The sequence below is a fragment of the Pseudopodoces humilis genome, chromosome 26 (assembly GCF_049639895.1).
Source record: "Pseudopodoces humilis isolate 2021_Gansu_Grassland_sample_001 chromosome 26, ASM4963989v1, whole genome shotgun sequence".
Taxonomy (NCBI): Eukaryota; Metazoa; Chordata; class Aves; order Passeriformes; family Paridae; genus Pseudopodoces; species Pseudopodoces humilis.
In genome coordinates, this window is record NC_142225.1 from 5496280 (window position 1) to 5781728 (window position 285449).

General features: G+C 52.9%; 1 protein-coding gene across 4 annotated transcripts; it reads right to left on the reverse strand.

The window, feature by feature from the left end:
- Positions 1-14601: 14601 nt before the first annotated feature.
- Positions 14602-167648, reverse strand: PLXNA2 (plexin A2). 4 transcript variants are annotated; one of them, XR_015774563.1, is made up of 33 exons: positions 159565-159750; positions 147564-148818; positions 146980-147162; positions 108348-108482; positions 81512-81612; positions 76855-76978; positions 75843-75996; positions 74599-74695; positions 71215-71329; positions 62915-63115; positions 61171-61267; positions 59964-60157; positions 54345-54496; positions 50055-50172; positions 49460-49596; positions 46391-46558; positions 45777-45870; positions 44392-44631; positions 44106-44249; positions 42795-43029; positions 40488-40630; positions 38053-38321; positions 34381-34447; positions 33651-33797; positions 33119-33278; positions 32905-33008; positions 28647-28746; positions 26411-26601; positions 25088-25257; positions 23285-23497; positions 22817-22967; positions 19364-21729; positions 14602-17779 (listed from the first exon to the last, which is right to left on the reverse strand). XR_015774563.1 is itself a non-coding variant. In XM_088067281.1 (32 exons), the coding sequence occupies exons 2-32, from the start codon at positions 148749-148751 to the stop codon at positions 21634-21636; spliced, it is 5688 nt and encodes a 1895-aa protein (XP_087923407.1). In that variant the 5' UTR covers positions 148752-148818; positions 167566-167648; the 3' UTR covers positions 14602-21633. The 4 variants fall into 4 exon arrangements, 3 of the variants coding, with proteins under 3 accessions (XP_087923407.1, XP_005529349.2, XP_014113649.2); XM_088067281.1 differs by lacking the exon at positions 159565-159750 and adding an exon at positions 167566-167648 and having other exon boundaries at positions 14602-21729; XM_005529292.3 differs by having other exon boundaries at positions 14602-21729.
- Between the last annotated feature and the right edge of the window lie 117801 nt (positions 167649-285449).

Genomic DNA, 285449 nt, shown 5'->3' on the forward strand with positions numbered 1-285449 from the left:
GCAGCTCCAGGGGAATGGGACTGCAGCAGGCCCTCATCTCCACCCTGGAAATTGCTGATAATAAAGTGCTGCTGGTTTCTACCTGGGAAATGAGGCCCCAGAGGGACGAGGCTTTCCGTTTTTCAAAGGAGGATTTGTTCAAATACAGGGATGGGAGCATCCTCGGTCATTACTGACTCCTGCTGCTCCTGACCCACTGCTCTGGAAACCGCCAGGGCCTGCATTCCAAACCTCCTTTGCTCTGGAGTTTGAAGTCGTGTCCTTGTTCTTAGAGGGATAAATAAAAAGGAAATAGAAACCTAAGAGCCACTTCTTTGGTTGTCTCCTGAAGAGAAGGATGCAACAGCAAAACTATTTTAACTGCTGTGCCAGATGACCTGAAAAAATGACAGGGCTCTGGCAGCAGTTACGAGCTCACAGCTAAATTCAGACACCACTTATTTATTGATGTGTTTGTACAATAGGAGTGGCTGGGAAGGCTGCAGACTCCCAGGTACCTTCTGATGGCTCATAATAAGCGCAGACAGCACAGGCCCACGGTGAATAATAGAACAAAAAGCTCCCAGGATCACTGGGAATCAAAGCGCATGTGGAAGTAGACGGTATCCAGTGGAACCTCCTGGGAAGGGGAGCGAGGGGCAGCGAGGGGGGAGGTGGGACAGCCACATTCCATAGGAACGTGCCACAGAATTCCCATTTGAAATCGGTCTCTTTTACCCCGCACGTCGCGGTGCGTCTCACACGGTGCTGCTGAGAGGGTCTGACTGGAGGTGAAGCACTGAGAGTGGGTTTGGATGGAATATTGGGAATAAATCCTTTGCTGGGAGGGTGGGGAGGCTCTGGCACAGGTGCCCAGAGCAGCCCTGGATCCCTGGCAATGCCCAAGGCCAGGCTGGATGGGGCTTGGAGCAGCCTGGGCCAGGGGAAGGTGTCCCTGCCATGGCAGGGGTGGGATGGGATGAGTTTTAATCCTTTCCCTGGGTCCTCTCCCACCCAGGCCGTTCTGCAATTGTGTGATTCCATGATTCCATGAAAAGGCATCCAAATCATGGGCACCACCCCAAACCCTTCTCCTCAGTCCTGTGGTAGAAAAATATATTTATGAGATAATAAAAAATGCATTAGGAATGACCAAGGTGCAGAACTTCCTGCAGGAACAGAGTTAATGACTCTGGGTGCTCCCAGAAAGGTTTCAGGCCCAGGAAGAGTTTTCCAGGCCCCTCTGTCCCCTCCAGGCTCAGGGTGGCCCCTTGGTGGCCACAGCAGGGTCACGAGTGCTGCTCGGTGTGGCCAGGGCAGTGGGAGGACTGAGGGAACTCACACGGGGACTTTGGGATGAGGAATGCTCTGAACTGACTGGTTTTTCCAGCTAAAAGGGCTTTTCCCTGGATCCTGTGGGACACAGCTCCCCCAGCCCTGTCTGTTATCCCAGGGAGGGGTTGGTGATGGGAGGTGACACCGCATCATTTAGAGAAAGCTCTGGGGTGGCAAAGGCCACAGGATCGATCTGGGCAGGCTCAGGCCCCATCACTTCCCAGGAGTGCTTCAGAGAGAGCCTTGGAAATGCAAACTCCGTCCTGGGACCTCTCCTGGCCGCTCTCAGATTAATTGTTACAGGTTTGCAGGTTTGTTTTTGTGGAGGAAAGGAGGTTTGTTTGCTTTTCCTCCCCCTGGAGTGGAACCATCATCTTTTCTCATTAGGAGGGTGGCAGGAGGTCAATAGAGGCTCCTGCCTGGATGAGCTTCCTCCATAATTTGGAAATTTCCAGAGCTGCAGTGCTCGGGGCACCTTGCACAGAGGGTTTGAGAGCCAACTCTGGGCTGCACAACCCCTTCCCCTGACCAGCTCCTTCCTTCAACACTAAAGCTTTAAAATTAGCCAGGAATAAAGGGTAACTGTGGCTCTGCTGCTCTCCAGGATTGCCCTGCTGCCTCCTCACTGCTTGTGGAATTTTATTGCCAAGCACGGGAACAAAGGACAGCAAACTTCCCCAGGCAGGGTTTGTCAGCCCATCCTAGCCAGAGCACGGGTCGAGAGCTGCCTCCCCTCCCTCTGCTTCCTCCTCCTTGTCATCGTTCTTTCTGCTTTTTGATTCCCTTAATTATTTCGGAATCTGGAGAATAATCCGCCGTCAAATCCTGCAGAACAAATTGAACGTCAGCTTTCCAAACCCTCCCGCTAAAGCAGATGGCATCACACGCCCGTGAATCTCCTCCCAACTTCCAGAGCATCCAAAGGCTGACACATTATCCATTAGCGGGCAGATTAATCCTGAGCTGCACAAACAGTGTGAGGAAACACAGCCTTTTGTCTCCAGGAGAAGGAAAAGGATCAGGCTGGTGTGGACAGGAGAGGGGCAGCCCCAGCCCCGAGGGAATCGCGGAGCAGAACCCTGGGTGAGGAGAGGAGCCCGAGCCAGCAGTGTGCTCCAGCCCCACAGGGGCCAGGAGAAGAAAAATAACTTTGTACTGGTATCACCCTGAAATTACAGCCTTCTGATTGTATGGAGTATTGTATTTTCCTGTTATTTATCCTTTTGATTGTTTATAATGTTGCTAGTTTCTTTGTTCATTTTTCTTTTTTCTTTTCTTTTTGTTAAACCAAAAAGGGTGAGATGTCACCCTGAAAACTCAGCTTCTGAGCTTGCTGAAATGGTTTTCTAAGGACTTTCCCAGGACAGTAACTGCAAACATAGATATGTGTACATTCTTTCTGTTACAGGTCTTGTGATGGGCATCTCTCATGGCCAGTGCAGTGGGAAAGTGTTATCCTGACCATCCAATCCCTGGCTGTGGGCAGAAACCTATAAATCCTGGGGGGAAAAATAAACTTTATCTTCCTTTCACCACACCTCGAGCTGTGTCCGTGTGATCTGTTCATCTCCAGCGGTAACATACTGGGAAAAGCAGAGCTGATTATTTCAGGTTCTGATTGTTTCAGGTTCTGATTATTTCAGGTTCTGATTATTTCAGGTTCTGATTATTTCAGGTTCTGATTACTTCAGGTTCTGATTACTTCAGGTTCTGATTATTATTTCTCTCCCCTTTCCAGCCTTCCCCTGGATCCTCTCCCCATTCTATTTCCCAGTGGCCATTTTGGCCAACTCTCTTTGTCCCAACAGCAGCCAGTGCTGGATCCTTCACAGCCAAGTGAAGGATTTTTGGTGTTCCGTGATCAGGCAGGGCCCCCCCAGTGCAGCATCAACGCCATCCCCTCCCCTCCCTGCCACTGATTTGCTTGGCAGGTGTGAAATATTAATTGCCTCACATGGGAGCTTGGCTCACTGTCTGTCGCGTTTGACTGAAATATCATTCTCTGCTGCAAAATATAATTACTGGGGGTCTGGATTTTAAAAATAGCCTCTCGCCTGTCTGTTAATTAGGAGCCACGCTTTGCTACACAACGAGATATTTTGGTTAATTATAAAAGAGAAAAGGACAAATTTGTCACGTCTTTTGTTTTTGTTCCGCCGCGTCTCCCGGTGACAGCGGAGGGGAGCTGTGCTGGAACTGCTCAGCCGACAGCACCAGATGTCCCCCCAAAACGGGGAGGGGGCCAGGGCTGCTGGGGTCTCACAGCTGAGGGGGTGCTGCTGCCTCCCCTCACCGCAGAGCAGTTCGAACAAAGGGAGGAAAATTCAATCAAAAGGCAGAGCTTGGCTCAAATCCTCCCCACCATGTTCAAGGAGCCTCGTTCAAACCTCTGATTTATTCTAAATAAATGTTCCAAGAGCTGCAGCTCCAGCACCCAGCACAGATTCCTGCCCTTCCCCGGGCTGCCAGGGGTGGAAAAGTGGCACATCCTTCTCAAATCCAGGAATCCCAGCTTCTCCAGACCGCCCACACCGCTCTTCACACCCATCCCAGGTTCCTTTCCTAAAAAGAGAGAAACAAAAAATCCCTTTCGATGAGTTTGGGACCTCATGAAGGTGCTGACCAACATCCCCTCATTAATAATGCGTTAATGAACCTCCAGGAGATTAAGGATCGCTGGAGGTGCTGCATTCCTGCCAGGCAGCAGCAGAGGGAGAGGGAAGGGCCAGGACATCCCATGGAATTCCCAGTTCCTGGCTTGTGGCACCGTTCTGCTGAGGAAAATCCGCTTTTACACATTTAAGTTGTGGAAATAACCAGATAATGCCATGATTTTAGGGATGGGCAGTGCCATGAGGGCACAAGGAGGGTGAGGAGGAGCCCACAGTGGGAATTTAGGGAAAATCACCTATTTGTGGTGCCATGGATTCCCTCCTCTTCTCCCAAAAAAGTCCTGTGTGTATAAAAGATCAGCTGCTCTGCTTTAAAATGCACTGATAGACTGTTTCCTAATTATTTATGTAATTATCCAGCATTTCAAAGAATCCATGATAACAGCTCAAATTGATGTATTAAACAAGAATAATAATTATTCTAACAATATTGAGCGGCTGTTCTGTCAAATAATCATTTCATATAGATGAGGAAAGCGTTCAGAAATAGCACCATAATTCATGATGCTTCCAGATTAATGCTGCAAAAGTTCCACATCCTGTTCCTGAAGACAGGCAGAACTTTTGTATTAAATTAAATTTTAAATTTATTTTAAAAAATTAAATTAAATTAAAATGAAATATGTAGATATTATAATGTATTATTGTATCTATACACATTATATATACATATATGTGTATATATATTATATTTATATCTATTGTAAATATGTATCAATACACATTTACATAATGTAAATACCTATTAAATATGTCTTAAATATGTATTTAATATATGAAGATACCATAGATCAAACCTGGTAAGAAACAATACAAAGAGAGGGGGGAAAAAAACCCATTTTTTTTTTAGCCTGGAATAGTTTTGCAAGGATTTCACTGCTTCAGAGACTTCTGCAGGTAACAAAATAATCAGGAATAGAAAATGTTGTGTCTAAAACAACAGCCTGGAAGGCAACTTGAGGGCACTGGAAATAATAATAATAATAATAATAATAATAATAATAATAATAATAATAATAATAATAGTATAATAATAATAGTATGATAATAATAATATAATATTTAAAACACAGGAAAATCTCACTAAATGAACTGCAACAAATCTGCACTTCCCTTCTCCTGCTGATCCTTCAGGAGCACTCGGAAAAGTGGCACAAATTTTATAGCCTTGTGATGAAGATTAAAAAATAAAGCCCAGTAAAAAACTCCCTGTGAATTATTGCAAGTGTAGCTCATTATAATGGGAGAAATGAACCTTTATTTTCAGTAAGTGACACAGGAGGAGAAAAATGTTGGGATAATGATGCTCAGGCAGAACAATTATTTTTTCTGATAGAGGAGCATAAAGTTTATCACTTGGATTAGAACCCTGATGGGGGATTTTGTGTGCCCAGTTGGGAGATCAGTAAATCAGGAGGGTTCTGGGAGCAGGAACTGCTCAGAGCTGAGGTGCTGGGTGGGCTCTTGGTGCTCCCCAGGATGTCACAGCCTCACCCTCCCCTAAACCCCTGAATTCCTCACAGCCCCGACTCCTCTTTTCACAACAATCTGACACAAACAGCTCGGCTTGGACAAAAGCTCAGCATTTACAAGTCCCACCCTTGGCCGTGTCCAAGGGTGTGATGCTCTTGGTAATGATCAAAACCAGCTGCTGCAGCAGAGGGGGGAATTGGGGGGGTCTTTCTTGCAGGGAAAAGGACAACAAAAACCTGCCCAGGCCCGGTCTGGGTGGCCAGAGCCGTGCTGGGCTCTCCTTTCATCCTTCCCAAGGAGCAGGTGGGAAGAGCAGGGAGCTGTGGCACCCTCTGCTCCTGCTGTTTTCCCTGGCACTCCTCTCCCCGGCTCTGTTTTGGTGACACTTCCCCCATAACCCGTGGCAGCGCAAGAGTGACGTGACATAACTTTTATCAAGGGGAAATTTAAGGCTTAAGTGCCTTTAAAATGCTGGCATCAGTCACCAGGCTGTGCTCTCTCTCTCTGAATATTACACCCATTATATGTAATTCTTTCTCCTCTTAGAGAAATATTAGCATGTACTTTTCTCCTCGTCAGTCATTTCTTTTGACCTTTGCATCATCAGCCGCCTTCAAGAGGGTCACGTTTATTCTGATATCTGCGTCTCCAGAGCCTCAGTGAGCACCAGCACGGAGCCAGCTGGGAGCAGGATCCTTCTCTTGAACTGGGAATGTTCCCTCCAGGGAATCCCAGGGGTTTCAGGCTCGGGAGGGAGGCTCCTGTCACTCACCTGAGGAGAGCACGCTGGGAGCAGCCCATGGAGCTGCTAAAATACATTTTATCCCTTTTATTTCATGGGTTTCTTTCTGCTACAGCAGCAGCTGGTGCTGGCAGGGTCGTGGCTGCGCTCTGAGGGGCTCCCATCCCATCTGGAGCGGGGTCATCTCCAAAAATCAGCCTTTGCTGGTCCTCACAGCCCAGCTCCTGCACTGCAGAGCATCAGGGCAACTCAAATGGCCAATCCACAGCACCAAAAGCATCTCGGGGTGAGAACCATCCCGCTGAGTTCGTAAGTTCTCACTTAATTTTATCCTTCTTTTCCAAATGAGGCAAAAAAACCTTAAAACTCAGAAGCAGAAAAGTACAGAGCCTTGTTCCAGCCCCAGGGTGACACTCTGAGGAAAAGCTTTCAGATTTTAAAGCTTCTCCATTTAAAATCCTCAGCACCTACACATAGATCAGTGGTTTTATTTTGTTTTTGTTTTGTTTGCTGTGCAGCAAATGAGGATCTGAGCTCCCAGCTGGGCTGGGAGGCCAGGACATCGCAGATCATTATTCCAAACCCCTCGTCCTCGAGTCCATCACCGGCATCTCCGGAGCTGGAGAGACAGGGCTGACATCAGTGTCTGTGTGCCCGGGGTCAGGAGCACATTCGGGGCGTAAACAGGGAAAAGCTGAGCCAAACAAGGTCGGAAAGTGCTCTAAGAAAGCAAACTGATATAAACCCGATATAAATCCGGCGTCAATCCCCACCCAGTGCAAATCCCTGTGATCCCTCCAAAGCCTGGCCAGCGCTCCTCTCCTCCCCAGCTCACAGAGTCCACGGGAGCTGCTCCAGGAGCGGCGCATCCAGGGAAAAACAAACCCAGGGAAGCCACCAGATGGCAGCCGGAGCGGGGGAACGAGAGCATCCCGAGCACCTCCTGCATCTCCTGCATCCCGAGCACCTCCTGCATCCCGAGCACCTCCTGCATCCCGAGCACCTCCTGCATCTCCTGCATCCTGAGCACCTCCTGCATCTCCTGCATCCCGAGCACCTCCTGCATCTCCTGCATCCCGAGCACCTCCTGCATCTCCTGCATCCCGAGCACCTCCTGCATCTCCTGCATCCCGAGCACCTCCTGCATCTCCTGCATCCCGAGCACCTCCTGCATCTCCTGCATCCCGAGCACCTCCTGCATCTCCTGCATCCTCCTGAATCGCCGCATCTTCCGCATCCCTGCACCTCCCGCATCTCCCGCATCCCTCGCACCTCCTGCATCCCCCGCACCTCTCCTCGCACTGGCAGCACCCGGGGACAGCCGCAGGGCCGCTGTCCCATGGTGGGGAGCACGGACCGGGCATCACCCCCGGGGGACGGAGCGGTGCCCTGGGCACCCGGGAGCGGCAGCAAGAGAGCTCCGCTATCATAGACCGCGTGCATCAATTATCCCTGTAATTACCGCGCACGCACAAATTGCACTGTATTAATCACTATAGGATACTAATTGCTGTACCCACCCCCCCCAGCCCCCCCTCCGCTCCACACCCCCAGGTCCTGCTGCTGATTCCATCCCTCCCGTTTGCCGTGGGGATGCGCGAGGTTCTGGAAGGGCTCCCCAAACACCCGTAACGAGCCCACTGCGGGCTGCTGCTCCCCCAGAAATCCCTGTCCCTCCCTCCGGGGAGCCGGGGGCCGGAGCCGTTTGTTCTAATAAGGCTCTTTTGTGTGCTGCTCCCCTGGTTCGGGGGCCGTAATTGAGGCAACAGATGCTGGGGGAGAGAAGTTCCAGTCCGGGAGTTCTCATCCTGCTCATTACAGCCGCCGTGAGCGGCCACTTGCACCCCAAAGCTGCTGTTTAATGAGCCTCGCTCAGCAGCGAGCATCAATTAATCCTCAAGCACCTCGGCTCGGGCTTGATAAATGCAAAGCCAGTGAGTTAAAGGAAAAATAAGTGAAGAGCAAACCCTCCTGAAATCCCCCTCCACAGGGCAGCCGCAGCAATCCCGGGCTGGGATCCAGGTGGATCCATGTTATCCATGTATCCCACAGCCCATTCCCTGTCCCTGCCGTGTTTTGGGGGGTTTATCCCTCAAACACACGGCGAGGAGGAACTGAAAACCTTCCCGTCTGGAAACGGGAACCTGTGTAAATGTGCTCAGGAGCGAGAGGAGCAGCTGCGATCTGCCAAGGCAAGCGGAAAATTCGTGGGATTGTTTTATAAACACGCACAGGGCACACGGAGCCGGGCACACGCGTGGGCAGGGTCCCCTCCGGTCCTCGCAGGGCTGGAGCAGCGTTTGCCTGTGCTGGAAGGAGAGGATTTGCAGTGCCTCGCTTCTCAAATCCCCTCTGCCAAAGGTCGCTTTCATCCCCGGAGCAGTGAAAGGCAATTGAGGGGGACGTGAGCTGAGCTTTGAGCTGCAGGGGAGGTCACAAAGCACTTGAAAGTCTCCTTCCCTTCTAGGTCAGTGCTTTGCAGACAGGTCAGGGATCCACCTGCGTGTTTAACCCCTTTTTGAAGCGAGGAGCCCTCGTTTCCAGGGCTCAGCAGAGGTGGGAAAGCTCAGTGCACTTCAGAGCATGGCAGGAGCCCCACACCTGCGGTTTGCAGTGGATTTTTCTGCTCCAGAATCATCCTGCAGCTGAACTGAGCTCACGGAAGGTGCCACAGCTCACAGGGGTGGCTGTGGCAGTGTGACCCTGGTCAGGGTCCCTGCTGGAGGGCAGCAGCTTCAAAGCTGAGGTGGAGGTGCTGACAGCCACACACCTGCGAGCAGAGCGGGGCTGGCAGCTGCCAGACATTCCCAGAGGTGCTCCAGGGATCTTCTGGCATTCTTCACCCACCAGGCCTGAATGCATTTCCTGCTGTGGGTTATAAGAATTCGCTCTTACACTCTAATTTAATGAGGTGCCTTGAATGTGGATTTAATCACAGCATTAAGGTAACGGTCACTGCATTCGAACTGCATCTTTCCTGAGCAGACAGCTCTGCTGCATCCTTATTAATCCAGAAATCATCTCCATATTAATCACTCCACAGATTATTACTCTACCCATATCCATTACCGCGCTGCTAATCCTCCAGCTCTGCACTGGGGCATTGGCTCCCCACCAGCAGCTCCTCCATGGATGGAGGGAGGGAATTCTGCCTTCTTCCAGAGGAGCAGCCTTGGGATCTCCCCGCAGAGCTCCCCACGGCTCAGCTCCCGTCAAAAGGCACTCGGTTCATTAGTGGGTGTGTGTAAATGAGCTGTTTGTTTGTGACCTGCAATTAGCGCTGCGTTCCCTGCAGCCTCACCCTGCCGGCACACACCGAGCTCCAGCAGCTCCTGCTGCCACCGGGATACCGGGAATACTGGGAATTCCAGCCATGGGAATACTGGGAATTATTCCAGCCACGGGAATACTGGGAATTCCAGCCATGGGAATACAGGGAATTCCAGCCACGGGAATACTGGGAATTCCAGCCATGGGAATACCGGGAATTATTCCAGCCACGGGAATACTGGGAATTCCAGCCATGGGAATACCGGGAATTACAGCCATGGGAATACTGGGAATTACAGCCATGGGAATACTGGGAATTACAGCCACGGGAATACTGGGAATTCCAGCCATGGGAATACTGGGAATTACAGCCATGGGAATACTGGGAATTCCAGCCACGGGAATACTGGGAATTCCAGCTATGGGAATACCGGGAATTATTCCAGACATGGGAATACTGGGAATTCCAGCCATGGGAATACTGGGAATTCCAGCATCTCCAGAGGGTGACTGGCTTTCTAGAAACACTGATCTCCTTTATTCACCTGCAGCAGGTGAGGTGAAATCCATCCTTCAGCATGGCAAGGGCTGCTGGCCAGGGAGATCATTCCTCACTCCCAGTCCTTCTGGAAACATCCACCCATCCTCCTGCTCCAACCTGTGCAGGCAAACAGGCTGGACCACACACACAGCGAGCCTCGGAGTTTCCCAATCCTCCCAGGGTGGATTGGAGCATTTCTGCTCCTTGATCTGTTACTTTGGTGTGTTTGTTCCCTGTGACTTGCCTTGAGCCACATCCCTCCCAGGAAGGGAGCTGGCAGTGCTGACCCGGCCTTGTCAGAGGCTCAAATGCTATTTCAGCACATAAAAAATATGCATGAGGTCCGTGACCCAGGCCACAAACCCCTGTACAGCCCCAGGCGATGCCTTTGTGGGGAGCTCAGAGAAATCGCAGGTTCCCGCTGCAAAAATCAAATGAACGTCAAAAGAATCCTTCCAAAGGCGTTCAGGAGCGTCTCTCCCCCTGAGATTGTCCCCCCACTTCCCTTTGTGAGGGCTGAACGCTGCAAAAAAAGAGGAACTTTTAAGCATTCCCATCTTCTCCTCAAAGCTCAGCCTAATTGAGTGCGAACAAAAGAGAAAACGCTTTCTCCTCTGCAGGCAGGCGGCGGCTGGAGCGGAATGACAATTCCATCCATGGGAGACAGCCAGCCCCGGTGTGGAACAGCAACCTCGGCAGCCCTGGGCTCACCCCGCAGCTCTGCCACCCCCAGCACCTCAGCACGAGGGGTTTGTGTGTCCAGAGCTGGATCTGGCAGCCCTGGACATGTCCTGGACAGCCACTGTCACCTCAGCACGAGGGGTTTGTGTGTCCAGAGCAGCCCTGGCCGTGTCCTGGTGGTCCTGGACAGTCACTGTCACCTCAGCACGAGGGGTTTGTGTGTCCAGAGCCGGCTCTGGTCATGTCCTGGACAGCCACTGTCACCTCAGCACGAGGGGTTTGTGTGTCCAGAGCCAGCTCTGGTCATGTCCTGGTGGTCCTGGACAGTCACTGTCACCTCAGCACGAGGGGTTTGTGTGTCCAGAGCCAGCTCTGGTCATGTCCTGGTGGTCCTGGACAGTCACTGTCACCTCAGCACGAGGGGTTTGTGTGTCCAGAGCAGCCCTGGCCATGTCCTGGTGGTCCTGGACAGTCACTGTCACCTCAGCACGAGGGGTTTGTGTGTCCAGAGCTGGCTCTGGCAGCCCTGGACATGTCCTGGACAGTCACTGTCACCTCAACACGAGGGGTTTTTGTCCAGAGCTGGCTCTGGCAGCCCTGCCCAGCATCCCAGGGAGTCCCAGCCATCTCCCACCGCTCCAGCCTGAGGGGTCTGTGTGTCCAGCCCTTCACCCAGCAGGATGAAGGGATGGATTCATCCCTGGTGTTCCTGCAGTGCCGAGGCTCTCAAAATGGAATTCAATCTCCCAACACCCTGGCCCAGGTGCCCAGAGCAGCTGTGGCTGCCCCTGCATCCCTGGCAGTGCCCAAGGCCAGGCTGGATGGGGCTGGAGCAGCCTGGGACAGGGGAAGGGGTCCCTGCCATGGCTGGGGTGGATTTTGAGATCATTTGAGATCATTTGAGATAATTTCCAACCCAGCTCATCCTCTGACATTATTCCTGGGGCTCAGCCCACAGCCAAGGCCATTCCCAGGAGCAATAAAGACGAGCAGGCATCATAAAACTCCAGTAATCAAACGTGAAAAGAACAGCCCAATTCATTAATAGCCAGACAAGCTGATAGAGACATTCTTAATTATCAAATATTAGCATGGAGTTCATTTTTACCTGAGTTGTTTAAGCCTGACCATCCTCCTTCCCTTTTCCTACACGTGTTGCCCCAGGGCAGCATCGAACATTTGTAATTAGATTCCTTCACTGGAGTTAATTATGAAGTGACAATAAAGCCTGAGTCGTTCCCATTTTCCTAAGTATTATTTGGGAGTAAAAATAAACCCTTTGTTTTGGCATCGATATTTGTAATTTTAACATGAACCTCGGGGTGTACTCTTGATCCAAACAGATACAGACATGTTCATGTTGGATTATGCTGTACATCTATTTTATATGGTGTTTTTATACTTTCACATTATTTTATATCCACTTGCCTGCACAGACCTGTCAATATTCTGGAGCACAGACAAGATTTCTCTTCGGGATGATCTCTAAATTAATTAATGACTTTTCATCACGTTCAGACTCGGACAACACCGATATTTTGCAGGTTCCAGGCTGACCTGGCACCCGGGGTAATGTGTTCTATGTTTTATTATTATTACTTTTAAATTTTAGTTAAATTATCATTTTTATAGCCCCAGCTGGCGAGGGGTCCCAAATGTCCCCTGGAAAGAGTCTGGAGTTGAGAGGAGGGGATTTAATGTGGATTTTAGTGAACTGCTCCATTTTAAGCAGTGAAGTGCCCAATAACACAGAATTAAATTTCCATTACAAATGAATTGGCCACTTAAATATTTGCAGACCCTGCATAAATAAAAAGCAGGAGATTTTTGTGGCCATTATTGCCAGTCTGAGATCACTGTCTGATTCCATACAATTCTATGTCACCCTCCAGCTAAGCACTCGCAGAAGGGAAAAGATGCTGAAATTTAAAGAGATCAAAATTAATGCCACGACTGGATTTGATAATTGGAAGTGTCACCTCCATTAGCTCACCCTGATAACCAGGCTGGAAAAGCCAGCACCAGGACGTCCAAAATCTGCTGCACAATCTGCAGAGTGACAGTGATTAAACAACAGGACCATCCCACACGTTCAGGAGTGAAATAAAAGCTGGCCAAGGGGATGCAGGGGGTGGCAGGGACAAAGTGGGCGATGAGGGGAAACCCCAGGGTGTTTTGCTGCTGTTTCAGTGTTGGGACCCCCAAACTTCCCATGGAAGATCCAAACCTGCTCTTCCTCTGACTCTTTCCATGCTGTGTCCTTGGCCCTTCACTCCTCTGCGCTGGGTGTGGGGATGATGAAGGGATCCAAGCCATCTGCATTTTATATAACCTTTATTAAGCATCACTTGACCTTGTCAGTGCCAATAAAGGCCTGTGAAGTGCATGCCAGATAAAATGTAATTTTTAATTGAGTATCCTTATTACATCTATTAACAAGGTGCAGATGAATACAAATGACCCCACGGTCGATGCTGTCGATTCATGTTGGAATTTCTTTCTCCTTTGCTGAAGCTGAAGGAGTCAATAACCTCCCAAAGGGGAGTGAAGATTTTCCTGGCAGCTGCTGTCCTGCCTCCAGGGTCTGTCCTGCAGCGCAGTGGCCGTGGGTAAACCAGTACAGGAACAGCATCTCTAAAGGTAAAACACTTCCAGGAAAGCTCTGGAAACAGTGGTTTAGTTCCTATTTAATTATTTAAGTCTAGTCTTACCCAAAGTGCAGGTGAAAAACAAGAGTCTGAATTATTCCCTAATTCACAAATCATGTGAAAGCTCCACTCCACGTTGGGTGGTCACGGCACTGGAATGGCTCCAGGCTCCCAGCCCAGAGCCCGTGGGATCCGTCTGGGGAAGTTAAAATCTGCTGGTTTCAAGTGGGAGACAGCAGGACGTGGCCAAACCGCCCCCCTGAGGTCTGTGTCAAGCTTTGGTCTCAGTTTGAGAGAAATAAGCTGGAATGACCTGCCTGAGGAGCAGAGTGCTGCTCTGACTTGATGGATTTGCATTCCCTTCAAACGGGAGCAGCTTCCCATCTCCCCATTAGCCCTACACTAAAACCAGGGAATTCAGTCAAATGTCCATAAAAAACACATCCCAGGGCAGCACTGAACTCCCTGCTGTGACCCACAGCATGCCTTCCCCTTCTGGAGTAGATTTATCCTTTTTAGTACCTAATTTGGAGAGGAGAAAAAAAACCCAAACCCTCGAGATCCCCCAGAAAAAGCAGTGAGACCTCTTGTTCCGCATCCACATGTTCCTTCTTTGATGCTTCCTTAAGGGTCTCCATTTTTCTGTCACTTATCATCATCCAGAGTAATTTTGGGCTGTTAGAGAAAGTTCATTGCTGTAATTGCGACCATATTGGTCATTAAAGTTGACAGACAGCTGCTGGAGAAGTCGCTCGCTGGTTCCTGCGACTCAGCGTTTGCTGAGACGCTGCCTTGGATTTATGAAATGGAAACAAAAGTGTTTCACCTCAAGGACTGAGCATTTCAGAGAGGGGGAAACATGAGCTCACCCAGGTCTTTTATTTACAAACAGGGTTCGCTGCTCCTGCTCCAGCTGGAGTGGGAATAACTGGGATTTCATGCAGTGCCTAAAGCTGCTGCTGCCTGTGAGTGTTGGGGATCCCATCCCAGTTTCAGCATGCAGGGGTTATTTCCAGATATCCCATCCCTGGAAGTGCCCAAGGGCAGGTTGGGCAGGTTTGGAGGAACCTGGGATAGAGAAAGGTGTCCCTGCCCACGGCAGGGGGTGGAATGGGATGAGCTTTAAGGTCCTTTCAAACCCAAAGCAGTCTGGGATTTCCACTCCGTTTTTGCTGCTGGGATTCGGTAAATAAATGTTCCTCACACAGCATAAATAAATGCCACACAGCACATACTGGAAAATAAGGAGCCACTCAGGAGGGCTTTTTTAACCAGTAAACTTTATTTATATATAACAACAGTACAAAGTGAGTCCTTGGCTTGCAAAATAGGAGTGTTTCATATTTACAATAGGTACACAATAATATATTAGAATAATAACAAAACCCCCTTTTATTTCCTTGGAACATTTTTAAATACTTAAACTTTCTTACATTTGTTTTTCTTTTCCACAACACTTGTAAAAACAACAAAAAACAGACAATCATCTTAAAAAAAAATATAATACAGAACTCCAGTGTGTCAAGTATATCGGGGAGGGGAGGAGCCAGAGAACGATACGGTGGGATGGGCACAGATACAAATCAATTCCTGTTCCTGCCAATACACAAATCCCCTAAAACTGGTGGGGGTTGGTCTGTAAGGAGAAGGGGAAGAAGAAATCAGAATCTGTTCCATGGCTGATACCTCTACATTCTGTGATGTTTTTGGGGGGGACTCCAGAAGTTTTAGTACCTGTACATTCCCTTCCCTTGCTGCTTCTCCTCACGGCCCCCAGCAAAAACTCAGCAGTAAGAGAAGGACATTTTTACTGCATCTTCTGAAGCCGTGAAACAACGTGGCAAAATCAGCTCTTTTCCCTCCCCACGGCTCCTCTTGCACCTTTGTGTGCCCTCCTCGGGATGGAAACGCCGGCTGGAGAAGCTGTTGCATAAACTCCCGAGTTTATTTGAAAGAGAGGTATTAAAAATCCCAGAGGAAAGGCCATACAGGAGATCCCGTGTTTGATTTGGCAGCCTCGGGAGGCCCGGGGAGTTTGGGATATTTGGGATATTGTCCGTGCAATTGGATGGACCCTGCGGGCCTTCGGAGCGTGTTCCTCAGCGCTGCAGAAAGGTCAATTTTTTCAGGATTATATTCCACGGTTACAGAGGAAGGGGAGGGATGGGAAACACGGGGACAAAGTGGGGTCTGAAAGAACAACACAGAGACACCGCCATGCTCTCAGCACAGCCACAACACCCGCGGGTGCCACCTCAGCACGGCGGGCACACAGCCGGGAGGGACTGGAGTGGCTTTTCCAGCACGGGGCAATCGAGCTTTGCCACCCCACACTGCCCCACCCCTCCACCTCCCCACCCAGCATGGTGCCAGCACCCAGCAGAGCACCCCGGGGTGCAGGGCACACACCACAGACCCCCAGCTTTCTTCCAGCAGCCAGGAAGGCACCAGGCACCACCCTCAGCTGTTGCATGGCCTGCCCAGAACAGGAGCAGCACCCGAATTTGGGGATTTTCAGGGTGAAGAGGCTTTGCACAAAGCCTTTCAGACAGCCAGAACTGGTCCAAAGGCTCCCATCCTCTTCCCCTGCAAAGCCAAACTGACCAAACTGCACTGAAATGGCACATTTGGGGTTGCTCAGCTCAGCGGATCCCCAGCGGTGCCCTCGCGGCACACACGGGCACCTCTTACTCAAATTGTTCCCCACCGAATGTCTCATCAATAAAACCAAACCATCCTGCCCATGCAGGTGGCCTCAGAGCTGTCCCCAGTGCTCTGCCCTCAGCCTCTGACCCACTGGTCTCTGGTTTGGGTCCAGGCTGGGTGTTTTCACTGAGGATGGGACTGTGCTCCGAGCTCTTCCTTGCGCACAACTCCGTACAATGTCACGGCTCCCTGCACTATTGTCCTGCAATTCCTGGGACAAACGTGGCTCTGGAATAGATGGCTGAAGCTCTGTGGCATTTTAATGCATCTTTGATGTCAGTTATTTACCCTCCTCGGAACATTTTTTCTTCTCTCCAGGGCACAGTCACACGTGAGCTCTCCCTGATGGCCCAGCTTATTCAAGTCAGTCTATTTTAATTTCATTTAGTTTGGGGAGCTGAGTCCCTGTGACAGGTGAGCTCTGACAGCGCAGGAAACTGGATGGAGAACAGCCAGTGACAGGAGAACGTGGCTGGGCTGCTGCCAGGGAAGGGGCTCGAGGCTCTGGAGCAGCACAGGGACCGTGCCAGGAGCTGCTCTGCCCTGTGCCAACCTGGCCTTCCTCACCCCTGCTGGCTCCTGGACACCTGTGGGGATGAGACCTTGCTTGGAGGCTGTGCCCAGTGGAGCAGGGGATGCTCTGACCCTTTTTCCACGCAGACCTAAACACTAAGACCCCCACAAGGAGCTCGGGGCCAGCAGCGTGTGGAATGCAACCCCAGAGCCTTAAACCCTCTCGCCTTTGCCCTCCACGTGCCCACCCAAACTCTTTTCCTACACTGGGACATTTTTTGTGGAGTCAGTGGAAGGCAGGAGGGGACACCGACATGGGGAGGGCCACCAGGATTTTAAGACAGAGTGTGGAAGGCACTGCTGTGATGAAGGTCTCTGCTGGCACCGCCCCAGCACGTCACAGCCCCGAGCCCTGCAGGGAGGCACTGCTGTCCCCACGGCCATCCTTCAGGGGAAAACCTGAAATTCCACACCTGGAATGCTGCTGGGATGCAGCGAGGCCACGGCAGCAGTTTTGTTTCTCAGTGCTGTCCCCACGGTGGGTCCTCACTCAGCTGCAGACAGTATATCCAGGGTTTCCATGGATATCTGTGCTGGATTTCACAGGGTTTCCAGCGCTTTGGCCGTGCTGATCCTTCCTGCCTCCCTTTAAATCCATCCTTTATGGCAAAGCGTGGACCACTCACCGTCCACGCCCTCCAAGCTTCGGTGGCTGCAGCTCCTCAGCGGGGCTGACACGGGGCCGGCCTTGCCTGCGAGCTCCACTCTCCTATGTGGGGTTTTAATAAAGGCTTTCAAGGTGGAGAAGCGTTTGATTAGCACCTCGCTCCCCCTCGGAGTGGGTGCTTTGATAGCTCATGAGCAGAAGATTAAACGGAATTATTCAAGCGGTGACACCAGGCAGAGAGATTCCGGAAAGTGACGTCTCCCACTTTGATGTCGGAATACCTGAAACGGAGTGAACTGGAGACTCCAAACACCGAGCGGCCTTGCAGGAGGAAGAGGGCAATGAGAGGGACGTGAAATCGTTTCATCTAAGGCAAGTGCCCCCTCCTGACCAAACCTCGAGTCCAGTTTGCAGTGAGTGCAAAGAAAATGCCATTTTGAGATCTGAAGCTTCCTCTTCCCACAGGAGGAATGGAAATGTCGGATGCAAACAGGGCAAGAGATTCCCAGCACTTTGCCCCGGGGGATATGTTGCTTCAATCCATATAATTGCCTGTAAAGATCCATAATTAATGTCAACCACCATGAGAAGATACTTGGCAATGTATTTCTAGGCCACCCCTCTGGCCAGGACTGTGCTGCTCCCTCTGCCATCCTCCTAAAGCTTTTCCAGATGATGGAAGAGGTGTTTTTGCTGTTTCCTTCAGAATTCAGTCAGAAGTGTAAGAACTAACCAGTTTGAAAAGTGCTCCTGCTGCTTCCCCTTTTTTCTCTCTGCTCAAATCGTCTCATAGCACAGAAGATCAACTCAGTTGTCCCCTTGTCTCCTTAATGTTCTCCTAGAGAATCCAGGGGGTGCGTGGGGACCTCCACTTCTGCTGAGAAAATACAGGGGAGTGGGGAATGACAAAACCTTGGCTTGGGGGTGCTCCTGGCCAGAGGGGAGAGAGCAGGAGGTGGAAAGCAGGATTAAAAGGGCTACACAAAAGAGATGCAGAGAGGAGCACCACGAGGGCTGTCGGGCAGGGACACCGTCACCAGGCCCAGGTGATGCACAGCCAGGCCTTTGCTTTGGGCTGCACTGGTGTTTTGTGGGTCCTGCAGAGATAACTCCCCTGACTGATATTTGGAAGTATTTGGAAATCGTTCAGGAAATTTTGGAGTGCTCTCTTGGAGTTTCAGAGTACCATGAGAACTTGGTAAACCCAAACCAACGATCACAGCTAGAACAGATCTGGAAATCCTGAGCTGTGTGATGGATCACTGTCAACAGCAGGAACAGAACCAGCAAAAAAACTGCTGGACTTCAAAGCCTGACCCTCTGCCATGTCCTGTGGTACCTGCAGCAGAGAGCAGGCCAGGCTGGGGACTGCTCCAATGACATTCCTGGAGCTGAGCTCCACAGTGCCTGACTTTTAGTAGGACTTTTGCACATTTTTTGCAGTAGAAATGAGGTTCACTGTGCAGAAGCAGCATCCCTGGGAAGGGAACTCTTGGGTAACAGGCAGTACAAACACTGCTCTGCCATTCAGTCTCTGTTTCTGCCACTCTCCCCCTGCCTCAGTAAATCCAGTCCTCAGGCTGCTGTAAATGTCAAGAACTTATTGCACAAGGTTGATTATTATCATCACTATTTTCTGCTTTTCAGAGAGACTCACAGAAGTGGATTACCAAAAGAAAGTGGACTTGGCATGGCTTTTACTGAATGGTAATTAAACCAAGTTTCCTGAGTATTTCTCTACATGCTTCTCCCCTCCCCTGGTGCTGGACTGAAGGACAGAGAAAGGCAGCAGCTCTCTGGGAGCCCTGCTGGGCTCCTCCAGGCAGGAATGGTGGAGGAGGGGGGATTGAGATGGAAATGGATTTTCCTTCAACACACACTGGCTGCAAAGGAAGGTCCCAGTCTGGTGTGACACTGCCTGGGCAGACACCAGGAATTATTTTGCTGCCATTGCCAAGCTCCTGCAGCCAACACTTGTACTTCCATTAGGCCTCCTCTCCCTGCCCTCCCCACTGCAGCCTGCACACGTATCAATATTTACTACAGAGAGAAATATTTACAGCATTCCTTCCCCTCCTGGCACTCTACAAAGGGACACACATAAGCTTTGGTGTCTTTGAAAGAAATAACACTCACAAACATTTGCCTGTCACCGGCCACAGGAACGTGTGCTGTGGGGGCCAGCAAGGAACTGAAGAGAACAACGAGACGCCAACACAGAGATACGACAGCAGAGCTGGCTGGCCCGGGGGTGCTGGTTAAGGTTTGCTCTTGCCTGGAGTGCGGATTTCTCTCCCTTTCCCAGTGGAAATGCAAGTCCTGGCCCTGGGTGAGGCGGCAGACGCTGGCAGAGACACCCAAAGGGAGCCTGTGCCAAAGGACTCCGCACATCCAGCAGAAAAGCAGCAAAAATCTGCTCTCCCAACATCCAGGCTTTTCAAGTATTGTCACCGTAAACATCAGGGTCGGGCGGGTTTTGCTGCGAGACATCGGAGGCATGGCTGGAGACCCCAAAACCAACCCTGGAGGTGTCGGCCCAGCTCTGCCTTGGCTCACGTGGCACCTGCAGGAACCGGCAGTGGACACTGGATGGATCACTGCTGGATCACCACAGCCATGATGGACACTGCTGGATCACCACAGCCATGATGGACACTGCTGGATCTCCACAGCCATGATGGACACTGCTGGACACTGCTGGATCTCCACAGCCATGATGGACACTGCTGGATCTCCACAGCCATGATGGACACTGCTGGACACTGCTGGATCTCCACAGCCATGATGGACACTGCTGGATCTCCACAACCATGATGGACACTGCTGGACACTGCTGGATCACCACAGCCATGATGGACACTGCTGGATCTCCACAGCCATGATGGACACTGCTGGACACTGCTGGATCTCCACAGCCATGATGGACACTGCTGGATCACCACAGCCATGATGGACACTGCTGGATCTCCACAGCCATGATGGACACTGCTGGATCACCACAGCCATGATGGACACTGCTGGATCTCCACAACCATGATGGACACTGCTGGACACTGCTGGATCACCACAGCCATGATGGACACTGCTGGATCACCACAGCTGTGATGGACACTGCTGGACACTGCTGGATCACCACAGCCATGATGGACATTGCTGGACAGTGCTGGATCACCACAGCCATGATGGACATTGCTGGACAGTGCTGGATCACCACAGCCATGATGGACATTGCTGGACAGTGCTGGATCACCACAGCCATGATGGACACTGCTGGATCACCACAGCCGTGATGGACACTGCTGGATCACCACAGCCGTGATGGACACTGCTGGACACTGCTGGATCACCACAACCATGATGGACACTGCTGGACACTGCTGGATCACCACAGCCGTGATGGACAGTGCTGGATCACCACAGCCGTGATGGACACTGCTGGACAGTGCTGGATCACCACAGCCGTGATGGACAGTGCTGGATCACCACAGCTGTGATGGACACTGCTGGACAGTGCTGGATCACCACAGCCATGATGGACAAGCTGGACACTGCTGGATCACCGGCAGCCAGTGAGGTGGGATGAGGGTGCAAAAGGGAAAAGCAACAAAATTCAGATCTTTCCTCATTAGACAGTAAATGGGATTTTAAAAAAAATATATATATTGACACTATATAAATACATGGGTAAAGCTGGACTTCAAGACAGGTTGGATGATCTGATGGTTTTGCAATTCCAGTAAAGTTCCTCCTAGTGCCTCTAAGTTACTCAGCCACTGGACTATTTTGGGGCAAAACTGCTATTTCTCTTGTGTAAAAAGGTGTGGTGCAAAGTTGTGCTCGTATTTGTTGAAAGAACCCAAAGCGAAGACATTTTGGTTTTCCAGACGTTCCAATTGGCGTGAGAGTCCATTCGCAGAATGCCTGAGCCGTGTCCTCGGAAGGCTCTCGGGGACAGGATTCAGAGCTGATCCTTCTTGCCAGGATTATCTCTATGGCCTCTGTGGTTTTTGCTCTATTTATTTTTTTTTTCATTTTTCTTCCTTTTTATATTTTTTTTTTTTTAAAAAAACCCCTTTAAATAAAGTTTTATTTTCTAATATACATTAAACAATTTTCATGCAAAGCAGCAGTTGTGGAGACATCCAGACTTTCCAGGTTCCTTCTTTCCATGTACGCTCGAAAAAATGATCCACCTTGCTTGGACTTTGAGATGATTCATCTTCTTCCCTTCCTGCCCCTTCAAACTGGATCCTGTATGATTTTTGAACACGGCCAGTCCTTGGGCCAAGCTCTGCTCTCTCCAGAAGAGCCTTGGGGGGTGTGTCCAGTGCTTTCCTTGCTTGTTCTCCCTCCAAATTCCCGAGAGTCCATGCGATCCTCTGCCCTTTGCTGTCCGTGACCTTTCTTCAGCTCTCGAAGGACATGGCCCCAATGAGTTGCTCTACTTTGTAAGCCAAGCGCTGCCTCCGAGCCTGCTCATCCTGCTCCAGGGCTCCGATCAGCTGGGGCACAAAACAGGAAAAGGGGGAGAAAAAAGAATCAGAGAGAGAAATCAGTGTGAGAGAGGGGGTGGGAGAGGTGGGTGGACAGCGAGATATGAGCAGCTCCAAGTGGGGAGGTGTGAAATCCCAATAAATAGCAAAGCAACTTGGCTGTCATTGGTTTGTTGGACCCCTCGATACCCACCCAACAAAACCCACTCTGGTGCCACATTTCTTGTCTCGTTTAGCAGGAAAGTGATGAGATTTTTCAACCCTAATGGGAAAATAGCCGTGGCATTGTATCACAAATGGCTACACGCAGTTCAATGACAAAACCCTTCCGTTTCATGGACATAATTACAAAATCGGTTCTTCTTGCAGCGAAATGAAGGGGTGGAACAGATGGCGAGAACTTGGTTTCAAGTGATGCATTCATTAAAGGAGCTCAGGCTGCCAGGAAGCCTTTGCAAACGGGAGCCTGTGCCACCGCGACAGGGATTTGGACCATGCTGCTCCCAAAGGACACTGAGGTTTCTGGGGAGATTTGATGGGTCATGAATATTTTCCACTGCACTGGGTGCATGCCAGAGCTGAGGTATCCAGGTGCTCCCACAATGTTTTAGCTCTCAGTCCTCCTGGGGAGGATGCTACAAGTGAGGCCAAACCCAAACCCCTCTGTGCGTGAAGAGAACAGCAGGGCAGGAGTGGAGCCAGCTCCGGTCAGGCTGCATCCAGGGAAGGGAGGGTGAGGAGCTCTGGGAGGCAGCAGAGGGATCCCAACACAACCCAGCACCACATCTGCGCTCCCACGCACATGCCATGGGGCCCTATCGCCCCAGGGGACACCATGGGCCAGGGGACACCATGACCTGGGGGACACCATCACTCCAGGGGACACCATCACTCCAGGGGACACCATGGCCTGGGGGACACCATCACTCCAGGGGACATCATCACTCCAGGGGACACCATCACTCCAGGGGACACCATCACTCCAGGGGACACCATGGCCTGGGGGACACCATCACTCCAGGGGACACCATCACTCCAGGGGACACCATGGCCCAGGGGACACCATGGCCCAGGGGACACTGCTGCCCACACCCACCTCCTCGCTGTACTTGCTGACGTAGGAGTAGATCTCGTTGAGTGCACTCAGCATGTTGAACTCCACGGCGTGCAGGCGCGACTGCTCGGCGAGGTAGGCGTTCATGTCCTGGTCGCTGATGGCCGGGAGCTTGGCGATGTCCGCGTAATACCTGCAGGAACCAGGAGTCAGGGGAAAAATGAGAGACAGGAATGCTCCAAATGTCCCAGTTCCCCCTGGGATTTAAGCTGAGCTCTGCAGGGATAAGAACATAATTTTGCTTTGTGCTTTCATCCAGTAAAATAGAATTCTGGGCTGTAATGAGCTGAAAACAAGAGCAGCAATGCTTGGTGGGGCTGAGAACCACCCTGCAGCATCACTGATAGTCCTTGTGCTTCCCTTCCACTCAGGGTGCTTTGTCCTGAGGTCCATGGGGTTTTAGGCAGGACCAGAGCACCCTGCACCCCCTCTCCCACGTGCTGCCCTCACCTCTCCACCCAGCTCTTGTAGCTGGGGATGTCCTTGGCGTACAGCAGCTTGTTGGAGGGGGAGTCCTTGCCCAGGCGGTGCTCCGAGGTGGAGCAGGAATCCATGAAGGTCTGGGCCACCACGGAGAGGCAGGCGTCCGTGATGCTGCCCTTGTGGATGTCAAACACGAACTGAGGGTTTTTGATCACGTTCACCCAGAAGCGGAGGGGGAGGCTGGGAGGGAAAGAAAGAAACAAAATGAAATGAGAAGATAAAGGCAAGGAAAGGGCACCTGCTGTGGATGGTGCTCCCAGGCAGAACACGAACAGTGGGAAGAATAAGAAAAGAATTTAGAAGGGAGCTGGGCCAAGGCCAGTTAGCCCAGTGCTGCCCAGATGGCTGCTGATGGATCCTGCCATGCTGGGCAGCCGCTTCAGGCTCGGATCCCACATGGAACAGGGGAGGAGGGCAGGGCTGGGCAGTCTGGGGGTACTGGGGGAGCACCTGCAGGAGGAGCCCATTGGGAGGAGCTGACTAGAGCAGGGCTGCGGTGTGGGCTGAGCCGGGGCAGCCCCGGCGCTGATCAGCGCTGCCCGGCCGTGCCGCGCTCCGGCACTGCCAGCCGGCAGCAGGAATCACAGGCTTTGTCCCCAAATCCCAGGGCCTTTGCAATCAAAGGGGAATTATTATTCCTTTTTTTCTTCGGCTGTATAGCAGGATCAAAAAAGCAGCTGCTGCTTTCTATTACCTTTCAAGTCGCAGCTCTCTCTGTCTCCCCAGCTCGATGAAGGCTGCAGCCTTAACTCTTGCAGTGCTGCAGGAGAGCAGCTCAGCCCTAGCCACCCCAACTCCCAAACTTCCACTTGCTTTGACCCGCTCCAGGGGCCACAATGTCCATCCATGTCACCAAAATTCCCTTTCTGGAAATGCTGCAGCTCAGCTGAGATAGGGAGAAGGAGGGCCCAGGCCTGGTGGGGCCTGGTGGCTCTGGCAGACCAAACTCTGGTGGTCATTGTTTTCTTTTTTCTCATAATTTCCTCTGATTCTACAGTTTTTATCCAAATAACTCCCTCTTCTTAGGCTTTAAATGAATTGTTTTGAGCTTCCCACTGCCTTAGCAGGGAACCAGCTTTTGCAGCCATGATGATTAGAGGCCTTTTAAACCACGAGGGACTCAGGGGAAAATACAAGGTCTTTAAGGGAACAACCATTTGTTGTGCTTTTTTCTCTTCCTTGCAGAGGTAAATTTCCAACCCACGGAGGTTTTAATCCTAAAATAGCAGCAGAGGCAGAGATGTGAGAGCTCCCAGGGTTTGGAGAGGCTGGGCCTGGCTGCAGCCCATGCCTGGGGCATGCAGAGCTGGCTCCTTCTCCCTGTGCCACCTCCTGCTGATGCCCAAATGCTCCAGGTGCTTCCCAAAGTTCTGGGAAAGGTGCAGCCACTGGCTGAGCTCTCCCCTGCCAGCCAGTGCTGGCATTTGTGGCACAGCAGGGCTGGGCAGGCAGCACAGGGCAGGCACTGCAGCCTTACTTCCCACTCCTTCCAAAGTCCAAAAGCCTGAGGGCAGCGTCCAGCTCCCATCCTGGGCAGAGGACTCTGAGATAGCCAGGCTATCCCCCTCTTCCCTTCAATATTTCAGGATTTTATGATCCTGTGAACACCACAGTGGCAGCCCAGCCCAGGCTCACACCCCATGGGCAGCACAGCTTTGTGTCCCTCACCCACTTCAGCACTTGGCTGTTCCCAGCCCTTCCCTAAACAATTCCCCACATCTTTTTTATTCCACCCAGAATCACTGAACACCGGGGGCTGGCTCCCATTACCAGTTGCTCTTCCAGGTGTGGCGGACGTCGGTGTCGTGGATGCCGTGCTTGTCCGCCTGCTCGTCCAGGAAGTCGAACATGTACTTGATGGCGAGGGGCAGGGCGCTGCCGCGGTGCACCGTGCTGAACAGCGTCTCAAACAGGTCATCCACGAACTTCTGCAGCGTGCCCTGACAGCAGGATGGCAAATCAGACAACTCCTAACGTTTCCTTAATGTCCTTTTATTCAAGGGTTTGATCAGGGTGGGGGGAGTTGAAGTTTTCTCTTGAAAAGGCTCTGTTTCACCCAGGGTTTGAGAATTTCTGGGTGAGGCCTTATGGGCTTCAAGCAACAAAAAGGAGATTCCGAAAGCCAGAAGATGCAGAGGGGATAAATGAACATTAACAAACTTCACCCCCTGGTGTGATCAGAGACACCTGCTCTGGGAAATGATTGATAAGAGAACCAAAGCATGAGGACCAAATTAGCACTGAAAGGATCAATAGCCAATAGGAAATCAAATACTGAGAATTGTGTAATTTAGAAGCAGTGAATGTGAATTTCTTTGGAGGTTTTATGTATAAATATGTGAAAAATGGGGTAAAAATCCCATATGTGATAGAATGATTTTCACTGCACAACCCAGGCATGTGTGGATGAAATAATTTCTATTGCACATCGTGGCCAGAATAAATACCTAATTCTCTAATATTGAAAAGATGTTGTTGGAGAGTTTCTGGTTTTCCTGCAGTTTTGGTGACAGGAGCAGCAACCCAGGGGGTGAGGGGAGGGACAGGCACTCCCCTGGCCAAGCAGCAGTGGCAGGAAGGGACACCAGATGTTACCAACCCCAAAAAGTGCCACCACAGATCCCATGGGAATAACCAAGGTCGGGGTCTTTTCAAACGCTGCTGGAAGATCCCAGGGGAAAGCTCCAGCCTGCAGCTACTCACTCATTTACTCTTTGTTTCTAACCTGAAACAGTTTTTTTTGCTTTCCAAAGCACAGCTGTGTTAACCACACTGATGAGCACATGGGGAAAGGCAGGAAAGCCGTGTCTGGTCGAGGAAATGGGTAAATATTTCCAGGCACTGCTGCATTCACCAATTTGTGTTTTAACACCGTGCGAAAAAAAAAGGAGAATTGCAGATATTGCCTTGAGCGTGAGGAAATCTGGGCTGTGCTTCTTTTGTTGCTCCAGGACTCTCCCAATCACAAAACCCAAATCCCAAACCCCAAATCCCAAAACCCAGCCAGCCTTGGAGCTGAGCATCACAGGGGCTGCACAGAACCGCTCGATGAGCCTCACCGTGCACTCCCCCCGTGAATTCAGCCCAAGTTACCTTTGTAGCCAGGAGCCTGGTCAGGTAGATCTCAGACACCATCTTGCTGCCCCGGTCTCCTTCCTTCTGGTCGCCGTGGTCGTGGTTCTTGACCAGGTGCCAGACCTTGACGCCGCTCTCCAGGTCGGGGGTGATCATGGGCGCGCGGGAGCGGAGGCTGTCGGGGCTCCCGGTGTAGCGGAACGTGGAGTCTGAGCCAGGGGAGAGAGCCTGCTCACAGCAAAACCCCTCTGCACCTCCCTCAGTGCCCTCACCTCGTCTGATAATGCCCAAATTGTTGGCACTGGGTTGTTTTGTTGGTTTTTTTTTTTTTTTTGGTGGGGAAATGAACTGGAAAACCACCATGTTTTCGTTTTGCTCGTGTTCTTGTTCTGCACAGTCAAAATTTGGTGTTTGCCAAAAATCTGTCTTGGTCTCCATTCAACAAAAAAACTCTGAATTGAGCTTTTTTTCCCCTCCCATATATGGCCTTTCCTGCCCCATTCCCAGCTTTTCCTGGTGTGAACTCCTCATACAGATCCACACAGAAATCCTCCCTGAGTCACAGCTCACTCCCCCACTCACAGCCACACTAACCCCGGGCACCCACTCCTGCAGAAGCAGAGCCCTGATTTCAGGATTTTGTAAATAATGAGGAGCTGCCCAGCAGAGCCAGCACCAAGGGCAGGAGAAGCTGCTGAGCTCATCCTTGAGGAGAGCCATGAGGACTTGGCTGAGCATCAACAGCAGAGCCTGAGGCCTCCTGCACCCTGGGCCATCCCTGGGCCGAGCTCCAGCCTCCTGCTGTCCCTGCAGGGAAAAGGGAGCTCAAAGAGCACCAGACAACTCTCCCTTAATTGCTCAGAAACCATGGGGGGATGTGGCACGTTTATTTATATATTTCACTTCCCAAAAAATGTCCCTCTCTGGATCCCCAGCGTCTCCAGGCCGAGACACGAGGCTGAGGAGCCCAAACGGGCCTTGCTGGATTTTTCCTCCTGCTACATTTCTTTGTTCTCTGGGAATCTCGTGCATTTTCTCAAGTTTAGCCTTCAATTCACTGCTCACCCTCCTCATCAGGAGTGTGGGGATCGATCGTAAATCAGCTGAGGGAAATACTCAAGTCATTACCAAAGTAGCTGGATTTTCATCCCTGATTAAGGCTTAGATAAATGAGTGCTCCAACTGATATAATTAAGGAGACAGACAGGGGGACAGCTCAGGAAGCATGCAGTAATTCTATTTTTAAACATATCTCTGTACTGATATATAACAGGGGAAGTAAATAAGTATCTAATTTAAATTCTGCCGGCACAATTAGAAATATTAATCTTAGAGCAATGATGGCTCATATTGGTGCTTTGCAAAAGCTTTTCCAGCTGACAGAGATCAATGAGCACTGAGGGCTCGGCTTGTGAGACCCAGCCTTGGCTTTTCCATCCCTGGGCTATGGGATATGTTGGACTTCTGTGGGCCTACACCTGGCAGGGAGAAATGCCCTTTTCTCCTGGTTTTTACCTCAAGACTCCCCTGGTTTTGGCTCCTCAGAACACTTACTGGAGCTAAAAACCAACATTATTTTGGGAGCTATAAACAAGAGGAGGAGATGGGTTTGTCAGGAGACTTTTTGCTGGTAAAACACTCTGTGAAATGAACGATAATGAAAGATCAGCACTCGAGAGATTTTGCCACTGCTGCCTTTTATGGAAGTCTATTATTACAATTATTGTGGATTTAGTGTTCCAAGCGTGCACCTGGCACCTCGCAGGCTCATTTTCACAGGCTGCAGCATCTTCAGGGACCCTCTGGAATGTGCTGAGCCCTTCTATTATGCAAATCAGGAATTCCCAGGTGTGCACATCCCTGCACTCAGTGCTAAGATTGCCCTTCCCCGTTTGTGACCCATTAGCTCAGAGCTCAGGATCCTGCACTTGGGGAGGAATCAGGTTCATCTGTGGTGCAGCCCTGCTCAGGGGTCAGGGGCTCAAAGATCCTCTCCTGCACCACCCATGCCCTCTGAGCCTCTGGAACTTTCCCAAGCCCCAAATTCCCAAAGGCTGCTCCTGTTCTTGGAATTTTCTTCTCCCTCCTCTCACCTTTCCTGGTCCTTTTGCTGTTCTGGGAAAGCCTTTGCAATCCAAACCAGCAGCTAAGGACGTTTTTCTGTTTGGATTTACATTTGTTTTGGGTGGTTCTTTGGGGGAAGCTGCTGCTTTTTCCCCAGCAGTGTCTGTCCACGAGCCATCCCATTTCTTACCATATCTGCTGATTGAAGTCCTGGAGATGCTGGCAGAGGCAGGAATGTTGTAGGAGGAGGTTTGCTTGGGAACCAGAGCCACCACGGAGCGATCTGACACCTGGGGAGGCAAAGCAGGAGGAGGTCAGGGGGATTCCCTGTCCACTCTGTGATCCCTGGCTGCTGATCCAGCAAATCCTGGGAAGGGGAGTCCAGGACACACTCCCAGCCTGGCTGAGCCCTGTGCTGGGAAGAGCCTGAAGGAAATGAGGGATAAATCAAAAGACGTGGTGAAGATGCTTTTGGTCGTTCTGATTTAAGATTATGCCTTACCCAATAAAAATGAGAATCTCAAGAATTGTTGTGATCCAATTAAAGTAACAATGCAGAGGGAATAAAAGGGCTGTAATAACGTTATGGGCCATAAAACATTCCTATTAAACCATTTTTTATTTTAGCAATTTTTACGAACTTTAAGAGTTTGATTTACAGCAGAGCAAGTCATAAAGCCATCTTTCAGGGTATTTAATTGTTATCCCTTTACTGCTCCAGAGAAGGAATTAAACACTGGGAAGTCAAACTATAAATGAACATTAGCGCTAACAAGGTTTTGTTACAGCAGATTTTAGTAGCCATGTTTAATTTTATCCTCCCTATAAATCTGGTAGTCACTGGAAGTTTTCTAACTTATTCCCCTTAATTAAGGATCTGCAGGTTTCCAGGGAGTGGGCCTGAGTGGCTTTTAATTTTGAACTTGTGACCTGTGGTGCAGCACAGCGAGGGCACACAGAGTCACCACGTCTTGCCAGGCCCCAGCAGACACTTTTTAGAGGCTCAGCACAAAATAAATGCCTCTTCCTGCTGCAGGAATTGCTTTTTGGGGCTAAATCCTGCATTATTTGCCAGGAGTCTCGTGATGGACTCAGCACTGACCCTATGAACGGAGGTGGTTTGCTCCCCCAGCAGCTCCAGGGGTTTGTGTACTACCTGCAGCACCAAGGTGAGCTGCACACAACGACCTGTGCCGCCTCCAAGGCTTTGGGCTCCAGCCAGATGAAAGGATCCATGGAAATCCGAGTTATTATTATTGCTGGCGATCGTGGAAACAATAGCTACGTGCGTTTTGCAGCACAAAGGTGAGATTTTTCTAAGCAAAACACTCCAAACACCTCCGTTATTTCCTTTGCTGCTCCTGCTTCACTTCATCCAATTTATTAAGTCAGTGGGAGAAGTGATCAGTGCTGATATTATTTTCTTAGGCTGTTATTAGCTGCCACTTCAGCTCCATTTCACCAGGGAGAAACCCGAGCCCAGGCTGCTCCCGTGCCGGATCCATTTCCACCAGGGCTGTGCTGAACGGGGAGAGAGGCACTAAAAATTCCACACACGCACAGAAGAACCTCTCACTCTCTAAATTTTGGGTGGAATGGCTGCTGTCAGCTCAGCCCCAGCAGCTGCAGATCAGCCTCAGGTGGAGCACGCGGCCGCTCCTCGCGTGCGCTGCCACGGCACCCCCGGGACCCGCTCCGAGCTGCCTGCCTGCTTTACAGCTTTATAAATATTCTGATTATTCCTCAAGCTGGAAACACGGGGCACAAAACACCTTAAAGACAGGGAAAATGAAACCTGGGAGGGGGAGAAGGAAGCCCAGGCCACGGAGCTGTGTCTGCGTGGAGCAGCGAGGGCGCGATGACGATTCCAGCTCCACATCCACACCGACCTCACCTCCTAAGCCTCATTTTCCACCCAAACCTTCCCTTTCTCCTTCTAATTTTTCATTTAAAGCAGTTTCCTGGTCTCCTGGCCTCTCCAGACTCGCAGGGGCTGACAGGTATTCATGCTCTGCTGCCTCTGAGTTAACCCTGCGTGAGCCACTGTAAATCATTTGATATTAAATTCAGTGTTTCATTTTTTCCTGAGTGAAACCACACGGGGTAAGACTCTCCCATGGAGTTTAATAGCCGTGAAACCAAAAGGATACAACACAAATGTAATACAATTCCTTGCCATGTATAACAGCTCCAGAGAATTTAACAAAGAATTACACTTATTTAAGCTACACATCTATTTTTATAAATGAAGAAATAAGCGGGAGGTGCACAGCTCTCTCTGTAATTTCATGAAGTGCCTCAAAACTATTAGAAAGGTGAATATTTCTCTTTAATTCCAATTTGGGTGTTGTATGTGAAGGCTTCCCATGAAAAATGCATTTGATCAGTTATTGTATTTTTGTGATTCTAATGCAGAAAACAAAAGCAACATTGTCAAAATGCAGCAGCCAGGTGTGGAGCCGGGAAACCCTTGGGATTAAATAAGCACCCTCAGGGCACAGTGAGGAGGAGGAGGGTGGTTTGGAGCCCTGGAGCTGCAGGAATGGGGCTGTGGGGGATGGATCCCAGGAAGCAGGAGCAGGGAATTGAGGACCAGGAGGGTTCTGCCCCCTCCTGCAGCCTCCCAGGTGCCAGCAGCTGTCCAAGGGACACACCTGGAGCTGCAGGATGGGAACCTGGGCCGAGCATCTCCCAGCACCGTCTGCAAAGCCAGGGATCTCCCTGCCTTCAGAGCAGAATAAAGACAAAACAGCTCTGAATAAAAGATGGGCAGAGCTTTACAAAGCAGCTTTCATTTCTGTCCTAGAAATCTAGAAATCACCTTCACCAGTCCTCCGGAAATCCACATTTATTTTGATGGCTTGAACCACACCTGGTTCATGTGTCACACTCCTGTTAAACAGTGACACAGCAGCACTTGGAACTCCACTGACTTTACACCCTCTTAAAGCTGGACCTTTACCCAGGTACTTGTTTCACGGTGTAGTCCTGGAGCATCTGTATTTTTGATAGCTAAGAAAAACATTTACTCCAACAGAAAGAACCCCAAACTGCTAAGAGTGGAAAAAATATAATAAAAAAATAGACATATTGCTGTTAGATTTTGGCAAAAGCCTCTCCTTGACAAGTGAAAAGATTTTGGCTTCTCTTTAATGACTGAGACAGCTCCGTTGGGCTGAGCAGAGCTCGGGCCAGAGCAGGCAGGCTCCTGTCACTACCTGGGCTGGATGTTTGGCTGCCAACTTCTCCTTTCTTCCAGAGCAAACCTGACATTCAAATGGCAGCGAGAGCTGCAGCATCTCGAGTGCTGCGAGGAATTTGTTTATTTTAAGGGGAAGCTTTTGGCTCAGGTTTTCCCACAGGCACTGGAAGGAAAGTGCTCCCTCCCCCAGCATCCAGCACACATCAGACAAGCACAGCTTTCACTTGTGACTTCCTCACGATGACTTTTAAAGATCAAGGCATAATAAAAGTCTCGCTGCTTCCCTGCATGTTGGTTAATCCCTTGCAACTGTCAGGTAAAACAGATTTTTAGGAACAATGGAATTAATCTGCTCAACTCCTCTGACATTTTACAGTAATCTGTGTTTAAATCCTGGGGGTTGCTTGGAAAAGTTGACCCTGGAGGTGCTTTTTAACATGCACTGTGCATATTGATGGGACTCTCCTGCCTCGCTCCTGATTGCAGGGATCCTGTCAATACTGGCTCCCATTCAAGTCCCCCAGCGTGAGGCAGGCTGATGGACTGGAGATGCTGGATAAACAGGGAGAGATGCCAGATTAAATACTAAACACTTCTGGGGAGGTGGTGATGGACAGGAGTAGGTTACGGGTCCCAATTAATGCAGTTATCCTGCGCTGCAGACAGGCTGAGAGGGAAAGCCTTTGATTCCCTGCAACCAAACCTTCCTCAGCCCCCTCCTTACCTCTCCTCCCACCTTTTGCTTTGATTCCCTCTATCCAAACCTTCCTCAGCTCCCTCTCTTCCCACCTTTCACACTGTAAGGAGCCCTTTCCAACAGACTCTGCCCTATCCAGAAGCTGAGGATGGCAAGAAATTCTTAAGTCTTCCCACCCAGGCACATCTTCAGTGCCTGGCTCCACTATCCTGGGATTTTATGCCTCCCCTGCTGCTCCAGGCAGTTCCAGACCCCCAGACAAAGTCCTGAGCCCCTCCCCAGGCCCCTCATCCCCAGCAGCGTCAGCTCAGCCCCTCACTGCTCCCTCTGCCTCTCTCCCACGGCTGGCAGGTTTCATTTAGCCAATTTTCAACCCTGCTGCTTCCTCTGAGCTCCGTGTCAAGGTTGCTTTCCCCCCTAATGCTAAAGCACATGGAACCCTTCTGGTTTATCACACAAACGTGACCTCCCTGTCTGTCTGGGCAGACGAGACACTCGGGAATGAAGTTCCTGCTGTTGTGGGAGCTGTCAGAGGGGCTGCTCCCTCACCTGATAGTGCACCAGGGTGTTCAGGCGCTTCCAGTCCCCCTCGATCTTGGTGGTGATGTCCTCGTCCTGCAGCACCACGCGGGCGATGCGGCCCTGCCGCCACTCTGGGGAGAGGGGAGAGCCACGGTCACCGGGGCCCAAGGTGCAAACCCCAGCAGGAATCTCCCCCCAGCCCCTCTGATCATCCCCTCCCACCGGGCAGGGCAGCTCCTACCCAAATCCATGTCAACAGCTCTCGGTCTTTGGGAATAGGGGACGTTTTTGTACACGGCATCCAGGATCTTCTCCTTCACTTGGGTGATGGTGTCACAGTTCAGCACCTTCACGGGGATCTCGGGGCTGTTCTCGTTGTCTGGGTTCACACAGTTTAGGATCTGCAAGAGAAGAACCACACCACGCTCTAAAGGAGAAGTGTAACCACATGTCACAGCAACCTCTTCCCATAAAAAACCCCACTGCAGCCCTAAATGCATCATTGCTATTGCATCTATAATGTTTATATAGTTATTGCTGAGAGAGGAGCCCTGGCTGTCCATTTTCACTCTCTGCAGGAGGGCAATGCCCCGAGCACAGGGGGATAAAACTTTCCCCTCACACCTGTGTCCCCAAACCTGCACACCAGGGACACTCCTGGCTGGGCCACGGGTCCTGACTGCCCAGCAACGCTCACACCTCAGGTGATCCCACCTCCTGATCCCTGCCCCAAGGGCCAGCAGAGCTGAGGGACAGCAGGATTTGGCACTCACCAGGGTCTTGTACTCGATCTGCTGCCGGATGAGTTTGTCCTCGCTCAGGGAGTACCGCGCCTCTCCCGTGATGGCATCGATGGGGCCCTTCTCCATCTGCTGCTTGATGGCACAGTAGAGCATGAACAGGGGCTCTCCAGCACATTCCTGCACGAGAGGAGGACACCAGAGCTCACAGGGGGCTCCCAGCCCCGACTGGCTCAGGATTCCACCCCGCACAGGCTCATCCCACTGACTCAATCCACACGTGTGGCCCCGGGCTGGCCCCCAGCAGCTCCCGGAGAGCACAGCCAAACCCGTGAGCTCCACTGCTCCACGGCTGGGTTGTCTTTGGCAGGGCAAATCCCTCCTGAATCTGTGTGGCTGGAAAAAATGGGAATTTGAGATCTCGATCTCGCTGTTCACTCCCCTGGAGTGAATTCTGCAGGGCTTCCAAAGCCACAAATTAAGTTTAAAACTGTGGAAGCCGAGGCATGGAGATGTGAGGATTTCCCTTGGGTCCCAAAGAGGTGTAACAGAACCTCCTTTAGGTGGGAATCACTCTGGGACACCTGAGGCTTGGGGGAGGCTGTGAGCATGGAGCAGCAGCATCCCCAGAGCAAATGTCCACCTCTCCCTCCTTGCTCCTCCATCTTTTGGAGCCTGATGGAAGAGTTTTACCCGCAGGTGCAGCCCGGGGGTGGCTGGAGGGTGAGACAGCAGAGCAGCTCCCCGCTCCAGCTCTCCTTACCTTCAGGAATCTGTGGAGCAGGAAGGCAAACCAGTTCGTCAGCATCTTCTCGGCCACAGACTCGGTCCTGGGGGAGGCAGGAGGGCACACATCACCCACGGAGCCCCCCCAGCTGCGGCTGGCACAGCTCCTGGGGCAGCAGGAGGAGACCAGCGCCCAGCTGCCAGCCCCTGCCAGCCCCGATGGGGCCGGGGACAGCCAGCCTGGTGACACTCGGCTCCTCGCACGTGGTGCAAATTACAGCCTGGCTCAGTAAATCACTGGGATTTGCAGCAGTTCCTGGCAATCAGGGACAGCCGAGTGACAATGGCAGCGAAATTGCAGCTTTCTCCCCAGTCCCACCCAGTGTCCTCTCCACATTGTGCCCGAGATTATCTCTAATTTAAATACAATGGCTCCTAATGATAGTTTTTAACGCTGCCTCTGCAGGACCCAGAGGCTTTCCTTAAAGCTCCACAGCCCCTTTTCCTGGGATGGGATGGCTCTGGTGGCTGCGGGGTGTCTCAGGTTGGAGCCCCAGCCCCGTGCAGGGAAGAGGTGCTGTGCTGCAGCCTGGCCACTATGACCATGTCCCTGGCCACTGTGACCACCACCCTGGCCAGTGTGACCACCACCCTGGTCAGTGTGACCATGTCCCTGGCCAGTGTGACCATGTCCCTGGCCAGTGTGACCACCACCCTGGTCAGTGTGACCACCACCCTGGTCAGTGTGACCACCACCCTGGTCAGTGTGACCATGTCCCTGGCCAGTGTGACCGTGTCCCTGGCCAGTGTGACCACCACCCTGGTCAGTGTGACCACCACCCTGGTCAGTGTGACCACCATCCTGGTCAGTGTGACCACCACCCTGGTCAGTGTGACCACCACCCTGGCCAGCTGTGACCAAGGCTCAGCACCACCAGCCTTCCCCTCATCGGCACCAGGATCTGGTCCAAATTCCAGCACACAAAGAGGGATGAGTGCAATTCCCTGCGTCCCTTCCTCTGGGGACTGATCCCTCTGCCCTCACCATGAACCAGGACTCCTCCTCCTCCCTGACATCTCACTCCAGACCCGTTTTCCCCATTCTTCCCCTTAAATGAGGCACTGCCTCTTGCTGTGAATCCCCACAGCATTCCGAGTGGAATTACAAGCACACACCAAAGAAGCTCAGGGCTTGATTCCAAAGCCAAGCAGATCAAGAATAAACAGGAGCCAGAGATTTCAACAAACAAAAACTGACACCAGTCGGCCAACAGACCTGGGGTCACATCATCCATCATCTCCTAGGATGGCAACATCTGTCAGGAATTCGTGAAAATGTCTGCAGATCCCCAAAGAATTTAAGGCTGAATTGATTAACTGCCTAAAAATTCATCCTACAAATTGACACACACATCATTCTCCCGTTTGAAATATTTCAGGCACCCAATTAAAGAGGAGAAGTGCCAGCACCCTTCCAAACAGCTCTGGAAAATGGAGAGGCAGTGACACAAGCCACCAAAGAGGGGGAAAATGTCAGAAAATAATGCATTCAGGACTTTAGAGGGAATATTAATTTAATAAACTACTTTGTTAATAGAATATTAAATGAAGAATTAGCAAGTCTCCCAATTAGCTGCCTCACAGCCCAGGGCCTGGCCTTTTTCCTACACATCTGAACCCCCAAATCTGCTGAGCCCCCAGATCTGCTGAGCCCCCAGATCTGCTGAGCCCCCAGATCTGCTGAGCCCCCAAATCTGCTGAACCCCCAGATCTGCTGAGCCCCCAGATCTGCTGAACCCCCAGATCTGCTGAGCCCCCAAATCTGCTGAACCCCCAGATCTGCTGAGCCCCCAGATCTGCTGAGCCCCCAAATCTGCTGAGCCCCCAGATCTGCTGAACCCCCAGATCTGCTGAACCCCCAGATCTGCTGAACCCCCAGATCTGCTGAGCCCCCAGATCTGCTGCCAGGTTTTGAGCTGCCCCTTCCAGCACCGCTCTGTGCCATCGCCAGCCTCTGGATGCTGTTAAAGGTCTGCTCCAAAAATAAAAAGATAAACTCCTGGAGATTACCAGGACAGAAGAGAATCCCTAGCCTTGGAGCGAGCCCTTTTCATGCTGACCACAGCAGGAGGGCACAGCACGATCCAGAGATGATTTTCCGAAGGAGCCGTGGCTGCTCCGCCGGCTTCCTGAGGCACCAGCGAGAAAACAAACCTAAACAAAACGAGCTGAGAGAACCTCAAAAATAAATATGTATTTTATTAATTCTCCCTGCTCTATCTAGGTCTCCAAACTGCTGTTGCCAGCAACCAGAGCAGCTGTTTGATTTAACGTCAACTTTCTTGCTGTCTCCCGTGAGGGGCAGTCGTGGAAGAAAGAGAGGGGAAAGCGAGGAAGAAAGAGGGAAAGAACTGAGTGTCAGTTATCAACTGCTGCCACCAGAGAGCTCAAAACATTTGAAAAAATAGTGTTTCACTTCATGGCTGATCACTCCTTATTAAGTCACAGCAAGGAGTTCCAGGCTGGGCTGGAACAGGCGGGCACAGGGTTGGGACAGGTCTCCAGCCCAAGGTTTAGTAGGACCTGGAGTATCAGGACAAGGAATAAAGATTTAAATTAAAAGGGAGTAGATTCAGACTAGATATAAAGCAGGGGTTTTAATAAGGGTGGTGAAACACTGGCTCACATTGCCCAGACCGGTGGCAGATGCCCAATCCCTGGGAAGATCCAGGTTCCCTGTGCAATGGGTAAATCCTGGTGCAGGACAGACAGCCCAAAGGACAGACAGCCCACGGCCCTGGCTCCTTGCTGGCTGTGCAGGGAGGAGCAGGCACAGCTCTCAGCACCATCCCTGTGTTTTTTGGAGCACCAGGAAAAGTCATTATTGATGGCTGAGGCAGAAGACGCCTTCCCAGCGACTCGTCAAACCACGGGGGAAATTAAGGCGGCTTCCTTTGCCAAGATGAGTTATTGCCTCCGCAAACACAGCCAGATTTGAAGCAATTTCCTGTCAAGTATATTCATTGTGGCTGCAGGGACCCCTGAAATTTTCCTGGGGCTGTGAAATCCTCCCCTCTCTCCAGTGTGGTGCCAGCAGAGCCCCAGCACAGCCGAGGGGCAGTGCTGGCCAAGGCCAGGCTGTGCAGGACCCCCAAGGATGTGGAGAATGGGGGGAGACTTTTCCCTGTGCCCACTGTCTTGCCCCACATTAATGCACACTTCTTCCCTATTTTCTTGCTGCCACTTCCCAGCTCTGCCTTGGGTGAGTTGCTCAATCCACCCTGGAGCTCCTGGCCCGGCTGTGGCACACAAATGCTGCTCTCCTGCCAGGCACAGACACAGGATCTGGTTTGAGACCCTCTCTGGGCATCTGTGAGCTCCCAGAGCAAGGCTAAACCCTGTCCTGGAGGCAGTGAGGAAATGGATGGGAAATCTCCATGGAGAGCAGGGATTCCCTTCCAACACCAGCCCCTGCAGAGCCCTCAGACCACAGAATCCTGGCATTAATTAGCTTGGAAAAGTCCTCTGAGAGCATCGAGTCCAATCTGAGATCAATCCCACCATGTCAACAAGACCAGCCCATTCAGAGACTGCACCAGATCCCTGGGCAGCCCCTTCCAGCCCTTTCCACGAGGAAATTCCTCTCGAAAGCCCCACCAGCATGGCCGTGCCAGCCCCTGGGACGCGTCCCCTGCCCGTCCGGCCTCACCTGCGCAGGAGCAGCTTGGGGTGGTTCTTGTTCTCCAGGTTCTTCTCGATGAGGTCTGAGAGCAGCTGTTTGAGGACGTCGGTGGCGTACTCCAGCTTGCCCTGCAGCCCCGTCATGATCAGCGAGGCCACGTTGCCGCGGTCCCGCATGGAGAAGCTGCGCTGCAGCTCCAGCGTGCGGATGAAGGTCAGCAGGAACACCTTGTTGTTGATCAGCTGAGCAAAGAGCTTCAGGGCCTTCTCCACGCTCTGCTGCCCGTTGCCTTGGACCTGCAGGGGGGAGCAGGGCTGTCAGCACAGCACGGGGGATTTGAGGGGTGGGAGGGCAGAGCTGCAGAGCCCTGGGCTCATCCCGCCAGTCACGGGAGCAGGGAGTGGTTTGGGGGGAATAGGACATTAAAAATCACCTCGTGCCACCCCCTGCCATGGGCAGGGACACCTTCCACTACCCCAGGGTGGTTCAGACACTTCCAGGGATCCAGGGGCAGTCACAGCCTCTCTGGACACTCTGTGCCAGGACTTCCACACCCTCACATGGAATAATTTCTTCCCAAAATCCCATCTAACCCTGCCCTCTGGCAGTCTGAATCCATTCTCTCTTGTCCTGCCTCTGCAGTTCCTGATGAACAGTCCCAACTCCAGCTCTCCTGTCACCCTTTCAGACCCTGGAAGGTGCTGGGAGGGCCCACACAACTTTCTCTTCTCCAGACTGAACATTCCCAACTCTCCCAGCCTGTTCCAGGCTCCTGAGCCTCTTCCTGGCCTCCTCTGGACTTGTTCCAGCACTTCCATGCCCTCCTGACGTTGGGGAGGTCAGAAGTTCTCACAGGATGGTTCAGCCCTGGCTGCACCCTTCCCTCAGGGTCTCAGCATCCCTGGATGTGATTTCTGGTCCATCCTGAGCAAACCTCCCCCTCCACAGCTCCCCTGAATCCAGGCTGGGAGCTGAACTTTGTGCACCCCATAAAGCAGCAGCTTTGAGCCTAACGGCCCCAGAAATGACGCCCAGTCCTGCTTGTTCTGCACAAAAAGTGACACTCTTGTAAGTAAATTAAATACTAATTTAGACTATTGCTTTATTATGGGCCAAGTGTAAAAAATTAATTGAAGCTTTCAGCCAGTTGTGGATTTGAGTAATTCATTACAAGTGAAAATGATGAACTGCATGAAGCAACTCTTTACCAAACATTTTGGAGAGTTATGTATTGGTTTTACTTACGTTACATAATTAAGCAACTGTGTAATTGGCAACACATTTATCACTTCTGCAATTCTGTTTTTCATGAGTGAAAAAATAAAAAAGCATTCATATTTGTTTGCTGGAGCCTCGGCTTCTTTGGCAACTCCAACAGCAAACATGATGCATGGAGCTGGAAAATTCGGAGCAGGAATGGGCTGGGAGAGGCTGCTCCTGTCTGAGCAGCACCACAGCCACTGCTCAGTGCTGGTGGCTGAGGAAAGGAACCCAAATTAATGCTTTAATGGTGGGAAGTGACGCCTGGAAAAGGAATCCAGCCCTAGAGCAACCAGGACTTCTCCCTCCTGCATCCAGCCCGGGTCTGTGTGATGGAAACAGGATTTCAGGATTTGCTGGTGCAATCCCAGTCTCTGAAAAGCTGAGCTGAGCCTCTGGCCATCCCCCATGGAGAGGATTCAGCTCCATCCCAGGGTGGGATCACAGCCCCATACTGTGGGGAGGACGGCAGCCCCATGAGGGTGATGTTTATGAAGTGATGTTTATGAGTGAGGTGATGTTTATGAAGCCCCATCCCTTTTTTTGGCCCTCTCCCAGGCGAGCAGGGCCCATCTGCTGGGTACACGGAGGGACCCTCGTACGTTCCCAACTCCTCTGTATTCCCAGTGAAAGTTTTTACGTATTTTTACACATCCTGGTGGAAAAAACAGGGAGATGGAAGCGCTTGCTCAGGGGCTGGAATGCCTGGGCATTCTCCTTGCCCTCCTGTGGACACGCGAGGGAACAGCAGCAGGATGCTGCGGGCAGGATGCTGCGGGCAGGATGCTGCGGGCAGGATGCTGCGGGCAGGATGCTGCGGGCAGGATGCTGCGGGCAGGATGCTGCGGGCAGGATGCTGCGGGCAGGATGCTGCGGGCAGGATGCTGCGGGCAGGATGCTGCGGGCAGGATGCTGCGGGCAGGATGCTGCGGGCACTCACCCATCCCCTGCCCCACCAGCTTAGGAGGACTTTAAATCACACCACAACCGCTCTGCCGCTGCCCTAGAGGTATAAACCCCACAAAATGACACCGGGGAGGAGAAACCGAAAGGAATTAAAACTCCAGAGTTAAAATGAACTCTGGGCTCAGCCTGCTGCCCCCAGGACATCCAGGAAGGTTTGGTGTGGAGGCACAAAGATGCTGCAGGGCTCCCCTGAGGGCTAGGGGGGATCTGGAGAGCTGGAGCAGAGCGGGATTTACCTCCAGCTCCCGCAGCACAGGGTGGTCCTCGATGCCCGGGAACAGCACGCGCATGGCGTAGGTGCGATAGTCCAGGTAGGGGATCCCGGAGCGGTCCAGGTCGCTGGTCAGCTCGTTGATGTCTGTCTGCAGCTCTGCAAAAGCTGTTCAGGGCCAGAGAACAGGACAGGGAGAGCTCAGCACCCAGAGGCTTTGGGAGAAGGTTTTGGGCAGGGCTGGCTGCCTGCTCCCCCCGTGGGCACGGCAGGAGGGGCTCGCTCGGGAAGGGATCCCAGGGAGCTCGGACACCCTCGGAGACTCGGTCTCAGCAGCCGAGGGAGGGAGAGCAGGCACTGCTCAGAGCAGAGACTGAGAACAAAGCTGTGCTTAATTTGTATGCAGTTCACACCTGTGCACACACACCTAAAACACCTTTAAAGGCTGCACAGAGAAACAAGGATCTGTTTTCATAACTTGGTGCCTCCCCTATTTTCCTTTCTTCTTGTTTTCCTCCTCTATCAACAGTTGCCAAGATAATCAAATCTGATGCAGATCAAATCTGAGCTACTGCAGGGGTCAGGAAGGGATTTATCCTTCCTCTCCTAACACCGTGTTATACAGCTGGATGTGTCTCCTCGTGTTTCCTCTCCAAAGTGTGACACGCTGGCTCAGGGAAGCCTCTGTACCCCAGCTGGGCTGTGCCATGCCAAGTCTGTGATTTCTCCTGCATACATCTCAATTTTTGCCCTGTGCTTTCAAGGCTACCCTTGAAATCAGCGGAACAAATCCAGTGCAACTCTCTCTCTCACTATGTGCAGCTATTTATTTTACTTTGATTGATCAAGCCCCTTCCCAGGTGGGAGGATGTAGGAAACAACAGCAGCAGCCCCCCAAAAACCCACCTTCACCTGTGGGGTGTGGGGGCTCAGCTGCCTCCGTGCAAGGGAACCTGTCCATGTGGAAACTCGCAAGCAGCAGCTCTGGGTACTCCAAATAACACCCAGAATTTCACAGAAGCAAATGCTTGAGGAATTTCTTCCTCCCTCCCAAGCCTGCTCCTCCTGCTCTAGGCTTACACTTAGGCTGGCCCAGCTTTCCAGCCCTCCTGTCTCCTGTTTGGGACCCACGCTGTTATTTGGGGCTCTGAGCCCCCTCTGTCCCCCTCTCTTTTAAAAATCCCCTCACTCAAAAGCCACAGGGCAAGGGGACACTCATCAGGGCTCTGTGGGGCTCGTGAGTGTGAGCCAGGATCAAGCTTTAATCCCATTCTCTGCACATCAGAGCCGTGTCTGCTGCTCACACGCTGCTGGCTGCCACCCTCCCGCGGTGGGGCAGGCCTGGGAATCCCATGGGAAAGCCACAAAACCCCAAGGAACACCCACAAACCCCAAGGAACACCCACAAACCCCAAGGAACACCCATAAAACCCCAAGGAACACCCACAAACCCCAAGGAACACCCACAAACCCCAAGGAACACCCACAAAACCCCAAGGAACACCCACAAAACCCCAAGGAGAACCCACAAAACCCCAAGGAGAACCCACAAACCCCAAGGAACACCCACAAACCCCAAGGAACACCCATAAAACCCCAAGGAACACCCACAAAACCCCAAGGAACACCCACAAACCCCAAGGAACACCCACAAACCCCAAGGAACACCCATAAAACCCCAAGGAACACCCACAAAACCCCAAGGAACACCCACAAAACCCCAAGGAACACCCACAAAACCCCAAGGAGAACCCACAAACCCCAAGGAACACCCACAAAACCCCAAGGAACACCCACAAAACCCCAAGGAGAACCCACAAAACCCCAAGGAGAACCCACAAACCCCAAGGAACACCCACAAACCCCCAAGGAACACCCATAAAACCCCAAGGAACACCCACAAAACCCCAAGGAACACCCACAAACCCCAAGGAACACCCACAAACCCCAAGGAACACCCATAAAACCCCAAGGAACACCCACAAAACCCCAAGGAACACCCACAAACCCCCAAGGAACACCCAAAAAACCCCAAGGAACACCCACAAAACCCCAAGGAACGCCCATAAAACCCCAAGGAACACCCACAAAACCCCAAGGAACGCCCATAAAACCCCAAGGAACACCCACAAAACCTCAAGGAGAACCCACAAACCCCAAGGAACACCCACAAACCCCAAGGAACACCCATAAAACCCCAAGGAGCACCCACAAAACTCCAAGGAACACCCATAAAACCCCAAGGAGCACCCAGTCAGCTCCCACTGCAGCCCTGGGGCTGAACCGGGACCCCAGCCCTGGAGCTGAGCACCCTGCCCCGGGCAGCACTGACCCTCCTTGCACTCCAGGGCCACCCGGGACTCCAGGTTGTCCATCTGCATCTGCAGCCTCTTGAGGGTGAGGTCGTTCTCACGGGACTTGCGCTTGTAGGCGATGAGGACGATGATGACGATGATGAGGAGCAGCGAGCCGCCGGCCGCGATGCTGACGATGGCGGGCAGGGTCAGGAGGCTGTCGGAGACGATGCTCACGGAGCCAGGGGAGAAGATGACCCCCCCAACACGCACCTGCAGGGCACGGCACAGCTGAGCAGCAGCTTGGGGAACCTCCCTGTGCCCCGTCCTGCCCAGCACGGGGCTGAGATCCCTCGGGAAGCACTGAGCCGCCTCTGCTGAGGAGCAGAAAGCCCCAAGTGCCTTCCAGCACAGAGGGGGCCGCTTGTGTGAACACAGGGAGGCTTCAAGCGATGATAAATGTGCCAGCCCTTCACTATCTGGGCTTGCTCTTATTATCTGATGGCTCCATTTGACTTTCATTTTTTAAGCTTTCAACTCCTTTTTGTAAACCATGGACATGAACAAGCCCCTGATCATTCCCCTGACAAGAAACCGGAGTGACTGCAAGGACAGAGCAGAGGAGGGAGCAGAAAGCTCCACGTGAAAGCTGTGGAGCAAACAGGCTGGAGTTAACACCAGGACAGGCTTTTCTTGGATGTGCCCTGGCCACAGATGTGAGCAGCTCTCAGCCAGGTTGCGCTTCTGGGAGTCACACTGTGATAATCTGAATATGTTTTGGATGCTGAACTTCAAGGGAAATAAATCACAATTACAATCTCATTTGGGCTCTGCTCAGGCAATTCGGCAGCTGGGGTTTGGTCTGCGAGAGCAGCAGAGGAAGCAGCGATGCCCAAACCCAGAGCAGAGGGAGGCACTGACTGCTATCCTGGATGAGGCTCTTGATCCAACACTCCGGAGTTCAGATGTTCCTGGCTCCTGCTTGGGGAAAAGGCAAAACCTTTCCATCCACTTGGCAGGCCAGTTCTGTCTCTGTGGGCTGATTAAATCCCTCCAGGAGGGAGAACACTGGGAATGGCCTCAACTTCATCCAGAGGAAGGCTGGCACCCAGTGCCAAAGGCACTGCCAGAAAGGTTTGTTCCTTCTAGAAGGCTGAGGGGCATTTTCCTCTCAGGGAAGGACAAAGTCTCTCCATGCTAACCCACATCAATATTTTACTTCCAATTAGAGACGCATAAAATCTAAAATCCTACAGGGGATTGTGTAGCCAAGCCAGTCAGGGAGCTGGAGAAGGAGAAGGGGGCAGAGGAGAGGGGAAGGGGATGCTGGTGGGACATTGGCCCCTCACCATCACTTTGTGCTGCCCGGAGAGGGTGGGGGGCTCGCACAGCAGCTGTGTCTCGGACACGGTGACGGCGCAAGGCGTCTCCCCGATCAGCACCGTGTAGTTGAGCTTGGCTCCTCCCGGGGCGGGCGGGCACAGGTTCCTGCCCTGGGGACACGGGGACACAACGGAGATGCAGCACCTTCCTCCAGCTTCCATCTCGTGCAAACAACGGGGCTCACAAAAACCCCCTCCTCCCTCCCTCTGGGGTTTTTGTGAGCTCCCCAGGGCTGAGCGAGGCTCTCCCTACCTTCAGGATGATGGGGGAGCCCGGCTTCTGCTCCAGCACCCCGGTGGAGCTCAGCATTTCAAACGTGGGGTTGGGGTAGTAGATGAACTTGGTGTCGTTGTAGACCAGCAGGGACTGGACATTGTTGAAGATGAAGCCGAACTCGTCCGGCCGCTCCACGGCGTCCAGCCCCGGCCGGTACTCGGCGGTCAGCGGCGGCGCCAGGCAGGCCAGGGCCGTGGCGTTCACCACCTCGCACACCTGGGGAAGGGGACATTTCAGAGACACAGCAGGGAACACTCTGCCCTGAGCCGGCCTGGGCTTCTCTGCTGGCCGGGAGGTCCAGTGGATTCATGCTTTGCTGGAAATATTTAATCCAGGCTTGATGCTCCCTGATCTCAGAGGTCTTTTCCAGCCTTACTGATTCTGTGAGGCATTACAGCCGTGGTTTGGGGTAATTTGCTTCTCCTCCAGCCAGCATGAAGGCAATGGGGTGGAGATGGAAGATGAGCCCAAAATGAGCCGTGTTTCAGCGGAGTTAAAGGCTCACACAGCAGTTCTCATTTATTTTCCTTTATTTTTTCCCATTTCTTTCCACTTTCCTCCTCTCTAGCTCAGAAACAGACCCACGGGGAATACCTGTTCCCTGCTGCAATGGGTGATTAGAGGCCATTCCCAAATGCCAGCAAGGGGAGGGAATGGATCCTGTGACACTGGTGGGCAGGAGGGAACATGAAGGTCATCTCCTGCTGGGCTGAGGACACCCACAGCTCCTCCAGCCCTCAAAGCAGGGAAATCACTGATTTATGGGGCTCTTGCCTTGTAAAGCAGCAAGAGCCCAACCATTTGGCCTCCCTCCATAAGTGAAAGATTTAATTTTGCTCAATTTTGTGTCTTCAGAATTATTTTTGTAGCACTATAACTGCAATTGCTAGCAACAAAATTAGATGTCTTTTTAAAAAGAGCTCAGATGAAAAAGGTCTTGAGGGGGAGAAGAGGAATAGGAAAAGACCGCTAAGTGATTTGCCCTTTCCAAGATAATACAGACTCAGTCACAGAGATCACTGCATAGAAACAATATATATTCCATTTTTACTTGGCCAGAATAATTTCTGAAGTCCTGGAGGTGCAATTCTTACTTGTAGCACACACAGGAACCTCGCTTAGTCCCCATTTAGCTGGGGGTTCGTCTCAGCTTCTCACTCATGGACTGAAACAATACAGGTAGGGGAAGGAGGTAAATTCACATTTTCGCATGCCAAATTCCCTCTTCCCAGTGTTCCCAGTTTGGGGGAGTGCAGGAAACACCCCCAGAGCAGCTTTTGCCATGGCAAACCTCCCCAGGGAGGCAGCCCTGGCAGCGTTCCCCACCCAGGGGGAGGCTCCCAGTGACAGCCCCTACTCACGTTGACAAACTCCTTCCCGTTGTACTTGACGCGGATCCGGGGCTCCTGGATCACGTCCAGGTTGGAGCCAGTGACGGTCAGGGGTGTGTGTCCGCTGTGGGGAAGCCAGGACAGGCTGCTCAGTGGGCTGGGCTGTGCTCAGAGCCTGGCCTGAGGTGCTGTGGGGCTCAGCCACCCGTGGGGTCAGGCTTGAGAGGATGAGCTCAGCCCAGGGGTTTTAGCAATGTCCCCGTGATGAGGCAGCGGCAGCAACCCCGCTGCTCACGCTGCCTTTTGATTAACATCAGCTTCTCCCTTTCTTGTGTTCCAGGAGCACAAGAGGGAGCCTCTCGTGAGCAGTTGTGCCCTTCTGCAGCAGAGGGGCTGATCTGGCCTTAGGCTGTGCCCCCAGATTCTCGGTGCAGGGTCTGCTGTCACTGCCTGGCTGAACACAACCCCTCTGGTAACCCCAGGCCTGACCTGTGGGAAATGCAAACCCCAGGAATGCCCAGCCCTGACCCGTTCAGGATGCTGGGTGGGATGTGCATTTCCCAACAGCCCCTTTTTTGGCCTGGCTGGGTGCTGAGGAGCCCCAGAGCAGAGGAGAGCCACGGAGGTGCTGTCAGAGCTGTTACCTGGCGATGCTCCACTCGGGCTCGATGTGCTGCACCTTGGGGTCATCGATGTACTCGAACAGCAAAGTCCTCTCCAGCTGAGCCCTGTCCACGCTGACAGAGACCTGAACAGCCCCCAGGCCGTGGGCTGAGGGCGCTGACACACAAACGATCTCGTTCATGGATCGCCTGCACAAAGGGAGACGGGTGCTGTTAGTGGGGTGGCGGTTTGGGGGCAGGAACAGCCTTTGTCCCGTCCTGGGGCAGCTCAGATCTCATTCCCCTCTCCATCCCTGAGCCCAGCCTGGTACCTGGGGAGCTCCTGAGGTGGGCAGGAGGGTTTGGCATGGAGGGAAGGGTAGGGAGCTGTGCACCGAGCTCTGCCCACCGCGAGAGCAGCGCAGCCGCCCTGAAATCCCTCTTTGTGCCAAGCTCCCCCTGAACCCGCTCCCTTCTGCTGGGCGTGCGAAAACAGATGGCTGCCTTTTAAATGGGATGCATGAGCTCAGTGAAAAGCCAAATTCTTCCCCTCCCCACCCCAGAGCACACACCAGGCTCTTGTGAGCGGCACAAAGGCCCCGCGCAGCCCCTGCCTGGGAAGGGCGATGGCACCGGCACCGCTGCCTTGGGCTTTGTCTCCCCTTCAGAGCGGGGTGACCTCGGCTCGGCGCTGGCTGGCTGGACACAACAGACCATCTGCTGCCACCAGAGCCCCAGAGAAGGTGGAGGCAGCGGCACAGGGAGGCACTGTCAGAGCACAAAGGCGCCGGTGGGTGGAGGGATGGAGAGGGGAATAGATCTGAGCATCCAGAACAGAGCTGGGAGGAACCACGCGGCTCCTTGGACACTGATCCTACAAAAAGCGCTGGAGGGATATCCCTGGCAGGCCAGTGTTCCTGCACAGCCACCTGTGGTTGTCCTTCCTGTCCAAGCCTGCCCCTGCCTCACAGGACAGTCTGTGTTCTTTCTGCGGCTCCTTCAGTTTTGGGTTCTCCCAGGGGAGAGGGCAGGCAGGTCTGCAGCACCTCACTGCCAGTCTGGCACTTAAATCAAAACCTGGCACTCCTGAATGGGCAACCTTCACCATCCTCACCATCCTCAGGGGCTTTGGGGGTGCCTGTATGGCTGAGGCTCGGGTGCAGCCATGTCCCTGCTCTGCTCCAATAAAGTTTTGAGCCTGTGCCTGGCAGGGGGACAAGGTGTGGACCCTTTTTGGGGTCCCTACACACTCCCTGCCCTGCCTAAGGAGCATTTCATGCACCACCACTAAGGACATTTAGGAGGGCCTGGAACAGCAGGTACCACAATGTTCCCAGCTCACACCTTGGCATCCCACCCCCCACAACTGAGGGGACAGAAACCACCCCCTGAAACACTTCAAACCAGTTGTACTTGACCATTTCTGTTGATGCAATAACACCCCCACCCCTTCCTGCCCTGCTCCTTTTCCTTTTCCCATCCTCACTTGGTTTTATCACATCCACCTTGGTTTAACTTAGCCACAAAGGCTTCCTTGTGTGAGGAGTGGGATTCTCCAGCCCCTGTGCTGAGTCTTGGGGTGATTCTGTGCAGCCTGACGAGCTTCCAGCCCTGCTGCAGCCCTCCCTGCCCTGCTGCTGCCCAGCCCAGCCCCTGCCGTGCCTGCCCAGCTCTGGCACGAGCTGGGAGTGACGCAGGGCTGCTGGCAGAGCAGCTCCCGGCTCCCTGTGATCAGCTAATTAGCTTTCTGTGCTATTATTATGTCGTCATGGTGAATCTACCCACTCCTCCGATCAGAGAGGGGAGAATGGGGGAAGCTGTAATTAGAGGGAATCTCATTAGGAGCTGCTTCATCTCATCAGGCTCCCCCACACCCTGGAGTACAATTGGAGTTCATTGCCTCAAAACAGTCCACAGCAAAGCGAGTGCACGGCGTGGCCCCACGTGAGGGACCGGGCTGCTCAGTCCCTGCTCTCGCCTTGCTGAGCTTCCTGCTGCAACTGGAACATCCAGGGAACCCAAAGCAGGTCAGCAGCTGCAGGATGCCTGGATCAGCTCTTTCAGGGATGATATTCCAGGCTGATCCTACCCTTGTGCTGGTGGTAATGCTGTTCCTGTCTCTGAGGGAGCCATTTGGTGTCGTTGCTTTGGGTGTGGGAGGAAATATTGATGGGTTGGTTACACTGCTTCCACCTGGAGCTGCCCTGGAAGGTCCTGGAATGTCCTGAGCACCATCCTGGGCTGGATCCAGAACAAGCACTGCTGATAGCCCGGTGTGCTCCCGCACCTGAACGCCCACAGCTCCCACATTCAAGAACCTCTCAGGTTTTTGGATGAGAAATTCACCTCCAGGGATCTTTGCTTTCCCAGAAACTTCCTCAGTTCCTCCTGGGCAGCCTGAGTGAGGATCTGGGATCCAAAGAATCCCTTTGGATCCAGGGTGCCACCCCGGCTGTGCCCACTGCCAGCAGGGTGGGCAGGGCTGTGTACTGATACACACAGATGTAAACCACACGTCTCTTTCTTAACTAAGCCACAGGGAAACCCATTAAACCCTGCAAATGTCAACTCTGTGTTTACACTGCTGGGGGAAAAGCAAATTTGCCATCGAAATCCCAGCAGAGACTGATGGCTGGGCAGGTTCCTCAGAAGGAGGTGCGAGCAGACCCTCGCCTTGCTCTGCCCTGAGCATCCCAGACTGTTTTCAGGAGATCGAGGCACCTGCAACAGTGAGGCTGCAATGAAAGCAATGCAGGTCTGTGAGGAGAGAAAGGAGATATTTCTTATAAATGTTCCATTTTCATCAGGGCAGCCAGGCTGGGGGCAGGAACTGATGACCAATATAAGCATATTTCCATCACAGTGGTGTTTCACTGTGATTTTCAGAGCAGTAACTGTTGGAACAGCATTAAAATGAAATAACGAACAGCACTGACACCGATGAATCCCTCCCTTGCCATGCAAGCCTCCATCACAATAAAAGAGAAGAGGGTTTCATGCAATAAAAGAGGGAATGGGAGCCTTAGGGGCTCCCAGATGGATTTTTGCACATTCAGCTCCAGCAGATCCATGCTGGGGCAGGAGCAGGAGGAGCCTGTGCTGGTCTCTTACTCGTGGAATTCGCAGGTCTGGTTTCCCAGGAGCACGGACACGCGGCTGCCCGCCCCGAGGTAGTGGCCAGAGATGGTCACCATGGTCCCTCCCGACTCCGGGCCGCGGCTGGGGCTCAGGAAACTCACAGCTGGAGTCTGCAGGAAGGAAAGGACACACACACACACACACACTCAGTGCTCCTGCTGCAGCCAGGAGCTGCTGTGGGTGCCTGTGACAGCGGAGAAGGACATCCATGGGTGGCCAAGGCCAGGCTGGATGTATCTTGGAGCAACCTGGGAGAGTGGAAGGTGTCCCTGCCCATGGCAGCGGTGGGACTGGGTCTTTGAGGATCCCTCCCAACCCAAACCAATCTTTGATTCCATAATCTCTGTTCTGGAGGTGCAAAGCTGAACCCAAATGCTCCGGGTGCCCCGGTTATTCACAGGGTGAGCTCTTGAATCCTGCAAGCTGGGCCACCAAAAATTGTGCAGCACCAGGGAGAAACCCCCAGGGAATAAAAAAAGGCCATTGCAGGATTGTGGAGCTGAAGCCCCTCCATGTGGCACGCTCAGCTCCCGGGGCACACACGCCTGTCCCCCAGCAGGACACTCACCACAAACATGTACTGCTGCGCCGACTTGGCCGTGAACTCGGGCTTGCACTCTCCGATGCACAGGAGCACTGGGCCGGAGCTGATCCCTGGAAGCGCCTGCCCCATTTCACAGACGATCCTGGAAGCAGAAATGCCGCAGGGAAGCTTTGGCAGGAGGTGCCGGCAGTGCCCTGCACAGCTCCACGCTGCCTTTATTTCTCCTTCCCTGCCCCCACCTCTTTAACTTTGATATCTGCCTCTTTGGAAGAAGTTAATTACTGAGTCTATTTTTACCCCATGTAGTAATTTAAAGGAAAAAAAATCAAAATTAGACATAATTATTACAAGCTGTAAACTCCAGAGCAAAGCAGAGCACTAATGGCAATATATTAGCCAGTAGCAAAGTGAGTGCGAAGTCCTCGGAGTAACAGATGAGTTCATTAAGGGAACAGCTCACACTGCAGACTCCCAGTTAATCAAAACTGGAGAAACCTGCTGGGAGATGATAGAGACAGCCCTGGAGAGCAGCTTCTGCTGGGGGACAGGGCTGCCTGCCACAAACACGCCCGTGGAGCGTGGCTCTGGGCTCCTGGCATGGTCCAGCTCAGCTCCCCGAGGCTGGGAAAGCTGCAGGGCCAGGGAGAGCTGCTGGGGTTAACCCTGACTGATCACTGCGGATGAACAACCCCCAAATCCCAGGGCACGGGGGATGTGTGGCACCGGCTGGGGATGGATCCAGAGGATGCCAGGCATGCCAGCAGGTTTGGGGATGGTTTTCAGAGGGGCATCAGCTGGCAGAGCTCTCCAGATGGAGCTGGATGCTGCCTGCTCCCACAGCAATGCTGAGAAGATAAATTCAAGAGCATCCCTGCAGGCACTGGGAAGCTGAGGGTGAGAGGAACCTGCCCCAGACTGGAAATGTGAGAGTGGGAATAACTGGCCTCAGGACAGGAGACTTGAGGATGGGTAATTTGCCTGAGGGGTGAAAAGCTGAAGGTAGGAGTAACCTGCCTGAGGCAGGAGGTGCAGTTCCACCCATGAGGAGATCCCTGTGTGGATCTGACCCTGGGAGTGGGACCAGACAGGAGCCAGAGCAGCTTCTCCCTGCTGAGGCTGAAGAGAGAAGCGCTCACTCCTCTGCCTATCACACAAAAAGACATAAAAGGCCCCAGTTTGGGGAGGCAGCGTTCCAGCTGCCTTCAGCAGCATTAAATTCACCGCAAATAAAAAGTAAAATAAAATAAACCACGAAGACTGAAGGAAAAAAGAAGCTGCAGCTCGCGTGCGCAGGTGATGCCAGGAGGCCCGATGAAATACACACAGGCTGGTAAAGGGAGGAACGTGCACGTCCTCATTGCTGCACATCAAAAGGGGCTGCCTGGAGAGCTCTGCTGCCTTTGGAGAGCAGGGATTGAAGCGTCTCAGCTCTGAGCCTTCCTCTGCCACGTGCTCCTCGCTCTGCCTTTCAACCAGACATCGCCCCTGCGCCTCTCTGCCTCTTATTCCTTCACCTCTCCCTCATCCCTCCTCCTCCTCCTCCTGACCAGCAGCGGGGAGAGGAGGCCGCTCTGAGCTTGGGGCCAGGGCAAACAAAGCCTGGGAAGTGACTCCTGGCATCCCACGGGCAGGAGAAGAGAGGGGAGGATCTCTCTGCCCCAAGGAAACACCAAATTCTCATCTCTGCCAGCAGAGCAGCAGCTGCAGCCCAGCCCGGGCAGGGACGGGCACGGGACAGGGCACAAGTGACCGGGTACACCTGGTCCGAGTCCCGCTCCCAGCCAAATCCCCAGCAGGTACCTTGTTACAAAACGCTGCATTGGCAGAGCTGTAGGGTGCTGATTGCCGGGCTAAGTGGCCCTTTCACCAACATTAACCTAATTGCTGGCTGATAGATTGCGGGGCTGGAGCATATGGCAGAGTCATTACAGTCTTGGAATTCAGTCTGCCCACAGAAGCCTTAAGAGGGTCCTTTTATCTGTATTCATCTTTAAAAGGCAGCTCTCATGCAAACGCTTGCTGTTATCTGCCCAGGGTAAACGTTTTAATGATGTTAACAAACTTTGAAAGCTCAAGAGCCGTAATTAGAGTCATGATTATAAAATCAGGGTTTCATACCATCAAAGGGGGATAATTTCATAATCTTCCATCCTTTATTTGAAAAATAAAGTATAACAAAGTACTGCTCAGCAGAACAGCCCCAACTGCTCGCAGTGATGGGGATCGGTGCCATGCTTGGAGGCATTCCTGCAGCAGCCCCAGGCACTGTCCATCCCGTGATCCCAGATTCCCTGGCACCCTGCACTGACCCTCACTGCTCCAGAGGGGTCAGCAATGCCCCTTCTGCCTTCCCCATGGGGAAAGAAACACAAGGAGTGGACAAAAGCCAACCAACACCACCATGGAGTGGACAAAAGCCAACCAACACCACCATGGAGTGGACAGAACCCAACCAACACCACCATGGAGTGGACAGAACCCAACCAACACCACCATGGAGTGGACAGAACCCAACCAACGTCACCATGGAGTGGACAGAACCCAACCAACGTCACCATGGAGTGGACAAAACCCAACCAATGTCACCATGGAGTGGACAGAACCCAACCAATGTCACCATGGAGTGGACAAAACCCAACCAATGTCACCATGGAGTGGACAAAACCCAACCAATGTCACCATGGAGTGGACAAAACCCAACCAACGTCACCATGGAGTGGACAAAACCCAACCAATGTCACCATGGAGTGGACAGAACCCAACCAATGTCACCATGGAGTGGACAGAACCCAACCAACGTCACCATGGAGTGGACAGAACCCAACCAACGTCACCATGGAGTGGACAAAACCCAACCAATGTCACCATGGAGTGGACAGAACCCAACCAATGTCACCATGGAGTGGACAAAACCCAACCAATGTCACCATGGAGTGGACAAAACCCAACCAATGTCACCATGGAGTGGACAAAACCCAACCAACGTCACCATGGAGTGGACAAAACCCAACCAATGTCACCATGGAGTGGACAGAACCCAACCAATGTCACCATGGAGTGGACAAAACCCAACCAATGTCACCATGGAGTGGACAAAACCCAACCAATGTCACCATGGAGTGGACAGAACCCAACCAATGTCACCATGGAGTGGACAGAACCCAACCAATGTCACCATGGAGTGGACAGAACCCAACCAATGTCACCATGGAGTGGACAAAACCCAACCAATGTCACCATGGAGTGGACAAAACCCAACCAATGTCACCATGGAGTGGACAGAACCCAACCAACGTCACCATGGAGTGGACAAAACCCAACCAATGTCACCATGGAGTGGACAAAACCCAACCAATGTCACCATGGAGTGGACAGAACCCAACCAATGTCACCATGGAGTGGACAGAACCCAACCAACGTCACCATGGAGTGGACAAAACCCAACCAACGTCACCATGGAGTGGACAGAACCCAACCAACGCCACCACGTGCTGCTGGTGGCAGGTCCTTGTGCTGCTCTGGGGTCTCAGTGGGAGCCACCAAATGCATCTCCCAGCAGAGGACAGCTCCTTGCAGCTGCTCCCTCAGCTGGGGCAGGTCTGTGCTGCTGGGCCCACCATAGGATCTTGGCCACATCCCGTTCCCACGGCACCGTTCACCATCCTCTTCCCCAGCAGGAGATGACACAACCCAAGGGGAGACATCACCTTTTCTCCTGTCCCACCCAGCACGAACGTCCCCCAGCAGCCTCTGAGCGCCCTCCTGGCTCCCTGGCACAGCCCCACGGGGCAGGAGAGGAGCGGGGTCACGCTGTGGGGTTCCTTCACCCAGCCCCTGTTACAGGCCTGTTTTCTAATTTTTGGCTGACATTTTTCTTAGTGAAACAAATGAATTGACTCCACTGGAGCCCCGCTCGGATTACGGGGCTGTCACCCCTAACAAATGGCTGCGCGCAGCCGGCGGCGCCGGCGGAATTCCAAGTGGGATGGGGAGCGCGGAGCGGCAGCAAGGTGCTCATCAGCAAAGGTGCTTAGCCAAGCAGGAACCGGGTGTGGAAGGAAACAGAACATTTAATGAAAGCTTAAAGGGCTGTTTAACCCCTGCAGAGAGAGTCCAGAGTGTGGGGATGTGCAGGGACGTGCAGGAATGTGCAGGAATCCCTTCCCATAGCCACCTCCACAGCCCTTCCTGCAGGGGACCGGGCTCTGGGTGAGGTTTTGGTCTCCTGAGCGTTGGCTGGAGGTCAGGGAGGAGCCCCGTGTGGGGTTCCCAACCCCGGGGACACGCGGTGGGGATGGCTGAGGGGACACTCACTGCTCGGCCACGACGTAGTGCTCGGGCAGGGGCGTGCACTGCACCCCGGCCACCTGCACCCCCTGCGCGATCTCCGAGAAGTCCAGGCCCAGGTTCACACCACGGATGGTCACCCTCGTCCCTCCTTCCGGGGGCCCCGACACCGTCAGGATCTGCAGGGAGACAGAACACGGGGAAGGTGAGGGGACATCCCCACCACGCTCCTTCTTCAGCCCCTGCCTTGGAAACACTTGTGCTGGGAGTGCTGCAGCCTCCTCCCGCTCCTGCTGCCAAACCAGCCAGGGTCACCCCCTCATGGCTCTCCTGGATGTCCTGGAGGAGCCCAGGGACGCTGAAATCCATCTGTGCCGTGCTCCAAGAGAGGACTCCAAGGTCCCTGAGCCGGCCAAGAAGAGTGGGCAGTGCCATTCCCCAGAAATCCGTGCAGAAGGATAAACCTGGCTCCTCTCTTATCCAGAACAGGGTAAGTCACCTTCCAGAAGCAGCCAGGTGCTTGGGAGAACTTTACCTTCTGCCTTGGCTGTTCTCTGAATGTTAATGTCACATTTTATTAGTGACTTGGCACCTCAAATGACTTAAAAATGTTAAAGGGTGAGGTATGTGCTTTCAAGCTGCCTGTTTATAGCCTGCCTCAGCCATAATCATCCCTGCTTCCCTGGACTTGCATTAAGGACAATCTCCTCTTCAATTAGGAGTATAAATTTCAATAATGCATGGTCACAAAATTTGGACCCAGGACTCTCAGACAGCTATCCTGAATCTGCCACCGCTCTGTTGTTGCTCTTGGGTGAGTTTCTAATCTTCCCCGTGCTGCAGCTGTTATTAATAAATAAACACAATCCATAATAACGCAATTTAATTAATTTAATGGATAAATCTTGTTTACGCTTCTTTGTTCCACCCTTGTCTTTGGCAAAAAAACTTGAGCTCCTCAGAACCTTTTCCTTGCTGTTTCCAGAGGGATGGTTGGTTTTTTCCGCCTTCCCAGGGGTGAGGAAAGCGGCCAAACACCAGTGCCACCAGCACACCACATCCCCATGACCTGCCCCCCCTGTCCCCATCACTCCTGTGGTCCCCAGTTCCCCAAAGCATCTCCAAAAAGGCACCCAGGATCTTCAAGATGGAATCCCACCATCCCCGCTAAACCAATGGCCACGTCCACTTGGTTTTTGAGCTCTGCCAGGGTGACTCCATCACTTCCCTGGGCATTCTGTCCCATTTTTGGCCTCACATGCTGAGGTTATTCCAACTCCACGCACCCTCCAGAGCCACCAAGCCACCCCCTCCTTCCTCCACATCCTTTAATTCCCACCTTCCTCTCCCCTCCACCGCCTGATGGAGGTTTTTAATTTATTCACCACGCACTGCCTGTTGTGCTGCTGTTCCCTGTAACTCACACCATGGCCTGTCTTGTATCATTTAGCTCTGGGAAGCTCGACGTGCCCATAAACCCACTGCAAAACCGAGCTGGATTGAGTTACACCGAGTCCTGGAGGCCTGGTAGTGTTTACATCACTGCTTGGGAATCACCTGAACTCGGCTGACAGTTACAACTGTCCTTCGCAGCTCTGGAGGATGTTAAAATGCATTTACTGGAGCACTTACTCCGCTGGGCTCATTGTCTCATCACTGCTCAAAAACAAGGAGTCACCGTTTGCCATTTCCTGACCTGAGCAGAAGCAGCGGGGCTGAGCGGCCTCCCCGAACAAAGCCGAGCTGATGCTGTATTTTAAAAATGTCCTGACCTGGAAAATCCCCAATATGGAGCTCCACTCGACCTAGATTTTAGTGGCCACTAATTGAACAGTTTTGAAGTAACTGTGCCATAAAGCAGCCCCAGGGTTAGAACAGATGCATTCAATTAATTACAGCTGGAGAGATTCAGTCAAAATCGCAGAAAGAAGATAAGTCTTAAAGGTCCCGGTGCACCCAGAGCTGGGGACCCTCGGAGCAGCCTCCCTGGGCTTCTGGCTGGGCGAGGATGAGGCACCTCCAGCACAGCCAGCCCGTGGTCTGCCTTAACCCCAGCTGGGCTGTGCTGGGAGCTGCCCAGGCTGCAGGGCTGCCAGTCCAGATTTCTGATCTGAGACAGACAGGATTAGCAAGAAATATTCCCCAATTTCAAGCAAATCACTTCACTAGACTGGCTTTTCTCTTAGAGCTCTGTGGAGGATGAAAGGACCTGCAAAGGGCAGCTGAGAAAGAGCCAGGCCATAACCAGGAATTGCACATTTGCTGTTTAGGAATCTGCACCTCTGCTGAAGTTTTTTCAGGTTGTTTGCTAAACCAAAGCAGCTTGAAAGTCACTGAGATCTGAGCAGGGTGTGGGAGGCAGAATTATTCTGAGCAGGTCACCTCTGCCCACTGCACGGGACAAATCCCAATCCAGCACCATAACAGTGCTGGGCAGGATGGATCAGGTGTGCAGCACCGTTCATAAATGGGTTGGGCACGGGGATGAGCGGGGTGGCAGCAGCTTGGTCACCCTCACACCCTGTCCTTGGTCAGGGAATGGCTGCAGATGCTCCAGAGCACTTCTCTTGTTGCTGCTTTTTACTTGAAACCAAGCTAGGGACCCCCAAGGCTGGAAACCAAGGATCCCTGAGCCTGGAATCCAAGGGATCCCTGAGCCTGGAATCCAAGGGATCCCTGAGCCTGGAATCCAAGGGATCCCTGAGCCTGGAATCCAAGGGATCCCTGAGCCTGGAATCCAAGGGATCCCTGAGCCTGGAATCCAAGGATCCCTGAGCCTGGAATCCAAGGATCCCAGAGATTGGAATCCAAGGGATCCCTGAGTCTGGAATCCAAGTGACCTCCAAGGCTGGAATCCAAGGGATCCCTGAGTCTGGAATCCAAGGATCCCAGAGATTGGAATCAAAGGATCCCAGAGATTGGAATCAAAGGATCCCAGAGATTGGAATCCAAGGGATCCCTGAGTCTGGAACCCAAGGATCCCAGAGATTGGAATCCAAGGGATCCCTGAGTCTGGAACCCAAGGATCCCAGAGATTGGAATCCAAGGGATCCCTGAGTCTGGAACCCAAGGATCCCAGGGATCCAGGAGCTCCAGCCCAGTGGCAGAAGACACGGCTCCAGCAATGAGGGATCAATGCTCTCAGTGTCACGTCTCTCTGCTCGAATCTTCCAGCCTTTCTGACATGAAGCAACATTTTGCCTGCAGGAGAAGCCGGAGAGGAGCCGGGGAGAGCTGGAGCCGGGGCTGGCTGGGAGCTGCTGGGAGCTGGGGGGAAGCCACGAGCCCTGCACAGCGACCCTTGGCATCTGTTGGGGTGCAGAGAGAGCACCCAATCAATGGCACAGCCCCTGCCCCCCCCCCAGACCCCATCCACCTTCATCTTTGTGCTTTTCCTCTCCTGCCCTGAGCTCTGGATCCCAGCTGATGAGCCCAGCGGGGAAGCGGCACATGAGCATTGTCATCCCGGCATGAGCCCTCCTTGTCCCTGCCTCAGCTGATGGCACATTCAGAACCTAATTGTTATCTCAGCAGAGCGACTCCATTATTCAGCCTGACACTGCCCCCCCTTCAGCTGTTTGTTGCACTGATGTTATATTAATGAGCCCTGCAAATAAATGAATAGGAGATCAGAGCGCCGCTTGCTCGCCAGAAAACTGATTTTTATTTATTTATTGCTAAGGCCACAGACCGGCTGGAAGTTTTAAGCTGCTGAGGGGACATTGCTGGGGAGGGCTGGGCCTCTCACGCCGTGAAAGCACTGCAAATACCCCACTGCTCATTTACTTTTAGAACTATTAAGACACAATCTCTTCTTATTTATGCATCCCCTGAAGGCACTGGCGCCTGGGAGCCAGGCCCTTGACCCCAGGCTGGTCACAAAGAGTGAACCTGGCCAGATGAAGCAGGAGGAGTGGAAACCAGCCCTTATTAAAGGCTTTTTTACTCTGGGTAATTGAGGCTGCAGTGTGAGCTCCAGTACGAGAGCAAACCCTGCTCCCCAGTCCTGTCAGTGCTGGGGATGGGGGACGTGCCACCAGTGCCAGCTCTGGACCTGCCAGGGCCAGCTCAGTGCCAGCAGGGCAGGGTGTCCTCCCAGCTGTACAGCTCTGCAGCACTGGGCATTGCGAAACGGAACCCAAAACCCTGAGAAAACCCCAGAGTTGGGAAAGGACCCAACGGCAACAAAAACTGTGAAAGTCTCATGTTCTCCTCCACAGCCTCACTCTGAGGGCTGAGACACAGACCTGGGGATGGAGTCAAGAAATCTGTAACAGCAGAGCTCTGCTCTTTTCTCCTTGGACAGAGCCCAAAAGTATTGCTTTCAAGTTGGACAGTGATAAAACACTTGGTGGCAGTGCCCTGCCTGCAGCCAGCTGCCGGAGCCAGCCTGGCACTGCTCACATGCAGTCACTTGGTGGCTGGAGCTCAGTGTTTTTCCCTTTCTCTGCCCAGCTCAAGGAGGGGCAGATAAATAATTCCAAGATTTCTTTGGCTTGACAACTTTCTGCATGGTTTATGGGGAAGCAAATCTCAGTGGAGGTTGTTTTGTTTCTTGTAGCATAACCTTGTGCAGCAGAACAGCACTTGGGCAAGGAAAGTTTGGGTTCTGCCCAGTGGCAGGGCAAGGGGAATATCCAGGGAAGCCTTTAAGGATCATTTTATCTCCTGGTAGGGCAGCTGGGACTTGGAAAGAAACCGAGCAGGGAAAGGACAGGTTTCCAAGCCTTTTTAATGCTTTCCCATCCCTGCACAACCAGCCCCAGCACCTCCCACCAGCTCCGCTCTGCCCTGTACAAAACACTGCACGAGAGAAACAAACACCTGCACGAGAGAAACAAACACCTGCACGAGAGAAACAAACACCTGCACGAGAGAAACAGAGAAACACCTGCCCAGCAAAGGTGTAGCACTGCTGGGCTGAAGGCCTAAGGCAGAAGTACCTAAACATCCCTGGTGTTATCTCTCCTGAGGATGGATGGACCCTCCTCAGCAACATCGTTCTCCTGTCAGCCCCACCCTGCCCCGAGGAAGCAGCAGCAGCCTCGGTGCTTCCTCCTCTCCATGAAAGGAGGTTGATGCCTCCCTCCCACGGGAGCTGAGCCAGTTTAGTTAAACGCGTGTAGGAACTAATTTAATTTAAGAGGAGACTTCCACTCTCACTTGGGTTCAGCTGGCAGATTTTGGGTGCTGAGCAGCTCTGGCACCAGCACTGGTGTAGCAGCCAGCTCTGATCCTCCTGTGTTGTACACGCCCAGGGAAGGGAGGCGTTTTGGGGATTTAATGAACAGACAAACCCAAAGCTTCCTCCGCTCCCACCTGGCGGGAGCGTCACTCCTCATAGCAGCGCTAACAGAGCGAGCGCAGTTCCACCGGTGAAAACGCTCCTGGGACACATTCTGCATCCCTCAGCGGGCTGAACAGAAATATCAGGAACACCAACTCCAGACTAATGAGCTCCCTGTTTAATTAGCGTTCCCGCTGTCACCCCGCGTGGGTGGCAGGGCGGGCGAGCGCCAGCCGCCCGTGGGGCAGCGGCCGCACACCCGGCCACGTGCCAGCGGGTTCCCGGGAACAGCCGGAGCGTTTTGTCCCCGTTTCTCGGGGCTGGGAGGGTTTTGGGGCGGAGGGAGGAGCGGGGCTCACCTCGGTGATGCGCGGGTTGGAGCACTTGACGTTGTGGCTGGACCAGTCGAGCCAGGGCCGGGCGCCGGGGGAGCCGCAGTGGGGGCGCAGGGTGCACCGCGCCTCGCCGCTGCACCAGCCGCACTCGAACTTGGGGTCGGCCTTGAGGCACAGCCCGCAGCTCTCGCGCTGCGCCGCGCACTTGTACAGGTGCACTGAGGGGAGAGGGCACAGCACGCGCTCGGACACGGCCGCGCTCCCGCGGGGCACAGCCGGGGTCAGGGGATCCCCTTGGGGTGCAACTGGGATTGGGGATCCCTTGGGGTAAAACTGGGATTGGGGATCCCTTGGGATAAAACTGGGATTGGGGGATCCTCTTGGGATAAAACTGGGATTGGGGATCCTCTTGGGATAAAACTGGGATTGGGGGATCCCTTGGGGTGCAGCTGGGATTGGGGGATCCCTTGGGATAAAACCGGGATTGGGGATCCCTTGGGATAAAACTGGGATTGGGGATCCCTTGGGGTGCAACTGGGATTGGGGATCCCTTGGGGTGCAACTGGGATTGGGGATCCCTTGGGGTAAAACTGGGATTGGGGATCCCTTGGGGTGCAACTGGGATTGGGGATCCCTTGGGGTGCAACTGGGATTGGGGATCCCTTGGGGTGCAACTGGGATTGGGGATCCCTTGGGGTAAAACTGGGATTGGGGGATCCCTTGGGGTGCAACTGGAATTTGGGATCCCTTGGGGTAAAACTGGGATTGGGGGATTCCCTTGGGGTGCAACTGGGATTGGGGATCCCTTGGGGTAAAACTGGGATTGGGGGATCCCTTGGGGTAATATTGGGATTGGGGGATTCCCTCAGGACACAGCTGGGATTGGGGCATTCCCTCAGGACACAGCTGGGATTGGGGCATTCCCTCAGGACACAGCTGGGATTGGGGCATTCCCTCAGGACACAGCTGGGATTGGGGCATTCCCTCAGGACACAGCTGGGATTGGGGCATTCCCTCAGGACACAGCTGCTCCTGGAGTTGCCCACCACAGCTCCCCAAGCCGCAGGTGCCCCTGCACAGGTGGATTCCTAAACCAAGGCTCAGAGAGCAGCACCAACACTGCAGCGAGCTGCTCTCCTCCTCAAGCTGGTCCTCAGGGCTCACACCATCCCTGCCCCCTTCTCCAGCCCCCCACCACCCACGAGCTGAAGCCAACTCAAGCAGATTTTACCTTTCAGATTCTCCGGGTTGTCAATGACGAAGTTCCCGTTCCAAACCACGGCAAAGTCCACTGCCAAGTTGCTGATGTCCATCCCATCATAGAGGTACTGCGGGGTGAGATCCAGAATGAAATGCTTGGGGAGACAACCCTCACAGACAAAGAGGGTTCTTGGAGAGAAACCATCTTCATTCTCTGCTTAGAAACATCTGCTGGTGCCTGAGACACCACATTTTTACACTTCATCTCCAGGGTTCTTCTTTGAGTCCCTTCTCCTCACCAGGAAGAGATAATTAAATCAGATCTAGTCCTTGTGAGAGGTAACAGATTAATTACTCCACTCACAGTGGTTGCTCTCGTCACTCAGTCTCTGGCTTACCAACACAGCCCCTGCAGTCAACCAGACTGGGACTGCTGCCTTCAGGCTGCTTCTTGCCCAGTTTGTGCTCCCCAGGGGGACTGGGAGCTCCAAAATCCCACTGCAGGTGGAACAGGAAACAGCTGAGCAAAAATAGGTGGTGCAGAGCCCCTGCCACTGTTTCAGCCTGCTCTAGGATCCAAGCCTGGCTGGAATTATTCCCCTTCTTATGGACATCCTGGGGCCGTGGCTGAGTGAGGCTGGATGCTCCAGCTGAATTCCCAGTGGATGCTGAAATTCCCATTCCCACACCCAGCACTGGCCAGGCCTCGCTCTGGTGCTCTCTTTAGGTCAGCCAAGAGCTGCTAAAAAGACTTCAAAAGGTGAGTGAGCATTGCCATCCTCTCTGGGACGAGGGAATGGTGATTAAAGCAGGGCAGGCTGCTCTGCCTGTCCCTGGAGTTGTGCACTTTGAACTCACATTTGACTGTACTGGTTCACCCTGCCTGTGTTTTATTCAGCTGGTGTGGAACAAGAAGCTGTGAGTCCAGAATGGCCCTCACATCCTCCCCCTACCACTCCCTATCAGCCCAACAGCAATAAAAGTGCTTCTCTAATGCTTATAAATCACTCTGGGTAGGAAAAGTACTATATACTATTAATACATTTATTATCCACCAAGCTGCGAGGCCCAAAGACGGCCAGTGATGTATAAATACCCAGTAAAACTTTTAAAAATTCAAAACTTCATTAACAATTTAAGACCATCTGCACTGAATATTCAAGTGGACCCTGTTCTGCTGCCTAAAACAACCTGGCTGTGCCCTGTTTGCCCAGGGCCCTTTCCAAGCACATGGTGAGCAAAGGAAGGGCCTCGCTTGTCCCTGCTGGTCCCCCAGCTGTGAAGGGACACAGGAGACACAAATTTGGCTGTGGGTCAGGGTGGGGGGGCTGGCATTTGTCATTTGGTACCCACCAGGGTGACTTTGGGGTGCCCATGGCGAGGCTGAGCCCTGTCCTGGGGAGGGGGATTATCCTGCCCTGCTCCTCGGCAGCATCGCTGGGGTGTTTCCCCTCTCCCTGCCGGTGATTCCCCTCTCCCCCGGCAGTTTCCCTTTCCCCCTCCTTCCCTGCTCCATTCATCCAGCCACCGTGACCTGGGATTTGACAGCTCCCCGATAAGGGCTCTGTGATTCTCCTTATCTCCCCGCGTGTGAATTAGCCTGCCTTACCTCCTCCTCCTCCTCCCCTTCCCCTGGCTGACCCCTCACCAGGGCATCTCCTCCCCACCTCTGAGCCCCTCACAGCTGTTCTCCCACCTGGGGTTCGGGATTAGGGAATTTCCACCCTCCCTGCAGCGGTTTGGGGCTGGCAGCCCCTTTCCGTCCCCGCTCTCACCGAGCTGTTCTGGCACTGCACGCTGGAGCTGTTGAAGCGCAGGGCGGGCACCCTGTGGATGATGCCCTGGATGCTGAGCACGCACTCGTAGCCCCTCTGGCCCGACTGGGGCTGCGGCAGGTTCCTGGCCTTCAGCGTGATGGGCTTCACCTCTCCCACCGGGATCAGGATCTCCTCCGTGGGGAAGAGCTGGGGGCAGTCCTGGGAGGCAGGGAGAGAAGGTGGGAGGTTATGGGTGGGGTGTGGTGGTGATGCCTTCGGCTTTCAGCTTGGATCTTTTCCACGTGTTTGTAACCCCGCAGTTCTTTCGTGTGTAACTCCAAACCCCACGTGCAGTGTCAGCTGCCGCTTTCCCATTTCGGGCAGACACAACAATTCCTCTGCAGGCCTGGGGATCAAGGACACCTCAGTGCCTCAGGCCTGAGAAATGTAAACAAAAGTGAGCTGGGGGCAGCAAATTGGGGTAAATTCCTTCATCACCTGAAGCTGTAATTAAGATTAACCCCCAACATCCAAATGGCCCAAACTTATAAATGTGTGAAAACCCGTGGTCCATTACTGGGTGCAGCCCCCGGGAGGGGTTTTGTCTGCCCCAAATGTACCTGGGAGCCCTTCAATAAATAGAGCTGCTTTTAATTCCCTTCATTCTGTCTGGCCTGAGTTTTTGGGAGCCCAAGGAGGCATCAGTGGAGCTGCAGGAGTGGCAGGTCTGGGCTGATGTCCCAGCACATCTGGAGTGCCCATTCCAGCTGCAGGAGAAGTGCAGGACACAAAGACCCCCATGCCCCCCGTGCCCCCTGGGGCTGGCACTGATTTCCTCCCTGCAGCTGCTCAAGGAGGAACACCCTCTCTGGGGGTAAATCCAAGGTGTCCTCCCCGCTCTGAGCTTCCCACGGGTTTTATCTGTGGAGCCAGCAGCTCCTGCTGTACCCTGCTGAGGAGCTCAGCCCCTTATCAGCTGCTCCAGCCCTGCTGAGCCCCCTGCTCTGGAAGGGGATGGGCTGCTCCCAGCCACAGGGGCTTCTCCTAATCCCATTTCACCCCTCAGACCCCTCGTGCAGCACAGTGAGATGGATCAGCCCAGGATGTGCTTCCCTCTCACCACCAGGCACCGTTCCGCTCTGCCTTACCCCAGTTAAATTAGGCCAAGGTGCCTTTAATTTCTGAGGTGACATTAAATTCTGCTCTATCTGCTCCTGCTCCTCTCCATGCTCCACCACCTCTGCCTTCCTGAACCGCCCACCCAGCTCCTGTGCTGGGGCTGGCAGTGCTTTCCTGGGTGGGATTCGTGCCTCTGCCTGCTGGGTGGGCAAAGCATCCGACCTGAACTGCTCCTTCTATCTCCAAATCACAGAACGGCTTGGGTGGGAAGGGACCTTAAAACTCATCCCTGGAAGTGTCCAAGGCCAGGTTGGATGGGGCTTGGAGCAGTCTGGGATAGTGGAAGGTGTCCCTTGCCCACAGCAGGGAGTAGAATGAGATGGTTTTTAGGATCCCTTCCCATCCAAACCATCTGTGACTCTGTGAGACACCATTGCACAGAAGAGCAGATCTCCAGTTCACCCAAGCACAAACAGAATGTCTAAATGAAACCCTGAGATGGACCACAAAAAATGACTTATCAGCTCCTGGTAACTGTGTGACATCTCCCCCGTGAGATCTCAACTTCCCAAACATTATCTCTGCGCACCACACTGCGAAATAGAAATTTTCTTCAATTTCTACACCAGGAACTGCAAAACACCGAGACAAAGGCTCTGACCATCAGCTGTATTTACATTCTGCTCAGCTCTAATTTGCTTTGATCTAATGGAACAAGGTACCTGAGTACCTGTAAGCACCTGACACTGAATGATTAATCCCAAGCTAAAGCAGGAATTTAGAACAATCACGTTCCCTCTGCCAAATCCCAGACTGGCATCCCTTTGTCCCCCAGCCTGGGGATGAAAGGAAATGCTGCTGACGGCAATGCCAGGACATCCTGGCCAGGATCCCGCTGGGATCCAGGGGGAAATGCCCCCTCCCCAAGGCAGGCTCCCCTCCAGGCCATGGGAAGCTGTTTCACAGCGGCTCAAGGAGCTGTAAATGAGAAACAGATGCTGCCCCGGTCCGGAGGAGCCGCTAACTGAAACTGCAGCCTCATAAACCTTTTAGTGGCACTTTTCCGTATATATATTTTATTTTATTTTATTTCTAACAGGGACTTTCACGGATTAACAGCCAGGAGTGATTTCAAACTCCATCAGCTGTGCTGGGGAGGGAAGGGAAGCCCTTTCCTGCAGTGGAGTGGGTGCACAGGCTGGAAGGGAATGGCATTCCCTGCTCCCCACTGACCCTGGGATGGTGGATCCAGCCCCAGCTCACCACCAGCAAACTCCCTGGGCTCACAGCTTTTTCCATCCAGCTCTTCCAAGCTGCCTCTGCCCATTCCTCGCTCTCTGAAGCACCACACGCCTGTGGCACCTTCCACTCAACACCTGCCTGTGGCTGAGGTTTTTGCATTTCACCTCAAAGTCACATCCAACACCAACAGGGGACAAGAGGCTCCGCTCCTGCCTGTGAAATCCCGTGGAAGGAAAAGCAACCTGGAGCCTGAATCCTTCACCCCATTATGACTGAAAACAAAAAATCTCCACTTGCATTACCAGTGGGAGAAGTTCAGTGCACAGTCCTGAAAATAATGAATATGTTATGGACCATTATCCTTCCCGGCCAGCTCCGTCCGTGAGGCGACTGCTAAAGAAAGGCTCCTGCCTTCCCAGACATCCCATTCCCAGATCTGCTCTCTGGTGCTGAAAATGCTGCCAGCAAAAATTGTTCTGCCATCATTAGAGACGAGTGGGGCAAAATAAATCTAATTTTTTGTTGTTGTTGTTGTTTATTCCTTTGGTTCCAGTGGAAGGAAAATGTCACATTGGGATTGTGGGGCGAGCAAGGCAGGCGCAGCCTGGGCAGAAGCGAGGAGGCCCCTCGGTGCTGGCTGACAGCTGCAGTGATCACACTAATAAGGGATCCACATTTTGGGATGGAGACATCCGTGGGAAGATGCCAGACTCTGGAAAACCCAGGATGCTGGTGGGGAGCCTCATTGCTGCAGGCAGTCACTGCTGGATTTCTCAGCTGAGCCAGTGGAGCTGCTGGGGCTGGGGAGGGTTGGGGTCAGCTCAGACCCTGCATGTCCTGTGGAGCCCCTGTGAGCCATTTCCAGGTGCTTTTCCTTTTCCAGTTTGTTTCTGAAATTGCTCCATTTCCAGGGCTTTTCCTTTTCCAGTTTCTGAAATTGCTGCTGCAGTGATGTGCACCCACAACCCTGCACCCCAAATCCCTGAAAACTCAAGTTCCTGCACCCAAATCCTTGTACAGACATGTCCCTTCACCCCAAATCCCTGCACAGACATGTCCCTGCACCCTAAATCCCTGAAAACCCAAGTTCCTGCACCCCAAATCCCTGCACAGATGTCCCTTAACCCCAAATCCCTGCACAGACATGTCCCTTAACCCCAAATTCCTGAAAATCCATGTCCCTGCACCCAAATCCCTGCACAGACATGTCCCTGCACCCTAAATCCCTGAAAACCCAAGTTCCTGCACCCCAAATCCCTGCACCCACAGCCCCTGAGTGGGGTTCTGGCTCTCCCGGGGGTGCTGCTGCAGGAGCACAGCCTGGCAGGGTGGTTTGTCCCTCCACCACCTCTCCCAGCTGCTCCCTGGCCGAAAAGCCAGAGCTCAGATAAATCATTTTGTTGGGGGTTTATCATCAGCTCGAGCAGCGCCTCTGGGGATGCTGATTCCCTTTACAGGAATTTCCCACCGAGCTGGGATGGGCTTGGCAGCATCCAAGGTCCCTCCTGTCCCCTCTCTGCCAGGCCTGGGTGCCCCATCCTGCCTTTCCTGCCCAGCACGAGCGAGAAACACCCAGAAAACCCCGAATAAAGGCGGTGGAACACACAGCCTGCTCCATAATCAGTTTACTTTGTTTTTTAATTCATGAGAGGTAAATCCTGCAGCGAGTTAGAAAGGCCATTATCGCCTCCTCTCGCTAAACAAACACGCAGAATCCTCTCATTATCCTCCTTGACTTCCCTGCGCCAGAATAAACACGGATCAGATCTGCTGGAGGAAGACAAGGCTCCGATGCCGGAGTGGCACAGACTCTCGGGGAATATTCTGCCTGTGAAGTATCAGCACACACAATTTACAAAGACATTTTATGCTTCTCCAACACTTTTTAGCCTCAAAGACTCCAAGGTCTATAAATACCTTAAAGACCCGCGTTCTGCAGCTGTCTCTGGAGCAGAACAGAGCACCCATGGTTATTATTTGTGTTTAACCGAGCAGTTTTAGTAGGTCAAACCTCCTTGCTCTTATTTGGGAAAAAAAAAAAAATTGCCTACAAATGGCAGGCAATTCTTCTGACTACGGGATTTAGCCCAAATGGCAGAAAATAGACTGCTTTTGTACTTTTCATCTTCAAAAAGCCCCCGCAAACTCTCCCCAAATGTTAACTCGCTATGCGTTATTTTAAAGTTATAAACATAACCCGGTCTGGCACGTGAATGTAAACCCCTGGTTCACAGTTGTGTTCCCAATGATATAAATTACAGTCCCTGTCACTCAGGGAAACACATTATCCTTCATTTATGCCACTGGAAAGGAGAGCAGCCCCTGTTCCTTAGAAACCAGACATGAAAGGAAGGCAGCTGGAGCCGAGCCTGGTAAATTCCTTCCCCACACCACCAGCCCTGGGCACGTGTTGGAACCTGGGTCCTCTCCATCAGTTTGGGAGGCAGGGGGATATTTACAGGCGTGGAGAGCATCTTTCCCTGCTGTGAACAAACCTCGGTGTGCCAGAGGTGAGGACAGCAGCAATTCCCCAGGTCACAGGCAGGAACATCTCCCCCTGCTCCCTGCAGCCCTTCCCGCCTGGCTCCATCCCTCCAAGCACCAAACATCCACGCCACGGATGAAAAAAGCACCTCCACAGCTGGCAGCTGAGGGAATTTTGCTGAAACCGGGCTTTTTGTTCCTATTTCAGCCCAAGGCATCTCTCCAAAGTCAGGTGTGGCCCTGCATTGGCTGATTTTGGTGGCCTGAGGTGCGGCTCTGAGTCACCTCCCGCACATCTCGGCTCTCCCGGCATGGGGATTGTCAGGACTGGCATGAGGATGGGCTGATGTTGTTTTGTTCCCTTCAAGCAGCACTCAGCAGCCGAGGGCACAGCCTGGGGCGAGGGCCTTGCCATAAAATCAGTGGGAATTGAAAGGAGTGGCAAGGGCACTGAAATCCCCCAGTCTGAAACCCTCTGTCCCCAAACCAGCGTCCCTCCTGTGGAAATGGCATTATCAGCACACACCCGACATCAAAGAGGGACGGGCTCCCACATTCTGGGCAGCTAAGAGGATTTATTTGGTTCCAGCTCTCCTCTGGGATGGGGTGTAAGGATGTTTATGCATCCACAGTCCTCCTCATTCGGAAGTTTGAGATATTTAGAGAGAGGCATCACAAAACCTCACACACGCGCAAACCAAACCACATCAGACACGTTAAAATGGTATCAGTGCCTTGATCTGGAGTTCTGTAAAGTGGGACAATCGGTGCTCCACACCCACGAGAACCTCTTGGAGAAATCCTGATTTAGTGGGAGCAAGGTCTGAGCAGGCACCTTCTGCTGACAGTGAAGACTCCGACCAGGAAAAGGATGGGAAAAGAATTGCTCCTCTAATTATTAGCTCCTAAAGAATTGGCTACCTGGAAATGGAGAGCTCAGAGGAGCTCCTCATCTCAGAAATTCCCATGAGAGGGAGGATATCAGGAGCAGCCAGCTGTGTCCTGCAGGATCCCTGTGCTGCAAAGGCTGTGAAAGGCTCTGTGTCCATTTCCCAGGGACCCCAAACCATGTCCTTTACATTTTCACTTTTCCTAAAGCACCCACCCGCCTTTGGGGCTTCCTCTGCGCTCCAGCTCTGCAGCCCAGAGCTCTCCCCTGAGCTCTGCCCTTGGATCTGAGCAGGGCAGGTGGATGAGGAAAGCTCTCTGGGTGTATTTCCATGGAAGGCAGGGTCAAAGGGCAGAGCTCAGCTCGGTCAGGAGGGGCAGGAGCCTGCAAGGAGCGAGAGCACTGCTCACCAGGAAGGAATTTCTCTCCCCATCTCCTCCTGAAGTGGCTGAGGCTTTGAGCTCCTGTTCCTCCTCCAGACAGACAACTCCTGGGAGCATCAAAGGGAGCTCGTTGCACATCCAATCCCACGGGGACGCCAATTCTGATGGGCCAGGAGTAAAAGGGAATATTCAAGATATTTTTCCCTTAAATTAAATATAAAGATGCGAGCAAGTTTGCAGGCCCATGTGAACACGTGTGTAAACCTTACATAAGGAGAGGCACAGGGGACCGAAAGTAGGGCACAGACACCGAGATCACCAGCTCCAAACACCGCTGGCTCTGCTGGGGAGGGAGCCAGGCTAAGCACAAACAATTTCCTAATACATCAGGCCGTGACACAATGAGAACATTGTGATCTGAATTGGTTTAGGAGAGGAAACTCTTCATGAGGCATTTACTTATTTCTGTGTTGGTGAAGAGCCCATAGCAAAGGCATTATCACCACGCTGTGTGTGAAGAGGAAATTCATTGCTCTTAAGTAAGCAAACACATTTCTTTGGGGTGGTTTTGCCCGTGCTCAAAGGTCTGGGGAAGGAATGGTGGACAGCAGAGAAACTGTATCGTTATCATCAGCCCTTATCAAAAGCAATCACCAGGAAGGTGTGAGAGATCCCAAAACCTGGTAAGAAACAACCTCTGCAAGATGAAGATGACAGAGGAAGCTCTTTGGAGACACAACAGCCCTGTGATCGCAGCAGGAACTTCCAGGGATACCAGCTCCTCCACTATCTCCCTCTGAGATCTCAGGCGAGTCCTGGGTGTTCCCAGGAGGAAAACAGAGATAATGGGATTGTCCTTTAGCAGGGACTTGTCAGACACTTCTGAGATCCTGGGGTTGGAGACCCTGAGAACAGAGAGCAGCCTGGAGGGACAGGGATGCTTTGAGTGTGAAGGAAAACCCCTCCATCACTCAAGAGAAGGAGAAGAAAAGGGTTTTGCTTTCCCTTGATAAGGTGAAAGGAAGTTTCTTGACTTTGAACTGTTTGGAGGAAGCCTTTGGCTTGTTCCTGGGGTGGATGCTTCTCCTTCCCATCCCGCTCCCATCCCAGGCACGCTGCTCGTCCTTGCATTTGCAGATTCCCACCCAGGTTCTCACACATGCGGCTCATAAATCACTCTCCCCTCTACCTCTGAACCTCCTGCAGCATTTTAGCCAGGGAGACACGAGAGTAGAGTTTAGTCCTAGTTCAGCAGCAGCCTGGCAAAACCTTCAGTCACTTCTTTTTGACAACTCAGTGTTGACACCACCGACTGATCTCTTGTGCTCTCCTCCATCGCCATCACTCACTGACAGGGATTTGTCTGGACACTGGCACACCTTGCTCTCCTTTCCTTCTCTCACATTTGCAGATGTCCTCACTGCTGCCTTTCCCACTTTCCAGGACTCTCTGGATTTCCAGAGCATCTTTTAAACCATTTTTCCCTTAGGACCTGCACTCATTTCAGGCAGGGGCATCGGGCAGGACAAGGAGTGCACAAACCCCAGCCCAAGGGTTCCTGGCAATGCTCAGCCAGGAATTTGTGCTAACAAACCCCTTTCCTCCACGGATCCCTGTGCCCTGGGACACACAGGAGAGCTGGCAGAGCCACTCACAGGCTGTGCCTTTCCAAGTGTTAAAAGCATTTTTGGATTGGAGCCCCACACCTTTTATGAACTGCTAAGAGAGATGGCTCCGGGTCCAGGGCTGGAACCCGAACCAGCTCCCTGTTCCAAAATCCGGGGCTGTGCACTTTGGAAATTCCCCCCTCCATCAGCCCCCAGGGCAGGTCCTGCTGTAAATCCCAGCCCTGGCAGCACGAGGCACGAGGCCCAGGCTGGCCTCGGACAAAGGCAACGCTGCGTGCCGGGGCTGCTGGCAGAGGTGCTGGAAGAGGCTTTGAGGAGCCTCTGGCACCCCTGGGGGAAAGCACTAATTAATTATTGCAATTAATGAACCCGGGCATTCCCACACAGCCGGGGAGGGGTCAGTTCTGGTGCTCAGGTCAGGAGCAGCACTGCAGTGACACCAGCACCTCCCTGTTTGAAGCTGCTTCTGCTCCTTTTGACACCAGAGACACCCCGGGGAAGCCAGCAGAGCTCACACGAAGGTGGGTTATGCTGGAAAAGCAAGGGGTAAAGGGAAGAATCCCAGCGTGGTACCTCGGAGACGTTGATCCGTCCCTCCTGGAAGGAGCAGGTGGTGGGGTCGTGCGTGCAGAGGTTCCGGTACTTGCACCAGTGGCAGCGGAAGGCGCTGTTCACGCAGGACAGGCACCTGGGGGGAAAAAGGAGGGGTTAGCACAGGGCTCAGCACCTTGGAAGGGCTGCAGCCATCCCCAGGCCTTGCCAGAAATCCAGGATTCCTGGGAAAATTATTTCTTTGGAGGGGAGGATGGTTTGGATACAGCAAAAACCAAGGAGCAGGTGTGGGGAAACGCACACGCTGGAAGGACAGACTTGGGGCAGCCTCACAATTCATTGCTTAGAAATGCAAGCTGGGATTTATTACACATCGTTGGATTGGTGTAAAATAGAGCAGGGCACTGCACAGACACCAGGGTTTGGTTTCTAGAAAAGAAGGCAAGCCTGGCAAAAATGGGATCAGTTGTTCTACGAGTCAGGAATGCTTCAAGTCAACAGCAACACTTCTGCCTGGCCTTGGAGTGCAGAGGGTGCAGCAAGTGCTTTTGATTCATGTTGGGGAAAGAAAAAATAACTGTTTATGAAATGTTTTTGAAAGAACACAGACCCTTTTCAGCCCCAGGGAACCCAGCTGCCAGCAGAGTGGCTGGGTGGGTTTTGTTCCCCACTCGCTGCTGCCACAGGAGCTGTGACAGCTGCTAACCCTGGCAGTTGCCACCTCCTCCATCTCCGAGGCCACCCCTGCTGCCACGTGGCAGCTCTTGGTGGCACAAGGATCAGCTGTGCCCGTGGATCCGGTGCCATGGCATGGCCCGTGGCTCCGGCACGCTGGTGCTGCCTGCAGAGGGAAGCGCTGGGATGAGCTGGAGCCAGGCCAGGGCAGGCAGACAAATGTCACCAGGGAAGTGACAGCGTGGCCTGAGGCACGAGGCTGGGGAAGAGGAGGAGAGCAGCTCTGCAGGCAGGGGCCAGCTGGGCACAGGGAGCAGTGTGAGCTCCAGAGTGCTGCCACCAGAACGAGCTCCAGTGACTCCGTTGTGTTCTCCCGATGCATCCCCGGTGACCTCAATAGCCAGGGGAGCTCATTCTAATCATCCACAGGCCAATCTGGGGAGGACAGCGAGTTTGTTTAATTGCTCATTTGTCTGGCCCATTTCTGTCCCTGTTTGGGTCTGTAGCACCTCACCTCACCTGGCCTGGCCTCCAGAATCCCCAGCAGGGGCTGGTGGGGCTCCCAACTCCCCTCTGAGGGAGGAGGATCTCCCTGGCCGCCCAGGCCAGTGCTTTGGTTTGCTTTAGTTTGGTTTGGCACCTCTCCCTGTTCCGTGGTTTCTGTGGTTTCCTGCTGCTGCTTCCAGCTCTCCCCAGGCCTGGCAGCAGGACAAGGGATCCCAGAGGGATCCAGAGCTCCCAGGCTTACAGCAGGTCACCACCTTGGCTCTTCCATCCCCATCCAGCTTTCTCAAGGACCGCTGCCTCCTTTGCTTCTTTCCCCACCCCATCAGGTCCTTACTAAGAGGCACTTGACAGGGAAGGTTCCCTGTCCCACCTGCAGCTCCCTGGGGACACAGAACCCACGGCCCTGAGCTCTGAGCCACCCCAGCCATGGGGTCACAGCATCACAGGAGGGTTCCTGGCTGTCCCTAAGGCCCTCGTGTCCCTCTCTCCCCGTGTCACCTGGCAGGGGTGTGTCAGATGTCCCAAAGGGCTCCCCTGCTCCCCACACCCCCCAGCACTGCAGCAGAGCCTCACATCAATAAATCCCTGCTGGCTGAGCCCTGCTTCTGCCTCCTCTCTGCCCGCTGTGATTCATCCCTGCCAGGCTGGCTGTGCCCTCCCTGGACCCTGGGAGGAGGAGCCCGGAGTGATGGAAGTGCTGCAGGATTTACCACCCCAGGCACTTTAACTCCAGCAGGGGAAGGCAGATGAAGCCGAGTGACAGCTCAGGAAGGATGTATTGCCCCTCCTGATGCAAACCTCGGCTCCTCTGTGAAAACGGGGTCCCTGGAATGCCATTCCTCATGCAAATTCCAATCCAGGGCAATGCAGAGGAGCCTGGGGCCACTGCAAGCGCTGCTGGTGCTGCCCAGCCTGAGCCAGGGACAAGGACCTGGGGATGCAGCTGTGCCTGAGGGGCAGCAGGACAGGAATCACTGGGATTTGGATACGGATCCCACAGGACTGCAGGATTCCCTGTCACCCCAGTACCTCTGCTCTGTGCTGTGGCTCACAACAAAATTTAAATTAAAAATGAATTCCTGCCTAGAAAAACCAGAGGCCAGCCAAGCACACAAGCACACAAACCCTCTTCTGAGTGCAGCAGGAAAGGCCCTGGAGCTTGAAGCTTCAAACCAGCACAGAGAGGCTGGGAGTGACCTCACTCGTGCTGTCACTCGGTGGCTGCAGCAGTTGCCCCCTGCCCCAGGAGATCTCCCAGCCCTGCCACCCCTGCAGCTGCTGGCAGCTCCTGCCCACAGTGCTGGAGCTTGCTTGGTTTCCAGAGAGAAATCCATAAATGCTTCAGGTCTGGGAATGTGTTTTGAAGGCTGGCCAGCTGCCTGCTGCCTTCCAGTGCCGGGGGGATGTGATTCCACATCCTCAGCAAAACGGAGCCCCTCCACAGAGCCTCCCACATGCCTGGGCTGCATCCCACCTTCCCTTCCTGCATCCCCACCTTCCCTTCCTGCATCCTCACCTTCCCCTCTTGCATCCTCACCTTCCCATCCCATCTTCTCCTGCATCCCACCTTCCCCATCCCCATCCCACCTTCCCCTCCTGCATCCTTACATTCCCCATCCCACCTTCCCCATCCCACCTTCTCTTCCTGCATCCTCACCTTCCCCATCCCACATCCCTCTGCCCACATCCCCCCTCCCCAGACCCCTTCCCTTCCCTTCCCTTCCCTTCCCTTCCCTTCCCTTCCTTCCCTTCGCCTCCCTTCGCCTCCCTTCCCCTCCCTTGCCTTCCCTTCCCTTCCCTTCCCTTCCCTTCCCTTCCCTTCCCTTCCCTTCCCTTCCCTTCCCTTCCCTTCCCTTCCCTTCCCTTCCCTTCCCTTCCCTTCCCTTCCCTTCCCTTCCCTTCCCTTCCCTTCCCTTCCCTTCCCTTCCCTTCCCTTCCCTGCCATATCCGAGTTCTCACTTGCGGGATCGCACAGCTTGGGGGCACCAGCAGGTTGAGGTTGTTCCTGGCTGGCTCCACCTGGCTCTGCCGAGGCTCTCGGAGTGCCGAGGAGCCCGGCCAGGGGCTGCCCAGGTCCGGAACCGTGTGTGCCCTCACCTGGGCACCGTGTGTGTCCTGACCCGGGCACGGTGTGTGCCAACCCCCCAAATCCAGTCCCAGCACCCACTCCCCAAATCTGGGTTTGTTTTTGGCTCTGCTTGGGGCGAGGGAAGGAGCACTCACAGCTGGTGGGCGCTGCAGTTGTAGAACTTGAACTCGGTGCTGACGAAGGTCCTGCCTGTCTCCCGGGACTTGAGCTGGAGCAGGACACCGAACCAGTCTGGGGACAGAGCAGATCCCGTCAGAGCTGCACCCCGGGCTGATCTGCTGCCCCCTGCCCGCTGCTGAGCCACCAGAGCTCGGGTTTTCATCTCCCACCAGCAGGACCCCCACCCCCAGCCCGCCCTGCAGCACCCCGGCGTGCCTGTGCCCAGAAACGCCTCCAGAGCACCAGCCCCGATGGCAAAATGCACCAGAGACATGGGGCAAACTCTGCCTTGGAACGGTTTTGGAACCTCTCCTGTTCACTGATTCGCTCTCAGGTATGAAAAGTGAGACTGAGAGACAGCCAGGAGCAGAATCGTGGGATCATGGAAGGGTCTGGGTTGGAAGGGATCCTCAAAGACCCAGTGCCACCCCCTGCCATGGGCTGGGACACCATCCACCATCCCAGGTTGCTCCAAACCCCATCCAGCTCCATCCTCCAACACTTCAGTGACTGGGCTCCACAGCTTCTCTGGGCACATCTCCCAGAATTATCTCCTGGAGCTGGAATTATTTCCTGCTGCTGGAAACGAGCGAGGCACCAGTGGAGCTCCTCGGGAGCCTGAGCTCCGGGTTAATGACCAGCAGATTGTTCTTTTGGGGTGCTCTGGGGAAGCCTGGCCCTGCAGTGTTCCCCAAGGCTCAGGCTCCATCAAATGCCTCAGAATCACAAAGCCACGGCCAGGGAGGCACCGTGGACACCTGGAAGGATGCCAAGGGGGAAATGAGCTCCAAGCGAAGAGAAAATGTGACAGTGGTGACATTAATGAGGAGCCAACCCGAAGATCAGAGAAACTGCAGCCACCTACTCGTGAGTGCTGAGCCAGGCCTAGGGGAGGCTCCTGCCTCCCAGATTGACCCAGTCTGGCAGGGTGAGAGCTCCTGGCCACCCGTGAGCCACCCTGGAGGGGACACACAGCTCCTGTCCCGCCCTGGTGGGAGCTGGCAGCACAGGGAGCGAGGAAGGACACGACAGGCACTCACTGCTGCCAGCCCATCCTGCCCTGTGTGGGATGCATTTCCTTGGGATGAGGCTCCCTGGGTTCAACAGGCTTTGACAGCAGCAGGAATTTCTCTGGCAGCAGCCCCAAAGGCTCTGCTCAGCTCAGCTGATACTCCCAAAGCCGCCCTGCACTGTCTGGCACCCAGGAGCCATCACTTACCCTGATCCACGGGGATGGCAGGGACATCTTTGGCTGCTGGTGACACACAAACCACCTGGCTGCCCGACACCTGCCCCTCCACCTCGCTCAGGTTCCCGAAGAGGCAGCTGACACCGGCGCTCAGGTCTGGAGCATCGCTCACCCGCAGGCTGAGCTGCAGCAGGGAGGGGGAAAACAGAGCTGTGAGCAGGCAGAGCCACCCAAACCTCCCTCCAATTGCCAGTCCTGGCTGCTTTCCCTGTCGAAACGACCCTCTTAAACCAGCACCTGCCCACAGTTGGTGGCCAGCTGCCCTTTCATGGGGGAGGGAGGAGGAAAAAAGGAAGGCGAGGATGTTCTTTGTGGACACAAACCCACCTTGCTGAGCTGCAGGGGTGCTGCAGGTCAGGAGTGCTGGCAATGGCAAATTTCGTCCCCTGGTTGCTCTACAGGAGCTCTGCCACCCTCAGTGCCTGTGCCAGGACCCTGAGAGCAGCAGTGACCGTCCCCAAACCCCTGAGCTCCAACCACCTCCCTCCCCCCTGCACCAACGGGGGACACCTGGCCTGGGAGGAGCAGGTCCCCAGTGTCCCCAGCACGCCTGGGGAGTGTCCCCAGGGCAAAGCAGAGCCTGGAGGCCGAGCCCCCGCTCCCCACACCATTTTGCCACGGGGTGCTGGAGCAGCCCAGGAAGGGGGGCAGCAGGACCAGCTGCCACAGGGGTGTGGGGCAACAACAGCTGGGAAGCTTCAGAGAGCCAGGCCCCAGCACATCTCACGGAGGAGCTTTTGGGGAAACAAAGCCTTTCCTTTCAGCAGCTACAGAAACCAGGGAAATGTGAGCTGAGGCACCAGGAGAAGGGGAATTTGTTTCTGCCACCCCCCTCCACCTTCTCCCCCCGTCTCGGGTGACCCCTTGGCTCCCCTGTCCCTCTGCGAGCGTGACTTCATGAGAAAACATTTGTGCCAGAGGGAAGGGGGAAAGGTGGGAGCACAGAGGCTGTCCTGCAGGGCCCTGTCCCTGCCCTGCTCACCGGGAGGCTGTGCTCGGACACGGAGATGCTGCTGGGCTGCACGGCCACGCTCAGGCACTGGCTGATGCTCCCTGCGAAGCGGAACGGCTCCTCTGCCCGCTCACACCGGTCCCTCGGGGAGCACCTGCCACACAGGAGCACTCAGAGCACTGCAAACACCACCCAGAGCACTGCAAACACCACCCAGAGCACCCAGAGCACTGCAAACACCACACAGGAGCACTCAGAGCACTGCAAACACCACCCAGAGCACTGCAAACACCACCCAGAGCACTGCAAACACCACCCAGAGCACTGCAAACACCACCCAGAGCACTGCAAACACCACCCAGAGCACCCAGAGCACCGCAAAAACCACACAGGAGCACCCAGAGCACTGCAAACACCACCCAGAGCACCTCAAACACCACCCAGGAGCACCCAGAGCACCGCAAAAACCACACAGGAGCACCCAGAGCACTGCAAACACCACCCAGAGCACCCAGAGCACCCAGAGCACTGCAAACACCACCCAGGAGCACCCAGAGCACCTCAAACACCATCCAGGAGCACTCAGAGCACCGCAAAAACCACACAGGAGCACTCAGAGCACTGCAAACACCACCCAGAGCACTGCAAACACCACCCAGGAGCACTCAGAGCACCACAAAAACCCCACAGGAGCACCCAGAGCACTGCAAACACCACCCAGGAGCACTCAGAGCACCTCAAACACCACCCAGAGCACCTCAAACACCACTCAGAGCACCCAGAGCACCTCAAACACCACTCAGAGCACCCAGAGCACCTCAAACACCACTCAGAGCACCTGAAACACCACCCAGGAGCACCCAGAGCACACCCAAAACCCCGGGGAGGTGCTCCACAGCAGGACCCTGTGATGCCCCGCATGGGGAGAGGGTGTTGGGCACCAGGTTAGGGCCAAAGGGAGCTGGGAAATATTCTGTGGTCAGTGAGAACACAAAGCCTGAGAATGGCAGGAGTAATTCCTGCCCTGGGACACGATGCAGAGCTGCCAGTCCCATGTGCTGGAGGGGCTGGGGGTGTGGGGTGAGCCGTGGACTCAGCACCTCCACGTGAAGCAAACCAGAGAGCAGTAACAGGCAGGGACAGGACGATGCTTCTGTCCTAATTAAAACCACACAGCTCGCTCATCATCTCTTCCTGGAGCTGAGGGTGAGGCACAGCCAGGAATGGGAGCTTGGCTGCTGCTCGTGCCCCGAGCTCCCAGCTCCTTCCCATTCCCAGCAGCGGGAATCGAGCCTGGGTGGCTGGGACTGCTCCTTGCACCCCGTGTGCTCCAGCAGGGCTCCTCATCCCTGTTTGCTGCTGCAGGTGTCCTGGGAGCAGGGAGAAGTCCAGCTGCTTCCAGCAGAGCACCCACTGGGGACGAGGGAGGGCCCTCAGTGCTCCAGCCCAGCCTGGAATCCCTCCAGGGTTTCCTGGTTTGTGTCACTTGGGGAAAACCCTTTCCTTCCCACCCCCTGCCAGGGGTGCAGGTGACAAATCCGCCCTCAGTCTCCCTTTGAACCCAGGCATTGTGGGGTTCTGTGGAACAGTGGGAGCGAGGCTGTTTGCCTCAGATGAAGGTGAGTGAAGTTTCCACTCTCCCTTTCCAAACCACCCCCGTGATCCCCAACAAACGCTGGGGCTGCTCTCCTCAGCCTCTCCCTTTTGTACCTTTTCCTTTGGAGCATAAAGGAGCTAAATATGAATGGTGCCAAAGGAAGAAATATCGAGGTTTAAGTGAATCTCTAAGATAGCCCTAAAGTGAGCTCTTGACTGGAGCCTTTATCTCATTGACTCGCTGGAATGGCTCTTTTTTATCGTCCTATTTATGGCAACAGCCCCAACAGAGATAAATAGGCCTGGAGACAATAAGGCACTTGCAGAGAGCAGCACGGGGAAGTCTTGCAGGCTTCAGATCCCACTGGGCTGGAGAGATCCTGTAACAATCTCCTGGGGGGCCTCTGATGGCTCCCAAAGAGCAAAGGATCCCTCTGTCCATGCTGAGGATGAAGAAATCACCTCCTCCTCCTCCCCTCACCCTTCCAGCCATCCCTGGGCACGGTGTGAGCCTCACCCCTGACCCAGCACCCTTGCAGGGAGCAGCTGGCAGCAGGAACGTGTGAGAACGAAAGGGGACTGATGACAAATTAAATACAAACACTCCAGCACTTGGGGCCTCCAAAGGAAGATGACAGAGGTTTCGAGGAGCAGCAAGATAAACACAATTATTTACTGCTTAAAAAATAAAAGCTGAAAAATGGTCACTGCTCCAAAGTGCAGATGCTTGAAGGGAGAGCTGAGAAATCCCACGGGGAGGGGCCCTTGTTGGGAATAGGTTAATGCTGAAATGTCATGGCCAAAAGGGCAGAGGAAATGACACTTTTCTCTCCTCTTGTCATTGAGGGTTTTGTCTCTGCAAAATGAAGATAACAACCTTTACCTGCATCCCAGGTGGCTTGTGAAGATCCAGCTCATTAGCACGAGGGGAGTGCTCGCTGATCCTTGCAAGAGGAGCTGCAGCAGGAGCAGCAGCGCTGGCAGCGCAGCTCCTGCTGCAGCACCCCCTGCCCACCCTGCTGTCCCAGCCCAGGGATGGAAATGATCCCCTCCTGACTGAGGGGCTGTGACAGTGGAGACTTTGGGACACGACTGCGCAAAGGGTGCTCAGCTGTAGGGCTGGACAGGCTGGCTTGGCAAGGAAAAAATGCTAAAAACCCCCAAAGGATGCCCAGAGCGCCCTGGAGTGCTGCTGGGGGATGCTCAGAGCTCTGCTGCTACCCCCAGCCCCTCCCTGACAGGAGCCTGTGGGATGCTCAGGGGCTGAGCTGCTCCTCCTGCACCTCCCACCAGCCAAACCCACTGCGGGGAGCTGCTGTGCCCCCCAAAGCCCCGAATCCAGGCCGGATTTGCGGAGGAGCCTGCAGTTCCCCGCTCCCCTCCAGCACCTGCTCCTCAGGCAAGTGGCCAAGCGCTGCTGTGCGGGTCCTGAACCCTGCCTCAGGCTCTGGGGCCGCTCAGAGAGCTGGCACGGGGCCGCAGGGATTTCTATTCCCCTGCTCCAGCCTCCTCCAGGCTCTCCCCTCCTCCCCGAGCTCCTGTGCCCGGTGGTCTCCCTTCCGCCTTAGGAAGTGCTGCTTATTGTGGCAGGGCAGAGAAAGGAAGGGCACGGACACCTCCTGAATGCAGAGAGAATTTCCTGGAGTTCCCCTGCAGAAAGGCACCCTCAGCCCTTTGTGCTGGGTGGTGTGAGGGGGCTGCCAGCTCCCAGCCCCGCTGCAGGAGCCCCCCGGGAGCTGCTGGGGCTGGGACCCCCTGATCTCCCCTGGCAGGATTGAAACCTCAGGATTGAAACCTCAGGATTGAAATGTCAGGATTGAAACCTCAGGATTGAAATGTCAGGATTGAAATCTCAGGATTGAAATCTCAGGATTGACATGTCAGGATTGAAACCTCAGGATTGAAATGTCAGGATTGAAATCTCAGGATTGAAATCTCAGGATTGACATGTCAGGATTGAAATCTCAGGATTGAAATCTCAGGATTGAAACCTCAGGATTGAAACCTCAGGATTGAAATCTCAGGATTGAAATCTCAGGATTGAAATCTCAGGATTCAAATCTCAGGATTTAAATCTCAGGATTGAAATCTCAGGATTGAAACCTCAGTATTGAAATCTCAGGATTTAAACCTCAGGATTTAAATCTCAGGATTGAAATGTCAGGATTGAAATCTCAGGATTGACATGTCAGGATTGAAATCTCAGGATTGAAATCTCAGGATTGAAATCTCAGGATTGAAATCTCAGGATTGAAATCTCAGGATTGAAACCTCAGGATTGAAATCTCAGGATTGAAATCTCAGGATTGAAATGTCAGGATTGAAATCTCAGGATTGAAATCTCAGGATTGAAACCTCAGGATTGAAACCTCAGGATTGAAATCTCAGGATTGAAATCTCAGGATTGAAACCTCAGGATTGAAATGTCAGGATTGAAATGTCAGGATTGAAATGTCAGGATTGAAATCTCAGGATTGAAATGTCAGGATTGAAATGTCAGGATTTTTAAATCTCAGGATTGAAATCTCAGGATTGAAATCTCAGGATTGAAACCTCAGGATTGAAATCTCAGGATTGAAATCTCAGGATTGAAATCTCAGGATTGAAATCTCAGGATTGAAATCTCCCTTCCTGGGGGGCTTTTAAAAGAGCTCCGTGCTCTGCCCTGATGCCGTCACCTCGCTGGGAGCAGAGCCCCACTCACCCGGTCTCGTCTGCTGCTGCCTTTAAAAACTCCACATAATTTGGGATTTGCAGTCTGTAATTTGGGATTTGCAGTCTGTAATTTGGGATTTGCAGTCTGTAATTTGGGATTTGCAGTCAGAGCAGGAGGGTGTAAAACACCGGGAGGGGTGTGCAAAGCACCAGGCCTCCATTCCCACCAGTTTAAATTCTGGTTTTCCACCGTGCCCACTTCACCCTTCACCTCTCCCCGGGAGCTCAGGGATCTCCAGTGGCACCCGAGCTGTGATGCAGGGAATGGCCAAAGGAGAGGAGAATGGATTTGAGGATCTTCAGCCTAATTTGTTTTGCGTTTGGGAAGCTTTGAAAGATACTTTTGTCACCTGGACACGGCCAAGGCTGGACTTACATGTGGTGGAGGGAGCACCAGCCGCAGTGGGGGTCCCCCGAGCTCAGGCACTCCTGGCAGGTCGTGTACTGCTCACAGGACTCCACAGGCACCCGTGACACCTGCAAGGGAACCACACACACTCAGTGCTGCTCCCCCAGGTCCTGCTTCACCCTCACAGCCACGGAACACCACAGCAAAAGCACGGCCTGAAATGAATTTGTTCCAACATCCAAGAGTAGGAATTACTGGAGGCTGAGACATGAGGTCAGCCCGTCCCTTGGGTGAGTCCTGGGCACGCAGAGCCCCAGCTGGGCTCCCACGGTGGCGCCAGCTCCTCCAGCCCCCCTGGCCAGAGCCTCCCCTGGGGCTGGAGCTGAGCCCTCTCCCTGATTTACGCTTTGCTGCCTCATCCATCTCCCGGGGGAGCTGCTGCAGGGAATAATTCACTGGGATTTTGGCAGCTTGTTTAGTCTGGGTGGGTGTTTCACTGCTTTGGCCACTCCGAGCCCTTCCAGCAGCAGCCACTTGGGCCCCCAGGCCTGACCCACGGGGGGCTCTTGTCCCTCCCAGGCAGGGATGCCACAGAGGGGAGCACAGGTGGGAGCAGCCCCAGGTGCTGCTGTAAACCCCTCTCCTCTCACAGCACACGGGGTGTGACACACACTCCTGACCTATTTACCAGCACTGAAACCCCCAAAGGCTTCAAAACCACACCAGGCTTTAACCACAGGGCACTGCTTGGCTCCAGCAAAGACATTTTCAACCTTTTTAACCACTTTAACCTTTCCAACCCCCATTTTGCTGCCTCCAGCAGCAGGGTGGGTCTGCATCCCCTGTCTCGAGCTCCTGTAGTGTCCCTCTAGAGAATTACAGAAGAAATTCCTTCCTGTAGGGTTGGGAGGCACTGGAACAGGTTGCTCAAGAGATTGTGGACTCCCTGTCCCTGGAGGTGTTCAAAGCCAGGCTGGACAGATCTCGGAACAGCCCAGGACGGTGGAAGGTGCTGGATGATCTTTAAGCTCCCCTCCAGCCCTCGCCATCCCGCCATTCTGTGATTCTATTCCCATTTCTCCCACCGAAAGCTGCAGATAATCCTGGCCCAGCCTCCCTGCAGGGCTCGGGCCCCAGCAGCGATGCCTGCAACTGGCTGGGAACTGAAACAACTGTTGGATGGCTCTGGCTCTGTCCGTCAAAACAGCACCCGGCTCCCAGCAGCCGGCTCTGAAAGGAGCAGTGTCTCCCCAAACAACGGCCACTGTCACGCCAAGTGCTGTTGACACAGTGAGAACCCAGTTCCTCTCTGAGTTCGACACCAATAGGGCTGCTATTCTTCTTGTTTCCTCAGCCCCACTCAACAGCTTTTCCTGAAACAGAAATCGCCCGGGGAAGCGCGGGGTTGGTGTTTTCTGGCTGAGGTGGAGCCCGTGGGGTGGGTGGAGGGCTCGGTTTGGGACCCTGGGAATGGGGCAGAGCTGGGAATTCCTTCAGCCCGTGCTGGGTGGAAAGGGCTTTGGGAATGGAGAAGAGAAATTCGGGGTCAGAGGTGGAAATGAAGGGCTCGGGTTTGATTGCTGGGGTGCCCTCGCAGGGTCTGCACCTCGAGCGGCCGCAGGTGATGTGGTTTTGCTGCTTCACCTCTCCCTTCTAAGGAACAGAAAACACTTCACAGGTGGGGTGGGGGCCTGGTGGCAGGAGCAGCCCCCCAGGGCTGCAGGACTGCTCCCCCCAGCCCAGCCCAGCCCAGCCCAGGGCAGAGCAGAGCAGAGCAGAGCAGAGCAGAGCAGAGCAGTGCTGCAGGCACCAGCCGCAGAACCAGAAGCAAACACGTGTTTTCCAAAGCAAACAAGCATCCCACGGCTCTCAGCATTCCCGCTGGGAGGCACCAGCCAGCACAGCATGCACCCAGGGAGTCACTGGGTCTCCCCTAAAACCAGCCCAGCACGCTGAGCTCTGACCCAGCCTGGAGGGGAGGGCAGCCCCAAAATCCCCCGGCGCTGCCATCGCCCTGCTGGCGCCCACAAAGGGAGGCTTGGCAGGATCCGTGATTTAAATGCAGCTCAGGGCTTGTTTCGTGTTTGTGAGGAGCTGGATGCTCTCGCTGCGCTCTATAAATAACGGAGGATTGGAATTATGTGAATAAGAGTTCATTAGAGATGATTTGATGTTGAGCGCTTCGTTTCTTTTTCTGCTCAGAAGCTGCGGCTTCTGCACATGATAATTCTTTACAAACCACACAGAGGTTTGGAACAATGTCTCTGGAGGAGCATCTGTGTGAAGGACAAAAGCCAAGAATCCAGCACTGCTGGGGGATCTCCTGGCTCCTGAGGGCACAGCCCTGCTGTCCCCCAGCCCTCTCTTCCTTCCCTCCCTGCAAAACGAACCTGCTGCTCAACCATTAAATGATAAAGTCTCATTATTACTGTCCCTGACTGCCTGACCCATAACATCAGCAAAACAAAATTAAAAAATGAAATAAATTAAAAAAAAAAATCAATGCAGACTCTCCAAAGCGCACGGATTCCAACTCTGCCAGCCTATGGAGCAAAGAAGTGCAAGAAACCAGTTCTGAACCATCAAACAAACAAACAAATAAATAAAAAAATACCTAAAATAAACAGCCAAAGCAAAGTTTCCACAGCTTTTGCGTGCTACCAGCCCAGGCCTGTGACCTCCCCTGGCTGGAGACAGCCCCTGGAGCATCTCACAGCCACGGCAGGCTGCCCACAAACCCCTCAGGGGGCTGGAGTTCAAACAGAAAATCTATTTTTAATGACTTTGGGGAGTGGAGTAGAGATGCCAACTAGTTCAGTGTAATTAAAGCCATCTATCACTCACTGAGCAGGAGCCCAAAGTTGATGAACTTTCCAATGAGATTTGATTCTTTCCTTTATTCATGAGAAAACTCCGCTTTGTGCTGGGGCAGGAGATGTGAAAAAGTGTGGGAAGGAGCAAGGAGGACGCCTCAGCTGCAGTCATTAATGTGTCAGGGTGACAGGGAAAACAAAGTCAGACTTTCCCAGAGGGCTGTAAAAAGTTTGACGGACTCCTCTTCCCGCTGCTGCTCCTCCTGTGGCTCCATGCAGGGCTCCAGGTGGAACATCCCGCTGGGCACCTTTGCCAAGGAAAATCCCGGTGTGCAGCGATGGGAACGCTCTGGCTTTGCTGAGCAAGACACGTGGGCACGGTCTGCCTCAGGCTGTGGAAATCCCTGGAAATCCCTGGAAATCCCTGGAAACTGCAGCTCCTGCCCTGTGGAGGCCTCAGACACACCCAGGTGTGGAATCAGTGTGGAAGGGCCAGGAGGATGTGGGAGATGCACCCACGGGGCAGAGCCAGGACAGAGGAGAGGGGAAAGGGGCAGTTTTAGCCACAGACAACTCAGGGCCACCCCCAGGATGCTGTGGAGCTCCCAAGGTGGGGTTGGCTCCAGCATCCATCCCAGGAAGCACAGAGCAGGCGGGAGCAGGTGAGGGACAGCTCTGCAGGAGCAGCTCTGCTCTCCCACACACCCCAGCACCGGAGGGAGGGCTCTCAGAGCCCCTGCCAGGCTGTCAGAACCAAATCAACGCCTGGAAGTTCTGGCAGAGAAGCAGCGAGTGGGAGAGGACACGGAGACAACGTTGCCATGGCTACGAGGGGATTATTTAATTACGGCACTGCAGATGCACGCGGAGAGAGCCCCTTCAACTCTGATCCAGGCAACCTTTGCAGTGGGCTTGGCTTTGCTGCTGGAAGAACCTCATTAACATCTGAGGAGGACAAGCTGTGCTGGAGCACGGGGGACTGGATCACTCTCCGAGTGAGGGATCAGATCCTCTGCAAACATTCCCATCTCCTTGGCTCCCTCCGACCGTCCGTGCGCCATGCCAGGCTCCTGAGGGAGGTGATGAAAGCAAGGACAGCCTCCTCTGGGAAGCAAGAAGGACTGAAAAAATAGCAAATATCCCGAAGTGAGGCTTGCTCATGCAGGAAAATTGTCCTCAAGCCAGAGTTTCCTCCATCCATCCGGCCCAGCATCCCGGCAGGGCTGGGAGCAGCCTCATGTTCTGGCACACAGGCTCCTGCAGACAAACGCTTTCCTGTGGTTTACCACGGCTCGAGTTAATCATCACATCAATATGGAACATCTGAGCAGGGTTTGTTGGAATAACAAAGTGCCAGGCAGAGATCCCAGCCTGGCTCCCAGAGCAGCACAGCCTCGTTCAAACCTGGGTTTTGGTGTCCGGCACGTGCCCGCTCACGGGGCGCTCTGCTGGCGCTGGCAGCTCCTGCTCTGCCCCCGGCAGGTGACGGTGACACTCGGGGCTGCAGGAGGTGGCACAGGGACAGGTGTCCCATCCCTCACCCTCCCAGCTGTGGGTGGGGGCTCAGGCTGGCACAGCAGTGTGTGACAGCCACCGCTCCAAAGTGCCTGGGCAGCCCCAGCCCTGCCTGCTGCCTCTCACGGACCATCTGCAGCTGGGAACTGCAGGGCCAGGGATGCACAGCCTCCATCTCCATGTGCCCACTGCCTCCAGAGCTGGAGGAACCTCGTGCACGCACAGAATCGGGCAGCAATTCTTTCATCTTCCGCACTGAAATGAAATTTGGAGCGCAGGCCTGGCTTTGGTGTTCACAGGAGCTTCTGGAATGGCAAATGCGGCAAAATTCATGGATTAAATAATGAGGTGCAGCCACAGGTTCGTTCCTGCCTGGCTCCTCTCTGTCCTCAGGGTGCTGGTGACAGCTCGGTGTCCCCACACAGGGATGGCAGCTGGGGAGGACAGGACCCTCAGCAGATCCTTCTCTTTTGGGACCCTAAACCACTCCCTGCCTTGCAGAACTGACCCACAGAACCTCTCCCTGACAAGAAAAGGAGGTGATGAGGGTGTCCACGTGCCAGTAATGAGGAATGGGATGCTAAAGGTCTCCCCCACAAGGAGAGGATGCTGCTCTGATGGACCCAGGTCCCTGGATCCCTGGAAAATCACCACACCTCAGGGGAGTGGCAATTTCATTCAATGCACAAAAAGGGTCGGGTGAGTTCCTGGAAGTCAGGAGTGTGATGCAGGCAGGAGCTCCCCTGCTGCAGGTGTGGCCCTGCCAGGCTGCCACAGCCTCCCTGCCCTGCTGGAGGCTCCTCTGGGCTGGCTCTGGACTGCAGGATGAAGTTCCTGGAGCAGCCAGGGCCACATCCCCGCGCTCCTGCTGCCATCACAGGGCCTTCCTGAGGGTTGGCACTGTCACCGCTGGGCGAGGCCACCCCGCCAGGCCACCAGCTGATGAGCACTGCCCTTTGATTAGCCCAGGCCTCAGGGGAACTAATTAATCAGGATAAAAGGTGAAGCCTTCCAAAATTTCTGGGCTCAGGTGGGGATCAATCCAACAAAGCAAACTTTCATCTCTCATCAGTTCACGGCCTCTGCGTTCTGTGCTTTGCCTGGCTGCCATGGAACTCCTGGCGTGCTCCCTGCAGCCATTTAAAAGTTTTAACAGAAGCTCAGAAAATTAATTAAGGTGAATAATTATAAAGTGTGCGCTTCTTCCCCTCTCTGTTTGGTGAGAAAACAGCAAAAATAGAATTCAGAATAATTTTGGAGCGGTATCCAATGTAATTAGGTGTTCAAGGAACACTCACAATTGGGCTGTGCTTATTAGAATTACTGTTTTAGTCAGAGCATTTTGCCAGAGAGTCATTAACAGCACAATGCTCCCCTTTCCTGGGACTCTAATTAGGCTTGGACGCCTCCAGCTCGGGGATGCCCAGCCCTGCTGCCCACCCGGCCCTGCAGGTGATGCTCCCTGGGCTCCTCCCAGCTCCAGCGTGTGGGGACCTGGCCAGGAGAGCAGGGACAGAGCCCCTGGCACTGGGCAGTGGGAGGAGATTCCATTCTGGAGGGTGCCCAGAGCAGCTGGGGCTGCCCCCGGATCCTTGGCAGTGCCCCAGGCCGGGCTGGACATTGGGGCTTGGAGCAGTCTGGGACAGTGGGAGGTGTCCCTGATGTGGCAGGGGTGGCACTTTAAGGTCCCTTCCCACCCAAACCATTCTGTGATTCTGTGATACCCCGAGGGTGGGGATGCCTTAGAGGGGAGGACACAGCTCGTGAGGAACCAGAGCACCGAGCTGGAAACACCCTGAGCACTCAGCAGCAGCATCCCTGCTCCGAGCAGCTTCCTGGACTCCTCCAAAGGTGGAGTCACCAGCTGTGTCCGAGCAGGGATCTCCGTGCTGGCACCCAGCTCTGCTGTGACACCCCTGCATCCCCAGGGTGTGGATCCCAGGAAGGCTCAGAGCCTGCTGCCTGTGAGAGCCTCCAGCCGTCTGTTTCTCCTGTCTCCCCAGGAAAAGCGCACGCCAGACAGCAGAGCCCCTTCCCCCAAGCTGCCAGCCTGCAACTCACGGATTCACTTAAGTTGTTAAAAAGGATTGTGGCAGGCTAAGATAAAACAGAAGAGTTTAAGATGACAAACAGACTCCTAAATGGGACTAGAGTCTTAATGAAAACAGTAATGAATGAATGAGGCAAGCAAATATTCCCCATTAATATTAGACAGATAGATTAGATCCCTGGGCGCTGCATTTAAAACCGACATGAAATTACTTCAATTACTCTGCATTGATAAATAACAAGGCCGTATTTACTGTTAAAACACATTTCCTCCACCCTCCCCCATGCTTGCTTTGGCTTCTGCTTCCCAAGAGGGAGAGGAGATCACTGAGAGGATGGAAAATGCAGCGGGCTGGGAGCATCCCCCGCCTCCCTCCTGCCCACGGGAGAGCTGCTGCACCCACCCGAGGTGTTCCAGGGCACCTGGCCCGGAGGACCGGGCCCATCAGGCTCAATCACCACCATCAGCGCTGCTATTTCAGCCCTGGCAGCGCTGTGCGAGAGGCAAAGCAATCACTGACGAGCCACTTCAAACCTGATGCTCGCAGCATCCTTCCCTCTCAGTAATTCACTCCACTTCCCCTTGCTGGTGGGTACAGCTGCTCAGCATCCTCCTTTCCACGCTGGGAAAGTGAGATTAACCTGATCAGAGGCCTCTTCTAATGAAGAGATCATAGATGGATAATTCCTGGGTGTTTGCTGGCATTTACATGCTAATGATGAAAGGCGCTCTGGTAAAGGTAATGTCAACACGAGTCCCTTGTCCTTGCATCTCCGCCTCCAGCCCAGCCATCTGTTCTCGGGGTTCACAGAAGCCCTGGAGAACAGGTTGCTGCTAGAAAAGCTGCAAAAGCTCCTTCCCAGCTCTGCTGCCTCAGCCTGTGGAGCTCCGTGCCTGGCTGGGGATGCTCAGAGCTGTGGGATGACCAGAGCACTGGAAGCACACCCGGTGACAAACCACTGATGCTTTGATGCTACAGGTTCTTAAATACCTGCAAAAACCCCTCACCAGGCCTTGTCACATACTGGTAAACCATAAAATATCTCACTTCAGGCCTACAGGAGCAGCGAAGCTCCCAGAGATCCCCAGCCCAGATCCAGGTCCCGGCTGCAGATCCAACATCCCATATTTCCTGAGGAAGAGGAGGGAGTAACTCCCTGCTTCCCCCCAGCTGGGAGGCAATCCCTGGGGAAAGGCCACTGCAGCTCCAGGGTGCTCCAGCTGAAACGCTGCTGCTGGAGGATTCCCCGAGTGTGGGAATGGGGCTGAGGGGGCTCTGTGTTCCAGGCAAGGATAAATTCACTTCCCAGGAAGGCAACAAAACCGGGCTTGGTGCTTTCCCAGCCTGAAACCAGGGGTAAAGCAGCCAAGTGGAGAGGGAGGAATGCACAGAGCTCTTCCCACAGCTCAGGGGATGGATGACCTTTCCAATACTACACCTGTATAAATCTTACTTAATGAAATAATAATAATAAAAAAAAAGAATAGATGAAGGTTAAATCATTCCCTGCAGCAGATTTACGCTGAAAACGAAGCCCGTTCAGACAGCGGCTGGTTTACACAGCAGCCCTTTAACATTCCTCTCCTAAAGACTGGGGTGACTCCTGAGCAGCCCTAACCACAGGGTGAGGATCCGAGCCAGGGCGGCGTGCCAAGGCAGGGGCAGAGGAAACAGCTCCAGCCTGGGCTTTACCTCCGGCACACAAGTGGGGCTTTCGCTGGCTCACGAGTCACAGCACGGCGGTTCTCACCCATCAGACCTTGCCCACAACATCCCCGTCCCTCGGGACATGATTTCATTTGTGGTGAGCGCTTCCAACTCGCCCTGGCCCTTCCCGGCGCGCTCCCAGAGCAAACACCGCTGCCTGCGGCTTGGAAGCACCCCTGGGAAAGCGGGAGCAGCAACCGAGGCCTCCCTTTGTGGGAAATAAGAGCTGGGGTGGTTTTTGTAGCCAGAGAAGGCTGGGTAAAGGGTTTGGCTTTGATCTTTACCTGCTGTTCCTTGGGCTGCTGTTGTGCTGCGTGGGAGATGTGCAATCAAAGAGCAGCTCTGGGGCTGCTCTGACAGAAGGCAGGGCTGAGACAAGCCCAGAGCTTCCACACAGGCTCCAGAACTGCTGCATTAATGCTCCCAGCGCTGCAACGCCAAGGCACTCGTCCCTGGAAGCCACATCAGCTCCTGCTGTAAACAGTTGCTTTGACATCAGCTTCTCACTGTCCGGATCCAGCGCTCAGAACGGTGGTGTTTTGGGCAAATAATGCCATGAAACTATTTCTGCTCCACCAGAGCCTGAGGAACTTCTGCATATATTTCCATAAATATCACTGGCGTCAGTACAGCAACAGACCCAACAGACTGCGAGGGGGATCCTGCAGACTGCTGCTGAGCCTACCTACAGATCAGCTCCAGGAAAAGCTCTGGGCTTGGAAGGGATTGGAGAGGACAAAATTAACCGACTTTGTGGGAACTGGTAGCCCTGAGCTCCCAGTGAGGCTGGGAACAAGGGGGAATCATCAATCAAGCCCAGGAGGCTGCAAGTGGATGGCATTGAGCAGACTTGCAGGGATCAGTTCGTGAAGGACAAATTGGGAAAGCCAAAAACCAGGAGAAGAGCTGGTGGATCCATGACCTGCCCTGTCTCCTGCCTCTGGCAGGGAGCAGGGCACAGGACCCACAAGGGTCTTCTTTCTGCCACATGGAAGACATGGAACCATCACTTCTGAACCCAGCTTGGTCCATGTTTTTTCAGCTGCAAAGCTCCCACTGGGGGCAAATCCCCCTTCAAGGGGATCTTCCCTCACCTCAGCCGCCTTCCTGCTGGAAGCCAGCGCTGGAGCAGCTGCTCCAAGGGCATTTCTTCTCAGGGTGGCTGGCAAGGGATGGGTTTAATAGTCCCACTCCACGTGTGCCCTCTCTTCCCCCTCTCTGAGAGCCCCTGATTACCCAGCTGAAGGAAGAGGGGCAGCCCTTGGGCTCTGCTCAGCATCGATCTCGGCACAGCAACACCTTCACCCCAGGAGAGACCCCAGGGAAGGCAGCTCCTCCCATCCTACCCAGCTAATCAGGGCCCAAACCTTGATAAAAACACTGAGCATCAGCAGGTCCCTCCCTCCAAAAGGGAGAGCAGCTTGTGGGGGTGAATAAAGAACACCGCTGATGAGAAGGTGCCCGCGGTGGCTCGGTCCCTGCTGCCCCGGCAGGCTGACAACTGGCAAATGACCCTTGGGGCTTTATGTGCTCCCCCTCTTTATTCTTTGCTCATAAAACTGGCAGGAACAGGGCTAGGACAGAGCTGCTGGCAGCAGCTGTGTTCAGTATGAAAAATGAGCAGCACATGCACGGGAGGCAGCTGGAGCACAGCGAGGGACCCCGGGGTCCCTCGGGTTATTTCCCTCTCTCCAGAGGGGCCCTGAGCTTAACCCTTGCTTTCCTGTGTTGGAGCAAAGCAGCCAAAGCCCCATGCCCGGGTGGCACCTGGCGGTCCCCAGCACGCGGTGTCCCCGCAGCGCGTTCCCGGCGTGCCCGGGGATTACAGAGGAGCTGCAGGAGCAGCCCCGTGTGCACAGCAGGGCACAGCTGCTTCCAGCAGCGAGGAAACGCAATCCTCAGATTTTGGGTGAGGCGCAGCACGGGGGTGGCACTGCCCGGAGCGGTGCCCGTGCCCATCCTCAGGCTGCCCTTGCAGCCCGATGGGTTGGAGGGCCCTGCCTGGCGCTTTTGGAGGGCACACGGGCAAGGTGTGCCCAAATCTCTGGCAGCACTCCGTGTCCTGCCCAGCGTCCCAAAGCCAGCCATCCCCTGCCACCTCGGGGGCAGAGCTGCAGCTGCCTTTGCCTTGTGCCTGGCAGGGAGCAGGAATGTTCTGCTGCCCCTACAGAACCCCCTGGCCACCTGCCACCCCTGGCACACAGGGGGGACGTGGAGGCCGAGCTTTGTTTGCCCTCCTTGCCGAGGAGCGAGCCCAGGCCGTGTCCTGCCACCCTCCTTGCGAGGGCCCCGCGCGTCCGAGTGGCCGCGGCGCAGCAGGGTGGGCACAGCCCCGCATCTGCCTGCTCCCAGCAGCCTCCCAGGCTGTGCTGTGCCTCAATGCCGCCTTTGTTCCCAGCTCTGGCACGTCCGAGGGTGTCAGTGACACTGAAAAGCTTTGACTGGCCCTTTCTGTTTGTTTTCTTGGCACACGCAGGCATCGTTTCAATGGCCCAGCCCCGGCCGTGCCCCGCGCAGCGCGTGACTGACAGCGTTATCCAGCAGCAGCTCTGCCCTGACAAGGGGCCGGGCTCCAAATGATGCCACCCGGCCCCTCTGGCTCCTTCAGTGCCCGTTTCCCTCTGCCTGCTTTTCCAGAACAGCATCCCTCATCCCAGGGTGGGTGACAGAGCTGGCACTGCCCAGGCTCCCAGGAATGGGCACAGCCCCGAGGCTGCCCAAGCTCCAGGAGAGCTTGGACAGCGCTCCAGGGCTGCCCAGGGTGGGATTTTGGGGTGTCTGTGCAGGATTTGGACTGGATGATCCTTGTGGGTCCCTTCCATACTCTAGGATTCTATGAATGCTGGCTGGCAGAGCTGTCATCCCTCAGAGCCCACATCCCACGGGACGCTGCCTTTCCAAGTGAGCTCTGTGGCAATGCTGGGGAGATTCAGCACAGCCACCCCAGACCCTGCTCAAATCTTCTCCACAGCCACAAAAATCAGCTGCAGGAACACGAGCAACCTTCAGTTCCCCATTTCTGAACCATTCAGGGTTCTTCAAATTGTTCAAACACTGCAGAAACCTGGGAGGAACATCCCAGGCATGGCCAGTTTGTGTAATTTTACAGAGCCTTGAAAATGCAAAGCCTTTGAGTGCCCTGAGCAGCTTTAAAGGTCACAGAGTGGTATCATTGCTGCTTCCACAGCCTGGCGAGGGCCCTGCTTCGTGTTTGCTCCAGGAACACTCCGCAGTCTCCACGGCTTTTTAGCAGGGATTGCTCTCCAACTCCATCACGCTGTCCTTGCCAGTCAATTTTCTGCTACTCCATCACTTTCCCATTTGTATATCATTACATGCGGCTGTCACAAATAATTTAGGAACCTGACCGCCAGTGTGAGGAATGAGCAGATCCCAAACTCTCGAGTTGTGAAGGAAAAGGAGCTCTGAGCCCTTTTCCCCACGGGAGGAGCCCAGGGTGCCACGGTGGGTGCAGGACACGGGTTTGTCACCACACGCGGGTCTGTCACTGCACACGGGTTCCTCAGTGAGGAGCAAGGACAACATCTCAGGGGACACCAAGAGCCACAGCAAACCCAGGGACAAAAAGAGCTGTCAAAACACAAGGTTTGATCATTCTGAGGTGATTCTCCCCCTGCCCCGTGCACACCAAATCAGTTTGGGCTGAAGTTTTAACGCATTGCTCGCGTTGGAGCCTGGAATGTTCATTGGATTCTCCCGATTTCCTTCTCTGAAGAGGCTTTTCGATTTTCCCAGCTGGGCTGGCCCTGCCCATGGTAGCCTTGGGCATCTCGCCCTGTGATAAGGTGCCAGACTCGTCTCAAGGCTAAAGAGGAGCCCTGAAGGGATGGTTTAGACTCCAAGAGCACATTTAGACCAGCAGGGGTATCCTGCTACTCTGGATTCCCAGGCTGTGGAATTCCCTGGGCACTGCAGGCAGTGCAGGAGGAGCCTCACCAGCAGTTTGTAGAGGCAGGAAAAGAATCAGAGAATCCTGGAATATCCTGAGCTGAAGGGACCCACAAGGATCAATTCCAAGCCCTGGCCCTGCACTGACACCACAAAATCCCACCCTGGGAGAGTTTTCCAAATTCTCCTGGAGCTCTGGCAGCCTCAGGGCCCCATTCCTTGGGGAGCCTGGGCAGTGCTCCTGCAGCCTGTGGAGAAAGAACCTTTTCCTAAATTTCCATCCTGAACCTGCCCTGCCAGCTCCAGATCAAGCCCCTGTGTCCCCTCTGGGCACGAAGGGCACCCTCGAGGTGGGAGCAGGCAGCTCCTCCTTTGGCAACCACTTCTTTGGGGGTTTTTAATGGATTTACTGGGGAGGCTTTTCCTCCTGCACAGGAGGTGCCACCAGAGCCCATCCCGAGCCCCACGGACAGATCCAGCTGGGATCACTGCAGCTCCATTCCCTGGAGCTTTTCTGCCTTCCCTTCCTCCCAAAGATTCCCTGGGTGTTGCAGGATCCTTCAGGATGAGCCAGGCTGGCTCTTCCCACCCGCGCCGAGCCACGGCGCAGAGCTGCTGCTGGTGCAATGCTTTAACTCATTTTCATACATTTATGCTGAGACTAAATATGTCCCTGCATATTTTCCTCCCAAGCCTAGTAATCAGTAGTGGAAATAATTTGCTGTTGTCTGCTCTGATGTTGCCATCTCTTGCACACATCCAAGTGACAAAGACATCAGGCCCTCAAAGTCCGATTGAAGAATAATTGGAAATCCAAAGTGGCGCTAAATGTTATTTTCTAAATAAAATGCATTAAATTACAGAACATGAGGCTGTCAAGCATTAAAAAAAGATTAGTTAGAGGCAGAAAAGAAATATTGTTCGAGCCTTCAGAGACTTCATTGCACAGACAGGATATCCCTGTGTTCTTTGGGGTGGGCAGGGGAAAGGGAATGCAAAACTATGGAAATATTTCCAGCAGCCTGTGCTGTCCCAGATGGGCCTGGATGCCTCTGCACTGCTGGATTTGCATCTCAGCTGTTGGCTAAACAGATAGGGAGATAGACATATGGATATTTAGATAAATATAGGTGAGAAAGGGAAGACAGGTGAGGAAAAACCAGATAAATCAAGGAAAAGCAGAGAGCAATCCCTGCCTCAGTGCCTGCAGCGAAGAGAAGGCACAAGGATGGGCTGGGGCAGGAGGGATCACGGATCTCCGCAGGGATGGGGATGGCAGCCAGCCCTGGGTGTCCAAATCACCCCAAACCTGCAGGGAAGGGACAAATCTGGGCACAAATCCAGCAGCCGAAGCCCAGGGCTGTGTGTTAATAAACCCAAATATTGCAGCAGCTGCTCTCAGAACCTCAGCAAAGCCCAGCCTGGCCGTGGAGCACAAAGACAATCGTATTTCACCCGGTAGGAGCTGCTACATTCACACTTAGAGCAATAAAGGCACAGCCAAACAAACATGACCCCGAGTGGGATCCGTGGCTGTGGCAGGCACATCCCAGCCTACACAAACAGGCCCAGATGAGGTGAATTTATCTCAGATCCCTCCTTTCAACAGCTTTCCTTAACAGCTCTGGCCCCTGGAATTAAAACCCAGAGCCCAGCGGGCTGCAGGGGGAGGCAGAATTATTTACATGGCTGCTCTCCCTTCCTGCACAAGGATTAAAGGCCAGGTGAGGTTTCTTTGTGTGGAAGGGGTTTTTTTCTTGGTTTTGGGGTTGGTGTTTTGGTTTTTTTTTTTGGGGTTTTTTGTTTATTTTTTGTGTTTTTTTAAAAGAGAAGATAATTATCACCTGAAATTATTGGGGTGGAGATGCTGAGCTGGGGCTGCTCCCCCAGTGAAACACCCCCGTGCTGGGGGAGAGGGCAGAGCAGCCCACACACAACTGGAGATGGATTTATTCCAGCCTCAGCTGCAAGGCTGAGGGCTGGGAAGCCAAATCCCTCTCTCCCAGGGTTTCATTAGCTGGGAATGGCTTTCTAACAAGATTTACACAGCCTGGCCTGCAGCCTACACATCTTGCCCTGCACCCAAAGACAATAACAACGGGGAGCTCGGGAGGAGCCTCCTGCCCCCCTTGTCACCCACCCTGAGCTGCCCAGGGTGACACACAGAGCACAAAACCCACATCAAACCCTGCCCCTGCATCGAGGCTCCAGCTTGAGCTGACCCACAGCAGAATTTGTGGCCAGTGCCCTGGGGAAGGATGGGCGATGGCCAGCTGGGATCTCAGGGCCATTGTCCCCTCTCCTGCCCCTGGCCAGTGCAGCTGGATGAGCTGGGTTGCTCTCCATCCCCACAGACACCCCTGGGGAGTCCTGGGGGCTGCTCTGGGGGCTCTCTCTGCTCTCCCTGCCAGGACAGGCACAGCCCCAAACCAGTCACCCCAGCCCTGGACACTTCCAGCAGCACCCTCTGAAGGGAATGCAGGGACAATGAGCCATTGCTTCTGGTGCTGCAGCTTCAGAGTGCTGCTTCTGGCTTCAAATACCCCTAAAATAACCAAAACTCAGCATTTGGACACTGCTCTCAGGCACAGGGTGGGATTCTGGTGTATCCTGTGCAGGGCCAGGACTCAGATCCTTGTGGGTGCCTCCCAGCTCAGGGAATTCAGTGATTCTGTGATCTCCTCACTCACTCTGAAGGCTCAAGGTCCTTTTTGGATGGGATCCGGCTGTTCTGGACTGCTGCATCCTCTGCATCACCCAAACAAAGCCTAAACCCAGCCTCCAGTCCCTTGCTGCTGCCTCACAGGGACATTTCTCCTACAAATCCAATCCTGCTTGGACAAGGTGCCCGGGACGAGCTGGATCCCAGGCCACCAAAAATGGAAAAATCCAGCTTGTTTTTGACTAACTGAGCCTGCACTCTCCTCTCTGCAGGCACGGGAATGCTGTTTCTGGCACAGCTTCTCCAAATAAAAGTGTGGTCAGCTCTTTTTGGATGGATTTTGAGCAAATTGTTTTTGTGGGCAGCGCTGTCTGCTCGCTCTCACCAAGGCCCAGCCACGCAGGGAGGGTTTGTTTGTTAAACCCCGGCCTTCCACAAAGGAAATAAAAATAAAAACACTTAGAATCCAGTTCTTAGTGAGGTATTAACAGCACCCAAGGCACTGACAGTTCTGAGTCGCTTAAATGGATGGGGAAAAGCCCAAAACGACTGCAGGAGGCAAAGGAAACCTCACTCCTGATCCCAGCGCTGAGGGCTGTCCTTGCTCCAGCAGACTGGCTGGGAATTTCTCCCCACAGGTCCCTCAGCTGCCAGGAGCTGCCCCAGCTCCAGAGACTGCCCAGCCAGGCAGGCAGCAACTCCTGCCCGAAATCTCCAGGGATTTTGGCCGGTCTGGTTTTGATGTGGTGCTGGAACAGGGGCTTGAGGCTGTCCCTAACTCACATCCCTGTCCCTGAGAGCCTGAATCAGGGCATCCTGGAATGGCTTGGGTTGGAAAGGACCTTAAAGCTCATCTCATCCCACCAGCACCCACTGCAGCAGCTGAGGGACCCTCCCTGCCCAAACCTCCCTGTTCCCTGCTGGAATGGGATTCCTAGAGGGGCTTTGAATTCAGTTATTTGAAAGCATCTCTGGCACCCTGCCAGCATGCTCTGCTGCAGCCCCACGCACTCAGCCTCGCCTGGAAAGGGATCACGAGCACAAATCAAACAGCCAGAAGGGCAGGGAGCAGATAAATATGTGCTGCAAGAGAAGCTGGAGAGGCACGCTCTGAAGTGGAGCCAGGGAGGAGGCAATGTGTCACTGCTGCTGGTGGCACTTCAGCACAGTGCTTGTGGCTTAAAATACCCCCAAAGCCATCCAGACTCCGTGCAATGTGAGAAACAGCTCCCTGAAATCCTTCCTCCTCCTCCTCTCTGACCTCCACGGCCGCCCTGACCTCAGCAATGCACGTTTGGAGCAATATTTTGCTCCATCTTGTGAGGTGCTCCGCAGTGATTCGTGTCATTATGGAAACACAGCATGGCATCAGTACAAACAGGAATACTGACCTCAAAGTAAAACGTGGACATGAGAGAAAGGAAAAGATAAGATTACATTATTTTTTTTATTATAAAAGATAATATTTCATTATTAATCCCTTTGCTGTGAACTGTTCAGGCTCACCTGGACTTGTACCCCAGCACAGCAGGCACAGCCCAACAAGAAACTGCCCATAAAAGAGGCAGGGACCAGGGGCAAGGGGATGTGTTGGTGGAGCAGAGACTCCTCGTGTCCCCAGTGCTGCTTGCCCGTCCCTTATCAATGAATTAATAAATTGCTTTATTGATTGACCAACCCGATTGTGGTGAGCTGTTTATAACAATCTGAAGGCCAGATAAAGCAGTGTGTTGGCTTCCAGCACGTTCCAGAACCCCTGTGCCAACTCCTCTGCAGCTGAGCAGCCTCTGGGCTGCAGGGACAGCCATCCTCCCAAACCCCAAACCTTCCCCTGCCTCTGGAGAGGAGACAACCCCAGCACTCCTCATTCGTCCCTACCAAAGGCGATCAGTCCTGGCAGCACGGGAGGCTGGGGGAGTCTCTGCTCCCTTTCCAAACCCGGCACAAAGCTGCTGGATGAGCCCTCAGCACAGCTTTAACCCCAGACTCTCTGCCCTGCTTTGTCTGCAGCTGCAACGAGGGATGCTGTACTTGGGAAGGGACAGAGCCCTGGGGATGCTCTGTGAAATTTGGGCTCCGGGGCAGGAACGGCAAAACCCCGCCTTGGGCTCTGCTTTTCTCCACTGTCAAACCCAGAAGTTTGGCCCTTCCAGAGTTCAAGGAGGTTTGGAGGAAAGAGAGGAAGTTCCCAGGGCGGGGAGAAGAGGAGCCCAGGCTCTATAAATATTCACAGGTGTAGCTTGGCAGCCGCAGCTCACACGAAAAGCGCTCTGCACCTGCAGGGCTGCCAGGAAGGATCAGCCCATTGCTCAGCCAAGCCTGCAGAAACGCCCCTGGCTACAGCCACGTCCAGCTGCTCTGCAGGGAGGGAAGGAGCTCCCACAGCTCCCCAGGAGCCAGCCCAGAGCCCAGCACACCTCTGTGCCCTGCCAGGAGCAGCTCCCTCGGGGACGGGCACTGCGGCGTTTGCTGCGGCTTCCAAGGGGATTTTGTGCCCTGGAATCAACTTTTCCTGACATTTATCCGTTCTAAAGGTTCACTCCTCGGAGTCCACCGGGGTTGGGAAGGTGGATGGATGGGTCTTTATGAACAATCTGGCACTGCAAAGCACACCCAGGGCATTTTCTTCCCTCGTTCTCCTCGTTGGAGCATCGACCTGGACAGCGGTGGAGTGAAGGATGGCCCTTGGGATCTGAGGATCTGGGGGGGTTCCCAGGTTTCCTGTGTCACACAGCATCTCTATGCTTCAATCCTGGCCTGAAAAATGCCATTGCTGCTCCATCTCACAGGCAGGATAAATCTGGGAGTGGAGAGCAAAACGTTCACAGGCTGGTGGGGGTTGCTGCACAGAAACCTCTGGAAAAGGCAGAGGGAAAATAAAGAGGGAAAACAACAATCCCCCAGTGTGAGCAGCACGCTCCAAGCTTGATTACAATAAAAATAATTTCTTTAACACCCACACAGAAAGCTCCAGGCCAGGCTTGCTGCTCCCCCTCTCTGTCTGCACTCTTGGCAGGGCCCTGGGCAGGGCTGGGGCAGGGGGAGCAGGCGGTGTTTAGTCTGCCAGGCACATTCCTGCTCGCTGCTCAAATAAATACAGGATTATTGATGGAGCTCCTTCCCCTCCCCAGCATCAGCCAGAAATGCCACAGTTATCAAGGGGCTCCTCGGAGCAGGGATGGGGCAGGAGGGACACCCGAGGCTGGGGGGGGTTCTTGTTCAGAAAGGCAGGATCTGACCCTGGTTTGGTGCTCAGCATTTCCCTTTGGGATGCTGAATGTGCCCTCCAGGAGCAACTCCGAGGAATCTGTGTACCTCCCTCCAGAAAACATCAATATTGTTTGCCACAGCAAAGTTAGAATGGGAAATATTTTTCCAGAGGAGGAGGAGGAGGGAGAGCAAGAGCAAACCTCACAAAAAGTTGGTTTTTTCTGCCTTACAACCGTAACTTTTGTATTTACTCCCAGCTTGCAAGACCATTCCAGCCACTTTCCCTGGGGCACATCCATCATTTTCAACCTATCTGGAACCTGCAGGAGCTTGAGTCAAGTTCCACCTCGTCTGGGGGAATTTTTCAGGACCTTCAGGGGAACAGGAGAAAAAGACAAAAGATGCTCATGGTTTAAGAGTCAGTGTGGATTTGAACTCTCTTAAATCCTTCTGCTCCTTTGGGCTTCAGAGTCAGTCCGAGCAGGAGCTGGAAGCTGGAGAGGTCAGTGCTGGCTCTCAGCTGCTCCCCCTGCCCTCACAGCCACCAGAAAGGTGCCACATTGTCCCAAGCTCTTGAGGAGATGGGCAAAGCCCGATCCGAGGGAAGCACAGCGGGACAGAGCTTGAACCTGTCCTAAACCAGGAACGGTTTGGGTTGGGAAGGATCTCAAATCCCAGCCAGTGCCACCCCTGCCATGGCAGGGACACCTCCACTGTCCCAGGCTGCTCCAGCCCTGTCCAGCCTGGCCTGGGACACTCCCAGGGATGAGACAAACACTCCCAGGGACAAGGGAGTCCTCACAGGGACAAGATCCAGCAGGACGAGCACATCGTCTGCACAAACCCCACAATAATAAAGTGAGACTCCACACTGCAGCCCTTTTTCCATTTCACCCTTCACTGGATCATTTTATGCATCTATTCCCACTGCTAATTCAAACTAATTAAAGGATAAAATAGAATAATTTGTGCAATTTCAGAGCTCCCCTCAGCATATTGTGAGTTATGTTTCCTTTCTCTTGGCGCCCGATGTGAGCAATTCCCGGCTCAGTGTCCGCCAAACTCATCTGCTGGGGAGACAAACTATTCCAGGAGCACGGGAATGGGGCAAGTTTAAAGAGGAACAGGAATCCAAATTTGCTTTTAAATTTCAGAGCACTGAGTGTGACATTTCAGATCTCTCCTCCAAGCCCTTTTCCCTCCTGGGAACACGGCTCTGCTTCTGCTGCTCTGGTGAGGAGGAGCTGGGTCTGTCTGTCCATCCAGACAGGAAATCCTGCAGCATTCCAAAGCCAGCCTGGAGCATCAGCATCACCCACAGAGCTGCAGGAGGCTCTGGACAGCCTGGGGTAGTGGAAGGTGTTCCTGTCCATGACAGGGGGTGGAGGTGGGTGAGCTTTAAGGTCCTTTCCAACCCAAAAAATCCTGGGAATCCGTGAACTCAGCTTCTTTCGGGATGGAGAAGGGGTGGTGGCATCAAACCTGGGGGGAGATCAGACCTGCCCCAGCTCCTGAGGATGTCTCAGGTCCTTCCACAAAGCCCTCAGCACCAGGGAGCTGAGGCTCTGCACACGTGAACGTAAGGGAAATTCTAGAAATGCCTCAGGACTGCGGTGGCTCGGCTGGAAATGAAACAATGGGTCTGTGGAAGAGGAGGAATTGGAAAGGGAAGCAAATGCCGAAGCAAGCACATGGGAACCCTGTGGCTGTGACTGGCAGGGGAAGAAACAACCCTAATACAAAGAAAAACCAAAGCAAAACAAACAAACCGCAGGCAAAGGCAGCCAGCACTTAAAAGGAACAACCACATGAGCAATGTCCGAGGTATAACTCATCTAGGAAAAACAAACCCGCTGACCCCGAGCTCACACCGCCGCGTTTCCACCGCTCCTTCCCCGAAAGTTTATTCATCAAGGATTCCTCAGCTCAAAAAGGCTTCTGCCCTGAGCTGCCCACATGGATTTTGTGTGGGGACAGAGGTCCCAGCCGGCTGGTGGAGGCACTGGAAGCAGCCTGGCCAGCAGCAGGTGAGCCCCAGCAGCTTCTGCCCGCCTGACAAATGTGCTGGCAGCAGGAGAGCAGAGCCAGCAGGTTGTCCCACCTGCCCGGGCTGCGGCTTCTTGGTCAATTGATGTTAATTAACACATCCTCCTTCTTAGGGAGGTATTGTTAATGAGCTCCGACAAGTTTTTAACGGGATCTCTTAATTATTCCTAACTGGCCGCGGGGAGGGAAGGGGATAATGGCTGTGTTGAGATAGGAATTTGGGGAGGGTGGAGGAGGAGCAGGCAGAGGGGCTGTGCAAAGAGCCCAGGGCCCAGCCCTTGCTCCAGGGGATGCTGTCCCCATCCCGATCTCTATATCCCCATCCCGATCTCTCTCTGTCCCCATCCCGATCTCTATATCCCCATCCCGATCTCTCTCTGTCCCCATCCCGATCTCTCTGTCCCCATCCCGATCTCTATATCCCCATCCCAATCTCTCTGTCCCCATCCCGATCTCTCTGTCCCCATCCCAATCTCTCTGTCCCCATCCCGATCTCTCTCTGTCCCCATCCCGATCTCTCTGTCCCCATCCCGATCTCTCTGTCCCCATCCCGATCTCTATATCCCCATCCCGATCTCTCTGTCCCCATCCCGATCTCTCTCTCCCCATCCCGATCTCTCTCTGTCCCCATCCCAATCTCTCTGTCCCCATCCCGATCTCTCTGTCCCATCCCAATCTCTCTGTCCCCATCCCGATCTCTATATCCCCATCCCGATCTCTCTCTGTCCCCATCCCGATCTCTCTCTGTCCCCATCCCGATCTCTCTGTCCCCATCCCGATCTCTCTGTCCCCATCCCGATCTCTCTCTGTCCCCATCCCATGGGCACAGGAGGAGCAGCTGCAGGAGCCATGGGAGGCAGGTTTTGGACACCTCTGGTGGGATTCAGCCGAGCCCTTTTCCCTGTGCCAGTGTTGAAAGTTTGCTGAGATTATGTCCAGCTAACTGGCTGTTCAACTAGCAGATAATGTAGTTAAAAATTTAATCAGTTCATTTTTTCCCTCTTGATGACTCCAGACCCTTTTATCCACATCTCTTGCATTTTTTATCATGTTTTCTCAGTTCTTTTCAGGACACCATCAGTATTTACAGCCCTGCTGCTCCAGGACTGATGGGCTCCCTGGTTTTCTCAGCCCTCACTCCGGTCCCAACCTCCCCTAAATCATCCAGGCAGCTCCCATCTGCCTCCCCCTCGCTCAGCATCCAGAAAGTTCAGTCCAGAGCAGTTTGCACAGGACTGAAACCTCTTGGGGTTAACAGGACAGGGGAATGCACAACAAATTATCCCAGGAGAGCTCCTGGCACAGGAGCACTCACAAAGCAAATATTTCACTGCTCCCAGAGCAGACTAAAAGACAATTTCCTTACCCAAAGCCACAGTGATGGATGTGGAGAGGGAGGGGGGAATTCAGTCGGTGGAAAAGAAAAAAAGAGGAATAAATAAGGAGGAGCTGTGGCTGCCCCATCCCTGCAGAGCTCACAGCCAGGTTGGATGGGGCTTGGAGCCACCTGGGGTGGGATGAGATGAGTTTTGAGGTCCCTCCCAACCCAAAGCATTCTGTGGTTCCCTGATTCTATCGAAGAACACAGAACTGTGCCCTGCAAAGCCGAGGTTCTCCTGCAATGGGCACATCCAGCGCTCCCTGGGGCAGCAGAGGATCCCTCCCAGCTCTGCTGGGTTAATTGGAATTCACGGGGGGATTTCGGGGTCTTGTCTCTACCTGGGCAATGCTGAGGTTCCCAGCCAGAGCAGGAGGCTGCTCTGCTACATTCCTCATAAATGCAGAGGGAAATCATCCCCGGTGGCTGAATGAACCACGGAGCGACCCCGGCTGGGCTCCCCAGCCGTGAGAGGTGTGGGAATTGTGAAGGATGCTCATGGAAGGTGAATTTTGGGCAGGTGCCTGGTGAGGAAGGTGCTGCCTCTCCCCTCAGCATCTCCCCCAGGGCCGAGGAGCACAAACAGCTGAGGGATCACGAGCTGGGAAGGGCCCTCCTGGGATGTTTTCCTCACCACAAAGATATCCCTTCCAGCGAGTATTTCCTGTGAGTTTCGATCCTGCTGATTTAAATTCCACGTTTGCAGCCCTTGATTAGGCGGTGAAATCTTTTGGAGCCGCCAATCCCTGCCCTGGGATTGATTGAGCTCCTCTCACTCCTGGCTTAAAAATAGCCAAACTCGTTCTTCTGTCGAGAGCTGCAAAAATCTTTGGCCCCAGTTTTGCTGCTGCTTACATAATGCCCAGCAGCCCTGCCAGGGTGGGCTGTGCAGAGGAGCATTGGGACCAATTCTGCTTCAATATTTTATTTTTTGTAGGGTTTTTTGTGGGGTTTTTTTTGTTTGTTTTTATTCCTGGTAGAAACTGTTAATTGAATTTGTCTGTGGGAAATGAGGCAGCTCGCACTGGGCTGAGGTCCCTCCAACACTGACCCACCACAGAACCCATGGTGAATTTGGGGATAGGACCCAAAAACTGGGATTTTGGGGAGAGTAACTCTGCCAGCACCCAGCAGACCCGCTGCTGTTCCCACCCTGGAAGCCCACAGAGCTCCTGCAGTGCCATCCATGATCATCTCCATCATCTCCATCATCTCCATCATCTCCATCTCCATCCTGCTCTCGCCTTGCTCAGCCTCTGTGCAGAAATGGGCTTTGTTTTCTCCACCAACGCTGAGAAATTAATTCCTGCTTCAAACAGGGCCAGAACCACTTCTCTTCTCCCCTCTGAGTGTTTGAAACCAGGTGCTGTGGGAAGGGAACCTGAGCGAGCTCCTAATAACCACCCTTGAACCGAGCGGTTCAAGAACTCTGAGTGCCTGGAAGCAAAGTTTCTTTATTCCTCTCTCCCCCGGATCGGGCTGTGCAACTGTTGCTTCTGTGCTTTGTGGGAGTGAAATCAAATGTCAAATATTCTGCTTTGGAAGGAGCTGGCAGCGAGACATGAAAGGCTCAGGGAGAGCTCAAAAAAAGGGGGAGGAAAAAACTGGAGCAAAGCACAGACAGGGCTGGGACAGGAGCCAGGGGAGCGGGGAAGGGCTGTGCCTACAAGCACAGCTCCAGATCTGAGCAGGGAGAGGCTCTTTTCCCTGCATTTCAGCACAAAGCTGCTCCTGCACAGAAGGGAGGTGGGCTCCGTGCCCAGGAGCTCCATCCTTTGTGGGAAGCATCCCCACAGCTCCGTTCCCCAAGCCTAGAGGAGCTCAGGAGATGCCCCCAACTCCGTTGGGGAGCACCTTCCTCAGGTCAATTCCACAAAACCCCAGCTCAGTGTGTTCTGGCAGGGGCACTGGCCTGTTTCTGGCTCTGCAGATATTCAGATCCCTGCTCTGGACAATCCTCCTGCCACCAGCACATCCCTGCTGGGAGCAGCTGCTCTCTGTGGCATTTTGCTGTGGCAGAATTTTGGTTTGTTTTCAGGTTCCAGCCTTCAGAGGACATTTTTTTTTGCTGTACATTCTCAGCCCTTCTGAGGGCACCTCCCACCATGTACAGCCTCAGCCCTCTGGAGCTGCTGGACCTCTCTCCTCCTCTTGCTGCTGACCCTTTTCAATCATCAGCCTCCTTCATAGACAACCAGGGGGAAAATATATTCTTGGCTGCACTTTGCTGAACTATCACATTGCCAGGATGGGGGCACTGGGGTCACAGGAGCTGACAAGATCCATCTGCATCGGATGCTGGGATTTTGGGACCCAGAGCAGGCGCTGCTGCGAGGGCAAAAGGCAAATCCTGTGGCAAATCCTGCAAGGAATGAGAGGCAACAGCCCCCAGCTCCTGCAGTCTCCCCAGGGCAGAGCCGTGGCTGAAAATGGAATTAATGTTCCAGGAATATTCTATTATTTGCTAATTCTCTTCACATCTTTTTGTTTCACAATTAAGCAAATTAGTGCTTTGATGAATATTAAGACGCTCTTGCCTCATAAAAGATGAGTTAGAGGCATTCCCCCCGGATTTTGTTCCTAATGAAAACAGTTCCTCAACTGTTTGAGATCCACACTGGGTCGTTTCCTCCCTGGTGGGGGCACGGGCAGCACGTGGCTCCTGCACAAAGTGACCAAGCATTGACATTTGAATAAAATAATTCAATTGCAAAGTTTGCGCAGATCCTCGTTATTGCCATTGAATCCCAGCCCAAGCTGCGATGGGATCTGAAATTTGGGGCTGCTCATGCAAGTGTCGATCCCTGAGTGGCTCTAACGAGCACAAAATGCCTTCCTCAGCCTCAGGGATTCACTCACTCGAGCCTTTTAGCAGACTTTGCCCTGATCTAAAACATTTCTTCCCCACTTTTGAATGACTTTATAACCAAGGAAAGGATTTGTCAGTTTTTCCTTCTCTTCCTGGGGGTCAGAAGAACAGTTCTGCTGGCTCTGGGAGGAGCTGGGAGCTCCCAGCTGCCCTCCACCTCCATCAGAACATCCCTGACCACACCAACACCTCCCGCAGCACCTCGGAGCAGCTGGAAAAAGCTGTCAGGGACCAGGGGGTTCACAGAGCAATTGAACAGCACCCAGACACCCCCAGTGCAGCCCCTGCCCTGCCTCCAGCACCCACCAGGCACCAGCCCTGCTACCCTGAGCCCCCAGTGGTGAGGAACAGCCAGGAAATCGCTCAGCAGAGCCAGAGAGCCCAGAAATCTGAGTGCTGGGGGCTCCCTCTGTGCCTCAGAGAAGAACAGAAGGCCACAGATTATTGACATCATTCTGGCTCCCCCAGCAGCAGCCTCCCGTGGACTGCCAGCCATCAATTCCCATCATAATCACTTGGGTTGTGCTTTTTTGGGGCGGGCACCACCCCGGGGCAGGAGCAGAGCTGGCACAGAGCAGAACCAGGGTTAATGGGGCTTGGTCCCCCCTCTGTGCTGCAGCAGCCCCTTCAAACACACTGGGAAACAGCTAAACAAACAAAGGAAGGCAGAGGGAAATAAAGCCACCAGCAATTCAGCCATTCCAGGAGGAATTTGTTCCCAGAAAGGGCGGTCAGGCCTTGGAGCTGCCCGGGGAGGTTTGGGGTGCCCATCCCTGGGGATATCCAGGGAATGTTGGATGTGGCACTCAGTGCTCTGGGCTGGGGACGAGGTGGGGAGTGGGCATAGGATGGAATTAATGATCCTGGAGGGGTTTTCCAGCCTCAGGGATTCTGGGATTCTGTGCTCAAGGATGCTCCCAGACAAACCCTTGCAGCCCCTCAGCCTGCCAGCCTCACTGCAGCCCTGGAATCCCTGCGGCTCAGAGCCCCGAGCAGCTCAGTTCCCATCACTTCCAGCCAGGAACAAGCAGCTACAACTCTCCCCGGAGCGCTGATGCTAATCTCTGCCCAGGGGCAGAACAACCCCAGCTCCAACCTCTCATCCCCACCCCGGCACTGAGCTCCGTGTGCCCCAGAGCACATTCCTGAGGCAGCTGGGGGCAGCAGGCAGGGGAGCAGACACTCAGGGAGGGGAGCAGGCACTCAGGAGAGGGAGCAGGCACTCAGGGAGGGGAGCAGACACTCAGGAGAGGGAGCAGACACTTAGGGAGGGGAGCAGACACTCAGGAAGGGGAGCAGACACTCAGGAAGGGGAGCAGGCACTCAGGAAGGGGAGCAGACACTCAGGAAGGGGAGCAGACACTCAGGAGGGGAGCAGACACTCAGGGAGGGGAGCAGACACTCAGGAAGGGGAGCAGACACTCAGGAAGGGGAGCAGACACTCAGGAGAGGGAGCAGACACTCAGGGAGGGGAGCAGACACTCAGGACAGGGAGCAGACACTCAGGAAGGGGAGCAGACACTCAGGAGAGGGAGCAGACACTCAGTAGAGGGAGCAGACACTCAGGGAGGGGAGCAGACACTCAGGACAGGGAGCAGACACTCAGGAGAGGGAGCAGACACTCAGGAAGGGGAGCAGACACTCAGGAGAGGGAGCAGACACTCAGGGAGGGGAGCAGACACTCAGGGAGGGGAGCAGACACTCAGGAGAGGGAGCAGACACTCAGGAAGGGGAGCAGACACTCAGGAGAGGGAGCAGACACTCAGGGAGGGGAGCAGACACTCAGGACAGGGAGCAGACACTCAGGAAGGGGAGCAGACACTCAGGAGAGGGAGCAGACACTCAGGAAGGGGAGCAGGCACTCAGGAAGGGGAGCAGACACTCAGGAAGGGGAGCAGACACTCAGGAAGGGGAGCAGACACTCAGGAGAGGGAGCAGACACTCAGGAAGGGGAGCAGACACTCAGGAAGGGGAGCAGACACTCAGGACAGGGAGCAGACACTCAGGAAGGGGAGCAGACACTCAGGGAGGGGAGCAGACACTCAGGAAGGGGAGCAGGCACTCAGGGAGGGGAGCAGACACTCAGGAGAGGGAGCAGACACTCAGGGAGGGGAGCAGACACTCAGGAAGGGGAGCAGGCACTCAGGGAGGGGAGCAGACACTCAGGAAGGGGAGCAGACACTCAGGAGGGGGAGCAGACACTCAGGAGGGGGAGCAGACACTCAGGACAGGGAGCAGACACTCAGGAAGGGGAGCAGACACTCAGGAAGGGGAGCAGGCACTCAGGAAGGGGAGCAGACACTCAGGACAGGGAGCAGACACTCAGGAGGGGGAGCAGACACTCAGGGAGGGGAGCAGACACTCAGTAGAGGGAGCAGACACTCAGGGAGGGGAGCAGACACTCAGGAGGGGGAGCAGACACTCAGGGAGGGGAGCAGGCACTCAGGAAGGGGAGCAGGCACTCAGGGAGGGGAGCAGACACTCAGGGAGGGGAGCAGACACTCAGGAAGGGGAGCAGACACTCAGGGAGGGGAGCAGACACTCAGGAAGGGGAGCAGACACTCAGGGAGGGGAGCAGGCACTCAGGAAGGGGAGCAGACACTCAGGAGGGGAGCAGACACTCAGGAAGGGGAGCAGACACTCAGGAGGGGAGCAGACACTCAGGAAGGGGAGCAGACACTCAGGGAGGGGAGCAGGACTCACCTGGCGCTCTGACATGACGTACAGGTACTTGTGGTCGATGGAGAAGGCCATGTCCCGCAGCACCGGGCTCCCGTCCTTGAACACCGGCACCACCTCGTACTGGATGCCGCCCTGGGGGGGACCATCAGCCCGGACCTGCAGGGAGCAAACACACGTCAGAGGGACCTCACTGGGTCCATCTTGGGGGATGCTGGGGCGAGGGGAGGAGGAGGACAAGGTGGGAAAAGGAATTAATTGAAAAATCTCAGCTCCGAAGCGGAGGCAGAGCAGAGGCAGCAGGCAGAGCATGGGAGCAGGAGCTGGAGCAGAGGTTCCGTCTCCACTGGAGCCACTGGGATTTTGCTAATCCAGGAGAAATAATGAGAGAGTCCTGTGGTTGCAAGGTGAGCACAGAGACTGCCACTGACCTATGATTGACCATCCAGGGGGGGAAGGAAAATTGTAAACTTTTAAGATTCTCTCTGTAATAAGCGTGAAAGGAGGCCACAAAACTCTACAGCCAACAGCAAAGCCAAGACACTGCAGAGGTATTTTTTAAGTCTCTAGACACCTATAGAATAACACCTGGACAATCTCCATCACCTGCTGCGGAATCCCCTGGAGCACCATCCCTGCTGGAAGCCTGGAGATGCTGCTGCCACTTTCCTGCCTGCAGGATTCAGTGAGGCCAGGCCAGCCCAGGCCGTTCTGAGGGCGAGCAGAGCTCTGACACTGCAGCACACGGTCGGTTCTGTTCGGGCTCCGAGCATCCCTGCATCCCTCCAGGGCAGGAGATCCTGCCCAGCCTGTGACAATCGCCATCCCTGCCAGCAGCGCTGCTGCTGAGGAAACGCCTTCTCTTCCCCAAGTTAATAATTGATGGCCTCGGGGGCTGTGCGAGGGGAAGGGGGGAGGATAAACAAACTCTTTACATTGTCTTTCCCACCAGGATTTGCGTATTTGGAGAGCCACTGGATGGCAACGCGGTGTGTGCGAGAGCCAAGGGCTCGCAGTGACAGCGCTGCTGGGCCAGGGAGCCGGGAATGAGCCGGGAATTGCAGGGAATGTGCCGGGACTGTGCCGGGAATTGCCAGGAATTGTCGGGAATTGCCAGGAATTGCCAGGAATTGTCGGGAATTGTCGGGAATTGCCAGGAATTGTCGGGATGTGCCGGGAGTTGTCGGGATGTGCCGGGAACGTGCCGGGAATGTGCCGGGACTGTGACGGGAATTGCCAGGAATTGTCGGAACGCTCCGGGAATGTGCCGGGAATGTGCCGGGACTGTGCCAGGAATCGCCGGGAATGTGCAGGGAATGTGCAGGGAATGTGCCGGGAATTGCCAGGAATTGTCGGGATGCGCCAGGAATTGTCGGGATGCGCCTGGAATTGTCGGGAATTGCCGGGAATGTGCCGGGAATGTGCCAGGACAAACCTAGTGCCCATCCAGGAGAGGGAACGCGGCCCTGGGAAGAGCTCGTATCCCAGAGATGCCATCTGCTCCAGCCGCACCCCGGGCTGTGCTGCCCCAGCCCCTTTTCCTGCCCCATGAATCCCCACCTGGCTGCGTAATGGAGCAGAAGGCAGGAAAAACCGAAACCTGAACCTTCGGAAGAGGCAGGATGGAAGCACAGAAAGGGCTGGCTCTTTTTTCTGGTTCATGTCCCCAGGAGGTAAGAGAGCAGGTTGCTAAGCATCTTATGATTTAGCTGAGAAATGAGCCACCCCAGCTGGAAATACCAGGAGATCTTCACACCCCGAGAGCAGAGACGCTCCCCTGCTCCCTGCTCCGAATAAATCCTGCCCTTGGAAAGAGCCCCGGTGCCTCCTGCCATGTACAGACGTGTTGGATACACACAAACGCATTTATTTCCTGGATTTCTCTCTTTTTCCCTTTCCCTCCCAGTTCAGTGCTGTAAAAGAACATCAGGTGGGAATGTGAGTGGTCTGTTGAACACCCACAGCCAGGCACAGGAGCCTCTGGCAGGATTAAGCTGCCAGCCCAAGCCTGCCTCAAAAACCCAGAATTTTCAGAAAGCAAAATCTCCCCAAAAGGCAGAAGGTCAAATCCTGCTTTAATTCCACCTGTGAGAATTAGAATCGTCACAGTGAAATGGCAGGAATTAGAGGCAGATTCACACCAGTATGAGCCCAGTGCCTTACTGGGTGCTGCCACCCGAGTCACCCTCGCTGCTTTGGGAGCCGCCAGCCTGCACCAGGGACAAAAATCACCTGAGGAACAAACGGCAGCAGCACTGGGCTGCCAGGGATCCACAGCCACCACCATGCCTGATTAATGGGCAGACGGGAATGGAAGCGCCGGACATGAAGGATCAGCAGCCTTTGTGAAAAACAACTGTTTTCCAGAGTTCCCTCAGGGCACCGGCAGCTCGTTAAATTGAGCTTCTTTCTAGTAATGAGGTCAGACAGGGCTAATAAAGAGAGATACCACTGGACAAGGCTGGTGCAGACCAATTCCAACTGGGAATTGCAGCTCTGGGTTGGAGACGGCGCCGAGTGCCCGATGGCTCCTCCAGCCCGGCCGGGGGCTCGGAGCTTGGAATGGCAATCCTGGGACACAGCACGGGGTGCTGGCTGCTCCTGCACCTCCTGTCCCCACAAAGGAGCTTGGAATGGCAATCCTGGGACACAGCACGGGGTGCTGGCTGCTCCTGCACCTCCTGTCCCCACAAAGGCCAGGGGGCAGCCCTGGGGCTCTCAGGGACTCTGGCACAAGGGGACAGCAGCACTCGAAGCCCCTGCCCCCCTCCCCGGCTCGCTGTGGAGCCCCCAGGTGCCCCAAGCCCCCTGCCCACAGCCCAGGGCTGGGGACACCCAGGACACCAGGATGCTCCGCTGCAGCTCCCGCTCAGGGCTCGGTTTCCATGGCAACAAATGATGATGTCAGAGAAGAGCGATGATTCCCGTGGACGAGGAGGAAGAAAGGGATCATCTCACCCAGCAGGAAGCTTCTTGTTGACGTTTGGAGAGGGAAATAATTCCTCTGCCTCACGTATGGGTGCCCTCCTGGGGCAACTCCTGAGCTGTCCCTGGAGCAGAGGCATGGGACCAACCCCACACCTCCGAGCTCATCCCAAATCCAGGGCTCATCCCAAATCCAGAGCTCATCCCAAATCCAGAGCTCATCCCAAATCCAGAGCTCATCCCAAATCCAGGTGATGGGGGAGAGGGGAGTGGAGGGACAGGGCTGGGCTCCAGTGGTCCCGTTTGGTTCTGTCCCCTCGCTGTCCCTGCCTGTTTCCCCTCCTGACAGGGTGATGGGCATGGGAAGCGTCCAGGAGAGCAGCACAGAGGGAAGCAGGGTCAGGATGGGTGGAGCACAGGTGTGAGGCACCTCAGCCAGCTGGAAATTGGGATCAGAGGGACAGCCGAGCCCAGGAGGGCACACCACAGCCTGCCACACTCGGACACCAACCCGAGGAGCTGCCTGGGCCACTTCCAGCCCTTCCCTCCTGCTGGATGTTTACAAATCTCTCCTGAGAAGCACCTAATGACATAATCTGCAAATCCAAACTCATTCCTGGCTCGCAGGGCCATCGGCAGCCCCTCGTGGAGGAGCAGGGTGTGCTGGGTGCAGGGAGCTGAGCTCTAATACCCCCACAATGCAGCCCAGGGCTAAGCTGGGCTTTATCACCAGAGATTAGCAAAATACCACATTGTGCCAGCGGGATGTGCCGTGTAGGAGCCACTCAAGGATCTAATCTGACACCGACCCCACCACAATTCCTGTAGGAAAGTTCTCCTCAGGTGTTCTGCCCAGCCAGGCCGGTGCTGGGATATCTCCACATTCCCTTCCAGCCCCTCCCAGCAGAAGACATCAAACCTCTTTGTAGGAACTTTCCATGATTAAATTACCTGTCTGTTTTCATTAGGGGTGTTTCCAGGAGCCTGACTCATGATGGAATTCCTGATGCCAGAAAAAACAGCTGAATAAGTCCATGCGTGAGGGCACTGATTCCTCACCCTGGGTCCTGCAGCACGGCCACTCATTAACTCCTCCAGAGCTGCAGCTTCTCCCCACATCTGCAGGTGTCTGATGGGTCCCAAAGCTCTTTGGAAAGAGCTGGAAGAGGCTCCTGAGAGGATTTCCATGGCCAGGAGCAGCAGGCACTGCCTGAACTTGCTTATTTTTGTAATGGCCCGCTTGATATTCCCGGTCCTGCCTCCTCTGACACCCACAGCAACCTTCAGGAGGGGGGAATCCAGACCTGGAACTGCAAATTATGACCCAAAAAGCTTCCAAGAGCCCTTCAGGCCCTCTGTGAAATTCTGGGAGTACAGTACAGCCCAGACTCCCTGCTGACATCTGGGTTGGACCCAATTCCAGTTCATTACTAAACCCAGAGGACTGGGGGGGTTCTGAGGATCATTCAGCCAGTCCACCCCACATTTGGGATCTGAATTTGCTAATTCAGGTGTGCCAGGCCCCAGCAGGATCCCTCTCCCTGTCCCCATCCATGGGAGAAGCCCAGCCCCAGGAAGCTTTCCCTGCACGCCCCTCCTGCGGCAGGAACAGCAGGAGTGGGACTGGGCTGTGTGTAGGGAGTGTCCCCCTTGGAATCCAGGTGAAATATTAACCCCACCTTTCCTTTAAATCATAGATGTGTCTGTGAGAAAGTTAATGACAAACCTCACACGCACCTTCACTTCAGATCAGGGTTCTGGAGGGGAGGGAGCCAATGGCTGGGGTGATGTCAGCAGCTCAGACATCCTGACAGGACAAACCCTTCAGAGAAATTGCCACTGGAGGGGTTCTTTCCTTCCCCAGGCTTTTATTTCCTTCTCCCATCCTTCTGCTCCCTCCACCCTCGTGCAGAGCTGCTCCTGCAGGATGAAGCAGGGAGGATGGTACAGAGGCACCATGCAGAGCCTAATCAGCAGCCCCATGTCTTTAATTTATTACTGCATGAGAGGCTTGTTTAGAACAAAGCTGCCAGTTCGGGAGATCATTCCTTGAAAAGACTTTTTATTTGAAAAGCTGTCAGCTCACACCTTGTCACAGCCCTACTTGCAGCAGCAGAACTTTAATAACATGCCACCTCATGCAAATGAGCTGCTAATTAATTAAGTAGTATTCTTCCGGGGATGGATTCATTAGAATGAAATTTGGGCTGGTGAGGTTGGATTGCTTTGGATGGTGCTTTAAATCAGCAGCATTGTCTTTTCCTTGAGGCCCAGCTCTCCTTCCCATCCAGAGGGAAGCTCCTTCCCGTTCTGTGCCCCCAGGAAGGCTCTGCACACCCTGGACCCAACCCTGCAAGGCACAGACCAGCCCTAAATCAGCTCAAACCAGCAGTGAGACGTAGAAAATGATGTATGAGGTGCCCAAAAGATTTTCTTCTACAGTACTGAGGAAATCCAGTGCAGGAGAGGGCTCAATACAAAAGCAGGAGGTAAAGGACAATTAATCTGGGGGGCTCCAGGGATCAGGGGATGCTGAGAGGGAGCACAGCTGCTTCCTTTTGGAGCACTTGTTGCAAAGAGACAATTGCTGGGGGTCTGGGGCCAGCAGCGTCAAATACAGCCCTCAAAAGGTGGGAGCACTCAGGCTCCTGGGGCTTTCCTGCCCAGAAAAAGGAGAGCTCAGGGCACAATCCCTGTCCTCTCTAATCTGTCAGCAGTGAAGGGCCCCAGGGAGCAGGGATGTCCTTTCCCTCTGTTCAGCAATAATCCCCTTCCCCTTTCCGCTCCTGTTTGATTTCAGAGGTGTCGGTGCTTCTCTGGGCACTGCCATTGTTAACAGCACTGCTCTGCTCCGGGCTTTGTGCTTCAGGAGCAAGGAAACCATCAAAGGGATGAAGCTTTGGCCCCCAGAGGCAGGAACCAGGCGGGGTTGCTGTGGTACAGGGTGTGCACGCTGACCCCTCTGTGCTCCTCAGCTCTGCCATCCTCCCTCTGCCTCAGCCCTGCTCCTCCTGCTCTGTGCAGCTTCAGTCTGGCTCCTGCCCTTCCAGCTGGGAGGAAAATGGGGGCACAGGTGAGGAAGGAGTGGGACAGATCCAGGAATGGGCAGAGAGGGGTTTTTATTCCCAAAGCATCCTGTTCTCCATGGTGCTGGCAGCCTTGAGCAGGGATGCACTGCAGGGTTAGCCCGGTGAACACACCCCAGGCTGCTCTTCAGCCCTCTGGGTGCCACAATCCCTGCCTCATTCCTTTCCTCAATCCCTGCCTCAATCCCTGCCTCATTCCTTTCCTCAATCCCTGCCTCATTCCCTGCCTCATTCCTTTCCTCATTCCCTGCCTCATTCCCTGCCTCATTCCCTGCCTCATTCCTTTCCTCAATCCCTGCCTCATTCCTTTCCTCATTCCCTGCCTCAATCCCTGCCTCATTCCCTGCCTCATTCCTTTCCTCAATCCCTGCCTCATTCCTTTCCTCATTCCCTGCCTCAATCCCTGCCTCATTCCCTGCCTCATTCCTTTCCTCAATCCCTGCCTCATTCCTTTCCTCATTCCCTGCCTCATTCCCTGCCTCATTCCCTGCCTCATTCCTTTCCTCAATCCCTGCCTCATTCCCTGCCTCAATCCCTGCCTCATTCCCTGCCTCATTCCTTTCCTCAATCCCTGCCTCATTCCCTGCCTCATTCCTTTCCTCAATCCCTGCCTCAATCCCTGCCTCAATCCCTGCATCAATCCCTGCCTCAATCCCTGCCTCAATCCCTGCCTAATTCCTTTCCTCATTCCCTGCCTCAATGCCTGCCTCATTCCCTGCCTCAATCCTTTCCTCAATGCCTGCCTCATTCCCTGCCTCAATCCCTGCCTCAATCCTTTCCTCAATGCCTGCCTCATTCCCTGCCTCAATCCCTGCCTCATTCCCTGCCTCATTCCTTTCCTCATTCCTTTCTTCATTCCTTTCCTCAATCCCTGCCTCAATCCCTGCCTCATTCCTTTCTTCATTCCCTGCCTCAATCCCTGCCTTTTCCCACTCCTTGCCCTTGTTCTCCCCTTTTTCCTGACCCAGAGCTGGGCTCGGTGTTAGCAGGAACCCAGAGGGACACAGGAGCCAGAAACCCACAGCTCCCTGGCTCTGCCCGCAGCACACAATTAGGGATGGAGCGAGGTGTGAGTGACATTTGGGGAGTGAAGAACAGCCCAAGTGAAGGCAAACAGGGCTGAGTGCTGAGCCTCAGCCTCTGTGATCAACAGAAAACACGAGAGCAAGCCCAGAGCTGGTGTTATTCTGGTGTTTTTTAGGGCGAGGGAGGCACCAGGTATCTGCTTGTCACAAACCATTTGGAGCTGTTGCCCAAAGCCCCCAAAATAGCCCTGAATTTGTGTTATCTGTCCACACCTCACCTGTGCCCTTCCAGCTGAATAATCCTGCACAGCTCCTTGTCAGGCTCTCTCCCCCCACCACCATCCTCCTCCAGCACTGCATTTCACAGCTGAAGGGATTGGTCTTGCTTAGTTTGCTTTGTTGACCTTGAGTGGCCATGTAAAATGGCATCAAAAGCCACTTAGACAAGACTGTCTAATGTGAAGTTTGCTCTAAACGAGCTTCAGCGAGTCGTGATTCTCCCCAAGGAGGAAAAAACCAAATGACTGTCAAAAATTGCCACACAAAAACCCTGTTTCTCCAAAGCCACGGCTTCCAGCTGATCAGGTGGGAACCACAGAGTTCCTCAGGAAATATTATTCTCTTTCCTTTTTGAAAACATCATGTAAGTAATATGTTTCAAATGGCTTTGATTTCCTGCCCAGCACCTCCCGGGAATGCTGGAGCATGAGCCAGACTCCGAGCCGCCCAAGGCCAAAACCCAGAAGGAAATAAGAGAATCTAAATTTTATTGTCTTTGGGGTTTATAAACCTGTGGATAAATCCTGCCTGGTGGTTCTGCTCCGCTCTAGGTCAGGCAGGAGCGATCAGGTGAACAAGGAGGCCGTGCATATTTTTGGTTTCACTTGTGCATGCAGAGCCAGTCATGTGTTACTGATCAGATCTAACCTTGCTCGGGCAGAGGATGTGAGAAAATTACAGAGCGCTGAGCTTAGCTGAGATCCCGGGCAGAGAGCCTCTCCCACATCACTGCTGCTCCCCCAGCTCGCTCCTGCCCTGCAGGGTGAGGAGCCACAGGTGGGAATGGGCATTTTATGGTTCCAGACTGGGGCAGGGTCTGACAGAGGAGTGAGGCTGGGTCCCAGCCCGGGCAGAGGCCGGGTCTGGCTGCGGGAGCAGCTCTGCAGTGAGGTCGGGTGAGGACAGAGAGCCCTGGGCAGGCTGGCACTGCCCCACGGCTCCCTCCAGCTCTCCTGGCTGGGCTCAGGGACAGGGCAGGGACAGGGACAGGGACAGGGACAGGACAGGGACAGAGCAGGGACAGGCTCAGAGCAGGGACAGGGACAGGCTCAGAGCAGGGACAGGCTCAGAGCAGGGACAGGCTCAGGGCAGGGACAGGGACAGGGACAGGGACAGGCTCAGGGCAGGGACAGGGACAGGGACAGGGACAGGCTCAGAGCAGGGACAGGCTCAGAGCAGGGACAGGCTCAGGGCAGGGACAGGGACAGACTCAGGGCAGGGACAGGCTCAGAGCAGGGACAGGCTCAGAGCAGGGACAGGCTCAGAGCAGGGACAGGGACAGGGACAGGGACAGGCTCAGAGCAGGGACAGGCTCAGGGCAGGGACAGGGACAGGCTCAGGGCAGGGACAGGCTCAGGGCAGGGACAGGGACAGGCTCAGGGCAGGGACAGGCTCAGGGCAGGGACAGGGACAGGCTCAGGGCAGGGACAGGCTCAGGGCAGGGACAGGGACAGGCTCAGGGCAGGGACAGGCTCAGGGCAGGGACAGGCTCGTGTCTGGGCCGTTTCACCATCCCTGGGCACGAGGGGCTGCAGCAAACGAGTCTCCTGCAGGAAGGCAGCACGCAGGACCAGCAGGGCTGGCTGCAGCCCAGGGACATTTGCTGGTACATTCCCTGTCCTGGGAGCATTACAGGCTCCTGATGGGAGGCTCTACAATATAAATCCATGGGGCTGAATCTCTCCCTGTCTGCTCATTCATGCCCCAATCTCCACCAGACAGAGCTTTGAGTAGCTCAGGTTCCTGGTGTGTGAGGAAAGCTCCTCCTGCCCCTCTGAGCTGCTTCCCCAGTGCTATTCTGGGGCAGATCAAGGATAAAAATAAAAATAAAAAGCAAAATCTCTTCCATCTCGGCATCGTAACTCCCTAAGCCTTCAGCACATGCCCTTTCCAGCATCTCAGAATTAATCAGGAGATAAGCAGATGAACTGGCTCTGAATAATCTGTGGATGCAACACATGGAACGCTGCTCAGCATGGCCTTGAACGCAGCGGGATTTGCTGGGCTGGGCTCAGAGCACAAGTCTGTCCCTGTCCCTCTGTCCCTGTCCCTCTGTCCCTGTCCCTGTCCCACTGTCCCTGTCCCTCTGTCCCTGTCCCTCTGTCCCTGTCCCTCTGTCCCTGTCCCACTGTCCCTGTCCCTCTGTCCCTGTCCCACTGTCCCTGTCCCTCTGTCCCTGTCCCTCTGTCCCTGTCTCTCTGTCCCTGTCCCTCTGTCCCTGTCCCTGTCCATCCCTGCCCTGGGAGAGCTGGAGCTGCTCTTCAAATACCCAAAAATACCCAAATACTCAAAAGTTCAGAGTTTAATTGGGGGAGGAGAGGCATCTGCAGGAGCTGGTGCTCTGTAGCTCAAGCAGTCAGGCCTCAGGACGGGGTTTAACACTCGGGGCCCAGTGAAATTCCCTGCAGAGCAGCCACAGCCCCGGCCTGGCCTGAGCTCCCCTCTTCACCCCATCCTTGGGAAAACACATCCCAAAGGGCTGAGAGGCCGTGCCGAGGCCTTGCTGCGTGTGCTGGCCTTGTGGCAATCACAGGCCACCGATGCCACAGCTCCTGGCCACGGGGACACAAGGGCACAGGGTGGCACAGACACCCCCAGACCGGGAGCAAGGAGAGGAAAAGGGGCTGTGGCTGCAGGGCTGGAGCTGAAAATGGGTTTGGAACCCACGAGCAGCACAGTCTGAACGCCCTGGTCCAGCGGGACACAGCAGCCTGAGCCTGGCTTGGTGCTGAGAGGTTCTGCTTGTAGCTCCTGAGCAGAGCAGGAGGTGGAACAGAGCTGCCAAACCCCACACGAGTGGGACAGGGGCAGCTCTGCCCCCAGCAGCCAGCACAGCTCATCCCTCCTCGTCCCCGTGGCCCAAATTCAGCAGCAGGAGATGGGTTCAGGCTGGGTGCAGGGGTGGGAGAGACAAAGCTCCAGCACATTCCTGCTCTCGCTTCCATAATTGACCTGTAGATAAACACATGGCTTCCGCCTTAATCCCCTGCAGCCTCATGAACATCAGCCGCGCTAAATTTTTCATGTAATTAAGAGAAAAACCCTAATCCAGTGTAATTAGCTCCCTGATTGCCAACGTCAGGCAGCAAAGCAGTGTTTGAACAGCAATTCAGGTCTAGCTGGTTAGGCAAATACTGCGTGTGTGGTTCAGTAATTCAACACTGGAACAACTCCCCCTGTGCTGTCCTCACGGGCTGCTTCCCTAAGCAGCTCTAAGTGCTCCCATTACTGCCAGAGGCCTCATCTCCCCCAAACTGCTGTTCCAGCCAGCTCCAGTGACATCCCCCAGGGGCTGCCCATGGAACAAGGCCAGCAGCTCACCCCAAGGCAGTGCTGGTACCCCCAGCCCAGCTGTGGCGGTGATCACAGCGAGATTTTGGGGCAGCACCACCCCTGCCTGCCTAAATTCAGCGTCTGAGAGTCACAACTGAGACCCTGATGGAGAAACAGTCTCCTCGTGAGGGATGCTCAGCGCCAACACCACAGCCCGGCAGAGCTGGAGGCGACCACACCTCCGAGGGGTTTTGTGGCGCAGATCAAAATTTATCCCAACTCCGAGCCCTTATGGGCTGCAGTGATATTTTTCTCTTTCATTCATATACATGAAGGCAAAATTTTAAGAGTGAAATGCTTGAATTTTGGGAAGGGGAAGCAGATGGGAGAGGAACAGAGAACGTGGATGTGTGTGCCAACGGGGAGGCAAAGAAACCAAGAAAGCACAGAGAGAAGACACCTTCACTTAACCATTTCATCCATCCCCAGCACCAAGGAGTTGAGCTGCTGAAGCCACTGTCAAATATTTCTGTTTTCTTTCTAAAATTCACCTGTGACAAGCTACAGACACCTCCAGCTCTCAACAGTCACACTTTCAGACTCAATACCAGCTTCCAGGCTTGAAAGTGATATTATTGTGGGAGTATTTGTTGGATTGTCTCAAGGAGGATTTTATTCCTCATCCTAGGCAGTCTCACAAAGGGTTTTTCTGCTTTTGGAAAATGGTCTTGGTCTCTGTTTTGGCAGTTTTGGTGTTGTTGCTGTAGAGGCTGAGTTTTTGTGCCTGGGATTGCAGAGACCCAGAAGCAGCCCCCGTTGTGTGAGGAGCGAGCTCAGAACCATCAGCCAGCCCTGGTCCCACCCTCCAGAGCTCTGCTGTCCCTGCTGGGGCAGTCCCTGCTGTCTGTGCAGCTCCAGCTCTCAGTTCTGGCACGGGCTGTGCCCCATCAACAGACCAGCAGCCAGCAGAGCAGGCTGCTCCTTTGTAGCAAAGCCTGGGAGATTTCTTCAGACAGAAATGAGGGAAAATTTATCAATTCAAAGCTCCTTTTTAAAGAGAAGCCCCTGAGGAGAGCGAGCCCAGCTGCTTGCTGGCCTTGCTAAAGCAGCTCCTGCTCCTGCCTGCCTTTGGACACAGGCTGTGCTCCATGGACAGCGCTGGGGGAGAAGCAGGCTGGGGCAGAGCCTCCTGCCTGGATGGCAGCACATCCAGATGGATTCCAGCAGCAGCAGCAGGGATCTGGCACAGCTTGGTGCTCTGCCATGGCTCCCTTTGCTTCCAGCCAAAATCCAGCCTTGTCCCTCGGTGCCTCGCACAGGAGCTGCTCAGAGCTCCTGGGGACAGGGTTCCCCAGGGCAGTGCTGGAATTCCATGTTTCCCTCCTCCTCCTCGCTCTGGCTCAGGGGGTGGGAAGCACATCCCAAATTGCATTTCCAGCCCCCAGGCAGGCGCTGTGCTGTCCCTTCCCTCTCTGACAGGGACAGGGACGCTCTGGCTGCTCCATTCCACACAGGAGATCCCATCTGCACACTGGGGCTGTCAGTGGACAGAACTTTGCTGTCTCCCAGGAATTATTGCAGCTTTCAGGCAGCTCCTGACGTTCCTCCTGCCCACACCCCCAGCACAGCCCTGACACACGAGTCTCTGCTGGCTGCTCTGTGCTGTCCTTGCCTTAAATCCAGCACAAATTCCTCTCTCCATCGCCCGTGCCTGCCCAAAGCCAGGCATCCTAAGGCTCCGTGGGGAGCTGTGGGGTGATGAAAGGAGCTGGAGGCAGCTCTGTAGGGGCTGGGGGCGTTCTCAGCCTCGGGGACGGTGGAAATGGAACCTCAGGAGTCTTGGCATTCACCTTAATGAGCGCTGGCAGGAGATGTGCAGCCAGTCAGGGCGGGGTGTCAGGGATGCTGAAAGGGGCAGAGGGGGGTGTTGGGAAGAAAGGGAGCTGCTCACAATCATCTCCAGACAGCTTTGAAGTGACCTGAGGGACGCCACCGTGGCCTGAGGCTCCCATTTTCCATCCTCTGCCCTCAGAAGCTGCAGTTCTAACAAGGGGAGTCGTTTGAATTGCTCTCACTAAAAAGAGAGCAGGTATCAAATGTTCCTAAAGCTTTTAAAACAAGAGCTATAAACTGAGCCAAGGCTCAGAACTGATATGGAAATTTACCTTCCAGGACAGATTTTCCCAGTGAGGGAGTGCTGGCAGCCACAGCAGCCTCAGTGCACGAGGCCACTGCTCACTGTCAGAGGAGCTGAGCTCCTCCTCGCCTTTCTCTTCCCATTTCTCCAGGACCAGCAGAGCCCCCCTCCACATCCACATCTGCAGAGTATAATCTGCTAATGATTCCAGGCCCCGTGCTTTGTCACTGTCGTGATTTATTGGTTGTGTCATGCTTTGCACTCAGCTGTGAAGAAATCTCGCCGTGACCTAAAACCACGAGACTCCAATTTTCCTGGTGTTGGAGGCCTCTGGCCTGGCCAGTCTAACACAGCAGGTATTTCCCAGTCTCTTCCTGCAGTTTGTGCTTCCAGAGCCTGGCTGGGAGCCGGGTCCTGCTCTGAGCATCTGGAGTGCTGCAGTTTGTGCCTTCACCAAAGGGCTCGGCAGCCGCCAAAGCCCCTGCTCCCGAGAGGTTCTGTGCCTTGAAAATTTATTCTAAAGCAGCTTCAAACCCTCCAGTTTTCATTATTAATACGACTCCTTTCATCAGAGTCCACTCATCTTTTTGCTTTCTATTTCTGTCTCTCCCCTTTCATTGTTTCCCTGGTGCTTCTGTGGGAATGGCACCGAGACCCCGACCCAGCAGCGCCCGCTCCCTTCCAGCAGCAGGAATTTACTCCATCAAAGCTTCCTCCTCCAACCGAGGGTTTGTTGTGGGGTTTTCTTCCCCCCTTCATTTTAATTCCATCTGTATTTAATCCCAGACAAACACAAACAACAATCTCAGCTCCCTAAGGCCGTCGCTTTCTAAATCAGTTACAGCCAACTCCAATTAGCAGGCAGGCAACATGAGCAGCTCCGTACGCTCCTGGATCTTTGGGAACGAGCCAGCCCAGAAGGTCCTTTTCCCCAGACTGTCCCTTTTTTCCTTCTGAAGGACTTGCACCATCATTAGAGTCACAGGCTCTGCAAGATGAAACACCCTCCCCTTTGCTTCTGCCACCGCGGGGATGATGTTCCGCGGCCTCATTAATGCTGTTTGTGGTTCTGTGCTCCAACACCTGAGTCTACCTGCAGGCTTTGATTTATAAGAGGATCCCAAAGGCTCTGCAAGTGCTGAAGAGAGACTTTATCGGTCACTTTAGCTTCCCTCTTAGCCTGCACTTGAAACTGCATCTTAACAGCCTCTCTGAGCCGGGCTGAGGAGAGGCAGCAGTGCCAGCTCCTGCCAGGCACAAACCTGTCCCTTCTCAGGGCATGAGAGGATCTCTGAGACACCCTGGGGAAGCCTCTCCTTTCTCAGGGCATGACAGCATCTCCTGGAATTACCCTGGGGAAGAACCCACCAGCCATCAGAGGAGCTCACCCCGCTCAACAGGAGCAGCCCATGGAATTATTTGGTTGAACCTGGCTGTGAGTTCACCATCCTCAGATTGTTTTGGTGGGAATTGTCTGATCCTGCAGGCTGCTGGGATTTTCCTGGAATTATCCAGACAGGCACTTGTTCTTTAGGGCTCGGAGCTGGTGGTGTCCCCAGCTCTGGCAGGGCTCTGCTGGGCTGCTCCCCCTCGCTGGGGACACTGCTGGGGCTCAGTCCTTGGTCCCCTGGCTGAAGGGACGTGCCCAGGCAGGACACACTCACACTGCCCCCCACAGCCATCCCTCCCTCCATTAGGGACCAGTTTCAGGCAATGATTTCAGATGAAAATCTGTATTTTATTAATTATGGGTCTGCTGCTGGACTCTTCTTTAATGTGTTTGCCAGCTGTATCAATCCGAGCCGTGAAGGGAACATTAAACCCAACTGCCTGGAGCGTGTCACGTCCCTGCTGGGGCACATCTGTCACCAGGGTCACCGGGGCTGGGGGGCCATGGCCAAAGCTGCTGCTCCCCCTCTCCTGTGGAACACAGAATCATTCAGGCTGGAAAAGACCTCCAAGATCATCAAGCCCAACCTTCAGCCAGCGCCACCATGCCCACCAAACCACATCACAGTGCCACCTCTACTCCTTTTGTGAGCAGTTCCAGGGATGGGGACTCCACCGCTTCCCTGGGGAGCTGTTCCAATGTCTGACCACTCTTCCAGGGAAGAATTTTTTCCCGATATCCAGCGTACCCTGTCCCTAGCAAGGCTCCTGTGGCAGGGGAGGGTGTGCCTGAGCAGCCCAGGGCTGTGAGGCAAGGCCAGGCAAGCTCCATCTGGAGGCACCACCAGGTTTCTCTGTCTTTCCCCCTGGCTGGCAGGGGATGCACGGAGCCAGACCAGGCTCTGCTGGGCTCCAGCTCAGCGTGCTGCCAGCAGCTGCCAAAGGGACAGACGAGGATGGGAGAGAAAACCACTTGCATTGCTGCAAACCCTTCTCCAGCCACGCTTCCCCAGCTCGGCGTCCAGGCTCGCTCTGCACCCGCAGCCCCGCGATTCCTCCCGTTGCATGCACACACCTCCCCAGCAGCCAGCAAAAGGATTTCCCCCATTCATGCCTCTTCCTAGCACGCAGGGATATCAGCAGGAGCAGCGTGTGCAGGCAGACAGATTTATCCACCTGCCCTACCTGGCAAAAGTGATTTGGTTTGACAGACGTGCCGGGATGTGCCGGCGCATTAACGAGCAGCTTAGCATGGAAACGAGCGGAGCAGGGCTCCTCACAGGTGTCAGGAGGAGAAGTTTATCTAAAGCATATTTTGTGGCTGTGCGGAATGTATTAGATCAGCAGCCTCAAGAAAAAACACTACAGGCTCCTTCCTTTAAAAATACGCGCAAATTTTTAAAATCGAATAAAACAAAACCTCCCCCGAACGAAGCGTGACGCGTTTTACAAACCAAATTCTTTCCTGCTGAGGTGACTTCGTCTCTTGGGTGAGGACTAAAGAGGTCACCAGGAAGGAGAAAAGGGTGAGAAGTACCCAGCCCAACCCACCCCTGAGGATCAATCATTCCCAGGACCTGCCTTCCCCCTCCAAGCAAGCGATTTAAGTCCTGTTGTTTCAGACAGATCTCCAGACAGAGCAGCATTAATGGGCTCCACTGTCTGCAAAGTGCTCGTGCTTAGATACCCGCAAAGCTGAGCAAGAGAGGCACCAGGCTAAAAAATGTTCCCTCTCAAGCAAAACAGACTCGCACTTGGATTGCACAGAAATTAAAGCAACAAAAGGTCTCTGAAGCCAATTGCCATCTAAGTGAGAAACAGGCTCGTCACTTTGTACACCCATCTGGCAAGGACATACTTTCCATTTCAGCAAGTGCTAGGATGGGTGGACAGCGAGGGGAATGTGAAAACAGCAAAGAAAGGAGAAGAATGCAAACCTGCGGGACAACACTGCTGCCCTGTTATGAATACTGTACTCTATTCATATGAAAATCCATACGGCTGCTACTGTTGCATGCACTCTTCTTACACAGCATGAAATTAAAATTCCTCCTCAGTCTCACATTGCCAGCACTACACAGCGACTCCAGAGCAGGCGAGCAGACAATTTATCCTTTGGCTTCCTCAGCCGGGCTTGTGCTGGGATTGGAAGCCAGTGGGGTGAGGGAGACGAGTCCATTGCCCACGGTGACAAATTCTGCTTCCCAAACAAATCCCAGAGAAATATTGCTGGCCTCGAGTCTGGCTGCTGGCGCTCCTTTCCCAGTGCGGTTTCACGTGTGTAATTCCCCCCAAGCCCCCCTGCCACTTCCCTTCTTATCTCCCCAGAACAAACTCAACGTGCAGGCTAATTTCAAGGAGTGTTTCACCCAGAGTCCAGCCAAATGTCAGTGGATCTGCTGGAAATGCAAATTGAGACAATCATGGAAAAGAGGAGGGCTTATGGATTGTGCGGGAGGGCAACAGAAGGCAAATAAAAGCTGACAGGGAGAGGGAGCGGGGAACAAATCTCCCGTCTCAAGCTGTTGATCATTTCCACAAATGCCCGGCGAGCAGCAAAGACAGATTCCCAAAAATGCCCAAATCCCATTGATTATCACTGCTAAATTGTCTGCGTGCCTCCAAACCCCTCCTATCTCCAAGCTCCTAAACCAGCATTTCACTCCCACCATTCCCACCCACTCCACGGGGTGTAAATGACAGGGAAGAGACGGAGAAAGGATCTGGAGCAGAACTGAGGAGCCTGGGAGGGTTTTTTTTTTTTTTTTGTGGTTTCCCAAATTCCAAAGAGCCATTGAGTTGTCAAAAGCAATTGCAGCTCTCACAGAAAGTGTTTTATTTTGTGCTTTTGAGAAAGTCGGGATAACTGTGAGATCATCTGGGGACAAAATGAGGGGAAGATGCTGGAGACGAGAACTTGATTAGCTCAAACCCAGCCACAAGAATTTTTCAGATACAAGCAAATTTGTTTGAGGGTTTGCTCATTATATGTGCAAAGGAACAGCAAGCAGGAGGACAGGATCTATACTATGAGCTGTAATATGATATATAGAGTTAATCCCCTCAGGTTACAAAATTCCTTATAAATTGCAAGGGGGACGGTGTCTGCTGTCTTATATTTTATCACACTTTCTGTCAAAATATCCCTGGCAGGGAGCCTTTTTGGAGATGCAATCAGCACCAAAGCCTTGTTTGGGGAGGAAGATTTGAACCAAACAGCAGCAATCTCCAAAATGTTCCTTGGGAGAGCTTTGGAGAGAAACCCCCCGGAGCAGGGTGAGTGGGGTCTGACCCTCTTAAATCTCCTCATTTTATGGCTTTGCCCAGCCCCGTATGGAGCAGAGATGCTCTCAAGTTCTATTAGCAGCAGTGCTAATCCGGGCTGGCTGCTTCAGCCCGCCCCGAGCCCCCCAGGAGCCACAAAACACTCCACAAAAGCATCCCAGGAGAAGTTTGTCACCTCCCAGGTGACACGGGGCAGCGCTCGCGTTTCACGCCCCGACTCACAAAGCCCAAATGGTGACTTGGAGCAGAGCAAAGCGAGCGAGGAATGAGCTCCTGGTGGCTCTGGGGCTGGGGACACCTCCAGTGCCTCTCTGAGTGCTCACGCTTGGCTGGGCCCCGCACTTTGGGAGGCGCTCCGGTGTTTTTGGCAGCCACTGAACTGGAAGGAAAAGGGTCTGATTATCTCCTCCAGCACCTCGGTGGTGACCCAGACCACTGACCCCTTTCCTGTCACTCTACATTTGCTCTGGATGTTTTACACAGCGAGGGGGCAAAGCTTTCACAATTGATCTGTGGTTACCATGTGATTTCAGCTCCATCTCTGGCTCGGGGGCTCTTGATCTGCCCGTCCTCCTCAGAGGGGAGATCTGGGGGCACTGCTGGGGTCAGGGCCTCCTGCACAGGCACTTCTCATTCACACAAAAGCTTCTCCGTGTCCAGTGTCTGCTGAAAAGCCAGATCCTGCAGCCAAAGTGGTCTTTGCCACACATCACAGAACCCCAGGACGGTTTGGGTTGGAAGGGACCCTACAGATCATCTCATTCCAGCCCCCTGCCAGGCTGGGGAACATTCCACTGTCCCAGGTTAGCCAGATGTTGACACTGCCCCAAGATTAAACCAGCTGCACCGGGTCTGTGTTACCTGAACTCTGAAAACCACTCACTGCTGTTATGTGACACCAGCCCTGACTCACAGCTTGGCCTGCAGCTTCGGGGTAAAGCTCTCTGCAGCTTCCAGCAGACAAACAAATCCCCCGAAGTCTCCCAGCCCTGCCTGATGTGAGCTTTGCCAGCCCTTCCACGCCGAGCTGTGCTCAGCTCCAGCTGAGCCTGGTGTGAGCAGATTGTGTGAAAGATGAAAAACATCCATCTGGATTCCTGCAGTGGAGACAGCCAGGAAAGTTCCTGGAGAAGGCTCCGTTCTGTGGGAATCTGCAGCAGCAGCCGTGCAGCAGCTGCAGCGCCAGAGGAGCGCAGGGGGCTGCAGCAGGCTCTGGGCTGGGGTACAGAGCCTTTGGCCAGCAGCTCTGGGACATGCTGGGACATGCTGGGACATGCTGGGACGTGCTGGGACATGCTGGGACGTGCTGGGACATGCTGGGACATGCTGGGACGTGCTGGGACATGCTGGGACATGCTGCTGCTCTGACAGAGGTTTGGCAGTGGCTCTGCGTTTGGGGTGGGTTCATAGCAAAGAGCTTTGGCCAGGAGTCAAGGACGAGGGGCTTGTCAGGGGTGGGGAGGGGACCGTGACAGCCTTTCCCTGCAACAGGAGGGAACGGGGGCTCTGACCTCCTCACCCAGCTCCAGGAATATCTGCACGGCCTCTGGCACATCCCTGTGTCCTGTCTGGAGATAAATGGAGATGAATCTCACCCTCATTTCCCTGCCTGCTCTGGGGGCTGTGGGCAGGGAACACCAGCACCGTGCTGGAGGGATTTGCTCTGTTTTACTGCAGAATCAATAAATAATGCCCAGGCCCCTGCTGATATCCCAGCAAAAAGCTTGAGCAGAAAGAGGCAAAAGGAGGTGAGAAAGAGGAGCTGGCACAGGTGCTCCTTCTGCTCCAGTAAAACTGCAGCTCCTGGTGCTGAATGTGGTTTAAAAGGAAAGTGGGACTGGCCAGGCCCTGATGGCTCTTCCAAGAAGTTGTGGAGCAGCAGAGGTGCAGGGACAGCCCCACAAAGAGCTGTGGGTGCAGGGAGAACCCCACAAAGAGCTGGAGGTGCAGGGACAGCCCCACAAAGAGCTGGGGGTGCAGGGACAGCCCCACAAAGAGCTGGAGGTGCAGGGACAGCCCCAAAAAGAGCTGGGGGTGCAGGGACAGCCCCAAAAAGAGCTGGGGGTGCAGGGAGAGCTCCACAAAGAGCTGGGGGTGCAGGGAGAGCTCCACAAAGAGCTGGGGGTGCAGGGACAGCCCCACAAAGGGCTGAGGGTGCAGGGACAGCCCCACAAAGAGCTGGGGGTGCAGGGAGAGCTCCACAAAGAGCTGGAGGTGCAGGGACAGCCCCACAAAGAGCTGGGGGTGCAGGGACAGCCCCACAAAGAGCTGGGGGTGCAGGGAGAGCCCCACAAAGAGCTGTGGGTGCAGGGAGAACCCCACAAAGAGCTGGGGGTGCAGGGACAGCCCCAAAAAGATCTGGGGGTGCAGGGACAGCCCCACAAAGAGCTGGGGGTACAGGGAGAGCCCCAAAAAGAGCTGGGGGTGCAGGGACAGCCCCAAAAAGGGCTGAGGGTGCAGGGACAGCTCCACAAAGAGCTGGAGGTGCAGGGACAGCCCCAAAAAGATCTGGGGGTGCAGGGACAGCCCCACAAAGAGCTGGGGGTGCAGGGACAGCCCCAAAAAGGGCTGAGGGTGCAGGGACAGCCCCACAAAGAGCTGGGGGTGCAGGGAGAGCCCCACAAAGGGCTGGGGGTGCAGGGACAGCCCCAGGGAGCTCTGGGCAGGGGGACACGACAGGGACGTGGTGGTGGCACAGGGATGCAGGGATGGGGACCCACAGCTCCTGCTCCCATCCCTTTCCCGGGAAGCAGCCCCGGGAGCAGCTCTGTGCGTGCACAGCCACGTCCTTGCCATGATAGGTGCAATTTGGAGCAATTTCCCTGCCAGTCTGGCTGCAATCTCGTGTAATCTCCCCCCAAAGGGGATCAGAGATCCCACGGTGCCGTAAGGAATGCAAATCACATCCCCCCACGGCTCTGAATAATGCAGAGCAGAGCAGCCAGCCCAGTCTGTGGGGTGGGCTGGGGTGGGTTTGGGTGGGTTGGGGTGGGATGGGGTGGGATGGGGTGGGATGGGGTGGGATGGGGTGGGTTTGGGTGGGTTGGGGTGGGATGGGGTGGGATGGGGTGGGTTTGGGTGGGTTTGGGTGGGTTGGGGGGGGATGGGGTGGGTTTGGGTGGGATGGGGTGGGATGGGGTGGGTTTGGGTGGGATGGGGTGGGATGGGGTGGGTTTGGGTGGGATGGGGTGGGATGGGGTGGGTTGGGGTGGGATGGGGTGGGTTTGGGTGGGCTGGGGTGCCCGCCTGCCCCTCTTTGGGGGCACTGCACCCTCGCTCAGGCACACAAAGAGCTTCAGCACCGGCTGGCCAAGGGAAATCCTTTGTTTGGACCACTCCAGCTGGCAGCTTCCCGCAGGTGCCATGGTCAAAGGTGCTGGGAGATGTCCGAAGGTGCCCTGTGGGGTTTTGTACCCAAATGGTGTCACCAGAGCTGGGGTGGTGGCTCTGAGCTCACGGAGCCCCCAGCAGAGCAGGTTTGGGCTCTGAGGGAGGGAATACAGAGTGAAGTCTCTGCATCTCACCTGGGGATGCCTCCCTGTTCCACACCCAGCTTCATGTGGAGCAGCCAGCCCAAGGGACACCTCCTGGGCATGGAGGGACAGGAGGGAAAACTTGCTCTGCTTCTCTCCCAGCCACCAAACACCGGCTAAAATCCAGCACAGCAGGTCCATGCATTAAAAATACCTGCTCCTCACAGCCCAAACCACAGCTATTTAACAGTCCAGTTGGCAATTCCAGCAGAGCATGATAGCTCCAACGCTCCCAGGCCCTTCGTCTGAGGTGGAGTTGAAATTCCTGGCTCTGGCAGATGCCCCTGGATGTTCCCATTCTCACCCCAAACCCTCAGATCTGGAGCTGAACCCACCCCATGAATTTAATGTTTCAAACCTCGTCTCTACCCAGCAGCACTGAGCAGCACCACCAGGAGAGGCAAGAAATGGAAAATCCAAACGCAGGGAGGCCCAGAAATGAGGAGGGAGGGACCAATGAAAGCTTTTTACTTTGTTATCCTAATGGGATGTGAGTTGGGAGAAAGATCCCAGAGGGCACATGAACTTCTGCCAGCTCCATTTGCCTTTCAGAAACCCCAGCCAGGCTGACAGAGCCCTCCAGATTAAGCAGGGATTTGCTGATTCTGGGATTTTGCTGTAATCCAAACCACAATTCCCTGATAAACTGTTACCACATTTGTCAGCCAACGTGTCCCAGATGCTTGGGCTGCCAAAGGAGCCCACAAACCAATTCCTGCTGGGAATGGTGGCCAATTCCCAGCGCTGCCAATCTCCCTTTCGTGAGCAAAGCCAGCAGGAGCAGCACAGCCAGGTAAGAACACGACAGCCCTGGGTGTCTGTCACGTCCCAGAGCACTTCTGCAATATTTATCTGCCTGGCACGTGGGCAGGGACACACATGGGAACACACACAGGCTGATTTGGGAGAGCAATCCTCCAAAAAACACAGGGGCTGCGAAGCTAGCAAGCTCTGCTTTCCTAAAAATTACTTCTTAGAGTTGGATTAAAACTCCTTTAAAGTTTTGGCATCCGATCCTCTTTAAAAACCTCCTTCGCCATAGCAGCGCTCACATAAAAAACCACATTTTTCTTGGGAAATGTGTTCCCAAAAAGCATTTCCAGCTGCTCCCAGGGCTCAGGAGAGCTGAGTGGGGCAGACCCTGTGGGCACAGACCCTGAGCCTTGACCCTGCACAGCCACGGGGCAGAGGAACCACGAGCAGGGGCGTGATGTGCACAGGAGGAGCCTCCTGGGCACTGACATTCAGATCTACCTGCACAGAATCGAGGTGGACTGAGTCAAAATATGTAAATACTGAGTCAAAATATGTAAATACTGAGTCAAAATATCTAAATACTGAGTCAAAATATCTAAATACTGAGTCAAAGTATGCAAAAATGAGTCAAAGTATGTAAAAATGAGTGGGAGGGATTGTTTTCCAGCACTGATGGGAAATGCACTTTGTTGTTCAGACAGGAGCAAGGGCAAACAAGGCACTGCAGTGGTTTGGAGCTCCCCTGAGCCTGTCCAGATTCACCACCCCAGCAGGAAAATTGTCCCCAGCACCTCAGGGCTGCCAAACCACCCTCTCCTCTCCCCCCAGCCACCTCTCAGCTTGCTCAGCACCTCTCTCCTTCCCCTTCCAAGAACACAAGCCTCAGGAAAACACAAACCTCGCTTTAAACAAAGCTTTAAACATGTCTTGAAACAATTATTGCCCATCTTGGGAGAGGAGGAGGGCTGGCAAAAGATTATTTTGGGAGATTAGGTCTAGAGTGACTGACAAACTGATATGCAACAGCATTTGTTTTTAATCTGAAACAGGTTTGGGATGGAATTGAGGGGAAAAAACTGCAGCCACCCACCGGCAGGAGCTGCTGGGAGGCAGGGGAGCTGCAGCCAGCAATACTAATGTGCTCCTCAGTTACCAGAGAGCCACCCTCTCCCCCACAGGACACGTGTCCCTGTCCCCTGCACCGGCCTGGGAACCTGCCCTCCTCCCTCCCTGGGGCAGGGACAGACCCCCAGAGCCACGGGAAACGCTCCTGGGGCATCACCCACGGACCCCCAGAGCCACGGGAAACGCTCCTGGGGCGTCACCCACGGACCCCCAGAGCCCCCCAGGTCACAGGGAACACTCCTGGGGTGTCACCCACAGACCCCCAGAGCCACGGGAAACGCTCCTGGGGCATCACCCACAGACCCCCAGAGCCACGGGAAACGCTCCTGGGGCATCACCCACAGACCCCCAGAGCCATGGGAAACGCTCCTGGGGCATCACCCACAGACCCCCAGAGCCCCCCAGGTCACAGGGAACACTCCTGGGGCATCACCCACAGACCCCCAGAGCCCCCCAGGGTGCAGGGAACACTCCTGGGGCATCACCCACAGACCCCCAGAGCCCCCCAGGTCGCAGGGCTGGTGCTGAGCCTTGCAGTGGGACTGGGGGAAGGTGATTTTTACACCAGGTCACTCCACAGAAGTCAAAACCTTTTCAGTTATCATTGGGTTTCCAGACTTTATGGGGTGTTTTACTCCTGCCCAGCCCAGGGCCAGTGCACCCCACAGCTCCCAGTCCATGGGGACAAGCACAACCCCAGGATCTCCTGGGCTCCAGCCCTGGGCAGAGCCTGAATCGTGCCCATAAAAACACCAGCAGATGAGCAGGGACACACCAGCTGCGGGAGGAGCGGGGGAATTAAATTAATCCCTTCATTATCAACCTGACCCCTGGGAAAATCTGAAGGAATGGCTGGGAAGGTTCAGAGCACTGAAGCCACCAGAGCTCAGGCACAGCAGCATCTGCTGCCAGCCAGGCTGGGCTCTGATCCCCCTGCCCCAGCTGGAACCTGAGCTGCTGCTTTTACCAGCAAAGACCTGGCTGGGAGTCCAGCAGTGCTGCTGGGGGCTGTGGGGAGATTTAAATATTAGGGGAGCTTTGGATAAGCAGAGATGGGAAGGGGAAAGGAGGTGAGGATGAGCCCCTGGGGGGTTTTTGGGAGGAAAGATCAGCCATCAATGCAACTCCAGTGGAAAACCCGAAGTGTCGCAGTGCCTGGGGTCTGACAGCCACACTAACTGCAAAATTCACGGGCAGCACCCCGAGGCAGCTCAGCAAACACCCCCAAATGTGGGTCCCACAGGGAGGGGAAGCTCCAACCTCTGCCCACGCTCCAAAACTTCCCAAAGCTTCCCCCCAGAGCTGCCAAGGCCATTCAGAGACACAGCCATGCCCGCCCCTGAAGCTGGCTCAGAACTGAGAGCAGCTGCCTTCGTTCATCTTTTAGCAGATTTTTAACACAGATTTTAAGAAGTTTGAAAAAGCACAAGTCCACCCCAAAGACCCCTGAAGGCAGTGCCCTGGCACAGGATCCTTGGTGGTTTCCTGAACGGAGCAGCCGGGCCACCAGCAGTGTCCCCAGTGTCACCTGCAGGGCACAGGCAGCATTCCAGGGCCAGATGCCCCATGGCAGAACAAACCAGGCTCGCAGAGTGGAGGGATTTCTGCTCCTGCAATCCAATCCCCTCTGCTGAGCTGCTGCCAAGCGCCCTCCTGGCCCCGCTGCCACCGAGAGGCTGCTGCCAACAGATCCCCTGGAAAAGTCTGGGGGAGGAACAATGGAAAATAAGGAAAAAAAAAAAAAACCCTCTCCTTCTTGAGATTGGTATCTCCAATTTAATTTCTTGTGAAGAATAACAACCAGGGAGCCAAAGGCAGAGAGCACTGGCCCCCAGCCCTGTCTCCAGCACGGTCCTGGTGCTCCTGCGTGGGATGGAAGTGGCACCACACCTGGGGAGGGGGATTGGCACAGGGGGTGCTCCCTGCTATTCCTGTCCCCAGCACAGACAGGCAGCTGAAAGCAGATTTATCTGCTGGATAATGAAGGCAAAAGATTCTCAAAAGGGACGAGTTTCAAGCCAAGGCTCCTGCACTTCTTTCTTTAATCCCTCTCGAATCTGTCAGTATTAGACAGGGGAAGGGGGAGGGTGGGGGGCATCTCCACCCAAAAAGAAGCAGAGCAGCCGTGGCTGGAGCTCCCGTGGCAGCCAGGAGCTGCAGAGGTGCCTCCGAGGCACAAAGAGGAGATTAAGGCTGAAGGCTGCAGCCAGGCACGAAGGCTGCTGGAGAGGATGGGAAGAGCACAGGGGAAATATTCCTGGATGCCTGACAAGGAGATGCAGAGACCATCTGGGTGAGGGGAGGGAGGGCAGGCTGCCAGGACAGCCATGGGAAGGATCAGCCCGGGCAGGGGAAGGCAGGTCCTCCCTGCTGCCTGTGCAGGAACCACTCCCAGCCTCCTCTTCCTCCTCAGGAGGGGCAGAACCCCAGGCTGGAGCTCCCAGAGGGGCACAGACACATCAGTGCTGTGTGGAGGGTTTGTTCCTCCAGCCAGAGAAGGGTCTGTGGTGGAAGGGACCCCAAATCTCATCTCATTCCATGGGCAGGGACCCCTTCCCCTGCCCCAGGCTGCTCCAGCCCCATCCAGCCTGGCCTTGGGCACTGCCAGGGATCCAGGGGCAGCCCCAGCTGCTCTGGGCACCCTGTGCCAGGGAAAGATTTTCCCCAATATCCCATCTAAACCCCCTCTCTTTCAGGCTGAAACCACGGCTGTCCTACCCTGGAGGCACCAGCAGAGCACAGAGCATCCCAGCTGTGCTGTCACACTGTGACCCCAGCAGGTCAGCCCAGCCCTCATCCTCCTCATCCTCACGGGCACAGGGGAAGGCTCCGTCCCTGGGCTCGGTGGCTCGGTGCAGTGACCGAGCTCTGATGGTGCTCTGCTCACCTGCTCCAGCACGCTTTGGGGACACTGCCCTCGGTGGGAGCAGGACCAGGAGCTGTGACTCGTTTGTCACAGGGCCCTGAGCAGCCATCAGACCTTAAGGACTTGTGGCAGGTGCTGAGCCGGGTCAGCTGCAGAGCAGAGACCCAAAAGGGAGAGCTTTGGTTTTCCCTGGAGTGCCTGTGGAGAAGGGAAGGTGCTGGGCTCCCCCATCAGCATTCACTGCAGCACCGGTGCCTGCAACCCGGGAGGAATCAAAGCCTCATTGATATGTGAATTATGAATGAAACCTTAAGCTTTTAAACTTTTAACCTGTGCATTTCTAAGAAAGTCTTAATTTAGCCAGAGACACGGCAGGCAAGAACAATGGTTTGGGGGAAGGCGCTGGATTTTCTGGGCTTTTAAAACACACGCTGCTTTCAGATGAATATTTCGTTTGCTGAGCTATTCCCAGGGGCGAAAGGAAAGCCTGATCCAACTGCCCGAAGCTGAGGAGTGAAATCTGTGTTACCCTGAGCCCGGGGATGAGGCTGATTGACACCGACACCATCCCCGCTCCAGCCCCAGCTCCTCCCTCCGCCAGGTTTCCGATTTCTGGGAATGTTTTGGTGGTGAGCAAACCCTGAACATCACCAGAACGTGTTTGTGAATTTATCCCGAGCCGAGGCACTGAGGGCTGGGGCCGGGAGAGCTCTGGGAAGCAGCAAAGCTGAATTTGGGGATTGGATGGACACGGGTCAGCTCAGCTCACACCAAAGGAAACCCGGGTGGGTCGGGCTGCTGAAAACAGCCCTCATTAGAAGAATAAATTCTGTAATGAAGAGGTTGGAGGTGCTTTGCCCAGGGCTGAGGAGGGGCTGTTAAGCCTTTTAAATCCTCCCCAGTTTCCCCTCCGCTGGAGCTCACCCAAAGCTCGCCTTGCTGACCGGAGCTCAAGGAGGTTTTGTTGATTTTCCAGACAACCTCGGGCACATTGCTGCCATCAGAGCTGGCACGGAGCTGGGGCTGAGCAGAGCCAGGAGCAGAGCGAGCCAGGGAATCCGGTCTGTGCCCTGCAAGGAGCATTCCCCAGGAGAGGGACACTGGGAACTGCCTGAGGAGAAAACCCCAACTGTGCAAAAACCCCAATCCCAGCCCAGGAGGAACACACGGGTGCCACAGGGCAGGGCACAGAATCCAGGATGGTTTGGGCTGGAAGGGAGTTGAAAGCTCATCCCATCCCACCCCTGCCATGGCAGGGACAGCTCCCACTGTCCCAGGCTGCTCCAAACCCATCCAGCCTGGCCCTGGGCACTGCCAGGGATCCAGACACAGCATCTAAAAAAATCTCTGAAACGATTCTGAAATCATCGTTTGAGTCCTCCAGCTCCCACAGGTCCCAGACCTGAGGGCAGGACCTGTTCCAGGTTGGGGTGGAGCCGGGCTGAGCACAGAAAGCAGCTGAGGAAGGCTGGAGAGGAGGAGACGTGGTCCAGGGTGGGCCCGGGGCTTGCCCACCACTTCTGCTGCTCAGGGGGAGGAGGCAGCAGAACTGGGGCAGAAGAGGCAATGCCACCCCTGGGAGAGCAGGGATTACACATCATGAGCCAGCAAAGCTCCTCGCTTTCAAAGGAGGGAAGGGGGGGGAAAAAGCTTAAAAAAGAGTAAAAATCAATCAGCCACAAATTATAAATAAAAGAGATGAAAGTTAAGAGCAAAGCGAAACAAAGCCCCAGGTGGCCTCTGCCTGGGGCACTCCTGCTAATTTTAGTTCCTCAGCTCTTCCCGGAGCCGTCTGCTTCCATGGCTGCACAGTTCCAGAGTGTTTGCTGCAATTCCCAAAATGTTCCACACTGGGATGTTCCAGCCTGGCTGGGGGTGGGAAGGAGGAAGGTGAGGAAGGCTCCTGTGACAAACCCAGTGGGTCCCTGGGGTGGGGTGGCCAAAAAGCCAAGGGGCTTGCCCCTGTGAGCCCAGCCCAGCACCTCCCCAGTCCATGGGGATTTGGGACCATCCCAGTGTGGATGTTCCCATCCCTGCACCCCTTCCAGCCCTGCAGCCGCCTCCTGCTCACCCCTCTGCTGGGATTCCCTCCCACAGACCCCTCCACTCTGTGCAGAGGCTGAACAAAGCACCAGAGCCCCTCCCCAGCCCATCCCTGCTCCCCTGCCCAAGCCACGCTGGCTCTGGGCTCTTGGGAAGGGGCTTGGCAGAGCCCTTGGCAGCCCCCACGTTCATTCCAGGGAGAGAAGCAGCAGCAGCCTCCCTCACAGACACATCCTATCCAGCAGAATGGATTTAAATACCTAATGAAGGAATAAATCTGGGAGCTGGAGACATTTACTGCGTCCTTATTCACACAGAACCTCAGCAGGGCCGGGGGGCACCTGCTCCAGCCCAGGGCCACTGTGAGGGGGTGGTGAAGGCAGCACCCCATGAAATGAGCCCCCACCTGCCAGGGGGATACTGAGCACTCCCAGCCCCCAAATCCATTCCCGAGGGCTCAGGACAAGGGGTGGAACTCTATCAGCAACTCTATCAACCTTCCCCAGGGGCTGGGGGAGATGGATGGGGCCACTTTGGCTCGGCAGGACACAGCAGGGATTGTTCTTTTCTGCTTGAAATGCCCCTGGCTGTGTGTCAGAGGGGAGAAGTCGTGACCTCAGCCCAGCCACAGGCAAGGCTGAAGGGCTGAGGCAGGGACTCAGAGGATGAAGATCCCAAGAGGACATTCCTACAGCATCTCAGTGCATCCCACAACATCCCACAGCATCCCACTGCATCCCACAACATCCTACAGCATCCCAGTGCATCCCACAGCATCCCACAGCATCTCAGTGCATCCCACAACATCCCACAGCATCCCACTGCATCCCACAACATCCTACAGCATCCCAGTGCATCCCACAGCATCTCACAGCATCCCACAACATCCTACAGCATCCCACAACATCCTACAGCATCCCACTGCATCCCACAACATCCTACAGCATCCCACTGCATCCCACAACATCCCACAGCATCCCACAGCATCCCACAGCATCCCACAGCATCCTACAGCATCCCACAGCACCCCACCGCATCCCACAGCACCCCACCGCATCCCACAACATCCTACAGCATCCCACAGCACCCCACCGCATCCCACAACATCCTACAGCATCCCACAGCATCCCACAACATCCTACAGCATCCCACAACATCCTACAGCATCCCACAACATCCTACAGCATCCCACAGCATCCCACTGCATCCCACAGCATCCCACAGCATCCCACAGCATCCCACTGCATCTTACAGCATCCCAGCCATCATTTGGATCTCAGCTTTACCTCCCCCACCTCCCAACCACAGCCAAACTCATCCTGCCCTTTCCCTGCTGTTCTGCCTCCCCTCCTCCCCCACCATACCAAAGGTCGGGTTTGAAATTCAGGGGTCAGGAGGAAGAAATGGAGCGGGGTCAGGGGTGAGGGGAGCACTCAGGTGAGGAATTTCACCTCACCGAGCATTTGCTTCCATGAATCAGCAGCTCCAGAGCTCCTGCCAAGAGCTGAGCTGGGCCAGGGCAGTGCAGACAGGACCTGTGGGGACAGAGCAGGGCATCCCCCACCCCACAGCCACAACAGCTCCTCTCCTCTCCTGAAGCTTCTTCCCTTTTTTTTGGCTTATCCCAAGCTTCTCAAGATACCAGCAAAAAACCCCCCACGGGAATGCCAACCCCCAGAGCAAAGCTCCAGCAGAAATGGAGTGAGGTGTGAGATGAGAGATGTGCTGCACATATCTGGAGTCCCCAGGTTCCATCTGCGGAGCCCAGCGGGGCACACGGAGCCAGGGAACGTCCTGCAGGTTCCTCCCCAGGTTCCCGTTCAGGGGAGGGAGTTTGGCTCGTGCTGCCTCTTCCCCAGCAGGGGCTGGGGGGAATAAATCCATCATCCTACAATGCTGATGTCACCACTACGCCCCCAACAACAGCCTTTGGGGTTTTTCCTTCAATTCCCATTATCCCTGCACTCTCAATCTGCCAGACACATCCATCAGCTCTCCCTTCCCAAACTGCTCCTCAGCCAGGCCCAGGCACTTTGGGGAAGCCTGGGAGGATTCCTGCCTGCTGGAGGGTTTCACACCAGCCTCTCTCTGCTGGGAATTCACAAACAATTGCTGTGCTCGAGAGGGGAGGGAAGCACGCAGCACCCCAATGAGCCCACACGGTGGATAAAGGGAGCAGAGAGCCAGGGAGGGGCTGGGACATCGCCATCCCTCTCCCATGTGGAGAGGGACCATCCCCATCCCCATCCCCATCCCCATCCCCATCCCCATCCCCATCCCCATCCCCATCCCCATCCCCGAGCCTGGCAGCCGTGCCCAGCAGACAGGGCAGCCCCATTCCCCATTCCCCATTCCCAGGGAAGGTGGAGATCTCCTTCCACGCAGGAAATGCAGCTGCAATTGGGAAATGTGCTGCGAGAGCAAAAAAATAAAGCTGTTTTCATGTAAATGTCCCCAGTAATAAAAGTGAATGAAGAAAGCAAAACATCCAAACAAGAAATAGTACATTTGTGCTAGAGAAGCAAAAATGATTCTAAAAAAGAGAGCTTTATCAACAATTTCCAGAAGGCATCGGCTGCTCTTTAATGCTCCTCGAGGAATAACACAGCTCCTGCTGGACCTGGGCTGCCTGCTGCCTCTGATCACAGGGCTCTGAACAAGCCAGCCTGGCTACAGCACACTTGAAAAACGTGAAACTTGTTTGTTTTCACAAGCAAACACTGAGCTGCCTTTCTCCCCCCAAACCTGCTGTTCGGTGCTGTTCCCTCTGCATTTCCCTGGCAATGCCCACCCTGGGGCTGCTGGAATCAGCCTAATCCCAGCCCCACCCTGGCGTGGCCAAACTCCCCTCAAATCAAGGGCAAAGAATAAAAACCGTGCCCCGGGCAATGGCATGTGCTATGCTCCAAAATACACAATGTTTAAACATATCCATGGGTTGATTGCTAACGCTGAAGGTCAGTGTTTATCTTGCTTTCTTTGCACTTTGGATTACGAACCCTCAGCTGAACTCCCTGTGAAGTCAGGAGGTGCAGTTATCCCTTTTCCCAGTGGGAGCTCAGGGGCAGCCTGTGTGCCTTTGAAACTCCTCAATCTCCTTCCCATTATACCTGGATATTCTAATTATTTATTTCTCAGTAACGAGACCGAGTTGCTGGTGTGACAGGCTCTGCACAAAGGAGAAAAGCAGAGAGGGTCACAGCCTGCTGCCCTTTGGCTCCAAAGCTCTGCACAACGGTTTAGCCCAGATATACTCCAGACCTGCAATTGGTCTGAGAGCCAGAAGAAAGGAGGGAAACTCTGGTTTCATTCCAGCTCTGTTAGTCACTAATTTCAGCAGTGCCAGGGTACCCTTTGCGAGTGAGGAGCTCCAAGAGCACCAAAGGCAGCGGGGAGGGGAAGCAGGCAGAGGGATGCTCTGTTCTGCCTCCCACCCCTGACACCGCCTTTGGCAGCCAAAGAGCTCCGGGCTGGAGCCCCAGCGCTGCTCGTGTGGAGCTCCCTCATTTACCCCAGCGCCTCTCCCTCACCCTTCTCCCCTTTTTACCCTCAGCAGCTCCAGGGACCGGCCCGTGCTGTTCCCGGGGGTCTGTGAGCGCCATCCTCTCCAAGTGGCCATTGTAAATCCCGCTCTAAGCTGGCGACAATGGCCAATTTACGGTGACACTGCTTTTAACGAGCTGGCAGGGGCAGAGGGACCAGACAATTCCCACCTCCGGTCCCCCAACACCTCGTGCTGCTGGCTCCCAGCTCTCCAGGATGCTCAGGCTGCTTTGCCTAGGGCCCGCAGGCAGGTTTATGAGATTAAAGCCCGCCACACAATAAATAATTTAGCAGCTAACCACAACAAAACCTCTTCCCGTGCTGTATGGGAGCGGGGCTGTATGATGTGTACATTCATTTAAGATGCACATCGCTTTCATGTACACGGACCTGTTTGATGCAGAGCCGTGTCACCGAGCGAGAGGGAACAGCAGGAGAGGTGCGGGGCACAGCGGAGCCGGCAGGGGCTGGAGGGACAATTGCTGATTGAGCCTCGTGCTAATTATTGCAGCCTTCCCGTGCTGCTGCCTGTGCTCCCCTTCTGCACCCCTGTCCAAGGGATCTAAACGCTCTGCTCCTCCACCGCTCCTGCCGGGCTCCCCAGTACGAACTGGGAGGGACTGGGGGCCTCTCCCTCAGCTCAGGAGCAGAGCCCATGGGAATGACAGCTTTGGGTCACCCTTGGGCGCTGCTCAGGGTTTTGCTGGGTGTTTTTGCCAGGTGACAGCCGGGACAGCCCATGGCCCTTCCACAGCCCCAGAGAACTCAGGTGCGAAATCCTCCGGGGCGCTGCTCCCGGGAGCTCCCCGCAGCGGGCAGGGCTTTCTGTCCCTCTCCTTCCCAGGCTGGGCTGTCTGCAGAGAGCTCCCCGAAGGACAGGCAGGGCTCTGCCTATGCCAGCAGCTCGGCAGGAATGGGAAGGGGCTCCTGAGAGGCAGGAGAGGTGCGGGGATCATAGCGGGAGTCGCGGAGCCGAGGATGCGGAGCCTGCCCGGCACGGCCGTGAGCGCGGGGCTGATGCTCCGCTGCTGGATCTGCCTCCCAAACCCGCCGGGATTTCACAGCCCTGCTCACTGCCAGAGGCACCCGAGGCAACAACGGGCTGTAAAACCCATGGGGGATGGAGGGGATGTTAAAGGCAGCACCACCAGACACCCAGGAAAAGCCGCGCTGCCATCCCCACCCTAAAGCGCGGCCGTGCTGCTCCTCCGTGCCATCTCACCCCCCGATTGTCCCTAAATCCCAAATTTTCACGGCAGCAGCAGCAGCTCAGGGGCTGTGGCACCGCTCAGGACTCTGCCTGCACATTCCCCCGTCTCTCCCAGCACATTTGCGGTTTCCACATTTGTTTTTTCTGCCTCGAGGAGGCATTTAGAGAAGCAACATAGCCTGGGATTCTCACAGTATTTCTTGCCACCCGGGGATTTAAGATCTTACAAATGGACCAAAACCTGTGTTATTTTGACCTCTGAGGATTTTAAAAGCCTGCAAAAAAATACGTTTATAGTAAAGAAAGCATGAACTCCTTGACTCGTGAGTAGGAAGGCAGGAGTCTGACACTGCCCTACCCCCAAACCCAACAACATCCAGAGCAGCAGCTCCTTCAGCTTCACACTCCAGGAAAGCAGGGACAGGCAGGCAGACTAACAGGAGCTCACAAAAGAGTTTGGAATTTCGTGATATTTTTCACCAAGATCATTTCAAGTAGAAACTCATTAGTGAACTTGAAGAAAACGTCGTGAAACGGAGGAGGAATAACTTGTGCCTCACTTGATGCTCATGAGGGAGATAATTCCTCTGGGAGAAGGTGTGGGGATGAATTATCACCGAAATATGCTCAAGATATTTCCTTATCCTTGTTTGGATGGGGTGCTGAGCAGCCTGGTCTGGCTGAGGGTTCATTGCAGGACTAAATGGCCTTTGAAGGTCCCTTCCAAGCCATTCCCTGATTTCAGAGGCAGATGTATTCCAGGCAGGATGTTCTCCATGGATAAGGCTGCTCAGCACTCACAGCCTCCACTAACCCCTCTTGATTTAGAACTGAACCAAACGTAATCGCTGCCCTCCGAAATTTCGAGTTGATTTTTCAAGGTGCCTGAACCAGAGTCATCCCCATCTCCTGAGCCAAGAAATGAGATTAAAGCAGCCTCCGAGCTCACCTGGCTCCGTTTCCCATCCCCAGCATTTCCTGAACACCTGCCCCTTCACTCTCCAGCAGCTATAAAAACATCTGCCAGCTTCTGGCTTTTTTCTGATGGGACTTGCTCTGGCAGGCACCAGATAACAGAGCCAGGGACGGGATGCTGGGAGGAGAGATGCCAATTTCATGCCATTAAGAGGTGGCAGGGACATTCCTGAGTGCTCAGACCCACAGTTCAGAGGGACTTGGCAGCTCTGCCCCATGTCCAGCCCCAAACACCCCCCAGTGCTCTCCTCTGGCTCCCAGAACTTCTCCCATTCCCTTGCACAAATTCCAATTAATAGGATTCCAACTTCCGGCTATGAAAAGTAATAAATGTGAGGGACCATGGAGCATTTTGGGGATCCATTTCTGTGCTTTGACAGCACAGATGGAAGCAAAGAGGAATTACTTTCTGAGGCTGGAAAATCTTTGTTTAGGGAGAAGACAAATCCCAGCTCCTCCAGCCACAACAGCAAGTCCAGTACTGAACAAACACCCCCTTATTTCACATCCTAGGGCAAAAATCAGACTCTTTTTTTCTCAGACCTTTCAATTAAACAACTTCTTCAGCCAAACAAGAACCACCTGCCCTCTCACACCTCTGCTGGGATGTGGGGATCTGCGCCCCGAGGGTGATGGATTGACCACGGAGCCGGCACAGCCCCTGACCTCCCAACCTACAGCTAAAACCAGGCAAATCCTTTGGAAGGCGCCTGCAAATGGATGATTTTCATCTGCTCAATAACAGCCTGGCGTCCTCTTGGCTTCTCCACGCACTGATGCAACCCAGCTTCTCCTGAAGTGTCGCGGGATGCGATAATGAAGGATAAATTACCGGGATGAGATAACCATCCATAGAATGAAGTCATCTAAGGACAGGTTCGGACATATATATATTTCATTGTGAAAGACCTCCTTTATTCCCACTAATGGAACAAATTAAATCAGCCAAGCTGAATAAAACTCTCACGTCCCAAGACGTAACGACGCACTTAAAAGTTCTCCGTTCCTCTGGCGGCGCAATCCAATCACTCATCGCTGTCCCTTGGAAAAGTGGAGGTGGGGAGCAAGGACAGAGCTCAGGAATTCAGCAGGTGACAGGAGTGTGTGTCCCATCACAAAGAGAGCCCCAGCACTGTGTATTTCTCTGTGGCACTCCTGCAGGCAGAGCCTGAGCAGCTCTTTGGGACTGACCTCACCCCCGGGATGGATCTGAGCCACGTCCAGCGCAGCTACCCTGTCCCAAGCGTGTCACAGTTGTCCAGGAGAATTTTCCATCCATTTTCCAGGAGAATTGGGGGTGATTTCATTCACACGCTTTATCCTTCACCTCAGGGCACCTGAAACAACCACACCTGGGCCCTTGCCTGCAGCACTGCAACACCTCCACATCTCCAGCACACAAATTAAAACCTTATCACCACCGAGCAACTCAGCGCTGGGTAAAACCCAGGTAAAACATCACTGTTCCAGATTTCCCTCCCCTGTGCCACCCAGGAGCATTCCCAGCTCGTGGGAAGGCAGGCAAGGCTGCAGGAACCACATTTTTCCTACAGCCAGCATAAACAGCGTGATGGAAAAATAATACCTAGATGGCGACTGGCAGACAGAGCAGAGACATTTATTTATTCTTGATCACAAACAATGTCCTGCATTGACAAGCTGAATGAAGGGCACTTCACTGATTTATTAGACCTAATAAGAAACAGACCTCTCGGGATGAAATACAAGATTGATTTTTAGTGGCAAGCCTTGCTGCCATCCCAGGCACTGAGCTCAGGCTGATGAGATGGAACCAGGCGTGCGCAGGGACGCGGGGCTGACACAGCTCTGCTGGGGCAGGGGAATAAATGGGAGGATTGGCGCGGGGAAGGGGAGATGGAATGGAAACACGGCGATAACAGCCCTGCACTGAGGGTTCCCCCTCTCCCTGCAATGCTCCTCTCTCCCATTACGGCTGTGGGTCCCAGGAGCAGCAAACCTCTGGGAAGTTAAGGGCAACTCTGGTGGGATTCCCTGGAAACCTCGGAGCCAGATCCTCTCCATGAATCTGCCTTCCAGAGCAGCCCCTCTAAGCACAGCAATCTCCACATCAGTCTCAGCATCTCCCAGGCACACACACATCAGCTGAGTTCCGTGGATGCCGTTTTCCATCAGGAAAAAGACAGCTAGCACAGCAGTGCTTAGCTTGAGGCCCTATTAATAGCAGTTCTAATTATATGGCTGCAAATTTAATTCATGGCAATGATTAGTGTCAAAATCAAAGGCATCACACATCAATATTGATAGAATTGTATGAAGCCCATAAACAGAACAAGCGAGCTGACACATCTCCCCCCAGCACTTAGTTGCTGTTAACTGTTGCATTAATGTCCCTTTTCATTTTGCTTGATGGAAATGGTTTCATTGGAGGAATCCATGATTCTGAATGGTTATGTCTCCAACATGAGCCCCTTTTCCCTTTTTTCCCACAGCCAGGAGGCTGAGGTGCTTTGGAAGGAGAGCAGGAGGGGGAATTTCATCCCACGTACCTGTGCTCGGCCAAAGGGCCACGGCATCAGCAGCATTTGCTTTTCTCCCACTCTGAGACAATTCCTGGGGAGCAGAACCAGCAGGAGCAGAGGTGAAGAGCTAAAGGCAGGAGGACACCAGTGAGATAACCCAGTGTTTCCAGTAAGGAATTCTCACTGGGGGAGCACAGGAAATTTGAAAGATTTCGGAGCCATCTCCCTGACTTTCCTCCAGCTACACCAAAAACACCTTCCCTGAAAGCCCAGACAGAGCCAGCAGCTTGTTTCCAAAGGAAATCAACAGCTGTGGGCGAGGGAATAGCTGTGACAAAGCTTTCAGACATTAATTGTGTGGGTAGATCTGAGACGGAGGAGGAGATCAGGTGCAAAAGGCGTCTCCACAAATCGCTGGCGCTTACAGAGGTGCTGAACACTTCCACCATCATTTCACAGATGGGGAAGGAGAGATAAGGAGAGAGTCCTGAGCTCTCGCTGACTTCCAGACATGTCTGGTTATCCTGGAACAGGCACGAAATCTGGAGACAACCTGTTAACTTCCCCCGGGTCCTGCCTCCTCTGCAGCCACAGCCCCTCAGCTCAGTGCAGAGCTGCTTCCTACGCCTCACCTGGGCTCCCTCAGGCCATGGAAAAGATAATCCCGTGTGAAAAATGAGGGAAAATCTGCTAAAGGTGTAGACAGAGCCGTGAGAGAACAGCAACATCCTCAGCCCCACACAGGGGAGGACGGGACCATGATTGTTCCAGTTAATTACAGGGGGGATGGTTCCCGTCAGCTGCAGGCAGCTCTGCTGTTAAACAAGGGCAGATGCCATGAAAACCTGACTGTAGTGAATGTCTGGAATTAATTTACTTCAGAGATGGGCCAATTTTCATCCAAGAGATGAAGGCTTGCAGGTGAAGGATTCCACAGCCCTCCCTGTGGACAGTGGAGCAGGAATAGATTGACTTTGCATCAAAAAGTGTTCAGTGTAGACGAGCACCAGGAATGAAACCCTGCTGGAGAGACTGCTGCTTCTGTAATCCTTCATAATTCATGGAACAAGCCCGTAAATATCTCGTGTGCAGGCACAGGCTCCTGCTTTTGCTGCCTCTGAATGAGGAGCCTCCCCTGTCCCCAAACTCTGTGCACAGCGAGCACCAGGCTGCATCCCCCGCTGCATCCCCTGCTGCATCCCCTGCTGCATCCCCTGCTGCATCCCCTGCTGCATCCCCTGCTGCATCCCCTGCTGCATCCCTGGCTGCATCCCTGGCTGCATCCCCTGCTGCATCCCCTGCTACATCCCCTGCTGCATCCCCTGCTGCATCCCCTGCTGCATCCCTGGCTATATCCCCTGCTGCATCCCCTGCTGCATCCCCAACTCCGAGCTTGGCACACACATTTGGGATGTGCTGAGGGCTCCTTTTCCTTCCATTTAGCTGAAAATCCCTCTCCCCTGTGCCATGGCAAGCAGGGAAGTGAAGGGCTCTGCTTTACAAGCTCCCTCTCCCCCACGTTCAAAATTGCCCCACTGACACTCGAGAGGCACCAGGGAGGCACCTAATTTACTACTACTCAGCACTTGTAAAGTGCTGAATGAATATTAATGAGCTGATGTAATTAAAATGATGCAGACATTCAAGTGTAGTATCTGCCTGTCCTTGTATCTTCCTGGATAGATGAGGAAGAAATTCCCTGCTGCTTAAGGACTCAAAAAATTAACAGCCTGCTGTTGATTACATTTGTTAACTCTTTCCCTGGCATGAAGGAGCAGGGGCTGCATTTAACGGGTTCACCTAATGCTGTCATTTAGAGCTGAGGTTAATTGCAAAGGTCTCAGCTTGCCAGAGCAGCAGCTCCGAGGCTGCTTTTGCTGGAGCTGGATCAGACTGAGCTGGCTCCCAGCTGCAGCTCCAGCTCCAGAGGCCAACGAGGGCTCTCACACACCGCTGTTTACGCCCCAAGGCCACTTCCAAACCTATTTTAAATACAGACCTCCTCAGAGAGTTCTCTTCCAACTCAGAATATTCTGAGTTTTTGTGACTCAAAAGTGGGGAAATCCCAGCTGGACTTCAAAGGCCTAAAAATCATTCAAGGTCGGGTTGGACACAGGCTTGGAGCAATCTGGGTTTGGTGTCCTTGCCCAAGTCCCTTCCAACCTGAAACATTCTGTGGCTCTCACCTGAGCCCTACCATCCCCTCCCAGTGTTTGTGATGCAGAGGATAAGGAATGTTCCAGGGCTGATCGATCATCCAGCAGAAGAGGCAGAAGGAAGCAGTGGGACTCTGCCCTGAGGCTTGGTTCCAAAATCAGCCACATTAACCCGTTCCTGTCTCTCCATGACCAAAATCCTGCCAGCACCAGCAGCTCCAAAGGCTTTGTAACTCACAGCCTTCTACACTGGTAGCAGGATTGCTGGGAAACAAAACGATTGCAAGATTTCCATCTGACCTCCTTTGTTTCCTTTTCCAGGACCATCCTGCAGCAGCTTCAACCTCACCTTTCCCAAAACTTGGCACTTCAAAACAAACCACACTAACAGCACTGAGGGCTGAACTCTGCCTCTCCAACCCTTCCATTTCCACTCCTGCTTCACTCCCAGTTTCCCACTGGAAAGACACAGCAGCAGTGACACACCAGAGCGTTCCCAAAGAGACAAAACCCAGCTCCTGGCTCTGCACAGGCTCGGACAAGGCTTACCTTCTTCAGCTTGCCCGTCTTGGTGCCCACGAAGACCACGCTGTAGCCGTTGTAGACGTAGGAAGCCACGGAGGTCATGCGGTCGCGGCTGGAGGTGAAGAGCGTGACCCCATCCACGGGCACCGAGCCCCCCAGGGGCTGGTTGATGTCGAGCCCACAGAAGTTGTCATCGATGGGGACTGGCTGGAATGACAAGGTTTGGGGCAGCTGTGAGTGAAACAGAGCCCAGGGCAGCCCCACACACTCGGGGTGGTGTGGAGGGAGCTGGCAGTGCCAGCAGCAGGGCCACCAACGTGCCACCCCCTGCCAGCTCCAGCCACCCTCCCCAGGGCTCCTGCAGCTTCCAGAGCCCCACGCTGGGAATGACAAAGTCTCCCAGGAAGCTGCACACCTTTATCCTGCCTTAACACCACCCCTTCCCTCATTGTCATCACACTGTAGGATGAGAGCGTGGATTCAAGGGGAAGAGTGCTCCGAATGTAGGGAAACTGAGGCACAGACGGGCTGACACTACTCTGCAAACTGGTGTTTCATTGATCCTGGCTCTCGAGGGCTCCCACAGCCATCACCCAGCACACCCTTACCGCTTTGGTGCACTGGACATCCTTCCCCAGCAGCCAGTTGAGCTCCAGGTTGCCCTCGCCCTGGTAGCAGGACTGCAGGCGCTCCTTGATGTGGGCGTTGACGGTGCGGATGGGGAAGGCGCAGAGCGCCGAGTCGTCGGGGGGGTGGTGGTACTGCTTCTGCCCCTTGGAGAAGATGGCAAAGAGCACGTCCTCCTGCGCCGTGATGTTGAGGGACCTGGCCAGCACCTCCCCCGGCTTGGACAGGTAGGCGGCCTGCAGCAGGCGGTACTCCGTGTCCCCCCTGACGCAGCCGAAGGGCAGGGACACGTACGAGTGGAACTTGGGGTCGTCCTTGCACAGGCGGACGATGCGGGAGGTGTAGAAGAGGTCGCTGGCGGAGTTGATGGAGACGCCCTCGGGGGTCTCCGGCTGCACCGTCAGGAAATAGACGAAGTTGCCGCTGGCGAAGCCGTAGATGTAAAAGATGTCGAAGTGCGAAACCAGGGCCAGCGTGTCCGAGGGGATTTTGATGAGGGACGAAACAAAGTCACTGTGGAGCTCGTAATCCAACATCGCCGACGACTCCGGGTCCCGGGGCAGCTTGCGGCTGGAGAGGGTGGGGAAATAATCCTGCTTGCCATCCACCGCCGTGCCGATGAACAGCTTGCCGTCCTCGCCCTCGGAGCGCACGATCACCCCGTACATGGTGCCCGTTTTGTTGACGCTGGAGAGGTAATGCTCCTTCTTGTGCGAGGGCTCCACCAGGATGAAGAGGTCGTCGAGGCGCAGCAGCTTGCAGACCCCCTGGTAGAGGCTGCCGCACGCCAGCAGCCGGTTCTCGGAGTAGTCGATGATGAGCAGCTTGTTGACGTTGTTGGTGAGCGTGAGGACCTCGCTGCATGGCTGCACGATGAGGGGCGGGTAGCAGGATTTGTTGTCCTCCTCAGGACCGGTTTTGTGGGCCACCAGAATGGTCAGGTTCCCCGAAAGCTTGTACACCCTGTTGGTGGCCCCCACGTAGACGGCGCCGGTGCCCCGGTGCACCGTCAGGTGGTTGAACGTCCAGTCCCGGTTCTCCGAGTGGAAAGTGTTGAACGAGGCATTGCTGGACACGTTCCGGGACAGCGATGCCAGGAAGAGGCAGAGCAGAGCCACTGACCAGCCATCAGAGTCCAGTGCCCGAGGCCAGTTCCTCCTCTGATCCATCCTGGGAAAGGCAAACTCCGCGTCCCCCGCGCGTGTTCTGAGCCCCGGCAATGCCCCTCACATGGTTCTGTGGAGAGAAGAACCACCCAGAGCCAAGGATTAGATCCCGTGTGCCCTGCAGATAAAATTCAAAGGAGGCTTTCTAATTACACAGTCCTTGAGATAAAGGGAAGATGTATCTGAGCACAACGAGAATTAAACAAGTCCACAACTTACTGGAGAACAGTTCGGGCTTGATGCTTTGCCACTTGTTTCAGCCCCTGCATCTTAATTTGTGGCTGGGTTTGGCTGTTCAGAACACGCTCTGCTCAGCCAGGGAGGGGAGAATCAGCTCCAGCCCAAGACAAAGCCCGTGGCTCACAGCCCCAGCCATCCATCTGCAATCTTGGCTGAAAGGATGTCTCCTGCAGGGTGTGTTGCTGGAAGCAGCAGAGGAAATAAGAGCTGTTCTTTACCTTTAAACCCTCTCTGATTTAATTTGGGAACCTGAGGAAGAAGCCTCGTGCAGGCAAGTTCATTGAGCACAAACACACCGAAGGCTCTGACATCTCGCTTCAGACCCTCCCCAGAGCCAGAAGTGCCTCTCAAGCAGGTGCTTTTTCGGCAGGAACTCCTTCACAAGGTGCTTTCCTGCCAAAAGCAGCTGCTGCCAAGCTGGGAGCACGTGGTTAGATCAGCCACCATCCCTGCCAGCAGGGGAGAGACCACCAGTCTAGAGCAGCTTGCTTGACCTGACCACAGAGGTGTCGGAGTGCAAGGATGCAGAAAACCACCGGGAAGTTCTCCTTTATCCAAAATTATCCATTCCTAGTGTGCTCCAGGCTGGGCAGGCAAAGGAACCACCCCAGAGACCTCCTCCCTCACCTCAGGGTCACTCCTGGGATGAGGCTGAGGATGAGGCACATTCTGCACCCACGGTGTCCCAACAGTTCCCCCATGGGAACCCTGTCCTGCAGCTCTGATCCCCCTGCCAGGGCAGGAGGCTGTTCTCTCACCCCCATCTGCTGCTCTTGGTTCGGTTTATTTAAATTTACAGCAATTCCTGGTGCTGCAAAGCCACCCTGAGTGTCACCAAAGAGCCGCTCTTTAGCTTGTTCCCGCCGGGAGCCGGAGACGGCTGTTCCTGAGAGGTGACAGAGGAGCTCTGTCCCTGCGCTGCCGTCCCCGTGTCACTGACAGGAGACACGACAGGAGACAGGCAGCGGTAATGGCTTTCTCATTCTGCTCAGGGAGAACTTCCCCAGCTGCTTCCCTCCGGCTGCCAGGCTCGGCGCTCCCGCCTTGGGCTGCGGCAGTTTGTCTGTCCCAGGGAGGACACGGGCCCTGCCACCCCCTCGGTGTTCTGGCACAGAACAGCTGCCCCTGCTGCCTTCCCAAGCACAGCAGGACTGGGGATTCCCTGGCTCTTCCCACCACATTTCTGAGAGAACACCCCAGCACCATTCCCTAAGCCAGAATCTTTCCAAATGGAACGGACCAAAGGGCTCCCAGGGATCAGGGATCCTCTCCGTGCTGGTGACACACGGTGACGCCCGATCACGGGGCTCAGAGCAGCTTTGCCTGGAACCCCACAGTGCCCCAAGTCCTGGGACATGTCCCCTACAGGCTCTGGTTCAAGGGGAGCCCCAAAGGGAGAGATCCCACAGAGAAGGGTGAGGTCCTGCTGGAAAGATCTGCGCTCACAACCCTCCTGCTCAGCAGCTCCTGATTCTCACAAAGCTGTTCCATGGCAAAGTGAGGCAAGGACGGAGCAGGCTGGAAATGAATGCACTTAAAGAACTGAACTTTACACACCTCTCTGCATGTGTGGGACCACAGCAGCTTTAGATCTTTTCCAGAGATGTTTCCACCCTGAGCCGGTCCAAACCCAGCGTGCGTGGAGCTGCTCTGCTGGAGCCCAGCCCCGCTGCCCTTCCCAGAGAAAGCTTTGCAGAGCATTTCTGAGCAGTCACTGCCAACAGCAGCACAGATCACGCCTTTCAAACATGATCTGAACACCACAGACCGTGGCCCGAGCTGCCATCCTATCCAGCCATCCCTGGATCCCGTCACCCCCGGGGCTGGGGGACAAGGTGAGGCACAGAGCTCAGCGAGACCGACACCAAACAGCCAGAGAACCCGCTCCCTCTGAGGGTCTCCTGGATTCTGGGGAGGAATTCCTGGCTCACAGAGGGAGGAGAGGTTGGCAGAGGTTGCCAGCTGTGGCTGCCACATCCCTGAAGTGTCCAAGGCCTGTTTGGATGGGGTTTGGAGCAGCCTGGGGTGGTGGAAGGTGTCCCTGCATGGGCTTGAAGTCCCTCCCTCCTCAAACCATCCCTGTGGAGGGGGCCAAACACCTGGGGAGTTAAACACCAACAGAATGGGTGATTTTAACTCTGATCCTTAATACCATTTGATCATTAATTTTTCCTCTCTTTCTTTTCTTCTTTTTTTTTTTCCTGAAGAGAGTTTTAAAATACAGCCTCAGAAGCAATCTGCAGCTATTAGTAACGCAAGGTGAAAGCAAGAGTAAATTCAGGCACACAATATAAACCCAAGCAGCTGAAAGGCCTCAATTAGGCTGAAAGGAGTTATCTGGTATTTAAATAATTATTAGATTGAAGGAATAATCACAGGTCTGAGCCGATTTTTTCCCCCACTGTCATCCTAATGGAGACTATAATATTATTATTCAAATGCCCATGATTCTCATTGAGGGGGGAAGAAAAAAGGGCTCATTTAATCTCCATGTGACAGGGCTTCAGGAGGCACCATTAGTCATTTCTCTCATTTCAGCTGTCACTCACTCACGGGCACCACAGTTTGTCATTAGTGGCATTTTGTGCAGACCAAAAAAAAAAACCAACAAAAAACAAAACAACAACCAGGCAGAAAAAAAAATAAATAAAAAAAATTAAAGCCAAAACAAGAGAATCTCCCGTGGCAAATGATGGCTCAAAGACACAATTCTGATGTCACCAGGGTGGCAGCTGTGTTTGCCTGGTGGTGAGGGGGCTTTTCTTTGGGGGTGGGGTTGGTCTGGTGAGCAGTGATTTATACTCAGCTCTGCTGGGCCCTCACCCATCGCCTCTGCACACCCAGCTCCTCTTTCCAGGGGTGTTTCATCCCCTCTGGCACCTCCAGGGCACAGCAAAGCATCCCCAGTGTCCTCACTGGCCCCAGAACCTGTACTGCCCCTCATCCTCACAGACACCCCCTCACCTCACCCCCTCCCTCCCAACCCCACAAGCTTTTCCCTGTCTGTTCCTTTTTTCTGTCCCTTGTTCTGTCCCTGTGTTGTCCCCTGCTCAGAGGTCCCCAGGGTCCCCAGGCACCCGCAGGGGGAGCAGGTTGGGCCATAATCCCAGGCTGTGTCCCTGAACAGACCCTCCTGAGGAGGGGCAGAGGGGCTGGCCTTGCTCTCGAAGCTGGGGCTGCCTTCTGCCCCTTTTGCTCTTTGGAACCCCATGGGATTGGTGGCTGGGAGTGGAGACAGATGTGGTGGCAGCGTGTCCCCAGGCTGGCACAGCCTCACCCCTGCCCAAAGGGTCCCCAGGAGGACACACACCTCACCCCTGCCCAAGGGTCCCCAGGCTGGCACACACCCCTGTCCTGCCCAAAGGGTCCCCAGGCTGTCACACACCCCTGTCCTGCCCAAAGGGTCCCCAGGCTGTCACACACCCCTGTCCTGCCCAAAGGGTCCCCAGGAGGACACACACCCCTGCCCAAAGGGTCCCCAGGAGGACAGGCTGCACGGGATAACCCAGAGACAGAACAAACCCCCTGGAGCCGGGAATTTTCCTGTGAAACCTTTCCGAGCACTGAAGCTGCTGCAGTGATTGATCCCCTCGAAGGAGGGACATTCAGGACACGTTTGTCAGCTGTGGAGGAGACCTTACAATAATTAATTGGGTTTGCGTTTAATTAGACAGAAAGTCTGAGCCAAACTGATGGAGGCTTCTCCAAGGCCTGGGATGTTTCCAGCATGGATCAGAGGTCTGGGTGCTCAGTGCTGGCCAGGCCAGAGGAGCCCCACTCCAGCAGATCCCCCTTGGGCAGCAGAAAGCTCCCTGCCCACTCACACAGCCCTTCCTTGCCCTCGGTGTAGAGCAGCCTTGGTGCATCCATGGCCAAGCAGAGGATTTCCTGGCTGTCCTGGAGCTGGGAGCTGTGGAGCTCCTCCCTCCAGACCAGTGCCCACCGGCCAGACACCGAGAGCCTGACCCCCAGGGAAGTTCCTGCCAGCTTGCTGTGCATAACTGGAATTCTGCAACATGAGGACGGCTCCTATCCCCTCTTCTTGGCCTTTTCTAGCTCATATTTTGACTCCAACAACAGAAGAACAAGTTGTAAATCACCAGTGAAGGGCCTGGAGTCGGCTCTGAGGTTTCTCCACAGGGATGACAAATAACAACCTTTTCCTAAAACACAACCTGAACCCTTTGGACCAAAATGCACCTTCCTGGCTCTCCCTGTCCCTGCTCTGTGCTGGCAGGCAGGAGCAGGACCTGTGCCAGGAGCTGCTCATTCCCAGGGATGCCATTCCACAGGCCCAGCAGCGTTCTGAGAAAGAGTTAAGAGGGCAAAACACAGCATTGTGATTATTGCTTCCTCCAGGCCTGGGACAAGGAAGAGGAGGGGAAGAACAGAGCCCAGCCATGAAAAGGCATTTCCCTGATAACAAACACCATCACAGGAATTATGCACAAAATGTGTCCCGAGCCCAGATATTTGTTTGTACAACACACCCCGTGCAAAGCTCTCCCCTCCACCTCCCTCCTGTGCACACACAGGTCCAGGGAAACAGAAAATGCAGGGAGGGCCCTGCAGCTGCAGTCTGGAGGGACACAGCACATCTGAGGCCACCCCTGCCTGTCCCAGATCTGCTGGACACGTTGTGCTCCTCAGTTCCCATCCCCAGGGAGACCCAGAGCGGGAGCACAGCTGTGGCTGTCACCCAGCTGTGCCTCACAGCTGGAGTGGTTTAACCCAGCAGCCCCACAGGGCTTCCAGGGAATTCCATGTCCAAGCTGGGACACCTCGGTGGCAGAAATTAGAAACCTTCTCTGACACTTGACACCTGCTCTCTGAGAAACCACAGCTGGCAGCGACTGAGTGCACTGCTGTGAGATAGCTCCTAAATGACCTTGCTTGGAGAGGGGAGCAGGGCAAGGAGGATTTCATTCCCCAGGCAGTCCCCGAGGACAGGTCTGATGCTGGTGACAACCTGACGTGCTGGGGCACGGAGCAGAGCGGACCCTGATTTTCCTGGCTGCCTTGAAGTCTGACACCGAGGGGAAATTTAACACTTGTGAAGTTTCACAGCTGCTTTAGTCAAGTTTGGGGGAGGCTCGGGTTCAGCCCAAGCTGTGTAAACAGGTCACTGGCTTTGGATAATATTGGAAGGGTAAGAGCTGGACAGAGAGTTGTGTCTAACGCAGCCTCCTGCTGTTACAGCCATCATCCAGTGGTGCTTCTCCAAAGAGTCCTCAAGGACCCCCAGAAACAGAATCCACAACCCCTGCAGGCAATCTAGGTCAGTTTTGTGTGCCTCAGAAAGTGCTTTTCCTGGTTTCCTACCTGAGTCCTGATGGACTGAGCTTTATCCACCTCTCCACCGGTGCACCTGAGCATCGCTTGATTATTCATGGCCTTTATTCCCAACTAAATGGAATTTAACGGCTGCTGACCTTAGGTGCAAGCAGATTAAACGATGAAATGATTTGCCCAAGGCTAAGCAAAAGGTCCCAGTGGCAAGGCAGGGAGTTTTATCTCCCGAGCCTGAGCCCAGCACTGTGTCCCCAGGTGACATCCAGCTGCAGTTTATTACAAGAGAATATTACAGAGCAGCACGAGGGAGGATCACGGAGCGGCCACCGAACTGCGGGAGAAAAATAAGCAGCAGCTTCTCCTGGCCTCACTCCAAGCACACCACAGGCAAGTGAAGAACCCCAGCTTCAAATTAAATGGGTCCCCAGCCACTCCATTAAACAGAAATCCTGCAACAGAAGTCCTTTGGCTGTGCCAGCCCCTTGCAGCGAGCCGTGTTCGCTATCCCCCGCTCCCTCCGGCACCAGATGTATTTACACAGTGGCCACAGCGCTGTTACCTAAGTAAACCAGGAAATGGTACATTTGTTAAAATCAGGTTCTGAGCTGCTGAGTCCCCAGCTGTGCAGCGCTGGATCTGTCTCAGCCAGCGGTGCTGGAGTTGTGGGGAGCTCGGCGCTGTCTGGGAGCACCCCCAGACACGTTTGGGGCTCTCTGCGGCTCCAGAGCGGGGCTGTGTGCTGGGGTTAGCACCGAGCTGAGCCTGCTCACACCCACACCTCGGGAGGGCAGAGGTGCCACAGCCCCGGGCAGGGAGAGGTTCACTCTTCTGCTCCCCTCCACCTGCCAGCGCCAGTCACAGCGCCAGCATCCCGCCACAAACACGGGAGGAATTGTCACCAGGTGCCACCGCGGGATCACGAGGATTTGGGGAGGCAGAGCACAGCAAAAACCCTTAAATTAACAGGAAAAGTGAAGCAGACACACGAGGCACTGAAGAACCCTTCAGGGCCCATTGGTCAGCCCCTGTCCTGCTGGACGGGTGGGCTGGGAGCTGCAACCACCTCCAGCTTCAGCAGCCACACCAAGAAAATGCCCCAAAGCCTCTTTGCCAGGGCTGGCCGCCCTTCCAAGAGCATCCCTCAGGCTGGGGATGTTTCTGACAGAGTTTCCAGGTGCTTGAGCCCTGGGAAGGGTAAAACAGCTCCATCCCTGCCCAGTCTGCTCCACCCAGCACGAGAAGGAACAGCCACAGAGCTCAGAGCTGCAGGGATGGTGCCTGGCCATGGTCAGGCTCCCAGCAGGCCTGCCAGGCTCTGCCCGTGGGCTCCCAGGGCTGGCAGGTGCCCCCAGCCTCATCTGCTGGGGTCCAGACCCCGAGGCCTGGAGCCATCTCCCCTCGGTGCCAGCAGCACTGTCCTCTCCTCTCCCCGAGTGTCGGAACATCAATGTCTGCTTGAGAGAGTGGCTCCTTCACACTCGTGTGCTCCCTGCTCCTCTGCCCTGCTTTTCAATTTCAGAGCTCTGGCAGATCTCTGATTAATTCAAGCCTGTTTAATAACCCTTCTGTTTAGATGAAACGAGCTGTCTTGTTTTCTTTATTTTTAACACTAACTCTCGTTTCTTTGCTAAGGATCTCTGTCATTTGAAAACTTCTCTCTCTCCAACCAAGCTGATAATAAGATGGAGAAAGCAGCTGCTGACGTCCACATCTGACATCAGCCAGAAGGTCTGAGCCTAAAGAGGGGCTGGACACTTTGATGGATGAGATATCCCAAAAGCCTCAGGAAAATCAGCAGCTCTACAAATCCCTGTGTAGCTCAGAGCAGGGCACAGACTCCAGCACTGTGGGGACAACGTGGGTGACAGGAGAGGAGCTGCAGCACCCACACTCCTCACCCAGGAAAGGTCACAGTGCTTGTGGGGGTGGAAAATATTCCATAAAACCCCCTGGAAGCTGCTGCTGCTCGGGCTGTGTCCCACACTGTGCCCCTGGCGTGGCAATCGATTGGCCATGGGCTGCTCCAGCTGCTCCCAGCCTCGGCACGGCCTCTCCTGTGGGTCCCACCTCCCCTTGTCACCTGCTCTGCTGTGACACCCTCACCCCACAGGCTCCCGTGGCCACTGCCCAGCCCGGCCTTTTCCCTGCCAGGACCCAGCAGGAGCGACGGCCACACCGGGAATTCCAACGGGAGCGAGCCGGAGCGGCTCAGCTGCCTCCTGCCTCCCTGGATTTCAAAGCTGCACTTGTCTGGAGAGCAACTGAGTCACTTCCTTCCCACATCCAGCCTGTCAGTGCCCGGAAAACAATAAATCCTTCAAGGACGTGTGAGGCCATATTTCACAGGGATGCAGCGAGCCTGCCTGCCCCGGGAGCCCCTCGGCACCCTTGGATTCAGCTCTGCTCCAGGGACATGTCCCACCCCAGCCCCGTCCCAGCTGTCCCCAGACCCCCAGGGCACGGCTTGGGATGGAGCAGCACGGGGATCAAAGCCACCCTGTCGCCCCTGAGTGGACACATCACCAAGACGGGCTAAGAACTGACCATGAAAATTCCATAAAACACGCGGAGGATCCCACAGGGAGAGAAGCTAGGGCTGAACTCATGGCAGGGCTCCTTTGGCGAACCCAGGGACACATCACAAAAGGAGTTTCCTCCCAAAGCACAACAGAACAACTTGTGAGAGCCAGTGCACCGCTCTCAGCTGGTTCAGTTTTACAAATCCTCCCCTTACAACCACAAACTTCTCCTCCAGATCCCCAAAATGTTCCTACAAAGCTCAAGTATTGGGGGGACAAAGCCAAAACTCAACAATTGGTGCTGTCTCTGGCCCAAAAACCTGCAGAACTTTCACCAAAACAACCCAGCCCAGATGCTTGGCCAAAAAAACCTCCCAGACCTGAGGAAAAGAGGTGATTTTGGAAAATCCAGGAGCACTTCAGTGCTGCTCCCTTTGAATTTCTTGAAGCCAGAAGCAAAGACCAGCTGAGTTACATTAAGGATCACAAGACTTTTCACCAAATGATCCCACAGAGATGAGAACAAATGCAATGACAAGGAAATGAATATGATATCCCCTTCAGTAACACGATGGCTAAAGCAGATAATCTGCCCAAGTGTCATGTTTATAATGGGAATTTGCAGAGAGTGAAGCAGGAATTCGCAGGGATGAACAAATGAGCCAATATTCTGCTTCTTCTCATGCTAAAATTTGCAGTTTGGGATAAAAATAATGGGTTTTTTTTAAAATCTTGGGAGGAGAAGGAAATGAGACCAAAATTGTTTGGTTTCCAGTAGATCTTTGCAGCTCAGAGGGTGTGAGAGCAGGTTCTGCTGGGGCAGGTGAGCTGCCCAAAGCCCTGTGCCAGCAGGACCCACCCCCAGGGAGACCATTCCTTTCTTAAAAGTCAATTAAATCTCATTTCAGCGACAGGATTAACACACAGCTCATTGGCACAATGAGGCAGTGGATGGTTAAAATGCAACACATTCAGAATTCACACTCAGCAGTGAAAAAATTCACTGCAAACCCCACCCAACCTGTCCCTGCTGAGGTCAAACCTCCCAGAGACCCAGCACCCCAGGCTGGGTTAACTTTTATCTTTATTTATTTTTTACCACGTTATCCAACACCCTTGGAAGTTCTGGCCAGAGCCTCTGCTTTTGTTTGTCGCCAGGAGTTTGTTCTGGCGCTGCTGAGCCGAGCCCAGCGCAAGCCGTGGCCACCTCGTCTGGCGGAACCGATGGCAGCGCCTTGTCCCTGTCACACAGAACTTGTCGCTGTCACACAACTGCTGCCCTGAAAAGCAGAGTTCCACAAGCTCTTGTAGCAGCACCTCATTATGGCCCAGGGACAAGCAAGGGGCTGCTGCCTCTCTCTCCCCGTGAACTCGGCGAGTTTGGCCCGAGCTCCTTGGTTGCTACGAGATTTTTAAAGACAGTCTGGACCTGTCACCGCTGAGCAGGATTTGAACACAATTCCTGCTCCAGGAGGCTCCTCAGCTGCCAGGGGAGCCAAACGCTCCAGGAGAGGGCTCGTCCTCACTGCTGCTGGGATTAACTCCTTGAGAACCGCAAATCACAACGGGACAGAAAGAACCCGCAGTGCCCTTCCTCCTTCCACAGCTCTCCCAGCCGAGCAAATTGCTGGGGATGTTTTTCCACCTGGCCCTCCCAGCTCCAGGCTCACAAGGGATGATGCCTCTGGTGCTAAATTCATTTGGGAACCCACGGGGCAGACAGCTAAAGTCAGGAGTTTTGGAAGGTTTAAGCAAACACAAAAGCGTTTCTCTTTCCAAGGTGGACTTTGAAAAACTGTTCCTGTCTGTTTACTCTGGGTTTATCATGGAATCACACAACGGTTTGGGGTGGAAGGGACCTTAAACCTCATCCAGTTCCAAACCCTGCCATGGACAGGACTCCTTCCACTGCCCCAGGTTACTCCAAGCCCCGTCCAACCTGGCCTTGGACACCTCCAGGGAAGGGACATTTAAGGTCCTTTCCAACCCAAACCATTCCCCAGTTCTATGTTTTAACTTCAGCGCAGATTTCAAACCTGTGAAATGGCATATTTTAAGCATGAGAATAATGGAGGCAGTTAGGAAACCTCCAGGCACGCTCCCTTTTCCTCCCCACCTCTTCACAGTTCCATTAAAAATCAAAAGGAAATTCGCAGGCTTTATTTTTTCTTCCTTTTTTTTTGGTTCAAATAACATTCCAGGCTGTGACATAAGCCACCAAAGACAGGAAATACGATCATGAGGGCAGAGCTCCATCCTCTGCTCCTGTCACTGCGACTTTTTGGGGACTTGGCAAATGACTGAGCAGAGGAGACAGCCGGCGTGTTTTATGAACTGTAACATCCCTGTTCCGCAGCCAGCTCCCCGTTCCTCTGCTCTGACACCAATAAATCTGCCCAGCCACGGCCAACAAAGCTCTTCACACCAGCTGCCCACACACGAGCCCCTCAGATTTGGCTACCTGGGCAGGCACCCAGCCCCTGGGCTCTGCCCTGTGTAAATGTTCCCCAAAAAGTGGGAAAATCCTGATTTCAGTTCCATCAGCCGGGGGTTTAACTCACATTGACCACGGCTTTCCCAGCTGCCCATTCCCAGAATCTCAGCCTCCCATTCTGAGGGGGAAATGGTCACTTTGGGCTGGAAGGAAAACCCTGCCAAGGCAAACCCCGAGAGCCCAGAAATCACCACGCAAATCCAAACAACTCCAAGCCTCCTTTCAAGCGCTGCCCAAGTATTAACCTCAAAAGCTCGGAGCACAAACTCACTTTTCGGAAGCTCATTCCCAGGCGAGCAAACCAAAGCAGGGAGATTCAGGAACACCTGGAAAACACCTCCAGATTTCTGCCCTTCTCTTGCTGGATGCCCAGTGCCCCCCAGCAGGACCGGGGCGGATCACCGTGGGCTCCGATGGCAGGGAGAGCTGCACATCAATTTCCCTGGCAGGAATGTGTTCCCAGGCTGGCCGAGCCTGGAAGTGACAGGAGGAACTTCTTGCAGGCTGAGTCAGGGAGTGACGGTGGCTGTGGGGCCGCGGTGGCCGCGCTTCCTCCCCGGCGCGCGCCAGGAGCCAGAGCCAGCTCTGCCCCGCAGCTTTCCTGTTTTCCTGCCCCTTCCCGAGACAGGGAAATGAGGCTCCAGAGCCTGACAGCGCAGGGGTTAAACTGCTGCTGTGGAAATGCTGTCAGAGCCACGCAGGAGCTGCAAGGAAAGCGAGCTGTTTGCTTCAGCCTGTGCTGGTACGCACCGGGAGCGGCCTCTCCAAGGAGCGCCGCTCTCCCATCCACCGCCCCCTCAGTGGGAAAACGGGATTAGATTTACCCTGTGCATCCCAAGGGCTTCCCCACACACACCCCAGCATTGCCACTGCTGATCCCCATCCCCAGTGGAGCCCAGGCAAGGTGGGATCGGCTGGTCCAGCCCTGGGAGAGCCCTGGCAGCCCCTCCGGGCCACACCGAGGGGCAGAGGCTGGAGCCACACGCAGCTCTCCCTACCTGTGCCCCTTCCCCAAACGCTCTCCTGCTCACAGGGATTATTCCTGCTGTGGGTTCCCGCAGAGATCAGCCAGAGCAGTTTCCCGCAGGGCCTGGCTGGGCTGTGACACAGGGACGGTGTTGGTGGTGTCACACTCACAGCGACAGCTCAGGCTGCTCCCCACCTGGCCCAGCACCCACTGACTGCGCTCGGGGCAGCCAGGCCGGACCCTGCCCTTCCCATCCAGCTCCAGCCTGAGACAGCTGGCTTGTGTTCCAGCCCCGAGCCCCACAGAGCCCCACAGAGCCCCACAGAGCCCCACAGAGCCCCACAGATACTCACAGAGCCCCACAGAGCTCCACAGAGCCCCACAGAGCTCCACAGATCCCCACAGAGCCCCACAGAGCCCCACAGATACTCACAGAGCCCCACAGAGCTCCACAGAGCCCCACAGAGCCCCACAGAGCTCCACAGAGCCCCACAGATACTCACAGATCCCCACAGAGTTCCACAGAGCCCCACAGATCCCCACAGATCCCCACAGAGCCCCACAGATACTCACAGAGCCCCACAGAGCCCCACAGAGCCCCACAGATACTCACAGAGCCCCACAGAGCCCCACAGAGCCTCACAGAGCCCCACAGAGCCCCACAGATACTCACAGAGCTCCACAGAGCCCCACAGATACTCACAGAGCCCCACAGAGCCCCACAGAGCCCCACAGATACTCACAGAGCCCCACAGAGCTCCACAGAGCCCCACAGAGCCTCACAGAGCCCCACAGAGCTCCACAGAGCCCCACAGATACTCACCGAGCCCCACGGAGCCCCACAGATACTCACAGAGCCCCACAGATACTCACAGAGCCCCACAGAGCCCCACAGATACTCACAGAGCCCCACAGAGCCCCACAGATACTCACCGAGCCCTGGGGAGGCGGCAGCGGCAGCGGGAGGAGGTGAGAGGTCAGGGCAATATTTACTCAGACATCACCTTTCACTTTTGTGAAGTGGGGAAACGGTGCTGGGGCAGGAAAAGGGCTGCGAGGGACGTTCCCTGCCGGGAAGGGAAGCTGCTGCCACGGTGAGCACAGCACGGAGCTGGGACAGGACCCTCCAAACCCACACGGCTCCATCCAGGAATGGCTGGGCCGGCTCTGCAGAGCCTCTCCTGGGCTTCAGGAGGTGGCCAGGCACTCAGGAGCCCGTGGCACGGCGGGGTCACCCCTGCTCACGGAGATTTTTTGGAGCTCGCAGGTGACACGGGGCGCGGTGCAGCGGGCAGGGGGCCAGCTGGGTGACAGGACTGCCACAGCTCGGGGAAGCTCTGGGAAGCTCTGGGAAGCTCCGGGAAGCTCCGGGAAGCTCTGGGAAGCTCCGGGAAGCTCCGGGAAGCTCTGGGAAGCTCCGGGAAGCTCCGGGAAGCTCTGGGAAGAACCTTCTCCTTCAGCAAGGGGGGAGACGGAGCTGAGTGTGCCCCTGGCACGGAGCTGGATCGGGGGCTCGGCAGTGCCAGGCGAGGAGGGGCAGCGCTGGCACAGCACAGCCCCGGCAGGGCTCTCCCGTCTCACTCTCCCCGTGCCTTCGGAGATCATCTGGACTTCTTTAAAACGTGACTCTGATGCCTTTTATCTCCGGCTCTGAATGCGATTTTAGCCCAGGCAAAGCAGGGCTTAAATTTTCATAGTAGGATACATTTATCTCGCTTTTCACTCCCCCCATTTCCCCCTCCCAGGTCGATTTCAGCCAAACAGAAGCTGCGATTACAGGGAGAAACATGAGATGGGCTCTGGTGAGGAGGGGAGAGCTCCTCTTTCCCAGCACCCCATCCCTGGCAGCATCCCGGTGCCCGGATCAGAATTCCCAGTGGATTCCAGCCGGGAGCACACAGCGCACATCACTCACACGTGTTGCACTCGTGTCCTTGGCAAAGTTGCGCTTCCCTGGAAAAGCCTCGCCCCAGCCCAGCAGCTCGGCTCGGACACGGCGGGCAGAGGCACGGACACGGACACACGGACACACGGACAGCCTGCATCACCCGGGGATGCCTGGAAAGCACCGAAATCCCCCCGTGCCCCCTCCAGGGCTGCGTCCAGCCCAGATTTCCAGATTTCCAGCCCATCGCCAGCAGGCAGAGGCTGCAGCCCAGCGCCGCTTTGCTCCTGTTGGGTTTGTGCTCGCTTTTCAGTCGGGTCCAGAGGATCCCCTCTAGTGGGATGAGGAGGAATTTCAAGCCCACATCCCACCCCCAATTTCCACCCCCGTGGGGCCGTGGGGCGCAGGGTGGGTGCGGGACTGCCCCAGAGAGGAGGCTCAGCAGTTCCTCAGCCCATTTTGCCATTTTTCCCATCGGAGGCGAAGCCAGAACCAGGCTGAAGTGCGGATGCCGGGGAGAACGGGAGAAAGGAGAAACGCTACGCAGACATGAGGATAAATCCCTTCGCAGCCGCAAAAGGAGATGATTTCCATCAGCACAACACCTTCGGCAATAAAGGACACCCCGGGCTGCGAGTGTCACCGGGTTCTCAGTGCCGCAGGAGGTGGCAGGGCCACCCTGTGCCACAGCGGCCCGAGGCTCCCGCAGCCCGGTAAATACATTTATTTCCCCCGCAGGCAGCGGCTCTGAGCGCTGCCGACCAAGGACAGCATGCTGCCCTCAGTTCTACTTCTGTTCCCTTTCCGTGCTCGCACAAAGAGCCCCGGGCTCCTGCAGCGAGCCCGCGGTGCCCGGGGACACCCAGCGAGCGCAGCTGTCCCCAGGGCTGCTCGGGTGGCACCGGTGACACCTCGGTGTCGCCTCGGTGCTCCTGCCCATGCAGCCCCGGAGGAGTCGGGAGCACCTTTCCTCCCACCCCCTGCGCTGTTGTTGGCCTCCCAGCCAAGCTGGTTAAGAGATTAACACTCTAAAAACCACATTTACTCTAATTAGCCATGAAATCTTTGTAACTAAGTGAAAAAATGTTTCCCTTGAGGGATTTTTGTCCATTCATCACTGTTTGAATTGCCAGGGAGGGAGGTGGGGAAGAGAAAAGAAGGGGGGACGAGAGAAAAAAACCCCTCAGATCTAATGAATTAATAGCAGAATGCCCCGGGGGAGCGGCGGCTCCTCCACAACACGGGCACCTCAAAGGGGCCTTTTCACAGCTCGCCGAAGGGACGCCGCTGAATTATTTCGAGTTAACAGAATGGAACAGCCCCGCTCCCGTTTGAGCCGGGCAGCTTGGCCGGCGCCCTGCCCTTCCCTTCCCTTCCCTTCCCTTCCCTTCCCTTCCCTTCCCTTCCCTTCCCTTCCCTTCCCTTCCCTTCCCTTCCCTTCCCTTCCCTTCCCTTCCCTTCCCTTCCCTTCCTTCCCTTCCCTTCCCTTCCCTTCCCTTCCCTTCCCTTCCCTTCCCTTCCCTTCCCTTCCCTTCCCTTCCCTTCCCTTCCCTTCCCTTCCCTTCCCTTCCCTTCCCCTTCCCTTCCCTTCCCTTCCCTTCCCTTCCCTTTCCCTTCCCTTCCCTTCCCTTCCCTTCCCTTCCCTTCCCTTCCCTTCCCTTCCCTTCCCTTCCCTTCCCTTCCCTTCCCTTCCCCTCCCTTCCCTTCCCCTCCCTTCCCTTCCTTCCCTTCCCTTCCCTTCCCTTCCCTTCCCTTCCCTTCCCTTCCCTTCCCTTCCCTTCCCTTCCCTTCCCTTCCCTTCCCTTCCCTTCCCTTCCCTTCCCTTCCCTTCCCTTCCCTTCCCTTCCCTTCCCTTCCCTTCCCTTCCCTTCCCTTCCCTTCCCTTCCCTTCCCTTCCCTTCCCTTCCCTTCCCTCCCTTCACTTCCCTTCCCTTCCCTTCCCTTCCCTTCCCTTCCCTTCCCTTCCCTTCCCTTCCCTTCCCTTCCCTTCCCTTCCCTTCCCTTCCCTTCCCTTCCCCTCCCTTCTCTTTTTCCCTTCCCTTCCCTTCCCTTCCCTTCCCTTCCCTTCCCTTCCCTTCCCTTCCCTTCCCTTCCCTTCCCGACAGACGGACAGACAGAGGGACAGACAGAGGGACAGACGGACGCTGTGCCCGGCCAGCTGGCTGTCCCTGCCCTGCACACAGCCGGGAGGGGACAGGGCGCCGCTGGCAGCGCCACCAGTGCCCCCCAGTTCCTGTTGTACCGGGAAAAAACATCTCAGAGTTAGGTGGGAGGGGAGGCAGAGAATCTTGCCACAACTTAGGCCCATAAATATTTCATATCGCTGGAAGAAGAACGATTATATTCCTGCCAGCACTTTTCTTGTGTATTTTAAATGTGTCACCGCCTTCTACTTTCTCCCCCGTTTGTGTTTCTTGTAACAGGCCCATGAAATAAAGATTAGCTGAATAATCAGGAGTGTTTAGAAATGTGAAGGGGCCTGTCTCAGGAGCACTGCATGCTCAGGTTCATCTTTTTCCAGGTTTTTTCCCCCCGCCCCCCCCCGTCCTTTTAAGGATGCCAAAGGCAGGAGCGTGGTTTGCACGGGGTGGAAGCGAGCGGGAGCGCGGGGATGGGAGAGCGGTGAGCACGCAGTGCCCCGTCAGAAATGACAGCCTGAGAGCCGTGAGGAACAGGGGGGCACTCTCCCCCATTACATATTTATCGTTCAGGCTGCAGAGGGGCCAATTAAAACAGCTTGATCACCGCCGTGCTCGAGCAGCCGCGGATGTGCTGGGAGAGGCGGCATGAGCGGGGCAGGCGCGCACGTTCCTGCTGGGATGCGGTGCAGCCTCTTCTCCGAGAGCCACAAACCTTTGCTCCGTGAGCCAAGGTGTCTCCGCTCCTCCAGGATCATCCCTGGGTGAACAAAAGTGTTCCTGCTCCCCCAGGATCATAATTCAGTGAACAAAGGTGTCCCCACTCCCCCAGGATCATCCCTGGGTGGACAAAGGTGCCCCAGCTCCCCCAAGATCATCATTCAGTGAACAAAGGTGCCCCAGCTCCCCCAGGATCATCCCTGGGTGAACAAAGGTGTCCCCACTCCCCCAAGATCATCATTCAGTGAACAAAGGTGTCCCTGCACCCCCAGGATCATCCCTGGGTGAACAAAAGTGTTCCTGCTCCCCCAGGATCATCCCTGGGTGAACAAAGGTGTCCCCACTCCCCCAGCAGAGCGTCACGTTGGCACCCAAAGCCAGCCCAGCTTCCCACCTTCAGCTCCTTACCACTCACGCAATTTCTAAATATCGGCTTTGCTTTCTCTCCCGGTTCAGCTCCTCATCTCAGCTGCCCACGGCATGAGACAGTCTGCACCTACATCTGCCCTAGCTTTTGGGCAACCTTTCCCAGGCATGCTCGAGACTCCCACATTTAGCTGCAACAGGAGTTCCCAAAGTAAGTTCTGGAAAGCCTCGTGGCGATACCTAAATGGGAGATGCCGGGAAGAGGCTGCAAATCACACATCTCCCTGCGACTCCACAGGGTCTGCCCGGCAAACCGCTCCAAATGTCATCTCCATTTAACTGCCTCGCGAGCCAATTTGTCACATCCTAATGCAATTTGCTGAGGAGAGTTAAAGAGCACAGGGCAGGAGCAGTCACCCCTTCCTTCTGCGGGCTCCCGCAGCCAGCCTGCGTCTGCAGCTTCCCTCTCGCATCCAGCTGGAGTTCCCTTCTGCCGGGAAGCAGGGGAGGCTCGGGGTTAATGCAAAGAACAAGGCAGAGCACGGGGAGAGCTGCTCCCATCATGTTGGTGGGTTGTGTGCAGACCTTAGGCAGCGTCTGTTACCTGCCTCCACCGCAGCAACTTGTTCTGAGCCGGGGGGAAACTCCACGATTAATTACATCAAACAACACCATAAAGACAAAGAGGGGTAAATTGGGTTACTTCGTCTTCTTGCAGCGAGCGCTGGGGATGTGGTTGGGAGAGTTGGGAGGGAGGGTCTCGCCTGATGAGCCATCTCACAGCTCACACCGATGGGTCATCGAGCTTCTCGAATCAAAGCTGCTTTATCTGGTCCCCTGCACCACCCCAAATACCACTTCGAGCTTTGAGGGTGCCCAAAGTGACAACAAACGGCAAAAGGACAGCAATAAAGACCAAAAAAGCCCCACTGAGCGCTAACGGATCTAACACCTCTGTGTTAAAGGTAAAAAGCCAAACATCTGTTCCGAGGATGGCACAGATTCTTGCCAGGCATCTGTCCCTCAGCTCTAAGTAGGTCATCTCATTTCACTTTAGTCACCGTTATCAATGGAGCCATCCAGAGCAGGAGGGACAGGACCACGTCCCCAACTCAGCCGAGCTCTACCAAGCACACTGAAGCCACCTCTGAAGCATCAAGTGCCCAGCACAGAGCAGGAGCAGCCTCTGAGCAGAGGTTTCGCATCATGGCACTCCGAGAACTTCACGTTCCCTCACCTCCCAGCCTCAGCTGCTGCTCACAGACGCACAGGGGATTTTTTTTTTTTTTTTCCCCTCTGCCACTTACTATTCACCTCGCTTAAAATTAACCTATTGACTTTCTGATACCCCTTAGAACACAGATTAATTGAACATCACTCGCTTCACCTCCAGGAACGTGCGAGTATTGGCCGTAGCGTGAGCGGAGACAAAGCCGGGGATGCCTGACCGTGCCGGGTTAAACGGAGGTCACGGGCGGCGAGGAAAGCTCACACAGAGCAGCCTCGGCTGTCACCGACACCCACCCGACAGCTCCGGGGCTGCGGAAAGCGGGACCAGCACCCGCGAGTTGGGATTTCCCTCAGGGGAGCACAAGTGCATTCGGCATCTCTGCCCTCGTCACCCTCCAAAAAGGGTCTCGCGGGGATTTAGGAAAGTTTTAGTGGGGATTTTATGTCTTTTCCCCTAAGATTCAGGGGTGTTTTCCAAAAAGCGCCTCCTTGCTAACAGGAACTTTTTATGGAGATGAGTTTATCCCGCTGCGTCGGCTCCAGACCGTGACTGAGCGGTACCGAGCGGCCGCAGAATTAACGAGGAAGCAGCGATGTCTAACGGGAACGCGGAGCAGCCCGGGGAGGGAGCGGGAGCTGGATTCCCTGGAACCGGGCAACCGGAGCAGCTCCTCCATCCCTTCCCCAGGCACCGCCGGCATCTCCGTGCAGCTCCGCGGGCACGGCCGGCACCGACGGGGCCGGAGCCGCCGGGCACCACCCCGCGCTCCGCAGCCCCCGGTGCCACCCGCAGCCCCCGGTGCCACCCGCAGCCCCCGGTGCCACCCGGCTCGGGCAGCTGCGGGCGACATCGATCCCGAGCCTCCTCCCCGCATCCTCCGGCGGGAGATGCCCAGCGGAGCCCCCACCCCGGGGACCCCCCGCACCCCGGCGGGCAGCAGCCCCTCGCCATCCGCCTCCACTCACCAGCTCTCGCCGCTCCGGTGCCGCCCGCCTCCCGGCTCAGGGCGGGGGGATGCAGGCGGCCCCCGGCACCATGGAAATCGGGGCCGGGCCGCCCCCCGCTGCCCGCAGCCCCCTCCGCCTCCCCCGGCGCGGCGCGGCTCGGCTCGGCTCAGCCCCGCCGGCCTCTCATCGCCTCCGCAGGCGCTGCCCGAGTGCGGCGAGCGCGGCTCGGCTGCGCTGCGCCCTCCCCGGCATCCGCCCGCCGCCAGCCCGGGCGCGCTCCCCGCTCCGCGCCAGCCCCGAGCCCGGGCGCGCTCCCCGCGCCGCCCCCGCGCCGCCCCCGCTCCCTCCTTAACCCTACCGCGGCCTCGGCGCCGCCGGCGGAGCTCGGCACCCCGTCCCCACCTCACCTGCGCCCCCCTGTCCCCGCAGAGCGGCGCCCCCCGAGAGGCTCCGCGCTGGAACAAAGCCCCGCAGCGCCCGGGCAGCCTCGCCCCGAGCTGCGCGCCCCGGCCCCGGCACAGCTGTCCCCGACAGAGCCCCGCAGCTGCCCCCGCAGCTGTCCCGCCTTGGGGGGGGCTGCGGGGAGCGGAACGGGGGTGTCGGGTCCTGTCCCCAGCTCTGACCCCCTGCGCACCCCTTGGCTTCGGTTCTGGTGGCAAGAACAGCGCCTGAGCTCTCCGTTCCTCAGTTTCCCCATCTCTGCAAGGGGCTGGTGGCCTGGTTTCCTGCCAAGGCCGGGTGACCTCCAGCAGAGCTAGAGCTGGGGGTGGGCTCAATGCCCCTGAAGCCACTGACCCCCACAGCTCCTGCCAAAAGCTGCCAGAAGCCAACCACGGTGGCCATGGCCAGCTGGGACAGGGTGCCCTGTGGCCACCCATGGCCGGGAACCAGGGCACCCCTCCTTGGGGTTGGGTGGTCCAACCACAGAGCCACGGCCTGGCCTCTCCTGCTGCCTCAGCACAGGGAGAAGCGCCTGGAAGCTGCAGGGTACCCCAGTGAGGAGCATTTCCCAACACCCCACGTCACATCGTCACCTGCAGCAGCCCACAAGGGTTTGGGAACACCTGGAGCCAGGGAGGAAAAGCCAGTCCCAGTGCCACAGCAGGACATTCTGCTCCTGAAAGGCAGGAGCTGACCCTGACCCAGCCAGGGGCATGGGAATCATTCCGAGGAGTGCAACTGGTGGAGGGATCAATAATGTGATGGATTGCTGTTTGCCAGATCTTGTCATCGGGAATTTTTGAGCCATTTTTCTATTACACATTGGAACAGTCGTGAGAGAAAATCAGAACCATCATCCTGGGCCTCCTCCACGACAAACCTAAGTGAGAAAACCAACCCAGTCTCCTCTTACAGTTCCCCTCCAGCCCAGCCTGTGTCACCCTCGCTGCTGTCACCATGGCCACAGGAGCGGCCTCGCTGCATCTCCCCTGCCTGGTGCACGTTAGCAGGACCCTGCAGGAGCAGTTTTGGGTGGGAAAAGGCACCATTGCTGTTATTTTGCTGTTTTCCCGCTGTGGAGGATTCAGGAACCCCGAATTCCATCAGGGAATGCCTTTGCATCCCCCTGTGCACATCCAGGTGCCTCTCTTCCCCCTGGGGTTATAAGCACTGTCCCTCCCCAGGACAAAGGCACAGGCTGGGTTGTTGGTGTTCTCCCCCATGCCAGCAGCAGCCCCCGTGGAGCCCTCAGGGGGTGTCAGTGGTGCCCAGGCACCCTGCACAGCACAGCCAAGCCCCCACTCCCACCCAAAGGGTCCCCTCAACCTCCTCCAGCTCCAGAGCTGAGGACTTGGACAGCCTGGAGAGATCCCCAGGCTGCAGCTGCTGAGCTCAGGAGAGGCAGCAGAAGGCACTCAGTGGATGGCAGCACTGGTTCCTGAGCAAGCTTTCCTCTGTCCCATTCTGTTTCCAGTTCAGCTCCTGTGCTGCACCTTCCCACAAACAGACCCAAATCCCATTGCAAAACCCATCTTTGGACAAATGCACATCCCACTAATTCAGCTCCTCCCGTGCAGAACCTCCCAGGGCAGGGCAGAGCGGCTCAAGAAGCTTCCTCTCCTCTCTGCAGGCCTGTGTCTGCATCCTGCCTCCTGTTTATTATTTATTGATGGTCAGTTGTGCTCCTGGACACAGAGGCTGTTTCCAGATAATTATTGCAGCACTGCTGGGCTGGGGAGCAGCCCCGGAGCTGCAGCACAGCTCCTGCCGGGGCACCTGAGCCTCGGGCTGTGCCGGATTCAGGGGGTGCTCGCGTGGGGAGGTGCTGCCAGGCTGAGTTCTTCCTGCGGTAAATATGAGTGAGATCTGTGCTGAGCCGACTGCTGGGGCACTCAGGGTGTCCTGAGCTGGGAGGGAGCCACCACAAACAGCCAGATCCAACTCCTGGCCCTGCACAAGGCCACCCTAAGAAGCACTGGCAGTATCCAGGTGTTCTTCTCCTGGACAGGTGACAGGGATCGAGGTGTGGAGCTGTGGCAGAAGGAAGCACATCCCCTGGTTCAGCCAGGTGATGGTGACAGATGTACAGGGAGGGACACACAGGTCCAGTCCTGTGCTCCACACCACCTCTGCACGTGAGTATTTACACACCCCCAAGGTACCAACGTGCAGAGCCAGAATTTACCAGCCAGGAGAGCGGTCTGGATGTGACATCCCCTGCTCCTGTTCCCAAATCTGGGACAGCCCAGGCCCTTGGCCCTGCCTGTGGTGACACCTGGGCACCAGTGGCCACTTCCTTGGCAGCAGGGGCACCAACACAGGCACACAGAGCTTTGGAGAAGGAGCTGGGAGCTGGACAGCTGCTGGCCGAGCAGGGGAGATGGGCTATAAAACCATCTCTGAACCCTTGGCTTGCAGTTCTCCCTGTTCTCTAGCAGGGATTGCCCCAGCACCCTTTTCTGAGGTGACAGAGCAGCGTTGAAGGAGCTGGGGAAGCAAAGCAGCAGGGAAATTCCAGGCTGTGTTTGCAGCCCATGAATCAGTTTTTCTTTGTCTGTACATTTGATAACCTCCAGTTCTGAGCATGGGGGCCACAAATCTGACCCAGGGGCCTTCCAAGCCTCCCAGCACCCCCATTCCCTGCAGGGGCTGGAGGAGGGAGAAGGGAGAAGGGAGAAGGGAGAAGGGAGAAAGGAGAAAGGAGAAAGGAGAAGGGAGAAGGGAGAAGGGAGAAAGGAGAAAGGAGAAAGGAGAAAGGAGAAAGGAGAAAGGAGAAAGGAGAAAGGAGAAAGGAGAAAGGAGAAGGGAGAAAGGAGAAAGGAGAAAGGAGAAAGGAGAAGGGAGAAGGGAGAAAGGAGAAGGGAGAAAGGAGAAAGGAGAAAGGAGAAGGGAGAAAGGAGAAAGGAGAAGGGAGAAAGGAGAAGGGAGAAGGGAGAAAGGAGAAGGGAGAAGGGAGAAGGGAGAAAGGAGAAGGGAGAAAGGAGAAAGGAGAAGGGAGAAAGGAGAAGGGAGAAGGGAGAAAGGAGAAGGGAGAAGGGAGAAGGGAGAAAGGAGAAGGGAGAAAGGAGAAGGGAGAAAGGAGAAGGGAGAAAGGAGAAGGGAGAAAGGAGAAGGGAGAAAGGGGAAGGGAGAAAGGAGAAGGGAGAAAGGAGAAGGGAGAAAGGAGAAGGGAGAAAGGAGAAGGGAGAAAGGAGAAGGGAGAAAGGAGAAGGGAGAAGGGAGAAGGGAGAAAGGAGAAAGGAGAAAGGAGAAGGGAGAAGGGAGAAGGGAGAAAGGAGAAAGGAGAAAGGAGAAAGGAGAAAGGAGAAAGGAGAAAGGAGAAAGGAGAAAGGAGAAGGGAGAAAGGAGAAGGGAGAAAGGAGAAAGGAGAAAGGAGAAAGGAGAAAGGAGAAAGGAGAAAGGAGAAAGGAGAAAGGAGAAAGGAGAAAGGGAGAAGGGAGAAGGGAGAAGGGAGAAGGGAGAAGGGAGAAGGGAGAAGGGAGAAGGGAGAAAGGAGAAGGGAGAAGGAGAAGGGAGAAGGGAGAAGGGAGAAGGCAGAAGGCAGAAGGGAGAAGGGAGAAGGGAGAAGGGAGAAGGGAGAAGGGAGAAAGGAGAAGGGAGAAAGGAGAAGGGAGAAAGGAGAAGGGAGAAAGGAGAAGGGAGAAAGGAGAAGGGAGAAAGGAGAAGGGAGAAAGGAGAAGGGAGAAAGGAGAAGGGAGAAAGAAGAAGGGAGAAAGGAGAAGGGAGAAAGGAGAAGGGAGAAAGGAGAAAGGAGAAAGGAGAAAGGAGAAAGGAGAAAGGAGAAAGAAGAAAGGAGAAAGGAGAAAGGAGAAAGGAGAAAGGAGAAAGGAGAAAGGAGAAAGGAGAAGGGAGAAAGGAGAAGGGAGAAAGGAGAAGGGAGAAGGGAGAAAGGAATCAGCCGGGCACTTCCCCGGGCGCACCCAGGGCGACAGAACAGAGCCATCGCTCCCCGGGCAGGCACAGCACGGAACCAGCACAGGGGGAAAAGAACCTTTCCCCCCATTCCCGGCCGGGTTTCGGACACGGGCAGCCCGTCCAGGAGGCGATTTCGGCTTGGAGCGGCTGTGCGAGGCCAAGAGCACCATCTATAGGCACCGTCTATAGGCGCTGACAGCTCCCGCTGCCACCCAGCCCGGCGGAAACCCAGCGCAGCTAATAATTATTCAGCACTAATCACTACAATAGAAGAATCATAGGCAGTTATTTAGAAATGATTGTTTCCCCTCAGTTATTACTTATGACAGTGAAAGGAAGTATCAAATAGTCAAACCCACATGTATATGGGAAGCTGAGTGAAGGATCAATGGGAATTTAACCAGCACTTTACGCTATTCTTCCTCTTTAGAAGAACCTTGTCAAGTGATTTTTTTTCTCTCTCTCCAGCTCATAATGTCTTCTTGGGAAATAAAAAGGATTTTTCTTTTCCTAGCACTGCTTATTCCTTCCTCTCCTCAGATTTTCCCATAACTCCGAGCTCTGGCTCCTGCCTCTGGATCCCCTGGTTTGAACTGAGCTGAAATTAACTCTGGCTTTTTCTTCCTAAAACAAACTCTGGTTTCATTAAGTGCAAGGGCAGGAGAACAGAAAGTCTCCCAGTCCCGAGTTCCAGAGTGTCTTGTTACTGTCAGAAACACAATTGCCTGTGCCAGGGTTGTGTCAGGAATTCCAGGTGCAGACAATGTGCCATTTTTAATCATCTTCCCACAGCTAAGAGCTGAAAGAAAGGGGATCATACAGAGGAGAGCACAAAAATAACCCTGAAAAAAAAAAATACCCAGTAATATTTAACGATGTTAAAAAATCAATACAACATGAAAACATTGGCCACGCTGGAGTGATGGGGTCACCTTCTCCTCTCCTTCCTTTGGCTCCTCAGCCTGACCCAAGCTCTGCACACCACTCCCACCTCTGTTTGAATTAAATATTCTGCTGCACCCTTGCGTTTCTCCCATCCAGGACTGCACTCTCCCCCGTGCTCTGTTGGCTGGCTGAAGCAGCTGCAGCCCCGTGGGTTCCCCAGTGCTGGTTTGTCATTAATTACTCGCTAATGACACAGCTAGAGCCCAGCCCGCAGTGCTGGGGCAGCCTGCAAAGGTTTCATGTCTGGGAGAAGTGTCCAGAGCTCAGAACTCCGGGCCAGGGCACATCCCCAGCGTTATTCCTGCAGATCCCAATTCCCACCATCTCCATCCCAGGCTGTTCCTGGGGCTGGTTTGGTGTCCTACAACCCATGGCAGGACTTGCACAAAGATCCCAAACGCCGCAGGGCCCGTGGTGGCACAGTGTCCCCTTTGGAGGGCTGGAAATCCAGAGGGGGCTTTAGCTGGGCTCTGACTGAGGCTTCCCAAAATCTCTGCACCCAAATCTCCTCAGGACTGGCTGGGCTCCCCCTGCTGCCCTTCCCCAGCTCACTGAAGGGTTGTCTTGGGGGAGAAGCATCTCCACTTTTAGTTCAGCTCCTTGCTGTGATTAAGAAGCTGCTTTAGCAATAAATCTCCCCTGCACTGCCTTCACAGGAAATCTTTGGCTCCTTCACCATAAAGAAATGAGTATTTCAAGCTCCCTGTCCTAATGAAGGTAAAATACAGAGAATATTGTCAAACACGCTGTGGCTCTGTCTTCTTTTCCACAATAATCTTTCTAATTCTTCTGTAGGCGCTGTGTATCTCTGACAATGCCAAACGGAATGAAATGCAAACCTAAATGATTTCAAACCCTAATTTCATCTCCTTCTTCCCTCTTGTCTGAGGAGATGGAGATTTTTTTTCTCCCCCTGCATAATAGGTGGGACTGGAAATCCTTTGATTTGTGGGTCTGGCAGAGTTAATCTGCTGCTGCAAATTCTGCAAAGCGTTTTTTGTAAGTGATGGAGGAATGCAAAGCCTGCAGCCTGCTTATTGCTCCAGACTCTTTCCAGGATTCTTGGGAGTTTTGTCAGGAAAGGGAGGGGGATGTTCACAGTCAAATACAAAACCAGAAGTTTATAAAAATCCTTCTCTTCAGGTAACTCAGCCAGTACCAGCGAAAGGCAGAACAGACACAAGCTCATTTTAAACACTATTATCAGTTTTGTTACAACCACAAAGAACAGAGGCGGTTAAAGGACAGAAACAACAAAAGAAGAAAACTTCAAGAGCACCAACCCTTTCATTTCCCCCTGAATTTCCATCTCACCTGCTCCTCCAGCACCTCCTTGCAGCTCTCTCAGTGCCCAGGGCAGCAGAGTGAGGAGCCCTCAGTTCCATCCCTGCAGGGAGTTCCTCCCCTGCCTTCCCCCAGCACAGCCCCTCTGCACAGAGCCTGCCCTGGCCTGGAGAAATGTGGATCATATGGAGAGATTTATTTCATGTGTGTGAGTGCTGATTGCAGAAGGTCCTGGGTTTAATTGATGTATTGGATCATGTGTGGGGAGTGTATCCAGGGAGTTTTCACCTCACAGATGTACAGAGAGGGACCTCCTCTGGCTCCTTTCTTTGCCTCAATACCCAGCAAGGGGCCCAGGAATATTGGGGGATTAATGTCACAACAGAGGGAAAAAGTCTGCCATTCAATCTATTTAAACATTTGATTTCACCAGTGCACCAATTAGACATTCCCTGTCTAAAGAGACCACGGATTAAAGCAACAGCAACGCTGAAAAAAAATCATAATCTCTTTGGAGATCTGTCTGTGGACGGATCTTTTCTTTCAAATGATCAAGGCAAATATATGAAATTGAGAAAAAAAAAAAGAAAAAGGAAAAAAAAGACCTCTTAGAAGTAAACTTTAGGGCTCTGTGAATAATTTCCCCGTTCTTGTCTGTGCTCCCTTTCATGAGCTGCTTTTCCTTTCCCTGGCACCTTCTCCCTCGAGCCCATTTGCATTCCCCTAATTAAGGAGCTGCCAGCCCTGCAGATGCCACTGTGCCCTCTGTGGGGTCTGGAGGAGCCTTTCAGACACCGATCCCAAGTTCCCAGCTCTGGGGCAGCTGGATGAACCCACCCCAATGTGGGGTCCCAGCTCCTGCTGGGGACAAACCCCAACCCCAAACCTGGGAGCTGCACTGCAGCTCCCACCAAAACCAGGGGAAAACCTTGCATTTCCTTCAGGGACACCCCCAGAGGTGTCACAGGTGTCTCCACCGAGCTGCTCTGCTCCTAACAAGTTTCCTTCTGACAAAAGAAGGCCCCAAATTTCCATTTTTCCCTCCCAAAAGGCGCTCGGAGCGTGGTGATGGCACCTCCCCGGTGCCAGCCTGGTGGGCAGCGTGCCCTTGCTGACCTGGGATGAAGTCCTGGCTGCTGAGAAAGACAGAAACACACCCTGAGGAATAAAAAGAGACCAAAACTCCTGCCCAAGCCCCCGTGCCATCCCCAGGCTGTGCACCAGGAAAAGCAGCTCGGGGTTTCAGGCTGAGGGGGAAGGACTGCATCACAAAAGAAGGAGACCAAGAGGATGATTTCTGCCAGCTCCAATCCCTCTGCAGCTCTGCCAGGACCTACTTCCAGCTCCTCTCTCCTTATTTAGATGAGTAGAAGGTTTAAATGGGGAAGTTTTCCTTGGCAAATGTGTTCTGGCAGCCGAACTGGACCGGTTAAATTTACCCAGCCCAGACAAAAGGAAGAGGCTGTTTCCAATCAGGAGCGCTGGAGTTTCTCTCTTCCATGATTTCTGGTGCTCCTTGGGCCGGGGGTTCAGCTCAGGGAGAGGGGAGAAAGGGCAGGGAGAACCCAAATGTGCAGGTGAGGCAAATCTGATCTGAATTCCTCGGTGCTGCAGCATCCTCAGGCTCCAGTTCCTGGCGTTGCAGGGATTTAATCACCCCAGGTTTCCTCATGGTCAGTCCAAACCCAAGGTTTGGAGCCCATTTCTCTGTCAGCTGTGGAATTCCCAGGCCAGCAGAGCCTTTATCCAGGGTTGGGCTGCTCCAGGAGCCCTCCCAGCCTTGAGGGAGGCCCCAGAGGGGTTTCCAGGAGGATGTGACCCTTCCCTCCCTTCCCTCTCCTGGGCAGAGCTCCCCAGCCGAGCAGAAATCCGAATTAATTTAAACAAGAAGAGACTCAGGCAGGCTCATTTTAATGTTATTTTGTGCTTTATTTCTCCTGTGGTGCTGGACACCAGACGTGGGAGCTCCAGAGGGGGGGAATTTCCTCTCTGCTGAAGAGGCTTTGAGAGAATTCTGGGATGGGATGGGATGGGAAAGGGAATGGGATGGGATGGGATGGGATGGGATGGGATGGAATGGGAATGGGAATGGGAATGGGAATGGGAATGGGATGGGATGGGATGGGATGGGATGGGATGGAATGGGAATGGGAATGGGAATGGGAATGGGAATGGGAATGGGAATGGGAATGGAATGGGAATGGGAATGGGAATGGGAATGGGAATGGGATGGGATGGGATGGGAAAGGGAATGGGATGGGATGGGATGGGATGGGATGGGATGGGATGGGATGGGATGGGATGGGATGGGATGGGATTGATGGGATGGGATGGGATGGAATGGAATGGAATGGAATGGGAATGGGAATGGGAATGGGAATGGGAATGGGAATGGGAATGGGATGGGATGGGATGGGATGGGATGGGATGGAATGGGAATGGGAATGGGAATGGGAATGGGAATGGGAATGGGAATGGGAATGGGAATGGGAATGGGAATGGGAATGGGAATGGGAATGGGAATGGGATGGAACGGGATGGGAATGAAGCCCTGGGCTGGCTCCATCCCAGCTCCTGCTCGGAGGGACCGGAGGGTGCCCAGCCCCAGCCCCAGCAGACAAAGGAGCACAAGTCACTGACAAACCCAAACAGAAATAACCGAGCAGAGCCAGAGAAGCCGAATGTGCTCGACACCGGAGAACAAAAGGAAGGGGAACCGCTTGTCACCTCATAAAGGAACTGGAAGAGAAAGTCTTTGACGATGAGGGAGGACGATTTGCTCTCATGGGCCAGTGCACAGCCAAATATCTCCAAGCTGTTGGGAGCAGACTGAGTGCGGCGGGGCCAGAATGCCATTGTACACGCTCTGAAAAAACCGGGGGGGAGAAAACCACCACCACAGAGAGGTACTTCAGAAATAAATCACGGCCTATTCATTAAACCAGATTATTTTAGTGAAATCTATTTCCCCCTCTCTTTATTGCTTTGTTTTCTTTTATGTTAATTCTGCGTCTGCTTAAAGTTGAATTCCTTGATCTGCAACATCTTTAGCTTTAATTTTTATTTTTTTTTTTTTCCCCTCTCTCTCTTCTCCTCTTAGCAGCGAAATGAATTCAAATAATTTGCATTTATTGCAGCGCACATCCAGCCTCATCTGTAGCCTTTGGTGTGACTGAATTGCTTTTCTGCTTCACGGGGCACACGGAGAGGCTGCAGAGAGCCCCTCGCCACCCCAGGAATCATTCCCTGGCACTCCCACGGTGCTGCAATATTTATCATATTGATCCTCTATAAAATAAATAAGCAAAATGATATTATTGGAAGCAATGATCTGATGAAGCCACGGACTGAATCAATCACTTGGCAGGGACTTTAGAGCAAGCAGCCGCTCGCTCTCAACTGTTTCCAGACTCAATTTGCCTTACAAATGGGTTTCTCATCAACCCAAGCACTCACGGAGGGAATGTGTCCTTCCACGGGATCTCCTTGGGAAATAGGGGTGTTATATATGGGTGCTACACCAAATCAAACTTCTTTATAGCCACACACTTCCATTTCTTAATTAACTTTAAAATCTTCTTTAAGGAAACACCTGATTCATTTCACGGATTTAGCTCAGAGAGACCCGAACTTCTCTCCAAGCTTACCTCTCCTTGCAGGAAAGCCAATCAAGCTGGCTTTTCAAAGGATAACTGCTATAAACCCTGCATAAAAAGGGGGGAAAAACACAGCTGGGACCTCCCCATTGGCTTTTTAACAGCTGTTGGTAAACACGTCTAATAACTCATCCTGTCAACGTGCTCACTTGGCCATTACACGGAAATATTCATAAACGGTATTCCCAGTGCTGATGGCTCCATTTCCTTAATGAAATCCACAGAGTTTACTTTGCAAAGTTTAATTGCTGGAAGAATGGGTGTTGGGTTTCTGCTGCCGACCTGCTGCCCTGAAATCCTTCCAGCTCCCATGTACAACAAGGAAAGAACTTAATGGAGCTTTTGCAGCAGTGGCTTAGCAGCTAAGCCACCTTTAAGCAATAATCCCGGCAAATATAGATGGAGATGCTGGAATCTCCTGCCTTCCAGGAGAATAGATTTTAAGTAATATGAAATTCAGTCCTGCTAATTGACTGAGCAGGGGATTTCTGTGGGGAATGGCTCCAGCATTGGAATCCAGGCATTGATTCCATCTCCTGGATGTGGATGTGTGCAGCAGGACGGAGCTGGAGAGGGAAGAGCTGGAGCAGGAGTCGGCAGGGCCAGGCAGGGATGGGTGAGAGTGCTGCAATCCTTGTGTGAGTAACACACACCCCAAAGTCTGGGGGATTGTCATCTTGCGCCTTTTATCCACCAAATCTGTCGCAAACAGAAGGCTGAGATTGTTGGAATTGCTGTAGAATCTCTGCAGCCCCGACTCTGATTTAAACCGGGAGAATCCTGCATTTCCCACCAGCAGGGAGCCCAGCTCTCCTCAGGGATCCCAGCCCAGGCGAAAGCATCCCCAAAGGGCAGAGCCCGGGGCTGAAGGGGTGTTTGCCCACCAAATCCTCACCAGGAGCTGCCAACCCCATTCCTGCCTCCATGGCTCAGGGTGAGCTCCATCCCCAGCTGGGAACAGCGATCCCACTCACCTCATCCCACCCCAAACAAACCAGGAGAGCTTTAAACCCCAGCCTGGACCAAACTGCTGAGCCGACAGCGGAGGGGATTTCTGGAGCTATCCAAACACGGAACAAACTCATTTCAGCACGCTCTCTCTCCCTCTCTGACATGGAAAATAGCCTGGAAAACAGCGTGTGCTGCTGCCAGCGGGAAGGGGAGCTGGGTGCCAGCACTTAAACAAGATCAATCACTTCCAAGAGCAGCCTGAGCACGGAAGCAAAGCTCCCTGCGTGCCCCAGCAGCTTTGCACTGCTCAAGTTTCTCTGGTTTTGCAAAACTAAGCTAAAAACTTAATGCTGACTTTGGGAGGTGTGTGAGGGGAGCGTGGGCACAAACAATTCCTCATTAACAGGAACTGCAATTCATTAAATCCAGCCCAGGCCACAGCAGTTCCAGAGCTTCTGGAATCTGGAATCTGGAATTCCAGAGCTTCTGGAATCTGGAATCTGGAATTCCAGAGCTTCTGGAATCTGCTGCACTTCCCAGCCAAGCCCAGTCCAGGGGAATCCAGGGGTCTGGCCCTGAGGAACAAACCTCGGCTGGGTCACGCTCTGCCGGTGCTGCTGGCAGGGAGCAAAAAGGGGGTGAAAACCTCCCCGAGCTCTCCCCAGAATCTCTCCTGCTTGGGGAGCTGGGTCCTGTTTAATCCCAGGGAAACCTCACCAGCAGGAATTCCCTGCCAAGAGGACACGGGAGCAGCTTACAGTGTGGTCCATCTGCAGCATTTCCCCCAGTATCGTTAATTCCTCATTTATTAATTTCACACAGACTCTGGGCTGTGGGCAGTGTGTCGGGCTGGGAGCAGATCTCGTAGCACATCAAGATGTTGCATCACAAGAAACTCTTTGTTTCTGGCTTGTGCAGCAGTTCAGATTCATGTCCAACCTCTTCTCTCAGAAAGTTCCATTTAAACCTTTTCCAGTTGATCCAGAGAGGACCCATCATGCAGAGATGTTGTTAAAATTTATGTTGTTAAAAGTTAATTTCACCTGATGGCTCCTCCAAGCCAAGGGAAACAGAGCCAGGGTTTGGGCAGAGCCCTCATCCCATCCCCACCTTCCTCTGCTCCCCCACTTCTTTCCTCCTCTTCATCACTCCTCCCTTCTGATCATTTATTTTAAACTGCTTCATTTTTAATTAAACCCGTAAACAGGTACAAACAAACACGAAGAAAGGAAAGATTAAAGTCTCTTATCTACTAATTACAGTCCAGATGAGATGTTTCAGATAAATGATCAGAGCATGGTGTATTTATGGAGCTCATCATGCTGTAATTAATTCAGCATCAGGGTTACACCTGTGTGGGCTCTCAGCCTGGGCTTTTCTTTGTGGCACACATTTGTTGCCTCCTCCTGCCCTCACCGAGAGCCTCATTGACTCCAGCTCGGGGCAAAATAAATCTGACTTGGCCCAAACGCTGTTTGCACCTTTGGGGAGAGTTTATTCCTCCTGCCTCTGTGCTCAGCATCGCCACAGGCTGGGAATCCACAGCCTCGCCTTCCACACATCCCTGACGTGTGACTGATGATGGGCCCACAGCTTCTTCTCCATCGCCATCCTCAGCTTGTTCTGGTGTGGAACGAGCTCTAATTAATAAATGTCCGTGTGTCTCCTCAGACAGGAGCCAGCAGAGATCTACAAGGTGTCATTAATTCAGGATTACTTCCAGAGACATCATTTCTTTACCTTTATAACTGTCTATTCCTTCCCCGATCCATCTCCACGCAGTTTTACAGCATGATCATTTACCAAAATATCCCAGGGGCTGTTATATTTTAAGCCTTTTCCATTTTTCTTGGCGGTGGCTCTGGTTTGGGCTCTCAGCAAAGACGGATTTGCCAGGCAGGGAACGGAGCTGCTGCCAGGGAAGATGTGCCCTTAACCCTGCCAGGGCCACAGCAAGGGGCCAGCACACAGAAATTCTGCTTTTCATCAGATCTTGATCTGTAATTCACCCTAAAACGCTTCCTCCCCTCCTTGTCAGTGCCACCCAAGCACAGCACATCTGTATTTAGTTTATTTATTTTTAAATAAATAGGAGAAGGTGAGGAAAGAACAGAACCCCCCTGAACTGAAGGAGCCACCAGAGCACCTGGGGAGGTTGGCAGGAGCCAAAGATGCCCCGAGGAGTTTGGCTCACACCTTGTGGTCCATTTTATCCCCCAGTCCTCCACTAACTCTTTTTCTATTTTAAGGAAACAAATTATTCCCACATCAGAAATTACCTATGTAAGGAAAATATCGATCTTTATGGTCCGTTTCTCATTATTTCTGTGCTGAAAAGCAGAGCAAAACCCTGCAGTGAAAGGCTGGGTTTGGGATGAGGCCCTTGGGATGGGGTTTGGAGCCTGGGCTGCTGCTCGTGGTCAGGGCTCTGCTGTTCCTGCACTTACACAAAAACCACCTCAAGGCATTCAGGAAATGTGAGCCCATAAATTTCAAGGGTTGAAACACAACTGAAGGACACTCAGCGTGCCCAGGGGTAGCTGGGGAGGTTTTGTTTTCCAAGTTAATGTGTCCACCGGGGTTTGTCAGCCCCGTTTGCGATGAGGGTTTTGTACAAACACCTTCAGGAGACCCAGGGGCTCAGTTCAGGTCGGGAATTTGAAACTTCCCTTCAGTCAGGAGGAAAAACCAGGAGCTGAAGCCTATATTCCAGTATCAGGACACAGCTGTGGTGGCTGCAGAGCCCCAGAAGGGCTGCTCAGAGCAGGGGAAGCTCCCTGGTCCTGCTGGGATGGCCACGGGCTGGGGGCACAGCAGCCCTGGCAGGGCTGGGTCACTGGAGATTTGGCTTTGGCTCGGAACCAGAGCAGCATGGAACAGGCAGGGATCGGGCCAGGAGCTGGGAATCATCCAAGCTGATAAAGCAGAGCTGTTAACAGGGGAAGGATGTTGGGTTTGTCCCATTTCGGCCCTCCAGGCCTGCCCCTGGAGGGTTTCCCAGTGCTCCTGAGCAGCTCAGCGTGTAGATCTCTGCTGGCTCCTGTCTGAGGAGACACACGGACATTTATTAATTAGAGCTCGTTCCACACCAGAACAAGCTGAGGATGGCGATGGAGAAGAAGCTGTGGGCCCATCATCAGTCACATGTCAGGGATGTGTGGAAGGCGAGGCTGTGGATTCCCAGCCTGTGGCGATGCTGAGCACAGAGGCAGGAGGAATAAACTCTCCCCAAAGGTGCAAACAGCGTTTGGGCCAAGTCGGATTTATTTTGCCCCGAGCTGGAGTCAATGAGGCTCTCGGTGAGGGCAGGAGGAGGCAACAAATGTGTGCCACAAAGAAAAGCCCAGGCTGAGAGCCCACACAGGTGTAACCCTGATGCTGAATTAATTACAGCATGATGAGCTCCAAACACAGACACACAAAAACAGCCAAAGCCACCCAAAGAAACAATCCAAACCTGACGTTCCGAGTCTGCTTTAACACCAAGAAGCCTCAGAAAGGAGGGAGAAACTTCTCTGCATGGATTTCTCTGCGTGTCCTCCTGCTCCGAGGGTGTTTAATGAGATCCCACACTGGCTGGGATGGTTTGGTGATCACACTCACCAGGAACCAGCAGAAGGGATTTAAAACCCTCTCAGCAAGCTCTGACCTCGGAACGGGCTCAGATTTGGGCAAGGACAGCCAGGTGCCAGTGCCCAGGGCAAATCCTCCTCCACAGGGACAGGGGAACGGCAGCCAAGGTGCTCTCCAGTGGCTTCCTTCCAGAATAAAGTTCAAAAATAAATAAATGAATAAATAAATGAATAAATAAATGAATAAATAAATAAATGAATAAATAAAATATACTAAATAAATAAATAAGCAAAATAAATATACGAAATAAATAAATAAATAAATAAAATATACCAAATAAATAAATAAATAAAATATACCAAATAAATAAATAAATAAATAAAATATACCAAATAAATAAATAAATAAAATATACCAAATAAATAAATAAGTAAAATAAATATTCTAAATAAATAAATAAAATATACTAAATAAATAAATAAATAAGCAAAATAAATATACGAAATAAATAAATAAATAAATAAAATATACTAAATAAATAAATAAATAAAATATACCAAATAAATAAATAAGTAAAATAAATATTCTAAATAAATAAATAAAATATACTAAATAAATAAATAAGCAAAATAAATATACGAAATAAATAAATAAATAAATAAAATATACCAAATAAATAAATAAATAAAATATACCAAATAAATAAATAAGTAAAATAAATATTCTAAATAAATAAATAAAATATACTAAATAAATAAATAAGCAAAATAAATATACGAAATAAATAAATAAATAAATAAAATATACTAAATAAATAAATAAATAAAATATACCAAATAAATAAATAAGTAAAATAAATATTCTAAATAAATAAATAAAATATACGAAATAAATAAATAAGCAAAATAAATATACGAAATAAATAAATAAATAAATAAAATATACAAAATAAATAAATAAATAAAATATACCAAATAAATAAATAAGTAAAATAAATATTCTAAATAAATAAATAAAATATACAAAATAAATAAATAAGCAAAATAAATATACTAAATAAATAAATAAATAAAATATACTAAATAAATAAAAAAGTAAAATAAATATACTAAATAAATAAATAAACAAATAAAATACACTAAATAAATAAATAAGTAAAATAAATATACTAAATAAAGTAATAAATCATATGTAAGCCCAAGCCAAAGCCAGAATTCTGTTGGGTTTTGAGAGCCTGCCTCTTTTCTTGACCAAGACTTCAGAGGCAGCGGAGAATTTTCAGCCTTTTTTATTAGAGACAAAATATTTCCTGGAAATAGGTTAAAAAAAATAAAAATAAAAATAAAAATAAAAATAAAAATAAAAATAAAAATAAAAATAAAAATAAAAATAAAAATAAAAATAAAAATAAAAATAAAAATAAAAATAAAAATCTTTGTTTTTCAAGTTCAGTTCCTTCTTAAATACTGCCAGTATAGAGAGAAAAAAATAAAAAATACAAGAGAATGGCTGCAGATTTAAAAAGGGAGAAAAGGTTTGTGTCCAGAGCTGGGAGCAGCCCCTGGCTGCAGTGATAGCAGCAGCTCTGTATCACCCCATCCCACAATTGCTTGTCTCCACTGGCTTTCCCCTCCCCTTAATCCTTCTCTGCAGCTTTACTGAGTTCTTTACTTTCCTTTTATTATTTCCGGGGGCTTAAGTCAAGTTTTCAGTCAGGCTTCAAAGGGTCTGATACATTTTGTGCCTGTAATTCCTGGACACCAACAACTGCCAGAATAATGTTCTTGGGGCTCTGGAGGAGCCACTGGAGGGGGAATGAGACATTCACAACTGCGGCTGATCCCAATCGCACTTCCCAAGGGCTGCAAGGAGGAAATATTGATCCCCAGATGGATTGTGCATGCTGAGGCTCTGCAGCAAACCGGGATATTCACATCTCGGTCACCTCAGGCCTGCTGAGGTCACCCAGAGCATTTGATGGGGTTCCAGACATTTGTGCTGTGGGAGAATCTGCTCATGGCTCAGGAGGAGTCTGGCTGCTCCAGACGCTGAGATATTTCAATTCTCTGGAAGAATTTCCCCATGGAAAGGGCGGCGAGGCCTTGGAAGTGCCCAGGGAGGTTTGGAGTGCCCGTCCCTGGAGGTGCCTGAGGAAGGATGGACGTGGCACTCAGAGCTCTGGGCTGGGACAAGGTGGGCACCGGGCACAGCTGGGGCTCAGTCCTGGAGGGCTTTTCCAACCTCGGTAATCCTGGGATTGTGTGAAGTGATCCTGGTTTCAACCACTGCAGCCTCTCCCCGACCCCACCACACAGCGGGTGCTGCTGGCTGCTGGTTTTGGGGAGCCCCGAAGGATCAGCAGAGCACGGGAGCATCCCCAACCTGCAGCAGGAGCTGGAATGTGCAGGGAATGTGCAGTGGGAATGTTCAGTGGGAATGTTTAATGGGAATGTTCACTGGGAATGTTCAGTGGGAATGTTCAATGGGAATGTTCAATGGGAATGTTCACTGGGAATGTTCAGTGGGAATGTTCAGGGAATGTTCACTGGGAATGTTCAGGGAATGTTCAGGGAATGTTCAGGGAATGTTCAGTGGGAATGTTCACTGGGAATGTTCAGGGAATGTTCATTGGGAATGTTTAATGGGAATGTTCACTGGGAATGTTCACTGGGAATGTTCAGGGAATGTTCAGGGAATGTTCAGTGGGAATGTTCAATGGGAATGTTCAATGGGAATGTTCACTGGGAATGTTTAATGGGAATGTTCAATGGGAATGTTCAGGGAATGTTCAATGGGAATGTTCATTGGGAATGTTTAATGGGAATGTTTAATGGGAATGTTCAATGGGAATGTTCACTGGGAATGTTCAATGGAATGTTCAGGGAATGTTCAATGGGAATGTTCAGTGGAATGTTTAATGGGAATGTTCACTGGGAATGTTCAGTGGGAATGTTTAATGGGAATGTTCACTGGGAATGTTCACTGGGAATGTTCAATGGGAATGTTCACTGGGAATTTTCAGGGAATGTTCAGGGAATGTTCAGGGAATGTTCAGGGAATGTTCACTGGGAATGTTCATTGGGAATGTTTAATGGGAATGTTCAATGGGAATGTTCACTGGGAATGTTCAATGGGAATGTTCAATGGGAATGTTCACTGGGAATGTTCAATGGAATGTTCAGGGAATGTTTAATGGGAATGTTCAGTGGGAATGTTTGGAACTTTAAAAAAGTATAAACAAAAAAAGAAGTGTATACAAAAGTCTAATGCTCCAATACCATGCCATAGCTCAACACACATTTTTATATTATCCTGCCATTTCTGAGCTTCATCAACCACAGAAATGGAAAGGGCAGAATTGGGCAGAGCCCTCATCCCATCCCCACCTTCCTCTGCTCCCCCACTTCTTTCCTCCTCTTCATCACTCCTCCCTTCTGATCATTTATTTTAAACTGCTTTAGTTTTAATTAAACCCGTAAACAGGTACAAACACACTTGAAGAAAGGAAAGATTAAAGTCTCTTATCTACTAATTACAGTCCAGATGAGATGTTTCAGATAAATGATACACCAATACACAAATACACACCAATAAAACAAACTTTTCTAACTTTATACCCATAACATTCATTCCAATATTTGCAAAAAGCCAACAATATAATAAATATAATATAATATAATATAACATAATATAATATAATATAATATAATGTAATGTAATGTAATATAATATAGTATAGTATAATATAATATAATATAATATAATATAATATAATATAATATAATATAGTATAATATAATATAACATAACATAACAACATAATTTAATATAATATAACATAATATAATATAACATAATATAATATAACATAATATAATATAATATAATATAGTATAATATAATATAATATAACATAACATAACAACATAATTTAATATAATATAACATAATATAATATAACATAACATAACATAACTTAATATAATATAACATAATATAATATAACATAATATAATATAATATAATATAATATAATATAATATAATATAATATAATATAATATAATATAATATAATATAATATAACATAACATAACATAACATAACATAATATAATATAATATAATATAATATAATATAATATAATACAATATATATTTTAAGTATAAAAATAATAAATATAATTAAAACAATATAAATAAAATATAAAATAAATATAATAAATATAAAATAAATATAATAAAAAATAATAAAAATAAAATATAATATATATCTGTAACACCAGGCTGCTCCAAGCCCTGTCCAGCCTGGCTGGAGCTCCCAGGATCGTTCCTCCCTTCCCATGTCTTGTTCAGTGGGAAGGAGGAACGAGCAGAGCTGCATTTCACCGTGATGAAGGTCGAGATCTTGCCACCAGCACATGAATCAAAGCTTTCTCCGCCTTCAACGAGCACATTACTTTGATAACTCCTCTGGTTATAAAAGCCAGATACAGATATTTCTTCCAGGTCCTGAGCAGCACGTGTGCTCTTTCATAATTAATAGATTGCACAGTTTATAATCAATCACGGTTGAATTTACAATGCAAACTTTTAGCGTGGCAAAAAAACCCGCGCCTGATTATCCAAAAATATTTATTCAAGATTAAAAAACATGTAGCATATGAATATTTTAATAAATATTAAATATTTATTTCGCCTTTCCAAAGCTTCCATAACTGGGCTTTTAATTAATCTGTCATTAAAAATTTATAGAGCCAGGTAGACTTTTAAATATAATTATTAAATTAGATCTTTCAGCTGCAGGTACTCAGTTGTTTCTGGTGCCAGCACGGAGCAGGATGAGCTCCAGCAGGAGCAGATCCTGCTGCAGGGCAGGGATGGGTGGGAATGTGTGGGAATGTGTGGGAATGTTTGGGATTGCAGGGATACAAGGGATTCATCAGTGCCTGCACTGCCCTGCAGCACGGAAACCCCAGCTGGATACAGCGGGAATGATCACTGGGGATGTTCAGGGAATGTTCATTGGGAATGTTCAGTGGGAATGTTCAGTGGGAATGTTCATTGGGAATGTTCATTGGGAATGTTCAGTGGGAATGTTCATAATGTTCATTGGGAATGTTCATTGGGAATGTTCATTGGGAATGTTCAGTGGGAATGTTCATAATGTTCATTGGGAATGTTCATTGGGAATGTTCACTGGGAATGTTCAGTGGGAATGTTCAGTGGGAATGTTCATTGGGAATGTTCAGTGGGAATGTTCATAATGGTCAATGGGAATGTTCATTGGGAATGTTCAGTGGGAATGTTCAGTGGGAATGTTCATAATGTTCAGTGGGAATGTTCAATGGGAATGAACACTGGGAATGTTCAGTGGGAATGTTCATTGGGAATGTTCAGTGGGAATGTTCAATGGGAATGTTCATTGGGAATGTTCATTGGGAATGTTCATTGGGAATGTTTAATGGGAATGTTCATAATGTTCATTGGGAATGTTCACTGGGAATGTTCATTGGGAATGTTCATTGGGAATGTTCATTGGGAATGTTTAATGGGAATGTTCATTGGGAATGATCATTGGGAATATTCATTGGGAATGTTCACTGGGAATGATCACCAGGAATGTACAATAGGAATGTTCAGTGGGAATGTTCAGTGGGAATGTTCAGTGGGAATGTTCAGTGGGAATGAACTCTGGGAATGTTTAATGGGAATGTTCACTGGGAATGTTCAGTGGGAATGTTCAGTGGGAATGTTCATCAGGAATTCTGCTGCTTCCAATCCTTCTGCAGGGAGGGTGGCAGAGCAAGCTCCGCATGGGCGAAGTACTCAGAGAGAATATTAAACTAAATAATAGCAATTAATTAGGCTTGTGTAAAGCTATTAACCTTCAAATCCCTGTAGAAATAATAAGTAATGCTCAAACCCTGCGGGATGCACGTGATATTCCCGCATTCCAGGGAAGCAGGAGCAGCGGAATGATTTCTGCTTGCTGCCCGGGGCAGGGCTGCAGCAGGCTGGGATCGCTCCCAGAGCTGCTCCTGAGGAGGAGGAAGGCAGCGATACCCACAGGAATGGGAACCCCTCCAGGCTGGGCACTGCAAACTGGGCTTGGGGAGCACCTCAAGGTGCTCCTCAAGGGATTTTTGGAGTAGGTGGTCCCAGTCGTCCTTTCCTTCTGCAGCCCCCTGAAATCACAGAGAGATCCCTCTCCCCTCCTCCTCTTCCTCCCCACCATTGCAGCCGAGGGGAAAAGAGATCTCCATCTCCTCCTCAGCACTCTTCCAAGGGCCTTCCTCAGCTTCCCTGGGAAAAGAGGATCACAAAAGGATAGCTCAGCTCCAGCTCCAGCGTCTCTCCAGCTGCCAGAGCCCCAGCACCACGGAATGTGGGGGTTTTGTGCCCTTCAGCCTCCCCTGGGGCACACAGGAGCCTTTCTCCCCCTCTGGGGTAGTTATTGCCTCCAGCACTCTGCTCCCCCCAGCAGGATGGGAAACCAGGAGGTTTTTCCTGCAGCACCCCCTGCTCATCCCTCTCAGCTCCATCCAGCGCAGGTTCCCTGCCTTTGGGCACCTTCTCCTCCCTTTCCCAGCCCCAGCTGGCCTGGCTGGGGGCAGCAGGCCCTGGCACACCTCACTTCTGCCTTTAAACACCCACAAAACCACCTCAACCCTTCCAGCTTTGCCTCAAAGCTGCCTCGCTGCCGTGTGTGCAAACAGCTTCAAAAGTAAGACTGTGCCAGTCCCAAACCCCTTCATTTCAAGCTGGGCTCCAGAGCCATCATTTCCAGCCTGGTCCTCTATTTCCTATGGATTTGAGGCAGATTACAATGAAATTTTGCCATTGTGGCTCATTCTCAGAATCAGAATTCACAAGGAAACTTCAGCCCGTGGCTGGGTTCCCCACACACAATTAAATTAAGTGGGGAATTAATTAAATAACAACGCTCCCCAAAGCTTTTGGGGCTGGGATTGTCCCTGGGAGCCTCTGAGGAGCCCTGGGCTGGGGTTTGAGCTGCTGAGTTTGTTTGAGCTGGGGTTTGAGTTCACATGGAAATCCCAGCTCCTTCCCACGCTGGGCTGGAGCAGCTCCGTGCTGGGGCACCCACTCCTGGCTGGGGGCTCAGCTCCCTCCAGAACAAAGGTTCTGTCTCCAAAAGTCCCTGCAAAGCCCTGGAATTCTCTGGCTTGGAGGCTCCCAGAGGAAAGGAGATGCAGCTCAGGACAGCCCTGGCAATCCTGGCTCTTCAGGGGTGCAAGATATCCTGCCCTGCTGTGATGGAAGTGCTCTCCTCCAACAATCTGCCTTTAATGGGGTTACTATTGCAGAGGGAAAGCATTTTATATGGAACCAGGTTTACATTATCCTGCTATTCGGAGATCTAGCTTGCAATGCTGTTCAAATCCTTTAATCCATAAATAGGATTCCAGCCAGAGCTGGGCTGCCTTCCAAAACTGTAATCTCCAGTATATGAATTATTACAAAAAGATTAGGGTGTTTCAAGTAATAACATTTCAAATAAATCAGCTTTCATGAAGGAACAACAAACTAATATTGGAAATAACAATATAAAGACATTTATAGAGCCACTTGCTGGAATAACTTCTCTAACCAGGGGGATTCTTTGCTCATTTACATTTTTTATTTTTATTTTTTTTAAACAATTTTTGGAGCAGACATTTGCCTTTGTCCCCTCTCTGCTGTGCAGAGCAGTGAAGGTGCTGCTGTCTCAGATGATCCCTTGGGGTCACAGCTCTGTTCTGTGGGCACAGAGGGATCTGCTGCTGCTGCTGCTGCTGCTGCTGCTCTCTCCAAGCTGGCCCTAATGGTCAGATAATCCTGGAGGCCACAAACGCTCCCCAAGCCCATTTTAATCATGATGAGCCAGGGGTTTAATTATGATTCCTGGTGCATTTGCAAAAGCCCCTCCTTTCCACACCCCCCACATGCAGGCAGAGCTTAATTCTCCGCCCTTGATTATTTCCTGCCTCCTTTGGTTCCATGATAAATTCATTGTGCCCCATTCCCTACAAACTGTACGGCCTCTGCAAATCCTGTGGGGCTTTTTAAAGAAAAAGCTGTGTGACTTCTGTGTGGCTGCACCTGCAGCTCCCCTCACTGCCCTGCAGCTCCCTGGGGCTGCACCTGCAGCTCCCCTCACTGCCCTGCAGCTCCCTGGGGCTGCACCTGCAGCTCCCCTCACTGCCCTGCAGCTCCCTGGGGCTGCACCTGCAGCTCCCCTCATTGCCCTGCAGCTCCCTGGGGCTGCAGCCTCACCCCTCACTGCCCTGCAGCTCCCTGGGGCTGCACCTGCAGCTCCCCTCACTGCCCTGCAGCTCCCTGGGGCTGCACCTGCAGCTCCCCTCCTTTCCCTGCAGCTCCCTGGGGCTGCACCTGCAGCTCCCCTCACTGCCCTGCAGCTCCCTGGGGCTGCACCTCCAGCTCCCCTCACTGCCCTGCAGCTCCCTGGGGCTGCACCTGCAGCTCCCCTCACTGCCCTGCAGCTCCCTGGGGCTGCAGCCTCACCCCTCACTGCTCCTCTCCCCTTCTGCTGGGGCTCTGGGGGCTCCTGGCCGGGCTGGGGCAGGGCAGGGTCCCCCTGGGGCACAGGGGTTTGGTGGCAGTCCTGCTGGCACTGAACAGCCCCTGGCACACAGGACAGGTTTGGCTTTGAGCCACGGAGCCAATTCCAGCCTGAGGTGTAAGGAATCCACAGCAGAGAATTGTGCCACCGCTCCTGGCCAGGGCTGGGGACAGAAAGGTTCAGAAATGGCAAAACCTGCTGTAAGCTCGGGGTTTTGGGGGTTCCTGATTGAGGTTTTAGGTTTAATGCGAGGAGATGGCTGCAGAGGACGAGGTGTATTTTAAGCATCTATTTATTAAAGCTGAATTGTGCTGGAACTTCTGTTCCAAAGCACACCTGACAGCTAAATGAATAGCAAATTATTGCACAGCGATCTCTGCTATTTTCTGTTGTTCCTGTACAGCCAGCTCTGCACGCAGGGCAGGTTAAAAGAATTCTCAACCTTCTATTTAATACAATAAACTTTGTCAGATGTTGTTATTATTTTATCTGAATGCCACATCCCAGTGTAAAATATGCATAACAGCCTCATTGACTCCTGAGTCAGGTGCAAACAGGAGGAGTGAAGGGAAAGCTGAGCAAGGTGGCTTTTATTTAATCTGCCTCAATCAGGACCTAATGATAGGCGTTAGAAATGCTGGCAAATCCAGGGAAACAATTTTATTCCTGTTCAGCAGGGCCCCTGGCAGTTTTGTGTCCAGGGTGGGGATGGCAGTGGGTGTTACCCATGGAATAATAGATCCCAGTCCATGGGATTCACAGCTGAGCACCCTCAGCTTGCTGGGAGAGAGTTCATCAATCACAAAATGGGTTGGAAGGACCTTAAAGATCATCTCCTTCCAACCCCCAATGAATGAGAGCTCACAAGGATTGTTACTGAGGGGTAAGGATTATCCCAGGCGTGGGAAGAACACCCAGGAACATCCAGATCCTTCCACGAGCTCCTGCAGGTGCCCAGGGCTGCCACTGACCCTGCTTCAGGCAGAGGAGCTCCCCTGAGGGCTCTGAGGGGGTTTCTGGGGGAGAGGATGGACCTGAAAAAAGAACCAGAGATCCCCTGGGGGCTTAGGTCCTCTCAGCTCATCTCCTTCAGCCAAAAAATAAAAAAGGTGTGAGAAAAACCAGCGTAGAAAACCCCAGAGATTTACGGTGTGAGCCAGAGCTGAGTGCAGGAGATAAAGAAGAGCAGGAAATCATTGCTGTGAGTGACCTGGAGGAGATGAAATGAAACATTTGGGTTTTGGTGAGCCCAGCAGGTGACTCAGCCGAGGGAAGGGCTCTGCCTGCACTGGGTCAGGACAAAATAGGATTGAGGTGGGCTTGGGCTGCTCTGCTGGAGCCCCTGCACCCACAAATGCTTCTGCCTCCTTATTTCTGGGGTTTGCTGGAGTTATTTTTGATTTATTTCACTGAGTTCTGGAGCTTGGTGTGCCCAGTTCCCTGGGAAATGCTCCTGGGGCAGATTTTTGGGCCTTGTTTGAGTGGAAGGTGCTCAGGAGCAGGGCAGGGAGCAGCTGGGAGCTCTCTGCACACCGGGTGCAGAGCTGGTGGTAAAGTCTGACCTCATCCGTTTCATTTTCTCCCAATAATAATAATAATTCTTCCCTGATTGACAATCTGCATGTCAAAGTTTCAGCTGGATTTGAAATGCCTGAAAGATGAATTCCAGGGGAGAAATGACATTGTCTGTGTGTGATACCCAAGGTGCTGCTCTCCACTCTCACACACAGCAGAAAAAAATGAAATTACTGGCTGGCAGGAAGAGCTGGATTTGCTGTGATTATGGCTTGTTTGTGGTAGTGGCCATTAGGAGTAAAAAGGAGAGCAGGCAGGGTGGGCTCTGTTTGTTTTTCTAGCCTTTAACTGCGGATATTTCAGCCTGGAGTGACGGAGGGGCTTGCAGAGGTTGTGATTTTAATGATGGGGCTGCCCCGTGGGGAGGGGGGAGTTCAGCACCAGGAGGGTTTGGGGCTGTGACCTGGCAGTGCTGCTCTGGAAATCACCTGCGTGGCTCCAGGCTTGCCCTGCATCCTCTGCACTGCAATATCCATTCATTCTGCCTCTAATTCTCCTTGGCAGGGGACCTTTGCAAGTCTGATTCACTTGCTCTTCACTCTCCTGTGTGTCCTGGTGTAATTTATCCCATAAAGGGCAAAATGTCCTGTGTAAATCACAGCGGAGCGGCTGAAGGAGCTCGCCAAAAATTATGGAGGCCATCAAACTTTGTTTTCTATATATAAAATATCCAAGAGAGCTGTTTCTGGTAATACCCAGAGGATCTTTTATTAAAGACCTAATTTCAGGGGCTTTGGGTGCGATTGGATTTCAGAAGTCTCGGGTGGTTCGTTTACCAGGAGCAGAGCAATTGATGGGGATGAGGTTAGGGGTTAGGGTTGGGGTTAGTGGTGCCAGGAGGACTTTTTGGGGCTGCTCTTGGGGCAATGAGAGGAGCTGCAGGTGCAGCCCCAGGGAGCTGCAGGACAATGAGGGGTGAGGCTGCAGCCCCAGGGAGCTGCAGGGCAGTGAGGGATGAGGCTGCAGCCCCAGGGAGCTGCAGGGCAATGAGAGGAGCTGCAGGTGCAGCCCCAGGGAGCTGCAGGGCAATGAGGGATGAGGCTGCAGCCCCAGGGAGCTGCAGGACAATGAGGGGTGAGGCTGCAGCCCCAGGGAGCTGCAGGGCAATGAGAGGAGCTGCAGGTGCAGCCCCAGGGAGCTGCAGGGCAGTGAGGGATGAGGCTGCAGCCCCAGGGAGCTGCAGGACAATGAGGGGTGAGGCTGCAGCCTAAAATCCCCCTGGATCTGCTGCAAAGCCCAGCTGGGATCAGCGCCCAGCGCTCAGCCCAAGATGGGCGAGGAGAAGCTCCCGTGAAACTCTCGGATGTGCAGGGGATGAGGGGTTTTGGGGTGTTTTCTTCCCAAATAACGAGACTTTGTGTTGAGGTGAGTGCTGGAAGCTGGGAAGGGCTGGGGCAGAGCCAGGCTGTGCTTGGGAGCCTCAGTCCCTCCTCAAAGTCAGCCCTGGAGGCTCCTCAGACCCAAGTTAAAGCAGCCAGGTGCTCCCTGCCCCAACATTGTCAGCTCTGTGGGGGTTTTGGAGCCTCTCTCAGTTTCCCCCTGCTGGGATTAAGCTGTTTTGGAGTCTGTTTTCCCCCTCTCTGGTCTAACATCTCACCAGTGCTGGTGCCCCAGCTCAGCACCCTCGGGGTGGTGTGGCCGTACAGGGTCAGATCAGCTGCTCCCGGAGTTTTACATGGCCAGCTTTAGCTCAGCTCAGGCAGGGCTGTTTTCTTCTCCTGATAACAGCACAGAGTCCAGAGAGGGAGATAAAAGCACTTCAGGATGATTTGGTTTCCCACTTCTCCGATGAGGACAATATTCCAAGGACACAGCTTTCAAACGCTGTCTTGCTCCCACCCAGGGCTCTGACTCGTGTGTCATTTCTTACCCAGCACTGCAGAACCTGAGTGCAGTGGCTGAGTTAAAGTTATTCTGGAATTCCTTGCGACCCTAAGTGGGTACTGAAAACGTCTCTCTTTGTATTATCTAAATTGTCTCTTCAGTTTCTCCCAGTTTTGCTGTGCACATCCATCAGTGAGAGCTCGGAGCTGTGCTGAGCCCCGAGCAGGGCGAGGTGTCAGCAGAGCCCTGATCTGTTCCTCTGCTCCCAGCCTGGCCCTGCAGCTCTGGCAGGACGAGCTCTGGGGCTGGAAACACAACCCCAAATGTCTCATTTTAGGGTTCTGTGCCAGCCTTGGAGGATGCACTCAATGCCCTGGGGGAGATCAGGAGCCCAAAAGGAGCTCGAAAGGCCCAAAGAGATGACAAATCTTTTTGGGTGAGACCTTAAAAATCCTCTCATTCCAGCCCCTTTCCGTGGCAGGGACACCTTCCACCGTCCCAGGATGCTCCCAGCCCTGTCCAGCACTTCCAGGAGGTTTGGTGCAGCTGATCCACAAGGATCAGCTGATTCACATCCTGTGAAGGCCACAAACCCTTTTTTACCTGAACAGTCCTGAGCCTTTCCAGGCTCTTGCAAACCTCAGCCACGACTGCAGCCTCCTGTCCCCCTGCAGCCGCCCCCTGAACGCTCCTTTAGACAGGATCTCACCAACATCTGAAGTTCCTTTTGCCACATTTGTGCGTTTTCTCAGTAACTTTTTTCATTAGTTAGTCTTTTTTAATGGAGTCCCTTTGCTTTGATCCTCACGATTTTCCCTCCCAGTGCCTCTGATAATTTTTTAAAGGCATCACGGTAACTTTGAAACCTTCCCCACGTCCTGGCTGAGATTCCTCCCAAACCTTTAGGAATTGTAAATGTGACCTTGCTAAGGAAATGCAGAAAGTGTCATCTCTTCTAACATATAAGACAGGCAAAGACTGTAATTTATAAGGCTGAGTACAAAGGGCTGTTTTTCTTTCAGCTAATTAACTGGAAGAAGAGGATAACTAATTAACTGCAGAGACACCCAAGGAAATATGAGGTTGCAACAAAGCCCTGTGACTGTGGATGCTCCTTTTCATCTCGTGGATGGATTGCTGGGCCTGAGCTGTGCCAGGGGTGGGTGCACGGCCCTTCCCTCTCCTCTGTGCCCCTGAAAACTGCCCTGGAAGTTTGGGATCCCAAATCCCACAGTGGGAAACCCACTGGAGCCGGGGCTGCGCTTGCCAGGATCAGGCTGGAGTTAATTCCCATTCACACCCCCCAGTAATTCCAATTATTCCTTGATCCCTGCCACACTCAGGCTGCTGTTGTTGAGGGTTTCAGCCCAGCTCCTGGCCCGGCACCACGCTGCAGATTCCAAGGCGTCCTCTCCAGATTTTTGGAGGTGCAGCCAGGGAAACTGAGGAATCTCCAGTGGTCACTGCCTCCCTCCCCTGGAAATCCATTAAAAGGCACTTTTAGAGGAACAGGCTTCAAAAATAAGGAGCCAGTGTGCATGCGCTTGATAAGACCCACAGAATTAATCACAATAAATGACACTGTTTAATGGAGAAAGTGGTACCTGCCGTGGCTGTTACCCAGCGAGGAAGTGGCTCAATTAAAAGCTACCAAGACATTTAGGAATTTTTCTAGGCAGATACACTTTCTTGCTGGATTCTTCAATCTGGCCCCAGCTGATAAAAGGGCAGCAGGAAAATCTGTGCAGGGAGAACCCCTTGTCCTGAGGAGAGAACCATTCTCTGGGCTGGCTGCTGACAGCAGGAATTTGCTGCCCAGTTTTGCCCTCCCACATCTCTGAAGGCTGTTTTGGGGTGATTCCAAGTGACTCTGAGTCCCCAGGCCTCCAGCCACTGCTCTTCCTAGGAAAAATTCCCAATCTCCCCAAACCCTCTCAACTTCCATTTCCTTTCAGTGCCTTTGGTTAAATCCCCTCTCCCTCAGTACCTCCCGAGGGTCACACCTGGCAATTCCAGGCTGGGCTCAGCTCCAGTGGGAATTTTTCCCTTGCAGGATGTCCCAAATTCCTCTCCCTGTGATGTTTTCTGCCCAGCTCTCCCACCCCCAGGGCCCTGTCCAGGCTCTGATCTCTCAGCTGCTCTCCTCCAGCCACAGCGACCTCATTTTCATCTGCTCTGACATTTTCCTTTCCTTCGGTACCCAGGGCCTGAAAAAATTTATCCAGGTGCTTTGCCTTTTCATTTCTATTCCCACAGCAAAGAGAATCATAAAAATCCCTGAAATCAGAGCAGGGAAAAGACCTTTTAGGCCGTTCCAGTCTCCCCTCAGGGCAAGAGCCACCAGGATTCCCACAGTCTGTTTGCTGGAGCTTTAATCAGTTCAATTTTCATACTGTGGGTCACAGAGGATTAGACAAGAGGAAGGGCTGGGGAAGCAGCTCATCCTTTGTTTTTATCAGCAAAATTCTGTTCTGGGCTAAACCAGCGGGAAACCAGGAGTGTTTTGCTGAATGCTGGATAATTCTGGGCTCCTGTGCCAGGGAGATCACACAGAGGTGTCCTGAATGTGAAATTCAGCTTGGCTTAGGCTGCTGCTCCCAGGGACTGATCATTACCTGTGCTTCCAGCAAGGCTCGATGTGATGGTCCCCCCTGGCAGCTGTCCCTGTCCCAGAAAAGTCATTAAATCACCCCAGGACGGGCTGCAGGTAACTTTGCAGAAGATAACCGGAGGATTTAGAGCTTAATTCCCTCTGTCTGTCAAGCCCAGGTGATATCTGTCACTGGTGAGCACAGGATCCTGCTGCTGGCTCTGCTCCCTGCTGTCATCCCTGCCAGGACTGGCTCAAAATCCCTGTGACCTGGCTGGGAGCAGGTTTGGGGCACATCCCAACACATCCCAGCAGCTGCAGGGCTTTCCAGAGCTGCCCAGGCTGCTCAGCCCTGCAGCCAGGTGAGTTATTTCACAGCAGGTAAGCAAAACATTGTACAAGCCCAGCCCAAAACGTGTTCAGCCTGTGGCACTCAAATAAAATGTGGTTCTGGAAATGCTGAAGGAGAGCAAGATGGGCACAGCGGGGGAGAAGGTTCGTGAGGACGAGGAGAATTCATCTCCTGATTGAACAGAGCCGTGGTGGGCTCCAGAACACCGGGCTGGATGTCTGCTGGGAGCAGGGATTGTGGAGCTGCACGAGGCAGAGGGATCCTGTTACCGCTGGAGATGAACAGATCACACGGACACAGCTCGAGGTGTGGTGAAAGGAAGAGCAGAGTTTATTTTTCCCCCCAGGATTTATAGGTTTCTGCCCACAGCCAGGGATTGGATGGTCAGGATAACACTTTCCCACTGCACTGGCCATGAGAGATGCCCATCACAAGACGTGGAACAGAAAGAATGTACACATATCTATGTTTGCAGTTACTGTCCTGGGAAAGTCCTTAGAAAACCATGTCAGCAAGCTCAGAAGCTGAGTTTTCAGGGTGACAGAATCCCGTTTTCCAAAGGCTGGCAGAGCCGGGGATGGCAGAGGGAGGAGCTGCTGGAGCCTGCCCGGGGCAGGAGCTGGGTCAGGGAGCAGAGCAGGGCTGGGAGCCCAGCTGAGGAACAAGCACGGGAACAGCTGCATCCCGCATGGATCCTGCTTCCCACCGGGAGTGCAGGAGATCCCGGCTCATTCCAGTAGCGTGAGCTTGGGGCAGGGTTACACTGCTCTGCCTCTGACCTGCTTTTGTAATTATCGCTCCTGCAGAGCCAGACGTGTTGTTTAAATATCCTCTGATTTGCTTTCAGAGATCATAAACCCTCTTTATGATCTGCTGCCATGTATTACAGACAGATAATGACTGACTTTTGCCTTCCCACTCGGAAAAAAGTGCATTTAATTTGGTGAAATGATGGAGGCATTTGTTCATCTTTAACTCCATTTTCTGTGCTTCGTTCCCTGTCACCTCAAGGAGGAGCCTCCTTTGGAGTCCTCTGCAGGGGCTCCTCCTGCTGCAGCTCCTGGGCACGGCTGAGGGCCCTGAAGGGGGGATATCCATCAAAAATCCCATGAAAAAGCTGCTGCCAGGGCAGGCTCTGCTCCCAGGTTTGACCTGTTCCATGGGATGCAGGCAGATCCAGGAGTTCCCAAATTCAGGCAGGGTGGGACCAGCACTGAGCCCACACTCAGCAGCACAGGGCACAGCCAGGAGCTCTCTCCAGCCCTCTGGGATTGAAGGGAAAACCTTTCCCAACCCAGCAAAAAGTGCCCAACCCCAGGGATCTCTGGGCTTTTCCACGTTTCCTCCATCTGTGGGTTTGCTACACTCAGATATTCCCGTTGAAAAGGGCTCCATTCCATCATTCTGAGCAGATCTCAGCTCTGGCTTTATGCAGGCACAGCACTTTTTTCCCAAAGTGATATTTGCAAAGCTTTTAAAAATATGAAATAGTTCCTGCTCGTGCTTTGGCGAATGTATCAATTATTTTTAATTTCTCCAAACTGCTACTGTAGCATACAAATAGAGCAGAAATGAGAGGGCTTTTTTTCCCTCAAGAGGAGGCTTTGAGCATCCCCAGACAAATCCAGAGAGGGAGGAGAACTGTGGCTCGTTCCCTGTGTATTTCTAGCTGCTTTTAAGGCAGTTGCTGTTTGTATATTCTATTATCTGGCTAATTATTCATTCTCTCTCCGGCACGGAGGTTTGCACCGGGTGTTTTATTGTTGTTTGTCTTGCAGGGTGTTTGTTTAAGAACTCTGCAGACACCCAGCAAGAGGCAGGTTTGTCATCTTCAGAGAATCGGGATGGTTTGGGGTTGGGAGGGACCTCAGAGCCCTCCCAGTGCCACCCCTGCCCTGGCAGGGTCACCTCCCCCTGTCCTGGGCTGGGACACTGCCAGGGGCAGTCCTGAGGATGGCATTTCCCGTAAGTGCCCAGAAATTTGGGACACTTCCCCTCATTCTGCTGTCTGTAATTGCTCTGAGGCCAGGAGCTGCTGAAAGATTAAATTTTACAGCCCGTGACACACGAAGGCCTGGATTCAAAAGCTCCTTGTGCTCCAATTATGCACATCCTGCCAGTTCAGGTGTTAGGGATAGGCGCCCATTATTCCCAGGGAAAAGGATTTGTCAGCCCAGGGCAGAAATCGGGGATTAAACCCAGCCACGAAGGCGAGAGGGAGCAAGAAAGGGCAAAATAATCAGGGAAATGCAAAAATTCCAGATCCCACCCCTGCTCCCAGAGGGGAAGCTTGGGAGCACTTTTAACCCACCAAGCAATTACTGCCAGAAGATAAAACACATTAATACTGAGGGGGCTTTTGGTGCTGGCAGAGCTTTGCTCAGGAGGGGAGCAGAGAGGTTTGAGCAAGGATCAGCCGTGCCAGAACCCCCCTGTGCTCACACCGGCACCCACTGGAATTCTGCACGGAAAACTGACTCAGCAGAAGGAGGTTTTCCACCCCAAAGCAGCCAGAGAAGCACCTGCAGGAAGGGTTTTGCTGTGCTCTCCCCGGGAATCCTGTCAGGTTTGTGTTTTAAACCCCACTCCAGCCCAAACTGGAGTTAAATCCCAGCACGGCTCATTTTCCTCCCTGGGGGGGGAAAACACAGCACGGGTGAAGCTTTTCCCTACATGAGATTTTTCTTTTAAAAAAAAGAAGAAATTATAATTATGCTGGCAGAACATTTCATTTGCTTGTTAAGTGAAATTTGAAGGGGAAACTTTAATGATGGTAGGGAGGAAAAATCAGATCTTCTTGTTAGAGTACGTTCCCAGAGAACTCGTGCTGGACAGCACATTAAGCATCAAAGACTCATCAGTGATTCATAGAAGAGTTTTTTTCTCAGTGACATGAATTATTTTCATGGGAAAAGATATGAAGATATCTTAGAGGAGCGAAGACTTCTTTATTTCTGTGCTTGGGGAAGAAATGGGGTATAAATAAGCCTTCGATTTAAAGGCCATTTGAAAAACAACCCGCAAACTTATATTTATTTTGCGTTCTGTTAGCACAGAGAAATAGGTTCTAATCCCTCAAATTCAGCTTGGAATTGCAAATTGGTTGATGTGCTTGCAGCTGAGCTGTGGGAAAATGGATATACAGCACAGGTTGGTTTGAAATTTTCCTCAATAACTCCTTGCTCAGAGGATGGGGCACATTTATCCCGGCTTGGGTGGGATCTGCTCCCACCTCGCTGCGCTGATCCTGCTGCCCTGGGGTGCTGTTAATCCCTCCTTGATTTATAGGTGCTTATCACCTATTGATAAGAGTTCAGCTAAAATCAACAGTGCTGGAATAATAATATTATTGTTGCTAATAATCCCCTTTCTGAGGCGGGATCTCGCACCGTTAATTAGGCGTGACATAAATAAATTAAGCCTCCCTTCACAGCAGCATTTACCCGAGGTTCTCTCACAAAGAGGGACACTGAGGCAAGCAGAGTTAATCTGATTCCATTTGCACACTCCTGATTCCGCAATAATTCCCTGGCAGCTCCGGAACGGTCCCGCTAACCCGACTGGGAGGGGATGGAGCACGGGAAAAATGCATGGGAAAATGGGAAAAACGGGAAAAACGGGAGATCCCACAGCCCAGAGCTGTGTGAGGCTGCTGCCAGCCCAGCCTGGCTTGTTCCTGTGCCCCAGAAACATTCCCAAGGGATTCTCCCGGCTCCCAGACCCTGCTCCCACCTCATCTCCCGCCTGTGCTGCTCCAGGATCCCCGAGGAGGATGGGAACAATTACTGTAATGCAAATAATAACTCTGGGATGCTAATGAAGGATACAATTAAAGGCAGCCAAGCATTTATCCCTGGAAACATCCCCATAAATCCCGGGATGCGGCTCAGATGAGCGGGAGGCCCTGCAGGCCATGCCCTGGTGCTGGAGACTTGGGATGGTGGGAAGGGCTCCTCTGCCACAGCCACCCCAAATTCCCACTTTTAATTCCTCCACCCCAAATTCCCCCACCCCAAATTCCCACTTTTAATTCTCCTACCCCAAATTCCCACTTTTAATCCCCCTACCCCAAATTCCCACTTTTAATTCCCCCACCCCAAATTCCCACTTTTAATTCCCTTACCCCAAATTCCCACTTTTAATTCCCTTACCCCAAATTCCCACTTTTAATTCTCCTCACCCCAAATTCCCACTTTTAATTCTCCTACCCCAAATTCCCACTTTTAATTCTCCTACCCCAAATGGCCACTCTTAATTCTTCCACCCCAAATTCCCCCTTTTAATTCCCCCACCCCAAATTCCCACTTTTAATTCCTCCACCCCAAATTCCCACTTTTAATTCCCCCACCCCAAATTCCCACTTTTAATCCCCTCACCCCAAATTCCCACTTTTAATTCCTCCACCCCAAATTCCCACTTTTAATTCCCCCCACCCCAAATTCCCATTTTAATTCTCCTACCCCAAATTCCCACTTTTAATTCCCCCACCCCAAATTCCCACTTTTAATTCCCCTACCCCAAATTCCCCCACCCCAAATTCCCATTTTAATTCCCCCACCCCAAATTCCCACTTTTAATTCCCCCACCCCAAATTCCCACTTTTAATTCTCCTACCCCAAATTCCCACTTTTAATTCTCCTACCCCAAATTCCCACTTTTAATTCCCCCACCCCAAATTCCCACTTTTAATTCCCCCACCCCAAATTCCCACTTTTAATTCTCCTACCCCAAATTCCCACTTTTAATTCCCTTACCCCAAATTCCCACTTTTAATTCCCCCCACCCCAAATAGCCACTCTTAATTCTTCCACCTCAAATTCCCACTTTTAATTCTCCTACCCCAAATTCCCCCACCCCAAATTCCCACTTTTAATTCTCCTACCCCAAATTCCCACTTTTAATTCCCCACCCCAAATTCCCCCACCCCAAATTCCTCCACCCCAAATTCCCATTTTAATTCCCCCACCCCAAATTCCCATTTTTAATTCCCCCACCCCAAATTCCCACTTTTAATTCTCCTACCCCAAATTCCCACTTTTAATTCCCTTACCCCAAATTCCCACTTTTAATTCCCCCCACCCCAAATTCCCACTTTTAATTCCCCCCACCCCAAATAGCCACTCTTAATTCTTCCACCTCAAATTCCCACTTTTAATTCCCCCTACCCCAAATTCCCACTTTTAATTCTCCTCACCCCAAATTCCCACTTTTAATTCTCCTCACCCCAAATTCCCATTTTAATTCCCCCACCCCAAATTCCCATTTTAATTCCCTGGCTGCCGCTCCGAGGAAGGCTCAGAGGGAGCAGGGACAGCCCATGGCTGTAAGGTCTGTAAGGCTGTCACCCGTCATCCTTGAGCTTTGAGCTCCTGAGGGGGCAAAAACCCCAAATCTCTGCTCCCCTTCTCCTGCTTTGGGAAGCGCTGGGAATTCCTGGGAAGGCGATTTCTCCCTGCCAGCTGCTCTCCCCCTCGCCAGCCCCCAGCTCTCCTCCCACCCAGGAGTTATTAGATGACATAACACTCGCTTTGCTGAAATATATTATTCAAACCGAGTGGCTTAAAATTGAAATGCTCCCGTGGTCATGAACCCTGGCTGCGGTTAAAAATAAATCCCTTTATCCGCGCCGCATCCTCGGCTCCGCGTTTTCCACCACAACTCCGCTAAAACACTCCGGACTCGCGGCCCCAGCGAGATCAAATGTGACTTTTTAAAAATAGGATGCCTGCTCCTCTCCCTTTGCCTCCTCGGGCCGACAATGGGAGATAAATTTGCTCTGCAGGCCCCCTTTGTGGGCCGTGCTGCCGAGGCAATTTGCAGTTTGCTGTGGAACAGCATCTCACGCCACATTTATCAGCCCCCGCCGCCGGCCACCTCGCAGAGGTGCCGAGCTCGGCTCCTGCATTATTATTCCCCCGAATAATGGGTGTTCAGGGAAGCAGCAGACAAATATAGAGTCTGCTGCAGAGAGGCTCAGCTGGGGAGCGGAGGTGGAGAGCCAGGGGGGAAATGAATAAATGTGTTCAGCAAACCAGGCCTTGGCCTGGCGCTGCCTCTGCCGCGGCTCACGGCGCTCGACGGCCCCCAGGGAGGAAATGCTGGGGACAGAAATGCTCAGGGCTGGCACCAGAGGTGTCCCCTGTCCTGCAGAGCTGTCCCCTGCCCTGCAGAGGTGTCCCCTGCCCTGCAGAGGTGTCCCCTGCCCTGCAGAGGTGTCCCCTGCCCTGCAGAGCTGTCCCCCTGTCCCCAGAGGTGTCCCCTGTCCTGCAGAGGTGTCCCCTGTCCTGCAGAGGTGTCCCCTGTCCCCAGAGGTGTCCCCTGCCCTGCAGAGGTGTCCCCCTGCCCTGCAGAGGTGTCCCCTGCCCTGCAGAGGTGTCCCCTGCCCTGCAGAGGTGTCCCCTGTCCCCAGAGGTGTCCCCTGTCCTGCAGAGCTGTCCCCTGTCCTGCAGAGCTGTCCCCTGTCCTGCAGAGGTGTCCCCTGTCCTGCAGAAGTGTCCCCTGTCCCCAGAGCTGTCCCCTGTCCTGCAGAGGTGTCCCCTGTCCTGCAGAGCTGTCCCCTGTCCTGCAGAGGTGTCCCCTGCCCTGCAGAGGTGTCCCCTGTCCTGCAGAAGTGTCCCCTGTCCCCAGAGGTGTCCCCCTGTCCTGCAGAGGTGTCCCCTGTCCTGCAGAAGTGTCCCCCTGTCCCCAGAGGTGTCCCCTGTCCTGCAGAGCTGTCCCCTGTCCTGCAGAGGTGTCCCCTGCCTGTCCCCCCCAGTGTCCCCTGCCCTGCCATCGCTCAGCCTGGACGCCTCCAAACAAGGCCTTGAGCTGGGAAAAAGAAAATGCAATAACAAAACAACGACAATGCCCGGCCTCGTTAGAGGTCAAGGCACTGAGAAGTTAATTACCAGCCCCTGAGCACAAGGGAAGTCACCCAGGAATCCAAAATTCTGTGGTTTCACCCTTGGAATTTGGCGTCCATCTCCCATGTACACACGGATCCTTCTCCTCTGCCATAAACTAAAAGCTAATCCGTCCTGTAGAGACAGCAGCAAAAGCTGTATAGCAGATTATAAACAGATTTAGATGATCAGAGGACAGTTCTGTGCTTTCATATGGTTATTTTTTAAGGTTTAGAATCAAAAGAGAGATAACTTTACCAAGGAGAGCTCACAGGCAGACACTCCTTTATCTTGCCATCCTACACACTCCCAACCCAGAGCTTTGCTGGAAATCTTTGCTGAGTATTTTGGGTAGCAAAAGCCTGGTGAGGAGACATTCTGAGCATGTCAAGTGGAGGAATTTTTCTCACACGCCTTCAAAAAAAAAAAAAAAAATTAAAAAAAAAAATAAATTCCTCTCATGTTTTGAGAATTTCACATCTGTGAGGGGTTTATTTTTTGAAGTTTTTATTTTTTTGAGCTGCAGAATGAAACACAGGCTGCTGTCTGAAGATGTGGGGTTTGATCCTGGGATTGCTTCATCTCGGGGCTTGGCAGTGTCCCTGCCTGACACTCGTCATTACCATTCCTCTCCATCCCCCTTCCCCTCCCTGGCAGCTCCTCCAGTCATGTCAATACTCATTTTTCTTTGCCACAGTAAGTTGGTTAATCAGACCTTTGAAAGCAAACTTTCAGCTGGGTATTTGTATGCAGCCCCTCGACAGAAATGCAGATTTAAGGAGGCAGCCATATGCAGGCGTGAAGGGAGCAGCTGTTGTACAATCAGGGGTAATTTAAAATCAGGGGGAAGGTGAGAGAAGGACGACACGAATCCAAAGTCAAGGGTTTTTTGTTGTTGCTGCAAACACAAAAATGATGTTTTACTTCACACCTCCCGGTGCCATGGAGAAAACAGCGCTTCTCTTCTGGGTCGCTGCCACCAAATGCCACCTCTCTGTTCCCAGATGTCATTTCAGAGCTGTGCTGTGGTTTCCTGCACTCAACAGAGAGTTCATCCCACGTGTTTTTCATCTTCCAGCCTTTTGGAAGAAGGAGAATTCCTTAAAGTTCATCCAGTTCCCACCCCTGCCACGGGCAGGGATCCTCTCTCTGCGCTGGAGGCTCGGAAAGGCAGAGCTGGGAATTGCTGGGTCTCTGCTCTGGCCAGGAAAACCCAGCAGAAATAGGATTCATTCCTGGGGAACCTATGGATCAGGGCAGAGCTTTGGGCTGGCTCCACATCCAGGACTTCACCTCCCCACACCTTCTGGAGCTGCCAGCCTTCCACATCCACAGACATCAATTCACTCATTTCAAAAAGGATCAAGAAAGGAAAACAAAAGTAATTTTTTTCCTTTTATTTTTTTTTACAATTCAATGCAACCCTAATCAATTGTGACAGGACCTAGAGAATATTTTCACGGTGCCAATTACTTAAAGGGCAAAGATGCCACCGTGCCATTAAAGGAACAGCTCCTGCAGCTCTTGGGGACACGGCAGAACAAGGTACTAAATGTTGTTCCACTCCTTCCGTGAAATAAAGGATTGGGTCATTAACCTTACCAATGTCAATGTGTTGTCACGATCAAATTCAGCTAAATGAGTGTCCAAGGTAATAGTGAGGAGCTCACTGAGTGATTGGTTAATAGATTAGTGTTTGTTAATGAGGGTGAGGAGCTGGGCCATGGCTGGGGATCGGTGCCTTCCCACGGGCACTCTGCATCCCGGGAAATGGCTCGCTGGGAAAGGGATGGGATCCTGGAAATATCCATTGCAGGAGAGAATGTTTGTAATCTGCCTTCGGAGCAGGGCTGCAGCTCGGGGGAGAAACATCCCTGAGGAGCTGCTGAGTCCTGGCCCTGAGAGCCCCCTTGGCTCAGCCCTCCTAAAAAATTTCACTTTGCTCAGCCCCCCTAAAAAACTTCACTTTGTTCAGTTCTCCTGAAAACTTCACTTTGTTCAGTTCTCCTAAAAAACTTCACTTTGTTCAGTTCTCCTGAAAACTTCACTTTGTTCAGTTCTCCTGAAAACTTCACTTTGTTCAGTTCTCCTAAAAAACTTCACTTTGTTCAGTTCTCCTGAAAACTTCACTTTGTTCAGTTCTCCTAAAAAACTTCACTTTGTTCAGCCCCCCTAAAAAACTTCACTTTGTTCAGTTCTCCTAAAAACTTCACTTTGTTCAGTTCTCCTAAAAAACTTCACTTTGTTCAGCCCCCCTAAAAAACTTCACTTTGTTCAGTTCTCCTAAAAACTTCACTTTGTTCAGTTCTCCTAAAAAACTTCACTTTGTTCAGCCCCCCTAAAAAACTTCACTTTGTTCAGTTCTCCTGAAAACTTCACTTTGTTCAGTTCTCCTAAAAAACTTCACTTTGTTCAGCCCCCCTAAAAAACTTCACTTTTGCTCAGCTCCCCTAAAAACCACACATCTGCAGAGCTGAGGGGGGACCCTGTTCTGTTGGGATCCCCCAGGGAAGGGGGAAGACCCCAACACCCCCCTGGCCCAGGAGGGGATGCTCTGGGACCTGGTGCATCCCCGAGCCAAGGAATCGATTTGGGGATGGCTGAGCTCGATAATCCCTGGCACTGATGTGTGTGGAGAGCAGAAAACAACATTTCTAGGGAAAATGGACATTGCTCCAAAGAGGAAAACATTGGCAATGAGAGAAAAAAACAAATATTAAAATAGTTGGCCACTGAAAGATTTCAGTATTTTCAGGTGGAAATGTTCCTTCCTGATGATTCATGGCAGCAGGGATAACAGTGTGGGTGCAGCACAGAATCATTGGATGTTTTGGGTTGAAAAGGACCTCAAAGCCCACCCAGTGCCACCCCTGCCATGGCAGGGACACTGCCACTGTCCCAGGCTGCTCCATCCCCGTCCAGCCTGGCTTTGAACAATTCCAGGGATGTAGCCAGAGTTCCCCACAGCACGTCCCTCAATCCTTGCAATCCTATTCCAATTTTCCAGTGAAATGGAAGGCAGAAAATACACAGATTTAAGATGTGCAGAAGTGGAAAAAACCCAGCAGGATACCGGGCAGCACCGCCATCATCCCTGGGCCGACTTCTATTTCATAATTAATAACTTAAATGGGGTAATTTAAAATTGTTCATTCCTTTCACAGAGCCTGCACGAGCGCAGGTGATGTCAGACACGCTGTCACCAGGAAGGTTAAATACTCCTGGTAGTTGCTAATTACCTAATCACTATTACTAGCTCGTATTAATTCTGCCCGAAGCGCAGATCGCGTTCTGCCTGAGCGGGGTGATTAAAGAAGGGAGAAACCCCCCATGGCTGCAGTCACTTAAAGGAGAGGAAAAATCCCCTCTCAGGGTGTTTGTCCCCAGCCTGAGGAGCAGCAGGGAGAGTGAAGGGCACAGGGAAAGGTTTCAGAGTGCCAGAGGGCAGGGGTGGGTGGGATATAGCGGGGGAATTGTTCCCTGTGAGGCTGGAGAGGGGCTGGCATGGAATTCCACCCCTGGCAGTTGCCAATGTTTGTTCCTAATATCCAATCTGTGCCTCTCCTGGAGGAATCTGAGGCCCAGAATGCTGGGATGTGCTGAAATCCCTGCGGATCAGCTCCCTCCTGGGCTGTCTCAGCAGCGACCAGCCGTGGAAGGGAACATCTGCCCTCCAAAGCAGAGCTGCACTTTCACCATCCCCAGCTCCAGGGAGCCTCCATGGGATGGGGAATTCTGGAGCCAGCTGGGTTTGTGTCCCCTGCACTTGCCAGGGCTGGAATCAGCTCCAGGCAATGTCCCCATCCTGTCCCCAGCATCCTGGTGGATGCCCAGCTCCACATTTCCACCTCCCAGGGCAGCTGCCAGCAGCACTTCCAAGAGCTTATGGCTGTTTTTTAGTGCTGTGCTATTAATCTGAGCATTTGATTCAAGCCCTGAATTAGGGGATGGCAGCTCCGGAGCTGCAACCTTTTGAAATGCTAATTGTTAACCCAAAGTTTAGAGAGACTCTTTCAAAGCAAAGTTGCCACTATTTGGAGGCTGTGCTCTAAATGCAAGAGCTCAATTACCTGGAGTGTCAAACTTCTGACACCTTTGATGATCCATAAAAACAAGGGAGATTAAAGAGTTTTCTGGAGGAGAATCTCATTTTTATGCTCAAGGTTATTTACTGAATTCTACATTGTGGCCAATCCCAAATCCAGCTCAGTCATCAGCTATATAAATATACATATATTATATTATATAAATATGATCTATACTGGAGAACCCCAGTGTGGGGACAGCACCAAGTTTGCAGAAACCCTCTCGGTGTTTTACTGGATTTTTCCAAGGCAAGATTCTGTTTTTAAGACTTTGAGGAGCGCTGATGACTTTTCTGGCTGCCTGTTTTAGACACAACAGAGCTTCTCCTTTATTGCTGCCTCGATTTCCTCTGCTCTTAGTGCATGGAAGAGCCCAGGAGTTTCTTAGGGGACAGAAGCTGAGAGTTACGTAAAAGATGAAAGCTGCAGCATGGAAATGCAGATTTGGTGGGGATTTGCATTTGCAATTCAAGGTTCTGAGGAGCTGTGGCTGCTGTGTCTCCTGAGAGCAGAGGAGGAGATGGTGGGGGTGAGTTTTGCTGGTCCTGCAGCAGAAAGTGCAGCTCCCAGGGACAGCTCCAGCCCAATCCTCACTCCCTGGGGCCCGACAGCTTAGAGAAACCCTGATCAGGAATGAGAAATGGAAATGGTCTGTGTCAAAAAGTCCTGCACAGGGCCCGAGTGCAGCCCAAACCCCGCTCGTATCGAGGGTGTGATGGCAAATATTGACAGACATCAGCTCCTCTGGCAGGGAACAGCTGCAGTCCCAAACTGGAGCTCTGCTGCAGCCTGTGCTGCCTGTCCCAGCCCTCCTGAGCTCCAGTGCCTCACAAAAATATTGCAACAGCCTCGCTCTCCTTTGCCCCTGGCCCCGGGATTCCAGCTGAGGAGCAGCAGCTGAATTCCAGCCGGATGACAAGGTCTGGCTCAGGATGGTTTGACTTGTTTCAAGAACACAGTGTGTTTTCCCAGAGCAAAGGAACATGGCAGGAAACAGCTGGAGCCTGTGCAAGAGGGAACACTCCTTTTTTGTCACATCCAGGGGATCGTGCCACGCTCCAGAGCACCTAAAAACCAAAGCCAATGAAAGGTCACGAGCCACATCAACAATGACATTGCTCATCTGGAATTTGTACATTGTCATTTTGCTGGGTGCCGCACAGATTTCTCAGATTTCGTTTTTTGGTGTCCTTCTGTTGATGAGAGGGTTCCACCACGACCCCACGACCCCAGGGCCTTCTGCTGCTCCCCTTGCAGGTGTGCTCAGGCTGGCAAAGCTTCTCCTTTCCCCTGGAGGATCGCTGAGATCCCTGCAGCACCAGGGGGCCGAGGCAGCCCGTGCCCCTGGGAGGAGCTGGGTGAGCACAGGAGATTCAACCTGAAGAGAAACCACTGGATAAAACATCTGGATAAAACCACTGGATAAAACACCTCACTGGAGGAGGTGACACCCCAAAAGTGCATCTCCCACCCCAGCACTGCTCCACTGCTGGTCCTGCTGCTCCATCACTGCCAGCAGTGGGGCTCAGGAGGGAGTTCAGCATCAGGATTATTAATTAAGGGTTAATATGCCTGGCTGAACTTTTGTCTCGGTTGTTAAGTGGGTTGGAAGTGCCAGGACTGATCACGACTCCGTGGACGTGCTGGGGGTGGGCAGAGCACGCTCTCCCCACAGGATTTATCCCTTTCCCCAGGCAGGAGCTGGGATCTCCATCCCTGCCCCACACAAACCCAGCCCTGCCCATGAAACAGAGCGGCTCAAACAGCCCCAGCTTCCTCAGGTCTCCTGGCTCAGGATCCTGGAGCCAAACAAAGATCCAGCCACAGCTTTATTGCCCTTTATCATCAATGGCTCTTTCCTTAATGGTGTCCTGAAGGCGTTTTTATCCCACTTGAAAAAGGACTGAAGGTGCTTTTCTCCCTGGCCCTTCTGAGTCCTCTGAAGCTCCCAAACGAGGCCAAATGTCAGTGCCAGCTTTCAGCTCGGACTAACTGTGAGCCTCAGCCTGTTCCCTGGGCTTCCCCCACTCCTGGCAGCTCTCTGGAGAGCTCCGAGGAGCAGCCGGGGGTGATTCCACCCCTCTGGGAGGGAAAATTGTGTTCCCACATCTCCCAGCCCTGCCCAAAGTCACCTCTGCAGCAGCCACACAGCCAGCCAGGAGCGGGGAGAGCCAGGTCCATCTGGAATTGAAAGCTCCTCGGGTTTCAAAAGGAACCATCACAATTTCCTGGGGAGCTCGGGAGCTGCTGGTTCCAAGGGAAGCTGAAAGTTTTCAGCAGGCTGCACAGAGGATTCGCAAAGTGCCTCCCTCTCTGTTTTAAAATGCACAAACAGGGCTGAGAGGCAGCGCTGAACAGCTCCAAGAGTGCCAAGGAATGCAATAAATCAGCTCTGTACAAGTGAAGGACTTCAGCCCTTGGCACAGATAATTCTGAATAAAAACCCCTCTGGTGCTGCTCTGGAGCCAGGGCAGCAGAAGGACACGGTGGGGATGGACACAGGGCCTGGAGAGCCAGGCTGGACACCTGATCCCAGTGGATCTCCTGCCTCTGCATCCCCCTGCATCCCTCTGCATCCCCTGCAGCCCCCTGCATCCCCCTGCATCCCCTGCAGCCCTCTGCAGCCCTCTGCAGCCCCCTGCATCCCTCTGCATACCCTGCATCCCCCTGCATCCCCCTGCATCCCCCTGCAGCCCCCTGCATCCCTCTGCATCCCCTGAATCCCTCTGCATCCCCCTGCATCCCCTGCATCCCCTGCAGCCCCTGCATCCCCAGCAGCCCCCTGCACCCCCTGCATCCCCCTGCATCCCCTGCAGCCTTCTGCAGCCCTCAGCAGCCCCCTGCATCCCTCTGCATACCCTGCAGCCCCCTGCAACCCTCTGCATCCCACTGCAAGCCCCTGCATCCCTCTGCATCCCCCTGCATCCCCCTGCATCCCCTGCCTCCCCCTGCATCCCCTGCATCCCCTGCATCCCCTGCAGCCCTCTGCAGCCCTCTGCATCCCTCTGCATCCCCTGCATCCCCCTGCATCCCCTGCATCCCCCTGCATCCCCCTGCATCCCTCTGCATCCCCTGCATCCCCTGCATCCCCCTGCATCCCCCTGCATCCCTCTGCATCCCCCTGCATCCCCCTGCATCCCCCTGCATCCCCCTGCATCCCTCTGCATCCCCCTGCATCCCCCTGCAGCCCTCTGCATCCCCTGCATCCCCTGCATCCCTCTGCATCCCCCTGCATCCCCCTGCATCCCTCTGCAGCCCTCTGCAGCCCTCTGCAGCCCCCTGCATCCCCCTGCATCCCCCTGCATCCCCCTGCAGCCCCCTGCATCCCCTGCATCCCCCTGCATCCCTCTGCATCCCCCTGCATCCCTCTGCATCCCACTGCATCCCCTGCATCCCTCTGCATCCCACTGCATCCCCTGCATCCCCCTGCATCCCCTGCAGCCCCTGCAGCCCCTGCATCCCCCTGCATCCCCCTGCACCCCCCTGCAGCCCTCTGCATCCCCCTGCATCCCCCTGCAGCCCTCTGCATCCCCTGCATCCCCTGCAGCCCCCTGCATCCCTCTGCATACCCTGCAGCCCCCTGCATCCCCTGCATCCCCCTGCATCCCCCTGCATCCCCCTGCATCCCCCTGCATCCCCCTGCAGCCCTCTGCATCCCCTGCATCCCCTGCAGCCCCCTGCATCCCCCTGCATCCCCCTGCATCCCCTGCATCCCCCTGCAGCCCCTGCAGCTCTCTGCATCCCCCTGCATCCCCCTGCCGCCCCCTGCATCCCCTGCATCCCCTGCAGCCCTCTGCATCCCCTGCATCCCCTGCAGCCCCTGCATCCCCCTGCATCCCCTGCAGCCCCTGCATCCCACTGCATCCCCCTGCATCCCCTGCATCCCCCTGCATCCCCCTGCCTCCCCCTGCATCCCCCTGCATCCCCCTGCAGCCCCCTGCATCCCCCTGCATCCCCTGAATCCCTCTGCATCCCTCTGCATCCCTCTGCATCCCCCTGCAGCCCCCTGCATCCCTCTGCATCCCACTGCATCCCCTGCATCCCTCTGCATCCCCCTGCATCCCCCTGCATCCCCTGCAGCCCTCTGCAGCCCCCTGCAGCCCCTGCAGCCCTCTGCATCCCCCTGCATCCCCTGCATCCCCTGCATCCCCTGCAGCCCTCTGCAGCCCTCTGCATCCCCCTGCATCCCCTGCATCCCCTGCATCCCCTGCATCCCCTGCAGCCCTCTGCAGCCCTCTGCATCCCCCTGCATCCCCTGCATCCCCTGCATCCCCCTGCAGCCCCCTGCAGCCCCCTGCATCCCCCTGCATCCCCCTGCAGCCCCTGCAGCCCTCTGCATCCCCCTGCATCCCCTGCATCCCCTGCATCCCCTGCATCCCCTGCATCCCCCTGCATCCCCCTGCAGCCCCTGCAGCCCCCTGCATCCCCTGCAGCCCTCTGCATCCCCCTGCAGCCCCCTGCATCCCTCTGCATCCCCCTGCATCCCCCTGCATCCCCCTGCATCCCCTGCATCCCCTGCATCCCCTGCATCCCCCTGCAGCCCCTGCATCCCCTGCAGCCCTCTGCAGCCCCCTGCAGCCCCTGCAGCCCTCTGCATCCCCCTGCATCCCCTGCAGCCCTCTGCAGCCCTCTGCAGCCCCCTGCAGCCCCTGCAGGTGCAGAATGCTGTGAAATGAAGCTGGTGGCAGCAAGGAGCCCAAGGAGCTCTTGTGATGTTCTAAGATCTCATCCATCACCTTTTCTTCTTGCTGGCCTTTTAAATTTCCTTCCTTTTTTCCTTTTATTTTTCCTTTTATTTTTCTTTTTTTTTAACCAGACAATTCCACAAAAATAGATTTGGCTCTCGGACACTGGTGCCGTGGGGAAAAGCAGACAAAAGGCAATAATATAACTAATGGAAACAAACTTTCCAGCAGTAAGTGCTCAGGAGCAGGGGAGGAACCCCCAGCTGGCAGGGAAATGATGTCACATTCTTATTTTTCACTCCTTTTTTTTTCCCCCTGTCTGGTGTATCAATGCACAGAAGTGAGAAGTGAGGACACAGGTTCCAGAAAGATAAAATGAGTCATTTCAGAGCGGCAGAGACTGCTGCTGCAGCCTCCTGCCTTTCCTCTCCTGCCAAACCCAGCTCCAGATGTTGCTGCGGCTCAGCTTGGTCTCTGCAGGGTTTGTTCTTCCCACCAGGGAGTGCAGAGACCCCCAGACCTGAGCAGCAAAATCAGCTTGTTCAATAAGGATTAAAACCAGCCCAGAAATGCCCCTCGGTCTGGATTTATTGGGTCACATTTCCAGGTTTATGCGGGGCATCTTTATTGACTTCAGAGCGTTTTCACCTCGTGCCTCCGGAGAGGATTTTCTGTCTGTGCCGGAGGGCAGGGAGGTTAATCTGGGCAGGAAGAGAAAGGAGAAATCCTGGGGGTTTCAGCCACCTGAGGTCACTCCATGAGACAGAGATTTGTGTTCCCTATCCTTTTCCCGGAGCCCAGCCATCCTTCCCTTGCCTGTGTTGCCAAACACACCCCGAGACATAAAACACACATTAATTACCAATGGCTCAGAATTGCTGCTAATTAGCAGGTCCAGGCTGCCCTGGCTATCAATTGAATATCTCTGATATTAAATGATTGACCCTTGCAGTGATGAATTTGATGGATTTGAATTTTTATCCCTCAGGGGCTCTGGGGCAGGTGGGATGGGGCATGGAGGGGTGAGATTTCCAAGCTTTCCACGCTCTGACTTTGACTGGGAAACAAAAATACTCCAGCTCGTGCTGGAACAGGGCTGGGGTGAGGGATGGCCTGGGCTGTCGGTGTGTCTGTCCCTCTGCCTGTCCTTCCTGCCCTCCCCAGAGGCTCCAACACCCAGGAGAGCAGCTCAGAGAGCAGGAGGAGAGGGAGAACTCCGGGTCAGCACCGGGCAGCCTCTCCCAGGAAAATCAGAACGTGTTCTCCTGTTGTCACAGGTCCTGGCAGGAGAAACGAGCCCTCATTAAGGCAGGATTGCTTCCTGGGACACGGCACTAATGAAGTATGAAGGAAATCAAAGCCTTGCTGCTCACAGTTATTAGCACCAATCCAGATGTCTCGGAATTATTTTTTTTCAGCCACAATAGATAATTTTTGAATGATGTGCCTAACAAGGGCGAATCCTGCAGCCAGAGGAAGCCATCTATTAAATGAACAAGTATATCTTCAATTCCTTCAAAACAGAGCAGGCTTTAATCAGCTCTTCAAAGCCGGGACAGGAAGGTTTTGTGTCTTTCAGGAGGGATTCCTGCAGAGGGGCTGGTGGCTTTGCAAGAGGACAGCCTACAATCCCTTTCCAGGGAAAACAGGCCCAGCACCCCAGAGCTGCCCCCAGTGATGAAGTTTGTCCCTCCTCCCTCGTCCTCCCCTTCCCCTGTGGTCCCCTGGCTGCAACTTCAGTCATTAGCTATCGAATTAGTGCTGGCTGCAATCCGCAGCCATGCTTATTTGGGCCTGCAGGCGATTCCCTCACCTTTCAAATGCTGCTGGAGAGTGCTTGGAATCCATTTTTTTCTTTTTTTTTTTTTTTTTAATAAAACCAATTTCAGTTAATTTAATTATAGCTGGGATTTAATGTTTAAAAGCCATCAGCTTAATAAGTGCCAGGGATGTGTATCATTGTTATCAGCATCTTTGAAAACTGCTGAACAACGTCTGTGCCATTTAGGGATGCAGAGATGGAGCTGGGAGATAGCTCCATGCAGCTTCCCCCGGTCCCAGAGGCACCTCCTGGTTCTGCAGCCCGTGTTCCTGCATCCCCAGGCTGTGTTCCTGCATCCCCAGCCTGTGTTCCCACATCCCTGGGCTGTGTTCCTGCATCCCCAGCCTGTGTTCCCACATCCCTGGGCCATGTTCCTGCATCCCCAGGCTGGTTCCACATCCTCAGCCCGTGTTCCCACATCCCCAGGCCGTGTTCCCACATCCCTGGGCTGTGTTCCTGCATCCCCAGGCTGGTTCCACATCCTCAGGCTGGTTCCACATCCCCAGCCCGTGTTCCTGCATCCCTGGGCCATGTTCCTGCATCCCCAGGCTGGTTTCACATCCTCAGCCCGTGTTCCCACATCCTCAGTCTGTGTTCCTGCATCCCTGGGCCGTGTTCCTGCATCCCCAGGCTGGTTCCAAATCCCTGGGCTGTGTTCCTGCATCCCCAGGCTGGTTCCACATCCTCAGCCCGTGTTCCTGCATCCCTGGGCTGTGTTCCTGCATCCCCAGGCTGGTTCCACATCCCCAGCCCGTGTTCCTGCATCCCTGGGCCGTGTTCCTGCATTTCTGGGCTGGTTCCACATCCCCAGGCTGTGTTCCTGCACCCCAGCCCAGTTCCACATCCCCAGGCTGGCTCCACATCCCCAGGCTGGTTCCACATCCCTGTCCTGGTTCCACATCCCTGTCCTGTTCCACATCCCTGTCCTGTTCCACATCCCTGTCCTGTTCCACACACCCAGCCCAGTTCCCCCTGTCCTGTTCTCACATCCCTGCTGAGCCACTGCTCCTTGGGAAAAGTGGGGCTGATTCTCATTTGTGCCAAAATCGGGAATTCACAACTCCTGGGCAGCCAGAGGAGTCTGGAAACACCTCCAGGGACAGGCTGGAGCTGTGCCAGGGCTCAGTTCCCTCCTGAACACACACAGAGCTCTCCCTGCCAGCTCTGGGGGTCCCTGCTGCTCTGCCCAGGGGGAAATCTCTGTCCAAGGCACAGATCTCTGCCCAAGGTCCAAATCTCTGCCCAAGATACAAATCCCTGTCCAAGGTCCAAATCTCTGCCCAAGGTCCAAATCTCTGCCCAAGATACAAATCCCTGCTGCAGGTGCAAGGCACAGCTCAGTTCTGAGTCCAGGAAGGGCCTCAGTGCACAAATGGCTCTGCTGAGAATAACAAATTATCATCTTATCTCCACTGATGCTGCATTTTATTGCTTCTTAATATTTTTCCTGGGCTGTCCATGGCCTTTTATCATCTCTCCTGCACTTGATCAGAGCTTTATGGCCCTGCTGCTCCCTCCCCATTTTTTTTACCCTCTGTCTTATTGGTCTCTATTTGTCCCTTCCAAACAAAGGCTTTTTGCAGGCACCTCATCCCAGCCTGGCTGTGATATTCCTCAAGGTTCAGTTGCTTTCTGCATTGTTATTTGCAATTTATCTGATTCCAAAACCTGACATTATTCTTGGCTGTGATATACAGTTGCCTGGCTCTTGCTAACCATGTGCAAGCACATTATTCTGCATTGACAAATTTTATTTATTTATTTTGCCGCCCTGCCCGGTTCAGAGCAGCATTCACTGAATTACGGATTTTGATGTCTGCAAATCATAACCCCATCACACAGATAAGACAGAATTCATTACTGCAGGCCCTGCCATCTCATGGAGGAATTTAGGTCAGGCTGCTTTGTCCTTGGGCAGCATCCCTGGGTTTCAAACCCAGCATCCTCCTCCTGTACAAGTTCTGTCTGCAGCACCAGGGACCACTGTCCCTGTCCCTGTCCCTGTCCTGTCCCTGTCCCTGTCCCTGTCCCTGTCCCTGTCCTGTCCTGTCCTGTCCCTGTCCCTGTCCCTGTCCCTGTCCCTGTCCCTGTCCTGTCCCTGTCCTGTCCTGTCCTGTCCCTGTCCCTGTCCCTGTCCCTGTCCCTGTCCCTGTCCTGTCCCTGTCCTGTCCTGTCCTGTCCCTGTCCCTGTCCCTGTCCCTGTCCCTGTCCTGTCCTGTCCCTGTCCCTGTCCCTGTCCCTGTCCCTGTCCCTGTCCCTGTCCCTGTCCCTGTCCCTGTCCTGTCCCTGTCCTGTCCCTGTCCCTGTCCTGTCCCTGTCCCTGTCCCTGTCCCTGTCCCTGTCCCTGTCCCTGTCCCTGTCCCTGTCCTGTCCCTGTCCCTGTCCCTGTCCCTGTCCCTGTCCCTGTCCCTGTCCTGTCCCTGTCCCTGTCCCTGTCCTGTCCCTGTCCCTGTCCCTGTCCCTGTCCCAGTGTCCAGCCTGGCCTTGGGCACTGCCAGGGATCCAGGGACAGCCCCAGCTGCTCTGGGCACCTGTGCCAGGGCCTGCCCACCCTCCCAGGGAAGGATTTCTTCCCAAAACCCCATCTAGACCTCCTTTCTGTCAAAGAGCAAAGGTACCAAGGTCACCTCCCAGCTTTTGCTCCCCTTGGAGCGGTGACCTGGAGGGGAAGGACACCACGGAAGCCCAGGCTGCTCCGTGCTGGGTCACTGGCAGCTTTGTCCCTCCCTGCCCAGGGGTGTCACCAGCCCTGTCCAGGAGAGCCCTGCCCTGCAGCTCCCTTAACGGGGATGTAAAACCTCCCTCAGTTACAATTCAGCCAGCGACACAAATTGAGATTATCACCAGAACCATCGAGCACGAAGCAAGGAAAATAAATCACAGTGCAGCTGTTTAGTGAAGGAAGGGGCGAGGATTTGGTGCTGGAGCCGCAGTTTCCTTGGGCTACATCCCATATTTTACTCATTATGAGCTTCCAAGGGGAAATTTGAAGACTGAAGTTCAAATTTGCAGATCTGCCACTGGCTGTTCCCCTTTCTGGGTTCACTGGGATGGGTCCCTGTTCCACTGGAGTTGTTGGCAGGGCAAAAATGCAAGGAAATTTAGTAGGGAAGGGATAGAATTAATTTATACCAGCTAAAAACATGGTTTAAAAATTAAAGAATATGAGTAGCAATGAGGAATCCTTCCTATCTTCCTGCAGTCACCATTATAAAAGCTGGTTTTTATTTTTCACAGGGATAAGTTGAGTTAGCTCTGAGCCCACTGATCAGAGATCCCACAGATTTTTCAGTGGAAGGTGCAAAACAACATTAAGAATAAATAATTGCTCTCTGGAACTGACCCTGACTCCTCACAGAACCTCTTACAAGACACACCAGCTCTTGGGGTTTTTAACACAGAGAACCTGGTGAAAAATGTGAAATCTTTCAATTTTTTTAGAAATTATAAATTTATCTATTAGGTAAACCACATAAAATTATTTAAATTCTACAAATGTATCAATTATTTCAGTGTGTTTTTTACATCCTGCATCCAGGGCAATGCAGAGCAGTGGCACTGCTGGAACAGGAGTGCCACTGAGCAGTGCTGGGGCTCAGGCTGGGTGGGAATTCTTGGATCAGGACGGGAATTTGGGATGAGGGAAGGGGATCAGAGTGGCCCAGGGATGGAGGGGCTGCAATCTCTGCTGCCTGCCAAGAACCCCAGCGCCTCTTGGTGCTCTCTGCTTTGTGCTGCAGGAGCCTGGTGACAAATCTGCATTTCCTGTGACAGCAGCAAATGTACTTAAAGCAAAGGCAAGGCCACAAACAGCTCCTTGCCTCGTTGTGAGCGATTTCACTCTCCAGGATAACTGGAAAGTTTTCTGGTGGGGATAAATCCAGAGCAGAGCCAGTCCCGCGTGGCGAGGGAGGAACGATCACTCCGGAGCCTCAGGAGCAGCTAATTGCTGCCTAACCTAAACCATAAAGAGCCCTGTAATTATCCTGCTCAGAATTAACACCGAGGGCTTGGAAAAAAGGCCGGTTTTGGAGTTAATTTACACAGCTCCAGACCTGTGGCGTTATTCCCGGCAATAAAAGCGGGGATGCTCCGCTCGGCTCCGCGCTCGCGCCAGCTGCAGCAGCACAGAAAGCACTCCTCAATTCATTTTTATGGCCCCTCTCTAAAAGCATTCCATTACAGGAATATTACGGAGGATGGAGTTTCCAAGCACTGGGGGAGGTTTATTTGCTTGTTTTGCTGGATGGGAAGAGCAGGGAGCAGCAGGAAATGTTGTTCCAGCCCTGTGGGTCAAGCCCTGTTTGCTCAGGGATCCCCGCTTTTCCTTCCCCAAGAGGTTTTCAGAGCCAGGCTGGGTTGAAACTTCACTTCTGGTGTTGTCTAGAGGGGTTTTGGGACATGAAATGGGATTTTTTGGTCTCTTTTGGAAATTTAGAGGAGGTCTAGCACAGGGGCATGGCCAGCAAAATATTCTGAGCAAAAAGGAATTTTGGTTGTGCTGTTTAAATAAATAAACAAATAAATAAATCATGAAAGTATTGAAAATGTTTCACCGTAACTGAAGCTCTGAATTTGCAGCTGGCAAATAAAGCCACGTCTTTTAACCAATTCTTTTACAGCATCTGAGCCTTGAATAACCCAACAAACTCAGATAGGAGTTCCACAAGTGAATTCTTAAATAATCCAGCGAGCTTGGACAGGAATTCCAAACCTGTGTTCTCACCCCAGTTTATCCCAGATGTCCCTGGAATTCCCAACCTGGTAGACACCACAATATTTCCAGCTATTAAATTTGAGCCAAAGAAAATATACAAAAGAATTCTTTTTGAAAGCCCAATCTGGATTTGTTTTTCCAAGTGATTACGTGAAGAACAGAATCAGGGCTCACCACTGCCCTGGCCAAACTGGAAAGTTACACTTGGAGTAAAGAAAATAAATAAAAATATAGAGCCAGGTCCCTCTTTCCAAGTCTTTACATTCCTCCATGAATGAATCTTTCCCCTGTGCTGTTGCACTGAACAATTTGATATTTTATTGCTTTTAGGGTTAGAAATTTACTCCCTACATTATGGACTCGAGGAAAAAAAAAATTGGAAGAAAAGATTTGTGTCTTCTTTGGACAGTAAAGCCAACAAATCTCTTCCAGCTTGGTTAGAAAATACAATTAAGTAGACTGTAGTGGACTCTCTGGAAAGAAAATTGTCTGGATCGAGATGTGAGCAGCCTAAAAGCCAAACGTGTAAAAATCAATCCTTCCCCATCCTTTGGGATGGGAGTGTTTGGGAAAAGTTTGCTCTGATTTTCCTGTGCCCTGTGTGAGTGGATAATTCCTGGAGCAATCAATAGAAATCCCTGAAATGAGCAGCTGGAGCTGTCCAAGCCTGGCCCAGCTCACAGCTGAGGGGGGATTTGGGGCTGGCACATCCCATCCTCAATCTCCAAACGGCCCCTGAGGGACCCAGATCCCTGCGGGCTCCGTCCCTGCCAGCGTCCCCCAGAGAGGGGACAGCCAGGGCTGCACCTCTGTCCCCAGGGTGGGGTCACCCAGTGCCACCCGGTGCCACCCAGTGCCACCCCTGCCCTGCTGGGTCACCCAGTGCCACCCCTGCAGGGTCACACAGTGCCACCCAGTGCCACCCAGTGCCACCCCTGCCCTGCAGGGTCACACAGTGCCACCCCTGCCCTGCTGGGTCACACAGTGCCACCCCTGCAGGGTCACCCAGTGCCACCCAGTGCCACCCCTGCCCTGCTGGGTCACACAGTGCCACCCCTGCAGGGTCACACAGTGCCACCCCTGCCCTGCAGGGTCACACAGTGCCACCCAGTGCCACCCCTGCCCTGCCATGTCCCCCAGTACCACCCCTGCCATGTCCCCCAGTGCCCCCCTGCCCAGCCTGTCCCCGTTCAGCTCACACAGATGTCTGTACGAAATGAGGAAAGTGAGGAGCTGGGGATGCAGGGCTGTGGATGCAGGGCTGGGGATGCAGGGCTGGGATGCAGGGCTGGGATGCAGGGCTGGGGATGCAGGGCTGGGGATGCAGGGCTGTGGGTGCAGGGCTGTGGATGCAGGGCTGGGGATGCAGGGCTGTGGATGCAGGGCTGGGGATGCAGGGCTGGGGATGCAGGGCTGGGATGCAAGGCTGGGATGCAAGGCTGGGGATGCAGGGCTGGGGATGCAGGGCTGGGGATGCAGGGCTGGGGATGCAGGGCTGGGGATGCAGGGCTGGGATGCAGGGCTGGGGATGCAAGGCTGGGGGTGCAGGGCTGGGATGCAGGGCTGGGGGTGCAGGGCTGGGATGCAGGGTTGTGGATGCAGGGCTGTGGATGCAGGGCTGGGGATGCAGGGCTGGGGATGCAGCGAGGGCTCCACAGGTGACCCCCAGCCCAGCAGCTGCTCCCCCACATCTCATCTCCCTCCTGGCAGCACCACGAGCCCCCAGGCAGAGGCAGCAGCAGCAGGAAATGGGGATAATTCCCAGGGATGTCAGAGCCAGGGGCTGTCCCTGATGAGCCTGGACCTTTCATGTTCACTTGAGGCTGAGCTGCTCCAGTCAGACCCCATTTTATGAATCATCAGTTAAATATATGTAAAAATCAATTACATCCTCTCAGAGTGCCCTGCATCTTAACCGATGCCATCTTTCATCTTCCTAATGATCCAGAAGATCTGGAAATAATTAAAAACCGCTCTGGAGGGGCCAACCTTGTCTTTCCTTTTTCTTCTGCAGGAGAGGAATTTCATCTTCCAGGGAGATGTGACATCCTGGGCCAGGGCAGCGCTTCAGGGAGGGGATTATTGCCAGGGGAAACCGAGTCAGCAGCTGAGCACTGACCGATCCAGCCTCTCACTGCACGGAGTTCCAGGGAGCAGGGACGCAGAGCAGGGAATCGCTGGGCTGGCTGGGAGCTGGGCCATGTAGAAAGTGCAGGACAATGCAGGGAACAACTCCAATTCTGCCCTTGCGTGGCACAATTCAGATTAAATCAGGCTGGAAAGTGAGCAGCAGCACAGGGCCAGGCCAAGGTTCTGTTCTGCAGTGGGTTGTAATTAAATAATAACATAAAAATAGTAATAGAAATAGAATATAATATATAATATAAATAAATATAATATATATTATAAATATAATGTAATGTAATGTAATATAATATAATATAATATAATGTAATATAATATAATGTAATGTAATATAATATAATATAATGTAATATAATATAATGTAATGTAATATAATATAATATAATATAATGTAATATAATATAATATAATGTAATATAATATAATGTAATGTAATGTAATGTAATATAATATAATGTAATATAATATAATGTAATGTAATATAATATAATATAGTATAATGTAATATAATATAATATAATGTAATATAATATAATGTAATGTAGTGTAATGTAATATAATATAATGCAATGTAATATAATATAATATAATGTAATATAATATAATATAATATAATGTAATATAATATAATGTAATGTAATGTAATATAATATAATGTAATGTAATGTAATATAATATAATGTAATATAATATAATGTAATATAATATAATGTAATGTAATGTAATATAATATAATGTAATGTAATGTAATATAATATAATGTAATATAATATAATGTAGTATTATGTAATAATATAATATTATTATAATATTATAATATATGTTCTGCAGTGGACTGTAATTAAATAATAACATAAAAATAATAATATACATATAAATATAATAATATACATATAATAAATATATAATGTCTATTATAAAAATATAATATAATATAATATAATATAATATAATATAATATAATATAATGTAATATAATATAATATAATATAATATAATGCAATGTAATGTAATATAATATAATATAATATAATATAATATAATGTAATATAATATAATGTAATATAATATAATATAATATAATATAATATAATATAATATAATAATAAATAAATAAATAAATATAATAGAAAATTATATATATAAATAACATAAAAATAAAATTAAATAATAATATAAAAACTATAAAAAATAATGGGTGGCTGAGGGCACTGGGGAGCAAAGTGCTGTCCATGGCCACCTGTCACTGCCACCAGGGCTCTTCCCTCGGTGGCTCTGAGCTCTCAGAGGGGCTCAGGATGAGCTAAACCAGCCCCAGAATTCCAGAATTCCAGAAATCCCTCAAACCCTGCACCTGGAATTCCTCTCCATCAAATCCAAGGGAGGGAGAGGCACAAATGGGCTCTGCACAGGGGGCTTTGGCCTGGCTGCTGCTGCCCCACTCCTCTTGTCAGTATTTGATTAAAAGGAGTTTGTTTCAAGAGCAAATTGTTTCAAGAGCAAATTGTTTCAAAAGCAAATTGTTTCAAAAAGAAGTGGCTGGCCCATGCAAATGGACTGAAATGAAATCAGAAATGTGAGTGATGCTCCCAGGGAACGGAGTCCATCGGCTGCCAGTGGCTGCTTTGTACTCCTGATTGAAAACTGTTTTTATGTGACAGAGAAGGTGCTTAGGAGAGTAAAAAAGGATCATTCAGTGAGTTAGAAAATTACTCCAACTTCTAGACCATGTCAAACTAAATAAACCCCAAACAAGCTCTGGCAAACGAATGAATAATTTCCAGCAGCAGCCTCTGTAGCTCAGCAGAGAGCGCAGCCCTGGGGCTTTGTGCTCACGGGCTCTGTCCATGGGCTGCTGCTGGAGCCTCTCTGCTCCCCTTCAGAGCCTCCTGCAGCCCCAGCAGCTCCCAAAATCCGGATTTTCCCGTGGTTTTAGCCCTGCTGGGAAGCAGCAGCTGCAAGGAAGGAGCAGCAGTGGCAGGAGCCACGCTGGGCTCTGACCCTGAGCACACAGACCTGACCTTCCCACACTTTGTGTCCTGTTTTTATCCTCATTGCAGGAGCACAGGCACCTCCAGAGCTGGTCCAGAGAGCCTGGTGCTGCCCAAACCAAGCCCTGCCAGCACCTCATGTCCTGCTGGAATCCCACATTCCCCTCTTTCATCCTAAACCATCCCCTCTGTGTCTCTGTGGGGTCTGGAGCCCTGGTCCTCATCACCCAAATCCTGGATTTCTGCACCTTGTGCTCCTCACAGGAGCAAGGTACCTGAGGCAAGAGCATCACCTGGGCTGCTGGCCCAGCTGGGAAATGCTCCAGCTCTCATCCCATCCCAGCCCTCTGCTCATGGAATGCTGAGGAGGAGGAATGGCTGAGACAAGGAGCTGGAAATGTGTAATCAGTAAAAACAACACACGGAAGAGACGGAGCAAAGAGATAGAGAAAACACAGAGAAGGGGAATTTTTATTTCCTCACACAAAGGAAGATGAAAAATAACCAGGACCAGGACATATCTGAGGGAAAAAAGCCAAATACGAAACTTGTTGAGTTCAACAGAGAGATCCTTCTTTGCTTGAGCAGCTTTGAGCCAGCCACGGAGATAAAGGAAAGAAACCAGAACCTGAGCTGGGATAAAAACAGGCACCAGATGCCAGATTTCTTCTGGTAGCTGCCGAGGTGATGGGTCAGTGGTGATGGATTGCAGAGGAGGAGCCAAGAGTGATGACAGAGGGCTCCTGGCCCAGGGCCAGCGGCTCTCAAGGATTTGGCTGTGTTTAAACTCCCACCATTCGTGCAGGGACTGGGGTAACTTGTCTCTGCCAGGCTGTTTATCAGGACAAAAATCCCTGAATGGAAAAACACAATCTCTATTACGTGCCTGTGTGTAGCATTAATAATCTGTCAGAGCAGATGACAACAGTCCTGATTAGAAAAATGGAAAGGAGGAAGGTCTGGGGGGAGATTTATTCAGCTCTGCTGATCCAAAATTCCCAGGGTTTGCTCAACATTCAACCAACACCAAGTAAAGACTCCCTGAGAGGGGAATTAAAGTGGGAGCTGGCTGAAGGTTTGTGCCCTTACTGGTCAGAGCCTGGAAACGACATTAATGCACATAAATATTGAGCAGAGCAGCACAGAAATGAGTGTGGAGCCTCCTCCCTGCGTGGAACCGGAGCTGAACCCCGGGCAGGGGCAGCTGAGCAGGCAGCAGGAGGGGAAAGGGGGGATGTGGTCCCCAAAAAGGTGGGAGCAGGCAGGAGGATGGAGAAATGGGCCAGGAATTGCCTGGGATGCAGAGCTGGGATGGTGCCATGAATGATGTGTGGAGTGGAAACAAACATAAAGCCCCAAGCAAACAGGCAAATTAAATGTACACCTCTAACAAACTCCCCATTAGCACAGTAAGAACATCGGTTTGTGTCAACAGAGCATTAAAACAAACTATCTCTGCTCTTATATTTACGTTCTGCAGGAACAAAAAGCTGCCTCAAAAGCTTTTAACTTCTCCAGTTAAACAGCCACCAGCTAATGTAAATAATTCCAGGCCTGAATCTCCCCCACAGAAGAAAGAAAAAAACCAAACCACCCTCCTATTTTAAGCATTTCATTTTGAAAATAGATTGTTTACTTCAGTAAAAACTGGGGAGGAAGTACAGAGTAAAGATTAGAATGGACATTTAAATTAAGCTATAACTATTTGGCACCCAATCTGTCCGTGATAATGAGATGAGGATCTGCAGCTCCAGGAGTTGCTGAGATGAGGAGCCCTCGTGCTCCAGGTTATGAAATGATGGAGCTCAGGAAGCAATTTTCCTGCATTTCTTGCTGACAGGCTGGAGCCAGTGCAGGAATTTTTGCATTTTTTTTTTTTTGAAACATCGGTTTATAAGTCACTGTCAAGAAGAAGAGCCCAGACAAGGTGGATATTGCTTTTTAGATCAGGGATTTCAAAAGAAGAGCCGGCTCCTGCAGCTCTCGCTGAGACAAAAGTCCTGCCAAGGGCCAGAACCAGGTGGGTGAGCAGTGACATCACTGATGACATCATCAATGACATCACTCGTGACGTCACCCAGGTGGAACACAAGAAATTCTGTCGCTGGAGAGGAAAAGGGACTCTCCTCCATGCTCCTCTCTCTCCTCGTGCGGGAATAATTCACCCTGGCTCTTCCAGCGATGTGCACAGCCCAAAATTCCAGCCCAAAATTCCAGCCCAAAGTTCCAGCTCAAAATTTGAACTCAAAATTCCAGCTGAAAATTCCAGCCCAAAATTTGAACTCGAAATTCCAGCTGAAAATTCCAGCCCAAAATTTTAGCTGAAAATTCCAGCTCAAAATTTGAACTCAAAATTCCAGCTCAAAATTCCGTCCCAAAATTCCGGCCCAAAATTCCAGCTCAAAATTCCAGCTGAAAATTCCAGCTCAAAATTCCAGCCCAAAATTCCAGCTGAAAATTCCAGCCCAAAATTTGAACTCAAAATTCCAGCTGAAAATTCCAGCTGAAAATTCCAGCTGAAAATTCCACCTCAAAATTCCAGCTGAAAATTCCAGCCCAAAGTTCCAGCCCAAAATTTGAACTCAAAATTCCAGCCCAAAATTCCAACTCAAAATTCCGGCCCAAAATTCCAGTCCAAAATTCCAGCCCAAAATTCCAGCCCAAAATTTGAACTCGAAATTCCAGCTGAAAATTCCACCTCAAAATTCCACCTCAAAATTCAAGCCAAAAATTCCAGCCCAAAATTGCAGCCCAAAATTCCAATGGAAAATTGCAGCCCAAAATTCCAAAATTCCAGCCCAAAATTCCAAAATTCCAGCCCAGAATTCCAAAATTCCAGCCCAGAATTCCAAAATTCCAGCCCAGAATTCCAGCCAGGGTTTGTCCCGTGGAGAAAGGCAGCCCAGGGTGGCAGGAGAGGGGGAAGAGGGGCAGGGACAGCAGGGCTGCAGCCCCTGCAGGGAGAACGAGGAGTGCAGTTGCAGCACCGTGATGCAGGGGGGATCTGCCTTTGTGTCTTTGCAAGGAAAGGAATAAATGGTTTATAAAAATAAATCTCTCTTCAAAGTGAAGTGAGTCATTCACAGCAGCCCCTTGAACATGACAAACAGCTCGTGGAGCAAAACAAAGAGGAGATCTTTCAGTCTCATTACCGAGACTGAATGTACTCCCCGAGCTTGAGAGCCACTTATGATTTATGCTGGGAAAAATCAATTGTGTTTCATTGATTTTTAAGATTAAGAAACAACAACAAAAAAAGTTTGGTCCGAGCTGGGGAATGGTTTTGTCTTCAGGTCTGTAGCTAAAGCTGGCTGGGATCCTGGCAGCTTCCAGTGCTGCTGGGCAGATTGATCAGGAGAAGGGTGGGCATGTGTTCTACACACAGAGCTGAACATTTCATATCTTGCTACCAAAGGATATCAAACTTCGGGTTTCCACCACAAAACTCCTGTCAAGTTAATCCCAAAGTCAAAGCCAAGGTCATTTCTGATAACAAGATGGCAGAATTTCACCCAGCTGCACAGAAAGAGAGGGAAAAAATAGAGATTTTTGGCAGTTTTGGTTTGCATTGATAATATTTAAGCACTTCGAAGCCTGAGTCATAACTGGTGCCAGATGCTCTCAGTGCACACAGGAAAAGGCAGCCTTTGTTCCGTAAATTAATGTTCTATAAAAAGCCAGGCAGCCAAAGGAGGGAGCAGGGAGGGTCCCTGGGTGACAAAGGTGACAGCAGCACATCAGGAGAGCCCCTGGAAATCACTCGGTGCCAGCCATGGGAGAGGCTCCCGAGGCCTTGGGGACACAGGGACTGGCTTTGGGGACATGGGGACTGGCTTTGGGGACATGGGGGCCTTGGGGACACAGGGACTGGCTTTGGGGACACAGGGATTGTCTTTGGGGACACAGGGGCTGTCTTTGGGGACACAGGGATTGTCTTTGGGGACACAGGGGCTGTCTTTGGGGACACAGGGATTGTCTTTGGGGACACAGGGTCTGTCTGGGGACACAGGGATTGTCTTTGGGGACACAGGGGCTGTCTTTGGGGACACAGGGGCTGTCTTTGGGGACACGGGGATTGGCTTTGGGGACACAGGGACTGGCCTTAGGGACACAGGGATTGTCTTTGGGGACACAGGGGCTGTCTTTGGGGACACAGGGGCTGTCTTTGGGGACACAGGGGCTCTCTGGGGACACAGGGGCTGTCTTTGGGGACACAGGGACTGGCTTTGGGGACACAGGGACTGGCCTTGGGGACACAGGGGCTGTCTGGGGACACAGGGATTGGCTTTGGGGACACAGGGGCTCTCTGGGGACACAGGGGCTGTCTTTGGGGACACAGGGATTGTCTTTGGGGACACAGGAGCTGTCCCCTCGGGCTCTGGGATGTGTGGGCAGGTGCCACCATGTCCCATGGCGTTGGTTCCACGCCCCTGGAACGCTGCAGAGAGCGGAGCCGTGTTTGGGGTGGGATGGACGGGGCAGTGGAAGCCCAGACCCCAAATCCCCGCTCAGCTGGACCTGAGCCTGTCCCTGCGTGGGCTTCACGCTCCCTCCTAATCCAAATCCCAGCGGGGTTCTGTGACTCTGCTTTCCCCGTGAAATAACAACTTTTGGTACGTGAGGCTTCCAGAACGTTCTCCACACGAGCCTGCACTGGATCCCTGCAGCTCGGATGTTTCTTTCAAACATCGCTGTTCTCAATAATTTTTCCTTCCCATGTTTTCCTCACCCTGATCAAAATACTGGAGGGTCTGAAGATCTCTTTTAACTTAAATGAAGGAATTGCTATCAAATGTCCCCCACACAGGTCTGAGTTAAATAAAAAACCCTTCTAAATGTGCCTGGCTTGGGAGCAGGAGCCATCCACACTGGCAGATAACGCAGCAGATATTTTCCCATCTTCCTTTCATTTATTTAGCTGCTCCACATTTCAGCCTTCAAGTTGATTAACATCACCTGCTGAAGTTAATTAAAGTATATAGGATGTAATAAGACTAATATGTTTGAGTTCTATCAATCACAGGATCTGGTGAGTCAATATTTGAAATTAATATATCACAGAGGGGAAAAATCCTCGACATGGAGCTGAAATTAAAGGAGGAGGGAGGGAGTGCAGAGCACAGGGGGAGAACATTTTGGGGATAACAGGGCACACGTCCTGTTCCCACACCCTGAGGGACAGGGACTGTGCTCAGACTCCCCTAAAATCCTCCTGCTGTGTTTTTGGGATGTCAGGGACTGCTCAGAAAGCTGCAATCAAGCCCAGAACTCAGAGCCAGGGATACCTGCTGGGTTTGAGCCTTTGAAATCCCTTGCCAGGTGATATTGCCCAAGAAACGCTGCCTTGCTTCCCCATCCAGTGCTGCTTCCCAGGATCCCAGGAGAGGAAAGGGCAAAGCCCCCAGAGCTCTGCCATGGTGCTGGCAAGCCCTGAAAGGAAAACTCCCCCCACCAGGAGCCTGTCCTGAGCGCCCAGTCCCACCCTTCCGAGCTGAGGAGAGCCTGGGGCAGGGACAGGGGACTGGCAGCCCTGGGAAAACCCTCCTGGTTCTGGATCCAGCCCAGATTCCCTTCCTGGAGCACAGGGAAGGCTCTTGGGGCACCGCTGCGAGATGTTCCAGCATCAGGAGGAGGGGAAGGGAGGATGGAGAGAGCCCTGGAGGAGCTGGGGACCTCGGGAGGGACTTTGGGAGTGCCTGGAGCAGAGCTGCCCCCCGTGTCTCAGTCACAGGTCCCTTCCTGCATCAAATATTGAAATACAATTTTATCAGCCCCTCAAATCGCCGGCTACAAGAGCCAGCACGCGCATTAATATTTATCGAGCTTGATTTGTTTAAGGAAATCCAGCGAGCTCTTGGCGTCGGCAATTTCTATGGAATCAAAGTGTGAAAGGCATTAATCACTGCCAGTGACGTGTGCAGGGTACACAGAGCCCCTGGAAATGAAACACACGCTGGGGGAAGCGGCTGGCACTTGGCAGGGCCAGGTGGTTGCGTTTAGGGAATCCCAGGATTCCAGCACGGCTTGGGTTGGGAAGGGACCTAAAACCCATCCAGCGTCACCTTCCAGCGTGGCTGGTGTTCATCAGGCAGGAAATATCCCCAGACACAGCTGGGGCTGAGCCCCAGGGGCTCTGGGGGCACCGTGGGTGTCCCCACGTTCCTGGTGAGCACCAGAGCCCAGCCCTGGAGCCTCTCCCAGCCCTGGCCACCAGGATGCTGAGTGGCCACTGAAATATGGCATTTGTGGTTTCCATGGCAATTTCATAAGAGGTTAAGGGGAAATTAGAGCCACCTTCCTTCCCCCCTCAACATCTTTTTATTGGGTTTTAAATGAGAGTGCTATTAAGGAAGAGAAAGGTTTTAGGATGTGTATGTTCACAGGGGAGCTAAGCTTTAAACAGAAAAAAGTGTTAATAAAGCAATTTTGGAATTTAATCTGAGAGTTTATTTTCTCCTTTGCTGCCTTTCCTCCCCTGGGGATAGATTTCCTTCTTGCCCTGCTAAGGATTTAGGATGAAACCTTTTATATTTTTGGAAGCAGCATGAGACAATCAGAAGTGAGAGGAGTTTAGCAATTCAGAGGTCAAGGAAATGATGGCTGCTGACCCCTTTGTTCTGAGCCAGTGGCTCAGACAGACCAGAAACACACGAGGGATGTCCATCCCCTGCACCCAGCCTGGCTCAGAGGCTCAGATAAATTCGGGTAAAAATAATTTGCACTCTCAGTTCCGCTTCTGACACTTCCCAAGCCCGTGGAACGAGCTGGAAATGGAAATGGAAACCCCAACCAAGTGGTGAGAGAGGCTCTTTCTGCACACATCAGGGCTGACCCCAGGAGAAAGCTCTGGAAATCTCATCAGGACCCCAGTGAGGGTGAGATTTCTGCTGTGCTGCTCTGGGAAACCCTGCGGGCTTTGGGTCAGCTCTGACCCAACCTGCAAACCCCGAGAGCTGCGGGATCAGCACCACTCAGGGCTGCAAGTGTCTCCTGCTCTGGAGAGGCCAAATTCTGGTTCCTGCTCAGCCCTGCCCGGCTGGGGTCAGGAACAGCAGTCCCAGAGATGGGAGGAGGAGGAGGAGGCGGAGGAGGAAGAGGAGGAGGAGGAGGAGGAGGAGGAAGAGGAGGAGGAGGAGGAGGAAGAGGAGGAGAAAGAGGAGGATGAGGATGAGGATGAGGAGGAGGAAGAGGAGGAGGAGCAGGAGGAAGAGGAGGATGAGGAGGAGGAAGAGGAGGAGGATGAGGAAGAGGAGGAGGATGAGGAGGAGGAGGAGGAGGAGGAGGATGAGGATGAGGAGGATGAGGAGGAGAAGGAGGAGGAAGAGGAAGAGGAGCAGGAGGAAGAGGAGGAAGAGGAGGAGGAAGAGGAGGAGGAAGAGGAGGAGGAGGATGAGGAGGAGGAGGAGGATGAGGAGGAGGAAGAGGAGGAGGATGAGGAGGAGGAGGAGGATGAGGAGGAGGATGAGGAGGAGGAAGAGGAGATTCCCTGATGGAGCAAAGGCAGCGCAGGGACAGATCTCTCCTGTCACAGCCGCTGGCTCCAGCTCTGCAGGGAGGCTCTGGCCGTTTGTGGCTCTGATTTCTGTGTGCTGGGGAGGTGTGAGGTGCTGATTTCTGTGTGCTGGGGAGATGTGAGGTGCTGATTTCTGTGTGTTGGGGAGATGTGAGGTGCTGATTTCTGTGTGCTGGGGAGATGTGAGGTGCTGATTTCTGTGTGCTGGGGAGATGTGAGGTGCTGATTTCTGTGTGCTGGGGAGATGTGAGGTGCTGATTTCTGTGTGCTGGGGAGATGTGAGGTGCTGCCAGGACCCTGCCCCTGAGGATCCTGATTTCTGCTTCTGCTCCCTCTGGAGATCACAGCCTGGGAAAAGCTGCTGCTGGTTCTGTGCCACAGCTCATAAACTGCCAGATCCTGGAGCTCAGAACTATTTCTCCCTTTTTCTTCAAACTTTTATAGTCCTGGGTGAACTAATTAATTTAATTAAACGAGGGTTACCCTGGCTTGCTGATAGTTGTGAGCACTTTGGCACCTTGCAGGTGGGACTTGGTGTAAAAGCAGATGCAAAGCTCTCACCCTTCACATTTGGGTTCAGGTTTTGTTTCTCCTGATGTGTTTACAGGGTTTTGGGATGATGTTGCAATAAAGGAAGGAAAGGGACAGCACCAGGGAGCAGCTTTGGCAGCCTCAGCCCAGCTGCTCCCTGCCTGTGGCCAGGAACGGGCTGCAACATCCGGACCTTGGGAGAAGCTTCTGGAACATGGAAGAGGCTTAATCTGGAACCAGCAGCTGCTGGGGGTCTCAGGGCCTTTAGAAAAACAGAGCGGACTTGGCCTGTGTTGGGAATAAACCAGGAATGGGCACGAGGGGATGCAAAATTAAACTCAGTTGTTGAGTATTGACCTCCACTTGAAGAATGCCAGATCCAATTAACAATGGTTAATGAGGCTCAGGGAAGGCAGGAGTGACCTTCCCAAGGACCAGGTGAACTCTCAGAGATGTGAATTTGCACAGGGCACAACGAAATGCAGGAATGCCAAGGCATGGAGTGAGGAATTCAGCAAACCCTCTAGGAAAAACCTCTGCTGAAATCTGCTCCAGAGCAAAGCTGCTCGGGAGACCTTGGAAATTCATTTGTGAAGATCAGGTGAGCCCTGAGTGTGTTCCAAGGGTTTAAAATGACTCTCATTAACTCCTTAAATGAGGAAGAGTTCCTGCAGTTTCAATAACGTGCCCAGAGGAGCAGTAAGAAGTGAGATTTAAGGAAACTTGAATCAAATCTGACTTTCATTTCAACTTGCAGATGATCAGGGAGGCAGCAGTGCTCTCTGCTTCAGGATGAGGAGAGCTTTAAGAAAATCCAAAGCGCCCCAGAAATCCCAGTTTAAAAGCTGCTGTCTCAGGGAGGATAAAACCCATTTGTCTCCCACTGAGAGCAGGACTTTGCAAGGACCTGAAATGAGGGATGAGGGATGAGGTTTGGGCTGCTGAACTCCAGCCACAATCAGAACCATGGGCTCCTTCAGCCTGGAAAAGCCCTCTGGGATCATCTCAGCCCAGCAGCACCAGGTGTTTCCCTCCAGAGCTGTACTGGGCTGTACTGGGCTGGGCTGGGCTGGGCTGGGCTGGGCTGGGCTGGGCTGGGCTGTACTGGGCTGTGCTGGGCTGTACTGGGCTGTACTGGGCTGTGCTGGGCTGTACTGGGCTGTACTGGGCTGGGCTGGGCTGTGCTGGGCTGTACTGGGCTGGGCTGGGCTGTACTGGGCTGTGCTGGGCTGTGCTGGGCTGTACTGGGCTGGGCTGGGCTGGGCTGGGCTGGGCTGGGCTGTGCTGGGCTGTGCTGTGGTGGGGTGGGCTGAGCTGGGATGGGGTGGGCTGTGCTGGGCTGGGCTGGGCTGGGCTGGGCTGGGCTGGGCTGGGCTGTGCTGGGCTGTACTGGGCTGTGCTGGGCTGGGCTGGGCTGGGCTGGGCTGGGCTGCAGTGTGATGCTGGGGGAGCTTGGCTGCGTTTGCAGAGCCCTGAGCAGGTCCCTGGGTCAGGAGCAGGTCCCTGGATGAGGAGCAGGTCCTGGGGTGAGGAGCAGGTCCCTGGGTCAGGAGCAGGTCCCTGGATGAGGAGCAGGTCCCTGGATGAGGAGCAGGTCCCTGGATGAGGAGCAGGTCCCTGGATGAGGAGCAGGTCCCTGGGTGAGGAGCAGGTCCCAGGGTCAGGAGCAGGTCCCTGGATGAGGAGCAGGTCCTGGGGTGAGGAGCAGGTCCCAGGGTCAGGAGCAGGGCTGGGCAGGGATTTCTGGAAGAGTTTGACTCCAAATCCTTCAGCCAAGGCAGGGCAGCATTTCCTGCTCTGAAATACCCGCTCCAGCCCTGGGGTGAGGCTGGGCTCCAACACAAACAGAAACCCTGGACAGGGGAATGTTAATTCATCCTAATGACCCCTTCAGAGGGGGAAATCTGAGAGCTGGTAACTCCCAGCCCCTTCTTTCTGAGAGAGGTTTGGGCCATTAAAATCTCCTTTGTGCCAGCGCTTTGCCCGTGTCTGAGAGGTTGTTCTGAAATAAAACCCCCAGTGATCATTTCCAGGGCCACAGAAAGGTGTTCAGGGAAAACCAGAGCTCTGCTACCCACACCAGACTGCTTTGCTTTGTTTTTTTTCACTTTTAGAGAACTATCTTCTCTCTCTGAAATGGGAAGGAAAAGCCATATCCCTCCAGCTGTTGAGTTAAGCAGAGTCTTATTCAAATTATGTAGGGGGAAAAAAATGTCATAGCATAATGAGAATCAAATGTTGGCTCCAGGCGCCTTCATATTCGAGGGCTTTAAAAAACAATAGCAACAAAACACTTCAATCTTTTATCTGCCAGTGGAAAATGGTCATTTAAATAAACATTAACTAAGCCAGGGAACTTTGATGTTGCGGTAGCAATTGGTTTCTGACAGAGAAGATAGTTAAAGTCTTGTTCTTTTTAATAGGCAGCGTTTTTAGAGACAGATTAGCTGAATTACAGCCCACAACTGCTCCTTTCCCTGCGGGGAGGGCAGGGAAGGGGTTTGTGGCTGGCAGAGATTGAGACAAGGAGCCAAACTGTCCCTGTCCAGTGTGGGAGCCAACCTCACAAAGCTGGGCTGCTTTGATTTTGGCAAGTGCAACGTAGAGAAATCTCTGGTGGGATCTTTAGGGCTCTTCCAAGCCGAGCCATTCCGGGTTTCTGTGGTTCTGTGGGAGTGGGAGTTGTCGGGATTCTGTCACAGTGGGACAGTGGGATTCTGTCACGCACACCCCGCTCAGGCCCTGCTGTCAGGCAGTTTCCATCTCTGAAATGGAGCCTTGGGCCACCAGAAGCCGGGGAAGGCAGCGGAGAGCGGGGCTGAGAGGAGCTGGGAAACAAAGAGAGGCAGGAGGAAGGGCAGGATTATTAATATCGGTAATTTGATTAAATTGCAGCAGGGATCGCAGCCGCTCCACGGGCAGGGAGGGCTCGGAGCCAGCGCTGCAGGAACCGGGGGATGCTCAGCTGGGAGATCCCAGGGAAAGGCTTTCCCAGGATTTGGGATGTTGGAGCAAACAGCTCTGGGCTCCTGGCTGGGCCTGGCTGATGAGCCCCAGCACGGAATGAGCGAGAGGGGAAGAACAAAAGGCTCCTTTGATGTGCTCACCCGCACCATGTTCAGCACAAAATGCAAATGTTCCCTCACGCTGGAGAACACTTATCAATATTGAGGCATACACGGAGCAGAAGAAAGGAGGAAGAACAAAATACAACACTTAACAAGAGGGTAATTTAGCCTGTTGGCAAGTGCTTCAAGCCGAGTTCATGAAAAATTACTCAGACAATTGTTTTGAGGGGTTTCTGGGCCGTTCTGCATAAATCATGATATGGATTCCATGGGAGGCTGGTGCTTGATCAGGTGTGAGAGGGGAAGGGAAGGGAAGGGAAGGGAAGGGAAGGGAAGGGAAGGGAAGGGAAGGGAAGGGAAGGGAAGGGAAGGGAAGGGAAGGGAAGGGAAGGGAAGGGAAGGGAAGGGAAGGGAAAGGGAAGGGAAGGGAAGGGAAGGGAAGGGAAGGAAGGGAAGGGAAGGGAAGGGAAGGGAAGGGAAGGGAAGGGAAGGGAAGGGAAGGGAAGGGAAGGGAAGGGAAGGGAAGGGAAGGGAAGGGAAGGGAAGGGAAGGGAAGGGAAGGGAAGGGAAGGGAAGGGAAGGGAAGGGAAGGGAAGGGAAGGGAAGGGAAGGGAAGGGAAGGGAAGGGAAGGGAAGGGAAGGGGGAGAGTGGAAATTCGGGAGGGAATGCACCGTGCCCCCTGTTGCTCCTACAAGCTCAGCTGCAGCTGTCAAACAGCCGGTGACTAAAACATGCTGGGACCTGGGGCAGCCTCTCAGGAGAGCTCCCAGAGCTCCAGGCTGCAGGATTCCATCCTCCTGCTCCTGCCTCCTGCTCTTCTTAAGGACAAAAACACCCAGAGGACAGTGGAAGCCAAAGGATGGCCGAGAGAAAAGGAAATAAATATCCTTCCTGCCCCGATGAAGATACCTGCAGCCACATTCCTGATTATTCTCCAGCGTGTTTCCACCCTCTCACACAGCTGGCCACTGTGGCAGGACAGGCTCATCTTTAATGGGTCTTAAATGGTTTCTCCCCCTTCATTAAAGCAGAATAATTGTCACGGCAATGAGTGGAATCTCGTGTCAAATCAGACCCCCCCAGCCCCTCTCCCCTCTCAAGGTAATTACATTCTAAACCCTTGCCCTGTGCTGAGTTTGTCTTTCCAACCTGTGGGAGGTTTTGGGGAGTTATTTAAACGTTTCCCCTGTTTTGGGGAGTTATTTAAATGTGGGGTTTTGCAGGAGCAGACTGGGAACAGGGGCTTTGCCAGGGGGAGCTGGGCTGGAGGCAGCAGGGGAGGAGCAGAGGGGTCCCGGCAGGCACAGCCCTTCCTCCAGGAGCTGCTGAATTCCCAGCACAGCACCCCTGGGGTGAAACACCTGTAAAAGGTGATTTTAGCTCGCTGTAAATGATGCCTTGCGAGGAGCCTGATTCGAGAGCTGCGGGAATCAGCGTAAAAGCAGCCCAGACAGCCCACTCAGAAATGAATTTTTCCATAATTAGGCCACAAAGTGGAAAAGTCCTCTTAACACTGCATTACTGAGCACCTGAAAGGAGAGAATGAAAAGTTTCTCAAGGGGCCACCAGACCTGGAAAAGCAAATCGCTGAGGCCAAAGAAAATGAGATTAAATTGAACCTCTGAAATGCAGTGTGTCTATTGACCTCCCTCATACCGAGTGCTTTCTTCATGTTCCTGTTCTGAAAAAAGGGGGAAAAAAACTCTCCAGGAGAATGCAGACTGCTCAGCAGATAGCTGGAGGCTGAGTTGGATTTGAATTTTGATCAAAGTTTCTCTCATTTGCCATGCTTTCCTGTGTCTGCACTCCCAATCTGCCTCTTTTGCTTAAAATAATGCTTCCCATCCAGGGACTCGGAGCTGCCATACATAATAAGGAAACCTGGGCTCCTGAAAATGTCCTTTGTGCTGTCTGGGGGTTCTTCTCCAGAATCCAGGCTGCTGGAAAAGGAGCAGCAGGAGTCCTCTGGCCGCCCTGCCCACGGGGGCTGCTCAGGGTGGGCACCCTGGCACTGCCCCCACGCCACCCCTCTGCCACCCCCAGCTTCTCCACCAGCAAGAAAAATGCTCATTTCCAGCAAATGACACACTTTCCTCTCTCCTTGAGCTGGAATAGCGTCACCTCCAGTCCTTTCCTCCTGTTTTTGTGACACTAAAGGTGCAGGAAGAGAAATGAGGAGTGTGGCAGGCCCTGCACAGTCCCCATCCCCAGGGATTGGCATTCCTGCCACGGCAGAGCTGCAGGTCCAACGCGGGCCAGGCTGTTGATGGAATTGTTTTATAAAGCACTTTCCTTGTGCCTTCCTGCCCCCTCCTCACCCCTGAGACAGCAGTGGGGTGACCTTGCTGTGCCAGCCAACGCCAGGGCAACATTAAATATTAAATATGGAAAACATCCAGTGGGGAGGAATGAGGGGAGGACTGCCCAGCTTGGTGGTTTTTGGTGCTGTTTCTCCTGCCTTGCCAAGGGCAGTGTCCCACTGAGGTGCCAGAAAATCCTGGTATCGACTGAAAAGCAATTCCAGGGTGCTGGGATCAGTCTGGATCAGGGCAGCTGCACACCATGGAGTGATCTGCTGGAGATCTGCACACTCAGCTGAGGGAGGTACTTGGGCTGCTCACGTCTCTTTGCAGGGCAGAGCTGTGGGGCCCAAAGCACGAAAACCACAGAATATTTCTTCCTCCAAACCCTGCAAACCACTGCAGTATTTTAAAATATGGATTATCTCCAGCTCCTGCCCCTCTTGATGGTTCCACCTCATTTGCCTTGTTCCTCTAATTTCCTTAAATGTGTGTTTTCTTTACAGGCTGCTAACTGCAGACAACAGGCAGCAATCAGCTGAGTTCAGGCACTGGCACCGCACCTCCTTCACTGGGAATTCATTTCCAGGGAATGTGGACTTCAGTGAAGTTGGAAATTGGAGCCTTCCCTTGTGTTCAGGGACACGCAGGAGATGAGGGAGGGCTGTCCATGGCTCCTGGAATAGTTCAGAGATGAAAATGCAGCTTGATCAAGCTTTGGTTCTCCCAGCCCCTGCCTCTCCTCTGCCACAGAGCCTCGGAGGACATGGCTTGGTGAGGAGCATGGTGATGGTGGCTCATGATTGAACTGGACAATCTTACAGGTCATTTCCATCCTCAGCTGTTCCACCATTCTGTGATTTTGCTGTGGCTGTTTTTGGCCACATTCTCTTTTCCCAAGGAGTCACCAGGCTGGCCCTGCTGTGCCAGCTCACAGGAGACCTGCCCTGAGCACCGAGGGCCGCCTGGTGCTATCTGCGTTTCCATTTTCCCATTTTTTAACATTATTTTTGAGATGTGACGTCCATCATGTAACTTTTACCTCAGAAACACCCAAGAGCGTTGCTACAGAATTCAGATTTCCAGCAGCACCTGCTCCCCTTGACAGATTTTCCTTTGGAACAACTTCTTCCTGCATGGATTTGTTTCCTGGGGAAGGTCAGGGTACTACACTGCACTCTGCATTATCTCCTCCCCGAGTCCCCTGTCCCTGCAGCAATCCCACCTTCAGCACCTTTCCTGCCAGGCCCTGGCACTCCCAAATCCAGCTGAGACTTCTCGGGACTTTAATTAATGAGATAACAAAGGGAAAACACCCAAAGAGCCAACCCGTACTTGAAGACTTTATCTGCTCTTTGCAGCTGCATCTTTTTTTCCTCTTTTTTTTGGTGTTTTTTTGTGTTGTTGGGAGCTGCATTCCCGGCCCATCAATACTGTTTCTCATTAAATTAAATAGCTTATTGACTGGAGAGAGCCGGAGCCACGCGGCCGACGGGATCCGCGCGCGGCACCTTCCCCGTGCAAACAACCACAGGTCACTGCACAGTAAATCAGCTGGTAATGGAGTTTGAACTCGGGGAATCACTGCTGTGTACCCTTTTTATTTGTTTTTAATTTGTATCAATGGTAATTCTGTCGCTTCCAATTTACGTGACGGCCGCGGGTTGCGGAGCAGCGGAAGCTCCATTTTCCTTCTCGTTACGCGTCGAGCTCGCGGCGCCGCGGCAGCCCCCAGGCTCAGGGGGTGCCTTTCCTGCTTCCCTTCCCTTCCTGTTCCATCAGGATCATTCCTGACTGACTGAAAGGCTGCTCAGGCCTTGGGAGGGGCTCCCCAGGCAGAGTCCCCATCCTGGAGGTGTCCAGAGGACACTCAGAGCTCCGGGCTGGTGACCAAGGGGGACTGGGCACAGTTTGGACTGGATGATCCTGGATGTCCTTCCCTGATGTTCTCTCTGGAGGTGTGAGCTGGCCCATCCCAGTTTTCCCCCAGCACACCACAGAGGGCTGGGAGCAGCAGGTTGTTCCTGGCTGCAGGACCACGGCCAGGGAACATTCTGGAAATTCCGGTGGGCGCTAAAAGGGTTTGCAGGGATTTTTGCTGGATCCAGTGCCGGAGGGGAGGCCCAGTTTCCCCCGGGACCGTGTGTGTGTTTCCCTGGCTGCACCGAGGGGCCGTACAGAACACGTCTGTTTGCAGAGTCACACGCACACGTTTCTCCTCCACAATATTTTGGGAAGCTCCACAGACGTGTTAGGAAAGCTGTCACTTGCACAAACTTCCCTGCAACCGGAGTGTGATTTTTTTTCAGAGCTATTAATGGAGGGCTTAGAGCGGAACCAGCTTGGCAAAAAGGAACAAAAACAAAAACCTGTGAACTCCAAGAATGAGCCCGAGGAGCACTCGAGGGAGGTGCCCTGAGGAGTTTCAGCTCCCCATGGTGCTCACACTGCCCAGGTCAGCCGGGGCTTTGTCCCGAGGTTTGAGCACCAAGCAGCTGCCATCCCTCCCAGCCCATCCTGCTCCCCGCGGTCCCAGCACCACAACGTCACCGCCAGGCTGGAATTTTCTGTCTTGGGCGAGGGAGGGAGATGCTGAAGGGCAGGAGGAGCAGGGATGGCACTGGGCAGTTTCCCTGGGAAGGACTTTGTGCTGAACTGGCAAGGATCACAGCAGGAGGAGATTTCAGCTGCTAATGAGAGCCTGGAGTGTGCCAGGAGCGCTCCTGCCTCACACTCGGGGTCTCCGAGGATTTTGGATCAGCACAGGCTGAGGCTGGGCTATAAAACCCTCAAATATCTCTCAAGCCGGGACTCCCCCAGAAGAGAGAGACTTTTGTGTATTCCCTGTTCTTGCTCTGCTTTGCCTGCACCAGCTGAGAGTTTGTTCATCGTGAATACTTCTGGATTTTTAGGGTTTTAATGCCAATCAGCAGCGAATTTCCAGCTTTCTTTTGACTCAGGAAGCAAAGCTGCCTGCTGGACAGAGGCAGCCCGAGCAGCAGGAGAGGACTGGGCTCTGTCTGAGCTCAGCCCTACCCTGGGATGCTCTTTCTCCTCTCCTCACCTTCCCTGGCAGAGCATGAGCCCCTGGCAGGGAATGACTGATGGAATATCCCCGATAAACCACCCACAGCTCAGCCCCAGCCGCGCAGAGCGCCGTCAAACCGTCCTGGGGAGGAAGTGCATGAATAAAAACCGTGATCCGCACACAAACAGAAAAAAAAGGGCTGAATTCTTCAAATAAATGGCTCCCAACAAATAATTTGACCGGCTCTCATGAGCAGCTTAGGCCCTCGAGCATGAAGATTATCAGCCCCATGTAATTTTCTCCTGGCTGATGTAGCTGCAAAGACCATTCATATTCATATAAATGTCTAATGTCTAATCCTCTAATCTAATCCTTTTTTTTTTTCTCCTGCTCAGGCTAAAGCTTCCCAGCCCGGGCTCCAAAGCCCTCTGAGCAATGGAATTATTGATAAATTACTGCAGAGAGGAGGAGCACAGCACAGACACCAAACCCACCGAGCTCTGCCTCCTCTGCCAGAGTTGGGATTTCTCTGTTGGGTGAGTTTGAAGGACAATTGCAGGTCTTTTCCCTCCCTGATACTTTTCACATCCTGGCCCAGTGCTGGAGTGAGGTGATTCCTCCTCTGCTGGGGCTTTCAGAGAGTTTGAGGAATTCTCTCACTTTATCACAAGTCAGCTGCGCTCCGTTTGTGCAAATCAAAATATAAACAAAAAAATTGAAAAATACAAAATAAAAACATAAATGTAAAAAAAAATCCTCCAGATAACCAGGGAATGGTTTGTGTTTGGAGGGACCTCAAAGCCCACCCAGGGGTGGCAGAGACCCCTCCCACTGTCCCAGGCTGCTCCAGCCTGGCCTTGGACACTGCCAGGGATGCAGGCAAAGCCCAGCTCCCAATTCCAGCCTTATTTCTGCCTCTCCCCTGCCCTGTGAGCAGCCCCACATTTATTTATGGCTGTTCCTTCTGCGCTCACTCAGGGGGAAAGATTTGTACCATGGGCAGGAATTATAAATCCAGGCACAGTCTGCGGCCTCTGAGCATTTCTATAATAAAAATTATCATCCTGGAACTGGTTTTCATTTGGAATTAGGCTGAAGCTCATCAATGCATTATCTCACTTAGACCAACAAATAAGCATCAGACGGGAACTTCTTTCAAATCACGGCGGGCTTGGACCAATTCTGAAATCCTGCCCTGGAGCAGCAGACTCAGTCTCCCATTTATTGCTCCCCCAAGGCCAGCCAGCTCTCCATTAACTTTTACCTCCAACTAATAGCACGTTCATAAGCAATTTTGTGGGTGACTCTGAGACTTTAGGCTGCTCTGGGTTTTTTTTCCCCTTATAAATTATCTTTTTTGCTTGATGATATGGAATTATTTAGATGACAACTCCCATTAAAATAACCTGTGCTCTTACAGGCAAAGACATTTTCTCCCCAAACAACACCGCTATAAAATTGTTCTAAATCTCCTGAATGCATGGAACAGAATTCTGCCACGATTAAAAAGGAAGGGAGACTTTTCCATTTGAATGTTGTCCTTTTTGGTAGCTCAAACACACATTTCCAAGTCAATAAGTTTTCAGCTTTGCTGTCAGATGAAGCCAGTTTGTATTTTAATTCTCCTCCCTTGCTTTTCACAGATACTGAATGTTTTGTAAACAGAATTTATTTGTAAAATGTCACTTTCTATGCCTGTTGTTGGACATTTAGTGCTGCTCAAGCCTGGCCATGGGCAGAGGGACAATGGCCCTGCTTGCTCCTGGAGCTCTTTTTGCTCTCAGCTGCACTCAGTAGTGCTAAGGAGGTTTTGTGTGGATTTGTCTGAGGTGTCCTTCAGAAACACCTCCAGTGCTGGAGGCAGCAGTTCCAGCTCGACAGAAAGCTTTGAGAAATTTGTGGGGAGAGATCTCAGGGTTAATGCAGAGCTGCAGTGCAGGGAAGGGCACAGCGTCAGCTCACCGAGGGTTTGGAGGGAAGGGACCTCCTGGTTTATTTACGAGGGACAACTTCCACTGCCCAGGGTGCTCCAAACAGCCTCTCCTGGGCACTGGCACACGATGGAGAGCTCTTGTCACTGGGGAGGGACAGGGGAGAGCCCAAGTGGGGCAGACAAAGCTCTGTGGGACAGGTGGGACAGACAAAGACAAACCACCATGGGACAGGTGGGACAGACAAACCACCATGGGACAGGTGGGACAGACAAAGACAAACCACCATGGGACAGGTGGGACAAAGACAAACCACCATGGGACAGGTGGGACAGACAAACCACCATGGGACAGGTGGGACAGACAAACCACCATGGGACAGGTGGGACAAAGACAAACCACCATGGGACAGGTGGGACAGACAAACCACCATGGGACAGGTGGGACAGACAAACCACCATGGGACAGGTGGGACAGACAAACCACCATGGGACAGGTGGGACAGACAAACCACCATGGGACAGGTGGGACAGACAAACCACCATGGGACAGGTGGGACAGACAAAGACAAACCACCATGGGACAGGTGGGACAGACAAACCACCATGGGACAGGTGGGACAGACAAGGCACCGTGTCCCAGGTGGGAAGGGCAGGAGCAGCACTGCAGAGGAAACACCTCAGGACCTGCTGCAGAAGAGTCACTGGGCAGAGACGCTTTGTGGGACAAACTGGAGGAGCTCAGGGATGGAAGGCACCGTGGGAATGAGGGTGAGCAGGAAATCTGAGCTGCAGAGATGGCCCTGGCAGGCAGGGACAGACCCAGGATCAGGGACAGACACAGGATCAGGGACAGACACAGGACCAGGGACAGACACAGGATCAGGGACAGACCCAGGACCAAGGACAGACCCAGGACCAGGGACAGACCCAGGATCAGGGACAGACCCAGGATCAGGGACAGACACAGGACCAGGGACAGACCCAGGATCAGGCACCCAGGACAGACCCAGGACCAGGGACAGACCCAGGATCAGGCACCCAGGACAGAGACAGGGCCAGGCCAGGACTCTTGGTGGCTCCAGTGGGACCCAGCCCAAGGGATAAAACCCCTGGGATGGATGGAGCCCCAGCCCCCTCCAGCAGGCACCTGGCGGTGAGGGAAGTGTGGATTTATGGACAGAGATCCCAAAAGCTCTTCAGAGAGCTCACAAAGCTCACTGGAGCTTTCTCAGGCACTTTTAAACATCTTTCTGACTGTTTTCCAAGCACTGACCTTTGGCTGTGCATGGAAATAAATAGGCACACACAGAACAACAGTCTGTACGGAAAATAAAAATGTTGACATTAATAAATCATTAAAGGATTTTGATGCCCAACAGCAAGCACAGACCTTTCATCCCTTATTTCTAGCTCTGCATCTGGCAACTAATCTTGTGAAAACAAGAAGAAATTATTTATGTTATTTTAGCATTCTGTAAATCAAGTGTTGCTGTAAGGGCTGAACTAATATTTTGAGAAGCGAAGATGGGGCTTGGTGTGGTTTCTGCATCTTTGGCTGCTGGGATATCAAAAGGCCAAGATGAAATCTAGAGAAGGAAGGAGTCTGAAGTGTAGGCAGCAGAAGGAAATAATTTAGCAGAGCAGTGCCCAGTTTGGCTTTGTAGAGTGAGAGTTATGGGCTGCAGTTACTGTGCTTTCTGTGTGGTGCTTGGCTTTTAAATGCAGATCCTGGGAATCCATCACAGCATTATTTGTTTGCTCGTTTCCCTCTCCCTGCATGTGAGGAGACATCGATAGGGTTTAACTGCAAAAATACATCCATCCACCCTCTGCACCTCCTTTATGAAGCTACAGCCTAGCAAGGAAAAATAATAAAAAAAAGCCATATACAGCCACTTGTGTTTTAAAGAAACAGCAAAACCAGGAGCTACAAACCTTAACCTGATTTACATCCCTGGCAGGGCAGCACTCCCCATTACAGCACCTGGAAAGCAAGTTTATAAAGCCACTGCCAGACCTTCCACTGCAGCTGAGAGGGCCACGAGGGCTCCTATAAACAATATTTTATTGATTAGGATAGGCAGGAACTCCTGTTATTTACACCAGCCTTTTTCACAGCGTTTATCGATGTTCCTGAGGCTCAGAGCAGATGGAAGAGGGACCTGGAGAACGGAGCACACCTGGAGAACAGCCCTGGGGGAAACCGCCCCGAAGGGCCTGAGCTCCCAAGCCCTTCCCTGGGGAGCTCCTGCCCATGGCAGATGCAGGAAAGGCTGCTGGAAATCTCCTTCTTCAGGCAATCACGAAATCCCACCTGCAAATGAGCAGCCCCAGAGTGAGAATTAACCCGAGTAACGTCAGCATCAGCAGCAGGAGTATCGGAGCAAGGCTCGTGCCCATCGTGCTGAGAGAAAATGGGAAATTTCCTCGCTGCTGCTGCAGGTCCAAGCTCCCCAAAACTCCATCACTGCCCCCTGGGCAGCTCTGCCAGCATCAGCCTCATCCCACAGAACAGGAGCACAGGGACACAGTGAACAAGAGCTGCATCAACACTTTGACCAAACCCCCAGGGCTGTAAGAGCCACCAGCCCCTCTCCTGTCCCTCTGCCCCACGGCCAGGCCTGGGGGCACAGCAGCCACCAACCCAGCAGCACGTGGAGAGCAGCCATGGAGGTTTGGTTGGTGATTTTTAATTCATTTGAATTACTTGAAGTTTTTGGGGAGTGCTGGTTTAACCTGGCTGGATCTCTGGTGGCTCCGGGGCCTCTGCCAAGTTCCTCACTCCAGATCAGGCCCCCCAGGCCATTTGGGAATGGAATGGGTTTTGAAAGGAAGGAACAGAATCAAACACCTCAGCAGAACCCCGGGGACAGGAGTGTGAGCTGGCTCAGAGATAAAAGGAGCCTTTGGGGGTTTGGATGGACAATGTTCCCTGTGCTCAGTGTGTGCTGCTCCCCAGCCCAGGGGCTCTGTCCCTGCCCAGCTGCCTGCAGGCTCCTTCCCCAGGGCCAGGGGAGGCTTCTCCCTCCTGCAGCTCTGGGACCCCACAGGGACACGGGGGTGACATTTCCATCAGCCCATCCTGCCTCAGCTCTGAGCATCTCCTGCTGATCCCCCCGAAGCAGGGTCCTGCCCTGTCCAGCAGAGCTCTGGATCCTCCAGGGGATTCTCCAAGGATCTCACAGCCTTCATTCTGCTGGGGCTGCTCCAGCCTCTCTCCCAGCTCCCCAAATCCCCAGCATTATTTGTTCCTTTACTGCAGATTTCACTCCTTTGGCTTTCTCTGATCTCATCCTCACATCTTGCTTTCAGCTTTCCAACAATTATTTATTTATTCACCCAAACCTGTTCCACCTGTACCTTGATCAGCATCCAAAATCTCCTCCTGCACCAGCAGGCACCTGCTGCATCCCATTCCCTCTGGAATCCTGCAGCACAGCCAGGCTGCAGATGTGCAGGTGCTGGAGGGTACTGGTGGCACTGGAGTTTGCCTTCGCTCCCCTTTGTTTTATTGCCACCCTTTTTCTCCAGCCCCTGGGTCCAAACTCCCTCCCTGTGGCTCTGATCTCCTGCCCAGCAGCCCTGGGAAGGCTTCAAAGAACCCAAGGTTTGGGCAGAGCACAGGAAGGATTTGGATGCTCTGCTGAGAACCCAGGCTCTGAGGTTGGGCTCCAAGGCCGATTTCATTGGGGCTGGATGGATGTCCCTGCCCAGAGCTGGAAATTCCTTTAAAATGACAAATCCCTCTCTGGCCTTGCACCTCTTCAGTGGCTGAGAGAGGAGCAGAAGAGAAGGACTTTTTTCAGGGCACAGAAATATGGAAAATAAGCAGAGAACTGCATGGATTTATCCCAGGCTCTGCCTGCAGCAGGAACATGGATGTCAGCAGGAACATTGCAGTTCCCCCCTGCAGCAGGAACATTGCAGGAATTTCACTGCTCCCCCCTGCAGCAGGAACATTGCAGGAATTTCACTGTTCTCCCCTGCAGCAGGAACATTGCAGGAATTTCACTGTTCCCCCCTGCAGCAGGAACATTGCAGGAATTTCACTGTTCCCCCCTGCAGCAGGAACATTGCAGGAATTTCACTGTTCTCCCCTGCAGCAGGAACATTGCAGGAATTTCACTGCTCCCCCCTGCAGCAGGAACATTGCAGGAATTTCACTGTTCCCCCCTGCAGCAGGAACATTGCAGGAGTTCCACTGCTCCCTCCTGCAGCAGGAATTTCACAGATCCTGGGGAAAGGAGCAGCTGATGTCCTGTCATCCTCCCTGCATCACCTGGAGTGGCCCCCAGGCCCTGAGCTGGCAGTGACTCGACAAACAGGATACCTCAAAAACCAAAAAATAATAAAATCTACTTTTTGAACCATCACCAAGATGTGATATGTCACTAATGCACTGTTACAAACAGCCAGCCTGATTTGCTGCGTTCTGACCCAATGTTTTATCACCAACGAGGTGAGGAAGGATTTCCCAGCCACAGGGTTTGGTGGAGGCTGAATTATTTGGTTGCTGTGACCCTGCTGTGGTGCTGTTCCTCCTGCTGGAGCTTTTCCTGTTCAAACACCGAGCAAAGGTGCAGAACAGCCCTGGGGAGAGATCTGGGGGCCTCTGCCTGCTCAGGACTTCATTTCAGCCCCATTTGGAGCCCGGAGCCCTGGGAAGGTGATGCTTGGAGCTGTCACAGGGAGCAGCAGTTAATGCTCAGAGAGGGAGGCTGATTTTTCTCCTCTCTGCAGCCTGTAAGAAAATTAAATTCATGCCCAATGGGCCTAAACATTCTTGGTAGCATTGAAGTGCAAAATTGAGCTAATACCTTTCTGATGTTTAAACAAGTACTCATGATATTTTTATGCCCATCAAGAAGCGGCTCTAAAGCTTTCGGAGCTGCCATCGCAAACCAAAAGGGAGGCGAGAAATAAAGGGAAGGGAAAAAATCTATTTATGGGTCATGGGGAGTTCTCAGGATAACAGAGGCAGGATGAAATGCCAGACTGATTCTCAAAGCCTCCTCCTCTGCTGCAGAATCCCCTCGTGGGACACACCAGGGTGGGAGGTGCTGGCTCTGCTGGGGGTTCTCTGTTCCCTACTGAACCAAATAATCCCTTTGTGAAAATGCACCCATTTCCTGCAGTTCCGACCCAGAATTCCTCCATCTTCCTCTTCAGGGATGTTATAGATCCATTTTATATTGTTGGCTTTTTGCAAATATTAAGATGAATGTTATGCGTATAAGAATGAGAAATTTTGTTGTATTAATGTAGTTTTCTTTATTTCTGTTATTGATGAAATTTAGAAATTGTGGTATAATACATATAGGTTGGGCTATGGCATAGTATTAAAATAAAAACTGCTTTTGTTTGTATAAACCAAAGACTGAGGAAAAAAATAGCTGGAGAACTCCTGCATTTGTAAATATCTTATCCAGATGAAGACAGCAGTGACCAGAACTCTGGGGGGAGGAATTTATTGCATTTCTGGTATCAGGGAATGTAAATCTCAAGAAGATTGATCTATTGGGAAGGGGGCAAGAGAAAACTAAACAGAAGAACACCAAAGATCCTAAGAAGAATGTCTGAATATGTGTGAGAATTTATGGATATGGAGCAGGGTTCTGTTTTTAAGGGACAATCCTTTGTCAGTGAGGTGAATGCAGAGACACCTGGCCATATCTGTATACTTTACTTTATTTTTTTCCCCTAATTGTTTTTTTATTAAACTTTTAAATTCTATAAAAATTATGTGAACCTCGTTTTTCACAGGGAGGAATTTCTTCCTGTGGGGGACCCCTGGAACCCTCTGGGGTGAAACTGCTCCCTGTGGGGCCCTGGGGGTGTCCCAGGCCAGGCTGAATTAACCAAGAAGCAAACAGGAAAAGAGGGCACAATCCAGGGGGGAAGGAAGGTTGGGAAGGTTTCAGCCCCATCCCACCTCAGCCTGTTGGAGCACATATGGGCAAAGGGATTGTTTCCCTTGCAGGGAGCAGATGGGAGCCGGGCACTGCCGACTCCAGCAGATAAAAGACAATTCCAAGCAGAAAATGGAGCTGCTGATCACAGGCAGCTTCCACTCGGGATGTTCAGTTCAGCTCCTGGGCTAAAACGTGCTGGGAGAAGGAGTTTTGGATGGTGCCCTCCTGGCAGCAGCTCTCGTGCTGCAGACCTGCTGATTCTGCGCAGCTCCTCGGCAGACGTGGGGAGAAAAGGTTCAAGGCTCAATTTCAGCCGCTTGTTTCTCATTTTTTCAGCTCTCATCAAAATAATCTGTGCTGATTGTCTGTGGGAGCTATTTTTTGCTCCTCTAAAGGGCTGCAGAAGACAGAGATTAGAAAAGGAGAATCAAGCCTGGTGAGGCTGTGACTCATCAAATCCAGGCTCCTGCTCCGTGCCGGCTGCCAGGGCAGCAGCAGCCCCTGGGATGTGGCAGGAACGGGGGGAAAACCCAGTCCTGTCCTGTCTGAACACGAGCTTTGAGGAATTTCACCTTCATTAATATGGGATATGGCCAATCCTGATCCCTGCCTGCAAGGGGATGCTCTCTGGAAGGCCAGGTTTTCTCCCCACTCCGGGGCCCACGCCGCTAATTCGGGATGAAAAGGCCCTGGCATCCCATGGCACGAGTTTATTCCTGCACTCAGAGCCCCAGGCTGGAGGGGCCGAGTGCTGCCAGCACAACCAACCCCCAGAAAAGGTGTTTGGAAGGAATTTTTAGGACCTTATTTCCTATTCCAGCCACAAGCAACCTGAAAACCACCAGGAATTATGAGGAAGGGTAAATAACTTCATTCCTCCATTCCTCCCCTGGGACTGCCCCATCCCCACCCTCTCTGGGTATCCTGGTGTTCCTACAACAATTTCAGTTCCTTTGGGTTTCCATCCCCTCCCTCTCTGGGTATCCTGGTGTTCCTACAACAATTTCAGTTCCTTTGGGTTTCCATCCCCTCCCTCTCTGGGTATCCTGGTGTTCCTACAAGAACAATTTCAGTTCCTTTGGGTTTCCATCCCCTCCGAGGCGGGCACTTGGAGCTCCTGGCTCAAAGCCAGCCCGAAGCTGAGCTTTGCAGAGCAGCCCCCCGGGGATGCAGGACCCTGCCCAGGACGCAGGACCCTGCCATTCCCCAGGAAAAGCTCGGGAATTCCTGCACACCTGGGGACAAAGGCTGACCCCGCCTGTGGGGGCTGAACCCTGAGCCCTCCCCAGACAATTCCTGCAGGAAATGCCCGGGGGGGACCGGGATGTCCCAGATGTCCCTCGGGGTTCCCAGGTGATCACCCCAAACTGGGGAATTTGAGTGATGAACCATCCAACATCCTCTGCCATCAATTAAAACTCAGGGGCCAGCACCTTTCACTCCTCCAGCACAAAACATTCCAGCTCTCCCTGTATTTCTTCTCCTCCTTTCTCCAGAAACTCCCAGAAAACACCTTTTGTTTCGGTGCCAGGCTACAGAGGGGCCGTTTGTTCTCTGGCCATTTAAACATCCCTATCGCTGACATTTTTAAAGCGATGAGAAAGGATTTTAATTGGCTGAAATGCTGATTGCCATAACAACTGGCTAATGAACCATCTGTTAGCATATGTAATATTTATTTCTACATCTCACAAGCGCGGACAGCTCTGTTGCCAGGGCAGATGGGCAGGGGGGCAGCGAGGGGAGCTTTGGGGCTGCGGGGACCCCCGGGACCCCCCGAGCCCGGCTCGGTGCCAGCAGAGCCCGGAGCCCCGGGCAGCCCGGCCGGCTCAGAGCTGCTGCAGGGGATGCAGGGATGCAGGAGCACAGGAGCACAGGGATGCAGGAGCTGCTGCAGGGGACGCAGGAGAGCAGGGGCTGCAGGGGCTGCAGGAGCACAGGGAAATGCAGGAGCACAGGGATGCAGGAGCTGCAGGAGCTGCAGGAGCTGCAGGAACACAGGGAAATGCAGGAGCTGCAGGAGCTGCAGGAGCTGCAGGAGCTGCAGGAACACAGGAGCTGCAGGAGCTGCAGGAACACAGGGCTGCAGGAGCTGCAGGAGCTGCAGGAACACAGGGAAATGCAGGAGCACAGGGATGCAGGAGCCGCAGGAGCTGCAGGAGCCGCAGGAGCTGTGGGAGCACAGGGATGCAGGAGCTGCAGGAGCACAGGGATGCAGGAGCTGCAGGAGCACAGGGATGCAGGAGCTGCAGGAGCACAGGGATGCAGGAGCTGCAGGAGCTGCAGGAGCACAGGGAAATGCAGGAGCACAGGGATGCAGGAGCTGCAGGAGCTGCAGGAGCACAGGGATGCAGGAGCTGCAGGAGCTGCAGGAGCACAGGGAAATGCAGGAGCACAGGGATGCAGGAGCTGCAGGAGCTGCAGGAGCACAGGGATGCAGGAGCTGCAGGAGCTGCAGGAGCACAGGGAAATGCAGGAGCACAGGGATGCAGGAGCTGCAGGAGCTGCAGGAGCACAGGGAAATGCAGGAGCACAGGGATGCAGGAGCTGCAGGAGCTGCAGGAGCACAGGGAAATGCAGGAGCACAGGGATGCAGGAGCTGCAGGAGCACAGGGATGCAGGAGCTGCAGGAGCACAGGGATGCAGGAACACAGGGCTGTCCCTTTCCCTGGGAAAAGCAGTTCAAATGTGCTCAGAGCAGCCCAGGGGGTGAAGGCTCCGAGCTCAGCGAGCTCTGGCCAAAGCCCCAAGCCCAGCAAACACCGAACCCAGCGAGGCACGGCCGCGCTCATTCCCTGCCCCAGCCCCAGCTCCGCGCTGCAATTCCCAACGCACCGGGAAAAGTGCTGGGAATCCCCTGGAGCCCGAGGGGCAGCGAGCCCCAGAGCCCCGGAGCCGCTCCCATCCAGCCCCAGGATGCCCAATTTATATATTATTTACATATTTATATATATTTTTTTTTCTATTTTTATTTTTATTTTTATTAATATTTTTATTTTTAGTTTTTGTTTTTGTTTTTATTTTTTTATTTTTATTTTTATTTTTTATATTTATTTATTTATATATATTTATAATCTTAATAGATATTTTGTATATATTTATATTTTTATATATATTTATATTCTTTATATATTTTTATATATATTTATATTTTATATATTTATATATAAAATATATTATATATTATTTATATTATTTATATTTATATAAAATATTAAAAATATATAATATAATATAATATAATAATATATATAATAACATCCATGGTATATAATATGTAACTTTATAATATATTATATTATATTATATAATATTATATTATATTATATTATATTACATTATATTATATTATATAATATTATATTATATTATATTATATTATATTATATTATATTATATTACATTATATTATATAATATAATATTATATTATATTACATTACATTACATTACATTACATTACATTGTATTACATTATATTACATTACATTACATTACATTATATATATTATTTATATTTCTATTATTTGTAGCTGTGTTTTTAGCCTGTTGATGAAGAGCAGGGAAGAAGGGAGCGGAGAAAGCCCCGCAGAAGTCACATGCATATGCAAAAAGCTCCTAATTGCCCCTCTTTAGAAATTAATCATTGGGGATTTCACAAGCCACATTATGGAACCTGACATGCTTATTTTTCCTTTTATTATTTGTAAGCAGTGATCCTATTGAAAAGAAAATCAAACCCTATTTTTGCCAGTCACAACCATCTCCCTTTCTCTTTCTGCCGCCTTTATTTTATTTTATTTTCCTTTCTTTCCATCAGCTGAATAGAGCAGCGTTTTCATGTGTATTAATTGCCCTCGAAGTCATTAGAATTCCCCATTCAAAACTATTATCTGTGCCATTATGTCTTTGCATTATATTTATTTAAATGTGGCTCTTCTGAATTAGCTTATTTTTAACAGCTAGCCATGCCTGAAATATTGTTCCAGGCCAAGCTGTTCCCAAATCTTTAATTTTTTTTTAATGATAACTTCATAGGAACTCTTAATGCTTCATCCCAAGTGGAATCACAGTTTTAGGTGTTTAACCCTCTTTCCTTTCTCTCTGTTTTCCGAGGGGTTGGAAGTTGCCTCGCAGCATTTTTCCTGCGGTCCCCCAAGACTTTCTCACCCCAGAACTGCAGAGCTGCGGTCCCTGCCTCTCACTCGGGGTTAAATCCGGGGATTGCAGGGTGGATAAAGAGGAAAATGCACCAGAATTCCCCGAATTTCCTCAAAATCTTCACGTGCGGATTCCCCACCCATCCTGACAGGGGATTTCAGCTCTGTGGGAATTTGATGGGAGCTGTTGGATTTTTGGAGGTGTTGGTTGGTGAAGAACTGCAGGGCAGAGCTCCCTCCCGCAGGAGCTGCTCTGTGCGAGCCTTTCCTGCTTGGAAGGGAAGGTCTGGAGTGGGAATTTGCTTTCCTCACCCATCTCCCTCGCTCTGAGCAGAATTCCAGCTCTGTTTCTGCCTTTCCACCCCGGAGCCTCGCGTGGGGTCCGGGCACAAGCCCAGGAAAAGACCCTGTGAAAATCGGGAATGCTGGACACTGGAATGGTCCCTAAATCCCTAAAATCGGGAATGCTGGATACTGGAATGGTCCCTAAAATCGGGAATGCTGGATACTGGAATGGTCCCTAAAATCGGGAATGCTGGACACTGGAATGGTCCCTAAATCCCTAAAATCGGGAATGCTGGATACTGGAATGGTCCCTCCATCCCTAAAATCGGGAATGCTGGATACTGGAATGGTCCCTAAAATCGGGAATGCTGGATACTGGGATGGTCCCTCCATCCCTAAAATCGGGAATGCTGGATACTGGAATGGTCCCTTAATCCCTAAAATCGGGAATGCTGGACACTGGAATGGTCCCTAAATCCCTAAAATCGGGAATGCTGGATACTGGGATGGTCCCTCCATCCCTAAAATCGGGAATGCTGGATACTGGAATGGTCCCTAAAATCGGGAATGCTGGACACTGGAATGGTCCCTAAATCCCTAAAATCGGGAATGCTGGACACTGGGATGGTCCCTAAAATCGGGAATGCTGGACACTGGAATGGTCCCTAAATCCCTAAAATCGGGAATGCTGGACACTGGAATGGTCCCTAAAATCGGGAATGCTGGATACTGGAATGGTCCCTAAAATCGGGAATGCTGGATACTGGAATGGTCCCTAAAATCGGGAATGCTGGACACTGGGATGGTCCCTAAAATCGGGAATGCTGGACACTGGGATGGTCCCTAAAATCGGGAATACCGGACACTGGACGGTCGCTCCTGTTCCCGGCTCCAGCAGGGATATCCCTGCGGATGCAGCCGCTGCCCTCCCCCTGCTCCGGCCTCGCATCATTTTCAGATTTTAATGAGAGCATCCGCTCCGTGTCTGCCTTCATTAAGCGCAGCCGCAATTAGCGGCAGCCGCTCGCCCCCGGCCACCGGGGCTGGCCGCTGTGCCCCCGGCTCAGGGTGTCCGCAGGTCCTGGCAGCTCCTGGCAGGTCCTGGCAGATCCTGGCAGCTCCTGGCAGCTCCTGGCAGCTCCTGGCAGATCCTGGCAGCTCCTGGCAGCTCCTGGCAGCTCCTGGCAGATCCTGGCAGATCCTGGCAGGTCCTGGCAGATCCTGGCAGCTCCTGGCAGCTCCTGGCAGCTCCTGGCAGATCCTGGCAGATCCTGGCAGATCCTGGCAGATCCTGGCAGGTCCTGGCAGATCCTGGCAGATCCTGGCAGCTCCTGGCAGATCCTGGCTGCTCCTGGCGGCTCCTGGCAGATCCTGGCAGGTCCTGGCAGATCCTGGCTGCTCCTGGCGGCTCCTGGCAGATCCTGGCAGGTCCTGGCAGATCCTGGCTGCTCCTGGCAGCTCCTGGCAGATCCTGGCAGGTCCTGGCAGATCCTGGCAGCTCCTGGCAGATCCTGGCAGATCCTGGCTGCTCCTGGCAGCTCCTGGCAGCTCCTGGCAGATCCTGGCAGGTCCTGGCAGATCCTGGCAGATCCTGGCAGCTCCTGGCAGATCCTGGCAGCTCCTGGCAGCTCCAGTTTAGCCCAAGGATGCTCTGGGAATGTTCACCCCTGCTCACTCTCCCTGCTGCGGCTCTGGGGCCGAGGTTTTAACCCCATCGTGTCCTTGGCGCAGTGAGGGGACAGCCAGGCACGTGTGGGATGGTTCGGACACGTTCCCTCCCTCCCTGCGGGCTGTGGGAAACCCTCACTCGCTGAATTTATCTCGCTAAAAACCGGGCTCGGCCCAACCCACACGAGTCCTTGGCTGGGATTTGGGATAGGGAATCTCCCCCAGCCCAGCTCTAAATCCATAAAAATCCATAAAAACCCACGAGATCACCAGGAACTCGGCACTTTGCCCTTTTCCTGCCTCCTGGGCATGGAGCTTGGAGCAGAGGGGTTTTTCCAGCAGGGATCAGAGCCAGGACCCCCCTTCCCTGCATGAACATCGTTCATCTCTTGCACAGAGCATCAGCAGAATCTCCCCATTTTAATCCCATCCCTCATATGGTTCTTTTGAATACTGAAGAGCGAGAGCAGCGCTCAGATCCTATCTGCTGTTATATCCTCCTTCATTTCCTGACAGCACTGACCCACCCGGGCCAGTGCAGCTCCAGAAAGAGATGGACAGATATTCCCAGCTCTGCCAGGAGCTCCTTCGTCATCCAGCCAGAATTCCCCACGATTTTTTCCCTTTTTTACCCCATGAAATGCCTTCATTAGCTGGGCAGAGCAGGGCTCACGGGGTTTAACCCTCGGGAGAACCACAGCTCCTGGCTTGGCTGCACCCAGGAGCGATCCAGCTCCTGCCAGGGAAGGAGCTGGGCCCATCTCCAGGGGAGATCAGCTCCCAGCCGGACCCACCAGGGCTGCCAGCACCACCAAATGCCGAGTTTTTTGTCAGCAGATGGAGTTTGGCACGCCTGGAGCTGCCTGCCCCATGGCCAGCCGTGTCCCAGCAGCTCCCACAGCACCGGGTGGGTTTTGGGGTGTGCTCTGTGGGGATGGGTGGCACGGGGAGCTCAGGGTTTGGTGTCTGCTGGAGCTGAAAAGCCACACCATAAACATCCCCCAGCTGGTGCTGGGCCCTCCTCGGGGGTCACACCTGGGGACACAGCTCGGGGACAGCGATGGGAGAAGGGATCTGTCCCTGACCGTGGCTGGGATGGGCCCAGAGCATCCCCAGCCTGCTCTGCCGGGCCACCCCGACCCAGCAGTTCCATCAAATTATAAATATCAATCACATTGGGCAGGGTATTGATCTGCAGATTTCACTGACATTTACAAATAAATGATGTATTGCAGTTTTCATTTTGCTGGCTGGGCTGACCCTAATGGCCTTTACATAATTTACTTTTGATTAAAGAAGTGCTTTGACGCAGAGAACCAAGAAAAAAAGAAATCGATACAATTATGAGATCAGCTTTAAAACAATGTGCTGTGGCAGAGGGGGGGAAAAAGGCAGATCCTTTGAAGATGCCCCCATGGAACTGTGATTTCTGAAGGTATTTCAGAGATCAACAGATCTTCTCCTTGCTGGGAACGGGCTGAGGCCACAGCAGGAGTTGCAGATTGGTTTAATTGAAGGCCAGGCTGTGGCAGCAGGGTCAGGAATGTCCTGTCCTGGGGGCAGAGCTTGGAATTCTCACCCAGCAGCAGAACGTGAAGGAGGAGCTGCTCCACTGCCCCCTTCCCTGAACATTTCAATATTCAGCAGGGTTTGTGATGTACACAATGCCCACTGCAGCTACTGGGAAACCAACTTGGTTAGAAAATCAGGGGCTGGCATGAGCTAATGCGGTGCCATATGTTCATTAAAACACCACAACGTGCAAAATAATGGTGACAGTAGGTTAAAGTCATATCCTGGTGAACAATATCCAAAAATATGATTTTTTTGCAACTGAACTGCGAGAATTATACATAATTAATGAGTGTTCTTGCACTTACCATGCCCTTGCATAGAGGGAATAACCACAACCTGTTTGCATTTGTGAGGCATGAAAAACCCCCACATTCACTTTTTTTTCCTCCTCTCCCTGCTCAGCAGAGCCACACAACTCCAACTCCTTTTGCCTTCTAAGAAAAGTGGGGAGGAGAGCGTGGGGGTTTTTTGGAGCTGCAAGTCCCTGAGATGGCTCCAGGCTGAGGGTGGATATTCGGGAATTTGGGCTGCCTGCCCTGTTCTCCTCCCCTGTGCTCGGAGAGCTGCAATATTGCTGAAAGGGGAGGGAAAAGGGGACAGAAAGATGTAAATGCAGGTGACAGGGAGGCTGTGGCACCCTGATGGAGAGAGGCAGCTCCTGAATTCCAGAATTCCAGCTTTCTGAATTCCAGAGCTGGGGAGGAGGGAAGAGCCAGCAGGGTGTGGATGCCTGGGCAGGGAGCAGGGGGTGCCACGGAGGGAATTGCTCAGGGAATTGCTTTTGCCATCGGTGGGCACAGGATGGAGCCTTGGAGGGTGGGAGTGGAGGGAGGTTGAGGGGATTCCCATCCCTGGGGTGCCCATCCCTGGTCCTGCAGCCCCACGGTCCCGTCCTGCTCCCCAGGCAGGGAATTCCCTGGGAGCTGGGAGAGAAAACACCAGCCTTGGAGCTGTTTGTCGTGAATGGCTCTGCATCCCCTCAGCCCCACGGCTCATCCATCCCCAGGAATCAGCATTCCACAAATCCTTCACGGCTGGGGAGGAGAGGAAGAGCTGTCTGTGCTCCCACAGTGATGGGAATGAGAGGTGGAATTCCCTGTGTCCCCACAGGGATGGGAATGAGAGGCAGAATTCCCTGTGTTCCCAAAGGGATGGAGAGGCAGAATTCCCTGTGTTCCCAAAGGGATGGGAATGAGAGGCAGAATTCCCTGTGTTCCCACAGTGATGGGAATGAGAGGCAGAATTCCCTGTGTTCCCAAAGGGATGGGAATGAGAGGAAGAATTCCCTGTGTTCCCAAAGGGATGGGAATGAGAGGCAGAATTCCCTGTGTTCCCAAAGGGATGGAGAGGCAGAATTCCCTGTGTTCCCACAGTGATGGGAATGAGAGGAAGAATTCCCTGTGTTCCCAGAGGGATGGGAATGAGAGGCAGAATTCCCTGTGTTCCCAAAGGGATGGAGAGGCAGAATTCCCTGTGTTCCCACAGTGATGGGAATCAGAGGCAGAATTCCCTGTGTTGCCATTTCCCTCACCACAAGTCACGACTGCAAGAAAAAAACCCAAGGCAAAACAAAAGTCCCAGAGCCACATCCCTAAAATCAAATAAATACAAATGCAATGACTGATCTGAAGGAAAACAATCAACTGCAAGCCAGTTTATTCAATCTGCCTAATGTGAGAAGGTTGCAAACATCCCACTGTTTACTCTTTTTTTTTTCCCTTTTGGCAGCAATAAGAACAAATAAAGCAGAACCACTTGCTTATTCAGTCTGGGGTCTGATTGTACCCGGAGAATCAAAGCCAGCACAGAGGGATGGAAGACATTTGGCCCAAACCCTTTTTTTGCAAGGAATCCTGCAGAATTTCCTCTTTGTAAACTGCATTTAGGAGGATTTTTTTGGTCACTGTGACACCCCCCAAGATTCCCTCGAAGCTGCTGCAGATCCCAGGCCCTGGCTGCACCCTCCTGTCAGGAGTTTGGGGATGCAGAAGGTGTCCCTCAGAGCTCAGGACAGCACACACACTTCCCAGGATGGATTTGTGGTTCCCAACACCTCCCTGGCATCGTTCAGCCAGAGATTCTCTGCGAAAGCCTCGCTGTGAGTCCCAGAGGAGGCGAAACACAGCCACTTGTGAGGAGAGAACAACAATAAAAGGAGAATGAACGCTCCCTAAGTGCTTCCCAACACACAAAATTTGCTATGCAGCCCGTGTACCCACGCAATTACGGAGCTTTCTAGCTCTGAGCTGGAACAGATGGAATTTTCTCCCCCTGTCTCTCTTTGGAGATGAGGTGAACGGATTCCTCAAGGGAAGAGCAGACAGAGCTGCTGAGCTGGCAGGGGCTGTGCCAGGCAGCTGGTTCCTGATGAAATGATGGCTCTGGGTAGGCATGGCCTGGGAGGGCCTTTCTGTCAGCGGGGAGGAGAGGAACAGCTCATGGACACATCCCTAAAGCGCTGCCAGAGGGAAAACAGCACAAGGAGTGCCCAGGAAACGCTGCAGATTTGCTGTTTGTTTATTAAAGTGGCGTCTTTCCCTTGCACCTTTCTGTGCTGCAGCTCGTAAATTCCACCTGAGCTCCGGATTCCTGGGACAGCCACAGCAGGGATGGGAGGGAGAACGTGCAGCCTCCACCAGGAAACAGGGAAAGGAAAATACTGCTCTGCTCCTACACAAGTTTCTTCTAGAAGGTCTGAAAGCTCTGCTTGAATATTCAAATCAATCTGTATTCACACAACCTTTACTCGAAATAAACATTTCATTTTAACCTCGTGTTACGGATGAGGTGGGACAGAGGCTGGATGAGGCTTGGAGCAGCGTGGGATGGTGCAAGGTGTCCCTGCCCACTGGGATTTGGGATTTAAGGTCCTTTCCAAGCCAAACCATTCCAGGATTCTGGGAGATGGGTGTGAATAGCTGAACTCAGCTTTCACACATCATCCCCCTGCCCGTGAGCTCACAACTGTGGCAGTCCCAGCAGCACAAAGCTCTGCACGTGTCAGCCAGGCTCGGGACCAGCACACACCTGAGCAGGGAAGCCCTGGAGCAGCCCCAGGGCACGGCCCACAAACACATCCCTGGGAATTCTGCACTGCAACTTCACATTCACAGCGTGAAGAGGGGGAAAATTCAGGGGAACCTGTGCAAAGCTCCAAAGGAAATCCAGCTCTGGCCCCCAGCTGCAGTTCTTGACCCCCAGCTCTCAGCACTTCCAGCAGCCGCTCATTTCTGGAGGGCCAGAGGCTCTGGCAGCCCTCCCGAGGAGATGTTGGCAGGCTGCAGTGTCAGGGGCTCTGCCCTCCATTCTCTTCCCAATCACAACACAACAAAGCCGTTTGCATTTCTGAAATGTCAGACCAGGGAATTATCCCTCCCCTCGCCCTGCTCGCTCCAGCCTGGCTCCGGTGAAGCGCTGCTGCCAAGTCTGGCTGCGGTGGCCCAGGAAATGGTGCTGAATTCCAGCTGCTGAGGGGACATGGGGCAGCTCTGGGGACACCTGGGGACACCTGGGGGCATCTGGGGGCATCTGGGGACACCTGGGGACACACCTGGGGACACCTGGGGGCATCTGGGGGCATCTGGGGACACCTGGGGACACCTGGGGACACCTGGGGGCATCTGGGGGCATCTGGGGGCACCTGGGGACACACCTGGGGACACCTGGGGGCATCTGGGGGCATCTGGGGACACCTGGGGACACCTGGGGACACCTGGGGGCATCTGGGGGCATCTGGGGACACCTGGGGACACACCTGGAGACACCTGAGGGCACCTGGGGACACCTGAGGGCACCTGGGGACACACCTGGGGACACCTGGGGGCATCTGGGAACACCTGAGGGCACCTGGGGATACCTGGGGGCACCTGGGGGCACCTGAGGACACCTGGGGACACACCTGGGGACACCTGGGGACACACCTGGGGACACCTGGGGGCATCTGGGAACACCTGGGGACACCTGAGGACACCTGGGGACACCTGGGGACACCTGAGGACACCTGAGGACACCTGGGGACACACCTGGGGACACCTGGGGACACACCTGAGGACACCTGGGGACACACCTGGGGACGCCTGGGGACACCTGGGGACACCTGGGAACACCTGAGGACACCTGGGGAACACCTGGGGACACACCTGGGGACACCTGGGGACACCTGGGGACAGGGGAGGGGTCACTTGGTGACTTTGCTCCTGCCCAGCCCCTGCTGAGCGCTGACACCTGATGCCACGAGTTAATCAGGCTGCTGGAAAAGCCCCATTTGAGAGGGAGGAGAGCTGATCTTTCACTCCCCACCATCGGTTTTGCAGCACCTTGATGTATTTATAGTTTTAATACACACCCATAAATGCCCCCTAGGCAGGGAATATTGCACCTCTCGATTGCTGTTATTGCTTTATTGCTCCTGGGAACCATAAATTAACAGCTTCCCCCAGCACTGCTCACGGAATTCCATTACAACGTACGTACACAGGAGCCTATTAAGGCATTGCCATTCCATAAAAGTCTTTATAGTTTTTAAGTGTACACCTATAAGTGTTTCAATTAAAGAACTACATGCTCGCCTGGTAATTGCCCTCCCATTTGTGATAGGGCTCGGCAGCAGAAAGAGGGAGAAGCAAGACTAAAAGGTGGAAAATTGGAATATAAAACACGGAATAAGAAGCTGCCGTAAATAGAAAACCACAGGTTTAAATTATGCTTATTAGAGTCGTTTGCATGGTTTAACTGTTGCTGCCAGGGATCTGTTGTTTGTCTCTCACGGAGAAAAATCTTCTCCCCCATCCCGACTCCCTGAGTTTGGGATGGGTCACAGGCAGAAAATGCCTCGGAAAATTCTGGAATCTCCTGGAATGGGCTGGCAGGTGGCTCCGGAGGGGCCAGGAGAGCAAGGCCAGCCCAGGAGTGTCAGGCAGAGCTGTCGGAAGGATGACATCTTGTGGTAGGACGGCTCCGAGGAGCAGGACTAATTAAATCTGCAAATTTGCATCCTGCAAAGGAGCTGGGGGCTCCCTGCAGCCCTCGGAGGAAAAGCTCAAAGCTCTGCCCTGGCCGTGGGGATTTCAGAGTGTGGGAAGGGATTTCTCACTGTGCTCTGGGAGCTGCCTCCCCTCTGAGGCTCAGTTTTGGGGTTCATCACCTCCAAACCGAGCCTGGGAAATGGCTGGAGCTGCCCTTTGGGTTTCATTTCAGCCAGAACTGCGGGTTTGGGGGTTTTCAACCCCTGCTCTGAAACCCAGCGTCTCTAGGGAGTGCACGAAGCTGAACTTGGAAGGTTCTGGAGAATTCATAAGGAAATTCATCCCAGGATCACTCTTGAAAACGGCCTCAGCTCCTCGGCAAACCTCATTATACTGCGAAGTTTGGAAGAAAACGGCCTTAATTTGATATAAGCCTGGCATCAGAACCAAAATTTGACTTTTTGCACCCTTTGGAGATTCCTTGGCAGCTCCTGCAGCATTCCCATGTGTAATTCCTCAGGAACCAGAGCGGGGTGGAAGGGAGAAGTGGGCACCCCTTGATAAGCAGCAGACATTAATTAGTGCTCCATGGCACTGGAATTCAGCTGGAATAATGTATGGAGGCCACAGGAACAGTAAAGGCGAATTCATCATGGTTAATGTTATTACACTGAGTGTCAGAGGCAGCAGAGATGATTTGCCTCTCACCGTGGGATGGAATGAGATCTAAATGCAATCGTGGCTGGATTGCCTGGAACATCCAAATCCAGGAGAACTGGCAGGAAAATCAGGATTCACTCCTCTTCCATGGCCTGAGCTTGGGAACGATGCCTCTGTCTGCCAAAGGCGTGAGCAAGACATTTTCAAATCCAGCATTCTGTGTTTATCCTCCCTTTTTGAGGCTGTCACACCTGGGCACGTTTGGATTTACCAGGGCAGGTCCTGCCATCCTTTTGGGGTGACTCTGAAAAAGGAAATCGGCTCTTGGTGGCTTTTCCTCCTCCCCACCAGACATTTGTGTCTCATCCTGGCAATCCTCCTCACCTACAGATGTTGAAACCTTTTCCAGTGGAGGTTTAGTAAAATTTAGTAAAATTTCCCTGCAGTTGGGAGCTCTGCTTGGGTTTGGTTCTCGCTGGGGGAACCCAGTGTGGGCCCGGGAGGCAGAGCAGGAACGCTGCTCCAGAGGAATCGTTTATCCTCTGGAATAAAAACTTTTCCCTTCACAAATAACAACTCTGCCAGATCGGTCCTGATATTTCTTCAACAGAAAAAATGCCTCTTTCAGAGTTTAGCGTTTGTCTGGATGGTTTAAAGCATTCCAGGGCAAAACCCATCCAGCAATGTTATGTGTGTGTGAGACAGGATCAGATCCCCTGCCCAGGGCAAGTTCTGCATTGGGAATTGTGCAGGATTTATCTTGTTCTTCCCCCCAGTCACTCAGTGCTGGGTTTCAGCGAGGGCTCTCTGGGAACAGAAGCCAACAGGCTGCTGGAAAACCTCCCTCACTTCCCTGCTAGGTGACAGCAGAACTTGCTGTAACATCATCCTGGAGCAGTGGAAGCCACCATCACACATTCCCATTTGAAATTTAAAACAAAAATATATATATATATAAAAGCAGGGATTTATTTTCCTTTACATGGCTGTAGATCAGCATTCATTGAAGCACTATAAATTCTAATTCTTTAAAGGAAATAGTGTCTAACATTTGCAGCTGATCCCATTCGAGTCCCACACAGCTGCTGCAGGGCTGCTTTGTCATTGAAATAAAAACTCAGAGGTTTCCATTAGCTTTAGGTCTATGAAAAGAAATACACTTATGTATCTTTTAGAAGATTCTAAATAGTTATTATTTATTTATGCAGCCCTGGAAGCTTGCTAGGCATTTCACAGGCACGCAAGGAGAGCTCAGACTAAACCACAAACAAATAAATCCAGCAGAGAAGAGAAGGAGAAACAAAATTTCTCCTCTCAGCGTTGTCAGTCAGTGACACAGTGCCCCTCCTCTGCCCCTTCTCCCCAAGGTTTGTCTTGTTTGCAGCTGCTTTATCTTCTCCAGCACCATTCAGAGCAGAGCAGGGCCACCCCAGCGGGGAAAGGGATTTATTTCTGCAGGCAGAGCAAAGGTGAAGTTCAGGGGAGGTCAATAATCAGGAAATGAGAGTGGTGTGGGCTGGGAGGGACCTGCAGTCCCAGCCTGGCCTGGGACCTGTCCTCAGTGCTCACCCATCTCCTGTCCTCAGTGCTCACCCATCCCCTGTGCTCAGAGCTCACCCATCCCCTGTCAGAGCTCACCCATCCCCTGTGCTCAGAGCTCACCCATCCCCTGTGCTCAGAGCTCACCCATCCCCTGTCAGAGCTCACCCATCCCCTGTCAGAGCTCACCCATCCCCTGTCAGAGCTCACCCATCCCCTGTGCTCAGAGCTCACCCATCCCCTGTGCTCAGTGCTCACCCATCCCCTGTCAGAGCTCACCCATCCCCTGTCAGAGCTCACCCATCCCCTGTGCTCAGTGCTCACCCATCCCCTGTGCTCAGAGCTCACCCATCCCCTGTGCTCAGAGCTCACCCATCCCCTGTGCTCAGTGCTCACCCATCCCCTGTGCTCAGAGCTCACCCATCCCCTGTGCTCAGTGCTCACCCATCCCCTGTGCTCAGAGCTCACCCATCCCCTGTCAGAGCTCACCCATCCCCTGTGCTCAGAGCTCACCCATCCCCTGTGCTCAGTGCTCACCCATCCCCTGTCAGAGCTCACCCATCCCCTGTCAGAGCTCACCCATCCCCTGTGCTCAGTGCTCACCCATCCCCTGTGCTCAGAGCTCACCCATCCCCTGTGCTCAGTGCTCACCCATCCCCTGTCAGAGCTCACCCATCCCCTGTCAGAGCTCACCCATCCCCTGTGCTCAGAGCTCACCCATCCCCTGTCAGAGCTCACCCATCCCCTGTCAGAGCTCACCCATCCCCTGTGCTCAGAGCTCACCCATCCCCTGTCAGAGCTCACCCATCCCCTGTGCTCAGAGCTCACCCATCCCCTGTGCTCAGAGCTCACCCATCCCCTGTCAGTGCTCACCCATCCCCTGTCAGAGCTCACCCATCCCCTGTCAGAGCTCACCCATCTCCTGTCCTCAGTGCTCACCCATCCCCTGTCAGAGCTCACCCATCCCCTGTGCTCAGTGCTCACCCATCCCCTGTCAGTGCCCACCTGCCCCAGGGAAAATGGAGAATCCTTATTTTCCATCATTTTTTACTCCCTGTTTAACACCTCAGGTCTCCTCCCCGCTGCCTGCAGCCAACAAACGCAAAACAAAAACTCTGGAGCAAATTCTCTCCTTTTCCTTTGGAGGAGCCGACAAGAGCCAGGGTGACATTTATGGATAATTAAAGGCAGCTCTGATGAGCCCAATAGTTGCAATTTCTCTTTTCGATGGAAGAACCCTTTTTAATCCAGGTCATCTTTGGTCAGCAGCTTTAGAGCTGTGCCAATTTCCCCAGGAACACTGGCAGAGGTTGTAAACTTTAACGACCTTTTACTTCCCGGGGCCTTGTTCTTCCCCAGCTGTAATTAAGCAGGGGTGTGTGTATCTATACATTTTACAGGATAAAAAGGATTCATATTACAATAAAAATCATCTCTGTGCTCACCAGAACAAACTTCACCAGCCCAGACTCAGCTGTGGCCAACAACCCAAGAGGAGTCATTACTGTAACTAAATTAGACCGTTTGTTTTCTTTCCCTCAAATCGAATTGTGGAGGAGCTGCTTTATTGCAAAACAGACATTAAAATTCCAGCTAGACCTCCGAGAGAAAGTAATTTCTATTTTATCAGCACTGTAAAGCTGTCTTTATGTTCTGAAGCAGGAAATATTGCAGGGATATTTATAGCTCCAGCACCAAAGCCAGTTTGAATAGAAATGTTACTGCGGTCGGCAGAGCTGTCACATTGCTCAGTGGAGCAGGGAATTTTAGTGAATTTGTGAATTACCCTTTCAGTCTTGACAAGTCTTTCAGCGAGCCTGGTGTGTGTCTGGAGCTGCTTTGTGCTTTCAGGGTAATGATTAAAGACTGGGATTGCTTTAGGAGGAGATTTCCTGCCAGCTCACGGAAAATCTGATCCCGTTCCTGGGACCCTCCAGGGAACCCCGGGGCTCCCAAACTTTGCTGTGCCCCAGCTCAGCCCGGGTTCCCCTGCACATCCCTGCCCCAGGAACGCAGATCCCAGCCTGCTGGCAGGTTTTCCCAAAGGATTAACAACTTTTTGCCTTCTGTGTGGTGCAGGAGGAATTCTGCTCCGTCCATCTCAGTCCTCAGCTGTGGTTTAATGCTGCCATTACCCAGCTGAACAAACCCAGGCACGGAGGGAACAGAATCATCCATCCTCACAAACTTTCTGTGCTGGAAAGCTTGAAAGGTGGCAGAGGCTGGAGAGCACCTCGGAATTTCCACGTGTCCGTGACCCCTGGCCTTTGTAATTAAGCAAATTAATTAAGCATTATGCAAATGGGAGAAACAATAAATGAAATCCTCTCTGTCCTGACTGAAGCCATCCATTCTCAATGGCTCAATCATTCTCAATCATTCTCAGGCAGTGCTGGTGGATTGTGGCAGAGCCACAGCAGAGCCCTGCAAACTCAGCCCAGCAAATGTTCCCATCGTGCTGGAGACAAAATAATCTCCATTATATTTTTATATTTATTTTTATTATTATTATTATTGTTGTTATTGTTATTATTATAATTATTATTATAGTTATTGTTGTTGTTATTATTATTATTATTATCGTTATTATTATTATTATTATTATCATCATCATCATTATTACATCTGTGCTGAACCCAGAGCCTGGGGCCAGCTGGGATGTCAGGCTGAGCCTCCCAGTGCTGCCTCAGGTGTGGATTTACCCCCGTCCTGAGCTGTTCTTCCCAGATTCAGGAGACCCCTGGCAGGTGAGAGGGGCTCCTGCCGGTCCTGCCAAAGCAGAACTCAGCCTGGAGTGTCCAAACTCACACCTGACTTTGCTGAGGGAAGGCTGCAGCAGCAGAGAGGAGCAAAAACCCTTCAGGATTGTAGGGAAGAGTGTTTGGATTTGTCAGTGAGTGAAAGAGATCCCGCAGTGCTCGCAGGGCAGCAGCTCCAGCAGTAAATGTTATTGCTGATGGGTTTCCACTTTACTCTGAGCTTGATCTTTTGCCTGATTTGATTTTTGTTTCAACTTGCCATTTCCCTCCTCTTCACCTTTAATTCTTCTGCTTCTTTTTCATCTTCACTCCCTTCCATAAACCTGTGTTTTCCCACCTCTCTTCCCTGTCAGCTCCACTTCAACCCTAAAATTCACCTGCACTTTCCAAATCCCACTAAATCCTAGTCCCACCAAAATCACCTGGGACCACCCTCCCTGTCCTCTTCTCCCAAATCTTTTGGGTTGTTTTGGGTTTTTTCCACCTTCTAATCCTTTTCCTGTTATCCATTTGTGCCACGCTGAATTGCTGATGAACATCCCAGAGCTTTTCTGAGGATCCCCAGCGGCACCTCCAGGTCAAGGAGCAGGTTTGTACCTGGGGGTGGCAGGGCCATGCAGGGCTGAGGGTGTTCTCAGGGGCTCAGGCCTGGGGTCCCTGCACTTTAATGCAATTATTAATTATTAATGCAATCATCCTGCTGGGAATGAAACAGGAGCCTCCTGCTCCCTGTCCTCCTCCGGATCTGCTTCCCAAGGATGCTGATAATCATCAGTGCTTTGAAAGGAATTACCTGGCTTTTCATTCTCTGCCTCTTTCGAGCTCCACTCCAGGAATTTTCTCTTGTGTTCAGCAGAGTAATTTATAAAATCCAGATTCCTATTGATTCCCAAGGAGAATGAACATTAATGTACTCCCGTGTCCGTCCCTGTTCTCCCCCACACGGCAAGGAAAGATTTATATGATTTTCTGGGTGTGCTGCTGCCCTGCAATCGAGTCAACAATCAAGTCACACTAAATTAAACACAGATATATTTCTTCTGCTGGCCTCCTCGAGGATTCTCTGCCAGGCAGCCCCTGGGGAAGGCACATCCTTCCCTTAGGTCAGGAAAAGCCAGATTCATTTGGACCAGAAGTGAACTGGTACCCAGAGAACACCTGAGCAGCCGGAGACCATTCACCAACGGGAGCTTTGTGCTGCTCCAGGGAGTCTGAGATGGGCATTTCTGCACCTGGATACATCCAGGAACGTACAGATACACAAATCATGGAACCACAGGAGGGTTGGGACAGGGAGAGACCCTAAAGCTCCCCTAATTCCAACCCCAGAATTCAAATGTGCACATATCTGTGTGTGATGGGAGATATAAACACATCTGGGAGTGTCCCAGGCCAGGCTGGAGCAACCTGGCACAGTGGAAGTGTCCCTGCCCATGGCAGGGTGTGGAATGGGATGGGATTTAAGGTCCTTCCAACCCAAACCCCTGTGGGACTCCCTGAGAACACCCAAACTCCTTCACCCCACTCCCTGAGAACACCCAAACTCCTTCACCCCACTCCCTGAGAACACCCAAACTCCTTCACCCCACTCCCTGAGAACACCCAAACTCCTTCACCCGCTGCCCTGAGAACACCCAAACTCCTTCACCTGCTGCCCTGAGAACACCCAAACTCCTTCACCTGCTGCCCTGAGAACACCCAAACTCCTTCACCTGCTGCCCTGAGAACACCCAAACTCCTTCACCTGCTGTCCTGAGAACACCCAAACTCCTTCACCCCCTCCCCTGGCTGCCCTTCATCCTTTGCAGAGCTCCTCCTCACGAGCAGTGACCCCCAGCTCCCATCTGACCCTGCCCCAGGAAAAGCTTTGCAGGAGGAGGAATGGGCAGAATCACAAAACCTCTCCAGATCAGTTGCCCCAGTTATTCCATGAATATTCCCAGCCATTCCCCAGGCCCTGCCTGTTCCCATGAAGGGCTCTTTTGAGGCTCTCCAGCTTTGGGATTTACAGCTGATTGCAGACTGAAGGTTTAGGGTTGCACCCTTCAGAAATTCATCTGGAGATCGCGGCAAAGATAAAGAAAAATATAAAGGGCGTTAAGATTAAAGGAGTTTATCTGCTGCTCATTACTGCTCCATCCATTTCCTGGGGAGCTGTGACAGGGCCAGCCTCGATGGCCCCACACACAGCTCCTTGTCCCCAGCTCCAAAGTGCCACACCAGGAGGGATGGGGCAGGGAGCGCAGCCTCACCCTCCCTGCATTAATCCAGGGTTCTGCTCTGCCAGGGGAAGGGATAACAAAAGGGACAGGAGGGTTCAGAAGCTCATAAATATGTGACAAGCAGCCTTACTGCTGCTTTTAGCAGCCTGTGGAAGTGCAGTTGATGGTGTAATAGACTCCCAAACACAGCCAGCCCATCAGCAGCTCCCTCGTTTTTATCAGACCTCATTTCTGTGCTGACAAAAAAAATTATCAGCGAAAGGCAAAAATGGGAGCTGTTTGCTACAGCATTAATTTTAAACATCTGGAATGGGGTATAATGTATGCAGATGTTTTGTAATGGAGACAGGTTACAAGGAAAATCAAATCTATCGTGTGTTGCCTCTGCTCGTTAATATAAATTGACATCTGCTGAGTCTGGAGGTGAGCTCTGTGTTCTCCTGCCATCCAGGCTGGAATAATGCTCCATCTGCTGTGCTAATGCAGCTGAACATCCCTTGTCCCTTAAGTCATCCTTGATGGGAACAGACCTGGAAACGTTATTCCAGATAATGCCGGGGTTATGGATTGGCCTGATCTAAATATCCTTTACAGCACGTGAAAAAGTGCTGGAAAATATCGGCTCAGGCTGCTGCAGCCAAGCTGGAAGTTATCCCCACACAACTTCCATGCTCAGACACTGAACATAATTCGGGATTTATTTCCAGAGGAGTTATTTAGTAGCAAACAGTTGGGAGTTGTGTTCGCAAGTCCAGGAATAAAATTCTGCTCCAACCTGTCCAACTGCCTGGGCCATGATGGGGATGGTGGGCCCGAATGAGGCATTCACACACATGGAGCCTTTTTCCATGGATTTCTGACATTTCCAGAGTGGGCTTGTGCTGCTCAGCTGAAAACTGGGCCAGCAACAGCAGTGAGAAGGAAATTAAAAATAATCAGATTTGACTAAATTCACTAAAAATGAGAATTAGAGGAGCTGAATTTTTTGTGTTTGAGGCAGGGACTTCCTGACTTCAGCCAGTTGAGCTCCAAGCTCAGGAATTCCTGGCACCTCTCCAGTCCAGAACCTTCCAGAAACCCTGGGGAACTCCTATGGAAGGAGCTCCCACCTTCAGACCTCGGCTTCCCATCGGTGTTTCCCTCAAAAACCGCTCAGAGAAACCTGTGGAAATATTTTCAAAGGGCAATTCCCCTTTGGAATCTGACTGTGAACTCTGCTTTTGGGAAAGGAATGGGAAAAGCAGAGGGGAGCAGGGAATCACAGCTCTCTGATATCCCCTTTATTTCTGGTTTTCTGGAAACCTCTCCAAAGCCACACAAACCCTGTCCACAAACAAAAACGTAACTGAGGGTTTTTCTCCTCATTTGCTTTTAAAAATTGTTCTCTGATTGAATCTCCAGGGATGCTGAAGGCAGGAAAATGTGCTCTGCATGCTGAAATCCCTAAATAAAACTGTGGGGGGAACTGGAGCAGCCCCACTCCCACGGGAGGAATTGGGTCACATGTCAAACATTTCCAAACACAAGGGGGGATAAAAAAAAAAAAAATAAGCTCAAGGCAACTCCTGGAAAAAAAAAAAACCTTTGGGGACTCAATGAAAAATTGCCACCAAATGAAAGCATTACAAGGAAACAGATGGAGAGTAAGAGAGGAACATCAAAAAAATCAAATGACATGTTTAAAAGGGCAAAACATCAATACTCCCCAGAGAACTGATAAAATGTGTCATTTGAAAGGATGCTGTAAAGCAAAGAAATCATGAAATGCATCATGACTATGAAAGGGAATAAGAGAAAAAAAACCCCCAGCACCTGCATTTACCTTTATAGATGGTTTCAGCAGGCAGGAAATTAGATTTGATTTCCAGGCTGGGTGTATATCTATGTAAATACATAAAGGCAGATGCATTGCTGCTCACAAAAGGCTGGAAGTCATTAGAGGATGTCAGGATGTGACACGGGAACGGTGGCAAGGTTTGTTCAATTACCTCCATAAAAGTTCCAGGAGTGGCTGTTGGTGCTGAGAAATCCCTAAATCTGCATTTCCTGCGCTTGTTTCCCCCTGAGCTGGGGGTGCAGGGGAGGGGGGGACACACTCAGCTGTGTATCCACAGGCAAATTGAATATGAAAACCAATTAATTAAAGCACTCTGATCATTAAATCCAATCCTGGTGTTTACCCACAGGATCTGTGTGAAGATGCTCTGACCACATTATCCGGAGTTTAAGAAATGAGACCCGAGACGTTTCAAATATGTGCAAATTTACCTTTTTTCCCCTGCTAGAGGGATTAATTCTTTCATTTCTTCTGTGTGCAACACTCTTAAAAGCCAGACTGAATCCTTCACAGGAAAAAATGAGGGCAGCTTAGGAATTAAGCCTGGCCTGTGATGTTCAGTGCAGCTCTGTGTTCATCATCCTAATTTATATCATCAGGACCTGCAGCTACTTCATTAATCAGCTGCAACAGGTGCTAAGCAGTAGAAATGAACTATAAAATCATGTTTAAACGTGGCCATTCCCCACTCTGGATGGGAGGAGAAGCTCAGAGGGGCAGAATTTGACTCAACAAGCCAATCCCTCCCGTTGCAGGTGGCCACAGGGACGGTGCCAGCCTGGAGAGGACACAGAGCTCCAGGGGAGGAAAAGCTCATGCCCAGAGAGGCTGTGGCTGTCCCTGGATCCCTGGGACAGCGGGAGGTGTCCCTGCCCCTGGCAGGGGTGGGATGGGATGATTTTTAAGGTCCCTTCCAAGCCAAAGCACTCCCTGGTTGCAGGACAGAGAAATGTGATGTCTTTGAAACTGCACAGACAAAGCTGGAGCACAGAGGAGCGAGGGAAAAAGAGGAGAAATGCCTCGTTTATTCATGTTCCTCCCTGCAATCACAGAGGATGTCTGCATGGAAATGAGCAATCCCTGCACAGGACCCGGGCTCAGCCCCCAGGCAGCTTCACAGGGACTTTGCATTAACCCCACCTTTGGATGCTCAGCTCATGCCTGGATTAAGGGGCTGGGAAATCTGGCAAACAGGAAGGTTTAGGTGGATTGCAAACAAATCAGAAGTATTGAGTCTTCCTGGAGAATGAGCTGGGTGTGCTGATGTATCAGCACACAACAAAGGGGAGCAGCAAGAGCAAGAAACTCAGAGTTCACATCCCAGGCAGGGAAAATGGCAATGGAAAGGACTGGAATCTGCATCCTCTTGGGGAAAAAATACAAATAACAATCAGGAGCTGTGGATTCTGAGGCCAAACACTCAGGGAATGAGCTGCAGTAATGAGAGCCACTTCTCTCACTTCAGAACTATTCAATGAGCTGCCTTCCCCTCTCTCTTCTTTTTTCTTTGGATTCCATTTGTTTTCAAAGAAAGTGGATGGAAATGTGGATATAATTTTGGAATAATTGCCTGTAATCCATTGGTCACAGAAGAATGAATCACAGCATTTTCTCTTTGAAACTTCCTGAGTGGGTTCCCAGCTGGCAGGGATGGAGCAGCGCAGGGTCCATGGAGGGATCAGCTCCCACAGCTCCTCCCTGCCTGGACAGAGCAGGATCTGGCCCAAAGGGAACTGGGGAGCGTCTGAGGATGTCCCAGAGCCGTGGGACACAGCCTGGAGGGGTTGGGATGATTTAGTTCTGCTCAGAGCAGCTGGTTTTGCCAATTCCGTGGACCTCAGCCATGGATCTGCGACAGACACCAGCTCCAGGCACAGCTCCTGCAAGGTTTGGTTCTCCCTGCGCCAGGAAAAGGCAGCTCAATGAAAATAAAACCTTACCCTACAGCAAAATCTCACTTAGCTCCTAATATTTTAATTGTGTCCCCACCTGGATTCCAACCCATTTTCCAGAGGGACTCCTGCAGAGCCCCAGCTCTCCTGCCTTCCCCTGGCCTCGCTGGGATTCCTCCAGTGAATATTCAATTCCAGTTTAGTGCAGGGGGAAGAGCACCCAGCACCCTGCAGGGCTCGAGAGCACACTGGGCACCTCTGCCCCTGGGAATTGTGGACAGCAGGGCTTTGCTGTGGCACTGCTGCACCCAGCACCTCCACACCCCGTCACACATGAGATGTAAAACTGATTTTAAACTGATTTTTTTTCCATTTCTTAAAATGGAAGTGTTTCACTTCAGCTCTGTGGGATAGCTGCTCCTCACCTCTCTCACGGAGCTGCAAGTCCCAGCCATAACTCCAAGGATGCTTTAGAGGGGGGATTTACACACCTGGAGCACAGGTCCAACTTTAATGTGCACTTATCCATCATTTATTGACTCAGATAAGCAATCACTGCCCAACTGCTGCTGCTCTGGTGCCTGAAGCGCCCTTTGCCTCTGAATTATTGAAATGCAGGAAGTTCTGAATCAAATGACAAATGTGACATGCTGCAGGCCTCCACCTGTGGGTCTGCATCTGCTTTTGAGGCCAGGATCACCTGCCAGGGAAGTGGCAGCACTGGAGATAAGATAACGAGGCAGAGATTGGTGCTGCCAGTCCAAGCTGGAAAATCAGAACCAGGAATTCTAGCGGAGATCTGTTCCACTGTAACTGATTTGTTTCCAAGAAAAGCCTTGATATTTACAAGTAAATATTCCCTGGGAAAACAAACACCTCCCTAAACTCTGACTCAATTCACATTGGGTTTTTTATTCAGGGCCAAACTTCCATTTGATTCTCACCATGCCTGCTCCTCTGGGAGCCCAGGAGTGAGGGATTTCAGGGCTGAGCTGTGCAGACACCGGGGTCCCTCAGTTCCCCGTCCCTGCAGCCCCCCTGCCCGTGTGTGTCTGACTGATACCCTGGATTACAGAGCTAAGAATTAATTTCAGCAGCACAACTCCACCACATAAACTGTGCTGCTTGTTTTCAGATGCCATCATTTAGAGAATGTTCAAGGGAATTGTAAAACAGGATTCACTTTATGATGCGGATGAAGTCGGCGCTGAATTCCAAATGAGCTGGGTACCACATGCTAAATTGTGTCAGCAACACCTCAGTGAGCAGAAATATGAGCTTTTCTCTGTCTCTGAGACACCTCTCCTCGAGTGATCCATGGAGTGGCATCCTTATCAGCCCAGACAGAACAGAGTAGATTTGATGACAAATCTGTCACTTGAGCAGGGCTTGAGATGCGTTTCCAGCTGGGAGCAGCCAGCAGGTGAACAGAGCTGTGGGCTCAGATCAGCACTCCTCAGGGCTGGAGTTCAGATAAGGCATTAAACCCACCTGCATTTCCCACCCATGCAGGGAATAAACCCACCTGCATTTCCCATCCCTGCAGGGAATAAACCCACCTGCATTTCCCACCCATGCAGGGATTAAACCCACCTGCATTTCCCATCCCTGCAGGGATTAAACCCACCTGCATTTCCCACCCATGCAGGGATTAAACCCACCTGCATTTCCCATCCCTGCAGGGAATAAACCCACCTGCATTTCCCACCCATGCAGGGAATAAACCCACCTGCATTTCCCACCCATGCAGGGATTAAACCCACCTGCATTTCCCATCTCTGCAGGGATTAAACCCACCTGCATTTCCCACCCATGCAGGGATTAAACCCACCTGCATTTCCCATCTCTGCAGGGATTAAACCCACCTGCATTTCCCACCCATGCAGGGAATAAACCCACCCGAAAGCCCAGCTCAGTTTGGAACCCCAGCGTTCTGGAGGTGACAAGAAAGAAGCAATGAAAGCCCAATAAATCACCTTGGCTGGCCCAGCTGTGCCTTTCCCAGGGCTGTGATCTCCCAGGCACAGGCTGTGGGTGCACAGAGTGACGCAGGAATTGGAGCATTTCCCACACTTTTGCAATGTTTCATACGCTCAGAAGGAGACGGAGCCTGAGTGCTAAACCCAGGATCAGCTGCAAGCACCGGGGCTGTGTTTGCTCAAAGCCCTCTCAGGAGCTCGGGGTCCGTGCCCTGCTCAGCACAGGATGAATCCCAGCGCCCCTGGCAGACCTGAGAGCACAGATCTGGCTTTTGAAGTCTGTGCATCCATCCACGGAAGGAAATTGGTGATTGCATCTGGCATGAAAGCCAGAGATTTTCTCAGGAAGGCTCCAACCTGAAGCACCAGATACAAGCAGTTGATAAAAGCAGGGTGCTTTGATGCTGTTTCATGTCCCCCTGCTCCCTCTGCAGTTTGATGGAGCAGACCCAGGACAGAGATGTGAGCTGCCTGAAGTTTCCCCACCGCTGCCTCACGCTCCGTGTGTCACTTGGGCTTTACCCATCACAGGACAGGCTCTTAAAAAGAGCATATTTTATTATCTCTCAATAAAAGGCAGCGTGACCAAAACAGCACCTGCCAGTCTGCACGGGCTCCAATCTGTCTGATATTTGTGCTGGGGTGGAAATGGGATGGAAGGAGAGAGAAATCAGCTGTGCTGAGTGCCCAGACGGGGAGGTTGGATGAGCAAAGCCTGGTTCCAGAGGCAGCTCTGCCACCCCAGCCCAGCCTTGGAATGGGAGAACCTCGGGAAGGAAAAACCATGAGGGAAAATATCACTGGCGAGGCTGCAGATGGAGCGAGGGCTGTGCCAGGGCTGGGATTCCTCCATCCCCGAGCTCTGCAGCCAAACAGCCCCATTAACCCTTTGTCTGCCCCTCTGGGGAGTGGCACTGCAGCCTGGCCTGGGGAAGGACACGGGGCAACGCCAGCGTGCCTGGCTTGGCTCCATCCTGCCAGCCCCACAAACCCAGCCCCACAAACCCAGCCCCACACACCCAGCCCCACAAACCCAGCCCCACAAACCCAGCCCCACAAACCCAGCCCCACAAACCCAGCCCCACACACCCAGCCCCACAAACCCAGTCCCACAAACCCTGTCCCACAAACCCAGCCCCACAAACCCTGCCCCACACACCCTGTCCCACAAACCCAGCCCCACAAACCCAGCCCCACACACCCAGCCCCACACACCCTGCCCCACACACCCTGCCCCACACACCCAGCCCCACACACCCAGCCCCACAAACCCAGTCCCACAAACCCTGTCCCACAAACCCAGCCCCACACACCCAGCCCCACACACCCAGCCCCACAAACCTTGTCCCTAACACTGTGCCTGACCTGGCTCCATCCTGCCAGCCCCACAAACCCAGCCCCACAAACCCAGCCCCACAAACCCAGCCCCACAAACCCAGCCCCACAAACCCTGTCCCTAACGCTGTGCCTGACCCCCAGCTCTGCAGGACAGCCTCACCCAGGGCTCTGCTGGCTCTTTCTGGCTCACTTTTTACCACTCTGACACATCCACAGCCCTCTGCAGCCCTGCTCCTCTCCCTGCACCCTTCCCGTTATCCCCAAGAACATTTCTAGCAGGACTCTGGAAATCCCAGCCAGGGAGACGCTGAACATTTCAAACTTGTCATGTTCAAAAGCTTTATTTATATCAAAAAAAAAAGAAAACCCAGCCTAATTTAGTGCAGGGTTTGGTGACAAGGCCCAGTCTTTGCCAAGAAAACGCTGATGAGGAAAAGCCTCCCCCCAACTTCCTGGGAGCTCAGTGACTGCCAGCTCTTCCTGCAGGGAATGTCATTCCCAGGTGTCAGCAGAGCTGTTACCATGACAGGGGTTTGATCTCCACAGAAATCTTTGAGTCTGCCTTCAACACAAGTGATGGTAAAATAAAACTTAACCTCTCCCACAGCAAAAGCCAAGTGGGTGCTTCTCCGAGCATGAGCTGCTCCTGGCAGCTCTCGGCTCCACCTCGCTCTTTTTATTTCTAAAATTATGGGAAGTTGGGACACTGGGGACCCAATCCTGAACTCTTTCACCTCCCTGGGGGATTCAAAGCCAAGTTTTGGCAAGGCAGCGCTAGAAAAGGTCACCAACACCTCAAAAATCCCCATTTCACCTCAGTGCCAGCCCTGTCCCAGCTCCCCGTGCCCTGCACCCACAGCACCACCCCAAATTCTGGCAGGACCCTGTGACCTCCCTTTGTGCTCCTTCTGCTGTCACAACGGTGACACTAACGAGCACACTCAGAGGGGGGACCCTGTGCCAATTAACAATTCCTCGTTAGCTTAATTAGGGACACGTTTTTAATCGCAGCAAAGAACGGGGAGGGACTGAGGCATCGACTGGGAGCTGTGCAAAGCGCCCGTGTCAGTGCAGGGACTTCAATTTGGCAGCTGTGGTCAAGGGAAGAGCAAAGGTTTGGCTGCTGGGCTCAGGAGAGGGCTGGAGGAAGCACGGACAGCATTCCACATCCACACCAGGACAGCTTTACAGGACACTGTGGAATATAAAACCAGCACCACTGCTTTAATCCTCGGTTTAAACCGCGGTCATTTTGCTGCACAAACGTGTCCTGCTGGGAGCTCCCCTCAGCACACACCTGAGCTGGTGAGAGCACCTGAAGCAGGGCTCTGGAAAAGGAGCTGCAGCTGCCCTTGCTGTTCCACTGGGGATGTCCTGAGTCACAGCAGGAGAAAGGGAAACACAGCCCCTCCAAAGGGGCTTCATCACACAGGACTGGAAATTTCTGCCTCAAAGCCGTGGAAATGCTGACAGCTCTGTGCCTCTCCATCCCTGGATCAGCAGCTGTCATTCCCTGTTCTCTGGAACCCCAGCTTCCATTTAATAGTGTGAGTGAACACATTCCCTCTGTCATCCCACCCTGACCTTGCCTTGGAGAGCTGGAACAGCACGTTCTGCAGCATTTGCACAATGCAAGAAATGATGACATTTACCAGCAATCACAAAGCCAGGAATGAAAGCCCCATGGTCTCTGTAGCAGGAACAGCGTTTATGCAAGTGCTGCAATGAGTGGTTTCAGGCAACACAAACAACACCCTGAGCCATCAAAGAGAGGTGATGGAGCTGGGTCAGCAGCTCTGAGCCTGCCCACACTGCCTCCTCACCAAACACCTCCTGATTTTCATCCAGCCCTCTGCTCCTCTTTACTCAGCAGATTAAACAGCTTCCCCAAGCTTCAGTCTGCCTGAAACCAATCCCAGACTTCCATGGCCTGGCCTGTGTGTGGCATTTCCCATCACCACCAGAACCTGGCACCGTTTCCTGGGCACTGGAAATGACTGGGCAGCTTTGGGGCAGGAGAGGGTTAAGGACCAGCTTTGACCAACCCTGCCCCAGGTCTGCACTTTGGACCCTCCCAAAAGCCCATTCCCATTCCAGACACGGAGCTGGGCAGTTCTGCTCTGCAGAATCCGCTCTCTTCATCCATCAGGCTCTGGAGAACCACGGGTTTGAGCTCCTCCCGTAGCTCAGCCAGGCTGCAGACGGTGTGGGCACTGCAGCAACAAACCCTGGCGGCTTCCAAATCATCTCAGAGCTGCTCGTCACTTGTGCTGACCTTGGCAAAGCCTTGTTGTCTTTACAAATTTGGACGTCTGAGACATCTGAGAGCGAGCTCACTGCTCACCAAAGGTGTGAGGAGAGGCCTGGGTGCTCCCCTTGATTTGTGTTTTGTGCTTTTTTACCCCACCCAAACACGATGAACACTGTGGGGAGGTCAGGGTCAGCACCAGATGCATCCTCTGAGCTGGTGAAGTGGAAATATTCAAGGAGGGAGATCAGCAGAAACCAAGCCAGCTCTAATGGCTTTCAGCTCTTTAGTTTGCCTTCTCTCACTGATCTACTGCCCGTGTTTTTGTAAGAGAGGAGCTCAACATAATTTTATTTTTTTCCCTTCTCAGATTTATGAGAAATACGCAGCAAATTGGGCAGATCAGTCATGCAAACAGCAGCTCTCCAATTCTCAGCAACATTCATCTCCAATAAAAATGCCATGTGGAATTTTTTAGAAATGTCTCAGCCCAGCTATTGATTTCACCTTTAGAGGAACAATTAGAAGATATATTTGTGATGTCAGTGTTGGTGTTAATGAAACATCTCTTTCCCTACTCAATATTCTGCTTATTTTCCTGGACACAAAACCTGAAGGAAGTTAAAAATCGTGCTGCAGGACAAACTGGCGAGGGATTACAAAACAGAAAAAAATGTTCAATTCAGACCATGATGCCAGGAAGTCAAGGGCCAAATGAGTCTATAAATCAGGTGGAGGACAAACAATGCACTGGGGGAAGCCAGAGAAAATTATTCCTAATTTTGAGGCTTGAATGGCAGCTGAGTCTTCTGGGCAATACCAGGGACGGTCACTGGGACACCAGGCTGAGGGGGCTGGAAAGGAGCTGAAGCTTCTGGGACAAGGACAAAGTGAAATAGAATAATTCTTATGAAGAATTAAAATAGTTTAAATATTTATAGGATATGACATAATTGCTGAAAAGATTAAGAAAAAGAGGGAAATTGTTAAACAAATAAAATGTCTACAAACAAATAAGTTTCTCGGTGAAATAAAAGGATTATGGCAAAGCTTGCCTGTGGAAATTGATAAAAAGCCTTATTCCCAATTTTCCCTCGATCCGTTAAGAGCCAGCCATGTGGAGAAATTATTAGTAGCTGTAATATCTCAACCTGTATTTTTAATCAGTCATTCAAATTAATGCAAAGCAGATGGAATGGACCATATTTTCCTAAATCACACACATTAAAATATGTAACTGAAGTTTTTGAGCTTGGAACCTAAAATGTGCTGCAGCCACAGTCCCAAATTCCAAGTCCACTCTGCAAATGTCCCAAATCAGCAGCAGCAGGGTCAGAGAAACACAGAATCCTAGAGTGGTTTGGGTGGGATGTGACTTAAAGATCACCTAATTCCTAATTCCAACCCCCACTGGGGTCTCTGTGCTGGTACAATTTGGGGTCTCTGTGCTGGTACAATTTAGGGTTTCCCATCCTGGGTACAATTTGGGGTCCCTGTGCTGGTACAATTTAGGGTTTCCCATCCTGGGTACAATTTGGGGTCCCTGTGCTGGTACAATTTAGGGTCTCCCATGCTGGGACAATTTGGGGTCCCCATGCTGTTACAATTTAGGGTTTCCCATCCTGGATACAATTCGGGGTCCCTGTGCTGGTACAATTTGGGGTTTCCCATCCTGGGTACAATTTGGGGTCCCCATGCTGGTACAGTTCGGGGTCCCCGTGCCAGGCACACAGCGGGGTCCCCGTGCCCCCAGAGGCAGCAGCAGCCCCGGGTGGCAGCGGGAGCAGATGGAGCTCCAGGACAAACACAGCTCCTCGCGGAGTCTGGCGGTGCCTGGGGAAGGTGTGAAGGGAGTGCTGAGGCAGGGGGAGCAGACAGCTGGCCCCGAGCACGGCTCCCCCGGCTCGGCCCAGCCTCCCCTTCTGCTCCAGCCCCACGCGTGGCAGCAGCCTCCAAGCCGAGCGAGGGGCTCTGCAGAGGTTTGGGGCCAGTGGAGGGGTGTGTGCCCACCCCTGCAGAGCAGAGCTCTGGGACCAGCCCCTCTCCCTGGAAGGGGCAGCTCTGGGACATCCCCAGGGATGAGCTCACGGCTGCTCCTGCAAAAAGCCCTGCTGGTGCCACAGGGCCACCAAACATCAGGGACTCACAGCCAGCTGGGAGTGCTTTCAGAGAATCATGGAATGTCCTGAGTGGGAAAGGACCCACAGATCATCCATCCCACTCCTGGCCCCACAGACACCCCAAATCCCACCCTGTGCATCCCTGGGAGCGTTGTCCAAGCACTCCTGGAGCTCCGGCAGCTTTGGGGCTGTGTCCATTCCCAGGGAGCCTGGGCAGATCCTGCCCCACACCTTTCCCTGCACAAAGGGCTCGGACAAAGCTGCTGCATCTTCCCCTGGCTCCTGGGATCAACGTGGAAGTCAAAGCTGAACGATGGCCATTGCCATCCCGTGTGGGAGAAGCACTCCAGCTCATCCAGACCCCTTCATCTCAGGGATTTATTTGGGAGCTTTGGACTAAAGGAGAGGGAGGTTATTTTTTTCCTACATTTCCAAGCTATTTAATGATCAGAAACTCAACATTTCCACTTCAAATGTTAATGGCTTTGCTTTCTGATTTGCAGAAATTGCCATGTTGATACGCTAAATGGTGAGCGCTGAGTGATGAGATGAAGATGTGCACTGCGAAAAAATGAACTGAGATGGGGAGGCTGTGCTAAAAAAAATGAGTTTGAAGGAAAAAATTAAGTCTCCAGTGAAAAACAAAATTAGACATGCCACAATATTTCCTGCTATTTCTATCAGAGAACCAGATAGACTCAAAAATGGTTCAAAATTCACTGGCGGTCTCTTTGCAAGGAAAGCCTTCTCAGTGAAGACCAGCGTGCTTTTCAGCACAGTGTTGCTCTTTAAATTAAAACTTCATAGTTTATATAATCCAATTCAACATATGTTACAATCTAAAGTGTCCCTGCTACTTATTTCAGGATCCTTCTCAGAGGGGTCACAGCTCCTCTGCTTCAGCCCAAATACAGATTTTTCCTTCCTGTTGGACTGGGTTTGGGTTTGTTGGTTTTGGCTTTGTTTGCATTAATTCCTGCAAACAAAACCAAAGCTTTTTTTCCCCCTTTCCAGTCCATTTTGCTTCTTTTCTCAGCTGCAAACCCCACAGAGCAGCAGCGCTGCTGCCCCGGGTCAGGCTCCTCCAGAGCCGCCTTCCCTCCTTTGGCAATCCTTGTGCTTCATTTCCAAACATTTTCCTCCCGGCCAAAGAATGGATTTTTCCCAGGTGATTCCAGGGGGAGGGAGGGCCCTGCCAGCCGTGCAGGGTGTGATGAGAGAGGTTTGGTCAGTCTGGGAACAGACCCGGGATAAACCCCCGGCAAATCCTGCAGCCGCAGATTGCAGCCAGCAACGCGCCCGGCCCCGGTGCTGGGATAAATCCACGGGCAGGCAGCCAGAGGAGCTGTGATAGCGAACACTGACTGAGAATCTGCTCTGCTGTTTCCAAATAAATGAAAAAAAACCCACCGACAGAAGGTTGGCTACGTGAGTGCGGGGAGGGAGCTTGGAGCAGATAAATCGGGAGGGAAGCGCGAGGTCTGCAGGGGTTTGTGATGGATTACGTTGCATGTTTGAACATAATACACATTAAGGCTGCAGACACTGATGCTTTGAATGGTGTGAAATTCCATCTAATGTGGGTTGTTTGCCTGACACAAACATGTTTAACACGAGATGGAACAAAGGCGAGAAAATCACAGCAGAGTTTCTGAGTGATGCTCGGGAAATTGTTTGCTCTTCCTCCCACCGCCCAATTTGGAAGCGCTGCCTCTCCTGCAGCCCCACGCCTCTCCCCACTCAGGAGTGGGTTAGTAAATAATTCAGAGCAAAAACAAGCAGCAGAACTCGGCGCAATAAAAATGATGTCTCTATCCAGTGCCGAGGAGCCTCGTGCCACTTAAGGAAGACAGATGGGAGGATGGTCTGTGCTCTGCTCAGCCAAGTGCAGGGACAGGGACAGGGACAGGGACACGGACAGCCTGGCACTGGAGCACAGGGCAGGGGTGCTGCTACTCTGCTCCCTGACAAAGATGCAGGCAGAAATAATTCACTCTGAAATGGCAATTTGAAGGGGGGAAGAAAGGCAAACCCACGGGAGGGAGCTGAGGCTCATTAGCGGCCCAGCCGCAGCATCCCCTCGTTAATAACGAAACGCGCCTGGCTGAGGCAGTGACTCAACAACAGCCCCAGCCTGGGGCTCCAGCTCCAGGGAACATCACCCTGGCACTGCAGAGAGAGCTGGGCTGAGCTGTGGGGCAGGAATGGGGTGAGGGATGGGGCAGGGATGGGGTGAGGGATGGGGCAGGAATGCGATGAGGGATGGGGCAGGAATGCGATGAGGGATGGGGTGAGGGATGGAGCAGGAACAATGGGGTGAGGGATGGGGCACGAGGGGGTGAGGGATGGGGCAGGAATGGGGAAGGGATGGGGCAGGGATGGGGCAGGCACAATGGGGTGAGGGATGGGGCAAGAATGGGGTGAGGGATGGGGAAGGGATGGGGTGAGAATGGGGCAGGAACAATGGGGTGAGGGATGGGGCAGGAACAATGGGGTGAGAATGGGGCAGGAATGGGGTGAGGGATGGGGAAGGGATGGCGTGAGAATGGGGCAGGAACAATGGGGTGAGGGATGGGGCAGGAACAATGGGGTGAGAATGGGGCAGGAATGGGGTGAGGGATGGGGAAGGGATGGGGTGAGAATGGGGCAGGAACAATGGGGTGAGGGATGGGGCAGGCACAATGGGGTGAGGGATGGGTTCTCCACAGCCAGGGAGGAGCCAGGATCTCAGCAGGACAGCAGAGATGTCCATGGTGCAATCCTGCAGCCCTTTTCTTTAGCTCCTTGCCCCAGTTCTGCAGTGCTGAGGTGACTCTGTGTGATTCAGTTGGAGGAGCTGCAAGTGCCAGCAGCCTGAGATCAGCCAGACCTGAAACCCCCTTGGCAGTTAAGCCTCAGAGCCAACACGCTGCAATCCTGACAATGTAAACTCTTACTTCAGTGCCAAAATGGAAACTTGTCTTTGAATTTTGAGTGCTGAAAGTTTGGTTTCCAACACCCCTCAGACTCTGGCCTTTGGTATTTTCCTTCTGGAAGCCAAACAAACCCAGCACCCCCAGAATGTCCCAGGCTGCCTTAAGGCTGGAGCATAATTTATAAATATTGATTGTGTGCTGGAGGCTCAATCTTGCGATGTGCTGAGTACACACACGGCTCTCTCTGCCCTTTGGACAGCCTCAGAGAAAGCCCCTTGATAAATGCACAACTCAGTTATTCCAGCAGGAGGAAGTGCCAAGTGCTGTTATTGTTCTGTCCCTTCAAACACAAGAGCAGATTTATTTGGAAAGCACACACATAGTGGAAGTCGCAAGGTAGAGGTAAGACATTAATTATGTCTCAGCATGAGAGCTCTGACAGATTATAGGCAGACTAATTAAAGTCTTTAATTAAAATACATGGTCTTTGCAAAGCTCAGACCAGATATGGAGGAGCTGGCTCTGGGCAGGTTGGAAATCACCTTAATGAAGGTATCCAGGACCAGAGAAAGCTCAGTGTCCACTTGGGTCTGCATCAGGAGATCATCAGGATCAGGGTGTCTGGTGGGGTGCCAGTGGCTGATCCCAGAGCCCAGAGGGGACCCCAGAGCCCAGAGGGGACCCCAGAGCCCAAAGGGAACCCCAGAGCCCAAAGGGACTACAAGAAATCTGCAGGGGTACTTCCCACAAGGGCATGGATTGGCCTGAAGAGAGCAGGATTACTGGATATCAAGAGGAAATCCTTCCCTGGGAGGGTGGAGGGGCCCTGGCACAGGGTGCCCAGAGCAGCTGGGGCTGCCCCTGGCTCCCTGGCAGTGCCCAAGGCCAGGCTGGACAGGGCTGGGAGCACCTGGGCCAGTGGAAGGGGTCCTTGTGTCCCCAGGAAGGGTCCCTGTGTCCCAGGAATGGTCTCTGTGTCCCAGGAAGGGTCTCTGTCCCCAGGAAGGGTCCCTGTGTCTCAGGAAGGGTCCCTGTGTCCCCAGGAAGGGTCCCTGTGTCCCAGGAAGGGTCTCTGTGTCCCAGGAAGGGTCTCTGTGTCCCAGGAAGGGTCTCTGTGTGCCAGGAAGGGTCTCTGTCCCCAGGAATGGTCTCTGTGTCCCAGGAATGGTCTCTGTGTCCCAGGAAGGGTCTCTGTGTCCCAGGAAGGGTCTCTGTGTCCCAGGAAGGGTCTCTGTGTCCCCAGGAAGGGTCTCTGTGTCCCAGGAAGGGTCTCTGTGTCCCAGGAAGGGTCTCTGTGTCCCCAGGAAGGGTCTCTGTGTCCCAGGAAGGGTCTCTGTGTCCCCAGGAAGGGTCTCTCTCCCCAGGAAGGGGTCTCTGTCCCCAGGAAGGGGTCCCTGCCCAGGGACATGGATGCTGCAATGTTTTTTCCACAGAGATGCCGTTTGAAAGGCTCTGTTCACAGTCCTGGAAAAGTGCCCCACTGCAGATCCTAAACTCCAAACTGGGAAATGTTTCACTTTTTAATTAAAGTGAAGCTTCTGGTTTTCCCTTCTTTGTTCTGTACCAGAAAGCACAACATTTGGGTTGTAAAGACTAAGTCTCAATTTATGTTTTATCATGAGAACCTTGGCTTTCAGACTCTTTCTATACATTCAACTGAATCTTTTCAACTGAGTTATGGTTTCTATTTACATAAATTACCATATGAAACTTGTTAATATTTCCTGAATATCCCTTTTCATAGCACTATTAGACAAGGTTCTGTGCTTTTGTTTGGGACTCGGTGTCAGCAAATCAGAATTCATGACTGTGATCAGTTAGGAGCAGAACAAAATAATTTATTCCCTAACACACAGTCTGGGTGTCAAATAATCCGTGGTGAGAAACGCTGTCTGCAATCAGCAGAATTTCCTCGTGTGGATGACGGGAATTGTGAGGGCTGGGAGGTTCCTGATCCGCTGCCATGGACACTTTAAACGAGCTCAGGTTCCCCTGCTGGAAGGAGCAGCCCTGGAACGTGCCCTGTGTTACCTCTGAACAGATCACACGGACACAGCTCGAGGTGTGGTGAAAGGAAGATAAAGTTTATTTTTCCCCCCAGGATTTATAGGTTTCTGCCCACAGCCAGGGATTGGATGGTCAGGATAACACTTTCCCACTGCACTGGCCATGAGAGATGCCCATCACAAGACGTGGAACAGAAAGAATGTACACATATCTATGTTAGCAGTTACTGTCCTGGGAAAGTCCTTAGAAAACCATGTCAGCAAGCTCAGAAGCTGAGTTTTCAGGGTGACCGCCCTGGGCTCGGAGTTTTTGGGAGAGCCACCAGTAGAGGAAAGGGCAAGGAGAATTCCACCTGCTCTGAGGAGTTTGCTGTGGGATTTCCTCTCTGCTCCCTGCTGGGGCAGCAGGACCTGCAGCTCTGCAGGGGAGGGGATGAGAAGGTGCTTGGTTGGACGGGAGTGTGCTGTCCTGGAGCTGGGGAAAGATCCCCAAACCCCCCTGGCTCCAGGTGAGGAGCCCTGCAGGGTCTGGCCCTGAGCCATCACTCAGGAGCAGCAGGTCTGGAGTGACGATTTCACCTTTCTGAGCCCTCCCCAGGTGACAAAAGCCCTGTGGAAATGCTGCTCCATGTCTCAAACTTACTGCACCTCATCCTCTAGTGCCAGCAATGACTCCTCTCCTTCCAGGCCTTGTTTATGAGAAATCAGTTTTTCATCCTTTCTATGTGGGGGTTGACATTCTTCAGTTTGGTTTTTTTTTTTTTTTTCACTTGATGAAAGCACCCTCTTCCCAATCCCTTTGGGAGAGCTGAGATCCCATTTCTGCTGCTCGATGTTTTTCACTCCTTGTTAATCCCTTCCGCTTGATTTGCTGTTTCACCCTGCTTGCACTGGAGCAGGGAGAGCTGAAGAGAAGGAAAACAGGCCAAAGTCCCTAAAACAGTGAGGGGATGAGCTCACCTGCCATCTGGAGCCTGTGGTCTTCCAAAGAGGGAACTCAAAATCTAATTAAAAATACTCTGTCATAAGGGCTAGGCTGCCAGTGGGACCGAGAATAAATCAGGGATCGTCAGCCCTTCATTTCTCTGCAGCAATTCTCGTCTGCTGGCCCAGGAAACGAAGCCAATCTCAGAGGGGGAGGCTGCAGCAGCTCAGGGAGCCCTCTCCTCTCAGGATGCTTCACCGAGTTCCATCTGCCACCTCCAGCCAGGCCACAGCTCCCCCTCACTCCCCTCTGCCAGGGGAGCAGCTCCAGGGCAGGGCTGGGGAGGAGAATTCCCGATCCCACCGGGAATCCCTGCTCGGCTTTCGGCTCCTGCAGAGCTCTGACACTCAGCAGAGCCCCTTCTCCAGCCTCTGATCTCTGACTCCAAGCTCCCCCCCAGCTCCAGCTGAGCAACCCCAAGAGCAAAGCCCACCCCTGCAGGCTCATTCCT

Coding starts and splice junctions, on each gene's coding strand:
- PLXNA2 (XM_088067281.1), bottom strand. CDS start 148,751: ATGGATCAGAGGAGGAACTGGCCTCGGGCACTGGACTCTGATGGCTGG. Junction 49,597..50,054: donor CGCAGCAGTACATGTTTGTG/GTGAGTGTCCTG, acceptor TCCTTCCTGCAG/ACTCCAGCTGTGAGTTTCCT. Junction 44,632..45,776: donor ACGGGAAGGAGTTTGTCAAC/GTGAGTAGGGGC, acceptor CCCCTTCCCCAG/GTGTGCGAGGTGGTGAACGC.